Source organism: Amblyraja radiata, chromosome 18, assembly GCF_010909765.2.
Source record: "Amblyraja radiata isolate CabotCenter1 chromosome 18, sAmbRad1.1.pri, whole genome shotgun sequence".
Lineage (NCBI taxonomy): Eukaryota > Metazoa > Chordata > Chondrichthyes > Rajiformes > Rajidae > Amblyraja > Amblyraja radiata.
The window spans coordinates 12,163,811-12,452,168 of NC_045973.1; the positions used below are offsets into that span (position 1 = coordinate 12,163,811).

The 288,358-nt window shown below is 43.0% G+C and overlaps 3 protein-coding genes across 7 annotated transcripts; 2 read left to right on the forward strand and 1 right to left on the reverse strand.

The window, feature by feature from the left end:
• Positions 1–41,618: 41,618 nt before the first annotated feature.
• On the reverse strand, positions 41,619–124,851 carry shq1 (SHQ1, H/ACA ribonucleoprotein assembly factor). 3 transcript variants are annotated; one of them, XM_033036717.1, is made up of 14 exons: positions 124,451–124,851; positions 124,348–124,406; positions 117,566–117,744; positions 115,156–115,220; positions 113,596–113,718; positions 112,621–112,766; positions 108,925–109,037; positions 107,403–107,542; positions 100,432–100,586; positions 99,531–99,584; positions 96,908–97,031; positions 85,451–85,571; positions 50,871–50,948; positions 42,708–43,437 (listed from the first exon to the last, which is right to left on the reverse strand). In XM_033036717.1, exons 3-14 carry the CDS (start codon positions 117,706–117,708, stop codon positions 42,753–42,755), a joined length of 1,947 nt encoding a protein of 648 aa, XP_032892608.1. In that variant the 5' UTR covers positions 117,709–117,744; positions 124,348–124,406; positions 124,451–124,851; the 3' UTR covers positions 42,708–42,752. The 3 variants fall into 3 exon arrangements, with proteins under 3 accessions (XP_032892609.1, XP_032892608.1, XP_032892607.1); XM_033036716.1 differs by having other exon boundaries at positions 124,348–124,851; XM_033036718.1 differs by lacking the exon at positions 50,871–50,948 and having other exon boundaries at positions 41,619–43,437; positions 124,348–124,849.
• A 1,112-nt stretch (positions 124,852–125,963) lies between these two features.
• gxylt2 (glucoside xylosyltransferase 2) lies at positions 125,964–146,452 on the forward strand. 2 transcript variants are annotated; one of them, XM_033036719.1, is made up of 7 exons: positions 125,964–126,438; positions 132,364–132,556; positions 137,500–137,631; positions 138,835–139,086; positions 140,435–140,558; positions 143,052–143,224; positions 144,769–146,452. In XM_033036719.1, exons 1-7 carry the CDS (start codon positions 126,101–126,103, stop codon positions 144,931–144,933), a joined length of 1,377 nt encoding a protein of 458 aa, XP_032892610.1. In that variant the 5' UTR covers positions 125,964–126,100; the 3' UTR covers positions 144,934–146,452. The 2 variants fall into 2 exon arrangements, with proteins under 2 accessions (XP_032892610.1, XP_032892611.1); XM_033036720.1 differs by having other exon boundaries at positions 125,977–126,139.
• A 6,112-nt stretch (positions 146,453–152,564) lies between these two features.
• ppp4r2 (protein phosphatase 4 regulatory subunit 2) lies at positions 152,565–206,291 on the forward strand. 2 transcript variants are annotated; one of them, XM_033036722.1, is made up of 9 exons: positions 152,565–152,859; positions 152,977–153,058; positions 181,469–181,639; positions 197,429–197,522; positions 198,578–198,615; positions 198,709–198,789; positions 199,517–199,657; positions 201,473–201,705; positions 203,284–206,291. In XM_033036722.1, exons 1-9 carry the CDS (start codon positions 152,826–152,828, stop codon positions 203,571–203,573), a joined length of 1,164 nt encoding a protein of 387 aa, XP_032892613.1. In that variant the 5' UTR covers positions 152,565–152,825; the 3' UTR covers positions 203,574–206,291. The 2 variants fall into 2 exon arrangements, with proteins under 2 accessions (XP_032892613.1, XP_032892612.1); XM_033036721.1 differs by having other exon boundaries at positions 152,732–152,859; positions 152,974–153,058.
• Positions 206,292–288,358: the final 82,067 nt, after the last annotated feature.

The window sequence follows — 288,358 nt, forward strand, 5'->3', positions numbered from 1 at the left end:
TCTCAGCATTGTACTGTACTCTGGTCTTTATCAGCTTCATGATCAGGGTCATGCTGATCCTTGATGGCAATTGGCATCAACTACAGTTCCTGCAGGCTTTTATATGGACTATGGAAACAAGGAACCACTGCTACAACACTTAGCAACATTGGCATTCAAACAAATCTTATTTGAGCAGGAACAAGCTGCCAAGAGGAGGTACAGTAGTTGAGGCTGGGACTATCCCAATGTTTCAGAAACAGTTAGACAGACACATGGATAGGACAGGTGTGGAGGGATATGGACCAAGTGCAGGCAGGTGGGACTAGTGTAGCTGGGACATGTTGGCCAGTGTGGGCAAGTTGGGCCGAAGGGCCTGTTTCCACACTCTGTGGCTCTCTATGAACACATTCAAAACAGAAAATAATATTTTGGGGATGGTTTTACATCTAAAATCTGAGCTTAGTTTATTTTGTTTATTTACTTTCGAGGTACGATGCAGAAACAGGCCCTTTGGCCGTCCGAGTCCATGCCGGCCAGCGATCCCGCACATTTATACTATCCTACACCCACTAGGGACAATTTACAATTATACCAAGCCAATTACCTATAAACCTGTACGTCTTTGGCATGTGTGGAGAAAACCCAGACAGGTCACGAGGGGAATGTACAAACTCTGCGCAGTCAGCACCCTTTATAGTCAGGATCGAACCCGGGTCTCTGGCGCTGTAAGGTAGCAACTCTACCGCTGCGCCAATGTGCTACCCCCACCATGTCATGTTGCAGTTCTATAAGACTCTAGTCTGCAACATGAGTTAGTGCTTGGGTAAACAAGTTCCAAATTACAGAAAAAGATACAAAGTACTGGAGTAACTTGGCGGGTAAGGCAACATCTCTGGTCAGCATGGATAGCTGATGATTCAGGTCAGAACCATTCTTCAGACTGATTGCAGCAGGGGAGGAGAAAGCTGGAAGCGAAGCGAGCACAGGATACAGCCAGGCGAGTGATAGGTGGATACAAGTGAGTTGGGGTGGATTGGCAGATGAGTGGACAAAGGCTAGAAATGAAAAGAAGACAAAAGGTTGTGAGGTAAGGAGAGAAGAAGTGTGAAATGTGAAGCCAAAGGAAGGGATATCTGTAGGAGGGGATGGGAGAGGAGGAAAGGGGGGCAGGAAACTGGGAGTATTGGGCATGCATCCAGGTGGGGCACAGGGGAGAGAAGGGGGAAAGCAGGATGGGTGGGAGTTTGGAGGAAGGGGGAAACATTTAGACACCCCACCGTCTAAGGGTTTGATGGTTGAATGCAGTTTAGTTTGGTTTAGAGGTACAGCGCGGAAACAGGCCCTTCGGCCCATTGAGTCCGCAAATGTAATCACACATCAGAATGGCCTTTAAATATTGTTTACAGCTTTGTCCTTTGCTGCAGTATTGCAAGAAAATTGCACAAAAAAAAAAAAAAAATCACAAGGCTTGCCTAAGTTAGCTGCAGGATAAAGCACCAAGGAAGAGCGTTAACGATGCAGCAATTAAATTAACTTAATTGCTTAACAAATGGTCTGTCGCATTGTACTTGCAGCTTGCCATAAAAGTAATCAGGCCGATTGTTAGGATAGGATATGTTCATTTGCACATTGGTTTTAAAATGGCTCACTGTATTTTAGTAACTTCTCCCAGCTGCTTCATGCTAAATGATTTGTCAGCTTTTACCAGTAAAACAAGAGAGAACAGAAGAAGAAGAGTGGTTTCGAGGAACCCCATTGACAGAGCTTTTAAGATCATTACAATTCAACTCCCAGTCATCTTCTGGTGTGGCGACAAAAAAAATATATATTTTTTTCCCCAACAGAAGTCAAAGGAAAATTGCCGTTCAAAGACAGGTAATTCGTTTTATCTGTCGTTCATGCCTACAGACTCCAGCAAGCATTTCACTGGGTTCTTACGTAAATCCTGCTTCAGACTTCAAACCACAGTTCAAATTATATCCTCATTTGCTTTTAAATTGCTCAAAACGGAGAAGAATAACTCAGATAAAATGCTGCATTAATGCGTCTGTGGAAGGTTATTACTGAGGCATGATTTGTGTAGGTTTTAACAGATTTTTATGGCAAATAAAATGCACCGTTTTCATATCTCCACGCTTTCTGATTATCCACCAGTATTTACAGGGACAGAGCCTGGCAGTAGACAGTCTCTTCCTACATAGCCGCAAACCACACTCCGGTAAGGAGGGAACTGCAGATGCTGGTTTACACTGAAGTACACTCTGCAGTTTAGAAGGATGAGAGGATATCTTATTAAAACATATACGATTATTAAGGGTTTGGACATACTAGAGGCAGGAAACATGTTCCCGATTTTGGGGGAGTCCAGAACCAGAGGCTACAGTTTAAGAATAAGGGGTAAGCCATTTAGAACGGAGATGAGGAAACACTTTTTCACACAGAGAGTTGTTAGTCTGTGGAATTCTCTGCCTCAGAGGGCGGTGGAGGCCAGTTCTCTGGATACTTTTAAGAGAGAGCTAGTTAGGGCTCTTAAAGATAGCGGAGTCAGGGGATATGGGGAGAAGGCAGGAACCGGGTACTGATTAGGGATGAATAGCCATGATCCCATTGAATGGCGGTGCTGGCTCGAGGGGCCGAATGGCCTATTGTAATGGCCATCCTGCACCTATTGTCTACTGTCTATTGTCTAAGATAGACACAAAATGCTGGAGTAACTCAGCAGGACCGGCAGCATCTCTGGAGAGAAGGAATGGGTGACGTGTCAGTAAAAGGGTCTCGACCCGAATCGTCACCCATTCCTTCTCTCCAGAGATGCTGCCTGTCCCGCTGAGTTACCCCAGCATTTTGTGTCTATCTTCTCTGCTACTCTGACAAAAATCATAGTTTGGAGAAAATAAATGCAGTCGATGTTATTTTACTGTGTTACATTTATCTTCATTCCCAGCCAGAGTGCTATGGTATCTTGGAATATTGCTCAACTCTGTATGTGCAAGACCAGAACTAGGCGATTTTCAATCAATCATTTTCCAATTACCATAATTACCCTGATGATGGTGAATAATGGGGTTTCCATTGTTTGAATGCCGGGAGTCAGTGCTCATTTAATTCCCCTGGCAGACACAAACTTGCATTCCATCCACGGATTTCAAGCCCGACTTCACTTAGTAGTGACGATACAAAAACGCCACGACCAATCCAAAAACAAAACTTGGCGTTGCAACACCTTCCGAAACATAGATTTTTTTCTAGTATTAGACACAAAATGCTGGAGCAACTCAGCGGGTCAGACAGCATCTCTGGAGAAAATGTGACGTTTCAGGTCGAGGCCCTGCTTCGGACTGAGAGTTATGGGAAAGCTTGTTGTGTCTATCTTCGGTTTAAACCAGCATCTGCAGTTCCTTGCTGCACTTTATCTCTGATCGATTGCTTGCAACGTTATCGAATGATACCCGCACCCATTCTTTCCACAAGATTCAATGTTGCTTTGGCATTGTTGTAATAAGTAGAGAATCTATTTTAACTTCCGTAGGCCTTTAATAATCCATGTCACCTTTCTGCTGGCCTTTCAGCCCCAAGTTATCTTCACCATCTTGGATTTTAACAACACAGAATGGAAAACATGGAAAACTACAGCACAGGAATCATGTGCCCATAATTTCCGTACCAAACACGATGCCATAATAAACTAATCTCATCTGCCTGCACGATCCATATCCCTCCATTCCTTACATATCTATGTGCCTATCTAAAATCTCTTCAACACCACTGTCCCATCTGCAACACCACCACCTCTGGCAGTGCGTTCCAGGCACCTACCATATTCTGTGTAAATAACTTAGGGGCAGTGGTGCAGCGGTAGAGTTGCTGCCTTGCAGTACTAGCAGCGCCGGAGACCCGGGTTCGATCCCGTCTGCGGGTGCTGTCTGTAATGAGTTTGTACATTCTCCCCGTGACCGCGTGGATTTTCTCCGAGAATTTCAGTTTCATCTCACACTCCAAAGACATACAGGTTTATAGGTAAAATTGGACTGCTATAAGTGTAAATTGTTCCAGAGTGAGTTTACGAGATTGATCCCAGGAATGATTAGGTTAACATATGATGAGCATTCGGCGGCACTGGGCCTGTACTCGCTGGAGTTTAGAAGGACGAGGGCGACCTCATTGGAACTTGTTTAATATTTTATGTATCATTCTTAACTGTCACTGTAGGTCATGTTGTCAGTTGCGGGCGGAGCACCAAGGCAAATTCCTTGTAGGTGAATACTTGGCCAATAAACGTATTCATTCATTCATTACCAAATAGTGAAAGGCCTGGATAAAGTGTATGTGGAGAGGATTTTCCACTAGTGGGCGAGTCTAGGACCAGCAGCCATAGACTCAGGATAAAAGGAAGTACCTTTAGAAAAAAGATGAGAAGGGTTTTTTTTAGTCTGGGGATGGTGAATCTGTGGAATTCACTGTCACAGACACAGATAGGCCAAGTCAGTGGATATTTTTAATTGCAGAGATTGACAAACTCTTCATTAGTACAGATGTCAGGGGTTATGGGGTGAAGGCAGGAGAATGGGGTTGAGAGGGAAAGATAGATCAGCCATGATTGAATGGCAGAGTAGGCTTGATGGGCCGAATGGCCTAATTCTGCTCCTAGAATTTATGAACATGAAAAAAAGGAACAGTGAAATGCAGCAACCAATTAACACTTCTGCTGAAGAATTGTTGTGATGATATTATGTCTTTGAAAACACAGTTACTCTCTAGGTTGAAAAGCCAAATATTCGTAACATGCTCAATCCTTTGTTAGTGCAATTATAGAATGGGCTCTGAAAGATGATGATAATATTTAATACACATCACCATAACCAATGCCCAAGGAGTTAGCGACTGTCTTGTAGCAAGGAATCAAAAGCATCCTTTCAGTACAAATTATAAAATAATAATGAAACTAATTTCCTTCAGATTTCACTCCTCACATTGCCACTGCCTACTATGAGCAGAGTAAATGCTGTGCTCCCAGTTCAGTTCAGTTTAGTTTCTTGTCACATGTACCGAGGTACAGTGAAGTGCTTTTGTTGCGTGCTAACCAGCATGATATGGGAATGACGTTAAGTGCAAGGTAAAGCCTGTAAAGTTTGTTCAAAGATAGTCCCACGTTCCCCCATGAGGTAGATAGCAGTTCAGCACTGCTCTCTGGTTGCAATAGGATGGTTCAGTTGCCTGATTACAGCTGGGAGGAAACTGCCCCTGAATCTGGAGGTATGCGTTTTCACACTGCTATGCCTTTTGCCCAATGGGAGAAGGGAGAAGAGGGTGTGACTCGTCCTTAATTATGCTGCTGCCCTTGCCGAGGCCGACATTAGCTGTTCTGCAAAATGGTTCTCAGCAGGTCACTTCTGCCACTTATCTCAATGTCAAGTGAAGTTTGGCTTGGAATATATTCAAATGAAATGGGCGCAGGGCCATAATTTTATGCTCCACGGCATGCTATGATTCAGCATTAGCACACTGTTCTATGGAACTTTAAATCATGCTTTCTTACAAAACATGTTTTCATGAGAGTTGTTCGTAATCTGTGAAACAATCCCACGGTTCGTCCTTACTTGGAAATGACAAATAAAAACAATAACCTCACATCGATGTGGTCAAATTTCATAAACCACAGTGGAAATCTTGACTCAATTTTGTAAAGATGCTGCAAATGACGAACAGTGTAAATAACTGCGCGCAATGATACTTGATCGTAGTGATATCAACCGGAGAAGAAGCCAAGGAATTCTCAGCAGCAGGTGTTCACCGTGTCAATAAATGGAGAAGAAATTTCCATTTCCGAGCAGCACAGTGGCACAACAGTAGAGTTGCTGCCTCACAGCGCCAGAGACGCGGGTTCGATCCTGACCTAAGGTGTTGCCTGTGTGGAGTTTGCACGCTCGCCCTGTGACCGCGTGCGTTTTCTCCTGTTTCCTCCCACATCCTAAGACATGCGGGTTTGTAGGTTAATTGGCCCTCTGTAAATTGCCCTTGGATTTGTAGGGAGTGGATGCGAAAGTGGGATATCATACAACCAGTGTGAGCTGGTGATTGATGGACCCACCCGGTGGGCTGTAGGGCCTGTTTCCACGCTGCATCTTTCAATGAATCAAACACATGACAGATATAGTCAGCAATCTGAGATCGAAGGTGGTGTCATTTATCTTATGATTTCAGCAACTAAGTTACAGAGAAAGGTTGAACAAGTTAGGGCTTTATTCTTTGTAGCGCAGAAGGATAAGGGGGGACTTGATAGAGGTTTTTTAAATGATGAGAGGGATAGACAGAGTTGACGTGGATAAGCTTTTCCCACTGAGAGTAGGGAAGATTCAAACAAGGGGACATGACTTGAGAATTAAGGGACAGAAGTTTAGGGGTAACATGAGGGGGAACTTCTTTACTCAGAGAGTGGTGGCTGTGTGGAATGAGCTTCCAGTGAAGGTGGTGGAGGCAGGTTCGTTTTTATCATTTAAAAATAAATTGGATAGTTATATGGTCGGGAAAGGAATGGAGGGTTATGGTCTGAGCGCAGGTATATGGGACTAGGGGAGAATACGTGTTCAGCACGGACTAGAAGGGTCGAGATGGCCTGTTTCCGTGCTGTAATTGTTATATGGTTATATGATGACAAAAAATAATATCCGGCCCACAGGATACATGCAACTCCCAGCGAGCTAGCCCGCTAGCCTTATCACCCTCTCCTTATTTTCCTCAAACCTTGCTCTCTCCCAAGCACATCAAATTCCCTTGGATTCCCGATGCTGGGGGAGTCCAGAACCAGGGGCCACAGTTTAAGAATAAGGGGTAGGCCATTTAGAACAGAGATGAGGAAAAAACTTTTTCACACAGAGGGTTGTGAATCTGTGGAATTCTCTGCCTCAGAAGGCAGTGGAGGCCAATTCTGTGGATGCTTTCAAGAGAAAGTTAGATAGAGCTCTTAAGGATAGTGGAATCAGGGGATATGGAGAGAAGGTAGGAACGGGGTACTGATTGTGGATGATCAGCCATGATCACAATGAAGGGCGGTGCTGGCTCGTAAGGCCAAATGGCCTACTCCTGGACCTATTGTCTATTGTCTATTCTTTCTGCTATTAACCTACATCAGTGGGTCAGACAGCATTTCTGGTGAACATGGATAGGTGGCCTTTCAGGTTGGGACCTGCTGCAGGCGGAGTCATCGTGCTATTTAGCACGGCAACAAGCCTAACTCGGTGTCTATGTCAACTATGAACACACTGTACTTTTGTTCTCAGTTATATTGTTTGCAAGGTTCTATGTTTACATATTCTGTTGTGCTGCTGCAAGAAAGAATTTCATTGTTCTATTTGCGGCATATGGCAATAAAACACAAAAGGTTGGATCAGAGGGTCAGACAGCGTCTCTGGAGAAAAAGAATAGGTGATGTTTCGGGTCGAGACCCTTGAAACACACTTGACTCTCTCTCTCTTGACTTGATACATGTCTATGTTTATACCACTGGCCTGCGATAGGCCCATATCCGTCCTTGCCTTTCTATCCATGTACCTGTCCAAATTTCTTTATAAATATTGGAATTTTATCTGTCTCTACCACCTCCTCCAGCAGCTCACTCTGATGGTGGAAACCATCATATTCTGTGTGAAAAATCAAGGATCAAAAGCCGCAAGTCTTTTTCATCCTCTCCCCAGTCTTAGAATCAAAGATGACTTGTTCTGAGGAGTGGAAAGTGAAGCATTTTTTGAAACATCTCTTTCTTTAACTTGTAATCTTCAACCGTTTCAATGTTATAGCCATGCACAAGAAATGGAAGATGTACTCTTAGTTTTGAACAGGCAGTAAAATGTAATCGTATGCAAACAAAATTATTCACCTTGTGTTTTTTTCCATCTATGATGTGAATATGCATTGGTTTCAAAATAATTGTATCAAAAAGTACAGCACATCAAATACTGCCGTCGAATACAATTTGCATTAAATAAATTTCCATTTTTGAGCAAACATCAAAACGCTTGGTCTTCGAATAAACTAATGAACTGCAGTCAACTGTGTTCAGTAAGAGCTTGAAATTCCATCAAACTTCACACTTGAAGAAACTCTTCTCAAAATACATCATAGGCCAGACAATAAATAATGTGTCACGAGATAGGAGCAGGATGCAAAGATGGAAAATATTGAACTGCGAGGTAAAAGGCAGAATCAAAAATTCGCTGACTGAGACTGAAAGGGAGGTGGCAGCTTGGAATTGCAATGGTCAATGGTAAATGGACTCTTTATTGTCACATGTACCGGGTACAGTGAAATACATGCAGATTTTGCATGCAGATTCGCAAGACTATCCTAGAACATCAGCACAATCGCCCCAGTTAGTGCAGTGCGCACAGAACAGCACACCAAGTCCATATGCAAGCGGTGGCATTTTACAGTCCCAGTTGCAGCTGGCCACAAAGTTCCGTTGCAGCCGTCTACTCCATTTCAGTCATTCTGTGCAGCGTCGTCCCTCTCCATGCCTGGCCCGCTTCACAACGCTGTTCACAGACGAGCAATTTAACAGAATGAGCTTGATCTTAACAGAGAGAAGTGTTGAAATATCGCGAGTGGCAGCTTGTGGATGAAAAACAGGAGGGGGACAAAGATAGATCCTTGGCAAACAATGATATACTTGGACAGGTCCAACACCAATTTCCCGGCACCTTTTGATCCAGAGCCTTTGTGGAATATCTGCGTAACCTGACCAACAGAGGCCATGGCCTCCGAGAGGAGGTTAACAGTACTGGGACAGTCCGCCTAGGGTGGGGGGTCCAAGATTCCAGCCCGCAAAGTTGGCCTTGGATGTCGGCTATAGGAATGGATCTGCCGGCTCTGGCCAGGTCGGCTTTCCAGAGCGCAGGGAGCAAATTCGTCATGACGATTGGCCGCAGAAGTTGGCTGAGGGTACGTCTCTACCAGCCCAGAGTTCCTAGGCCCCAGGGGGCAAATGTTACCCACTGATTGATGCGGCGGTCCCAATGAGGTTGAGATCGCCCATCTTACTCAGTCGAGGCGCCACATTTTCCGGACTTCCGGGGGGGGGGGGGGGGGGGGGGAGATCCCCCAACGCAATATTCCACCTCTCCACCAATTCCACTATTGTTGGCCAGTGGGGGGGTTTTCTGGAGCACTAGTATGCGTGTTGTGGGCCGAAAGGACTGGTTTCCAGAGGACATTGTGGGCCGAATGGATTTTTGGGCTGGCAGAGTCGCTCAGGCCTGGTGGGCTGGCAGCTCAGAAACTGCCAGAAATTCTGCCCAAAACAGGTGAGAGACTGTGAGAGAGAAGGGGGAGAGGGTGGAGAATCAATTTTAAACAATTTTCATCTTTTTCTGCAGATCCCAACAATGAAGGAGGAAAGTCTATCCTGGCCTGGATCTCACAGGGAGCCAATGAAGGGAGGGACAATAATACTGGGGTGAGGTTTAATACTTGCAGGGGGAATACAAAGGGGCTCTTTTAAAAAAAAAATGTCAGTGAAATCTCTGTGAAGGGCACTTTTTCTGGACTTTTCCAAGCCTGGCATGGGCCTTTTGGGCTAAAATGTTCCACCTTGGCAAATACGGGCATTTTGGGCAAAAGAGACTGGTTTCTCAGCTAATAGGGACCTAGTGGGCCGAAATTAGTGGTTTCAGGCAGGTCAAACTACTCATTTCATTTCATTTCCATTTTCATTGCGGTTTCAAGCACAGGGCAGGCCTGTGGGGTTTCCCCGGTCCAGGCCCAGTTTCCCCTCACATTTCAAAGATGTGCAAGGTTAATTGGCCTCTATAAGTTGTTCCTAACGTGCAGGATAGAACAAGTGTACAGATGATCATTGGTCGGCACAGGCTCGGTAGGCCAAAGGGCCTGTTCCCACGGTGTACCCGTAAACTAAACTAAAACATTTGCAAACGAGCATGAAGACAATCATACGTGAAGCAGGTAGGCTCACAGGATTTTGAGCTGGAGCGGGTCGAGGATGTACTCTGGGTGAAGGCAATTTGCGCAGTGGAGAATGAGCCAGAGAAGGTGAGGTTTTAGTCATTCAGCTGAAGTCTCAAGCGGCCTTTTCACGGGGTGACTTGACGCAAGAGTTAACCGGAGTTTAACATCGTGGGAACCTCGTGCGATAACAATACGGCATTCGTGGACCACCGTGGACCACCGTAGCGCTAACGGCAGGTCATCGTGTAACTTGGTCACTCGGGAGAAAATTCAAGAAAGTTTGAATTTCTCCAAGATTGACTTGTACACTTGTGGTTGAACATTGCAACATTATATGAACGTAGTGGCCAGTGCGATATCCGTAATAACTCTTGCAGGTACCGTGGGAACTCCTGCGAACGGTGAACCCGGAAGCTGGACAGAAGGGACAGAAGGTGAGTAAAAATTATCTTCTGTGGGATTGAATTTAAAAAATAAATAAAAATAAAGATTTGCATCCGCATATGGACATCAACTTATTCATGAGTTATGTTAATGAGATTCAAGAAAATAACTATAATCTTTAAAAGGGACTTTAAAAGGGACTTTACTGAAAGGTTACGCATTTTTATGGTCCGTGAGAAATTTTTCACATGTACTTCTTTGAGAGATACAGGTCGGAGTCCTCGGGTCCAGGGGTCCGGAACGCTACCAATCAATGTTGTACAGAGACCCGTGTAAGGAGTGAACTGCACATGCTGGTTTAAACCGAAGACAGACACAAAAAGCTGGAATAACTCAGCGAGTCAAGCAGCATCTCTGGAGAAAAAAAGCTGATGTTTCGGGACGAGACACATCTTCAGACTCAATTCCGATTAGGCTGTCTGAAGAAGGGTTCCGATTCGAATCGCCACCTATTCTTTTTCTCCAGAGATGCTGCCTGACCCGCTGACTTACTCCAGCTTTTTATGTTTTTCTTCCCAGATCTGACTTACCTGCTGAGTTACACCAACATTTTGTGTCCTTCTGTGCGTATTAACCAGCATTAACCAGCGTCTGCAGTTCCTTTAGACATTACCTAACTTCAGATTTTAGAGATATAGCGCGTGGGAACTCCTGCGAACGGTAAACCCGGAAGCTGGACAGAGGGGACAGAAGGTGAGTAAAACAGGTGGTCTCAATATCGACAAGGGAACATGTGTCCTTCGAGGACGTCCCACCTAATTGTCATTGTTGGATAATCTTTTTAACAGGAACACTTGCAGAGATGGCTCCCAGAAAATCTCAAAGAAAGGGGGTAAAGCGTGTCAGACATGTTTTTGCCATGTTGCGCTATTCAGTTTCTATATTGTTTCAGTTTCTATATCTATATTGTTGCTCTATTCAGTTTCCCAGGGGGTCGGGACGGGACTGGAGTTGGGAGGGAAAGGTGGGGGAGTCGAGGGAGAGGAGGGGGAGACAGATGGGGGTGTCTTCATTTACTGGCGGCGGGTGTCTGTCACTGAAACAGGCAGGTGAGATTTCACATCCACCTTGTGTGTGCCTCTCTCTCTCTCTCCCTCCCTCTTACACAGGCTGAGAGACTCTGCCTCTGTGAGTGTATGTCTCTTTCTCCCCCTCTCCCACACACAGTAAGACCGAGGTACTGTGCTCAGTCCATCTGTGTCTCCCACATACACAGTAAAATATGTCTCCAAATGAGCAAATTCAACCAAGGGAGGATATATATAGTGTGTGAAAAAAAAAGTTACATCATTTGTGTCACGTGTAGTTCACGATGTTCATTCAAGATTTAACGCGAAAGCTCGGGAAACGGACAAGTCACTCGCACAAATAACAGAAATGCTGAGTACCGTGGGAACTCTTTATCTACCCCCCGTTATATCGTGCGAGACTCGTGCTGGACCACGACCACTTCACTCTTGCGACATCTTGCGTCAACTCGCCCCGTGAAAAGGCCCCATCACTAAGTGAGCATATGTGAGGGAGGGCCAAACACTTAACCTTTAGTTAAAATCTCTAGAACTAACCCAAGCTGGCAGTCGAGCTTGTTGAAGGCATCCAAGATAATGGAATGATCTTATTTTGCGATGTCAGCTGACAACCACGTGGTATTAACGTGTCTAATTTCAAGTAACCCCTACATTCCCTCACTTCCCCAGCGCCCTCCACAGTCGTCCTACCAGTTCCACTGTTCGCATCTTTGCATCCCTTCATTATCACCTCATCACCAATCAACAATGGCCTATTATGGGCTCTACCCTTCCTTAGTCATCTGTCGTCAGTCCTGCTTTGTTCTGGGTTTTTCCTACGTCCGGTTCCCTTTCACCCCACTACTTGCAGTCTGAAGAAGGGTTCCGACGTGAAACGTCACCCATTTCTTTTCTCCAGAGATGCTGCCGGACACGTGGAGTGACTCTCGCACTCTGTGTCGACCTGCAGGATCTCGCTGGCTGGAGATAAGCAGGATAGCTGCAGACTTGTTGACTTTAAGCAAAAGGTTTGTTCAGTGAGATTTCTTGACATGGACAATGTTTGCACCTTTGCAGGTCCTGCAGCAGCCGAGGGAACGCGTGGATCACTGGAAGCCCCACAGCGGTGGGAAAAGTGCGCGGATCGGACGCGGCCTGCAGCGGCACGCAGCGTCGAAGCAGCGGTGGCAGACAACAGCAGCATCGCTGGGCCAGCTTAACGCCGGCAACACCGATCCTGTACTGTTGCCAGTCCATCACGGGTACTCACCTCCCCACCATCGAAGAGATCTACAGGAGTCGCTGCCTCATAAAGGCAGCCAGCATCATCGGAGACCCACACCACCCTGGCCACACACTCATTTCACTCCTGCCACCGGGAAGAAGATATGAGAGCCTGAAAACTGTAACGTCCAGGTTCAGGAACAGCTACTTCCCTTCAGCCATCAGGATATTAAACACCACAAACTCCAAATAAGCTTGGAACTACATAGGGGCATTGGTTCTGCCTTTTTACACTATTATCGCTTATTTATTTTTATGTGTGTGTGTGTGTGTGTGTGTGTGTGTGTGTGTGTGTGTGTGTGTGTGTGTGTGTGTATGTGTGTGTGTGTGTGTGTGTGTGTGTGTGTGTGTGTGTGTGTGTGTGTGTGTGTGTGCTTGTGCGTATGTATCTATATATATATATATATATATATATATATATATATATGCTGAACTTTTATTCATTTATTATATTGTTTACAGAGCACTACAGTGCTCACATATTCCATTGTGCTGCTGCAGAAATTTCATTGTACTGTTAGGGACAGATGACCAATAAAACACTCTGGATTCTTGACAACAGGCTGAGATGAGATTTTTATTTTTAAGAAGTTTGAAGCTGGTAGGATACGTGGGCGGCAGAAACTGAGCGACTCTTTCTTTAGCGCCTCAGCCTCTATTGTTCTTACACCACAGTCGCTGCACTCTTGTACGTTGCTATCATTGTGCTTTTGCACAGTAAGATTTTACTGGATGCAAAACAAAGGATTGCACTGTATCTAGGTGCATGTGACAATAAGGCACCATTGAACCGTTGATTGAACCGTTCTATGAAGAGTTATAATAGAGTGTGCAAAGTCTGAAAGCGCAACTGTTCAGCCATGTGTATAAAATAAACCAGTTTCTCAAAGCAATTGGTTCATCCACTTAGAAATTTGTCAGAATGGCAGGTGACAAAGAAGGACATTGGCAGATCCTTGGAATTGCAGGATGTGACACATGGCGTCACACAAGGATGGGTGCTAGGATCTCATATTCATCATATTCAATAAATCTATTCATTAGATTTATTAGCGCTTTAAAGCCCAAGAAGTTATAAGGATAGTGGTATCATAAGCATAGTAGCTGTATGAAAGTATGGAATTAATAAGAGATATTAAAGATAGACAAAAAGTGCGGGTCTGAAACTGAAACATCACCCATTCCTTCCGTCCTGAGATTCTGCCTGTTCCGCTGAGTTTCTCCAGATTTTGTGCCTATCCGGTTTAAACCAGCATCTGCAGTTCCTTCCTACACAGTAACGCAGTGGGTAAGGCAGAATCTCTGAAGGAAAAGTATCGAGCAAAAGTATTGAGCAAATAAGAGACTAGATAAATGTATTTTCTAAATGGTACTAAAAACAATTGAATTTAAAGAGATGTAGGGGTCCATATACAGATCATTGAAATGGCATGGACAAGGATAGGATTTTTTAAAAACCATTGCAGTACTTGTCTTTGTATCTGCTTGACTAGAATATCGACCAAAATAATTTATCCTGCAGTTATGCAAAGTATTGTGAGATATAATTTGGGGTAGTACTATGCACCATGTCTGAGGATGGATATATTCTACCATTGCTACCCTCTTCCCTAGCCTCCCCTCCCCCCCTCACTTCAATCAAGGAATTGAAATCTGATTGCAAATCCAGTCTGAAGAAAGGTCACGATACGATACGATATGATAAAACGGTATTCATCCCTGGAGGGAAATTGGTCTGCCGACAGCCACAACACACAACAAGGTACATAAAGACTTGAAATTTAAAGTGAAAACAAAAAGACAAAGACAAGCGACTGTTGGCTGGCTGCCGGAACAAATGAACAACCAAACAAACACGGGCTTATCCCCTGGGCAGAGGATTCTAAAACTAAATTGCCCCTCCCCCCCCCCCTTATCTACACCGTATCCCCCTTTGATCTCCCACCATCCCTCACAGTGGGTCCCCATTGTTCTTCATAGAGGTCCCCCCATGCCGGGTCCCCATTGTCTTCTCCTCCCCCCTCACGCTCATCGACCGCTGATCGCTAGCCGATCGCGAGGCCCCACTGCCGCCAAGGCTCCCGTCGCCACCGAAGCCTCATCGCCACCGAAGCCCCACCGCCACTGAGGCTCCATCGCCACCGAGGCTCCCGCTGCTGCCTCCAAGGTTCCCATCACCGCTGCTGTTGAGGCTCCTTCGGCCCAGGCAGGCCTCGCCACCCAGCTACCCCTCAGTCCACTGGGAGGCCCTCACAACCTGAGATGTCACCTTCCATGTTCTCCAGGGATCCTCTGGACCTGACATGATGGGTTACTCCAGCACTTTGTGGGTTTTTTCTGTAAGCCACCATCTGCAGTTCCTTGTGCCTGCAAATCCAAAGCTTCTTTCATAATCATAATCACACTTTATAGCCAAGTATGTTCATTACATTTGCCATATCAGTAATCCCAATAAAAGCAACAAAACACACAAAATACATTTTAACATGAACATCCACCACAGTGACTCCTCCACATTCCTCACTGTGATGGAAGGCGAAAAAAAGTTCAATCTCTTCCCTTCCTTTTCCTCCTGTGATCAGGGGCCTCGAGTCTTCCGTTGATGGGTGATCTTGGCTCCCGTAGCCGGCGGCATTTGGGCCCTCGTGTTGGGGCGATCAAGCTCCAGCATCGGGGGAATCTCAGCACCCCTGCGCCGGGCGACCTGACCCCGGGTTGGGGCTGGTCGAAACCTTCTGCGATGTTTGGAGCTTCCCGACATCAGTCTCGACCCGAGGCTGCGAGCTATATGATGAAATCCGCAGGCCGCAGTTGGAGCGTCGATCCCAGGCGAGAGATCACAGGCTCTGATGGTAAGTCCACGTCCCCACGGTGGGGCTCAAAGTCAGTCCCGAACAAGGCCTCCAGCTCCATGACTTCCCACTACTAGACCATGTGCTTTTGATCAAAGTTATTAAATTCTGCTTCAATATGCTCAGTGTAACAGCTGGCTGTGTATCTTGCTTGTTAAACCACAGGTACCACACTGCCCGAGCTTCTCGTCAGTACACACCAGCATTTCCTCTTGGAAACAATGGCATTTCTGAGATTGATGTACTGCTTATCGCAATTATTCCATGTTTCCATTCCCGGCCATGTGTTGGTGGCTGGGCACCATGAGTGTAGTTCAGGACAGGACAGGTTTATTGATGGTGCCCTCAAGTGATGAGTGGCTGCCTGTACTCACTGAATTGTAGCCATTAAGAGCATGAGGCCAGAGTCATCTGCAGAATCCCATCCAAGAAACTTGTAATTTATGAGAGATTGGAGATTTCAATTGTAAACGTTAAAGTTGTAAAAGTTGCACCACTTGCAACTTTAATGATTTCTCATGACATCAAGTCCATGCTAGCTCAAAGAACGATCCCATTCCCCCAGTAATTTTCCTTGTAATCCATTCCCCTCTACATTCCCATCAACCCCCCTCTGATTCAACCACTCACCTAGACACCTGGGGCAATTTTTTGTCACAGACAGGGTCGTACAGCGTGGAAACAGGCCCTTCGACACAACTTGCCTGCACCGGCCAACATGTCCCATCTACACTAGTCCCACCTGCCTATGTTTGGCCCATATCCCTCCTAACCTGTCCTATCCATGTACTAACGAATCAGGGCCCCGACCCAAAAGTCGCCTATCCATGTTTTCCAAAGAGGATCCCTGACCCGCTGAGTTACGCCAGCACTCAGTGTCTCTTTTTGTAAACCAGCATCTGCAGTTCCTTGCGTCCGATCTTTAGGATGCGTAAGAAAACAGAGATGGAACTGTCTCGGTCACAGGGAGAATGTACCAACCCCATAAACTCCTCACTAGAGGTCAGGGTCAAATCTCAGTCACTGGCACTGTGAGACAACAGCTCTATTAAAGTGCACCACTTTTATATATTCTTTGTGTCTTCTTTAGACTCTGAGCATAGAAACACCAAACCGTCTGAAGAAGGGTTTCGTGGTGAAACGACACCTATTCCTTTTCTCCAGAGATGCTGCCTGACCCGCTGAGTTACTCCAGCTTTTTGTGTCTGTCACCAAACACACACATGGTTACCAAGACAACAGGTGCGATCACAACGGAAGTCGCAGGGTGCTGGAGTAACTCAGCGACTCAGGCCGCATCTCAGGAGAATATGGATAGGCAACCTTTCGGGTCGGGAACTTTCTTCAGACTCTTTGAGATTAAAAATAGACTCGTATTCCCCAACACATCAAAGGAACATAATAATCCATGTAATTAAAGCTGGGTACTAGGCTTGATTTTCTTTGCTTATTTCTGCCTTTGAAAACATAGTTAATGGCGCTGCTCGAGAGAATCCATGTGTATGTAAGAAACAATACGAAACCCACATAAAATGCACAAAATGAAGAGATGAAAAAGAACCCAGCAAAGCATGTAATCACCAGTCACTTTTCACAGAATTATGCGGTTTCCTTCTCTCCATTTTTATGGCTGGCAGTCTCCAAGTAAAGTTCAACTTCAAAGTCAGAGTTTGGCTAACTCTCAGACGCTGGACAGGGTACTCACAAACTGTCTCCGAAGACATTACCACCACAGACAATAATGCAAACCCCCGGCGAGTGGACAGGATGTACATGAGCTAAGAAAAGATAGCAGAAGCTCGGGGTGCTCAAACAGTATGGCCCTTTAAATAAAAGTTTTAAGAGAAACCAAAGACTTTACGACTGGCAATTAATCGCAAAGCTATTTTTTTTACTTCAATGTCAGATAACATTCCTCAGTGAAAATTCTCTGAACTGAATGCTTGTGGGTCAACATGATCGCAGTGCCACAAAAGGACTAGATTTTTACTAGGGTGAGAAGGTTCAACCCACAGTCGACTATAAGATGAAGTACTCGAAGTCTTTATAAATTTACAGCGGCTTTTGAAAACAACATAATTGCTCAAGGACAGATTTAAATCAGAAATGATCACACGCCTCCGCCTAACATTGTCACTCGGCACAAAAACCTACGTGCCTTAAAGGGTCTTTTCATTATCATTTGAAGAAATTCCATTTCAGTCGCATGAAGGTCATGTTCCTGATGGTACCACATCAGCTATACGGAAGGAGAACATTGCCAAAACAGCTCATCACAGAGGTTGTGTGCAATCCTTGAGCTTTACGAATCTCTGCAATTCTCTGCCTCAGAGGGCAGTGGAGGCAGGTTCTCTGGATGCTTTCAAGAGAGAGATAGATAGGGCTCTTAAAAATAGCGGAGTCAGGGGATATGGGGAGAAGGCAGGAACAGGGTACTGATTGGGGATGATCAGCCATGATCACATTGAATGGCGGTGCTGGTTCGAAGGGCCAAATGCTCCTGCACCTATTGCCTATTGTCTCAACCATTCCTTGGTCATCGGTGCCGGCTCTGATTGATCTGAACCTTTTCATACTTCTAGATTCCCTCTCCCCTGACTCTCAGTCTGAAGAAGGATCTGAAGAAGGAGACGACACCTATTCCTTCTCTCCAGAAATGCTGCCTGACCCGCTGAGTTACTCCCGCTGTTTCTATCTTCAGTGTAAACCAGCATCTGCCGTTCCCTCCTACACAACTCCCAACTTCCTAGCATCTCGGTCTACAGAGGCTGTCTAACTGTTTAAGAAAAAGTTAGACAGGTACATGGATAGGACAAGTTAGGAAGGATATGGACCAAGCACAGGCAGGTGGGACTAGTGTTGCTGGGACATGTTGGCCGGTGTGGGCAAATTGGGCCAAATGGCCTATTTCCACGCTGTGTCATGACCATGCGAGAATAGTGCAAACTGAAGCATGGAGGCCAACCTATATAAAAAACCCATAGTATGTAGTGCAGATGTGCAAAGCTGTAAACTCTTTCCTTTATTGTGTTGTTTGACCAAACATCAAGGTCATGCATTTACTATAGGAGCAAAGTACTGTACACTTACGACATGGCAATATTTAGCAGTGCCAATTATTTTTGTTCTCTAATCCTATTATTTCCTTCCTCCTGTGGCTACACCCAGCCACCAGGCATCCTCTGGAGATTCATGGATGTGCCAGTATGTCAGTGTTGTGCTATTTAACGGTGTGGTGATGGGTTGCCTTGTCATCTTTCTCCACTTGAATATCCCACCAGTCACGATTGGAAATCAAAAGGGAGGACAAATTTCACCTCTGCAGCCGAGGAATGCCCAGCCTAATTATAGCAGCCTGGTGGTAGCACAGCCTGACAGCAGCTAACACACAGGCAGAGCATCGCACCGCTGCTCAATATTCTGAATGACTGAGCTACTTACCGAACAATCTCCTTGAACCACTGGGGAAGCTTTCATCAAAGATTAACCAAACAGCGTGACACACAATGAAGATGCATTGCCTTTTTTTTGGAGGATGCCTCCAATGCATGTTTTAAACAGTGCCATTCTGACCTGTCAGAATCAGACAGATGAACAGCCATTGTGCAGTTCATGTGAAGAGACATCGTGCATTAGTTATTCACATCCAGTCGGCTTTCACATTGTCAAACGCACGTGGTCAGTTTTTTATCATATTTGCAACCTCACAAAGTAATTGTTTTAAAAATAATTGATATATGCGCTTATGAAATATAAATTATTTTAAAAACAATTACTTTATGAGGTTGCAAAAAGAACAAAAACTAACCATATGCATTTGACAATGTCAAAGCTGACTCTCTCTTTCTTTCATATTTCATTTGAATATTTCCTTCTTTCTTATATTTGCATATGGTTGCAAGTATTCCATTTAAAGACATCTGGTGCTAACAGTGATGATATTTTGCTTTTATTAATTGCAGAAACAAAGAAATGCAGAATCTAGTTTACCACGAAAAACCCCCCACAAAATGCTGGAGTAACTCAGTGGGTCAGACAGCGTGTCTGGAGAAGATGGACAGGTGCGTTTTGGGTCGGGACCCTTCTTCAGACTGATTCTTCAGACCCCTCCCATCAGTCTGCAGAAGGGCCCGACCCAAAATGTCACCTCTCTGTGTTCTCCATGGATACTACCTGAGCTGCTGAGTTATTCCAGCACTTTATTTATTTTGTTTTCCGACTCCTAAACGGCGCAGTGGAGCAGTGGTAAAGTTACAGCGCCAGAGACCCGGGTTTGATCCTGACTACGGGGGCTGTCTGAATGGAGTTGGTACATTCTGCCCATGACCTGCATGGGTTTTCTCCGGGTGCTCTGGTTCTCTCCCACACACTGAAGACCTACAGGTCTGTAGGCTATTTGGTAAAATTGTAAATTGCATCTCTAAACTAAACTAAACCAAACTAAACTACTGAAGCCTTCAGCAAAGGGAATGTGGAGAGAACTGGAGGGAAAAATAATAATTTTGAAGCCTTTTGTACTCTATGTTAAATTTTGGCATGTGAATACTATGTCGAAGCCACTATTTATTGTCCTGCACCAGTGGTGGTGAATCACCATGTTACAGACTGTATAAACAGAGTAACGTTTTCATTCCTGTGTTTACAACTGCCATTTATATTGATAAAAAATAAGGATATTGTAACTTATTTCAAAATATGAAAGCTATAATATTTCAGAATATGCAGAAGCTGAATTGTAGAAGTAGGGAAGTGAAATACATTGCTTATCGGCGACAAAGGTTCACCTGTATCTCCTCCAACCTCATCTACTGCATCCGCTGCTCTAGATGTCAGCTGATTTACATCGGGGAGACCAAGCGTAGGTTGGGCGATCGTTTCGCCGAACACCTCCGCTCAGTCCGCAATAACCTACCTGAACTCCCGGTGGCTCAGCACTTCAACCCCCCCTCCCATTCCCAATCCGACCTCTCTGTCCTGGGTCTCCTCCATTGCCAGAGTGAGCAACAGCGGAAATTGGAGGAACAGCACCTCATATTCCGTCTGGGGACCTTGCGTCCGTATGGCATTAACATTGAATTCTCCCAATCTTGCTAGCCCTTGCTGTCTCCTCCCACCCTCCCATCCGCCCGCCCTCGGGCTCCTCCTCCTCCTCCCCTTTTCCTTCTTTCTCCCCCCCCCACCCCCCATCAGTCTGAAGAAGGGTTTCGGCCCGAAACGTCACCTATTTCCTTCGCTCCATAGATGCTGCAGCACCCGCTGAGTTTCCCCAGCAATTTTGTGTACCTTCGATATTCCAGCATCTGCAGTTCCCTTTTGAATACATTGCTTATCTGTTGACCAACATTGGTAACAGTATTATTCAAATTCTAATATATATCAAGCTTTCTATTTTAAGAGAACACTATTTTTGATTAATATTTGGTATATCCAGTGAAGTGTTTACCTCTGAATAAGACTGAGGCTGAAAATTGTGGTTTAGAGGGATTATCCCACAATAAAGCTGGTCACTCGTGTATAAGCTCCCTCTTTCAGCAGAATTAGAATCATGGAATCATAGAGTCGTACAGCACAGAGAGAGAGAGGCACGGTGGTGTAGCAGACGAGCTGCTGCCTTACAGCGCCACAGACCCGGGTTCGATCCCGACGACGGGTGCTGTCTGTACGGAGTTTGTACGTTCTCCCCGTGACCTGCGTGGATTTTCTCCAAGATCTTCGGTTTCCTCCCACATTCCAATGACATACAGATTTGTATGTTTTATTTGGCTTGGTTTCAATGTAAAACGATATTGCCCCTAGTGTGTGTAGGAGAGTGTTAATATGCGGGGATCGCCGGTGGGGGGGACTCGGTGGGCTGAAGGTCCTGTTTCCGCGCTGTATCTCTAAACTAAACTAAATGAAACTGAAGAAAGGGGCACACTGAGTCTGAACTCTTAGTATCTCACTTTTAAACACCTTCCCACCTTGTCACCTAATCAGTTGTGGTTTTCCCCTCTGGCAGCTGCTCCTAATCAACTTCCACCAGATCCCGCCCTCCACTTGTGAAATTCCGCAGCCCCCCCCCCCCCCCCCTCCTTCCTGGTCAGAGGCGGATCATAAGGAACAGCCTTATCTTTTTCCATGACCACCTTGAAGGTTTGGAAAGTCTGGTCATTGTTGCAAAGGGATCTCCCACAGACTGCCCCATTGCTCGCTCTCCTCACTCCATAAGGTCAACTAAAGTTCCCCCATAGTATGGAGACAGACACTAAAAGCTGGAGCAACTCAGCGGGACAGGCAGCATCTCTGGAGAGAAGGAATGGGTGACGTTTCGGGTCGAGACCATTCTTCAGAATGAAGGCTTTTCTCCAGAGATGCTGCCTGTCCTGCTGAGTTAGTCCAGCTTTTTGTGTCTATCTCCGGTATAAACCAGCATCTGCAGTTCCTTCCTACCCATTCCCTCTGTGTATGATATGACCCTACTACTTCGCTAATTTAAACCTTCCCGAGTAGCTCTAGCAAACCGGAGACGCAAGTGACTGCAGAAGCTGGAATCCTGAGCAAAAATACAAAGTGCCGGAGGAACTCAGCGGGTCAGGCAGCTTCTGTGCTGGGAACGGACAAATTACATTGCAGATTAGGACCCTTTGAGAGAAGGGACTGATTAATGCTCTGGAGCTGGCGTAGTCACGAGGGCTTCAGGATTTTGGATCATCGGGATCGCCTCTGGGGCCATGGCGACCTGTACAGGAAGGACAAGTTATACCTGAACCAGAGGAGAATCAGTCTTATGACTCATTCCTTGAACGTTCCAAACACAAAATGAAATTCTTGGAAATTGGTAGGAAATGAAATGTGCTACTTCTCAAATAATGTCAGAGACTTAAGTACAACATAGGACGAGGCTATTTGGTCTATCAGGCCTATACTAGCTCTTTGAATAGTGTATTCTATAACCACACACCTTATTAAATACCATAAATGTTGCCGTGAAGCTGCGATGGGGAAGTATTTTTCGTAATTAACTTGTCTTCCCTCCTCAGTTCTGACAAAGGATCTCAGATCAATGTTCCCAAAACATCGATCATTATTCACGCTTTGCCCTTACCAGGGGGGACCATCAAATCCATCTCCGGTGGTGTTAGTGTAATATAAATAACTATCGCATCGTTTAAGAAACAGTTAGACAGGTACAGGGATAGGACCAAGCGCAGGCAGGCGGGACGAATGTAGCTGGGACATTGATGGCCGGTGTGTGCAAGTTGGGCCGAAGGGCCTGTTTCCACACTGTATCACTCTATGACTCTATCAATCTAAACATCATTCCCCTTATACATTGTGCAGCAATACAACAGTGTGTTGATACTAAACCATAATAAACTGAGTCTCAAGGCAACAAGGAACAATAATTTCTGCTCCAATACAAAGGTCGGTAGCCAAGTTGAAGGGCTGTTTTGTGTAAAACTGGCACATACACTGAGTGCTCAGAAATCTAAAATTACAAATGGCTGGTTTTCCAAAAGGTAACTGCAGCCTCTGTGAAATCGGAGCTATCACCTCAGTACGAATGTGTTGCTGATGTGAACATTGCGAATCTCAGCAGATTCATATAATGACGTCAGTGAGCTGCATCAGAGTGCGGGGGGGGATGTACTGAGTGATTCACTGCCTGGTGTCTGCCAACACAACTCGGCCTCCTGCCTTTGTACGTGTCACTGTGTCACTGACACAGGCTTGTGGGGATTTTACAGCAAGACTCAGCCTGATTCAGACTCGCCCTCTGTTTCTTTCACACCATAGAAGAGAGGAGAGCTGTTTACTACATCTTTTACACTGTAAACCCTCACTCATCGACAAGCAGAAGCATCAAGGATTGGACACACAAGGCTGGAGTAACTCAGCGAGTCAGGCAGCATCTCTGGAGAGAAGGAATGGGTGACGTTTCGGGTCAAGACCCTTCCTCAGACTCAGTCTTCCTGACTCGCTGAGTTACTCCAGCTTTTTGTGTCTGTTTTCGGTTTAAACCAGGCTCTGCATTTTCTTCATACACATCGAATTGATATCAAATCTGCCACGTTGGGAAATTCATCTAGTGTCATAGATCACCGAAAGAGGCCCTTCGGCCCAACTTGTTCATGCCGACCGATGTGCCCCACCTACACTAGACCCACCTGCCTACATGCTTCTGTTTCCTGCATATCCATGTACCTACTTAAAATCCTATTCTTACAATCCTTCTCCTCGTCACCTGCCAATGACATATTTTTTAAATTCCCTTTTATCTTTCCAGCAAATATATTCTCTCTGCATTTCTTTTTAATTTCCCTCTGACCTTCTGCGATTCAGCCCAGCCGCCATTTGTATTAACAAACAGGCAGCTATCGGAGGTGCCTTTCCTCTACACTTGTTTTTACTATCTATCTTTTTGGTCATCCATACAGTTCTGAGTTTAGCTTTCCATCTCTTCTCTTGCCTGGGAATCAATCTATACATGGAATATAGAACAGTACAGGAACAAGCCCTTCGGCCCACAATGTTTGTGCCGAACACAATGCCGTTAAACTGATCTCATCTGCCTTCACATAATTCCATTTCCCTCTACTCCCCACACATCCATATGCCTATCTAAAATCCTCTTAACCATCCCTATTGCATCTGCCTCAATAGACAATAGACAATAGGTGCAGGAGTAGGCCATTAGCCCTTCGAGCCAGCTCACTGTGATCATGGCTGATCATGCACAATCAGTACCCCATTCCTGCCTTCTCTCCACATCCCTTGACTCCGCTATCTTCAAGAGCTCTATCTAACTCTCTCTTGAAAGCATCCAGAGAATTGTCCTCCACTGCCTTCTGAGGCAGAGAATTCCACAGATACACAACTCTCTGGGTGAAAAAGTTTTTCCTCATCTCCGCTCTAAATGGCCTACCCCTTATTCTTAAATTGTGGCCCCTGGTTCTGGACTCCCCCAACATCAGGAACATGCTTCCTGCCTCTAGCGTGTCCAATCCCTTAATAATCTTATATGTTTCAATCCCTTAATAATCTTATATGCTCCACCACCACCCCTGGCAATACGTTCCAGGCCCCCCCTGTTCTCTGTATAAAAAACACCCTGTACATCTTCATTACAATTTCCCCCTCTCACCCGATAGCTATACCCTCTGGTGTTGGACAAAGGTTTTGACTGTCTACTCTATGTCTGCCTCTCATAATTGTATATACTTCTGTCAAGTCTCACCTTAACCTCCGATGTGCTACAGAAAACAATCCAAGTCTATTCAACCTCGCCTTGTAGCTGGAACCCTCTAATCCAGGCAGCATTCTGCTAAACCTCCTTTGCACCCTCTACAAAGCCTGCACATCATTCCTGTAATGAGGCGACCAGAACTGCATACAATACTCCAAAAGTGACCACCAACGTCCTATAGAGCTGCATCATGACTTCCTGACTCCTATATTCGGTGCCCATAGAAACATAGAAACATAGAAAATAGGTGCAGGAGTAGGCCATTTGGCCCTTCGAGCCTGCATCGCCATTCAATATGATCATGGCTGATCATCCAACTCAGTATCCTGTACCTGCCTTCTCTCCATACCCCCTGATCCATTTTGGCCACAAGGGCCACATCTAACTCCCTCTTAAATATAGCCAATGAACTGGCCTCAACTACCTTCTGTGGCAGAGAATTCCACAGATTCACCACTCTCTGTGTGAAAAATGTTTTTCTCATTTCGGTCCTAAAAGATTTCCCCCTTATCCTTAAACTGTGACCCCTTGTTCTGGACTTCCCCAACATCGGGAACAATCTTCTTGCATCTAGCCTGTCCAACCCCTTAAGAATTTTGTAAGTTTCTATAAGATCCCCCCTCAATCTTCTAAATTCTAGCGAGTACAAGCCGAGTCTATCCAGTCTTCCTTCATTTGAAAGTCCTGACATAGACTCGGCTTGACACCACGTAATGAGTGGAGTCGTACACACGTCAAAATACAACATTATTAAAGTCCACTTGCAACATAAGTCTGCAGGACATTACAGTACTTAACAGCTACTCAGACTGAATTACGGAAGCAAGCTCTTGGTAATATAAACCGCATATTAGACAGAGCAACTACTAACAAGCACTACAATTGGTTAGTGGGAAATAACCAATCTACACTTACCATATCACTGTTTCTGAAACGTCGTCACATAAAGACTTCCTTCTGAGCAACGACAGTTCTGGCAACCAATCTTCGATTCCAGCTTCTCTTGCCCAAATCTGTTCTCGTCCTGTTCAACGTGGCCCTTCTCCAATCAATTTGTTGTTAGTTTGAAGTGCTCTATATCCTCTTCCGTAGCTATTCTAACCTTATTGCTATTATGATAGCTGTTTGCTCAATGTTTCTCCTCTGATAATTGGTTCACTTGGCTTGGCTCATTTCCCAGAACTTTGTCCAGCAATGCCAATTTCCTCCTTGGGCCAGAAGTGTCATAATCACTGAAGCGCTGCTGAACACAATTACAACACTTTGCTCTCAAGCGAGCTATACTTGGTAGCCCTGCATGTGCTTCATACTGGGCAGTGACTTCAGCCGTTTGTGAACAGAGCCTTGTTAGAAGTCGATCGTTTCGCTGAACACCTCTGCTAGGTCCGCCTAGACCTACATGATCTCTCGGTTGCTAAACACTTTAACTCCCCCCCTGCCATTCCCACACTGACCTTTCTGACCTGGCTGGGCCTCCTCCACTGTCAGAGTTAGGCCCAGTGCAAATTGGAGGAGCAGCACCTCGTATTTCACTTGAGCAGATTGCAACGCAGTGGTATGTAGATTGAATTATCTAACTTCAAGTAACCCCTGCTTTCCCTCTCTCTCCATCCCTCACCTGTCCAAGTTCACCGACTAGTTTGACTGTCCTCCTGATTAAATTTTACATTGTATGCCTCAATGTCACCTTCCCCGAGCTAACAACGATCTATTCTACATTTTCCTTGACATTCGTCCCCTTTGATCTCCGGTTTACACACCTTACCCTTCCATACCTCTTGTTTCCCTCTCCCCTGACTCTCACTCTGAAGAAGGGTCTCGACCCGAAACGTCGCCCATCACCTCTCTCCAGAGATGCTGCCTGTAGCCTTCAGGGATGGCTGCAGGAGCAGCCCCAGGGACACAGAGCTGTCTGGGTGAGTAGGGGAGGGAGGTTGGTTTGCGGGCTGATCCAGTTGAAGGCCATGGTGGGGGTCCCTGCAGGAGCCTGGGGTTTACCTGGATGGTGAGTCGCTCCAGTAGACCGAGCGCACGGAATGGCGGCCTGGACCTTGGACGTTGGAAATGGCGCCAAACATAGTGGCACCTTCATGTGTAAACATGCAAAAAAAATTCACTGTGCAGTTACACATGTGCCAAATAAACCATGAAATCGTGGTGCGTGCCAGAGGAGGTAGTTGGAGCCGGTACAATAACAACGTTTAAATGACATTTGGCCAGGTACATGGATAGGAAAGATCTCGAGGGAGAAGGGACAAACGTGAGTGAGCAGGTGGGACTAGTATATGAGGCAACGTGGTCAGCATGGGCAAGATGGGCCGCAGGGCCTGTTTCCATGTTGTATGACTCTAGGATTCTCTATGACTTTATGACACTTCCCGAGAAAGTGGTGAAATCAAGTGCCCACACAACATTTGAGAAGTACATAGATGAGCACTTAGATACATAGAAGGCTATGAACCAAATGCAGGTAAGTGGGATGAGTTTAGATAAGTGCACGATGGTCAGCATGGACATGATGGGCCGAAGGGCCTGGTTGTGTTATATGACACTGATAACTAATGCAAACCGGATGCAGATTAACACTCCGCCAACTGGCTGATTCACCCATTTATTGTTAGTTTGAATCAGTCTGAACGTACCAGACCGGAAAGGTCACCTATCCATTCCCTCCACAGACGCTGCCTGACCTGCTGAGTTTCTCCAGCACTTTGTGTTTCGCTCAAGATTCCAGCATTTGCAGTTCCTTGTGTCAACCATTTTTTGGGGGGCTTCTCCCACCAGCTGTCTTGCTGTCCAAGTTTATTGACAAGTTCTTGTTGAACAAAGAATATGTAACTGCTATAGAGTCCAGGAACCTTACCAGATGCAATATACGGTATCTCCAGTCAATTCACATAAACCGCGTCAATCGTCAAATGGGGTATTCATCTCTGTGTCTTTTTAAAATAAATGCACTAAACTCAGAAATATCGATTAAGTTAGCGAATGGAAATGGCATCAAGACAGAAAGGGGCGACGATGAGAGGTGGTGGGATAAACACACGAGAGGCTCAAACGATTTCCACTGAAGCTGTGAAGCGGAGAAGATTTAACAGGCGATTTCAACAAAGAGAAAGTGCATGTGGAGGAAGGAGCTGCAGATGCTGGTTTACACCGGAGTTTGAAACAAAATGCTGGAGTAACTCAGCGGGTCAGGCAGCATCTCTGGAGAGAAGGAATATGTGACGTTTCGGGTCGAGACCCTTCTTCAGGCTGAGAGTCAAGGGAGAGGAAAACTAGAGGCTTGAGAAGGTACAGGACAAATCAGAGCCGGCACCGATGGTCAAGGAGCCCACAATGGTCCATTGTTGGCTGTGGAGGAGGTGATAACGAAGTGACTTCTTGTTGGAGGTTGCAACGCGTGTTAATCAACCTAAATTGCTAAAACGTCAGGCTTTCTTCCCCCGCAGATGCTAGCAGACAGGCAGCGTCTCAGGGAGATAAGGGGACGGAGAGTGATTAGGATCAGGACCCTTCTCCAGACATCTCCCTCCACAGATGCCGCCCGACCCGTGTGAGGTCCTCCAGCACGTTTTCATTTTTATTTACACTCCAGCATCTGAAGTCTCCTGTATTTCCAGTATCCGCGTTGTTTCACTTTGATTGCAGCGCGTTGATTGCAAGCATTCACCCCGTGCGGCTCCGTTTCCAAGCAGGGGTCGGGTCGGGTCGGAGACTGAGACTCAGACCCATCTCTCACGGCTTTTTAGTGCCCAATGTGAGGGGAGCGAGAGATCGCATTGCAGTTGCAATCAGGTCAGTCTGAAGAAGGGTCTCGACCCGAAACGTCACCCATTCCTTCTCTCCAGAGATGCCGCCTGTCCCGCTGAGTCACTCCAGCAAGTTGTGTCTGTCTTCGGTTTAAACCAGCATCGGCAGTTCCTTCCTACACACCTGGAACCTCGCCCCGTCGTCTCTCACAGCTGACAATAGCAGACAATGCAGCGGCGCCGAGCAAGTCTCGCTGGCCAGCAACACGCGAGTGCCACTCGTCGCAGCTTTGTGTTTTGGGTAATTTCAGTAATTCACCGCAGGGGCCACACATGTTTAAGATTAGGTTCCAACTGATTCTGGAGTTGTTTAGTTCCCCAGTGTGCGATAACGATCTACAATCGAGTTATAGCTACACTTATTACACGCATTCCGCCCAGGAAATGCCGTGGGATTGTTTCAACTCACGCTGCTTCGTGTCAGAGGCAGCTCCATCTACCCCCGCTCTCCGCAAAACGACACCTCGCTGATGCATCAACTGAGTGTGAAATCGTGCGCTGAACGCAGCGACATTTGGTTCTATTTTGAGTCTGAAGAAGGGTCTCGACCCATTCCATCTCTCCAGAGATGCTGCCTGTCCCGCGGAGTTACTCCAGCATTTGTGCGTCTATCTTCGGTGTAAACCAGCCTCTGCAGTTCCTTCCTACACATTTCCATAGCAGCCTGCTAGGAAGATCGATGCATGCATTTACATCTCATTGAGAATGGACCGTGTCGGCGGCGTTTTTCATTCAGAGGATGGACTTTGGCAAAGCTGTGCGTCGCCGCTACAGTCAGTCTATTATTTAATGTGCTAAAACAAGACTTGCAACTGATATTATTGCGGCACACCGCTGCAAGCCCACCCAACGATTCACACACGAACCCAGGTATCTCAAAACATCAATTAAAATATAATTAGTAACTGGAAACATTCATCTGATTAAATTATCCTTTACTGTTCAACAGTATTTCAAACAATGAACTGCAGATGCTGGTTTAAATAAAAAGGCACAGAGTTCTGGAGTAACTCAACGTGTCAAGCAGCATCTCTGGAGAACATGGGTAGGTGACTTTTCGGGTTGGGATCCTTCTTCAGATTCTGTGGAGGGTCCCAACCCGAAACTTCACCTATCCATGCTCTCCGTCTCATTATCTATCTCCCCGAGACGCTGCCTGACTCGCAGAGTTCCCATTCATGCTGGAGTAACTCAGCGGGTCAGGCAGCATCTCTGGGGAACATGGATAGGTGAACTTTTGGGGCGGGACTTTTCCTCAGAGTCTGAAGAAGGGTCCCAACCCGGCAAGCCCCATATCCATGTTCTTCAGAGATGCTGCCTGACCCGCTGAGTTACTCCAGCACTTTGTGTTTGTTTTAGACAAGCGTATCGATCTTGTTTGACAGTTGATTTAATGCCGCGCCAGAACAGAAATCCGTATTGGCAAATAGACCAACAGTGACTTGTAAACATGTGCAATGTTTAAATTGGTTCACGTTGGCCTTATTCCAAAGTGCGAAAAAAAAAGACAGTTCCTTGGAACAGGCAGAGGCAGAACCATGTGAAAATGAAAAGTAATGGTGGTGACTTGAGCCAGTAGTTTAGGTACAGATTAGGTATAGCTTTACCCAGACAGTGCAAGGCAATTATCTACCTTACCAAATACGCGGCTACTCAGGTGGAATGTCTCGGTGAAGCCACTGACATGCATTTCACATGCATTTCCGTATTTCCTACGTTTTTTAGCTGCAGATCTCATAGATGTGTATATAATTATGAGAGGAATAGATCGGGTAGATGCACACTCTTGCCCAGAGTAGGGGAATCGAGGACCAGAGAACATGGGTTCATGGTGAAGAGAAAAATATTTAATAGGGATCTGAGGGGTAACTTTTTCACACACATTCTGGTGGGTGTATGGAACAGGCTGCCACATGCTGTCACATGTAGAGGAACCAACGAGAGAGCAGGCTATTCTAGACTGGGTATTGAGTAATGAGGAAGGGTTAGTTAGCAGTCTTGTTGTGCGTGCCCCCTTGGGCAAGAGTGACCATAATATGGTTGAGTTCTTCATTAGGATGGAGAGTGACATTGTTAATTCAGAAACAATGGTTCTGAACTTAAAGAAAGGTAACTTTGAGGGTATGAGACGTGAATTGGGCAAGATTGACTGGCAATTAATTCTAAAAGGGTTGACGGTGGATATGCAATGGAAGGCATTTAAAGACTGCATGGATGAACTACAAAAATTGTTCATCCCAGTTTGGCAAAAGAATAAATCAGGGAAGGTAGTGCATCCGTGGATAACAAGGGAAATCAGGGATAGTATCAAAGCAAAAGATGAAGCGTACAAATTAGCCAGAAAAAGCAGCATACCAGAGGACTGGGAGAAATTCAGAGACAAGCAGAGGAGGACAAAGGGCTGAATTAGGAAAGGGGAAATAGATTATGAAAGAAAACTGGCAGGGAACATAAAAACTGACTGCAAAAGTTTTTATAGATATGTGAAGAGAAAGAGATTAGTTAAAACAAATGTAGGTCCCTTGCAGTCAGAAACAGGTGAATTGATCATGGGGAACAAGGATATGGCGGACCAATTGAATAACTACTTTGGTTCCGTTTTCACTAAGGAAGACATCAATAATCTGCCGGAAATAGCAGGGGACCGCGGGTCAAAGGAGATGGAGGAACTGAGTGAAATCCAGGTTAGTCGGGAAGTGGTGTTGGATAAATTGAATGGATTAAAGGCCGATAAATCCCCAGGGCCAGATAGGCTGCATCCCAGAGTACTTAAGGAAGTAGCTCCAGAAATAGTGGATGCATTAGTGATAATGTTTCAAAACTCTTTAGGTTCTGGAGTAGTTCCTGAGGATTGGAGGGTAGCTAATGTAACCCCACTTTTTAAAAAGGGAGGGAGAGAGAAAACGCGGAATTACAGACCAGTTAGTCTAACATCGGTAGTGGGGAAACTGCTAGGGTCAGTTATTAAAGATGGGATAGCAGCACATTTGGAAAGTGGTGAAATCATTGGACAAAGTCAGCATGGATTTACGAAAGGTAAATCATGCCTGACGAATCTTATAGAATTTTTCGAGGATGTAACTAGGAGAGTGGATAGGGGAGAACCAGTGGATGTGTTGTATCTGGACTTTCAGAAGGCTTTCGACAAGGTCCCACATAAGAGATTAGTATACAAACTTAAAGCACACGGTATTGTGGGTTCAGTATTGATGTGGATAGAGAACTGGCTGGCAAACAGGAAGCAAAGAGTAGGAGTAAACGGGTCCTTTTCACAATGGCAGGCAGTGACTAGTGAAGTAACGCAAGGCTCAGTGCTGGGACCCCAGCTATTTACAATATATATTAATGATTTGGACGAAGGAATTGAATGCAACATCTCCAAGTTTGCGGATGACACTAAGCTGGGGGGCAGTGTTAGCTGTGAGGAGGATGCTAGGAGGCTGCAAGGTGACTTGGATAGGCTGGGTGAGTGGGCAAATGTATGGCAGATGCAGTATAATGTGGATAAATGTGAGGTTATCCACTTTGGTGGCAAAAACAGGAAAGCAGACTATTATCTAAATGGTGGCCGATTAGGAAAAGGGGAGATGCAACGAGACCTGGGTGTCATGGTACACCAGTCATTGAAAGTAGGCATGCAGGTGCAGCAGGCTGTGAAGAAAGTGAATGGTATGTTAGCATTCATAGCAAAAGGGTTTGAGTATAGGAGCAGGGAGGTTCTACTGCAGCTGTACAGGGTCTTGGTGAGACCACACCTGGAGTATTGCGTACAGTTTTGGTCTCCAAATCTGAGGAAGGACATTATTGCCATTGAGGGAGTGCAGAGAAGGTTCACCAGACTGATTCCTGAGATGTCAGGACTTTCATATGAAGAAAGACTGGATAGACTCGGCTTATACTCGCTAGAATTTAGGAGATTGAGAGGGGATCTTATAGAAACTTACAAAATTCTTAAGAGGTTGGACAGGCTAGATGCAGGAAGATTGTTCCCGATGTTGGGGAAGTCCAGGACAAGGGGTCACAGCTTAAGGATAAGGGGGAAATCCTTTAAGACCGAGATGAGAAAAACATTTTTCACACAGAGAGTGGTGAATCTCTGGAACTCTCTGCCACAGAGGGTAGTTGAGGCCAGTTCATTGGCTATATTTAAGAGGGAGTTAGATGTGGCCCTTGTGGCTAAAGGGATCAGGGGGTATGGAGAGAAGGCAGGTACGGGATACTGAGTTGGATGATCAGCCATGATCATATTGAATGGCTGAAGGGCCGAATGGCCTACTCCTGCACCTATTTTCTATGTATCTATGTAGGAGGTAGTTGGGGCTGGGACTATCCCAACGTTCAAGAAACAGTTAGATAGGTACATGGATAGGTCAGATTTGGAGGGATATGGATCAAGCACAAGCGGGTGGCACTAGTGTGGCTGGGGTATGTTGGCCGGTGTGGGCAAGCTGGGCTGATGGGCCTGTTACCACAATGTATCACTCTATGACTAATGCAATTCTGAATGCAAAATTGAAACAAAATGTTTATACGGAGTTGTTGGTGACAACAGGGCAGGCTCACGGCCAATGAGGGATTTTAACATGCAGTCATTGCCTGGATATTGTAAATGTAATGCGTAGGAAGGACCTGCAGATGCTGGATTACACCGAAGATAGGCACAAAATGCTGGAGTAACTCAGTGGGTCAGGCAGCATCTATGAGGAAAAGGAATAGGTGACATTTTGGGTTGAAACCCTTCTTCAGATTGAGAGTCAGGGGAGAGGGAAATGTAAAGGCTATTGGAAATATAATGGTCAATTTTGCCAAAACCGACTCTACATGAAACAACATGATCATCATCGTATTTGAGAAATAAAGTCTGGAGAGAACATTAGTTTAAAAATGGGTCCCCGTTGGAAAATCCCTTCCACTGTTGCTGACGGACCAGCTAAGTTCCTCCAGCACTTTGTGTTTTGTAGAAACAAGGAACTGCAGATGCTTGTTTACACAAAAGGACACAAAGTGCTGGAGTAACTCAGCGGGTCAGGCAGCATCTTTGGACAACATGGATAGGTGACGTTTCAGGTCAGGACCCTACTTCAGCTCACAATTTCAGTATCTGCAGTTCCTAGTGTCTCCATTTCCGTTCTCTGAAATTAAGCTACGGGTTATTAACAACAATGCCAAACTTTAAAATGCTTGTACCTTCAAAACACAGTATGGAGTATCCCCCCCCCCCCCCCCCCCACCCCACCCCCCACCCTCTCTCTCCGTGTAAGGCTGCCTCCGGTTTCCACATTCCAAAGACAGACAGATTTGGAGGTTTAAGAAGGAACTGCAAATGCTGGAAAATCGAAGGTAGACAAAAATGTTGGAGAAACTCAGCGGGTGCAGCAGCATCTATGGAGCGAAGGAAATAGGCAACGTTTCGGGTCTAAACCCATCTTCAGTTAATTGGTTTCAATAAAAGAATTGTAAATTGTCCTTAGTGTGTAGAATAATATTAGTGTACTGGATGATCACTGGTTAGCACAGGCTTGGTGGGCCGAAGGGCCTGTTTCCATGCTGTATCTCTAAAGTCTAAAGGTAAATCGCTTAGCTGGGAACTGCCAGGGTTGGCGGTGGAGTTAGATAGGATGGAGGCATTTAAGATAGGTCCATGGATATGCAGGGGATGGAGGGATATGGATCACGTACAGGCAGAGGAGATTAATTTACATCATGTTCAGCATGTATATTGTGGGCCGAAGGGCCTGTTCCGGTGCTGTACTGTTCTATGTTCTATGATCCAGTACATGTCAGCAAACATGCACTGGTGTAATAGAGCATAGAACAGTACAGCACCAGAACAGGCCCTTCAGCCCACAATTTACGTTCTGAACTTGAAGCGATTGGCAAAAGGGACATTGGTACAGATTGGGATGTGAACAGATTTATGGTTTATCTCAAATCCTACAGCAATGCCTGCAGATCACCTGGATCCTCCAGTTGTTTGCCAGCCCCTGCCTCTCCTCTTTACTTCCATATACTGACTATCTCCCCTTTATGGGCCTGTCGCACTTAGGCGACTTTTTAGGCGACTACAGGAGACTATGCGGTCGCCACATGTTCGCGGGTGGTTGCCGGGGAGACGCCGTCATGGTCGTGAGTAGTTCCCGCATTCTCGGAACTAGTCGCGGCTTCATTCTGGTCAACATTCACATGTTGAAAAATTATCGGCGACTTGAATGAAGTCGCCATAGAGAGTAGCGAGAATTCTCGTGCCGTAGGTGCAGTGGTAGTGGGTCGCCAGGTTGTAGGTTGTCGTAGGTTGTCGCCAGTGCTGACCAGTGAATTTCATTGGCTCATTGGGAAAAAAATGTAAGCAATAGTTTTCAGAACCAAGGATAACCGACACTAAATGTTAATGTCAGCCGAGCTTCACAGCCGTGTATCTCTGGCTTCTTAAAAGTTGTCGCCACTCCTTCTCCCCACCCCGTCTCCCCACCCCATCTCCCCCCTCTTTTAAAAGAAGTGACCCTTCCCGTACACTGCGTTTTCACCGTCTTACTTACAGCGCCAACCTTCCTGTTCATCGTGGTGTGTGTCTGTATCACATTTGCTTTGCACCATGTGTATTTCACTCAGACAGCGCTCCTCCCGCTTGCCCTGTCCCCGCCTACATAATTGGCTGGTGAAGGAAGCGATATGTGTGTGTATGTGTGTTCCACTCTGACTGTCGCCGGGTTTTCAACAACCGGCTATGATTTGACAGTCACCGGCAGTCGCCTGAAAAATCGCCTAAGTGGGGCAGGCCCATAACACTCTCAGTCCTGATGCAGGGTTTCTGCCCAAAACATCAGCGATCTTTAGTTTTTAAGTTTAGAGATATAGCACGGAAACAGGTCCGCGCCGACCAGCGACCCCCACACAAGCACTATCCTAAACACACTAGGGACAATTTACTAATACACCAAGCCAATCAGCCTATAAATCTCTACATCTTTGGAATGTAGAAGGAAACCGGAGCACCTGGAGAAAACCCATGCAGGTCACGGGGAGAACGTACAAACTCTGTACAGTCAGCACTCACTCAGGATCGAGCCCTGGTCTCTGACGCTGTAAGGCAGCAACTCTACCGCTGATCCACCGTGCCACCCTAATCTCTTTGCATCCACAGACGTGCTAAGTTCCTCCAGCAGTTTGTTATTTTGCCCCAGATCCCAGTACCCGCACAATCTTGTGTCTCTTTATAAACATGTCATTGATAATCAGCACCGGCTGTGCAAATCCAGGCTATTTTCCTCATCATTAAATGATTTAAAGCCATGATACATATGGTTTATGGCAATACTATTACATTTAAAAAAAAAGGCAATAAAATGCTGGAAATACTCAGCAGGCCGGCACTTTTAGAAAGAGACCTCGTTAACATTGTAGGGACATCAACAAAAATGTTAACATATATAATCTTTCACGAAATCCAATGAGGGGTATCAGACCGGAAACATCAACTCTGCTCCTCCTTGCTCAGATGCTGTCCAACTTGCTGAGTGTTCCTGGCATTTTTATGTTTCTATTTTACATTCCCAGCATCTGCAGCTTCTTGAATTTCATTTCTGGCAGCACTATTGAACCCTAACCGCCGCCACTTTTGTACTTGTTTATTTATATTCCAAGGCTTTTGCAATAAGTATGGATTTTGCAGCATGGCTTTGAGCGAAGATCGAATCAGTCACCAGTTGGGAGTGAAAAGGTCATTCGAGGCAGTGGTTGGATACAAGCAGGGAACGGCAACTCAATTAGACCACTTGAACTGTGTGTAGGAAGGAAGTCTGAAGAAGGGTTTCGGTCCGAAACGTCGCCTATTTCCTTCGCTCCATAGATGCTGCTGCACCCGCTGAGCTTCCCCAGCAATTTTGTGTACCAAGGAACTGCAGATGCTGGTTTAAACTGAAGATAGACAAAAACTGCTGGAGTAACTCAGCGGGACAGGCAGCTTCTCTGGAGGGAAGGAGTGGGTGAGTCGAGACCCTTCTTCAGACTGAGAGTCAGCGGAGGGGGAGATACAGAGATAAGGAAGTATAAGGTGTGTGAGCGAGACATCAAAGTGGTGGAGGTCAAGGAAAATGTAGAATAAATCATTGTTATCTAGGAGAAGGTAACAACAAAGCAAACAGAGATAAAATGTGATCAGGGACAGTCAGACTGGTCGGAGAACTATGAAGGGGGAAGGGATGGAGAGAGAGGGAAAGCAAGGGTTACTTGAAGTTAGATAATATTCATACCGCTGGGGTGTAAGCTGCGGCTGCCCAAGTGAAATATGAAGGGCTGTTCCTCCAATTGACTTTCTTCACTTGAACTGTGAGTGTGCTGGAAAGACAACAATTCTGACATCTAGTGGCAAGATGCCATAACTGCACGCTTAAATCAAGAATGCTAGGAATTCAGGCCGACTTTCCTTGAAGGTTAGAGATGAGAATTCATTTGGTCTGAATGTGGACATGGACATTAGCTTCAAAGGCAGGACTAAATTCCGCAGCATTACTCCAGGGTCAGTGGAATTTAGTTTAGTTTAGCTTAGCTTAGTTTAGTTTATTGTCACGTGTACCGAGGTACAGTGAAAAGTATTTGTTGCTTACTAACCAGCCAGCTGAAAGACAATATAAGATCACAATCGAGCCATTCACAGTGTACAGATACATACATGATAAGGGAATAATGTTTAGTGCAAGGTAAAACCAGCGAAGTTCAATCAAAACTGTTCTCTGGTTGTGGTGGGATGGTTCAGTTGCCTGATAACAGCTGGGAAGAAACAGTTTCTGATTCTGGATGTGTGCTGTCCCCCCCCCCCCCCCCCACCATCTGTATGATAACCAGGCACGGAAATCGCTATCAAAACATGGGGGGGACCGGGGGACACAATTTCTTGGCGGTCACGTGCGCATGCGCGGACACGGACACACACACACGAGGCTTCGGAGGCTTCAGCCGTGGGCCCTGTGGACGGCAATCAGTGATGGGTGCTGGCAGTCACCGAAAAAAATCGCGTAAGTGGGACAGGCCCTTTAATTTCCCATCAAGTCTTCAACTCCCACTAGTCGAGTTGCAGATGCTTTGTGATAAAAGCATTGAAGCTTTTTCCTAAGGTGGATTTCCTTCTGAAATGTAGCAAACTGTGTTGAGATCGAACGGGATCCCACCACTGGCCACATCTTCCCGTCTCCTTCCCTGTCTGCTATCCGCAGAGACCGCTCCCTCCATAACTCCCTGGTCAATTCGTCCCTTCCCACCCAAACCACCCTTTCTCCTGGCACTTTCCCTTGCAACCGCAGGAAATGCTACACTTGTCACTTTACCTCCCCCCTTGACTCCATTCAAGGACCCAAGCCGTCTTTCCAAGTGCGGCAGAGGTTCACCTGCACCTCCTCCAACCTCATCTATTGCATCCGCTGCTCTAGGTGTCAGCTGCTCTACATCGGTGAGACCAAGTGTAGACTTGGCGATCGCTTCGCCCAACATCTCCGCTCGGTTCGCAATAACCAACCTGATCTCCCAGTGACTCAGCACTTCAATTCCGAATCTGAAATTTCTGTCCTGGGCCTCCTCCATGGCCAGAATGAGGCCCACCGTAAATTGGAGGAGCAGCACCTCATATTTCGCCTGGGCAGTTTACACCCCAGCGGTATGAACATTGACTTCTCCAATTTCAGGTAGTCCTTGCTTTCTCCTCCCCTTCCCAGCTGTCCCTCAGCCCACTGTCTCCGCCTCTTCCTTTCTTCTTCTCCCCTCCCCCTTCACATCAGTCTGAAGAAGGGTCTCGACCTGAAACGTTGTCTATTTCCTTTGATCCATAGATGTTGCCTCACCCGCTGAGTTTCTCCAGCATTTTTGTCTACCTTGGAGAATTCAATATTCACCACAATCTCCTCAAACTATGTAGACTTTAGGTAGTCCTGACATAATGATGATGATGATACGTTATTGTTACGTTGCCGAGGTACAGTGAAATTCTTTGTTTCTTTGCTCACAAAGTCCACTAGAGTCGCCACAAAGGTGCCGACAAAGTCACAAAAAGACCCCATCCATTTCTTCCTTCCCTTTTTGTTGTCGGCAGCCAACCCAGACTCCAGGTCCCTCTTGCGTTTTCTAATGCAGCATTGAAACACTGCTGGTGTGCTCCAACACTGGGTGGTTCTGGTTTATTCAAGGTCTCTCCCGCTGGTTTCGATGTCAGACTTCATTTGCCGGGCAATTCTTGCAACTCTTGAGTCTGTGCACTAATTCAGCTGAGTGTGGGTCACGCAGGCTGACCGGGTGGGTGGGTGGTTTGAGATCACAATCAATCTGCAAAAGCACTGGCTTATCTTTGCTGCCCAAAGTTACCAGAGAGGTCAGGTGCCTTGGGTCCGAAGAGTAATGAAATGAATTCAGTGCAGCTGCGGATATTTTAGTTCTCAATGATGTCAAGCTCCCAACATGTAAAAGGCATTCCGGAGTAAGTCACAGCCTTGCAGTAATGACTGGATCCTGGGGATGAGATGGATGAGGCCATGGTGTTTGAACCACTATTTCTCACAGCCTGAAGATCCATATAGGAGAGATTGTGGTTGTTTAGTTTAGTTTAGCATGGATACTAATCTTTTCCCACCTCCAGTTTATCTCCCCCCCCCCCCCCCACCCCCCCTCTCTACTTCAGTCTGAACAAGGGTTCTGACTAGAAACGTCACCTATTTTTCTTCAGAGATGCTGCTTGACCCGCTGAATTACTCCAGCATTTTGTGTCCGGTATAAACCAGCACATATTTCCTTCCTACACCTGGAAACCTTTGGCCCACCGAGTCCACGGCGACCATCGATCGTCCGCTCACATCAGTTCTGCGTTTTCCCACTTTCTCATCCACTCCCGACACACTATCAAATTAAAAACGCCCATTAACCTTCAAACCCCCACGTCTTGGGGATGTGGGAGGAAACCCACGCGGTCACAGTGAGAACGTGCAAACTCCACACAGACAGCACCCAAGGTCAGGATCGAACCCGGGTCTCTGGCGCTGTAAGGCAACAGCTCGACCAGCTGCGCCACCGTGCCGGGTGGATGTTTGCTCTGTTGATGAGCCCGTCCACGACCACAGTAAAGAGGAACTGGTGAGAGTTGGCCACAGAGTAAATTACTCACAGAAAGCACTGGCACCTTGCCAGCGTACATTCCACAAGTCAGTCGTTATGCTCAGACAAAACCTCAAACACACAGAGCTACAATCACTTTGCCTTCAGCTGCAAAACACACACGCACACACACACCACAATAGAAGACACTACTTCAGCTGTCCTTTCATGCTCCTCCGACTCCTACACACAGAGACCAGCAGCCCAGCGCCGACTCAAACACCAGAAATCAACTAGACAGGAAACACATTGTTCAAACAAGGGTGGGTGGCTTTTCTTCACAAACAGAGCAATGCCCATTGGCAGCAAAAGCTTTTCACTGTACCTCATAAATAAACTAAGCATGTCAGCTACAGGTCGCTCCTTAAAGGACGTTCTTTTAGGAAGGTGATGAGGAAAAATGTCTTTAGTTAGAGGGAGTGAATCTGTGGAATTTTTTGCCACAGAAAGCTGTGGAGGCCAAGTCGTGGGTATTTTTAAGGCAGAAATAGATTATTGATTATTACGGGTGTCAGAGGTTATGGGGAGAATGGGGTAGGGAGGGAGTGATAGATCAGCCATGATTGAAGAGCGGAGTAGCCTTGATGGGCCAAATGGCCTAATTCTACTCCTATTCCTTATGACCTTATGAGATGCTGCCTGATCAGCTGAGTTACTCCAGCATTTTGTGTCTATCTTTGGTGTACACCAGCATCTGCAGTTCCTTCCTACACACAGCAGCAATCAAATCTGGGTTGCAGCAGACGTGTTTCCCTGGCCTCAGATTGTAGAAGGTGAATGTTTGTTGGTTTATCCTTGTCACGTGTACTGAGATATAGTGAACAGCTTGTGTTTTACACACTATCCCGGCAGATCACACCATACACAACTGCAGCAGGTAGTGTAAGAAAAATTACACAGAGTGCAAAGTATAGTGTGTAGGCAGAAACTGCAGATGCTGGTTTACACTGAAGATAGACACAAAATGCTGCAGGAATTTCAAAGGTTCAAACAGCATCTCTGGAAAAAAGGAATAGGTGGCATTTTGGGTCGGGATTATTCTTCTGACTCGAGACTGGTGCCTGACCTGCTGAGTTACTCCAGCACTTTGTCTCTATCTTTGGTATAAACCAGCATCAGCAGTTCTTTGTTTGTACAATAAGAAATGCATAGTCATTGATTGGGATCATACTGCAAGCTTATGTTGCTTAAATACAAACACAACCTAGAGACAAAATGCTGGAGTCACTCAGCGGGTTAGGCAGCATCACTGAAGAAAAGGAATAGGTGACGTTTCAGTTCGAGACCCTTCTTCAGACTGAGAGTCAGGGGAGAGGGAAACCAGGGGTATGAAAAGGTACGGGACAAATCAGAGCCGGCATCGATGACCATATATCATGCATATATCCCTTTATCGCCTCTTCCACAGCCAACAATGGACCATTGTGGGCTCCACCTTTCCTTGGTCATCGGTGCCAGCTCTGTCCGCTAGCCTTTGCCCACCCAACTAATAATCAAAACCCCTTCACCTGTATCCACCTATCACTTGCCCCCCCCCCCCCCCCCCACCTCTTTTCTAACTTTCACCCCCCCCGACTACATCAGTGTGAAGTAGGGTCCCGATTCGACGCAAGATTCCAGCATCGGCACTTCCTCGTGCCTTCAGTCGGCAGCTGTTCTGCAGGAGCTAGTGCGTGTGGCCTTTTAAAAGCTGCTGCTTCACAGAGAGCAGCGCTACGACAACTCAACTCCACTGGAAGCAATCAGCAACTGAGCTGACGTGACCCGATTGCTTCCGGCTGTGCTCCCAAACAAGCACGGTGCAAGGAATGACACTGTTCTGCTTCCTGCACAGAACATGCATGGATAACGTCTTTCCATGCCTGGTCTAATCTCACACCCAGCGTGACGTACCCACAAAGAATAACATCTTATTGCAACCCACTCGGGAAAAGATCAAATTTCAATCTTGCAGCACAGCAAAAGGCAAGACCATGACAAAAAAAACATGTTCCTGTCAGTTAGAAACTCATATTTTTATTCACAATGCAGTCTCAATTATTAAAATTTAGTTGAATTCAAAGGGCTCCAGTTCAACGTCTGCTCCCATCCTCTTCAATAATGAGCCTTCTAGGTCAAAGTCATCTCCAACTTCAACTTTAATAAGCACTTCATCCCTTTCAACGCCTACATGTGATTGACGCCATTAGTACAAGAGGATTGATTCACGGCGCTGCAATTTCACATTGGTGATCACGCAGACTATTTTTCTCTCCTGCTGTGACATATTAGTATTTTCTTCTTTCCTCCAAGTTCCCTGTTTCTCACGTTGTCACCATCTCCTTAGCAAAGGGAACATTTACAATAAAACATCCCTCAGGGGGAAAGAATCTCAGCCCATGGGCAAGATGCAATGCCATAGTCACACTTCTTTAGTTTAGTTTGGAGATACAGCGCGAAAACAGGCCCTTCGGCCCATCGAGTCGGCGCCGACCAGCGATCCCCGTACACTAGAACTATCCTACACGCTGGGGATAATCTAATTTTTTTACCGGAGCCAATTAACCTACAAGCCTGTATGTCTTTAGAGTGTGGGAGGAAACCGGAGCACCCGGGGAAAACCCACGCGGTCATGGGAAGAACGTCCAAACTCTGCACAGACAGCACCTGTAGTCGGGATCGAACCGAGGTCTCTGGAGCTGTAAGGTAGCAACTCTACCTTCTCATTAAATTATCAACATTCTGCCACCATTTCATGTTACAGGTAAAGTATGGGTTAGATTTAAGTGCTGTTGCTCTCCTCCGAATCAATGTACTCTGATATACAAGCCGAGTAACAATAGTTACATTTTACAGCACGACAATTTGTCACCGCTGCACAATGGAGGGCACAATTAGAACAGCAGCTACGTTAAAAAAAAAATACACTGGAATTAGGTGCTTATGTAGATAAATTTGGTGATGTACGACACAACCTCGAAGCATGCAATTCAGAAGTGATTTCACAAGTACGTTAACTGGCATCAGCCGCTTAGACATATAAATCAGTTTATTTTTCTTTCCAGCATGCAACCTGGATTCACGCCAGATTTGTAAAATCCTCGGTATTATCAGGACCTGCAACGAACAGCAGGCAATTCCTCTCAGGAGACACCTCTAAGAAACTCTGCTGTGAGGCCGTCTGTAAATGCTGGTGCGGTGCCAAGCTCGGAGGAGGACGACTAGATCGCTGGTGCACCGAAGCATTCGAATTCTCAGCGGCAGCTTTTTCACAGCACTCCGAGAGTCCCACTGACTGCAAGTGATCTGCGAGTTCCTCTATCAATCTTCTTGGGGGTGATTTAGCAGAGGGAGCTTCCCCCAGAGCACATTTGTCTGGATACTGTGAGCCTGCCGAGTGTGCAGTATCTAAGCCACAGCTCAATTTGATCAGAGGCTCCGTGACTTCTCTATCAGTCACACAGTCAGTCTCTCCTCCACGAGGCAATCCATTTCTCCCCGTTTCTTCAGAACTACAGCGGTGAGACAAATCACCTTGAGATGAATCAGATTCTCCTGTATCAGAGGATGAGCAACTTGATTCCTCATCTCCCTCGCTTTCCGACTGCAATGATTGGGAGTCACCCGTCCCTCGTTTGATCTGACTTTCTTCCTCCTGAACCAACAGTGCCGCTTTCTCCAGTTCTTTCAGTTCAAAGCCCAAATCATTCTTTGTGACCTTTACATTCCGTAGTGACTCTGCCAAGGATGCAAGTTTCTTCGACCTAAAGGGAGAAAAAAACAATTAATATTTTCAGCGGGGGTATTTAACATGAATTGTACAGTATAAAAATGTCATAATATATGACGACACGATAGTGCAGCGGTAGAGTTGCAGCCTTACAGTGCCGGAGACACAGGTTCGATCCTGACTATGGGTGCTGTCTGTACGGAATTTGTACATTCTCCCTGTGACCGCGTAGGTTCACTCCGGGTGCTCTGGTTTCCTCCCACATTCCAAAGATGTACAGCTTTGTAGTTTAATTGGCTTACGTAAATTGTAAATTGCCCCTGGTGTACAGGATAGTACGAGTGCACAGGATGATCGCTGGTCAGCATGGACTCAGTGGGCCGAAGGGCCTGTTTCCACGCTGTATCTCTAAAGCCCAAAATAGAAGAGATTGATGAAATCGCAAGATCTGAATGACCTTGTCACCTAATATACCCTGTGGAAAATTCATCTCTAATCCTGGCAATTCACATAGATCTCGAGTTTAATTTTACCCCAATAGTATTATCAGTTGGAAGAAATGTGGCGCGAGACTTTGTATGATACTCAGTTATTATACTTTTAAACAATTTCGGATGAAACACAATTGTAAGATAATTTCAGATTTTACAAGTTTCATTACTGGATCTTTATACACACACCACACAGATGATATAACATGCACACTATGTTTCTTGTTACTTTCAAAATCAAATTCCCATAAAAGGATCTAAATGTTTGGGCAATCGTTAATTTGATTTAAGGAGGCTTATTCCGATAATTCTGATGGTACTTCCGTGCAGGAAATTGCAGCGAATTGTGGACACAGCCCAGACCATCACACCAACCAACCTCCCTTCCATTGACTCCATTTATACCACACGCTGCCTCGGCAAGGCCAGCAGCATAATCAAGGACGAGTCGCACCCTGGTCACTCCCTCTTCTCCCCTCTCCCATCAGGCTAAAGGTGTGAAAATGAACACATCCAGATTCAGGGTCAGTTTCTTCCCGGCTGTTATCAAGCAACTGAACCTTCTAGAGAGCAGTCCTGAACTACTATCTATCTCATCGGGGACCCTTTGATCGAACTTTACCTTGCATTAAACATGATTCCCTTATCATGTATTTGAACACTGTGAATGGCTCAATTGTAATCATGTATAGTCTTTCTGTTGAATGGATAGATTTACACTGTACCTCAGTACACTTGACAATAAATTAACACTAAAATTGAGATGACTTGCTCTAAGTTTGACTGATGATGATATGAATCTCACAGCACTAACTTGAAATCAACATTAATGGATTGTGAGCAAGAGGGAATGTTTAAAATAATAGCAGTGAAGAATAGCTGTATTTCTTATGTATGTGACATTTTCATAGCCCCTGATATACCAACTATTTTTAGAACAAATTAATTCTCAGGCAGAATAATTTTAATATTAAAAAATTCATTAAAAACCCACAAGACGGATTAATATGTCTTGGCTTCTTAAATGTGTGCGTGTGCGTGTGTATGATCATCCTGATAGTGGCCTTGATTTTTATAAATAGATGTGTCTGTTAAGCAGTAAAAGGGATAGGTGCTCCAAGAATAGGAAAAAATACAGACCATTAAAAACTCTGATGTTCAGTGCTTTTGCTGGGTGTTGTATCAGCTCACAAGGTAAACAAGAGTGAGTCTTTAATTGATCCAGAAGAGCTCTAAAATTGCCACACAGAATGAGTTTAATCTTGAACACATTTTCTGTGTAGGGAAGTGTGTGTGTGTGTGTAGGGGACGGGGACGGGGACGGGGGGGGGGGAGGGGAGGGGAGGGAGGTGGAAGAGGTGAAAATCTTGCCCTAGAATGTCACCTGTGGAGACACAACTGAAGCCTTGATTTGTACATTAAGTCTGAAGAAGGGCTTCGGCCCGAAACGTCGCCTATTTCCTTCGCTCCATAGATGCTGCTGCACCCGCTGAGTTTCTCCAGCATTTTTGTGTACCTTGATTTGTACATGATTGTATGTGAACAAAGGAGGACGACTGGCTGAACTTTGTTACCTTCCACCACAGTGAAGAATGCTGTGGTGGATGTTTGTGTTAAATCTTATTGTGTGCTGTGTGTTCTTTTTAAGTGTATCGCTGCTGGCAAATTCATTTCACTGCACCTTCGGGTGCATGTGACGAATATGACTTTGACTTTGTGAATCAAATCATCTGGCAGTGACAGCATCCACCTTCTTCGTGATAACTTTCAGAGAATCCACTAATTAGATCTGTTTTGTTGTGGGAAAAATTATTCTCACCCTCTCATTATTTTGTTTTTGTCATGTGGTTCTTTGACTTTCCCACCACCATTTTCCACCCACATTCACTTGTCTCCTGGCCTGGTGCTCTATAGCCAGTTAAAGAAGAGGAACATTTTTGTCTGGTTGGCTACCATGAATTTGAGAACTAGAATTCCCAAATCCATCATGGAAACAAGGAGAGCCTTGCTTGAGTAAAACCTGTTGACTTTTAAGCCCAAAATGGCTGGTGGAAATGCTTCTGAAGTGAAAGATGCTTCCGTTTAGTGCATTATTGCCATGTGTACCGAGGTACAGTGAAAAGCTGTTTTGTTGTTTTCAGTTCAAGGAGTTCAAAGATCTCCAATGAGGTAGATGGGAGGTCAGGACCGCACTCTAGCTTGCAAGAGGATGGTTCAGTTGCCCGATAACAACTGGGAAGAAACTCCCTGATTCTGGAGGTATGCATTTACAAATTTCTGTACCTCTTGCCTAATGGGAGAGGGCGTGAAGAGGGAGTGAGACTGATCCTTGATTATGCAGGTGGTCTCACCAAGGAATTAGGTTCTTGATAAGTAAGGGCATCAAAGGTTACGAGAAGGAAGGAGAATGGGGTTGGGAGGGAAAAATAGATCGACCATGATCAAATGGCGGAGTGGACTCGATGGACTGGACTGCCTAGTTCTGCTCCAATGTCTTATAGTCTAAATATTGGAACACATTTTGGAGGATAATTCCCAGGGCCAGATAGGAACTATCCCCCGATGCTAAGGGAGGAGATTACTGGGGTTCTGATGGACATCTTTTAGCAGAAGACTGGAGAATAGCTAACGTTGCCCCCTAGTTCAAAAAGTGCATTAGGAATGTGTTTGGAAACTACAGGAAACTTGTGGCAATGATAGGAAAGTTGTTGACAAAGATCTAAATGGTGTCAAGTTCGGAAAAGGGGAAGTACAACGGGATCTGGGGGTCCTTGTTCATCATTCAATGAAAGTAAGCATGCAGGTACAGCAGGCAGTGAAGAAAGCGAATGGTATGTTGGTCTTCATAACAAGAGGAGTTGAGTATAGGAGCAAAGAGGTCCTTCTGCAGTTGTACAGGGCCCTAGTGAGACCACACCTGGAGTATTGTGTGCAGTTTTGGTCCCCTAATTTGAGGAAGGACATTCTTGCTAATGAGGGAGTGCAGTGTAGGTTTACAAGGTTAATTCCCGGGATGGCGGGACTGTCATATGCTGAGAGAATGGAACAGCTGGGCTTGTATAGTCTGGAATTTAAAAGGATGAGAGGATATCTTATTGAGATATAATATTATAAAGGGGTTGGACATGCTGGAGGCAGGAAACATGTTCCCGATGTTGGGGGAGTCCAGAACCAGGGGCCACAGTTTAAGAATAAGGGGTAAGCCATTTAGAACGGAGATGAGGAAACACTTTTTCACATAGAGAGTTGTGAGTGTGGAATTTCCTGCCTCGGAGGGCGGTGGAGGCCGGTTCTCTGGATACTTTCAAGAGAGAGCTAGATAGGGCTCTTAAAGATAGCGGAGTCAGGGGAAATGGGGAGAAGGCAGGAACGGGGTACTGATTGGGGATGATCAGCCATGATCACATTGAATGGCGGTCCTGGTTCGAAGTGCCGAATGGCCTACTCCTGCACCTATTGTCCATTGTCTGAGGGAGAGGTTTAGGTTCATTTGGAAAAGCGGGGATTGATGAGGAGGATGGTTTTAAGCAAGGGTGATCACGCCTCACTAAGCTGAATGGCGGAGAAGACTCGATGGGCTGAATGGCCTAATTCTGCTCCTGTGCCTTATTGTCTTATGGTCAATGAGTTTGCTTTGAGGTAGTGGATGTGTGGGAAAGGATGTGTGGGCAGGGGACAATTGTACAAAAACAATAATACTTATGTCTTCGGAAGATATAAATATATATATATTTCCTAATCAGAAAGAAAAGCTTAATTCTCTTTTTCATCGGTCTGTCGTGGCTACATTTCTGCACAGTGAATAACTAACCACTGCTTGTTGCTACAAATCTACATTTTCTGTCTTTCTTCTCTAAAACTGGAAAATGTTTTGGAAATAAAGACTCAATTAAAAAAAAACAACCTGAAAATAATTTTAACCTTTAACAATTTATAACTAATTTAGATTTCCATTTAAGTTGAAAGCAATGTGTGAACACCATAGCAACCATGCATATTTGAAAGTGGCACAGTTCAATCCTGACAAACACCACAACTAGGTTGCAAAGGTTACACATGGACCTGAATCTCTATAAACTATAGCTAAAAATAGCTCACGTGCAAATCATTATACTTCAACACATTCATTCAGCTGGATTAATCTAAATGAAAATATTTCACACTAAAGTGATTAGAACGCTGATATATACCGATTTTACTTCTCCATATCTCCCATCATAGCACAGACATTGGTCAGAATTTTGAAGTAGGTTTAACGATAAGTGTCTAACACACACACACACACACGCACACACACGCACACACACGCACACACACGCACACACACGCACACACACGCACACCCACGCACACACACACACCCACACACCCACACACACACACACACACACACTTCAATAGCATTAAAACAAGGGTCTTGAGTTCAATGCATTGAAAAGATGACCACTGCACCTGTCAGAAAAATTTGCATGGGTGGGAAGGAACTGCAGATGCTGGTTAAAACCGAAGATGGACACAAAATGCTGAAATAACTCAGTCGGTCGGCCTATCCCGCTGTTACTCCAGCATTTTGTGTCCATCTTCAGAAAACATTGCATCTTGCCCATTCAAGTGTCAGTGAATTGACACCATGTTATCAAGCTTAAGGGCACGTCCCACTTACGCAACTTTTTCGGCGACTGCCAGCACCCGTCATAGGTCGCCCAAAATTTCCAACATGTTGAAATTTCAGCAGCGACCAGAAAGACGCTACGACTCATTGGCTCAGGAGACTGCTCACAACCATACGGGTGCACCCTGGCGACATGTCTGTGTGGTCGTGAGTAGTCGCCCAAAGAGTTGTACCTTGTTCTGGTCGCCGCTGGAATTTCAACATGTTGGAGAGGGAGAGGGAGAGGGAGGGAGAAGGGGAGAGGGAGGGAGAATGGGAGGGGGAGGGGGAGGGGGAGTAGATTCACGAATGAGACATTGGACACTTATTCAATCGTTCATTATTTATGAGCCAATGGTGAGAGTTAGCATCTTATTGAACAATCCAGGTTTCATCCCGCTCCCCAATCAGTTTGCGTAAACAGCCACTTTCATCAGGAGTCACTGTTGTATTCATAAACTCATCTGAATTAGGTCATTCGAACCTCCACGTCTACTCTGCCATTCAATCATGGCTGATCTATCTTTCCCTCTTAACCCCATTCTCCTGCCTTCACCCCATAACCTCTGATTGGAAATAAGATTTATGTTGAAGTTATTTAATGCGAGATATCAAACTAGACTGATCCCGAAGATGCAATCCTCTCTTATGAACAGAGATCGAGTAGGCAACATATCTATTCTCCAGGGTTTAGAAAATGTGAGGTGGCCTGATTGAAGTAGATAATATTCATACAGGGCTTAATAAGGTGGATGTCGAGAGAATGTTTACCTTGGCTCAGTAGACGGAGGGGTTACAGATTCAAAGCAGGTAGTTGCAGGTGCAGTCCTACCATCTAACTCATTGCAGACCCTCAGACAATCTTTGATCTCGCACTAAATATTATTCACGTTATTTCCCTTTATCATGTATCTCTACACGGTGAATGGCTCAATTGTAATCGTGTATTGTCTTTCCACTGAGAGGTAAGCACGCAACAAAAAGCTTGATACACATGACGATAAACTAAAGTAACTTTTTACGAGGATGTTGGCAGGAATAGAGGGTCCGAGCTATAGGGAGAGGTTGAGTTGGCTGGGACTCTATTCCCTGCAGCGCATGCGGATGAGGGGTGATCTGACAGAGGTGTATAAAATCATGAGATGAATAGATCGCGTAGATGGACAGAGTCTCGTGCCCAGAGGAGGACCAGAGGACATGGGTTTAAGGTGAAGGGGAAAAAATTTAATAGGGATCTAAGGGGTAACATTTTCACACAGAGGTTGGTGGATGTATGCAACAAGCTGCCAGAGGAGGTAGTTGAGGCTGGGACTCGTCGTCATGGCTATCCCTCGAGGTCGAGGATGATGGTCTACGTTCTGTTGTTTTTATGGACTCTCAGGTGGCTTATGAGTCCAATCCTGGCTTTGAAAGTTCTTCGACATTCAGGACAGGTCATTCCAGACTTCGGTTGTTGCTGCCTCTCTTTCCGTTTTCTTCTCTTTTCTTCTAATTCTGAGCATCTCTTGGCTACGAAGGTCGCTGTTCCTTCTTGGATGATGGTTCGCCAGAGTTTCCTGTCCTTTCCCAAATGTCGATGTCGATTGCACATTTCTTCGTGCTGGCTTTTAAGGCGTCTTTGAATCTCTTCTTTTATCCGCCTCTTTTCCATTTGCCTTCTTTAAGCTGGGAGCAGAAGGTTTGCTATGGACTATCCCAATGTTAAGGTACATGGATAGGACAGGTTTGGAGGGATATTGACCAAACGCAGGCAGGTGGGACGAGTATAGGTGGAACATATTGGCCGGTCTGGGCAAGTTGGGCCGAAGGGCCTGTTTCCACACTGAATCGACTATCTTGAACAAAATACAAAGTGCTGGACGAACTTAGCAGGTCAGGCAGTATCTGCGGAGGGGGATGGACAGGTGTGAAGGGTTGCGATCTAAAAAGTCGCCTGTACATTCCCTCACCAGCTGCTGCCTAGTCTGTCGAGTTCCTCAAGCATTTTGCGTTAGATAGATCGTCTAAAAGAATAACATCTTTGATGCCGTAGCTGGCTGGGACTATCCAACTCCCCAAACAGAGAAGGATAATCAAAAACGCTCCTGAAATAGAAACTAAAAGCTATATAACAAAAGGTAATATCTGACAAATAAAAGGAACAATTTTTCTCGAAATATTTCAGATAATGTAGGGCTACTGGTCAGCGAACTATAACAGGTTGTGAAGAATGGCAGGACATCAGCTTTATCTAACTGGAAATAATTGCAAATATATTTGTGCAGAAAGTAGTATTTTATAGAAAGGATCGTGATATGTCACAATTGGATTGATATAAATAGTTACCACATCTGGTTTCTTGCAGCTCTGCTCCAGTTCACACCATCAATCAACTTTTCACCACTTCCTGAGCAGTCACCATGGCTATAAAACACCCGGCAACTGTTTCATTTCCTTTCTTCAAGTCTGGTAAGCTACAAGGCATGACACATCCAGGCAGCACAGGCAATTGACTGCAGCTAGCTGACAAAATAATTCATGACCACGGAGAACGAGATACAGATATGAAACGGAGCTCAACTTCACTGAGAAAAGGCCATAAAACTCTCACTTCTTGCTGCCAAAGAAATTTCCCCCCAACATTTTTCTCCTATTTCCTGAAAGCACCGACCAACACAGAGGTCTGGTAATAAAAAAAAGAGAAAATGCCCGGAGATACTCGGCAGGGAGGGGGAGAGAGAGGGAGAGAGGGGGAGGGAGAGGGGGAGAGGGTGAGGGAGAGGGAGGGGGAGAGGGAGAGGGAGAGAGAGAGGTAGATTCACAAATGAAACATTTGACACTTATTCAATTGTTCATCATTTATGAGCCAATGGTGAGAGTTAGCATCTTATTGAACAATCCAAGTATCATCCCACTCCCCCATCAGTTTGCGAAAACAGCCTCTTTCATCAGGAGTCACTGTTGTATTCATAAGCTCATCTGAATTAGGTCATTCGAACCTTCTCGTCTACTCTGCCATTCAATCATGGCTGATCTATCTTTCCCTCTTAACCCCATAACCTGTGATTGGAAATAAGATTTCTGGCCTGTTTCTCCCTTTCACGACAGAAGTTGACATTAAATATAGAGAGCTTAGTTACCTCAGCTGCGATCATTCTACTGTCAGATAAGGATTTCATTCCTGGATTATTGTGAGCTTGTTAACTCAATGCTAATGTTATCCCACTTTTTAAGGAAGACGGGAGAGAGAAAACAGGGAATTGTAGACCAGTTAGCCTGACATCGGTGGTGGGGAAGATGCTGGAGTCAATTATAAAAGATGAACTAGCCGCACATTTGGATAGCAGTCACAGGATCGGTCCGAGTCAGCATGGATTTACGAAGGGGAAATCATAGAGTTACACGGCACAGAAACAGGCCCACACTAAGCGATTTTTTAGGCGACTGCCGGCGACTGTCATAGTTGTAGCAGTTCACTGAAAAAACGGCGACTGGACTAATGGGCCTGTCCCACTTAGGCGATTTTTTAGGCGACTGCCGGTGACTACGACAATGGAATTCACCAAAGTCAGCACCGGCGACAACCTACATCACCTGATCACGCCAACAACATTCTCATTAAAATCGACAACATGGATGACAAACGGCAATGGACACAGCACTGATCCCGTAATTCCAAATAACATCCAATCGGTACAGCTAAAGAAACACACTTCAGAAACAGCCATGCTGCTGGTCAAAATAATATTGCTGACCTGAAGTCTATCCACCTAAGCGTAACCTTTACTCTTTAGATACACTTGCGTAAATCACTTTTGCACCATCCTCCCAGAAAAGTGTGCAATCCAGAATTACACAAACATTGACTAGGGTATGCTACACATTTAACATAAGCCTGTTTTTATACTTGAAACATCTCCATGTCAAGCCCATGTTTCATTAACAGTTTTTTACAAACCTTCAACGTTTCGTGCACAACCGCAGCCGTTAGGTCTGTTATTGTCGTCAATGTTTTGATCTATTTAGTAAGTATTGTCTTGGCTTATCCGTCTTATCAAAATATGCCACGTCACATTATTCTGTGAAGAATTTCATCTGCGATCTGCATTACATATTCATTAGTTCATAAGGTATAGGAGCAGAACTTGGCCATTTGGCCCATGAAGTCTACTCCGTTATACAATCATGGCTGAGCTACCTTTCCCTCTCAACCACATTCTCCTGCCTTCGCCCCATAACCCCTGACACCCGTACTAATGAAGAATCTGTCAATCTCCGCCTTAAAAAATATCCTTTGACTTAGCCTCCACACCATCTGTGGCAATGAATTCCACAGATTTACCATTCTCTGACGAAATAAATTCCTCCTCGTCTCCTTTCCTACAGGTACATCCTTTTATTCTCAGCCTACTACTGTTCAAAAACATGTTCAAGTTCAAGTTCAAGTGAGTTTATTGTCATGTGTCCCTGTATAGGACAATGAAATTCTTGCTTTGCTTCAGCACACAGAACATAGTAGGCATTTACTACAAAACAGATAAGTGTGCCATATACCATAATATAAATATATACACACATGAATAAATAAACTGATAAAGTACAATAACAGAAAATGGGTTATTAATAATCAGAGTTTTGTCCGAGCCAGGTTTAATAGCCTGATGGCTCTGGGGAAGTAGCTATTCCTGAACCTGGTTGTTGCAGTCTTCAGGCTCCTGTACCTTCTACATGAAGGTAGCAGGGAGATGAGTGTGTGGCCAGGATGGTGTGGGTCTTTGATGATACTGCCAGCCTTTTTGAGGCAGCGACTGCGATAAATCCCCTCGATGGAAGGAAGGTCAGAGCTGATGATGGACTGGGCAGTGTTTACTACTTTTTGTAGTCTCTTCCTCTCCAGGGCACTCAAATTGTCGAACCAAGCCACGGTGCAACCGGTCAGCATGCTCTCTACTGTGCACCTGTAGAAGTTAGAGAGAGTCTTCCTTGACAAACCGACTCTCCGTAATCTTCTCAGGAAATAGAGGCGCTGATGAGCTTTCTTGATAATTGCATTAGTGTTCTCGGACCAGGAAAGATCTTCAGAGATGTGCACGCCCAGGAATTTGAAGCTCTTGACTCTTTCAACCATCGACCCGTTGATATAAATGGGGCTGTGGGTCCCCCTCCTACTCCTTCCAAAGACCACAATCAGTTCCTTGGTTTTGCTGGTGTTGAGGGCCAGGTTATTGCGCTGGCACCATATGGACAGTTGCTCGATCTCTCTTCTATACTCTGACTCATCCCCATCAGTGATACGCCCCACAACAGTGGTGTAGTCAGCGAACTTGATGATGGAGTTCACACTGTGACTGGCTACGCAGTCATGAGTATAGAGTGAGTACAGCAGGGGGCTGAGCACGCAGCTTTGAGGTGCTCCCGTGCTGATTGTTATCGAGGCTGACACATTTCCACCAATACGAACAGACTGTGGTCTGTGAATGAGGAAGTCATTCGGTGGGCGGCGCGACTCTTGTCAGCAGCGGCCTCTGCAGTCCGTCTGTGTTTTTTTATTTTCTGTCTCGTTTTTATGTAGTTTTTGTTATTTTTTTGTTGGGGTATGTGTGGGGGTGGGGTGGGGGTAACTTTAAGATCTCTCCCTGCACGGGAGACCCGACCTTTTCTTTGTCGGGTCTCCGTTGTCGTTGGGGCTGCAACGTGGAGCGGCCTCCAACAGGAACGACCTGGGGTTCCAGCTGCGGAGCTGCCGACTACTCACCGTCACGGGGCTGGCCGAGTCCGGAGCGGGTGGAGCTGTGGTGGAGCGCTGCTGCCACCCGACCCCCGGAGATTCGGTGGCTGCAACTGCGGGTTTGGCGGACGGCGGCACCGGGAGCCCGCGGGTCCCTGCTGGGAGACCGCTTTTCGGGGCTTCCGCAACGGCGACTTCTCCCGCCCGAGTTGCGGGGTTGAAGATTACCTGAGCGGGGCCTTACAGCATCGCCCCGCGCGGCTTGGAATGGCCGCGGGACTTTGCGAGCGCCCGCCGGGGGCTCTAACACCAAGACCCGGTGTGCGACCTTGCATCACCCGGCGTGGCTTTAATGGCCGCGGGACAATCGCCATCGCCAGCCGGGGGCTTTGACTTTGACTCTGACTCTGACATTGGGGGGGAGAGTGCAGTGGAGAGATAAGTTTTTTTTTGCCTTCCATCACAGCGATGTGATGGATGTTTGTGTAAACTGTGTTGTGTCTCGGGTCTTTTTGTTTTGTAATGTATGGCTGCAGAAACGACATTTCGTTTGGACCTCAAGGGGTCCAAATGACAATAAATTGAATTGTATGTATGTATGTATGTAAGTCGAGGATCCAATTGCAGAGGGATGCGCAGAGACCCAGTTCTGCGAGTTTGGTAACCAGCTTGGAGGGGATGATTGTGTTAAATGCCGTGCTGTAATCGATGAATAACAGCCTGACATATGAGTTTTTGTTGTCCAAGTGGTCCAGAGCGGAGTGGAGGGCCAGCGAGATCGCATCCACCGTTGATCTGTTGTGGCGGTAAGCGAACTGCAGTGGGTCCAGGTTTTTGTCGAGGTAGGAGTTGATTTGCTCCATGATCAACCTCTCAAAGCACTTCATCACCACCGGCGTTAGTGCCACTGGTCGATAGTCATTGAGGCATGTCACCTTACTCTTCTTGGGCACTGGTATAATTGATGCCCTTTTAAAGCAGGTGGGGACCTCAGACCTCAGAAGTGAGAGGTTGAAAATGTCCGTAAAAACTCCAGCCAGTTGGTCTGCACAGGTTTTTAGAACACGACCAGGTATACCATCAAGTCCAGGTGCTTTTCGGGGGTTCACCCCTCTGAAGGATTTCCTGACGTCGGCCTCTGTGACTGAGACTGAAATGCCATCACAGCGAATGGGGGATCGGGAAGGCACATCAGTATTCTCCCTGTCAAAGCGTGCGTAAAACGCATTGAGCTCGTCAGGGAGTGATGTTTCACCGACATTCGAGCTGCCTCCTGACTAAACATTGACTATATTTTAAATTTTCTTATGTTAAAATTCTGAAATGGCTCTCTACACTCCAAATAATTAACACATATCAACAGCAGGGTGGCACGGTGGTGCAGCGGTAGAGCTGCTGCCTTACAGCGCCAGAGACCGGGTTTCAATCCTGACTACGGGTGCCGTCTCCCCGTGACCACGTGGGTTTTCTCCGAGATTTTCGGTTTCCTCCCACACTCCAAAATTGTAAAATAATCCTAAATTGTTACATGGAGTTAAGCCCACCTCAAACAAAACAATAGATAAAACAATACTGCAAACACAAATGATTAAAATGCAACTTAACTACATTTACCCTTCTTTCGTGCAGCTGTAACATCTTAATTGAAATGGATAATCATGCATCAGAAATATGTGGCCCGGGATCCATGGCAGACACCCCAGAGTAAGTGCTGAGGAATCTCAGCAAGTGGGTACTATGCCTTTGGGACTCCTTTGCAGCTCAACCTGATTGATTTGCCAGCTGGAATTTGGCAGTAAGTTTGGGAATCTAGCTTTGGATTCGTGCAAAGTCACAAAACAAAATCCTGAGCCTTGTGTAAATACCAGCAGTTGACCACAGCACTGCCAGCATTCACCAGCAAGAGTTGGCTCTGTACATCTGTATCGTGCCTTGCTGTGAATAAATGGATCAATGTGTTAAAAACACAATTTGCTCCTTCATGTGTAGACTTTTCTCTGAACTGGATAGCACCCAAACAAAAGCCTTTCACTGTACCTTGGCACACGTGACAATAATAACCTAAACTATACAACTAAATGGGTGCACGGTGGCACAATGATAGTTCCACCAGAGACCCAGGTTCGATCCTGACGAATCATAACCATAATCAAACTTTATTAGCTAAATATGTTTCGCAACATACGAGGAATTTGATTTGCCATACAGTCATACCAATAAAAAGCAACAAAACACACAAAATACATTTTAACAAAAACATCCACCACAGTGACTCCTCCACATTCCTCACTGTGATGGAAGGCGAAAATAAAATTTAAATCTCTTCTCCCGCGATCGGGGGGGCCTCGAGCCTTCCGTTGACGGGACGATCTTGGCTACCATAGCCGGCGGTCGGGCCCTCCGCATTGGGGCGATCAAGCTCCCGCATCCGGGGGGGGGGGGATCTCAGCTCCCCCGCGCCGGGCGATCGGGCTAGTCAAACCTCCTGGGACTTTGGAGCTTCCTGACATCAGTCTCTACTGCGAGCTCCTCGATGGTGAAATCCGCAGGTCGCGGTTGGGGCGTCGATCCCAGGCAAGGGATCGCAGGCTCTGATGGTAAGTCCACGTCCCCGCGGTGGGGTTCAAAGTCAGTCTCGAGCAAGGCCTCCAGCTCCATGATGTTAGGCCACAGAGTGAACCGGAGGGTACGACCCGGAAAACAATCGCATCTCCTGCAAGGCAAGAGATTGAAAAAAAGTTTCTCCCAACCACCCACCCCCCCCCCCCCCTCCTCCCCCAACCACCAAAACAAAACAAACCAGAGAACATTAACATAAACTTTTTAAACACACTGAAAATAAAAAATAAAATGAAAAGACTGACGGACCGTTGGCGAGGTTGCCATCGCTGACGGGTGCTGTCTGTACAGAGTTTGTACGTTCTCCCCGTGACCTGCATGGGTTTTCTCCGAGATCTCCGGTTTCCCCCCACACTCCAAAGACGTACAGGTTAGTAGGTTAATTGGCTTGGTATAATTGTAAATTGCCCCTAGTGCGTGTAAGATAGCGTTAACGTGCAGGGATCACTGGTCGGCACGGACTGGGTGGGCCGAAGGGCCTGTTTCCACGCTGTATATCTAAACTAAACTAAACAAAAAGTGCCGATGAAGTATTCTTCTCAACTGCAGAGGCTGTTACAATGGAACCAATTGCAGTGCCCACATTCGACACCTCCTCAAGAGAGCTTGGTTTGACCTTCCCGGTAAGGACACAAACCAGCAAAGCACAACCGAGACCAATTTGACGCAACTCAGATTTCAGAATCTGTGGTCAGTCTGACTTGATTGAATCAGCGCTGGCTAAAACCAGAGACTGCTGCAGGGTTGAAGAGTCAATTTTAGTTAAAAATAACTGGAGAGTAGCCAGATGCAACCCAACTTCTTCACAAACTAAACCTATGTTTATTTCCGTCATTCTGATCTCCCTTCAGTCAATCTCTACTTTGGGAAACCCAGTCAGATTGGTAACACATTATTACTTTCAACAAGATTAGAGATCTCAAGGCAAGTTCAGCTGGACACCATGATACTAAAACAATATAATTACGTCACTTTAAATTAGAGGGGGAAGAAGCCGTACAATGAAATAGTCACTAATGTTTCTTGGCCTTGGTCCATGTACTGTATATGTCAAGGCCAAAAAACCATGACATGGTTGAAGTATAATCCACACTATCCCACAAACAGTCAGTCACAGTAGATTAGAATTGAATAAAATTGGAGCTGGTTTAGATTTAGGTTTATTAGTGTCAAGTGTACCAAGATACAGTGAAAATGCGAATACTATGCGATACGGGGGATCGCTGGCCGGCGCGGACTCGCTGGGCCTGTTTCCACACTGTATCTCTAAACTAAACAAAATTAAACTGAATAAGCGACATTCAATAGCTATAAACTGACAGATAATATACATGAGTCCAATCAAGCAAAGAGAAAGGTACCAGAGTGCAGAATATAGTTTTTCAGCAATGTAGTGTAACAGTTCCAGACAAACGTCTAATAAGGTAGGTTGGAAAGGGTCATCAAAGACCAGTCCAAAGTTGGAAGTTCAGCTCGTGCTTTGCTCTTTTTCTTAAAACCATTGGCAATACATCACCTTCATAGAAGAAACGGCCGTGTTGCTATGAACCTCACCAAACCTCTTGTACCTGCTGCAGAACCGTCACCTACAAATCACTAAGGTTCATTTGTGGTCTAGGATCTAAACCAAACTAGCTCCTCCCTGACACACTGCCTTAATCGGAGCAATTTAACGCTCATGGTGTTCTTCCAGACCTTGCCCCGCCATTCCCATCCATAGCCCATTCTAGATCACATATGCCTGCGCAGGCACTCCCGGACATATGCAAAGTGTTATGTTCCATGAATCCCTACACACGTCATGTTTTACATGTCGGAATCACCATTCCCAAACCCTGCACGAGATAACTCACTGAGAGTATTAACTATCTCAGCAGCGTCCAGGACATTTTCTGCAGCATGCGGCCTACTGGGTAAGCACCGCCACCATTGCTGGCCTGAGTTCCGTCTCGATGCTAGGGTATTTTCTGCAATGCACAGATCTCAGGGTAAGCACCACTGCCATTGCTGGCTTGTTTCCAATGTAAACTTGAGTTATCGTATAGTGTTGTGGAAATAACTCAACTGGTTTGTTTGCACTAGGGACTGAGTACGCAATTGTTTATGTAAGTGCAAGTTTACGTGGGTCGTGTAAGTCGGGGAGTGTCTGTACTTTGGGTGAATATAGATTCAGGGTGAGTTATTTCCAGAAAGGGGTGGAGATGGGAAAATGTGGCGAGTGGTGGGATCCAGTTGGAGGTGGCGAAAATTTCAGAGGATTATGTGTGGTATGCGACGGCTGATGGGGTGGAAGGTAAAGACTAGGGAGACTGTCTCTGTTGCAACTAAGGGGAGGGGGAGCAAGGGCGGAGCTGCCGGATACCGAGGTGCCTCGAGGGAGGGCCTCATCTATGATGGGAGAGAGGAACCCCCATTCCCTAACGAATGAGGACATCTCGGATGTTCTAGTAAGGAACACCTCATCTTGGGCGCAGATGCGGCTTAGATGGAGGAATAGGGAGTAGGGGATTGTGTCTTTACCGGAAGTGGGGTGCAAAGAAGTTTAGTCGAGATAGCTGTGGGGGGAGTCAGTGGGTTTCTAATAGGCTTCAGTCATTAGTCTATTTCTTGTGATGGAGTCTGTGAGATCAAGAAAGGGGAGGGAGATGGTCCAAGTAAATTTGAGTGCAGGATGAAAATTGGTGAAGTTGATGAAGTCCATGAGTTCTGCATGGGTGCAGGAGGTAGCACCGATGCAGTCATCAATGTAATGGAGATAGAGTTTGGGGATAGGGCCAGTGTATACCTGGAACAGGGATTGTTCAACGTACCCGACAAAGAGGCAGGCATAGTTAGTAGAGGGAAATTGGATGGTTCTGCGGTCGAGGAAGAAACGGAGGGCTTTAAGGCCTTCCTGGTGGGGGATGGAGATGTAGAGTGACTGAACGTCCACAGTAAAGATGAGGGAGCGGGAGCTCGGAAAACGGAACTCATTAAAGAGACAAAGGGCATGTGAGGCATCTTGGACATAGGTCGGGAGAGTTTGGACCGGGAGGGGATAGGATGGAGTTGAGGTTCGTGGAAATCATTTCCGTGGGATAGGAGCGGATAGAAACAATGGGTCTCCCAGGGCAGTTGTGTTTGTGGATTTTGGGGAGAAGGTAAAAACGGGCTGTGCTGGGCTGGGAGGCCGTGGAAGGCAGACAGCCAGAAGAGATGAAATCAGTAATGGTGTTTGAGATTAAGGCCTGGTGCTCGTCTGAGGGATCATGGTCCATGGATATGTAGGAGGAGGTGTCTGAGAATTGTCGCCTGGCCTCAGTCAGTGCTCCAGACTGGCACAGCACTTCCCTTGTCGGTGGGTTTGATTATAATGTCAGGGTTGCTGCAGAGCGAGCAGAGAGCTGTACGTTCAGAGGGGGTGAGGTGAGAGTCGGTAAGGGGAGTGGAAAAGTTGAGATGGCAGTTAGAAATAAAGAGGTCTGGAGAGGGTAGAAGGCCGTTCTGGGGAGTCCAGGAGGAGGGGGATGGGTGGAGACTGGGTGGTGGGGACTCCTTCCCATAGAAAAAGGCACAGAGGCGGAGGCGACGGAAGAAAGGCTCTACGTCGCGGCGGATCCAGAACTCGTTGAGGTGGGGGCGGAGGGGAACGAAGGTGAGGCCTCTGTTGTGGACAGAACGTTCCGAATCGGAAAGGGGGAGGTCAGGGATGGGATGGTGAAGCCACGACAAGGGTGGGGGTCAGTGGAGGGCTGGGGAGTGGACAACGGCCGTGGCGGGATCTGGGGGGGGGGATGGTGGGTGTTCAGAGAGGAGGGGGGGCATGAGGACTATTGTATGGGTGGGGTGTGGTCAGGGTAACCTGGTTAAAAGAGGGGGTAAGGTGGAGGCCCATCACCACTGAGGTTCCTTGTAGGAGAGGGGGGGGGGGAAGCAGTAAGACCCAGTAGTCAGGCCACGTGCTGTCGGAGTCTGCATCGTGGAGGTTGTGGGTCTGAGGCTGAGCCTGGAACTCTGGTGAGGCAATGTCTCCGGCCCGCTGGTGAGTGGTGGAGAGGCGAGGGTCAGCGGAGTCGCTGGTGGAGGCTCGTGGGGGGCTGGGGTAGAGGTACGGGTCACCATACATCCCTGATACTAAAGCAACTGTAGGATATTAGGCAAAATGTCAACTCAGCAAATTGTGGATACTATCTAAAGGCTTCAAAACGTGCATGTCGACATTTAGCTCCAGATCAGATGTATCTGACTGGATTAGCAATGATAATGTCATTAATATTTCATCCTTTACTGTTATCTTTCAGACAGGCTGACTTTTTCTACCCTATTCTGTGCAGCCTGCGCAGTTTCAAAATGCGTCAGGATCACCCACATTTGTTGCAAACTAGGAACAAAGATAAATACCAGAACTGCTGATGAAATCATTGCTTCCTGTGGTTATGCCATCAGCAGCAATTCCTATAACACGGGCTTTCGATAATGTGGCAGTGGCTTACTGTCGCTAATTCCAGGATGGCTGTGAAATGAGTGGAAATTACGCGACACACACGCATGTAACTTTTTTTTTTTTAAATGCAAGCGAAAAACAAATTGGTCTTGACACGAAACCTCACCTATTCCTTTTCGCTAGAGATACGGGTGACTATACATCCGCTGAGTTACTCCAGCATTTTTGTGTCTATCTCCAGCATTTTCAACCCCGGCAGAGGTTGAAATGACAAATAAAACTCCCAGGAAGTCCATAATCTTTCGTAAAAAACCTCCTATCTCTTGAAACAACTACGACGTACTGATCGTAGATATGCACCAAGAAATGCAGAGACATTGATCAGGATCATAACAGCGCCCCATATTTCGCTTGGGCAGCTTACATCCCAGCGGTATGAATATTGGTTTCTCTAATTTCAAGTAACCCTCGCATTCTCTCTCTCTCTCCGTCCCTCCCTCCCCCACCCTAGACGTCCTGCCAGTTCCACTGTTCGCATCCATCTATCCGCTTGTTATCGCCTTTTCCACAGGCAACAAAGGACCATTGTGGGCTCCATCTTTCCTTGGTCATTGGTGCTGGCTCTGATTTGTTCTGAACCTCTTCATAGCTCTGGTTTCCCTCTCCCTAGACTCACAGTCGGAAGAAGGGTTTCGACGCCAAACAAATTGACCAACATGATACAAGCAGTCAAAATAAAATGCAAGTATATTCACAGGAAGGGATGCAAGGCAGCCATTTTTTTCTGTCAATAAATGTGTTGTAATACTTACTGAACCTTTCAGACCAGGTAAAGTTTAGATTTTTTGATATACATCGAGCTATCAGTTCTTCTATACACAGTGAGCTGGCTATCAGTTCCTTTCAATAGCTTGCAACACATATAATATATATTACAACATATAATATAATTTTATATTAAACATAACGAGGAAACACTTTTTCTCACAGAGAGTGGTGAGTCTGTGGAATTCTCTGCCTCAGTGCGGTGGAGGCAGGTTTTCTGGATGCTTTCAAGAGAGAGCTAGATAGGGCTCTTAAAAATAGCGGAGTCAGGGGATATGGGGAGAAGGCAGGAACAGGGTACTGATTGGGGATGATCAGCCATGATCACATTGAATGGCGGTGCTGGCTCGAAGGGCCGAATGGCCTACTCCTGCACCTATTGTCTATAACATATTATAATAACATATATTATAACATGATATATATTGGCCAAAGCCTCATATTTACGATGAAAGGGTAAAACACGATTTAAATAATGTTTTGTAAATTCCAGTATTGGATCCATTAACTTCAACTTTATTAAGTTTACAATAATAACAAAGACAAACTGAGAATACTGAGAAAGAAAGTATTCTTTATTGTCACATGTACATACACACAATGAAATTCATATTTTTGCAGACTGAACTGTATTTCAAAAGAGAATTTCATTGTACATATGTACATGTGGCAATAAAGGACCATTGAACCGTTGTCTAGTTTACTTTGGAGATACAGGGCAACAGGCCCTTCGGCCCACCAAGTACGGGCTGACCGGCGATCCCCGTATACTAACACGATCCTACACACCCTAGGGACAATTTACATTCATACCAAGCCTATTAGCCTACAAACCTGTACGTCTTTGGAGTGTGGGAGGAAACCGGAGCTTCACATGCAGGTACAGCAGGCAGTGAAGAAAGCTAATGGCATGTTGGCTTTCATAACAAGAGGATTTGAGTATAGGTCCTTCTGCAGTTGTACAGGGCCCTGGTGAGACCACATCTGGAGTATTGTGTGCATTTTTGGTCTCCTAATTTGAGGAAGGACATCCCTGCTATTGAGGCAGTGCAGCGTAGGTTCACGAGGTAAATCCAAAGTATGGCGGGACTGTCATATGAGGAAAGATTGGAAAGACTGGGCTTGTATTTACTGGGATTTAGAAGGATGAGAGGGTATCTTATAGAAACATATAAAAGTATAAAAGGACTGGACAAGCTAGATGCAGGAAAAATGTTCCTAATGTTGGGAGAGTCCAGAACCAGGGGCCACAGTCTAAGAATAAAGGGGAGGCCATTTAAAAACTGGGATGAGAAAAAACTTTTTCACCCAGAGAGTTGTGAATTTGTGGAATTCTCTGCCATGGAAGGCAGTGGGGGCCAATTCACTGGATGAATTTAAAAGAGAGTTAGATTGAGGGCTAGCGGAGTCAAGGGATATGGGGAGAAGGCAGGCACGGGTTACTGATTGTGGATGCTCAGCCATGATCACAATGAATGACGGTGCTGACTCGAAGGGCCAAATGGCACCTATTTTCTATGTTTCCATGTTTCCCCAGAGAAAATCGACGCAGGCCTCAGGGAGAACGTACAAACTCCATACAGACAGCACCCGTAATCAGGATCGAGCCCGGGTCTCTGGCGCTGTAAAGCAGCAACTCCACCGCTGCGCCACCGTGCCGCACTACTGTGAATCATTGAGTTTTTACCTTTCCAAACCAAATACATATATTATATTGTTTTAGCATATTCAGGCCACAGCTATTCCTGACATTTTATTTAGAGCAGTGTTAGGTCGGCTTTTCTGCATGATAGGTTTGGCGTTTATTGTGAACACCTTCTTGTGCTTGAGTTGGCGATCTGTCTTTCCTCCTTGTCAGTCCTGTCACGTCTATTGCACGTTCTATTTATGCTTCGCTCGTGCAACCTTATGTTTTGCATCCACCTCTAGTTATCTTCGTGCTCATTTAGCAGCTTTACATTATCTCACTGGAGTAATCATTTAATTTACAATGTCCACCGCTGATTTGACTCAGAAGCTGCATGCAATGTACGTGTTTCCCATAGTTGATTTTTACTTTTCCCCTTTACTAACCTTGTATTTCCCCTAATGAGGATTAATCTATGTCCTTAAACTAATACTAACTGTGAATCTACACTTGAAGCCGTAATTCTTTTTTTTTTTTTTATTCGCATTAACTGCTGCTGGACATATTGTCATTTCTGCCATTTGTTACCTTCCTTTAATTAGCTCTTGTTACTCGCACATTGTCATCTCGCTGCTTCTGGGCAGATAAGACCAATTAAATGACATTAAAAGCATAATATTAAAATTAATCTCAGATGAGTCAACTGAAAGTACCAAATGTTAACTCACTCAAGACACACATGCTTCTAAATTGCAAATATTTTCTCACACTGCTACCCAGCTATAACACTAACATTTTATTTAGTGCGCACGGCGTGATAACAGCTTGAATTAAATTGGACTCACCAGTTACAATCAACGTACTGCAAATGACTAAATCTTGCTTGATGCTTAGAGCAAGTCCTCTGCTGCGCTGAAGAATGGCAGTCTTCTCACTTGAAAATAATCAAGTGCAGCTTTTCTCAAATAACAAATAAGTCCGATGGCTGCACATGATCTAAAAGTACCACCTTCATGAAATAGCTTTCATTACAAACCCTGAAGGAAAGGCAAGTATTTTTAAGGTGGTCCTTGAGGATCAGTCGATGAGAAAGCCAGGGCGTGTCCAAACATTCTGCATTTGCTCATCGTATTGGCAAAATCATAAGGCCATCAGGAACAGGAGTAGAATTAGGCCATTCGGCCCATCAAGTCTACTCCGGCGTTCAAACATGGCTGATCTATCTCTCCCTCCTAACCCCATTCTCCAGCCTTCTCCCCATAGCCTGTACCAATCATGAATCTATCTATCTCTGCCTTAAAAATATCCCGACGGCCTCGACAGCCTTCAGTGGCAAAGAATTCCACAGATTCACCACCAACTGACTAAAGAAATTTCACCTCATCTCCTTCTTAAAAGAACGTCCTTTTCTCCTATTTGCTCCTATTCTCCGAGCCGCATCTTCGCCCCCTCCTCGCGGCCTACTATCTGGATTGTCGCGGCCTTTCCTGCTGGAGACCAGCCACAGCTTCAGCAGCGGCACAGCTCTGGATTCCATCGCGGAGCGAGCGATGATTTACCGGTAATCGCCGTGTTGGAGCTCTGGAGTGCTGGGACTGCCGCCTTTGAACATGGAGCTGTGGTCTGCGGAGCTTCCAGCCACAGGTGGCGGGAGCTTCTAGCCGCTGGCGGCGCTGACTTTGACATCGCAGAGCCTGGGGTCTCTCGCCAAGGTCGCCAGCATTGAATCTCCGCCCAGCTCGGTTTGTGGACTTCGGAAACCGCGGTCTCCGGTAGGAAGCGGCCGATTAGGAGGCTCCAGGCCGCTGAGAGTGTTCTTCCGTTCGACGGCCTGAAACAAACATTGGGCCGCCGTTGCGGCGACTGCGGAGGCCTCAATAGGCCCCGGCCATGGGTGCACAGAGGAAGAGGACTGAACTTTGGTGCCTTCCCTCACAGTGGGAAACGTTGATTCCGCTGTGGGGGGATGTTTTTTATGTTTTATGTTAAATTCTAAAGTGTTGCGTTTATCTTATTTGTGTGCTGCACGGTAACTCAAATTTCACTGCCCATATTGGTGTGTGTGACAATAAATGTCCTTTGTTTTTTTACCTTTAATTCTGAGGCTATGACCTCTAGTTCTAGACTCTCCCACTCATGGAAACATCCTCTACGCATCCACTCTATCCAAGCTCTATGCAATCCAAAATAGCTGCTGACTTCCAAATGCTGGGAGGACACAAATCGCTGGAGCAACTCAGTGGGTCAGGCAGCATCTCTGGAGAACGTGGACAGGTGACGTTTCGGGTTATGCTGGAGTACTTAAAGATGATGGATATTAAGTTTAGTTTAGTTTAAAGATACATCATGGAAACAGGCCCTTCTGCTCACCGAGTCCGCACTGACCAGCAATCACCGTTTATTTACACACACTAGGGACAATTTTACATTTATAACCAAGCCAATTTACCTACAAACCTGTAGGTCTTCGGAGTGTGGGAAAAAACCCGAAGATCTCGGAGAAAACCCACGCAGGTCATGGTGAGAACATACAAACTCCATACAGCCAGCACCCGTAGTCAGGACTGAACCCGGATCTCTGCGCTGCCAGGCAGAAGCTCTACTGCTGTGCCACCGTACCGCCCTGAGAATTAAGAGCTTAATCTGATTCAGAACCCAGCAGGATGAAACAGAAGAGCATCTGCACCAGTGCTGAGGACATTGGCAAAAGTCCTTGCAGGCTGAGGCATGAAGGCCAATACAGGCTAGACGCAGCAACAACTGGCTTGCAACTCTATGCTATAATGAGATGTATCACTTGTGCATTTAAGTCCACTCCTGCCTCCTGGTGAATGGTGAAGGATCTCAAACCCCTCCCCATTCACCAGGGCCACACTAACCCTTCCCGATCCCCGAAACCACGCCCCACCATTGTTTGAAATTGCAATAGTCCTGAATGTATCTTCAGCATTTTCTGATGAAAGGTCTTGACCCAAAACGTCACCTATTCCTTTTCTCCAGAGACGCTGCCTGATTTGCCGAGTTACTCCTGCATTTGTGTGTCTATCTCCAGTATTTTCAACCCTGGCAGAGGTTGGAATGCCAAATAAAACTCCCAAGAAGTCTATTATCTTTAGTAAAAAAAACTCCTATCTCTGGAAACAAGCGACATATGATATGCACCAAGAAATGCAGAGACATTGATTAGGATCATAACAGCACCTCATATTTTCCTTGGGCAGCTAACAAACCAGCGTTATGAATATTGATTTCTCTAATTTCAAGTAACCCTTCCATTCCCTCTCTCTCTCCGTCCCTCCCTCCCCCACCCTAGACGTCCCGCTATTTCGACTGTTCGCATCCATATATCCGCTTGTTATCACCTTTCCCGCAGCCAACAATGGACCATTGTGGGCTCCACCTTTCCTTGGTCAATGGTGCCGACTCTGATTTGTTCTGAACCTTTTCATACCTCTGGTTTCCCTCTCCCCTGACTCTGTCTAAAGACGGGTCCCGACCCAAAATGTCACCGATTCCCTTTCTCCAGAGAAACTGCCTGACCCGCTGAGTTACTCCAGCATTTTGTGTCTAACATCACACTGCAAAGGTTACGTTGCTGAAAGACAACGTTGGTGTTGAAAAAATTCTCAAGTGGTATTTTGGAAAGTAAAGCCTCAGATCAAAGCTTCATCAACTCACCCTTCAATATACAACTAGTTTACTTCAACATTAAACATGTGTTTAGTAAGGCCGCTATAATTCAGCTGTCACTTTAATAACATGCCACAAATGCAATTAATCCCATGTTTATCTAGGAAGCTTTACAGTCTGGACAATGAACAAGTTGGCTATACTCCAGTGAATTATAACGTAGTGAAGTCAAAGATCAGATTTCAGTGGTTAAACTGTCAGATGAATAGGCAGTCACAGCGGCAGGAGTGTAAACACGATGGTATAAAATCAATTTCCACTGAAGCCGCTGATTGATAAATGATGAAGCTCAAGAAAATGAGAACTGCAAAATAACCTCCTTCAATCAGTAATTACTCAAATGTTCATTCTTCTGTTCCAATCTAAAAGTTACTAATCGCAGATTAATCATTCATTGTCTCACATTTTGTAGTCATGCTTGCACAAGACCAATTTGAGTTGTATTTCAATAAATTCTAGCACAATACAATCGCCGTTAGATGTGCTAGCAGTTCCCAATTCATATACGCCAGAAGTTCACAATTGTAATGCACGTTCAGGAGTAATTCACAGTCATCTGCACAATCAATCACACAAATAAATTACTACTTCTTAACTCCGCTGCACATTAGCACTGCTATAAATCAGACGCACATCAATAGAACTTGGCATGGAGTGGCAGGCAAGGTCTCAGATAAGGGTAAACTATGTTCAGGTCAGTTAATGTGCATTCGACTTCTCAATTCCACTGAAGTCATTTGTGCATTGTGAAGAGGCAAACAATAAACTCTGGCATCGGCCCTCCTGGTACACACCAACCCGAAACTACATTTCACTGCAAAAAATTATTGTGTACTTCAGAGTCCTAAGCCTTAGTTAAGCATCCACACACAGTGTCGCACTTTCAGGCACACGTTGCTTTCCAGTTGATTGTTGGTGCAGGGAAGGGCGAAGCAGAGGGGCTGTTTCTGTTCAAAATCTCTGGTGTCTGAATTAATCATAAGATAAGGGGATGGGGCGTCAAATGTGAGTGTGAGTGTACGAGAGTGTGAGTGTGTGAGTATACACACACACTCCTATATATATATATATATACTAGACTAAGTAGGACCCATTGGGTCCCAGCATCACACGGGAGGGCTGGTCACCAACGCAATATTCCACCTCTCCACCAATTCCAATACTGCTCGCCAGTGGGGGGGGCCTGTCTGTTGCGCTAGTATGCGTGTTGCGGGCTGAAGGTACTGGTTTCCAGAGGGCTAGTATAGACATTGTGGGCCGTATGGATGCTTGGGCAGGCATCCAACTGTTGCAACGATTTTAAAACCAAGCCAAGGCAAACAATTGGGCTGCAGCCACCCAACAACCAAAATTCATTTTGTGAACACAAACTTGTCAAAAAGGCGAGGCAAACATTTGGGCCACAGACACCCGACAACCAAAATTCATTTTGTGAACACAAACTTGTTAAAAAAAGGCGAGGCAAACAATTGGGCTGCAGCTACCCAACAACCAAAATTCATTTTGTGAACACAAAATTGTTAAAAAGGGCTGCAGCCACTTTACAGCCGCATCGAGGGGACTCATCGTGGAGAAGACGTGCGTTCAGTGTTATTCGCAGCTCAGAGAGCCGTGACCTTCTCACTTCCTGGGTCTGGCAGAGACTGTGAGGCACAACACTTCCTGGTTTTATAGTCCCTCCCCCTGCCGCCAGCGGGAGCAGCAGAGAGAATGGGGAATTTTGTAAAAACATTAATATCTCTCTCATTTTTCATCGACGGATAAAATCCTCTGCACTCATATGGCGGAGGGTGGCTCTGAGCGAGGTGGCCAAAAATGACAGCCATAGGTGGCGGCGTTCTCTCTGAAATCGCAGCACAGTCGGCCAAAAGCGGTCAAGATCAGAGATTTAGTAATATAGATATATATATATATATAATATAGACATATATACACACGCATATATACAGACATATACATACAGGATGAATGGCAGGTTAAAAATGGGACAAGATCTAAATCCAAGGATTCTGTTTAGAGTAAAACACAAAGTGCTGCAGAAACTCAGCAGGTCATGCAGCATCTGTAGAGGAAATGGATAGGCAACGTTTCGGGTTGAGACCCTTCTTCAGACTTCGTTTAGAATCTCTTTCCAGATTAATCAGGAGTTTGAATGACAGGATTAAATATTTAATTACCAGGTGCACATACTTTTACGTGGCACCTTTTCATTTTAACCCCACAATGATCACTTCATGCAAGTTGATTAAATTCATAAATTGATAAGTTCTAAGAGCAGAATAAGGCCATTCGGCCGATCAGGTCTGCCATTCATGGCTGATTTATCTTTCGCTCTCAACCCCATTCTCCTGCCTTCTCCCCGTAACCCCTGAAACCCGTACTAATCAAGAATCTGTCAATCTCCGCCTTACAAATATCCATTGGCCTCCACAGCCTTCTGTGACATTGAATTCCACAGATTCACCACCCTCTGATTGAAGAAATTCTGGAGTTACATCCTTTTATTCTGAGGTTTATTAGCCTGCCACTGTTCAAAAACATTGACTATATTTCAAACTATCTTATGTTCAAATTCTGTAATGGCTCTCTACACTCATGTCCACATAATGAACACATAACAATAACATGGTGGCACAGCAGTAGAGCTGCTGCCTTACAGCGCCAGAGACCCGGGTTCGATCCTGACTACAGGTGCTGTCTCCCCGTGACCTGCGTGGCCTTTCTCTGAGATCTTCGCTTTGCCATTGGCTTGAATTCCAACACTAAACCCCTACAACAGTTCTAACTAGACGGCAAGCAGATTTATCAAGCAATTTTAATTCTAGATTTGTTCCGATAAGACCCAACATGCAAACACCTGCTCGCCTCAAAAAAACATCTTCAGCATAGCCAATTATCACCGCCATCTGCTAGCACCTGTTCAAGGCCACATCTGCTGCTGGATGCGGCAGATTAGCACAGCCTTCAGGTAACACTTTGGAATACTAAACGTGACATTAGTTGCGATATACAAACTGCTGTGAAAAACTGTCAGGCACGGCTCTACGGTGTGGAAAGATGTTGACCAGAGATTAAAGGGGAGCAAATGTCAAGGGGCGAGAGACTCCATCGCAAAGATATCACAGCAGTTCCGTTAAATGATTTGATTAAAAGGAGGGCAGATGTCTCACTGGGAAAATAAAGACAAGAACGAACACAAGTGCTGTAACATGAAGACTTTCTTCAACTGTTATAACCTGCATCTCGCCTTTTGTTGTGTTACTGTAAAGTGTGGAGGTAGTTTCAAACTTACCGCAAATCCCCATCATTAATCTGCTCCGAAATACAACATTGGTTGGACAGGCTAGATGCAGGAAGATTGTTCCCGATGTTGGAGAAGTCCAGAACAAGGGGTCACAGTTTAAGGATAAGGGGGAAATCTTTTAGGACCGAGATGAGAAAAACATTTTTCACACAGAGAGTGGTGAATCTCTGGAACTCTCTGCCACAGAAGGTAGTTGAGGCCAGTTCATTGGCTATATTTAAGAGGGAGTTAGATGTGGCCCTTGTGGCTAAAGGGATCAGGGGGTATGGAGAGAAGGCAGGTACAGGATACTGAGTTGGATGATCAGCCATGATCATATTGAATGGCGGTGCAGGCTCGAAGGGCCGAATGGCCTACCCCTGCACCTATTTTCTATGTTTCTATTATAAATAAAGGAGTCTGAAGAAGGGTCTCAACCCAAAATGTCATCTATTCCCTTTATCCAGCTTGCTGTGTCTATCTTCAGCTATAATAACCATCGGTTCACGCATGCAGACTCAGGGACTTCATCTTCTCCCCAGTCATCAGGCCTCTGAACGGTCCTTCCGAAGGCCAGGGTACTGTCTGATTCACCTCCACCCCATTACGGACATTGGACTGTGTTCATGGAACGTGCGCTACGATGCTGAAAACTATATTCTGCACTCTGTGTCTTCACCATGGCTCTAGCTATTGTACTCGAGTTAGATTTGATTGTATTTACTGAAAGTACAATATATCTGATCGCTTCAGATAGCATGCAAAGCAGGTGGGGTTTTCACTCCAAGATAATAATAAATCCCTCATCCGCAAGACCAAACCTGCAATAAGGACGGTCAAAATATGGCCCGAGGACGCCACTCTACAACTCCAGGACTGCTTTGATTGCACCGACTGGGACCTGTTTGCACAACAGGCTACCAGTGGTACAGAGGTAGACTTGGAGGAGTGCACATCCACTGTGCTCTCCTACATCAACTGCTGTGTGGAGACTGTCACAGTGGACAAGCAAATAAAGATGTTCCCAAACCGGAAACCCTGGATGAACAAGGAGGTTCAGGATCTGCTAAGGGCACGCAACAATGCCTTTAAATCCAGGGACACTTCTGCCTACAGTGCGGCCAGGTCGAACCTGAACAAAGGCATAAAAAAGGCCAAAGACATCCACAGGCAAAGGGTAGTAGAACACTTCAATGCCGCGGACACCAGAAGCATGTGGCAGGGTGTCAGGGACATCACTGACTACAAGAGCAGCCCCGCCTGCCCCCATGGTGATATCACACTGGCCAACGAACTGAACACCTTCTTTGCCCGGTTCGAAACTGGCAACACCACCAGGAGTGGAATAACCCCGGCCATGGCGGAGGGACAGGCCTTAACACTGAGCACTCAGGAGGTACAGTGCGCTCTGCGTAGGATCAATCCACGCAAGGCTGCAGGCCCGGATGGAGTCCAGGGAAGGGTACTAAAGGACTGTGCTGTACAGCTGGCGGAGGTATTCACGAGAATCTTCAATCTATCTCTATCTCTGGCAACGGTCCCCAAGTGCCTGAAAACAGCCACCATAGTGCCGGTGCCGAAAAAGTCCAAAGTCACCAACCTGAACGACTACCGCTCGGTTGCCCTAACTCCAATCCCAATGAAGTGCTTCGAAAGGCTGGTCCTCTCCCATATCAAATCCAGCATCCCTGCCTCACTGGACTCTCATCAATTTGCATACAGGGCAAATAGATCAACAGAGGTTGCCATCTCTCTGGCTCTTCACACTGTCCTGACTCACCTGGACAGACAGGGCACGTACGTGAGGATGCTCTTCGTTGACTATAGCTCTGCATTCAATACGGTCATCCCCACCAAGCTCACCACCAAACTCCACCAGCTAGGCCTCAGCTCACCGATATGCGATTGGATCCTGAACTTTCTGACGGAGCGACCGCAGGCAGTGAGACTGGGCCCGCACCTGCCCTCCACTATCACCCTGAGCACCGGCACACCACAGGGCTGTGTACTAAGCCCCATGCTCTACTCCCTCTTCACTCACGACTGTGTTCCTGCATTCGACACCAACACCATCGTGAAGTTTGCAGACGACACTACAGTGATTGGGCTGATCACCAACGGTGATGAAACAAAATACAGGGCGGAAGTGCAGAACCTGGCGGACTGGTGCGCCAATAACAACTTGGCACTAAACACCTCCAAGACCAAGGAGCTGATTATTAACTTCAGGAGGTCCCATAATGGAGAATACGCCCCAATCTCCATTTACGGGGAAAGTGTGGAGAGAGTGTCCAGCTTTAAGTTTCTGGGCACTCACATTTCAGAGGACCTCACATGGTCCACAAACACCGCTGCGCTGGTCAAGAAGGCACAGCAACGACTGTTCTTCCTGAGGACATTAAAAAAGACTGGTCTGCCCCAACAGCTGCTGACAACGTTCTACCGCTGCACCACAGAGAGCATATTAACGTATGGCATCTCTGTGTGGTATCTCAGCTGCACGGAGGCGGAGAGGAGAGCTCTTCAGCGCGTCGTCCACAGAGCGCAGAGGATCATTGGGACAGAGCTACCAGCCTTGGAGGGCATCTACCACACACGGTGCCTCAGGAAGGCCGTCAGCATCCATAAAGACTCATCACACCTCTGTAACGGACTGTTTGAACTACTTCCCTCCGGCAGACGTTACAAGGCCTTCTACGCCCGTACCTCCAGACTCAGAAACAGCTTTATTCCAAGAGCTATAGCGGCTCTGAACCGGCCCTGCTGAGTGTCCCCCCATCCCCCCCTGGACTGTCTCCCTCGGATGGTCACGTCACACAGCTTATTTATTTATTTTACTTTTCTTTTTCATCGGTTGGAGCTGCATACTAAATCTCGTTGCACTGACGTGCAATGACAATAAAATATATTATTATTATTATTAACATAAACTATAAACTCTAAAGAGACTATAAATTATAAATAGCTTGAATGTTATGCAAGCTCTAGCCTGCAGCCTAAATACCATCACGACCAACGCCTTGTGCGTATCTACTTAGACAAGGGTGGCCATCTCTATTCTTGCCTCTCTCCGCCTGTTCAATCCTGGCTCTCTCCGAGTGTTGACAGACAGTCTTTGACCTGAAACGTTTAACTCTGCTCCTTTTCCACAAATGCAGCCGGACCGGCTCAGCATTTTCGTTTTTTAAGTTGACATTTTGTGCGTCCCCCCGCCTCCATAAACAGCAGCTAATGAGTACACGCATTCCCTCTATCAGAGGTTCTGTTCACTCTTCACTTACAAATGTCACTTCAACACTGGACAAATGTTACTTTCTCACTGTGCTTAACTCTCTCAATGGCAATCCATTCTCCATTTAGTAACCTCTTGAAGCCTGGAGTATGGCAATCATGGAACTGAATGCAAAATAATAATTTCACTCTACATCTGCACATGATAATGTAGAGCCATTGACCATTTGGTCGAGACCCTTCTTCAGGCCCTTCGTCTGAAGAAGGTCTCGACCCAAAATGTCACCCATTCCTTCACTCCATGATGCTGCCTGTCCCACTGAGTTACTCCAGCATTTTGTGTCTATTATCGGTGTAAACCAGCATCCGCAGGTCCTTTCTAACCATTGAACTATTGAGGTTACCAGTCATAACATGCTTCCATTTTTATCGAGGTTTATATGGCTTGAATTTGTTTCCCGCTAGCCTAGCTTTATATTCTACTTTCCCTTTCTTTATCAATACCATGCTCCTTACGTAGCTGCTGAGTTCTGAAGTATTCTCCATCCTTGGACTGGCTGCCATTTTTGGCAACATTTGTAGATTATTACTTCGATCGTGAGCTGCTGCCTTACAGCACCAGAGACCAGGATTCAAGTCAAGAGTCTTGACTACAGGTGCTTGCCTGTACGCTCTCCCCGTGACCTGCTCAGCCTTTCTCCAAGATCTTCAGTTTCCTCCCACACTCCAAGGACTCAGAGATTTGTAGGTTAACTGGCTTTCCCTAGTGTGTGTAGAATCGTGCTAGTGTGCGGAGATCGCAGGTCGATGCAGACCCAGTGAGACGAAGGGCCTGTTCCTGCTCTGTATCTCTAGTTTAGTTTAGTTTAAATACCATCTTTAACTTCTCGTGTTAGCCACAGCAGTTCTAACAGTGTTTCTGAAGAAAACTTCAGATACATTTCTTAGTTGAAACCATCCCAAAAATGGATGGGGAGCAATGCATAAAACAAACTGCTGGAAGAACTTCGTGGGTCAGGCGGGATCTCTGGAGGTAGAAGGATGGTCGGTATTTTGGACCGAGACCCTCTGACAAGTGATAGGTGGCAGCAGGTGAAGAGGGCAGATGGGTGGGAGGGGAGGGGAGTTGAGGGGTAGGGACAGAGGCTGGCAGGTGTTGATGAGACATAGGAGGCTGCAGATGCAGAAAGCTGATATTCCTCAATATTGGATGGAAGAAAGTGTAGTAGAAAATTTATATTGTCAGAAATTTGATTCACTAGCGGCCTCTGCTGTCAGAGGGAGGCATTGCTTTGCTTTTTGCTTAATTTCATTTTATTATTTAGTTTAGCTTGCTTTGCTACAGTTGAACTGTTCTTTGAACAACAGGGAACAATCACACCTTCCACAAAAAAATGTCTTCCAACCATCTGCCTATCACCCCCCCCCCCCTTCCTCCCCCAACCCCCCTCGCCTGTGTCCACCTGCCAGGCTTTGTCCTGCCTCTCGTCCCTCCAACTTTCTCCCTCCTGCCACTCTCAAACCCACCCCCGTCTTGTATCAGTCTGAAGAAGAGTCTCGACCCGAAACATCTTCTATCCATAATCCCCAGTGCCTGAACCACTGATTTGCCCCAGCATTGTTTTTAAATAATCATCATAATGGGTCACCCACTACTCACGTATGATGTTCCGTCTGGGTAGAATCAGGATGTCAGGAAGATTCAGAAATGATCCAGAATTATCGTACTGGCACAGTGGTCGAGTCGCTACCTTAATGCGCCATAGACCCAGGTTCGATTCTGACTACGGGTGCTGTCGGTAGGGAGTTTGTACGTTCTCTCTGTGACCATGTAAGTTTTCTCTGGGTGCTCCGGTTTCCTCCCACACTCCAAATAAGTACAGGTTTGTAGGCTAACTGGCTTTGGTAAACGTTGTAAATTGTCGCTAGTGCCTGGGATAGTCCTCGTGTACAGGCTGATCACAGGCCGGTGCGGGCTCGGTGGGCCGAAGGGCCTGTTTCTGTGTTGTTACTAAAACAACTATTTTGCAGATTCAAGAAAGAGTTGATTCAGTAACCCCACCGTGGAATGATTTGTTGTATTGACAAAACTATGAAGCTGATCAACAATCTGGTAATTAACCTGTATTTATCTCAAAACCATTTATTTTCAAAGCACTTCAATAATAGACATTTGAAACCAAGTACTGTACTTATGCAATATAACTAAGGAGTTCATTCCCTTCAGAGTGTTCTCCAAGATCCCACCACACTCCCATTTAACCCAGGCTAATTTTCCCCTCCAAAAAACACCAGTTATAGCTATCAAAACAAAAGTACATCTGTGAAATCTCCTTCAAGAATAATCGTTTTGATCTTTTACAAGGATAACAGAATAAAAAATGCCCTGTAAAAGAATAACAAAGTAAATACAACACATTACAGCACAATTAGGCAGGTACATGGATAGGACAAGTTTGGAGGGATATGGACCAAGCGCAGGCAGGTGGGACTAGTATAGCTGGGACATGTTGGCCAGTGTGGGCAAGCTGGGCCGAAGGGCCTGTTTCCACACTATGACATTATGGATTTACAATCTCAACCTTTCCCAACAGTAAATAACAGTTATGTTAACATTTAGTACACCTTGTTCTCAAGACTGATTCATTGCAACTTTTAAATCCACTTTGATACAATGGTGAAATATTTCCGTTTTAAATAAATGATAATGCCGAGCTGAAGTGAAGAGATACCAGGGAATTGTTATTGACAACCAGGATCCCTAGTGATCTAGCATAGACCAGATTATTTTCTCCCAGAAATTGAGCATTGTTGATTTATATGCAGTAGACTCCAGCAATCAATAGTAACTTATTTTGCCAGATGTGCACTCTGTGCAAGGGAATGAGATGTGTACAAAGCGATGTGATGTGTACAACATTTCTACCTCAGAAATGCCCGAGCCCTTACCTACATCAATACTGCATGGGCAACTACGATTAGTCCTTAGTCCCCGTAGTCCTTACCTTTCACCCCATCAGCCGTCGCATACGACACATAATCCTCCAAAATTTCCGCCCTCTCCAATGAGATCACACCACTAGCCACATTTTCCCATCTCCACCCCTTTCCACCTTCCGCATAGACTGTTCCCTCAGCAACTCCCTGGTTAACTCATCCCTTCCCACCCATACCACCCCCTCCCCAGGTACCCTCCCCGGCAACCGCAAAATATGCAATGCCTGTCGCTATACCTCCTCCCTCGACTCTGTCCAGGGACCTTGACAGTCCTTTTAGGTTAGGCAGAGATTCACTTGCACCTCCTCCAACCCCCTACTGTATCCGTTGTTCAAGATGTGGACTCTTACACATCGTCGAGACCAAACACAGACTGGGCGATCGTTTCGCGGAACACCTTCGCTCAGCCCGCCTGAACCTACCTGATCTCCCGGTTGCTGGACACTTTAACTCTCCTTCCCATTCTTACACAGACCTTTCTGTTCTAGGTCTCCTCCATTGTCAGAGTGAAGCTAAACACAAATTGGAGGAACAGCATCTCATATTTCACTTGGGCAGCTTACAGCTCAGTGGTATGAATATTAATTTCTCTCACTTCAGGTAGACCTGGCATTCCCTCTCTCTCTATCCCTCCTCCACCCAAGTCACGCCAGCTTCTCATTTTCACCGACAAACAGCTAATGGCCTGTTTCCTTTATCATCTTTACTTGTTTGCATATCTTTTATTTATTGTTCTTTATCTCTCCACATCACCGTCTATATCTCTCGTTTCCCTTACCCCGAACCAGTCTGAAGAGGGGTCGCGACCCGAAACATCACCCATTCCTTCTATCCAGAGGTGCTGCCTGTCCCGCTGAGTTACTCCAGCTTTTTGTGTCTATCATTATAAATTGCCAATTTACTGATGTTTATTAGTAATGCAAACTTCTTACAATATGCTTGTCATCAGATTTTTTTAAAGTATTTTTTTCACATTCATCAGATCATGTAACATTGGAGCAGAATTAAGTGGCTTTTTCACGGGGCGACTTGACGCAAGAGTGAACCAGAGTTTAACATCGTGGGAACCTCGTGCGATAACAGTACGGCATTCGTGGACCACCGTGGCGCTAACGGCAGGTAGTCGTGTAACTTGGTCACACGGGAGAAAATTCAAGAAAGTTTGAATTTCTCCAAGAGTGACTTGTACACTTGTGGTTGAGCATTGCAACATTGTATGAACATAGTGGCCAGTGCGATATCCGTGCGATATCCGTAATAACTCTTGCGGGTACCGTGGGAACTCCTGCGAACGGTGAGTAACTGAGCAGTTTGATTGTCAGTGCTTGTTTTACCTCAGTAAAAAATATATTTATTTAACAATATCAGATTGATGTCTGCAATTCTTCATTAACACATCACTACAAGATGAATGTCTCTAATGTTATAATCCCTCTCATGCTGAAACACAAAATAGTTGAAGGGAGGTGAAATAATCACATTTTCATTCTTTTTCATTTTTGAGTGTTCAGGTACCTCACTTGCTGAGCTATTTTACTCCAGCAGTTTGTGTCTCTTTTTGTCTAAAGCAGTTTCTAAGACTGTAGGAACTCCGCGGGCCAGGCAGCATCTACGGAGGGAAATGGACATGCGACCCTTTCTTCAGGCTGCCTTATCTCTCTCCCCCCCCCCTCCCCCCCAACTCCCACCCACACACACAAATGCTGGAGAAACTCAGTGGGTGCAGCATCTATGGAACGAAGGAAATAGGCAACGTTTCGGCCCGAAACGTTGCCTACTTCCTTCGCTCCATAGATGCTGCTGCACCCGCTGAGTTTCTCCAGCATTATTGTGTACCTTCGATTTTCCAGCATCTGCAGTTCCTTCTTAAACACAAATGCACCGAGTTCCTCCAGCATTTCGTGTTTTGCTCAGTATTCCAGCATCCGCTGTCTCCCGCGTCTCCAATAAAACAAAACTACTGTCAAAAGGGTGAAAAATAGGGGCAGAGATAGATACATTCCTGATTAGTGCGGCTGTCAGGAGGTTATGGGGAGAAGGCAAGAGAATGTGGTTGAGAGGGAGAGATAGATCAGCCGCGATTGAATGGCGGAGTGGACTTAATGGACCGAATGGCCTAATTTTGCTCCTATAACTAACAAAGATAGTAATTGTTAGGGAAATGTAGTTATTAAAGGCGAGGGGGAGCAGAAATGGGCAGTCTGGGATGGCTCGCGAGATACTTGCATAGAGGCACAAACGTTAAAGAAAGGGCAGATAAACAGAGAGGGGGGGGGGACTTCCCTCAGTGCCCATCTGTTACCATTAATTGGACAGTTCGGTCTGTAAAACGCAACACGCCAACCCCGACATCCAGCCCGGTGGTCAGTCCTTTGAAGATAGACACCAGTTGCTTGGAGCAACTCAGCCGGACAGGCAGCAAATCTGGAGAGAAGGAACGGGTGGCGTTTCGGGTCGAGAGCCTTCTTCAGACCGAGGTCAATCCCCTGCATGGATAACAGGAGTCCCAGCCAACACGACAATCGCCCGCTGCACAGTCTCGGAGCTTCCACTGCGAAAACGGTGCCTACATTTGAGCACTTATGTAACTGAACCATCCTAACACCAACCACAGAGCATTCCTGAACTACTACCTACCTCATTCGAGACCCTCGGACTATCTTAGATCGTATACTCACTGGCTTTATCGAGTTACAGTGTGGAAACCGGCCCTTCGGCTCAACTTGCCCATACCGGCCAAAATGTCCCATCGAAACTAGTCCCATCTGCCTGCGTCTGGTCCATATCCCTCCCAACCTGTCTTATCCATGTACCTGTCTAAATGTTTCTTAAATGTAGGGATGAACCCAGCCTCAACTACCTCCTCTGGCAGCTTGTTCCATACACCCACCACCCTTTGTGCGAAAATGTTACCCCTCACTCAGATTCCTATTAGATCTTCCCCCCTCACCTTGAACCTATGCCCTCTGGTCCTCGAATCCCCTCTGTGGGCAAAGGACATATATTACCCTGGACTCTGTCTATTTCCCTGCCTGTTCGTCTCATGGTTTTGTACACCTCTCAGCCTCTGTCCCCAGTGTGGAGTTAAGGGCTTGTTTATGGGCGCCCTGGGCTGAGAACTCTGGAGGATGGGGTTTAGACTTTATCGGGAATCGAGATAGACCCCGTAATGCAGGAGCAAAGAATCGCAGACTGCTAATCTGCATTGGAAAGACACAATATGCGGGAGTAACTCAGCACTGAAGAAGAGTCCCGACCCGAAACATCATCTATCCATGTTGTCTAGCGATGCTGCCTGACCCGCTGAGTTGCTCCAGCGCTTTGTGTCTTTCCACTAGACCTGTAATAAGTCTCGGCTGGGTGTTTACTGGGATCTCTGGTGTTTAATAGACGTCCTGATGTTGTTTTTGATCGGGTTTACTACTGACAGTATTTAATCAGATCCATATTAAATCATTTCCCCTTCACCTTAAACCTATGTAATCTGGTCCTCGATTCGCCTACTCTGGGCAAGAGACTGTGCATCTACCCGATCGATTCCTCGCATGATTTTAAACATTATCTTGCACACAGCGTTGTTCCCTTCACCATGTATACACCATTTATGGCTCGATTGTTACTATTTATTGTCTGTCTACTGACTGGTTAAACGTTTGAAAGTTTCACCTCTCAGTAGATAATAAAATAAGACAACCATCACGGTCAATGTGAGACAAAGTCTTTATTCCTATTTGACAAAATAAAAAGACGACTTCTTGCACATATTGAGAGAGGGTGCATCACACCAAACAACATTTGTCTAAAAAAACCCAGATTATTCTTCAGCTCATTAAAGAGCTCGGGTGAAATTCTGACAAAGTTTGTGAATGCACTTTTATCCTCTTCGCACAGCACATTAAGCAGCTGATCATATTGTCCAATTGAGGTCTCCGTTGAAAGATGGGCTTCACCCAGTGAGACTTCCTCTTAATTCTCTTTTTAATTAATCTCACCCTTCTGCCTTCACGCAAGCGTTCTCGATGCACATAGTGGGCTGCTGCATACAGCGCGTCAATGAAAATAACCACCATCCTGTACTCGAAAATACTTAGTATAGGCATGTCTCCAAATGAGCCAATTCAACCAAGGGAGGAATATAGTGTGTGAAAAAAACCAATATAGTGTGTGAAAACAAAGTAACATCATTTGTGCCACGTGATTAACAACACTACAGTTCACGATGTTCATTCAAGATTAACGGGAAAGCTCGGGAGACGGACAAGTCACTCGCACAAATAACAGAAATGCCGAGTACCGTGGGAACTCTTTATCTACCCCCCGTTATATCGTGCGAGACTCGTGCTGGACCACGACCACTTCACTCTGGTGACATCTTGCGTCAACTCGCCCCGTGAAAAAGCCCCATTAGACCATTTGGCCCGTTGAGTCTGCTCGTCCACTCGATCATGGCTGATATGTTTTCCCTCTCAACCCTATTTTCCTGCCTTCTCTCTTTAACCTTTGACACCCTTACAAATCAAGAATCTATCAATCTCTGACGGCCTCCACTGCCATCTCTGGTAATGAATTACACATTCACCATCCTCTATCCAAACAAATTCCTCCTCATCTCCATTCTAAAGGTACCCCTTCCAAAGCCTCGATATCCTTCCTGTATTGGATCCTATTAAGGTGCATCATGACTTCCTGACTCTTACGCACAATGCCCTGACCAAGGAGGCAAGCATACCATATGCCTGTTCTACCACTCCATCTACTTGTGTTACCATTTACAAGAAGTGATGGTCTTGGACCCCTAAATCCCTCTGTACATAAATGCCGTTAAGGGTCTCGCCAGATGTGGAAATACCTAATAATCGCAAGTAAAAGACAAAATGGGTGGCGCTGTGGCACAGCGATAGAGTTGCTGCCTTACCAGGTTTTGACACCGACTATGGGTGCTGTCTGTACGAAGTTTGTATGTTCTCCCCGTGACCCACGTGGGTTTTCTCCAAGATCTTCAGTTTCCTCCCAGACTCCAAAGATGTACAGATTCAAAGGTTAATTAGGTATAAATATATATTGTCCCTAGTGTGTGTAGGATAGTGTTTATGTGCAGTGATAGCTGGTTGGTATGGACTTGGTGGGCCACACCTGGAGTATTTGATCTCCTAATTTGAGGAAGGACATCCTTGCTATTTAGTTTAGTTTAGTTTTTTTTTAAAGAGATACAGCATGGAAACAGGCCCTTGGGCCCAGTGGGTCCGCGCCGACCAGCGACCCCTGCACACTAACACTATCCTACACCCACTAGGGAGTTTTTACATTTACCAAGTCAATTAACCTACAAACCTGTACGTCTTTGGAATGTGGGAGGAAACATAGAAACATAGAAAATAGGTGCAGGAGTAGGCCATTTGGCCCTTCGAGCCTGCACCGCCATTCAATATGATCATGGCTGATCATCCAACTCAGTATCCTGTACCTGCCTTCTCTCCATACCCCCTGATCCCTTTAGCCACAAGGGCCACATCTAACTCCCTCTTAAATATAGCCAATGAACTGGCCTCAACTACCTTCTGTGGCAGAGAGTTCCAGAGATTCACCACTTTCTGTGTGAAAAATGTTTTTCTCATCTCATCTCAAATTGATCTGCCAACAGTCATAAAAGGAGGAGGAGGAGCCATCTTGGTGAACGGCTGCTAGCCAGCAGCCGTCCGTTTTAATTCGTTTTTTTTTATAGTTTTTAGTGAGTCCTGTTTTTCGTTTGTAGGGGATATGGACTTTTTAATGTGGGGGGTAGGTCTCAACTTTATTTCTAGGTCCCTACCTGGTCGGTGTGGCAGCTTTTTCTCCGGGCTGCCCGTCGACCCGTCCTCGTGGCCTACCAGCGGGCTTGGAGCGCCGTTTCCTGGCGGGGACCGCCCAGCACCTCGGCCTCGGTGGCGGCGCAGCGTTGGAGCGCTATCGCGGAGCGGAGTGGAGCGGGCGATGCCTTGCCTGGGTCGCCGCGTGGAGCGACGCGCTGGAGCTCTGGTGAGCTGGACCGCCGAGAGCGACATCTCCGGGCTGCGGGTCTGCGGAGCGGAGAGGCGGCGCCGACTTTAACATCGGGAGCCTAGGAGCTCCAAACCGGCGCGGCCTTGTCGGCTCCGGAAGCCGCGGTCTCCAGCTAGGAAGCGGCCGTTCCAGGTAGCCCAGCCGCTGAGAGGACTCTCCCGACGCCGGGGCAAGACCACCTGGTGAGAACGGCAGGCCTCCGTAGAGGCAATTGCGGTGGCCTCAATAGGCCTGACTTTGGGGTGAACTTGGGGTGGGGACTGGACATTGTGCCTTCCCCCACAGTGGTATCCATTGTGGGGGGATGATTTTTTTGTCTAATGTAATCCTGTAAGTCTGTGTCCAAGATGGCTGCCGTGAAGGGAGAGTGAACGCTGGCGCGCTTTGGCTGCCGCTGCTCTCTCTTCACATTGTGTTTTTGATTTTCTGTTTTTGGAATGAATTCTGTTTTTAATTTGTGTCTCTGTGATGTCTTTATTACTTATTTTATTCTGATTATATGTTTTTATTTCTATTAACCTATGTAAGGTGTCCTTGAGATGTCTGAAAGGCGCCCATTAAATAAAATTTATTATTATTATTATTATTATCTCGGTCCTAAAGGATTTCCCTTTTATCCTTAAACTGTGACCCCTTGTCCTGGACTTCCCCAATATCGGGAACAATCTTCTTGCATCTAGCCTGTCCAACCCCTTAAGAATTTTGTAAGTTTCTATAAGATCCCCCCTCAATCTCCTAAATTCTAGCGAGGAAACCAAAGATCTCGGAGAAAACCCACGCAGGTCACGGGGAGAACGTACAAACGCCGTACAGGACAGCACCCGTGGTCGGGATCGAACCCGGGTCTCTGGTGCTGCATTCGCTGTAAGGCAGCAACTCTACCATTGCGCCTCCATGACCGCCATCACCTGTGTGGAATGCAGTGTAGGTTCACCAGGTTAATTCCGGGGTTGGCAGGACTGACATATGATGAAAGAATGGATCGACTGGGCTTATATTCACTGGAATTTAGAATGATGAGAGGGAACCTTTTCAAATCATGTAAAATTCTTAAGGGGTTGGGACAGGCTAGATACAGTAAAAATGTTTATCGATGTTGGGGGAGTCCAGAACCAGGGGTCAGTTTAAGAATAAGGGGTAGGCCATTTAGGACTGAGATGAGGAAAAACCTTTTCACCCAGAGAGTTGTGAATCTGTGGAATTCTCTGTCACATAAGGCAGTGGAGGCCAATTCGCTGGATGTATTCAAGAGAGTTGGATATAGCTCTTAGGGTTAATGGAACCAGGGGAATGGGGAGAAAGCAGGAACGGGGTATTCCGTGTCCCTCACCATCTTCCAGTCCCGCCTCAAGACCCATCTCTTCACCTCTGCCTATCCTTAGCCCCACGTCCCCCTCCCTTTTCATCTATGCATTAATTGCCTCATATTGTGTTTTGAATTGAATTCTGTCTTTACTTTGTGTACTAGTCATGTCTCTACTATTTATTTCATTCCCCTTACATGTTTTTCCTCTACCTGCTAAATTTTTGTAAGGTGTCCTTGAGACTCTTGAAAGGCGCCCATAAATAAAATTTATTATTATTATTGATTTTGGATGATCAGCCATGATCATATTGAATGGCAGTGTTGACTCGAAGGGCCGAATGGTCTACTCCTGCACCCATGTTCTATGTTTCCATATGGTCAGCACCTGAAACTGGACTGCTTGCACAGATTTTACATACAGCTTTCCAAAGCTGTCACTTTTGGCTCGGCCTCTATTCTCTAACAATCTGCCAACCAGTCGGAAACCTTTGACTGTAATCTAGTTACTTGCCATGCTTTCAGTTTTATTTCAGGTCTTGCACATCATCTTACACATGAAGCACAAAAATGACAATTTCTAACGTCGGTGTTGTGTGAAAATACGAAGTTCCTGACAAGCCTTCAATTGACATTGAGAAAAAAGGCAAGTTGAACAAAAATAACAAGCTGGTGAATTCAAAATTATGATTTTTTTATAAATACCGTGTGGAATTTCACTACAATAAATGCAAGATGACATGTTTTGGCAGCCACTTACCTTCGGCTCATACATATTCAATGTCTCTAATTCAATAAGATGTCATCCGTAGACTATGAAAACTAGGGTAGAATTTTTGCACAGGCCTGATAGAATCATCCTTAGATGTGTAGGAAGGAACTGCAGATGCTGGTTTAAACCAAAGATGCTGTATTAACTCATTGTGACAGGCAGCATCTCTGGAGATAAGGACTGGGTGACGTTTCGGGTCAAGACCCTTCTTCAGACGGATCAGTCTGAATAAGGGTCTCGACCAGAAACGTCACCCATTCCTTCTCTCCAGAGATGCTGCCTGTCCCGCTGAGTTACTCCAGCATGTTGTGTCTATCTTCAGAATCATCCTTAGAGCTTGTTCAGATGAACTAGTTGGGTTTTTTTTTGAGAAAAGGTAGAAGACTCACTTCACTTTCTGGATCCAGATACAGTAGTCTGTGATGTAGAGGTCGTTGAGGAGGTACGCGGGATCACTCTCCCTGAAGACTTGGTGGATGGCCAGCAAACATTTCAAAACAGCAGCCTTACCTATTTTAAAATAGAACAGAAATGTTTCAGTAAACCCTAAATAAATCTGCTACTCGCATCAATGCTTAGGGTGGCACGGTGGTGTCGTGGTGGAGCTGCTGCCTTACAGTGCCAGAGAGTTTTCATACCACTGGGGTTGTAAGCGGCCCAAGCGAAATTCGCACCCTCTCTCTCCATCCCTCTCCCACCCAAGTTGCACCAGGTTCCTGTTCTCACCTAGCAAACAGCTAACAGCTAGCAAACAGACTTACGGACTGAAGAGTCTCGACCTGAAACATCACCCAGAGATGCCATCTGAACCACTGATTTATGGGCCCATCCCACTAAAGGGCCTGTCCCACTTTCCCGAGTTATTCACAAATTCTCCCGAGTTTTATTCACGAATTCTCCCGAGTTTTCAAACACGCAGAATGTTCGTAACGAGTCCGTAGGAGTCCGTGGATATATCGTAGCGGCTCGTTAACCCAGCCGTAGGTACTCGGGGCTATTTTTTTACTCGTGGACATTTTTCATCATGCTGAAAAAACGTCCCGACTTACCTGATGCCCCGAGTACCTACGGCTGGCGTAACGAGCCCCTACGATATATACACGGACTCATACGACCTCCTACGGACTCGTTACGAACATTCTGCGAGTTTGAAAACTCGGGAGAATTCGTGAATAACTCGGGAAGATGGGACAGGCCCTTTTTCAGGCGACTGCCAGTGACTGTCAAGTTGCTGGCAGTCGCCTGAAAAACCGGCAACTGGAACGGCGACTGTCAGAGTGGAACACACACACACCGCTTCCTTCACCAGCCCGTTATGCAGGCGGGGGACAGGCCAAGCGGGGGGAGCGCTGTCTGAGTGAAATGCACATGGTGCAAAGACAAGATGATACAGACACACACCGCAATTAACAGGAAGATTGGCGCTGTAATTAAGACGGCGAAAGCACAGTGTACGGTAAGTCCTTTAAAAGAAGGGGGAGGGGGGGGGGAGAAAGAGTGGAGACAACTTTTAAGAAGCCAGAGATATAAACGGCTGTGAAGCTCGGCGGACATTTAACATTACCGGCCGGTTATCCTTGGTTCTGAAAACTACTGCTTACGTTTTCTTTTTCCCAATGAGCCAATGAAATTCACCGGTCAGCACCAGTTACAACCAACAAGAACCTACGAGAACCTTCGACCTCCCGGCAACCCACTAGGACCTCCTGGCGACCCACCTACGGCACAAGAATTCTCGCTACTCTCCATGGCGGCTTCATTCAAGTCGCCGCTAGTTTTTCAACGTTGAAAAATTCAAGGCTACCATAAAGAGGCCGCGACTAGTTCCCAGAACGCGGGAACTCCTCACGACCATGAAGGCGACTAACTGGCAACCAACCGTGACCATGTGGCGACTGCATAGTCTCCTGCCTAAAAAGTTGCCTAAGTGGGACAGGCTTACAATTACTCCAGTAATTTGTGTCTATCTTCAGTTTTAGTTCAGTTTAGAGATACACGTAATGTTACATTGTTAAAATAATGCAACAATATTTTTCTCCCTGAGACGGGAGGCTAAATCTTACTAGCAAAAGGATAGAGCATTTACAACACAATTTGCCAATAACATGGAAATTCCACTGGGAAATTCAGAGGATGATGACAGATGTGAAGAGTTACAGTACGAATCTCCCCAAATTTCAGGTCAGATCGTTCTGTTCTGGCATTTGCTTTGCACTAATGAAGAATGACGTTGCTTGCTAGATCTTCACAGTAATTGACCACTAAACTCATCAAGAGTTAAGGATTATAAATGAGCCTTGCACTGTTGTGATAAATGTTAACACAAATCCAATAAATCTCTCAAGCCCAGCTAAGGCATCTCATAAGAGATTTACCTAACGTTTAATCATTTCCTTGTCTCTTACTGCTATTGATCCAATCTCTTTCTGCCCCCAATTTCATTCCAATTCATCTACGAATAATTATTTCCATTCTCTTATTACAGCTGTGAAATCTCACTAGTTCAGAATATACTTCGTTTTTCTGGCTGTTACTGCAGGACCATGCTTTAGGAAGGTTTGAGTTTTATCTTAAAACCCATAAGGTGAACATAATTCTTAATACAGAGAGCAAGGCATTTTGAAGTAAACTGGCAAGAAATTTTACTTCAGATCAGATGGGAATAAATTAATAGGTGGTCAGAACAGAATTAGGCCATTCAGCCCATCAAGTCTACTCCACCATTCAATCATGGCAGATCTATCTTTCACTCTCAACCCCATGCTCCTGTCTTCTCCCCATAACCCCTGACATCCTTACCGATCAAGAATCAACCAATCTCTGCCTAAAAATATTGATTGGCGGCCTCCACAGCTTTCTGTGGCAATGAATTCCACAAATTCACCACCCTCTGACTAAATATAGATTCCTCCTCATCTCCTTTCTAAAGGTATGTCCTTTTATTCGGAGGCTATGGCCTCCAGCCCAAGACTCTCCCACCAGCGGAAACATTCGTAGCCAACAATTCCTCATCACAGGGAACTTAATTTTGAATTTTTTGGCACTGGTTTATGCCTTACATTTCCAAGTTTAGCTGGTTCATGTACCACTGATAAGGTTATCTGCACTGGAGGATAAAGCTCTTATGAGCGAGCTGATTATAGCTGCTGCACCATTAAGCTCAACAAGTCGCCTTTGTGGCCCTGGGCAAAATAAGGCTGGCTTCCTACTCATTCATCATGATACGGTTTATTCTTGCTGGGACATTATGTACCTGCAGAGATCAGGTCAAGTGACGTCGCAGTACCTGATTGCATTAAACACTGTCTGTCACTCGTGCCATGGTGAAAAGGCAGCGAAACGGAGGACCACCATCATAAAAATTGCATTCAATTTCAATTATATTTCTTTGGACATAACCAAATAATCATTGTTCTACATAAAAAAATGTTTTAACAACAAATCAAAAACAATATTTTGTTGCCGACTCTCTCTAAACATCAAATATAAATCACAAATTTACAGTAGCATTCTTGCGTATAATCTTTATAATGAAAACCTATAATATAAATTGATGCTGAAGGTGTATATTAAAAAGCACAGAAGCAGAATGTATGCAAAAGGTCCCACCACAAATTATCTGCGAGCTTATCAAGTGTCTACATTGACTGAAGTGTTTGCTATGGAACTGTTACGCTACAATGCTGAGAACTATGTTCTGCACTCTGGTATCTTTCTCTTGGCTAGTATTAGCTGATAGTATTGGATAGCACGCAAACAAATACTTTTCAATGTACTTTATCATATCCAATGTTATATCTTGTACTGAATGTGTACTCGTTATCCTTTATCTGTGAATGGTTTGATTGTTATCAAGCATTGTTTTTTGTCTTGCAGTCTAAAGAAGGGTCTCAGCCGAAACGTCACCCATTCCTTCTATCCAGAGGTGCTGCCTGTCCCGCTGAGTTACTCCAGCATTTTGTGTCTATCTTTAAGGGCCTGTCCCACTGTGCGAGGAAATTCAAGAGTTCTCCCGAGTTTCCCCTGATTCGAACTTGGAGAATTGCGGTAATAGCCGCTCATAGGTACTCGGGGCTCTCGTGGACATTTTTCAACATGTTGAAAATACTTCACGAGCTTACCGCGTTTCCTGAGTACCTGACGTTAGCGTTACGAGCCGCTAAGAGAGGTCCCGAGCTCCGGTGTACCCGCTATGTACTTACCACGAGTTTGATTCTTTTTTAAACTCGGGAGAGCTCTTGGGTAAACTCGTATAGTGGGACAGGTCCTTTAGTTTTTTTCTCTGACTGGGTAGCTCGCAAACAAAAGCTTTTCCCTGTACCTCAGTACACGCGACATTAATAAACTAAACCTTGTTGCACGTGGCGATAATAAGCCAAAACATATTTGGCTAAGTTAACTAAGGGAGGATAGATGTGCGAAAATGCAGAAGTCCAAATAAGTGAGATAACACTTTATACAAAGACAAATTGCAAGTGCGAGTCAAACACAGTTCAAAGCTGTAACAAACATTGTCGTTTTTTCCTGCCTAGCTCCCGAACATCTAACTTGGCAGAGAACATCCCTTTGAAAATGCAGCTCAGAAGCACTATTACTGTTATTAGTAATAATCATGCAATGATCGTCGATATTTTAACAGCCCAGAGAAATGATTTTATGGCACCTATTCAGCTGGGATAAAATTCTGCATGTTCTTTGCCTTTAGGGCTTTATCAATGTTGTACAATTGCTCAAAAGGAATGTCTATATCTTTCTTTAATTATTGGCATTTGAGAAACAGTTTCAGCATCCTCCATTGCAGAGCACTTTTCTTCATCAATGCTGCTATGAAGTAAAAATGATAAGTGCAGGATCATAAATCTAGTTTCAAATCAGTTTATATAGCAGCTCTGTATAATTGCAACTGTTATATAGATCTCAGTACATTTACATTGTCGTTGTAACACTTCTGACTGTAAAGTTTCCTACCTCAAGTAAATGACATCAGTGGGTGATCGGGCAGAAAGCTTTAATCCAGGTGAGACATACAAGATTAGAATTAGAATTAGAATTAGATCCTTTATTTGTCATTCAGACCTTTCAGTCTGAACGAAATGTCGTTGCCTGCAGCCATACATGTAATAATAAACAACAAAACACACAATAAACACAAATTAACATCCACCACAGTGAGTTCACCAGGCACCTCCTCACTGTGATGGAGGCAAAAATCTTAGGGTTACTGTCTCTTTCCTCCTCTTCTCCCTCTGCGCTGAGGCGATACCCCACCAGGCGATGGTAAGTCAGTCCCGCGGCTCAGCGAGCTCCGCGAATGGGCCGGTTCAAGCTCCGCGGCCCGTGGTGGTCGAAGCTGCCTCCCTCCAGTCCAGCGGACGCAACTGTTGCCGCGGGAGCTCCGGAAAACAGGCACCAGCCTGTGACCTGCGAGCTCCCGACGATGTCTCGTGCTGGCCCGCAGCCGAGCCCCGGATTCAGGTCGCCGCCGCCAGAACGCCGCCTCAGCCACCGGAGCACCGTCCCCGCGCCGGACCATCCTCACGGGAGCGCTGTCCCAGCCCCGAGCCGGACCGCCCCCACGGGTGCACCGTTCCAGCCCCGAGCCGGGCCGCACCCACGGGTGCACCGTTCCCGCCCAGAGCCGGGCCGCCCCCACGGGTGCACCGTTCCAGCCCTGAGCCGGGCCGCCCCCACGGGAGTGTCTAGAATTGATCTCCTTTCAATGACTGAAATTTGAGTCAGTTAACTACCATGTTTGAAACACAAAGCATTTGTCATTTAGAAATCTGTCAATTAATTTATCAATTCATAAAATGTCAGTGTGACCCTCAAACAGGAAATTAGACCTAAACTATTAATCATTAACCAAGCCTCAATCGAGGCCACAATATTATCACTAGTTTTATGGCATAATTTTATTTAAGTGGTACATTATTAAAGAACACGGTGGCGACAGCACAGCACAGCACAGCACAGCGCGGCACGGTGGCGCAGCGGTAGACTTTCTACCTCGCAGTGTCAAAGACCCGGGTTCGATCCTGACTATAGGTGCTGTCGGTATGGAGTTTGTACATTCTCCCCATGACCACGTGGGTTTTGACACGGTGCTCCCATTTCCGCGCACACTTAAAAGACCCACAGGTTTGTAGGTTGATTGGCTTCGGTAAAAAAAAAATTTGTAAAATTGTCCCTAGTGTGCAGGATAGTGCTAGTGTACGGGGTGATCGCTGGTCAGCGCAGACTCGGTGGGCCGAAGCGCCCGTTTCTGCACGGTGTCTCTAAAGTCTAAAATAAAATCTAAAGTGTTATATGCGTGAAAGGAATCAACGTGATCAGCAGTTCAAAGCAGAAACCTACTGTTATTTGTCGAGTCACAGAGAGGCCATGGAGAAATGGGATTGCTACAGCAGAGGGAGCTCTCTTATCTTTCGTTCCAAATACTTTGTCAAAACCACACACACTAGTTGCACTGTGCCCAGAACCAAATGATTGATTCAGAGCCTAGTGAACACAAAATACATGCCTTTCAAACAAAATATCCAACTGTGAAATTTAATATTCTGAACAATGACTTTACCCCTGGCCTGGAGCAGAATCTCAAAACAAAGACATGCATACTAAAATTGTGGTAATGGTGCCAAATGCTAATGGAAAATATGCATATTTGATGTGCCTTCAGTTCATGTTGCAACAATTATTCCACAGCTTAAATGCAAAGCTTTGTAGTCTGTTTCTTGAGGGGATTTGGAGAGGCAGTGAATTGTTCTGGAGCCCCGCTAAGTTCTTGCAGAAATGCCAAATGAATTATGCCATTTGGTCATAGTTTGCACCCTGGCACCGATTAATCACGAGAGGAAAATACATAAATATCTTTTCATAATTAAGAAAGATTCCATCGTTCAAAATGCAGCTGAGTTCATGCATCCTTACATGCATTTTGTAAGCAGGGTTATATTCCAAAAACAAGACATGATTTTAGTGATAAAATATTCATCACAAGATACAAATATGGAAATGTATTCTTAGTAATTGTTTTGAAATTGCAATCACATTGTTTTTACGGTGTCCTGCGTATGGCGCAGAGCTCATAGTGAAATATTTTTGGATATTCAATGGATATTTTTAAAGCAGAGAAAGATAGATTCTTGATTAGTACAGGTGTCAGGGGATTTGGGGAGAAGGCAGGGGAATGGGGTTCGGAGGGAGAGATAGATCAGCCAGAGTACATTTGATGGGCCGAATAGCCTAATTCTGCTTCTATTACTTATGACCGTATGATTTTTCTGGTGACACAATAAACAAAGTGTAGATTCAACATATCAATGAATACTCTATTGAACACAGGTGTCCAGTGGAGGATATACTGACTGGTTGGTTTTGGTAACTCGAACGCCCAAGAGGAAAGGCGGCTGCAGAAAGCGGTGGGCATTGCCTTGGCCATCATGGGTACTGACTACCCCACCAGTGAAGGGATCAACAAGATGCACTGCCTCAAGAAGGCACCTGATATCTTCAAAGACCCACGTCACCCTGTCCATGCTCTCACCTCGCTGCTAACGTCGGACAGGGGTACAGGAGCCCGAGAACCAACGCCTCCAAGACCAGCTTTCCCCCCAATTAACCCTCATGTTCATAAGCCACACTGCACAACACTATCACACCATTACACTACTATGCACTTCGTATAAGGTTGTACTGGCTTACACTACTATGGTCTAGTTACCATGGATTACTGATCATTTATTGTATTCTTGCTTATTGCATTATTTTTTTGTGTTGTATGCTGCAGCATGAATTTCATTGACTTTCAGTTACTCCAGCACTTCATCTCATTTTTTTTTTGTAAACCAGCATCTACAGTTCTTTGCGTCTGCAAGAATTTCATTGTTCCGGTCCCGGTGCTTTTGACAATGAAACACTCTTAACGCTCATCTTGTCTTGACCCCCCCCCCCCCCCCCCCACTGGCCTTCAATATTGGAATTGGTGGAGAGGTGGAATATTGCGTTGGGGGACCAGCCCACCCGTTTGAACCTGGGACCCAAAGGGTCCCACTTAGTCTAGTCTTTCTTAAAATCTTGAGCAAATTAACACACGGTTTTATTCCAACCTAGTAAAACAACTCTAAACTCAATAGAAAGCATTGTTTTGGCATAATTCATCCAGTCTGGAAACTGAATTTACATTTGCCAACATTGTATTTTAATCCAAGACTAATTATCGTCTGTTCCATCCAGATAGTCCACTTGCAAACTGAGTTGATTCCACAAACAACCAAGTTAAAATAAAGAATCACCAATCACCTTTAATGTTACTAAAAAATGTAAGGAGCTTTGTAGCGAACACATCCCAGAGCTGCAGTGGAATGCGAGAGTTGGATCGAACCAGGCAGGGGTATATTTAATGAAGATCGAGAGGAAGGAGCTTGCTAGAGAATCACAGATACAATAGAGGACATGGCAGTCAAGGTTCGAAGGGAGCTGTGCAGCCAGATGGTAAATCTTAAATGATTAAATCGAGTTGGGTGGCACAGCGGTAGAATTGATGTCTTACAGTGCCAGAGATCTCGGTTCAATCCTGACTACGGGTGCTGTCTGTACAGAGTTTGCATCTTCTCCCTGTGATTGGGCATTCTCTGGGTGCTCCAGTTTCCTTCCACACTCCAAATACATTCATGTTTGTAGGCTTTGGTAAAATTGTGAAATGTCCTGAGTATGTAGGATAGTGCTAGTGTACGGGGTGATCGCTGGTCAGCGCGGACTCGGTGGGCCGAAGGGCCTATTTCCACACTGTATCGCTAAAGTCTAAAGGTGTAGGAGGGTTTCAACTCAGAGGTCAGAATTTTAAACTTAATGTTGACACATGATAAGAGATTTGGATAGGTTGATGTTTAGAGTGGGTGAAAGTGAGAAGCCTGTTGGTTGATAGAAAGAACAACCAAATCATTGAGACTAGAGATAATGAGAATGTGGGCAGAGGATTCCTGCCACAGTAGTGGTGTGGCAGAGGTGAAGGCAGGAACCAGTAATGTGAGTGATAGAGATGTGATGAATAAAACACAAAGTGCTAGAGGAAATCAGTGGGTCAGTCAGCATAAGTGGAGGGAATGTCCACACAACATTTCAGGTCGGGAGCCTTCTTTGTTGCTTTTTGAAGTAATAGTTGCTGCTATTCTTCCTTCTAATTTCACAGTTTGTATCCCTTCATTATCACCTCTTTCACAGCCAACAATGGACCATTGTGGGCTCCACCTTTTCTTGATCATCAGTGCTGGCTCTGATTTGTTCTGAACCTTTTCATCCCTCTAGTTTCCCTCTCCCTCCCCCGCTGACTCCCAGTCTGAAGAAGAGTCTCGACCCGAAACATTCACATATTCCTTTTCTCCAGAGATGCTGCCTGACCCGCTGTGTTACCTCAGCATTTTGTGTCTATCTTCAGTGTAAACCGCATCTGCCTTTCCATCCTACACATTGAGTTGCTAACAAGTTGATTCTGCAAAAAGCAATGAAGGCTTTTGGGTAGAGTGATTATCTTCTGCTAATTAAAAAGAAAGTGTGGTCTCATAAGCATTACTTATTCTGCCTCGCGCGTACAACAGTTTATGGCTGAAGAAGAGACTGTGCTGGCTCCAGTGAAGGAAACGCATTTATTTTTGCGAGTAGGTTTACTTCTCCCCCAGGCTGCTGGCACTGACGTGCAAAGCTGGCAGATGGGAAGAGTTCCTCGTCTCGAACCATGGCTCCATTCCTGATGCTATTTATGGGTGACTGGTGTCCTGCCGGAGAGCTTATGCCAGTCTCAGTTATGCCAATGATTGGCACGGTGCCACCACACCCAGCCGAAGATGCGGCACTCACTCGGAGAGGGCAGAGTTGGTGATGAACCAGCTGAGCCTGCACCTCCTGCTGCTCCGATCATCTCAGACTGCCGACCCCAGCCCCGAGCTCTCTGAGACATTGTTCCAGTCAACAACATGGGGCAGAGATTAGATTTTGTAAATCTAGGCTGCCCCAAACACAAATAGGAACAGTCAGCAAAAAGAGGTCAAAACACAAAGTGCTGGATGAATTCAGCAGGCCAGCCAGCATCTGTGGGGGGAAATGGACTTAAGGAAGTGGCTCTAGAAATCGTGGACGCATTGGTGATCATTTTCCAATGTTCTATAGATTCAGGATTAGTTCCTGTGGATTGGAGGGTAGCTAATGTTATCCCACTTTTTAAGGAAGGCGGGAGAGGGAAAACAGGGAAGTATAGACCAGTTAGCCTGACTGGTGGTGGGGAAGATGCTGGAGTCAATCATAAAAGATGAAATAGCTGAACATTTGAATAGCAGTAACAGGATCGGTCCGAGTTGGCATGGATTTACGAAGAGGAAATCATGCTTGACTAATCTTCTGGAATTTTTTCAGGATGCAACTAGGAAAATGGACAAAGGAGAGCCAGTAGATGTAATATACCTGGACTTTCACATAGGAGATTAGTGGGCAAAATTAGGGCACATGGTATTGGGGGTAGAGTGCTGACATGGATAGAAAATTGGTTGGCAGACAGGAAACAAAAAGTAGGGATTAATGTGTCCCTTTCAGAATGGCAGGCAGTGACTAGTGGGGTACCGCAAGGATCGGTGCTGGGACCGCAGCTATTTACAATATACATCAATGATTTAGATGAAGGGATTCAAAGTAACATTAGCAAATTTGCAGATGACACAAAGCTGGGTGGCAGTGTGAACTGTGAGGAGGATGCTATTAGAATGCAGGGCGACTTGGACAGGTTGGGTGAGTGGGCAGATGCATGGCAGATGTAGTTTAATGTGGATAAATGTGAGGTTATCCACTTTGGCAGCAATAACAGGAAGGCAGATTATTATCTAAATGGTGTCAAGTTGGGGAAATGGGGAAGTACAACGGGATCTGGGCGGTCCTTGTTCATCAGTCAATTAAAGTATGCATGTAGGTACAGCAGGCAGTGAAGAAAGCGAATGGCATGTTGGCCTTCATAACAAGATGAGTTGAGTATAGGAGCAAAGAAGTCCTTCTGCAGTTGTATAGGGGCCTAGTGAGACTACACCTGGAGTATTGTGGCAGTTTTGGTCCCCTAATTTGAGGAAGGACATTCTTGCTATTGAGGGAGTGCAGCGTAGGTTTACAAGGTTAATTTGCGGGATGGCGGGACTGTCATATGCTGAGAGAACGGAGCGGCTGGGCTTGTATACTCTGGAGTTTTGAAGGATGAGAGGATATCTTATTGAAACATAAGATTTGAGTCTGAAGTAGGGTTTCGGCCCAAAACGTTGCCTATTTCCTTCGCTACATAGATGCTGCCGCACCAGCTGAGTTTCTCCAGCATTTTTGTCTACCATATGATTATTAAGGATTTGGACACTCTAGAGGCAGGAACAAGTTCCCGATGTTGGGGGAGAGCAGAACCAGGGGCCACTGTTTAAGAATAAGGGGCAAGCCATTTAGAACGGAGATGAGGAAACGCTTTTTCACACAGAGAGTTGTGAGTCTGTGGAATTCTCTGCCTCAGAGGCCGATTCTCTGGATTCTTTCAAGAGAGCTAGATAGGGCTCTCAAAGATAGGGGGAGTCAGGGGATATGGGGAGAAAGCAGGAACGGGGTATGATTGGGGATGATCAGCCATGATCACATTGAATGGCCACACTCTCGTTTCACTCCAGCCATCGGGAAGATGGCATAGGAGTCTGAAAAAGGTAACCTCGAGGTTCAGGAATAGCCTTTTCCCCAACTACACGTGTTCCACAACCAGAATTTATTCATTCTCGAGTTATAATGGTAACATTATAATTAAATCAAGGTTTCAGTTTAATTTTACCAACAGTTCTTACCCAACTGGACTATTAAGACGACATCCTCAATGGCTTTCAGAGCCAGCTGGAAGTGTCTGTAAAAGGGATAGCACAAAACTCTTCTGCTGAAGGATACAATGACTCCTTGAAGAGAATGGTAAGTCTGTATGTCGAACAAACAAAAAAACATCGATGTTAGCATTGATATTATACCATGACACTGAGCTTTATTCGTTTTATTTGAAAAATACTAAATGTGTAAAAAGTACAACTTTCCACTCAATGAAAAGTGGTAACAATTTATTTCTTAAAGGTTGAATGAAAAGAAAAAAAGATTAGTAATACGAGTAACGGAATGAAAATGGCAATTTGGCCAACCTCAGGTACATCGAGATGCAAATCTCAGTGAAAAGCACAAACTATTGCAGGACTTAACATAGAACAGAGAATGATACAGCAGAAGAACAGGCCCATCGGCTCACAATTGCCCCACAAATATCAGTGGATATGTATAAGGCAGAGATAGACAGATTCTTGATTAGTAACGGTGTCAGAGGTTATGGGGAGAAGACCGAGGAATGGGGTTAGGAGGGAGAGATAGATCAGTCATGATTGAATAGCAGAGTAGACTTGATGGGCCGAATGGCCTAATTTTACTCGATTCCTTATGACCTTATGACAATGTCTATGTTAAGCTTGACACAGAGGATATAGAATTGGTGTTGGGTTGGGTTGGGGGGGGGGGGGGGGTTATTGAACTACTCTTCCAATGGTTTAGATTATCTAGATTTGAAGCCTGAGGGAAAGGAAACTTGGCGTTCACAGTTAACAGTTTGTTGCTCCAGGCTCAATGTCAAATTGCCATGGGCAATCAGGCTTTGCAGATTCCCATTCAAATTTTCTATCATAGCTAAGGGAGTTGGCAATTGAACCAAGACAGACATTGGCCAGAGCTTTACCACTGACGTACATTTTCTGATGGTTAAAAGCCTTATATAAATAATTTCTTTATTGATATGGTTACTTCCTCAGACACTTGAGTTGTAGTTCTCACCAATCAACCATCATGGCCTCTCTTATTCAACCATATAACAAGGCATTACGCTAAAGCAAATTCATGCTAATTGGAAAACAAGTTGCAAGTTGAGTGCCTATTCCTGAAAACCCTCCAGTTTTTAGCAATGGCATTGATACGATAGGCAAGTAACATTCCCTCATAAAACGGTGTGCGGTGAGAGGCAATTGCACCAGTTGTGTTGTCTATTGGCTGAGGTTTAGAGTTGGATAAGCTACATATTTAGTGGAATGCTCATTGCCCCATGAGCCGTGAGTTCTATTCAACCAAAGAGACTTCCAGTTCTCCAGTATCTGAACTTCAAGACGTACACAAGGTGCATGCAGCAATCATGTTGCTCCGGGCTCCTCACAACCCGTAAAGGTGGTGCATTATAACCCACAGAAGCCTAAATCAGTAGTTTTGGTTCACACGACTTGAATTTGAACCATGTAGCCTGGACATTTATCCTGATTAAATGTTACTGATTGTATGCCTCGTTGTCACCTTTCCCTCAGCTAACAGTGAACCATTCTACATTTCCGAACATCGTCTGCTTTGATTTGTTGTTTTCACACCCCACCCTTCCATATCTCCAGTCTCCCTCTCTCTCTCTCTCTCTCCCCTGATTCTGAGTCTAAAGAAGGGTCTCCACCTGTAATGTCACCCATTCCTTCTCTCAATAGATGCTGCATATCCTGTTGAGTTACTCCAGCAGTTTATGTCTATTTTAGTGCAAACCCGCATCTGCAGATCCTTCCTGCACATGTATCCTATGTTTATCTTTCAAATGAAGGAAATTTGGTACACCTATTTTCTTTCTGTAAATTTTTGACAATGGGATCCTCTGTTTGGCTCCAAGGCAATGATTAGTTAATGCATGCAAAGCTAAATATCGAGCAAGGGACTGCTTGAGTGAGTGGTTGTGTTATGGAGCATGAACAAAACATCTGGTAAAATCTGAAATAACAAACCAAATGTATGGATAGTCGAGGAAAACACAAGTTAATCTGCCACAGTCAAACAGCCTGCCAGCAATTGCTAACCATGCTCACACAGGCAGAACAACACTTGGGCCTGATTTAAAAAAAAAGAACTGGCAGTCTTGGGTTTGTATCACTTATCCTTGGAGAGAAAGAGCAATGTAATGCAATGCAAGAGCAATGGGGGGCAAAAATAAATCCTGGCAGCTCAAGTGGCATTGAGCATTCCACTAAATATGCAGCTTATCCAACTCAAACCCTCAGCCAACAGACAACACAACTGGTGCAATTGCCTCTCGCCACACACTTCAGTCCTCCCACAGCAGCCTTGCGCACTGCATAATAACAGCATTATCAATCTTCAACGTCTCTCTCGTGATTCCTATCCAACAACTCAGGAGGCATTTGCCATCTGTCCCTCTTGTTGATCATTGACTTGCAGCAAGTTGGCGTGCGTTTAATGGCCTTGTAGCCGCTATCACAGAGTTAATGTTCTAAAGAGATAAGCGGTGAGGACTGAACATTTGTTAGGCCGACGTGTAGAACTGAGAATTCATTGATTGCCCGATTTGCCCAAATCAATACACAAAGCAACAAAAAAGGCATTAAATGTCAGTTCACTTACTTCAAGCCAACAAAGTGTTCCGCTCAGTTTCCAGATATTCCACGAGGATTCAGTCTGTAAAAGATAACAGTTAAAACAATAAAACAGTGCTCTTGAAACCATCGCCAATAGGGATTAGGCTGTGAAGTTTAAAGGGACTGGATAGTAACTAGCAGAGAATGCAAAGGAATTAACATGGAATTGCAGATGATGGTTTACAAAAGAAAGACACAAAATGCTGGAGTAACTCAGCCGGTCAGGCAGCATCTCTGGAGAACTTGGATAGATGACAACATGTGTAGGTAGGAACTGCAGATGCTGGTTTACATTGAAGATAGCCACAAAATGCTGGAGTACCTCAGCGGGACAGACAGCATCTTTGGATAGAAGGAATGGGTGATGTTTCGGGTCGAGACCCGAAGAAAGGTCTCGACCCAAATTGTCACCTATTCCTTCTATCCAGAGATGCTGCCTGCCCTGCTGAGTTACTCCAGCATTTTGTGGCTATTTATGGATAGATGACACTTTGGGTCAGGACCCTATAGCTCAACATAGAAACATAGAAAATAGGTGCAGGAGTAGGCCATTCGGCCCTTTGAGCCTGCACCGCCATTCAATATGATCATGGCTGATCATCCAAATCAGTGTCCTGTACCTGCTTTCTCACCATGCCCCCTGATCCCTTTAGCCACAAGAAGTGTCCTGTCCCAAAACGCACCTATCCATGTTCACCCGAGATGATGCCTGACCCACTGAATTACTCCAGCACTTTGTGTCTGTCTTCGGTTTAAACCTTGACCTTACAATAACCAATATGACCTGTGAGTATTAAAGACTAGAAATAATGTTCCTCACTAATATCAGTTCAAACTCCCATCATTTTTGTAAAAACATCAACTATTAGAAAGAGCAAGTGGCTTACATTTGTTTCCCCTTCAGTGCTGCGGACTTCGTAGGCATAGGCAAGGAGTATGTCAACCAGGCTGGTATAAACCATTTGGCTGGAGCCTTTATCTAGCAGGTAATTTCTGTTGGTGAATTTTCGCAGTTGCTCCTTTTCTTCTCCAGAAAATGTGACTAAAAGCAAAAAATTATATTTCATGCAAAACATCAGAGAGATATGGAATGAATTGCTTCAAGCAACTGTTAAACACAAACTTGCATTCAGTTACACTGCAATTACTCAGCGATTGCATCATTGTTTAGGCCCACCACAAATTTTCCGGCAACTCGGACACCGGCACCTCCTTTAATCCGGACAAAATTACAAGAGCGTGCTTGAAATCCCCCTCTGAAGTTCCCCCGAAAATGTGGCACCTAGGCCGGGTGAGGCAGCCGATCTCAACCTCATCGGGAATTAAGCGCTGATCAACAGGTCCAATTTGCTCCCTGCAGCCGAGGCTCTGGAACTCCGGCCCAGCCAGAGCCGGTAGATCCGTTCCTACAGCCAACTACCGAGGCCGACTTTGCGGGCCGGTATCACGGCTTCCCGGCAGCCCAGGCCAACCATTCCTTACTGCTGGACTACTCTCGGAGGCCGTGACCTCTATGGATAATCAATAGAGGCTCTGGAAACAAGGTTGCCAGAAAATCGGTGGTGGACCTGTATTAGACTTCAATTAATTGCTGGAAGAATATCATCACCTGCAAATTCCAATAAATGTTTTATCCCCCACAAGAACCAAATGTCAGTAGAATATTGGCCAAGGTATGTACCACAACCTGTTACAAACATAGGATTTTCGAATGCATGGGGCTGGTTTCCCTCAAGCAGGTATCGCTATGACACGGAATTTACTGTTATCTAGCTGTACTGTTGAGGTTAAATGAAACAAGCTCCACTGGCACTTAAAAAAAAACCAGCTGCCTGCATTTCAGCAGACCTTAATTTGCAAGGTTATTGTTGTGGGCTAAAGCCTAGCGTCTTTTGCTAAATTGTACAGCTCATTCAAAAATCTGGCATAGGCAGTGCAGACTGAATGGGGCCTTTTTAATAGAATCAGAGAGTCATAAAGCACAGAAACAGGGAAGAGAGAGACCTGGTGGGGGTGGGGGAGGGTGCACACGGAATATTGGGAGGATGGAGAGACTCTTCTCACATCCCATATCCAAGAATGGAATTTTATTGAACGATAATCAGCTTAGGATTCAGTATTAGTTATCTACCACTGGATAGGGAATGTTTAGAGGGCTACGATGGGCCAAACGCAGGCAGATGGGATTAGCGTAGTTGGTCAGTATGGACAATGACCGATGGGCCCTGTTTCCGTGCTGTATGACTATAACTACTACTTGATTAGGTAAATTTTACATCCATTTGAAGTAGTTTCATTTTAAACAGTAGCTATTTTGAAAGCAGGATCAATGCCTTTATCTTCCACTGAATCTCATTTTATTGGGCCACAAATGAACATAAACGATTTAGTACGTTTGCTTACCGCGCCTTGTTATTTAGAACCAGGTCAGGAAGAATTTTATCAACTGACATTATAATTCCAGATACTTATAAGATCATACAACACAGAAACAGGCCCTTCAGCCCAACTCGCCCATACCGACCATAATGCCCCTTCTAAGCTTGTCCTATTTGCCCCTATTTACTCCAGCTTTTTGTGTCTATTTAATTTAGTTTAAAGATACAGCGCGGAAATAGGCCCTTAGGCCCACCGAGTCCGTGCCGACCAGCGATCACCCAGTATATCAACGCACACTCGGGACAATTTACAATTAAACCAAGCCAATTAACCTACAAACCTGCACATCTTTGGAGTGTGGGAGGAAACCAGAGATCCCAGAGAAAACCCAAACAAGTTACAGAAAGTACAAACTCCATACAGACAGCACCCGTAGTCAGGATCGAACCCGGGTCTCTGGCGCTGTAAGGCAGCAACTCTACCGCTGTGCCACTGTGTCTTCGGTTTAAACCAGTATCTGCCGTTCCTTCCGACACGAAGTATTTCCAGACGTTTTTGTAATTTGAAATCAACAGACGAAGAAAACTATATATTTGGATCCAAAATACAATTTTACTCCAGTGCATAGAATTATTTTGTGCTGGTCTAGGTCTTGATTTTAATGGTAACAAGCATTTATTTTAATGGGAACTTGATACTACTGAATGGCCTGGTTTTAATCCACCACCATAAATCATGCAGTATATAAGTGACTGGTGCAAGCCTCAGTCGCTCAAAATCATTTGCAGAGTGTTCAACTACTCAGTAAAAAAGGGATTAAGCGTATCATAATTTATTTCAGGAGAGATATGTGCCTAAATCACATAACAAACTATTAACTTCAAGTCCCAGTCTCTCATACAGAGTGGTTTAACATTGAAGCACTAATCACCCACAGCTGTGAAGCTATTATCATCAAAGACTGGCCGGCATAATCTTTGCAGCCTGACCTTAACACCTTGAACCAGCTTTGACTGGGGAAAAATAAAAGACACAAACTTCTGGAGTGACTCAGCAGGTCAGGCAGCATCTCTGGAGAACATGGATCAATGACAATTTGGGTTGGGGCCCGTCTTCATACTCCTTGACAGGAGAGGTCATTTTGATATTGCAAGTTGCAACTCTTCCATTTGGTTTTGTTTACTACAGAGCCAATAAAACCATGGGAGACCCCTTCCACCCCTGCAACGGACTGTTCCAGCTACTACGGTCAGGCAAACGCCTCCGTTGCCATGCTGTGAGAACGGAGAGGTTGAGAAGAAGCTTCTTCCCAGAGGCCATTAGGACTGTAAACTCCTATCTCACCAGGGACTAACTTTACTGAACCACTCTACTGCTTTTTTTAATAAATTGCTGTTTTTTTCCCTTTTTCCTTCCGCCCACAATATTTAATATGAAAAAGAATATGTGATTCTGTTACATTGTTTGTAGTTTGTTTGGTTGTTTGTTCGTTTGTCTTTTTGCACAAAGTCCGCGAGCATTGCCACTTTTCATTTCACTGCACATTTCGTATGTGTATGTGACGAATAAACTTGACTTGACTATTGTCTAGGAAGGAACTGCAGATGCTGGTTTAAACCAAACCAAACTCAGCAGATCAGTCTGAAGAAGGGTCTCGACCCAAATTCCGTCCCTCCAGAGATGCTGCCTGACCCACTGAGTTACTCCAGCATTTTGTGTCTATCAATTGGTTTATTATCGTCATGTCTTCTGAGAAACTGTGCAGAATGAATTTCACTATGTAACGTTTAATTGCATATGTGACAATAAATATCCATTGAACACTGAAATTTGTGGGAATCACTTAACATTGTGTACAGCATCATGGTGCTCAGGAATGGAAAGGTTTAAGTCAGTGACCCATTCTTCATCGATTCAGACTACAATGTTTTATTTGGGACAGCTTCAGACTCAACTCTACAATTAAATAGCACATTAATACTGACTGTCTAGACTTGCACATGACAAACTGTCCTGTGAACTGCCAATTTGAGCTACTTTAGGAAGACACTGATCCATTTGTCTCCCAAAAATGAATGCATATATAATACATTAAGTCCAATTTCCTGAAAATAACTGCATCAGCAGTAACTACAAAACTTCTGCTTGCAAAATATGATTAAATGCAACAATTACCAAACGTGCCATGACTGTATAAACATAAATTCTTGCAAAGTCCATTATTTTCCTTCAGAACTAAACATTATTTAGAAAGGAATTACAATATTACAATATTGGCATATTAGCTCTAAAATCTTTTTTTTTTTAAATAAAGATCTAGCATCGAAAGAGGCTCTTTGGCTCACCAAGTCTCTGCCAACCATTAAACACCCGTTCACACGAGGTCAATCATATCCCACTTGAGCATCCACTCTCTATACACTCAAGTTAATTTATGGAGGCCAATAAAATTACAAACACACAAGTCTTTGATATGTATGAGGAAACAGGAGCACCTGGAGGAAGCCCATAAGATTACAGGGAGAACATGCAAACTCCACACAGACAGCATCCGAGGTAAGGATTGAACCCAGTTCTCCGACTCTGAGACGCAGCAACTCTACCAGCTGCATCACTATGCCATCAAAATAGAAAACACTTTCTGTTCTCGGCCAAGATCCTCCGTATCATTAAGGAGAAATAGTTACCAAAACATTTTGTTAAATGTTTTTTATCTTTAATTCAATAAATTAGAAGCAAATGTGCAGTTTCAAAATACCCTGACGATTATGTCAGCCATCAAACAGCATCTGAACAATTGAAGAAGATACTGTGTGATAACTTGTACCGTGAACCTTTCACTCATCATGTGCACTGAATTGACTTTGGCTCCCAGTCTGATAATGCCTTAGTTTTAAAATGATCATCCTTGTTTACAAGCATGAAGGATTAAACAAAATGTAAACTACAGTAAACCCTTGTTATAACGGACCATAGGGGGTGGGGAATGGTGTCCAATACTGCCGATTGTCCACCACCGAGTGTATGGTTATAACATATGGCGTTTCATGTGTAGATACCCAACAATAAAGTGTAGGCTAGGCAAGAACTGTGATAGGTGCCTTTTTTCAGCTGAATCATTAAAACCAAAGCCTGACGTGCCCAAAGCTACAAAGCCCCATGGTCTCAATACAGTAATACAGGCGGAGGCAGCGGCAGGCTCTGCCGAGAAAGCTGTGTAGGCCGGCGGTGGTGTCGGGAGGTGCGGCCAAAGGAGTGGGCAGGGAGACAGTGCGGACCAGGGATGGCATCCATAGCCCAGTCTGGTAACAGTCAGAGGTTGCATAGACTGGCGTGGGCAGGGCAATGTCCGGGGAGGTGTTGCAGGCCGGGTTCGACAACAACAGCCCGGTTTGGAAGTGGCTGGGAAACAATGTGGGGCAGGGTTGGCATTGGCATGGATGGCATGCCCAGGGCAGTGGCCAGGGGTGGCAATGGTCAGGGCAGTGGCGGGGGTTGCGGTGTGGGCCAGGATTGGCATCCACATCCGGGTCTGGAAGCGGTCAGGAGGGAGGTGTGGGCTGGCGGTAGCATGTGCAGGCGTGGTCGAAGAAGCAGCCGCTGGAGCGGTGTGGGCCGGGGATGCCGCCGGCAGCCTGTTCTGGAAGCGGACAGTTGGCTGGCATGGCCAGTGAAGTGGCCGGGGAGGCAGTGCCAGCTGGTGGTACCATCTGTTGGCATGGTTGAGAAAGCGGCCGCTGAAGCGGTGCGGGTCGGGGATGGTGAGTGTGTCCGGTCTGCCAGAGATGTTCGGTAGGTCTGTCTGCAAACCAAAATCCATTATAAAGAGGTCCGTAAAAACGAGGGTTTACTGTCCTAATCTTGGCACTCTGCAGATACATTTAAAAATATCTTAAAGAGCATTCAAGGCAGCAGGAGATCTTAATTTCAACATTTATTCAAAAAACCAAATACAAGAGCAGTGCTGACAACTATTACAGAACTGCCCAAATTCAACACTTCACATAATAACAAATGGTTACAACTTCCACTATTTAATTTGCACAAGGAAACCTTTAACAAACCTGCGGAAGGCTTGATTATTTGCAACTATTTAGTCTAATTATTCCTCTCAGGATTTTTATATGATACTTTAAAAATATTAAATATATACTGGTTAACGAATCTTGTGTTAATCCTTGCTTCTGTTTCATGATCCAACTCAAAAGAATATTTGTGTAGGAAAGAACTGCAGGTGCTGGTTTAAACTGAAGAAAGACACAAAAAGCTGGAGTAACTCTGCGGGTTAGACAGTATCTCTAGAGAAAGGGAATAGATGACATTTCGTGTCGAGACACCTCTCACTGTTCTCGAAAGGATTTGGTCCATTCAAACATAGAAACATAGGTGCAGGAGGAGGTCATTTGGCCCTACGAGTCTGCACCGCCATTCATTGTGATCATAGCTGATCATCCACAATCAGTAACCCATGCCTGCCTTATCCCCATATCCCTTGATTCCACTAGCCCCTAGAGCTCTATCTCTCATATAGAAAGAGAGCTATTTTAGACACGTCTTTAATTGTATCCCAGTGAATTAATTCATATCTAAAATATCATAACTGTTAGATTCCCTCTCCCCCGACTCTCAGTCTGAAGAAGGGTCTTGATCCGAAAAGTCACCCATTCCTTCTCTCCATAGATACTGCCTGTCCCGCTGAGTTACTCCAGCATTTTGTATCTATAACTGTTTGTCAGCTACTACTGAGGTAATGCTGGAAGGAAAGACTCTAAAATTAGACAAACACTTCACCATTACACATGCAGCAGATTGCTTGTTTCTGAACCATCTGCTTTGTAATGATCTAAGTCGATTCACAATAAAGTTACAGCCGTGGGCTTAAAAATACACAAAGCAGCTTTCCCAGTAGGTGTTATTAATTACTATTTGGCACGCCACGCTTTGGAAAACTAATAATTTAATTTTGATTTACATAATTTTGGAACTTGAATGCATTTAATTAGGCATTCAAAAAAATAATTCTGTATAACACTTACAACTAATATGTTTGGATACATAAAATGTAAATTTAAATCGTTTGATCTGTGTTGCTAGGGCATTACCCAATGAGAATTTCCTCTGGATCAGGTACAATGTTAGATAATGGAGTGGTTAATTTTAGTGATTAGTGTTAGTTTAGAGATTCAGTGAGGAAACAGACCCTTCGGCCCATCGAGTCCACTCCGACCAGCTTTTCCCGCACAGTAACACTATCCTACACACACACACACACAAAGGACAATTTACAATTTTACCATGCCAATTAACCTCCAAACCTGTTCATCTTTCTGGTGTGTGGGAGGGAACAAGAATGAACAGGCTCCGTACAGGCAGCACCCGTAGTCAGGATCGAACCTGGGTCTCTGGCGTTGTAAGGCAGCAACTCTGCCCGCACACCATCATGTCTGCTGGATAACATTAAACATCGCCAATCACTTACCACATTGCCCTCTTGCTTCTGCTGAATCATCAGGTTCAACCTGGGATTCCTTTCCTTCCTCTTTTGCTTTCGGAGTGTTTCTCCACCAAGGTTGATGCTTCAACAGATGCCGAATGGCATCGTCTTCAAACAGGTCAGCACTACAAGTGGATGGAGAGCAAGAGGATCTTTGTCACATTATGTTTGCACAAAATACTCAACTCTGTTGAAGAGTTTAAAGTTGGCCTACATAAAACAATCCATTTGTTCAATCATTCAGAGAGTGAATGCAAGGAAGAGAGAACAGATGGGTGATAAAGTATTAGAGAAAGAAAGGACAATGAACATTCATTTATAAAGTACATTGCAATAGAAACAGATTGGAGCAAAGAGAAAAGAAAAATATAGAAACATAGAAATTAGGTGCACGAGTAGGTCATTCGGCCCTTCGAGCCAGCACCGCCATTCAATATGATCATGGCTGATTTCTGCTTTCTCCCCATATCCCTTGATTCCATTAGCCCTAAGAGCTAAATCTAACTCTCTCTCGAATCCCACTATCGAAGGGATGTTTCAATGGCACTCTCTCAAAATGGCAACCAGCATCAACGAGGACCCACACCACCCCAGCCATGCTCTCGTTTCACTCCTGCCATTGGGAAGAAGGTATAGGAGTCTGAAAACTGTGACGTCCAGGTTCAGGAACAGATTTTTCCCTACAACCATTAGGCGATTGAACATTACGAACTCCAATTAAACTCTAATCTATGAACTGCCTTAGTTGCACTGGAGATCTCGGGCTTTGTTTTCTTTTTATTGAACTATTATTTTTTTTGTTTGCTTATGATATTATCTATTTCCATCTGTGTTTACAACCCTGTTGTGCTGCTGCAAGTAAGAAATTCATTGCTCGTTTCGGTACATAAGCCAGTAAAGTGTGGCACAGTGGCGCAGCGGTAAATAATAATAATAATATAATAATATATAATATATCTTTTATTGTCATTGCACGTCAGTGCAACGAGATTTAGTGTGCAGCTCCACTGATATACAAGAAAGGTAAATAAATACAATACATAAATAAACAAGCTGAAATTTGCTGCCTTACAGCGCTTGCGGCGCCAGGGACCCGGGTTTGATCCCAACTACAGGTGATGTCTGTACAGAGTTTGTACGTTCTCTCCGTGACCGCGTGGGTTTTCTCAGAGATCTTCGGTTTTCTCCACACTCCAAAGACGTCCAAGTTTGTAGGTTAATTGGCTTGGTGTAAGTGTAAATGGTCCCTGGTGTGTGTAAGATAGTGTTAATGGGCGGGGATCGCTGGTCGGCGCGGGCTGGGCGGGCCGAAAGGCCTGTTTCCGCGCTGTGTCTCCAAACTAAACTAGAACACTCTTGACGATAAAGAGAAGATGGTTGGTACTGTATGTTATTAAACCATCCCTGATGTTGCCATCCAGACAATAAAGATTAACGCATCTGCAGTTCCTAGTGTCGCCAATAAAAATGAAGGCACTAGTTCATGTAGTTGGCAGCACTGACTTACAGATAATGGTCAGAATCAAACTTGGCCTCTTCAGCTGCCAAGCGCTTTAGCCGACGTTCCACTGGTGTTGTGCTATCAGGCTCCTTCAGGTCAATCACATCACTGAGCTCATGCTAGTGAAGTAAAGAAAGTTGCCATGACCAAACGGTAGCCCAAAGAGACAGACATATTCTACATTCTTCCATTCTACAGAAAAGTTCATAAATTTAAACTTTAAATTAATAAGTTAATAAATGTAATCTTCAAATTAGCAAAGCCTTAAACCTACGTTGGGAAACATTCAGTAGCATAGCCAGTGTATGTTTCTGTCGAAACAAGGAATTGCAGGTGCTAGTTTACAGGAAAAGACACAAAGTGCTGGAGTAACTCAGCAAGTCAGGCAGCATCTCTCGAGAACATTCTGTGTTGGTACCCTTCATCATAGTCTGAAGAGGGTCCCAACCTGAGACGTCACCCATCCAGGTTCTCCAGGGATTCTGCCTGACCCACTGGGTTACTCCAGTACTTTGTGCCATATGAATATTATAATGTCTGTAATATATTTTTCTCATTCAAAGATGTATATCTTCCAAGAAATGATTCACTATTTTCGCACAAATGCTTTTCACTAATTGCTCAATTATGCCTGATATAATTCCATTTAATCTGCTGCCCAAAGCAATGAATTAAGTGACGTTTATAAATCTTATGAAAGCTAAGACTAGCAAGTTACAACATGCTTAGCCCAAGGCTGTGAACAATGAAATAGATTTTCAGACACCCCAAATCAAAACTTCAAATCATGCAACATTATGCATTGTCCAAATTAAAGTTAACATCGTACAAAAAACACCAAAAATTGGCCTTGAACCAAATCTTTAAAATGTCTCTCAAAAATCTATAAAATGACAGAACAACATACAAATTTATCCATTTAATTCCAACTAATTCCAGCACCTGAGGAGAAGGATTTGATCCCCATCACAGGCTTCTGTTGATGAGGAGAGTAACCCTTCAATGCAGAGCGTCATGGTGGCGCAGCGGTAGAGTTGCTGCCTTACAGCACTTGCAGCACCAGAGACCCGGGTTCGATCCCGACTATTGGTGCTGTCTGCACAGAGTTTGCACGTTCTCCCCGTGACCGCGTGGATTTTCTAGGGGGTCGTCTATTTCCTCCCACACTCCAAAGACGTACAGGTTTGTAGGTTGACACAAAATGCAGAACTCAGAGAGACAGGTAGCATCTCTGGAGCAAAGGAATGGGTGAAGTTTCGAGTAGAGACCCATTTTCAGACTGAGAGTCGACCCAAAACGTCACCCATTCCTTCTCACCAGAGATGCTGCCTGTCCTGTTGAGTTACTCCATCCTTTTGTGTCCATCCGGTTTAAACCAGCATCTGCAGTTCCTTCCTACACAGGTTTGTAGGTTAATTGGCTTGGTACAAGTGTAAATTGTATCTCGTGTGTGTAGGATAGTGTTAATGCGCGGGGATCGCTGGTCGGTGCGGATTCGGTGGGCAGAAGTGCCTGCTTCCACGCTATATCTCTAAACAAAACTAAAGAATATATACTCAGGACTAACTCCAGCAGTCCCCGCTTCATCTGAACCAACTATTAATAGTCTAATTACTTATTTTTCCTTTAAACACGAGGCCATATTGCCTGATGAACAAAATAAAAATGAACAGCATCATTTTCTAATATCCCACGATCATTTGTGTTTATGCATATAGATACAGCATAGAAACAGACTGATTGGCCCACCGTCTGGGTCGAGACCTTTCTCACTGACTGTGGTGGGGTAAAAATTTCAAGAGCATGGGTTAAGAATGTATGGGGTAAGAATAACAGATTGTCAAGAAACTGTCAATGTCTGTATTATAAATATCCATTGACTTGGCCTCCACAGCCATCTGTGGAAATGAATTCCACAGATTAACCATCCTCTGACTGAAGAAATTCCTCCTCATCTCCTTTCTAAAGGTACATTCTTTTATTCTGAGGTAATGTTATCTGGTCCGAGACTCTCCCACTTGTGGAAACATCCTCTCCACACCCACTTTATCCAGGCCTTTCACCATTCGGTAATTTTCAATGAGGTTCCCCTTATCCACTTTACTGTGAGCCCATTGACTACTCCATCAGTGACAGAACTTCAAGACACCACAGACCTGTAGTGTGCTCAGGTGATCACCATCCATGCGTGTTTCTTTACCTAGTTTCAAAAATCTCTACAGAGCCAGCTTCACCTTGTCCATCTCTACCCTCAACTTCTGCCCATTGTCTTGTTACTGACCTTTTGTTCAACTGAACACATAGAAGCAAATGTCATTATAAAACAATTGCCATACTGGCACCACCTGGTGGCTATCAGTATATTGCAAGCACAAACACAATCAGCACATTCAATACATATGGATATAATGTTCACCTTGAACACCATATACTCAGAGCAGGGCACCAGAGGAAATACAGTAGCAACATTTTTTCACATCCATCTGCCTAAATAAGAGGAAAAGGAAGGGGAAATGGGGCATGACAAATAGGCAAAAGATAGTGCAGTGGGTTAAATATATAGAACTAAGTTTTGTTTTAACAATTCCATACATTCTTTCAAATTGAGGCTTTCAGAACATTCTATCCCTCTTTATCCTCTCTTGTCCTCCAATTCTCTCTACTGCATTCAATCTCTCTATTCCACTCTCTTTTGTTCCCCTTCTTTATCTTTGCATAGTTGCACTGGTACAAGCCATTCGATTGGTATTTTTGTCAATTAACAACACCTTTAAAAAACTGCTTCATAGTTTAACTGGTATGATATTTAAAATTGATTAGCAATACAAAATCGCATTCTGAACTTGATGCACATCCAACATAACATTATTTTCAAATTGCTGAATACCTGGCCAATGTACGGTTGGGAAATATTGTTCTGTAATATCAGTTTGGGATAACCTCTAAACACCCAAAATTAAGTTAACTTGATAAAATGTAATTGTTTATCAAAACTAATTGGTAAAACAATTGAACAGACAGTTGCTGAAAATATTACAATTACTACAAAAACTTTAATATATCCTGGAAATTTTCTGCACATTACTTGCTACCCCACACAAATGTTACTTCTATATAATAAATATACTTATTAGAGTTATATTTATACATTTACAATATAAATTAGGCAAACTTTAATCAAACATTTATACAACTATCTAAATGTTTAAATAATTTAATACTTCTGAGCTGCGTTATCATGCATTGATCATAGTTCTGATCACATGGCCACATGGATCAAATGCATAAAAAGCATTTACTATTTCTTCTTAACACAATCTCTCCTGAGACAAAGCCACTAACTCATTCTGTAAAAATACTTGTTAGGAAAAACACTGAATACAAATTAACTAGCAGATGGAATGGTTAAATGGCATAATATTGGCACATGGGCAGGAAACGATTAAAGGGATTTGGGTCTAACGCAGGCAGATGGGACTAGCTTCGATGGGGCACCTTGGTCGGCATGGATGAGTTGGGCCAAGGGGTGGGAGATTGCAACCCTCACGTGGTCCACCTTGTTTCAGCGAATGCAATCAACCAGATGTGCGACAATGACAACGACAACTTTAGGCTGTACACGGCAAACGCAAGAAGAAGAAGTTGGGCTAAGGGGGCTTGTTGCCGGGGTGTGTGGCTCTGTGACTCTTATTTAAAACTAACCTGCAGTCTTTGGAAGACTCCTGATCTTAGATTTCCAAATCCGTACGATGAGTCTGAGTTTAATACTTTTTCCGATTCTCCATTGGGTGTTTGCTCAACTTCCCAGTCAAACTCTTCCTCTTCAATTTCAGCATTGGCGGACTGTCCTGCAAAAAAAATAATAATAATCATACAACTAATTTATCCAGGCTGCTCTGGGTGGTGCATCAGAATCTTAAACATTCTCTGGTAGTTCACCGACCACCACCATGAGAATCATTGATTTTAATCCGAGCCTTGGCATGAATTATTCTAACAACATTTGAAGTATGTTCATCTATAATTTTCTGACCACATGATAAATGATAAATCTTGAAGTCTGAAATTAAATGGCACGATAAATTTTGAACCTGGCGCATTGTTAGAATATAGGCCCAATGTTGTTTGTGCAAGGCAGCTAAATCTACAATAGATAAACTATTAATTCAAGCATCTAAAGATTTTCAATAACTAAGGTGAAAGTTTTTGATGAAGCAAGGCTAGAATCAGCGAAAAGTAGGTTGCAGCTGTGGAGCTAAACATACCATTTTACTACTGTACGCTACAATTCCTATTTCTAATCTAGCTTCTATCGCCAGAGGCCAATTTAAAATTAAATAAAACTATTCAAACTCAATAAATTACACAGAACCTTTAACGACCTACCACAAACCATTTGCCGTAGCACATATTGGATCCATTATTCCAGTTGATTTAGTGGGAGAAAGGACCAACTCATTTAGACAAGTCCCATAGCAACCAGCATAAACATCTAGAGAAACAATCAACCTCCCAAGCGAAATCCATTTGCCCAGCACCAGAAAATGGATTTCAAAAGCCATTATCCTCAGCCAATTTGTACTGTTATTAGACTTTCTATCACGTATGCTTGAATAGCTTTTATTTGGAAATGAATGCAGAATAAAAACGGCAAACTTCAAGCAACCAAAAAAATACCTAGATCTTCCACCAGTGGCTTTGCAGATCTTGAACCCTTCGGTGCCAGCAGTGCAGTCAGCATATCCAATCCATCAAAATATTCTTCAGCAGTTTCTTTTGGAACTTTTATGGTAAAAATTCCTGTAAACAAAATCGTTCGTTAATTAACATGAATAAATAGTTTTTAACCATCAAATAATTAATGAGATCACTGTCATATTAACCGGCTCATTGAAATCGTCATACTCATGGTGGATCATAAGATCATATGTTATAGGAGCAGAATTAGGTCATTCGGCCCATCAAGTCTACTCTGCCATTCAATTATGGCTGATCTATGTCTCCCTCCTAATTTCGCTCTGTGGAATTAAGAATTATTTCCCCCTTTACTCAAGTTATTATGTATTTAATGCCACCAACAATTCTCACATTCTCCTCTGTTCCAAAGAGAACATTCTCAGCTATTTTGGTCTGCAAAAGAATCAAAACCCTTTATCTTGAGAATCATTCTGGGAAAACTCTTCTGCACACTTCTTTCATCAAGTGTCGCACACAGAATTGTAAGCCAACATCTACAGCTCCTTGTGTGTACAAGAACATGAACAGGCTGCTTCATTTTCTGTAGTTTTATCTTATTCAAGGATTTAAGCCAGTTGGAATTATGCTAATACGTTAGCTCAATCTAAAACCCCAACACACATCACAAAACAGAGCATAAATATCCCTTTGGATAATGTATTCCAGGACAAGGGGTCACAGCTTAAGGATAAGGGGGAAATCCTTTAAAACCGAGATGAGAAGAACTTTTTTCACACAGAGAGTGGTGAATCTCTGGAACTCTCTGCCACAGAGGGTAGTCGAGGCCAGTTCATTGGCTATATTTAAGAGGGAGTTAGATGGGGCCCTTGTGGCTAAGGGGATCAGAGGGTATGGAGAGAAGGCAGGTACGGGATACTGAGTTGGATGATCAGCCATGATCATATTGAATGGCGGTGCAGGCTCGAAGGGCCGAATGGCCTACTCCTGCACCTAATTTCTATGTTTCTATGTTTCTATAAGCAGTCCCAAGAGTCAAAATACTAATTTTCTTTAAAAAGATATTGAAACATTAAAGATAGACACAAAATGCTGGAGTAACTCAGTTGGACAGGCAGCATCTCTGGAGAGAAGGAATAGGTGACTTTCCGGGTCGAGATCCTGCTTCAGACTGTGAGTCAAGGGAGAGGGAGACTAGAGATATGTGGAAGGGTAAGGTGTGAAAACGACAGATCAAAGCAGACGATAATCAAGGAAATTAAGAATTGATCACTGTTAGCCGAGGGTAAGGTGACAACGAGGCATGTAATCACAAATTAATCGGGAGGGCAGTTAAACTAATCTGGGAACTTGGGTGGGGGAGGGACGGAGAAACATTAAATTTGTGAAGGCAAGTGGCACTGAGGTAAAAAAATTTGCCATGATCTTCTCAAAATGGTGGAGCAGCAACACATGTTGAAATGGACAACCCCTGCTTCCAAGAAAAGAACTGTTAGCAATATTTTAAAATATTTTACTGAACATTAAAGCCATTGCTAATACCTGCATCTACATCATATGAAGCCTCTTCTCTTCCATCCTCCACTATCTTTCCTGGAAGTGTCAACCTGTTTTCAGAAAGATTACATTAGATCAGTTTACTGTCATATGTCACAGGATGCAATAAAATTCCCTGTCAACATGAAACTCAAAGAGTAGGTGATATACATGCTGTAATGGTAATAACAATATTTACAACAAGCTACCCCAGCAGAATATGAAATGCTGTTCCTCCTGTTTATGTATGACCTTATTCATGCAATGGAGGCCACCAAGGACAGAAAAGTCATTATGGGAACAGGAAGAGGAGTTAAAATGGTTGGCAACGCAGAGATCCAGTAGGCCTTGGACACTAGACCAAGAACAATAGCTCGCCAAGTCTACGCTTGGTCTCGCTGTAAAGGAAGCCACATCGGAAACATCGGATGCAGTAGATGAGGCTGGAGGGTAGCTTACAATCCAATAGTACGAACATTCTCCGCTGCTCTAGGTGTCAGCTGCTCTACATCGGTGAGACCAAACGTAGGCTTGGAGATCGCTTCGCCCAACACCTTCGCTCAGTTCATTTTTATTTTTTTATTTCAAAATAGACTTTATTCGAGAAATAAATATATACAATACATGATCCTTACAAAACTCCATCCAACATTCTCGGAGGCTATACATATGTACATACAATAGTTTCCCCAAATCACAAGTTTGCCCCCCACCCTTGTCACTCATGTGGTCCACTGGCGTGGAATCCCTTCCCTTATTTTGAGGGGCGTCTCCACCACACCCTGCCCCCCCTATCCAGTAGTGGAAGGAACCTAGACTGTGGTCCTCCCCCACCGAGCCTTGGCGTTGGCTGCACTGAGCTTCAGTGCATCCCTCAGCGCGTACTCTTAGTCTGCAGCGGGCTAGTCGGCAACATTCCCTGATGGACATCTCGCTCCGCTGGATGGTCAACACCGCTCGGGCAGACCAAAGAGCGTCTTTCACTGAGTTGATGACCTTCCAGCAGCACTCGATGTCAGTCTCTGAATGCGTCCCTGGGAACAGTCCATAGATCCCAGAGTCCTCTGTGACGGAGCTGTTCGGAATAAATCATGACAGGGACTCTTGCAGACCTCTCCAGACTCTCTTTGTGAATCCATACCCTGCAAAGAGGTGGGCAACCGTCTCCTCTCCATAGCAGCTGTCCTGAGGGCATCGTGTGCTGGTGGTGAGTTTCCGATGGTGCAGGAAGGATCTGAATGGAATGGCTCCCCTCACCGCCAGCCAAGCCAGGTCTTGGTGCTTCTTGGTGAGTTCTGGCGATGAGGCGTTTCACCGGACAAGCTGGGCAGTCTGCTCTGGGAACCACGCAACATTATCCGTGAAGTCATTTCCCTGCAGAGCCTGCAGGACGTTCCGTGCTGACCATTGCCAGATGGACTTGTGGTCAAATGTGTTGGTCCGGAAGAATCTTTGCACGAACGACAGATGGTGTGACAATGTCCAGCTGACTGGCACATTGCGTGGCATCTGCGCCAGGCCCATCCTTCGCAACACCGGGGACAGGTAGAACCTCAGCAGGTAGTGACACTTGGTGCCCACGTGCCTTGGTTCTACACTCCGCCTGATGCAGCCACACACGAAGGTGAGGGCGACGTTGAGCACGCTTTTACCCCCGTTGTCTGCCGACTTGTGCATTGTGGCCCGTCGCACCTGATCCGTCCTCGACAACCAGATGAACTGGAAGACGGCCCGGGTGATCCCTGTGGCGTAGGAGGGAGGGACAGGCCACACTTGCGCCAAGTACAGCAGCCCCGAGAGCACCTCACACCTAATGACCAAATTTCTCCCTGTTACAGAGTGGGAGCGTTGCCTCCACAGCTCCAGTTTCTTCCCCACCTTGGCTATCCGCTCCAGCCAATCTTGTCACATGCCTCAGCCCCCCCGTACCAGATCCCCAGCACCTTCAAGGTCAGGCTTGATGGTGAAGGGGATGGAAGATCGGTCGGGCCACTTGCCAAAGAGCATGACCTCCTCGCTCTTCCTGTGGTTCACCCTGGCTCCCGTGGCCGACTCAAACTGGTCGCAGATGCTGATCAATCTGCAGACCGACCATGGATCCAAGCAGAAGACGGCGACATGTACAGGGAGGTTTTGACCTGAGCGCCCCCACTGCCTGGCAATGTCGCTCCTCTTATGCTCGCGTCCTTCCTGATGGACTCGGCAAAAGGTTCAATACAACAAACGAACAAGACGCTTTGCTCAGTGGGGAGAAGGCAGGAGAATGGGGTTAGGAGAGATAGATCGGCCATGGATCAATAGAGGAGTAGACGATGGGCCGAATGGCCTTATTCTACTACCACTTATGATCTTGTGATGATCAAATGTAATTTTCTAAATGAGACCGTCACTCTAATTCACAGTGCTTTGTACTTACCTTAAGAAGTATGGCTTGACATAAAATTTGAAGTCCACTCCATCGATGTACAAGTCAACTTCATTAACTCTTGCATATGGTACGTGGATTACGATAGTGAGGAAGTTAGCATCTTGACTTAATTCAAAGGCAGGAGTGATCATGATTACTCCAAAGGAACGCAAGAGAAACCACAAAATCTGCAAGAAATCACACCATAATATTAAATCACAATGAGTTCAGCTGCAAAAGTAAAGAAGTCTTAAATGAAGAAACAGGTCGCTTATCACTACCAAGGTACAATGAAGAATGAAAATGTCAAAAACAATACCTAGAGAAAAATTACTAAAGGCAAGGAAACAAGGAATATCATATAATTCTCAATGCTATTTGCTTCGGGGGATTTTCACCTCCTTTTCGTTCATAGTTCATTTGGTCGTACAATTGCTGGAGAGGCAACCATCCAGTGTATAGATTAGTGTTTACCTGTAACGCAGCCTGCAACATGTCTAACAAGACAATTTCAGGAAATGCGTCAGAGCTTTGTTCTCCCTTGATTGTTCTGTTGGTCACAACAGTGTCCAAGAGTTGCTGAGAAGAACATAATTAGCTTTGAAATGTTTTTCGGGTATTGACCTCATGAGAGGTATTAAATATATTCAACTTCAATAGAAAAGTATGAGATGGTGTATGATGGAAGGAAGAGGCGCTACGATAGTTACAGCATGGAATGAATGAATGGATGCTTTATTGTCACATGTGACAAGGCACGGTGAAATTAATTGCTTGCATACCCTAGGTATGCAAATAGTCACCATATAAGAGCGCTGACAAACAGGCTCTTGGGCCTATCCAGTCCATACCGACCGCACACTGGTCCTGTGTTATTCCATTTTCTCATCCACTCTCGACACACGAGGAACAATTTTACAGACGGCGATTAACCTACCAACCTGCGCGTCTTTGGAATGTAGAAGGAAATGAAGCACCCGGAGAAAACCCACAAAATAACAGGGAGAATGTACAAACTTTACACAGACAGGACCAATGGTCCAGATCGAACCTGGGTCTCTGGTGCTAGGAGGCAGCAACTCTACCACTGCGCCACTGATTAAATGTGACTATAATAAATGTAAACCTAAACGTTTTGACACGTAGGGCGTGACGAAAACGTATGGCCAGAATGAAATTATAGTTACTAATACCAGCAATGTTACCTTCAGGTAAAATCTACTTTGCCAGACAGTGGTTTGTGTGTGGAATTTCCATAAGAAAATAAGGATTAGTGGAGACTTAAGTATAGATGTTTTCATGAAAAGGAAAAACTCGAAGAAGAAAGGAGAAAAAGGATGTGTGAACGGACTTTGATGCAAGTGTGTTGAGCATATCGATGAAAGGTGCATTAAGACCATCATAGACCTCTTTTTGCATTGTAAGTACCGTCAGATTTTATTTTATGCTTATGATTTCAACTCTATTAATTCATTCTCATAAGTTATGGGAGCAGAATTAGGCCATTTGGCCCATCAAGTCTACTCCGCCATTCAATCATGGCTGATCTATCTGTCCCCCTCAATCCCATTCTCCTACCTTCTACCCATTACCCCTAAAGGGCCTGTCCCACTTTCCCGAGTTATTCCCGAATTCTCCCGAGTTATTCACGAATTCTCCCGAGTTTTCAAACAAGCAGAATGTTCGTAACTAGGCCGTATAAGTCCGTGGATATATCGTAGCGGCTCGTTATGCCAGCCGTTGGTACTCGGGGCTTTTTTGTTACTCGTGGTCATTTTTCATGATGCTGAAAAAACGTCCCGACTTACCTGATGCCCCGAGTACCTACAGCTGGCATAACGAGCCGCTACGATATATCCACGGACTCCTACAGCCCGGACTAATCAAGAATCTGTCAATATCCCTCTTAAAAATATCCATTGACTTGGCAATGAATTTCACAGATTCACCATCTTCTGACTAAAGAAATTCCTCCTCATCTCCTTTCTAAAGGTACGTCCTTTCATTCTGAGCCTTTGGTCCTGGACTCTCCCATTAGTGGAAACATCTTCTCCACATCCACTCTATCTAAGCCTTTCACTATTCGCCACATTTCATTAAGGCTTCCCCTCATCCTTCTCAACTCCAGTGAGTACAGGCCCAGTGCCATCAAACGCTCATCGTATGTTAACCCAATCTATCCTGGAATAATTCTCATAATTGGAAAAGATCAAATAATCTGGCTAGATATTAGCAGCCAACCCAAGAGTTGGTGTGGTTACTAAATCCTTGCAGGATGCCACATGTGTTTTATCATTCCCAAAGGCTGAGCCGTCAATCACAATTGCCTTGCAAGAAACATGTCAAAAATCATTAGGTTTTTGATTGGTGTTTAAATCTCAACCGACTATGACATTTTATCTTGAGTTTTCACGTCAGATACAGTCTGAACAGCCGTCTCTGGGGAAAGTGGTGGACTGATAGCTCCCTCATCAGCCAAGAGAATTATTGGTGAGGCAATGGGGACGGGGATATTTCACTGAAGTGGAATGAAACAGCTGATGAATCGAAAGCAAGACAAAAAAATTCCAGGACAGGTGCTAACCCAGGCTCAGTATCAATAGAAGATCCATCAAAGAATGACATCTGATCTCGGTTTTAAAGAGACAAAGTTACAAAAAGATAGGCAATCTGCCATTCAGATCTTCACTATAAGCAAGTGTTATTTTTTCAGTGCACCGTATTATAACCAAAACTACACTGCCTGACAAAAGGCTTCAGGTTACGTGAAAGTTAGCAGGATGCTAGCTTTAAGGAGTGAATTTTACCATAAGCAGTAAACAAATCAGGGATGTGTTCTGTTTGCCCCAAGCAACACTACTCACCAGGTATTATAGATCTAACATCATCTTAGCTTAGTTTAGAGATACTGCGCGAAAACAGGCCCTTCGGCCCACAGTCCTCACTGACCAGTGAACAGCAGTGTGCGGGCTGCTTCGTCGGCGACCAGCACGACAAGCTGGGAGCTGTTAAGTTGAACCGGAAGCCTCTGAGTGGTCGGAGTGGGAGCTGCTACGTGAGGCCGAAAGCTGAAGGTGCGGGTGAGCAGAGTGCGAGCTGCGTCTGCTGCGAAGCCCCCCCCCCTCCACCACCCCACATCCCCTCTTCCCCACCCCCCTCCCCAAATCCCCCCTCCCCACACCCTCTTCCCCCACACCTCCCCTATTCCCCTTCCCCACCACCCCTTTCCCACACCCCCCTCACATCTCCCCTTCCACCACCCCCCCCCAACACATCCTCCCTCACCCCCACCCCTCTACACCACGCTCTCCCTCCCCACCTCCACACCCCTGCCCACACACACCCCCACACCCCTCCGACACATGAAGAGGAGGGGGGGGGGGGGGGGAGTGCTGGGGGATGAGGGGAAGTGAGCCGCGCCTGTGCAGTTAGGGGCTATGGGCGAGTGGTGGAATATTGCTTTGGGGGAACGGGTTGCTTTGGGGGAACAGGTGAGTGGTGGAATATTGCGTTGGGGAATGGGTTGGTTTGGGGGGGACCAGGCCTCCCGTGTGACTGGGACCCAATGGGTCCCACTTAATCTAGTGACAGAATGAACCTCTAAGTTTAAGGACAATTGCTGATAATCTTTTGAGCAAATTATCAGCACCTTGACATGGAATCCAGATCAATCCCAGGTGAACGAGTTCAGTTTAAGCATAAGTAATCCCATGTAACCATGAGAAATTGTATTAAGTTTAACTTTGAAATGTAACAGTGAAGGTGGTCTTTAAGAGAAAATGGTGTGAGGTGGGTGAGAGAAGGGCAATAAAGAAGGGACTCGTCCTGAAACGTCACCCATTCCTTCTCTCAAAACATGCTGCCTGTCCCGCTGAGTTACTCCAGCATTTTGTGTCCACCGGTCAAGCATTTGCAGCTTCACAATAACAGGACTGCTTTCCCTCAGAATTATTGCCCAGTTGCTGTGCAGAATTTGTCTCAACCCAGACAGAGAGATTCAACCTGATTTCCATCTAAATGAAAAACTGCCCAAGGGCAGCAATTAAGAGACACTGTCAGAGGAGTGAGTGGACACAAAACTAATTACATTCATCATGATTAATTGCTGGCTATCTACATCTAGTGATTCTAACCAAAGATCTTAGAGCGGAGCTCGATGATCTTTGATTCTAACCACCCTGGCCAGGCTGCAGTCTGCGGGGAGCTGGTGAAGAGGCTCAAATTTAGTTTAATTTAGAGATACAGCGTGGAAACAGGCCCTTCGGCCCATCAAGTCCGCACCGACCAGTGATCCCCGCACATTAACACTGTCCTACACACACTAGGGACAATTTACATTTATACCAAGCTGGCGCTGTAAGACAGTAGCTCTACCGCTGCACCACTATTTCAGTATTATTGGCTGGTTTTATTTAACTTGCTGAGCTACAAAGGCACAAACCTTCAGTTCCCTTAAAAACTGCAGAGACTGATTACTGAAATATATTCCAGTTGCATCCAGCTTTTCTTCGTGAAATGAATTTTCTTGAAAACCAAACGAAAATAGTTACTCTGGTTACAAAAATGGATAGGAAAGGGTTAGAGGATGCAAGCAGGGCAAAGGGAGCAGCGGTGGAGGTGCTGCTTTACAACACCAGAGACAAGGGTTGGATCCTCAGTACGGGTTCTGTCTGTATGAAGTTTGTACATTTTCCCTATGACCACGTGGGTTTCCTCACACACTCCAAAGACGTACAGGTTTGTCCCTAGTGTGTGTAGGGTAGTGTTAATGCGCGGGGATCGCTGGTCGGTGCGGACTTGGTGGGCCAAAGGGCCTGTTGCCGCGCTCTAAAACTAAAAATAGGTATGTTGCAAAACCTACCTTAAGCGTCGCTGCAGATCTGTCCCAGCCCATGTGTGCGATTTTGGCGCCGTTTAGAGGGGGGCGGGTTTAAAACGCGATTTTCCCTAGGCTGTTCAAATCGAGCTTGTTCAGCCTAGTTAGTTGGTGACGAAAAATCGCTGGGAGATTCTATCGCTGGAGCACATTTTACTTTTAATGGGTTTATTTAATTATTATAGTAAGTTAAAAATTAACCTCTAAACCCGCGACCGCCGACAACGGGACGGATCTCATACAGGAGACAACAGAAGGTAGGTTGTTTATTTTTACATTAAAAAGGGCTTCTTAAGATCCCTTTATACAAAGTTTTATGTTGCGAGTAGCTAATTTGGGGCCCATTAAATCCCGCAGTATTTTTCTGGGCATTTGGGGTACAAATCTACCGCAATGTGAACGTTCTAAACCAGTGCGGTCCACAGGATCCCACTCGAAAGCTGATTTAAATGGCCATTAATTTACAGCAATTGAACACTAAATTCCTTCCATTTGGCCTATAAATTAATGTCAATGAGATTTAAAAATCATGTTTTATTGTGAATTCTTTGTGAATGTTATTTGGACACTTAGGCTATTTAAAAATGTTAATCTTTTCTTAAGAAATGGATAGATGTTTAGATCTAGTAATTGAAGTGGAATTAGCTACAATTGGGCAACTAACTAATTATATGCTTTAATTTCAGGTCATCCAAGTAAGATTGTTTTATATTTGTTTCAGAATGCTTCAATCTATGATAACTGAAAATTTCATTCAGTTCTCTTAATTTTTAAGAAAGTTATGGGCTTTTGACTGTCCACGATAACAGCTTTTTTGTTATGTCCACAGAAAATCAATAGGGAACAAGATGCTAATTTCCGAGTATGAAAATGGCCATAACTTTTTTAATACTTGAGATATGAAAGTGAATTAGGTGTCAAATTAAACTTTTTTTTATGCTTTATCTGATGGGAATAAATTGCAGGCTTGATTTTTTAAATCTCAAAATTTTGTAACATTGCTACTAAAAAGGCAATGCGAGTCTGAATGAGGGTCTCGACCCGAAACATCACCCCCTTCTCTCCCGAGATGCTGCCTGTCCTACTGAGTTACTCCAGCTTTTTGTGTCTAAAACGGTGATGGATACAGGTGAGATACCAGATGACAGCTAAAATTGACCCCTTTTAAGAGAGGCTAGGTCTGTCATCCTTGGAACAGATGTGGTAAAGAGGTAACATTATTGGGGATGTATCCTATTCACAAAATGTTCTCCACCTACTTCCCTATCATCTATAAACAGTAAAAATTGCTGGCCAAGAAATACGCACAACAGCCATGTGTATATTTTTTATTAGGACCCAGAGAAAAGCAGTCAGAACTGTGTCCACTGCTTATACATTCCGTCCTACTTCCGCATACTGTGCAGCACAACGTTTTTCAACATGAAACGTCTGCCCGAATTCGTGTCCACAAATGCAGAAACTTGCAAGCCTGTTTTTTGTTTTTTGTAACAGCACCCTAATAAATCTGATGAGAAAAAAAATCACTGGAAGAATTAAATGTGTTTCACTCCCAGAAACGTTGCCTGATCTGCTGAACACTTGTAGGATTTTCTGAACGTTTTTATTCGCACCCAATTTCAAATTTCCAGCATTCGCAGAATTTGGCTTTCGCGACGTTTAAACTGAAAGCACGTGGACATGGCACTTCCTGGCTGGTCCGCAACGTGACCGGTTATCGGTGAAACAAACACTCTTCTAACTCACAACCCATTTAATGCCTTACACTGGTGAATCTACACTGCTCGGTATTTGAAAGTGTTAGGGACTGGACCAAAGGATAACAATGCAGCATTATTTACAGTAGATAGTTCTCCCAAGTGCCCAGCAAGGCCGGCTCGCTGACAGCTTGTCAATAACCAGTTTGCAATCTTACTGCGAGCAGCGTGTTTGTCCTCGGTCGGGTGTTCGAACGTTCCGCTCCTCAACGTTCCACTTCCCCTTTGTCCCTACGAACGTTCCGCTCCTCAACATTCCACTTCCCCTTTGTCCCTCCGAACGTTCCGCTCCTCAACGTTCCACTTCCCCTTTGTCCCTCCGAACGTTCCGCTCCTCAACGTTCCACTCCCCCCCTTGTCCGTCCGAACGTTCCGCTCCCTCCGTTCCTTCCACCCGCTCGACTGTTCTAACGTGGTCCCGGTTATCTCATGGTCCCTCCAACCAAAGATCCTATAGCGGAGCTTTGGATCTTCGCTATAGGATCTTTACCTCCAGCTGTAGCTCATCTGCAGAAGGGCGACCGCGCCGCCCAGAGGGCAGCAGCAGCAGCAAAGATCAGCTCCGCTCTATGATCTTTGGGCAGCAGTTTTCTCTGCTCCCATCTTAAGACGCAGAAAGTGAGGGACTGCGTCTACCCCGCCTTACATCTCCGAAGCCAAGGCGTAACATGCTTTACAGAAGTGGGCGGAGCGTTAAAGGAAATCAGAAGCAAATATTTCGTATCTTTCATCAGAAGAGTATCATACGTTCTGGGAGCAGAATAAACCATGTAAGAATAAATTAACCGTGGTTGATCTACCTTTCCCGCTCATCCCCATTTTCTTGTCTTCGCCCCATAACCCCTGACACAATTACTAATCAAAAATCTATCAGTCTCCACCTTGAAATTGACTTGGCCTCCACAGCAACAAGAGCCCCGACCAGAAACGTCAGTATTATATTTAAATACTACTTAAATTGGTTAATCTAACAAAATTATTAAATTACCATTTCAACACTCAACGTAAAACAACAATACCAGTGAAAATATGACACATTGGCACTGCTCACATATGACATGACAATAAAACACTCTTGACATACATCATTTTCCCATGAAGATCCGCTTTTTTTTAACGTAGAAATGTACAGTTTTGGTTGCACATTAAACGTTACTTACTGCACCAATGTATATATTTGTCAAATACAGGTCCCTTACAAAAACAACTCTGGCAGCACAATTTCTAAATACCAATGCAAAGTAAGCATTGCTATTGTCTTTTAGTAAAAGTTAATTTAATCATAAGGATCTGGCCGGTGGCTTTTTAGAAAATGTTTTTGTTCTTTTTATGCAAAATCAAGTTATCCCAATAAATATTACGTAACGACACAAATGTGGATTTTATTTTTTCGGGGAGAGGGCACAGCGATTGCTGCCTTACAGCGATTTCCACTTGACCTGCGTGGGGTTTTCCCCGGGTGCTCCGCTTTCCTCCCACACTCCAGAGACGTACAGGTTTGTAGGTTAATTGGTTTCGGTAAGAATTGTAAATTGTCCTTAGTGTGTAGGATAGTACTAGTGTACTAGGACGGACTCGGTGGGCCGAGGGGTCTGTTTCCACCCTGTATTTCTAAACTAACAGTTTAAACTGGAAATATTGCACGTTACAAATTCACCACAGAATTTATGATTTTCGATTCTCAATGTTCCTGGTTTATTATAGGGACTCGCAATTCCAGTTGCCAACCGACTTAAGTTGCCCCATCCCTGAAGGGTTAAAATGTAACTTGCTGTTCCTTTCAGTTTGCGGTTAGATAGCGTTGTTTCTCGCTGCAAGAAGCTGGGGCAGGGCTCTCTCTGGCGCTGCATTAGTAAACTGGAGGGAAAGCAGGGGAGAGAGAGAAAATGACAAATCTGGAATTAATTTCCGATGAAGAATTTGACGGCAAGAAAGTGCTCAGCAAATGACGTGAGTGCGCGAAGGAGCGGGGCTTGTGAGCGGGGCCACACAATGAAACTCCGGTACAAGATCGCGGCAGTGCTCGGCTGTCTGGTGGGCGGGCGGCTGCTGCAGTACCTGCTGCTCGGCATGTCGGCCGGCGAGACCCCGCCGAGGGTGGGCGACGGCCGCGCTTGGCGAGCCGTGCAAGCGTTTCAGGGGCGCCTGGTTACTCGCCAGCCCGCCGCTTTCCGCTCGCAGCTTCGGCCCGCCTTGAACCCCCGGCCACGGCTCCTGACGAAAAGGCACAAGAAGCCTGCCAGCGACAGGTAAGGGCTGAGTTCTCGGGCGTTAAGCCGGGTGCCCCGCAACCCCGAGCTGTGGGAAGATAGAGGGGTGGGCGTGAGTCAGGCAGCGCTCCGGGGCAATCTGGAAACACTTTGTATCCCGTGTGAAATCCTCCTCCTCTCTACAATGGTGGAAGCTGTTTCCTGAACTACATAACTTAAAAAAAATACTTTGGTCACATACTGTGTGGAACAATTTCCCTTTCAGCTTCCTTTGTTCGGGATATAATTTGTATGCCCCTCACCCCACCACCAAATTAATGTTAATTACTGTCAGTAATCATGGGGGTTAGCAACAGTGAATTGCTACATTCCCCCGCCACTCGGTGGGCTGTGGTGGGCTTCCACGTTGTTCAGCGCCTCTCGCTGGAAGGAGAGGCGAGAGAATTAATTATTCGTTCACTGGAAGTGTTTGCGACGTGCAAGGCTGGCTGTTCCTGTCTCCCCACTACCGAGGCTGTCTCTGGTTTATTGCCCCTGAATTAAGTGGTCCGCCAGGAACCAGGGCCACAGATAGTCAGACCAAAGAGTCAGACCGAGTGAGAACAAACTTCCCAGCAATCCTGGGTCTTTCTTTCAGATTAATCTGAGTTAATTGACATATGCACCAGAGTGAAACGAAATTCTTTGCTGGCATGACGGCGATAGAGTAAACGGTGTACATGGTAATGATAACTAAAACTGATTGTACAATTAATAATGACTATACCTGAAGTAGTGCAAAGAAATAGTAAAGTGTAATATCAGAATAACAAAACGAGGTAGAGAACTTCGAGAGAATCCTCATGGACTTGCTGAATCTTCTCATAAATCCTTGGAGCATAATTAGGCCATTCGGCCCATCAATTCTGCTCTGCCATTCAATCATTGCTGAACCATCTTTATCTCTTAACCCCATTCTCCTGCCTTCTCCCCATAACCCCTGACACCGTACTAATCAATAATTCTCAAATGCTGAACTGAACAAGGCTAGGTGCCATTTTTCAGTTTAGAGATATGGCATGGAAACTGGTCAACCAAGTCCGTACTGACCAGCGAAGCCCCTTACACTAGTTCTATCCAACACACTAGGAACAATTTACAGAAGCCAATTAGCCTACAAACTGGCACGTCTTTGGAATGTGGGAGGAAATTGGAGCACCCGGAGAAAGCCCATGGGGGTCACAGGGAGAACGTACAGACTCCACACAGGCAGCATATGAGTTCAGGATCGAATCTGGGTCTCTGGAGCTATGTGAAGGATCCTGACCCGAAATGTCACCTATCCATGTAGTCGTGGGCCTGAGGTTGCCAGGAGTCAGTGGGGATGCTGCATTTCTTCAATGAGATTTCAGTGCATGCTTGAATCCTTTCCTCAGACTGCAATATTGAGTCTGCTTCTGGAGGCTGGTGCCAGACCTGCCCAACACAGCCAACTAAGAATAACTAGAGTTTCAATGCTGGGAATGGTATCTTAAGAATATTAAGCGTTACAATGCTATGATCTTTCCATTCCAGTGACATTTGTTTGAATACCAAGGTTTATTGATCCTGTGCGAGTCCAAAATGCCAAATGTTTAAATATTCACACCATTGCTGAAGTTGGCATTTGAATTCTCCTCCCTATTTACCAGGCCAAAAGGACCTTGCATGTTCCAGCATTGTGCATGTTGGGCCATGTATAATTATATCAAGGCAATTTTAAACAGTGCTGCACTTGACTTAGGAAGCATTTTCAGTACTGTGCAAAATATTAGTATTCTGTTCACAATGTTGAACTGGGTACCAACTGAACATTTTATGGATGCCTCGTCACTTCCACAGCATGGAAGCTCGCTGCCAGGGAGGTTACGGAGCACAGTTGGTCAGCAGCCCAGATGCTGTCCTATGCTGCTTTGAAGTTGAAGCCAACGTATGAAAAGCAATGATGTAAATTTCTCAGTAAACAAGCCATAGAGTGGAACACATCCAGCTCAAACTGCATGTTTTCCTTTGAACACTTGACGCATGGTTTTCACTCTCATTTGATGGTTTCATATTTGCATTTGAGACACGAGGACCTGGGTTCAAGTGATGAAGACAGATACTAGGGTAGTGCTTCAGTGCAGAATTGAGGAGACCAGCATTTTCAGAGGTCCAGTTTTCAATGGTTTGTTGGTTCCATGACTGTCCACTGAAGGGATGTGTGCCTGCAGTCTTAGTGCTCTTATGAAAAAGATTCTGGGAGTACTACGAATATTCACCCTTAAAGCAAAGCAAAAAAAATAGATGATAATGGTTATTTATCTTGCTCTCTTTTGTGGGGACTTGCTGTGGCTAGTTTGATTGCCGTGTTTCTGAGATCCACCTGTGTAATGCAAGGGTTAAACATGCTTTCCGGCGAAGATGGAGTTGTCTGCTAACAGCTCCACATGTCAAGCAAGCAGGCTCACTTAGAACAGGTGCTTGGGGAAATATGGTGCCCTCCATAATGTTTGGGACAAAGACCAATCAAATATGACTTAAGGTACCCAAAAATGCTGGAGAAACTCAGCGGGTGCAGCAGTATCTATGGAGCGAAGGAGATAAGCAAAGTTTCGGGCCGAAACCCTTCTTCAGACTGATAGGGGGTAGGGGGAGGCGGAGAGAAGAAAGGAAAAAGGAGGAGGAGGAGCCCGAGGGCTGAGGGAGAGGTGGGAAGGGGAGGAAACCTTCGATTTTCCAGCATCTGCAGTTCCCTCTTTAACAAATATAACGTAAACCTTGTCAGTGCAATCCTGAATGTTGCCTTATAGCTTACGTCGTTAGGGGGTGTCAAGATGGCAGCCTCGCCAGCAGCCTGTGTATTATTTCAACTTTTGTGTTATTTTTAGTGTGTCCAAATGTATGTTTTTATGTTTCTCAGTATGTTTTTTATGTGGGGGTGAGGAGGAGGAATAGTGGAAAACTGTTTTCAGTCACTTACCTTAATAATAATAATAATAAATTTTATATATGGGCGCCTTTCAAGAGTCTCAAGGACACCTTACCTTGACGGAGATGTGATCTTTCTCCGTCCCCTCCCCGTGGCCTAACAACTGGATTGATGCGGCCTTTCCTGGAAACCGACCCGAAGCTTCAAGCCGCAGGCGCGGACGTTCCATCGCGGAGCTGCGCTCCTTTGCCGAGGATCGCTGTGGAAGTGCTCACTGTGGGGCCCGTGGACTTTAACACTGTGAAGCCGTGGTCTCCGGTAAGAAAAGGCCGACTCGGGAGCTCCATGCACAGAGTGTTTCCGTTCCATCCCGACGTCGGAGTTTCCATCATCCCGATGAGAGGGCTTTAACATTGGGCCGTCGGCAGAGGCAGTGCTGAGGGTTCAAGGCCCCGATCACTGGGTGACCAAAGGAGGAAGACGACTGAACTTTATTGCCTTCCATCACAGGAATGTTGATTCCACTGTGGTGGACGATCATGTTAAAATTATTGTGTATTACGTTCTTTTTTTACTTGTACGGCAACTCAAATATCACTGTACCTTAATTGATGCTTGTGACAATAAATGTGAACTTGAACTTGAAGTCTTGCTGCATTCATAGCCAAACCTCAGCTAGTGCTGTGCAGAATGCAAGGGCAGTCCCCTTGGAAGCTCTTCCTTGAGTGTTTCGCGGGGTTCCCCCTTATCGGTCTGCACATCAAAACCCCTGCTTCAGGACCCAAATGATTGATTCCACTAAGTTACGAGTAGCTATGCATTGTAGCTCCAGTCCAGCATTTGCAGCAGTCTGCACAGTAGTGAAAAGGACACTGAGTGTCAGGACATTGGGGTTAGGGCTCCAGCATTTTGTGACTATCTTTGGTGTAAACCAGCATCTGCAGTTCCTTCCTCCACTAGAGTGTCAGGACATATATCTTGTCTCCCAAGGGCCACCCCTTAAGAAATGGCTGAATACAATGGTCTCTGCAGACTCTCTCGTAGGGGAGGGAGCATTTTCATAGTTGTCATACACCAGCTGCATGTTCAGGAAATGATATCTGCTTCTGATTCACAACGTCAAAAGACACATAGGTGGCCCGTAATGTGTAGGAAGGAACTGCAGATGCTGGTTTATACCATACCCCCATCTCTCACCCATAATGAGGACTTGAGTGTATTGCCACTCATTTCATTCTTCATTTGTCACCTTTAAATCATGCATTTGGACACCATAAACATTGCTGGAGAATTTGTTTTAATTCAATGACTATTTTAGAAGTACCATCTGTTGTGGCTTTGCTGTACTTTTAGCTCTGTTTATAATTCTGCACTTAATATAGAATGGAAAACAATGAATATTATTTACTTTATTTTAGCATGAAATCCTGAATTACATGCCACATGTGGCGTGTAGTTACACATTCCATAGAATGATGCAGCGTGGAAACAGGCCCAACTTGCCCACACTGGCCAACATGTCCCAGCTACACAAGTCACATCTGCCTGCGTTTCGTCCACATCCCTCCAAACCTGTCCTATCCATATACATATGTAACTGTTTCTTAAACATTGTGATAGTCCCAGCCTCAACTACCTCTTCTGGCAGCTTGTTCCGTACACCCACCACCCCATGTTTGATGGTGTTGATTGAAACCAGCAGGAAGAGATCCAAATGCACATTTATTGGCAAGATTTAGGAAAGATGTCAAATCCTTCATAGAGGTACAGAGCCAATTACTAAAAATGGTAGCCCAGATATTTCATTTTTATGTTGAGACTAGCAAAAGTGGGATTGAGTTTAGTTTAGTTAGAAGGGCCTGTTTCTGTAGTCTACTTCCCAACGAGTCCACGCTGACCAGCGATCCCCGTACACTAACGTTATCCTACACACTAGGGACTATTTACAATTTTACTGAAGCCAATTAGCCTACAAACCTGTATGTCGTAGAAGTGTGGGGGGAAACGGAACAACCCGGAGAGAACCCATGCAAGCACAGCAACCATGGCCAGGATTGAACCCAGGCGCTGAAAGGCAGCAGCTCTACCGCTGCACCACCATCTCTGCCTTAGTGTAGATGATAAAAGATTGAGTAGAAGTGTGCAAAATCATAATGGTTTTCAGACCGAATAAACAAGGACAAACTGCTTCCATTGGTAAAAAATCCATTAGTAATTGGAGGATGCAGCAGCATGGTAATTTTCCAACGAATAGTCAATGTGGGCACAACACAATTGCAGCATGAGTTCATTTGATCTGGAATACATTGATTGGTAGAACATTTATTCTTCAACGAGGTATTAGATAAGTATGTGATGGCAAAATAAAATCACGAGAATACAGTGAACGGAACAGGTTGATGAATTTACATTTGGATCGTCTTCAAAGAGCTAACACAGGTGCCATAGATTCTTTCCAGATAACTTATGTAATGATTTAAAATCATTAATATTGTCTTTACACCAAGCAACTTGTATTTGGGTAAGTAATGCAATTGAATATTTCACCTAGGAATAAGGAACTGCTGATGCTGCCTTCCAAAAAAAACCATACAAGTGCTGGAGTAACTCAGCGGTTGGGGCAGCATCCCTGGAGAACGTAGCTAGTTGACGTTTCTGGTTGGGACCCTTAGAACGCAAAATGTCAACTATCTGTGTTCTCCAGGGATGCTGCCTGACCCAACTGAGTTACTCAAGCACTTTGTGTCGTTTTTGAAATTATTTCATCTTATGCTTGCAGTTTTGCATTTTAGATTAAAATTACAGAAAACATGTGAAAATGTATAATATTAACAAACAAAAAAAAATGTGTTTTTGATACGGCTCGGGCTCTGTGTCTCCTTACATTTGTTGAGAGATGTAAAAGCATGTTTAAACACGGTATCAAAGGAAGCCGCTGGTGGAAGTGAGCAGATGGCAAAGAAACAAGTCCAAATGGAGCAGCAAAGTTAATTTTAAAACTAGATTTGAAACCTGCACATTTTGTTTTTCTTCAGGGATCTTCAGGAACCAATATTTCGTCTCCACAGGCAGAATGGTGAAGAATGGGTGCACTTGGCAGTGGTGGCCTGTGGGGATCGGCTGGAAGAGACAATGACTATGTTGAAGTCGGCTATTCTTTTCAGTATCTACAAGATAAAATTCCACATCTTTGCTGAAGATACACTCCACTCACAGTTTGAAAGCAGTGTAAGTGTCTGGATGAGAAAGCCAATGCTGTTGAAACATATCAATGAACAGATTGTGTTTATGTTGTTGAATACAATGCAGCACAGTGGCGTGGCAGTAGGGTTGCTGCCTGACAGCGCCAGGGGAAATTGTCCTTGGTGTCTAGGATAGAAATAGTGTACAGGGATCAATGGTCGTTGAGGACTCGCTGGGCCGAAGGGCCTGTTTCCACACTGTCTCTAAAAGTCTTCAAAAAATGTTTTGAAAAGTTACCGTGAAATTGTGCAAGGATTCCTTTCAGATAAACATGTTATCGTTGTTTCTGTGGCATTAATCAACTTGCTTTACATCCTCCCGCCCTCCATGAACAGAGTCCACTGATTATGTTCTGGTTTTTTTTAATTGTCTATTAATAGGCTAATCACTGATATGATGATGCGTCTTGCACAGTGGACCAAGCACCATCTAAACTGTAATTTTAATTGCAGATTTTGATTGAAGATTTTAGTAAAAATTCCCCGAGAGAGCAGTCGGGTTCATGGTATAATATGTCATCTGAAAGATGGCATCTCAGACATTACTGCACCTTGTCCGTACTGAGCATTAGATTTTCAGCCGAGGTTTCTGGATTGGAACCAAAATAGTCAATTTTCTGCACAGAGAAAATTACATATTTACATGTAACTACTGATCAGTTTTAGCCTGAAGTTACAGTCTGTTTTATGCATAAGTAAATGCGAACGTTATTGCCTATTCTTTCCCTTTGTTATGTATGATTAGTGAGAAGGGACCATGTCCTAAGCCTTAGTTTAATTGCCACCATTTTGGTGACTGTAACCAAATATTCTTGAACTGCACAAGATAACATTGAGTCTCAACAACATGTGTGTTTGGCTGCAAACATTTGCACTTCCCACTGACTCTCACACCAGTCATTTCAGTATTCTTTTGTTATGGTTCACTATTCATAAACAGACAAAAACACAAAATCAGTGATCAAGCAGTACAATCTTTATTTCGCCAGTCGGGTGTGGTAACATTCTTTACAGTATGCAGATTACAGACTATACAGTTCTCATCCCCACACAAAGGGGCAGTGATCTAATTACAATATATATGTAATATCTGTCGTTTGGGACGACAGATGGCACAATGGGCTAAGTGTTCGGCTGGCAACCGGAAGGTAGCCGGTTCGAATCCCGCTTGGAGTGCATACTGTCGTTGTGTCCTTGGGCAAGACACTTCACCCACCTTTGCCTGTGTGTGAATGTGTGTGAGTGATTGCTGGTGGTCGGAGGGGCCGTCGGCGCAGAATGGCAGCCACGCTTCCGTCAGTCTGCCCCAGGGCAGCTGTGGCTACAGAAGTAGCTTACCACCACCGAGTGTGACTGAGGAGTGAATGAATAATGCGATGTAAAGCGCCTTGAGTATTAGAAAGGCGCTATATAAATCCCATCCATTATTATTATTATTATTATTATATATATACTCCAATAAGCTACAGTTCAGCTTACCTACAGATCATAGCACAGCCTCTTGCTTCTTAAGATTGATAGATCCTTAAGATTGACAGCATAAGACGATTGACAGGTTCTTCTGACAGAGGAAGGGCAGCCATATATGGTTATATGAGAAGGTTATATTTATGCAGAACAAGCATTTTGGATTTTTCTACTTATGACGAACATTATAATCTTATAGTCTGAATTCTCTCTCAATGTTAAATTGTAGAGGAGACATTCATGAAGCTGAGCTTATTATCTCGCTTATGTTATTGGAAAGGGAACATCAACACTGCTAGCTTTGTTAGTGTACTGAAAGAAAAGTTTAGTGCGTTTTTGCTAGCTTTGCAATTTAATAGACGACGGTGGAAGCCTGTCTTAGTTTCATCGGAATCCATTTTGTATTTTTAAATCATTATTAACTTCCACACTTTCAGTTATGTTGTACTATATAACAATGACCATGTTTGTGCAGTGCATATGCAACGTAACGACAATTCACTCTTATAGAAATGCAACCAATTATGTGAGAAATAGTCATTATAGAACAGCCTCATCACATTAAAAAATATGAATAATTTGAAGAATTATATATGCTTCCAGTATTTGAACAAGGATCATTTATCCTACAATTAGATCTTAACGTATTGTTTGTACAGTGTCAACATCTGTCAAACATCCAAATTTATTATTAATAGGTTTGCTGCACTAGGAATCTGAATTATTAAATTAAAACTGAATTACATTAAACGTTAAAATGTTTTCTGGTTAAGTATTGCAGAGGGAAAAGAATTGTCAGCCATGTTCAAAATGTTGATGATTTTTATCATTATTAAATACTTGGGGAGAAAAGAGAAAAATGTTCTTGCAATCTTCACTGCAGAGTGACGGCATGGGTGGCTCCCCTCTTGATTTTCTGTGAGTAAAATTATTTTAAACAGTCTTAATTCTATTTCTAGTGAAATTTATCTTTTTAATTGGGTGGTGCAACTGGTCGAGCTGCTGCCTCACTGCGCCAGAGACTCTGGTTCGATCCTGAACTTGGCTACTGTTTGTGTAAAGTTTGCACGTTTCACCAGTGACTATGTGGGTTTCCTCCAGGTGTATCAGTTTCCTCCCATTTTCAAAGACGTGTAGGTTTGTAGGTTAATTGGCCTCTGTAAAAAAAAATTTTTAATTGCTCGTGGTGTGTAGGAAGTGGATGCAAAAGTGGGATAACATAGAACTAATGTGAATGGGTAGTTGAAGGTCGGCATGGACTCGGTGGACCGCAAGGCCTGTTTTCATGCTGATTCTGTTAAAATAACTGAAACTTGCAGTAGTACAACCTGACTATGAGGCAAAACAGTTTGAATTCCATTCATAACCTTATCTCTATTGGGACTGATATGAATAAGGCTGGTCTTATGAGGTTAAAACACTGGTACAACGGAGTAAGTGAAAGATATTGTCAATAAAATGATGGTGCAAAGTTATATGGACAAGCAAATACAATGATAAACTGAATATATACAGCTTAACCATAAAAACAGGATGGAATCTCTAAACAGATTTTTTTGAAGGCATTTCCTGTGGAGCATATTGTCGGTTCTTTCCTTTTCCTGCAGACTATCCAAAATTATGTTTTGTCTTTCCTTATGTAAACTTTACAGATTAAAATTAGCGACTGGAATCACAACTTTCCAGATAGTCTATACACTTAGGGAATAAATTGCGAATTGTGTGCAGGGCCCGACAACAGCAGCCTGCTGTATTGTATTCCTCATGTAGTAAACTCTTGGTGATTTTTGTGCCCCACTTAGTGAAGGTAATATCTGTCATGGATGACAGTTACTACTTGGATAGTCTGTTTGCATCAGCTAGAATCTATTGGCTTTCTCAGAGCATTTGCGTTGTTAGTTTAGATTAGAAATACAGCGTGGAAACAGGCCATTCGGGTCTGCGCCGACCAGCAATCTCCGCATATTAACACCATCCTACACAAGCTAGGGACAATTTCTACATTTACCAAGCCAATTAACCTGCAAACATGTCCGTCTTTGGAGTGTGGGAGGAAACCGAAGATCTCGGAGAAAACCCACGCAGGTCACGGGGAGAGCGTACAAACTCCGTACAGACAGTACCTGTAGTCGGGATCGAACCCAGGTCTCCGGCGCTGCAAGCTCTGTAAGTCAGCAACTCTACACTGTGCCGCCCTTTATTATGGAACCCAGCAGCGGACTCGTCAGCCTCTAATATAGAGGCCAGCTATTGGATTAGTACTGTTTACTGTATCTGTGAGGAATACTGGCATATGGTCTTGGAAATATCAATCTGCATTACTTCACACTGTCTCAGTCTCAAAGAGATTTGCAGCTGATTGAATGTTGCAACCTCTGCAGCTGACCAAGAAACCAAAGGAGAACTATTTAATCAGTTGGGTTTCCAGTAGAAAGATTGGACAACCCTGATTGAGTTAGATAACTGCTATTTAAACATGATAAATAGCCAGTGGTATGTGATCATTACAAAGTACATATCTTTATTTAATCTACAGATCAATCCAGCAAATTGTAACTTCCAGTTTTTAATATACTTGTTTAATAGTAATTAAACTATTAGTATACAATAGTAATTGTTTAATAGTAATTTTCCATAAGAACAGAGGTTGCACAGAGATTTAGGTTTATTATTATTGGTGCTGTGAAAATCTTTGGTTTGCATGCTACACAAACAGATCAGAAATAGCAAACTTAGATACAATCAGTTCAAACTCACGATAGAGCAAAGGGGGTGATCCAGACTGCAGATCCAGACTGCATTACAGTATCAGTCTTTGCATATTTGTGAATTGTGATGACTTCATAAGTCAAAGGAGCAGAATTAGGCCATTCAGCCCATTGAGTCTACCCCATTCTCCTGACCTCGCCATAACCTCCGACAACCGTACTAATCAAGAATCTGTCAACCTCCATCTTACAAATACCCAATGACTTGGTCTCCACAGCCGTTGATGGAAATGAATTCAACAGATTCACCACGCTCTGACTAAAGTAATTCCCCCTCATCTCCTTTCTAAAGGTGCATCTGTTTATTCTGTGGTTATGCTCTCTGGTCCTTGACTCTCCCATTCGTGGAAACATCCTCTCCACATCCACTCTATCCAGACCTTTCACTATTTGGTAAATTGTCCCCGGGATCATTCTCGTAAAACTCCTCTGGACCCTCTCCAATGCCAGCATGTTTTTCTTCCTCAGATATGGGGCCCAAAACTGCTCACGATACTCCAAATGCAGTCTGACTGATGCCTTACAAAGCCTCAGCTGATGTCTGAACATGTGCAATTGTTTAACAAATATTGTTCCGATCTGACAAGTTTTAATTGGTTTCTCCAGATCTACAGGCATTAATTCAAAAGATGTTACTTTGACAAGTTAAACTCTGGCATTTGGCATGTAAATCCTTATTTTTATATTTCAACAGATTAAAGCCTGGCCATATTTATACAAAACACATCTTGAATATAGCATCTACCCAATCAACTTTTCAGTGGGAAATCCTCAGGAATGGAAGAAGTTATTTAAGCCATGTGCAGCTCAGCGCCTTTTCCTTCCAGTACGTCACCATTTTCATTACTACTTGTGTTGTCGAATTGCAAGGATATTTCTTTCAATGTTTGCAAATCAGTAACTCTGCTCTGCTTTGAAGCACATAGCTTAAGATTTTTGTGAAAAGGTATTAGTTGAAGATTGTAGTAGTGTTTTTAAATTTTATTATTTTTTCCAAAGACTGCTCTTCCATACGAATGCTGCAATTGTAGGTTTAGTTTAGAGACGCAGCACAGAAAACAGGCCCTTTGTCCCACAGAGTCCGCACCGACCAGGGATTCCCGCGCACTAACGCTATCCTACACACACCAGGGACAATTATACCATGGCAATTAGCCTACAATTCCGTAGGTCTTTGGATTGTGGGAGGAAACTGGAGCTTCCCAAAGAAAACCCACGCAGGTCACCGGGGGAATGTAAAACTCCGTACAGACAAGCACACGAGGTCAGGATCGAACCCGGGTCTCTAGCACTGTAACGCAGCAACTCTACCGCTGTTACTCACGCACCAGATTTGAATGCAAGTGTAAGTGACATTAATCATAAGTGTGGCCATCTCAAATCTTCCCATGTTGTTGCATTTCAGCTTCAGGTCACTGGTCCACTATCCACATTCAAAACATTGCATTTTCATTCCTTTATCTCGACACAGCAAGAACGCATTCATTTTTCCTTTATAAGCTCCCAATGCGTTCAGCCCAGACGCAGTTTGATTTACATCTTCTCCTTCTGTTTGATTCAATAGAACACAAGGATCATCTAAATATTCTTCTGGAATGACAATGCAACTATCATTGCTAGCTGTCGTTGCACCATGGAACCAATAGAGTCAAGAAGTTAAATGCAGCAGTGATGGGCTGATCAGTAATTCTCCTGCTTCACATGCTGTTAGGTCATGCAAACCTCCTGCACTTGTTATTTGATCTTTAAGTACTTCTGTACTTACAATGCTGCATGTATAATAGTAGTGCCCTACCCCATTTACTGTCTCCAGTTTTGCAAATTCCCTTATGCTGCCCTGATGTTTTGCATAACTGAAGATTCATTTAGATTCAGTGGTAGCAGTAATTATAGTATTTTAAGAGATTTGGGATTAATTATAGCCTTCTGGATAAAATTAGGAATTGTTGAATTATTGTGGTTTTTCAAAATAAATTGTTCTTAATCTAAATTCTTAAAAAGGGTTTACTTCTCTACTCTTCCTCATCAGATGATTCTGAAAGATGTCGACTCTCTGCTGTATGTCGACACTGACGTTCTCTTTCTGAGATCAGTGGATGATGTTTGGAATATCCTGAAACTCTTCAATTCTACGCAACTTGCGGCCATGGCCCCTGAACATGAAATCCCAAAGATCGGATGGTACAGTCGGTTTGCCCGACATCCGTATTACGGAGCAGCTGGTGTCAATTCAGGGGTCATGCTGATGAATCTTACTCGAATAAGAAGTCGGCTGTTTAAGGTGAGCGGAGAATGATTCATAATAGTGATTAAAGCAGTTTGTTTACGGCTGCAGTTTTAAGCTTGCCAGAGGGATTGATTAATGAAAAACATTTTTCAGCGACGTTACTGCGATAATGACGGGTGCCAGCAGTCGCCCAAAAAATCGCATATGTGGGACAAGCCCTTAATTCAAGATTCATTTGTTCTTTGACCTATACTTTATAGATAAGGACTGAGAAATTCTGTCACTGAGTGCAATGTCTATGCATTTGATAATTTGCTTTTCTGAAGAAAATCAGATGTAAAACAAGTTTGGGAATTGCAAGGATGGGTTACAAAGTGTCCAATTTTTTTTTCTCGACTACCATTTACCTGCATCTGACATTCTGGTGCATCGAGTTACCCTGATGTGTGGTGTGGAATTCAATGATTCAATTATACTTTTTTGTCACGTGTTTTGTTTAGTTTAGTGTGGAGATACAGTGGGAAACTGTTCCTTCGGGCCACTGAGTCCGTACCAGCCAGTCATCCCTGCACATTAACGCTACCCTACACATACTAGGGACAATATTATCAATTCCAGACAGACAGCACCTGTAGTCGGGATCAAACCTGTGTCTCTGGAACAACTCTGCTGATTAGTGGGTGAGATTCTCCTGCTCATTGGGGATGTGTTGCTCACAGCCTGGTGAAGTATTTGGCGAAAGTTTCAGACCGATAGAATTCTTCATTTGTTTTGTTGAAAACGAGAAGTGTGTGACGTTGATTGTAGGAGAGTTGAGGAAGTTAGTAGGTGAGCTCTGTAATTCAGCTGCAAACTATGCAAGGATTAGGAGAGATCAATTATATTAAGAAATGAGATTGTGCATTGCAGCCAGGTTTTTGCAAAGTGAGTTTCTGACATTGACTGCCTCAACAACATGGCTTGCTGAGAAGATGATCCCTGGGACCTCTCTCCCCACGTGCAGAAACCTGCGGGATTTTCCACCCCATTTATTGTTCTTGATAACCTTATCCAAGATTTCCAAAGATAGACAGAAAAAGCTGGGGTAACTCAGCGGGACAGGCAGCATCTCTGGAGAGAAGGAATGGGTGACATTTCCTGTCGAGAACCAGCTTTTTCTATCTATCTTCGGTTTAAACTGGTATCTGCAGTTCCTTCATATACAAGATTTCCAAAGCTGTAACTAAGCAACAAGGTGAGCTCTAGGTTCTTCACACATTTGACAGTTTCCAGTAGCATTTAAGTGTCAATTCAACAGTTCCTTCAGAGGTCCAACAGTTCTTTGTAATCTTTGGTGAGTAAATGGAATATCATTCACTGTCCAAGTGTGGTAAATGATGTTTTTTGTCTTCTCTTCTGACAGAATAGTATGATTCCCTCTGGCCTAAGATGGGAAGACTTACTATATCCTTTATACCATAAATACAAAAATGATATCACATGGGGAGACCAGGATTTATTAAATATCATATTCCATTATAACCCAGGTAGGTTAAAAACAAATTATTTTATTTATTAAATGCGAAAACAGTTTATCAACTTTCCATTCTATTTGTGCAATTTGAAAATTTATATATATATAGATTTGAAGCTTAATATCAAAGGTTTCAAAGGTCTTTCAATGTCACGTGTACCAATTAAGGTGCAGTGATATTCGTATTACCATACAGCCAAAATGTTTAAAAAAAAAGCAGCAAGACACAACTACATAAAAGTTAACATAAACATCCACCACAGCTGATTCCCCACTGTGATGGAAGGCAATAAAGTCGGGGCAGTCTAACCATCCGCAGTCGGGGCGGTCGAAGCTCTTGCGGCCTGGAGCTCCCAAAGTCTGTCTCTAACCAGAGATCGCGAGCTCCACTATGATAAAGTCCGCAGCTCCCGAAGTCCGTCTCCAGCAAAGGCCGTCAGCTCCTCGATGTTAGACTGCAGTGCGGACGGCCATACGATACGGAAAAAAATTGCATCTCCGTCGCGGTAAGAGATTTAAAGTTTCCCCCAACCACCCCTGCACCCCCCACATAAAACAAGATAAAGAACACTCAAATACATTTACACATACTAAAAAAACAACAAAGAAGGAAGGGACAGACAGCCATTGCTGGCACTATCCGGTGGTTCCTTGTATTGTAGGGGATTTTTCCCTGACAAGGCAGGTGCCTGAGATGATGCAAAATACTGTTGAATACAATGAGTATAGTTTAAATAAATATCATGGCTATTATATATTTTTTAAGACAGTTAAGAGAAATTAAAAGATTTTCACAATGCTGTTATAGTTTGACTACAGCATTCTTGCTTGTGTTGACTTGAAAGTATGGAGTGCATCACGTATAAAAGATCAGAGGGCAAGCACTCAAATCAATGCTGTATCTAATTGAAGGGTGTACGCAGATAATTTACAAGCACAGAAACAAAGTATGAAAAATAACAAAAAATAGCCTTAATCACAAACTTAATTTTCAGTACTGATTAACAATGTGTTCTTTTGATTAAAAAAGAATCTTCGATGCGCTATTAGTAATTGAATTATACATGACCAGAGACCTGAAGACCGATATGAGATTACTATAGGAGTCAAGAGTGTTTTATTGTCATAGGTCCCAGACAGTACAATGAAATTCTTACTTTCAGCAGCACAACAGAATATGTAAACGTATTCTCAGCGGGTGCGGCAGCATCTATGGAGCGAAGGAAATAGGCAACGTTTCGAGTCGAAACCCTTCTTCAGACTGAAGAAGAAAGGTTTTGGCCCGAAACGTTGCCTATTTCCTTCTCCCCATAGATGCTGCTGCACCGCTGAGTTTCTTCAGCACTTTTGTCTACCTTTGATTTTCCAGCATCTGCAGTTCCTTCTTAAACATGTAAACATATTCTGTTGTACTGTAAAAACTTTGTAGCATTATGAGGTTTTGTCAAAATGTTTTCCATTTAAAGTTGTGTTCACAACTGTACAACTGTCAGAAAAACTTGCCATGAACTCCTTTATATTACACTGAATACAAAACACCCTTTGACGTTAAGATGTGAAACTTGAGTCCTGAATCAAAAGATTCTGAACAAACGTTTCTATTCTATTCAACCCTCCCTTTCTGTTGAGTCCAGGGTGCGGTTTGAGAGCTGGAAGATTGTGTGAACCTAGATCCAAGTATTAACCAGGGTTGCAGCTTGCAGGACATCACTCTCAGTCCATAGCAACAAGAACATCAGGAATCATGGCCTATTACTTTATTTTACTCCTCTCAAACTCACAACCACCAACTTGGTTTAGTCCATCAGGCTCGTAAGAAATATTAACTATTCTTGTAGCCTCTCTCGTATGCAGACGACTTGAACCCTTTGATCAGTCATGGGGTCATAGAATGATACAGCATAGAAACAGGCCCTTTGGCCCAACATGCCCACACTGGCCAACATGTTCTAGCTACACTGGTCCCACCTGCCCACGTTTGCCCCATATCCCAACAGTCCCACAGTGTTCGGGGAAAACCTACAAAAGCTTGAGTTTACAACTCCAAGTATGATAGATGAAAGGATTGTTATTTTTCAATATTTTCCGAGTCTTTTCAGAAGTTTAGTTCCCACTGACTCGGCACTGACCAGTGATCATCTATACACTAGGTCTATCCTAGACACCAGGGAGAGTTCACAGCAGCTAACTAACCTACAAGCTGACATGTCTTTGGAATGTGGGAGGAAACTGGAGGACCCTGAGAATACCCACGTACTTCACAGGGAGAACGTTGAAGCTCCACACAGACAGCATCCATCGTCAGGATATCACCCGGATCTCTAGCTCTGGAAGGCAGCAACTCTATCACAGTGCCACCCTAATATACATGACCTGAAGACAAATGAGAATAGTTTTTGTAGCATTAAACTCTTAAAGTAATGAATTGTTCAATTAAAAAAATATATTTAGCAAGAATTGGTGATCTAGGTATGATATTAAGATGATGTTTCTTTTGATTATGTAGAATATCTGTACGTGTTTCCTTGTCAGTGGAATTACAGACCTGATCATTGTATGTACGGCAGTAACTGTAGAGGAGCAGAAGACCAAGGGGTTTCCATTCTCCATGGAAACCGTGGGGTTTATCATAATGATAAACAGCCTGCCTTCAAAGTAATGTATGAGGCTGTACGCAATGTGAGTACTTTAAACACAAAAGTATCTGTCTTTATGACGATCAAATTTCATTAGTATTTCATTGCTTTTTTCGGATTGGAGTTTCACATTTTTGTTCAGTGATTACATCTATTGCTCCCAATTTAGCATCCCTTCTTGAGTGACTCTGTACTTCAGCATTGGAAGGCTGAAAAGAGCATGAACATTTATTGTTAGAAATAATTGTGGCCTTTCTGTTTTTAATCCTTCTGATCAATTGACATACGAGAAAATGGTGTTTCCTATGGATGTCACAATGCCATAGCTTTCGGTGAGCGCTTCCAAAATGTTCACCATTGTGGTCAAATCTAAATTTCACTTCATTGTTTTGCATGTGTGACGGTAATCCAAATGAATTCTGCAAATAATCAATAATTCAGCGGATTTGACAGTTAAGTCATCATTCAGCAGTCAGCGAAGTGCATTTTGCACAAGAACAGTTAAGGATGCATAATTAATGGCGTGTTGTGAGTGTGGCGTCGGTGCGTGAAAGAACTATCATGGCATGCTTCCTGATCGTAGAATCACAGAGGGAACAGGCCCTTCAGCCCAACTTGTCCATACCGACCATGATGCTCCATCTAAGCTGGTTCCCACTTGCCTGTGTTTGGCCCATACCCCTCTAAACCTTTTCTATCCATGTATCCATCTAAATGTCTTTTGAATGTTGCTATAGTACGTGTCGCATACTCTTGTGAAAATACATCACGCCGTTTAACTTCTATTTGTGAGTATCCACTGGAACAAATAAGTACATTTTTGGAAGATGAGTGATAAAAATGTTGCAAATCGGCTTTTTTTTTTAGAAAGAAATGGTCGATCGCATCCTCATCAGCGTCATAGTCATACAGCACGGAAATGGGTACTTTGGCCCAATCTGTCCATACTGACCAAGGTTGTAGCTGCAGGACATCACTATAATTGTTCTCAGTGCATAGCAATGGGAACATCAGGAAATGTGGCTTTTTTTCTTTTCTTTTTTCACTCAGTCACTAGCTTGGTTTAGACCTGGGCAGAAATAATTGATTATACTTGCAACATCCCTCACTGGAATACCACTTGAATTATTTACACAAAATCATTGGGAAAACAGCTACAGCTATAATCATTGATAAATTAGGGGCGTTACGGTGGAGCAGCAGTAGTGTTGTTGCCTTGCAGCGCCGGAGACCCGGGTTCGATTCTGACTACGGGTGCTGCCTACGGAGTTTCTACGATCTCCCTGTGACCGCATGGGCTTTCTCCGAGATCTTTGGTTTCCTCGTACACTCCAAAGACGTACAGGCTTGTAGGTTAATTAGCTTTGGTTTGTATACTTGGTGTAGTGGAAATTGTCCCAAGTGTGTGTAGGCTTGTGTTAATGTGTGGGGATCGCTGGTCGGCACGGACTCGGTCGGCCGAAGGGCCAGTTTCCGCGCTGTATCTCTAAACTTAACAACAAAAAAAATTAAGTGGTTCTGGGAATATTGAAAATTACAGTACTGTAAAAAAAAGTTGATCACAAATTTTATTTTTTTTCCTTTCAGTTTCCCTTTGAAGATAATTTATTTCAGTCTCTATATTTCCCACTTCAAAACAGCTTTATGAACACAGTACACACTTTATGTGGCAGGCTTCCACAAGTATTCCTGAAGCAGTTTGAACAAGCTATGCGAAAAGTGTACGAGGTTCGTGTTATTCATATAGGATAACAACTGAGGATAGTGGTATGTTTATGTCAAAAAAGAAAAGAAAAACTGCAGATGCTGGAAATCTGAAATAAAAACAGAAAATGCTGGAAATACGTGGAGGATCAGGCAGTATTAGCGGAAGGAGGAGCACAATTAACAATTCAGGCCTTTGAACTCTCGTCAGTTCCAGATTGTCTCCTCTACTGTCATTTGATGAACCAACTCTCCACCCAACTCTGCCAAATGTTTCACCTGGACTTGTGAACTTACCTAACTTGTTTTCCATCTTATACCTCGGAGAAGTCACAGTGCAGTTTCAATTGATTAATCTTCATTTTGTATTAAGGCAACAGTTAGCTCCATTAGTTCAATCCACTTGCTTTTCATCTGAACTCAACGCAAAACAGCATGTTGTCCAAATAAATGTATTCCAAAATGTTCCCCTTATTACTTCAAATAAAAACATCCAGCAGGACCACAACAAGAGAGAACTCTCACCTACCCCTGGTGTACATCCACCTTGTGATGGTGCAGGAAGGAACTGCAGATGCTGGTTTACATCCAAGATAGACACAAAATGCTGGAGTAACTCAGTGGGACAGGCAGCATTTCTGGAGAGAAGGAATGGGTGACGTTTTGGGTTGAGACCCTTCTTCAGACATTCATTGCTTCTCTCCAGAAATGCTGCCTGTCCCGCTGGGTTACTCCAGCATTTTGTGTCTATCCACCTTCTGATTGGAACTCTGTTGAGGACCATACCTAATTTTCCTTGCACTTTTCAAACAAGTGTCCTTTGTGGCATGGACATATTTCACCAGAACTTCCATTACTCTCAACCACTGGTATATCTTGTCTTTGTGTTCAAACTATCGACTTTCTCTCATTGATTAAAAAAATTGATAACCTTGCTGTAATCTCCCTGAATCATCTGCTTAAAAATAGGTGCATGTTACTTTCCCTGGCGTAAATTAATTCTGATACCCTTCATTTACCATCTCTGTAACCAATTGTCATGTTTACAGTTTCAATCCCTGAGAGTTGTCACAAACCTGATTGCATCTACCTACCTGGATATTGGCACTAATATGTTGGCACTAACGCACTGCCTCCTCATTTATCAGGAATGTCTCCGTTATTTCATTGAACATTGATTCTTTCTTCTCCCAAGACTTTATAAATTTCTTCAGAGCCTTTTTTCTCATTCTTCATTTTTCAGGTGATCTTGCCTCCTGTATTTCACCCGATATCATTCAAGTCTAGGTTTTACGTGGCTTTGCTTCTTCTGCTTTATTTTTTTATATATTAAGAAAATGGGCAATTTTAGAGTCTGCTGCTTTGGTGCCATTGACAAGGTTAGATAGCGATGGAACAAAAAGTATAGAAAATGTTTTTTACCATTTAAAAAAAAAAAAAAATTAAAAAAAAAAGATTTATTCCCAAACCAATTGTATTTGGAAGTGCAAGCTATTTTTGATAATGTGATACTTATTCTACAATATTTATACATGTGTTTTAAATAAAAAAGGTACAATATCATTAATGAAACTGCTGCTATCATCCTTACCACTCACTTGCATTACTTTCTCTGTAAACTACATGTATAGCAAGGGCAACCTTTTACTTTGGGGTGGTCAATATTTTCAGTGCAAATTCTGTCCATTTTGAAAAGCGTTCATTTTTGAATTTTCAGTTAGACATTTGCAAATTCTGATTGGAAAACATTAAATAGGTATGTTTTATAGTTTGCTTTATATTCATATGTTTAATTGCAGCAATTAATTTAGTGGAAAATAGAATTATCCCAAGAAGGCCGCTAACTCAATTTTAACTGAATACATTATTTTGAATATATGAATCAATTTTATAATAGATAACTTTAGGATAATATAGTTCAGACATTTTAAACATACTTATTAAAGTCCCAATGCCTAAACTATCTGGCTTATATTTAAAGGTTGGCAAACCAGTGCATTTGGTGGAAACAACCAACAATAATCAATTAAGCGTGAGAACGTCATCGAGTGAAGCCTAATTTTAGCCCCATGTTTTCAAAATTAGCACAATAGGGAACAGAATATTGAGCTGCAAGAGTTGTACAGCATAGTAGATGGCTTTTTGGCCCATCAAGTCCATGCCAAACACTTTAAAATTGCAGTAATCCCATTGCACCTATTTAAATGCATGTATCAAAGCATTTTAAATAAATAATGTGACACCACCACTTCCTCTGGCAGTATGCTGCAGATATCAACCACTCTGCAAAAAAAACGACTCCTTGGATTCCTTTCAAAACTCGCTTAATCTCTCTCACTTTAAACCTCTGCCCTCCTGTTTTTGATACCCCTATAATGTGTAAAAGATTTTGGCTATCTACCCCATCTATTCCTTAGATAATCTTATATAATTATGTTAGGCCATCCCTCTGCCTCTTGCCCGAAGGAAAAACACACAGCCTATCCAATCCCGCCTTATAACTGAAGTCCTCCAATACAGATAACATCCTGGTGAATCTCCTCTGCAATTTCTCCAGGGCTATGCACTTTAAAGTTCTCCAATCTTCTACTCCAGTGAATTAAATATTGTGGATTGTGATGAATAGAATAGAGGATGCCATTCAACCCATGTCACATGTTGTATTTAAAAGAGTTATCCATTTCAGTTTCAGCTGTGTACCCACTACCGGAGATTTTTAAATGTTCATTTTCCAAACTTAGTTTCCTTTTATGTTTGTGTCACAGGAATACAGGTTATGAATGTTTTCTTAATATGGAGAATGAGGCCCAACTGGCTTAGTTTAGAGATACAACTTGGAAACAGGCCCACCGATCCATGCTGACCAACCTCGCACTAGTTCCATGTTAGCTTTCACATCCTTCACACCAGAGGCAGTTACGGAAGCCAATTAATCTACAAACCTGGTGAGTCTCTGGAACTCTTCATAGCAAAATGAAAGCAGAATCATTGATTATATTTCATGCAAAGGTGAACAGAGTTGAGCTGAGCATAGGAATAAAAGATAACCATGGGTGGATGGGAATGTGTGGCTGCATCAGGCTGTGCAGAGAGCGAAGGCATGTGGGCTTCAAGTGTCACTACCTTCTGAGGTTTTACCTGTCCCCAGTGTTGCGAAGGATGGGCCTGGCTCCGATACTATGCTATGTGTCGTTCAGCTGAACATTGCCGCATCACCTGCCCTTTGTGGAAAGGTTCTTCTGGACCAACACCTTTGAGCACAGGTCTATCAGGCAGTGGTCAGCACAGAACAGCCTGCAGGACAAGGACTCAATGGTGTGGCTCCCTGAGTAGACTGCCCTCACCAGAACTCACCAACAAGCTAAGGCTTGGCTTGCGGTGAGAGGGGCCCTCAGTCAGATCCTTCCTACACCGTCAGAATCTTCCTAGCAACACACACTGCCTTTAGACGGCTGCTACGGAGAGGAGACAGTTGCCCACTTCTTCGCAGAGTGTGGATTTGCGCAAGAGACTCTGGAGAATGATGATGCAGGCTCTGCAACAGAAGACTCAATGATTTACAGATTGATCCCTGAGATATATTCAGAGATGGACAACAAGTGCTGCTTGAAGATCATCAATTCTGTGAAGAATGCTTGAAGATAGTCACACAATGCTGGAGTAACTCAGTGGGTTAGGCAGCATCTCTCGAGAAAAGGAATAGGTGACATTTTGGGTCGAGACCCTTCATCAGACCCAAAACGTCCCCATTCCTTCTCTGCAGAGATGCTGCCTGTCCCAATGAGTTACTCCAGCATTTTGTGTCTATCTTTGGTGTAAACCAGCATCTGCAATTCCTTTTTGTACACTGTGAAAAACACTCTTTGGTCTGCCTGAAATTTATTGATCCCCGGCAGAGAGATGTCCATCTGGGAATGTTGCCGACTGGCCCATTCGAGGCTGCAGGAGTACATGCTGAGGCACTCGCTGAAGCTTGGTGCTGCCAACACTATGGTGGAGGACCAGAGTCTTGGGTCCTTCTACTGTTGGACATAGGGGGACACGGTCTGGTGGCGACACCCCTCAAACAAGGGAAGGGATATCACATCAGGGAACATAAGAGTGGCAAGGGTGCTTGGTATAAAGATAGTTTACAAACACTACCAAATATATAGTGTAGCGTGGATAGGGGAGAACCAGTGGATGTGGTGTATCTGGACTTCCAGAAGGCTTTCGACAAGGTCCCACATAAGAGATTAGTATACAAACTTAAAGCACACGGCATTGGGGGTTCAGTATTGATGTGGATATAGAACTGGTTGGCAAACAGGAAGCAAAGAGTAGGAGTAAACAGGTCCTTTTCACAATGGCAGGCAGTGACTAGTGGGGTACCGCAAGGCTCAGTGCTGGGACCCCAGCTATTTACAATATATATTAATGATCTGGATGAGGGAATTGAAGGCAATATCTCCAAGTTTGCAGATGACACTAAGCTGGGGGGCAGTGTTAGCTGTGAGGAGGATGCTAGGAGACTGCAAGGTGACTTGGATAGGCTGGGTGAGTGGGCAAATGTTTGGCAGATGCAGTATAATGTGGATAAATGTGAGGTTATCCATTTTGGTGGCAAAAACAGGAAAGCAGACTATTATCTAAATGGTGGCCGACTAGGAAAAGGGGAGATGCAGCGAGACCTGGGTGTCATGGTACACCAGTCATTGAAAGTAGGCATGCAGGTGCAGCAGGCAGTGAAGAAAGCGAATGGTATGTTAGCTTTCATAGCAAAAGGATTTGAGTATAGGAGCAGGGAGGCTCTACTGCAGTTGTACAGGGTCTTGGTGAGACCACACCTGGAGTATTGCGTACAGTATTGGTCTCCAAATCTGAGGAAGGACATTATTGCCATAGAGGGAGTGCAGAGAAGGTTCACCAGACTGATTCCTGGGATGTCAGGCCTGTCTTATGAAGAAAGACTGGATAGACTTGGTTTATACTCTCTAGAATTTAGGAGATTGAGGGGGGATCTTATAGAAACTTACAAAATTCTTAAGGAGTTGGACAGGCTAGATGCAGGAAGATTGTTCCCGATGTTGGGGAAGTCCAGGACAAGGGGTCACAGCTTAAGGATAAGGGGGAAATCCTTTAAGACCGAGATGAGAAAAACATTTTTCACACAGAGAGTGGTGAATCTCTGGAACTCTCTGCCACAGAGGGTAGTCGAGGCCAGTTCATTGGCTATATTTAAGAGGGAGTTAGATGTGGCCCTCGTGGCTAAGGGGATCAGAGGGTATGGAGAGAAGGCAGGTACGGGATACTGAGTTGGATGATCAGCCATGATCATATTGAATGGCGGTGCAGGCTCGAAGGGCCGAATGGCCTACTCCTGCACCTAATTTCTATGTTTCTATGTTTCTATATCACTAATGAATGTATAAACGTTAAGTATGTCAGAAGAGTTTTCTTACACTGTTCTTGTTTTGTATATATTTTTAAATTCTCAATAAAGTTTATTTATGTAAAAATAGGTTCCAGATGTGTCCATCCAAATTGTACATTGGAAATTATGGGAAAAACTCTCCAGTGTTTGGATATCACACAAAGGGAAACCAGTCCAGTTTTTGCAGGGAGGTTTAAGCATGCTACTGGGAAGAGTTTAAACTAGAGAGAGACAGTGGGGTGGCAACCAGAGTAGTAGGTCAGAGAAGGTAGAGATTAGGACTAGGAACTCTCAAAGGAAAGACGTAAAGGAATATGATGATGGGCTGGTGTGTTTAGTTCAATCCAAGGAGTATTGTTGGGAAAGCAGAAGAATTTAGAGCCTGCATCAATGTTTGGGACTGTGATGTTTTGGCCATTGCAAAAACATGGCCTCGAGAAGGACACGACTGGCAGCTCAATGTTCCGAGGTTTTGATATTTCAATCATGATTGAGAGGGAGGCAAAAGAAGTGGGGGATTCGCACTACTAATTATGGAGTTGACACTCAGAGGACATCCCGGAGGGTTCATCCACTGAGGCGATAAGGGTAGAGAGAAACAAGGAAGCAAGGAAGAAACAAGGATACATACACTTATGGGATTGCACGAAAGGCCTGCAATAGCAAGCAGAAAATAGGGGAACAGATATATAGACCGATTACCTAAAGATACAAAGCAGGGGTTGTCTTAGTGAGTGACTTTGAGAGTCTGGGATCCAATTTGACTGGGTATGACCAAGAAACATTTTTAGAAGTAGAAACAAGAAACTGCAGGTGCTGGTTTACAAAGAAAGACACAAAATGCTGGAATAACGCAACGGGTCAGGCAGCATCACTGGTGAACATGGATAAGTGACGTTTCTAGTCGGGACCCTTCTTCACACTGATCTCAGATCTCTTGTCACCTGACTCACTGAGTTAATCCAGCTGTCTTTTATGTAAACCAGCATCTACAGTTCCTTGTATCCACCCCCTCTTCAGACTGTTTGAAGAACTGCCCTGGGCCAATTTGCAGAATATGTGTATTTCTGATTGTTTTAATTGAGTGCACTTCGGTGGAGATTGCGTGGAGATTTTACTTGTTTTTAAATCAATATATTTCTGATGCCAAACCAAAGGGAGTTAGGTGCAGATTATTGCTGTGCACGTCACATACACTCAACACACACATATAGACACATACACTCACACATACATATGCATTCACTGAAACACACAGATACACCCACACATACACACTCACACATGTACTCACACATACATGCACACACACACATACATACACATATAAATACACTCACACACATATACATACACATATTTACTCACATATACATACACACATACACTCCAATACATATAGGCATTATACATACTCACACACATAATACACATCACACATAGACACACATATAATACACATACACACACACCCAATACGCACACATAAAACACATACAATACACACACATAAATATAATACACACAAGTATACACACACGTACACACACATATAATACACACATATAACATAAGGGCCGAATGGCCTACTCCTGCACCTATTGTCTATAATACACATACAATATACACACACACATATAACACACACACATAATACATAAATACACACATTCATTCATACATACATATACACACACACCCATATAATACACACACATAATACATACATAAATAAGCACGCATATAATACACACATATAATACACAAACACATAATACACATCACACATAGACACACATATAATACACATACACACACACCCAATACGCACACATAAAACACATACAATACACACACATAAATATAATACACACATACAATTCACACAAGTATACACACACGTACACACACATATAATACACACATATAACATAAGGGCCGAATGGCCTACTCCTGCACCTATTGTCTATAATACACATACAATATACACACACACATATAATACACACACATAATACATACATACACACATTCATTCATACATACATATACACACACACACATACATGCACACCAATATAATATACACACACATAATACATATATAAATAAGCACGCATATAATACACACATATAATACACACACATTCATTCATACATACGCACACACCCATATAATACACACACATAATACATACATAAATAAGCACCCATATAATACACACATATAACACACAAATACACATAACACACAGATGTCATCCCCAGCGCCCACGTGACCCTCTGCAGCCAGGCCTGTCGCACGCATGCGCCGTTGCCCGACCTTGAGGCGCGCGCCCGCGGCCTGGGGATGACGTGAGCGAGCGGGCGGGCGGGCGGCGCCATGTTGTGCGCGCCTCACTCGGTGCCGGGCCTGCCGACTGGCTGAGTGAGGGGGGAGGGGGGGAAACTTTATCCCGCGGTACTCTTGGTCCCAGTCATCGGCGTGTGGGAGTGGGGGGGCGACGCTTTCTGTTGCACCTCTAAGATGGAGCCCGAAAGCCTTCTGGAAGCTCTGGCAGGTCAGTGACTCCACACGGGCGGGCGCCTGTGGGCTCCGGGAGGCTTCTCATTCCCCCTTCCCTCTCCAGGTCACCTCGCTAATCCAACCCCTCTCTCTCTCTCTTTCCTACTAGCAGATTTCGAGAAGAAGTCCAAGAAGGAAGTGTCGTCGCTGCTGGACCAGTTCCTTTGTCATGTCGCAAAGACGGGAGAAACTCTGTGAGTGAGAGAGTGAGGGGAGGGGGGGGGGGGGAGGGGCAAGGAGAGAGAGTGGGGGGGGGGGCAAGGAGAGAGAGTGGGGGGGCAAGGAGAGAGTGAGGTGGGGCAAGGAGAGAGAGGGGGGGCAAGGAGAGAGAGTGGGGGTGGGGGGGGGGCAATGAGAGAGAGGGGGGGCAAGGAGAGAGAGTGGGGGGGGGGGGGGCAATGAGAGAGAGGGGGGGCAAGGAGAGAGAGTGGGGGGGGGCAAGGAGAGATAGTGAGGGGGGCAAGGAGAGAGGGGGGCAAGGAGAGAGAGTGGGGGGGGCAAGGAGAGAGAGTGGGGGGGGCAAGGGGAGAGAGGGGGGGGGCAAGGAGAGAGAGTGGGGGGGCAAGGAGAGAGAGTGGGGGTGGGGGGGGCAAGGAGAGAGAGTGGGGGGGCAAGGAGAGAGTGGGGGGGGCAAGGAGAGAGAGGGGGGTGGGGGGCAAGGAGAGAGAGTGGGGGGGCAAGGAGAGAGAGTGGGGGTGGGGGGGGGCAAGGAGAGAGAGTGGGGGGGCAAGGAGAGAGAGGGGGGGGCAAGGAGAGAAAGAGGGGTGGGGGGCAAGGAGAGAGAGTGGGGGTGGGGGGGGTGGGGGGCAATGAGAGAGAGTGGGGGGGGCAAGGAGAGAGCGTGGGGGGCAAGGAGAGAGAGGGGGGGCAAGGAGGAGAGAGGGGTGGGGGGCAAGGAGAGAGGGGTGGGGGCAAGGAGAGAGAGGGGGGGCAAGGAGAGAGAGGAAGGAGTGGGGGTGGGGGGCAAGGAGGAAGGAGAGAGAGGGGGGGGCAAGGAGAGGAGAGAGGGGCAAGGAGAGAGAGGGGGGTGCAAGGAGAGAGAGTGAGGGGTGGGGGGCAAGGAGAGGGGGGGGCAAGGAGAGAGAGTGAGGGGGGGGGGGCAAGGAGGAGAGGGGGGGGCAAGGAGAGAGAGTGGGGGGGCAAGGAGTGGGGGTGGGCAAGGAGAGAGTGAGGGGGGGGCAAGGAGAGAGTGGGGGGGCAAGGAGAGAGAGTGGGGGGCAAGGAGTGGGGGGGGCAAGGAGAGAGTGGGGGTGGGGGGGGGAAAGGAGAGAGATGGGGGGCAAGGAAGAGTGGGGGGGCGAGGAGAGAGAGTGGGGTGGGGGGGGCAAGGAGAGAGTGGGGGGGGCAAAGGAGAGTAGGAGTGGGGTGGTGGGGGGGGGCAAGGAGAGAGCGTGGGGGGCAAGGAGAGTGGGGGGGTGCAAGGAGAGAGAGTGGGGGGCAAGGATGGAGTGGGGGGCAAGGAAAGAGATTGGTGGGGGAAGGAGAGAGAGTGGTGGTGGGGGGGGGGGCAGGAGAGAGAGTGGGGGGGGCAAGGCGAGAATTGGGGGGGGAAAGGAAGAGAGGGGGGGTGGGGGGGTGGGCAAGTAGAGAGAGTGGGGGTGGGGGGGGAAAGGAGGAGGGAGTGGGGGGGGGGGCAAAGGGGAGAGAGAGTGGGGGGGGGGGCCAAGGAGGAGAGAGGTGGGCAAGGAGGGAGGAGAGAGTGGTGGGGGGGAAAAGAGGAGAGAGGTGGGGGGGCAAGTAGAGAGAAGGGGGGGCAAGGGGAGAGAGAAGGGGGGGCAAGGGGAGAGACAGAGCTCGGTTTTGGAGTGTCAAGGGGACCAATTACACTTTCCCAACTCCACAATGTTGTGCAAGATATATTGAGGTGCTGGGCCTGAGTTGGGGGGAGGGAGAGAAAGTGTGGGGGAGAGCAGGAAGAGAGTGGAGGGGGGATTGGTGGGCAGAGTTTTTTATGAGATCTGCTTAGAGGGAAGTGGACACCTACTTGGGGGGCAGTGGGTGGAGGAAAATGAGGCCTGCTCATGGGGGAGGGGTTGGGAGATTAAGGGGTCCACTCTGGGTAGGGTGAAAGAGTAGAAAGGATCCATGGGGGTGGGGGTGGTGTGTAGAGAGAGGTCTTTTCTAGGGTATGGAGGAGTGGGAAGAAGTTTATTTGGCAGGGTGAGAGAGAAGCATGGCTCTGCAGAGGGAGGCAGAGACGGGTGGGGTCTGCTCAGGGAGGTGTATGGGAAAGAAGGGTTCATATTGGTCGTAAAAGAGATGTCTACTTGAGGATAGGTAGATGAAGGGGGTCTATTTCAGAATTTGGAACAGGCAGGGCAAGGAGGTGGTCTCCCTGTGAGGGTGGGGATCTGGACAAGATGGCAAGATGCTGTCCTCGTGATGTGACTGGGTTGCATGGGGAAGTGGTCTTGCTGTGGTAGTGGCAGGAAAAAGGGCAGAGCAGGGAGGTGGTTGTCTTGCTCCAGGGCAGTGGGTAGGTTGAGGAAGTGGTTTCCATGCAATTGGGTCGGTGGGTGGTGGATGAAAATTTGCAGGTGGTAGTGACCTTCCTGCTGGTGTGGGGTGGTCAACGGTTGTGGTTGGCTGCTTCCACAGCTGGGCACTGGAGGAAGGGGGGAGGGGGTGGGTTGTTCATGGATGGTGAGTGCAGAAGTCACTGGTTTCTCTCTGATCAGGATTTGTGAAAAGTGGTGGTCCTTTAATGTGTGGGTAGTTGCATAATTGGGCTGGAAGATGCAGTCTATTTGTGGGATGTTAAGCACTTTGTGAGCTTGGGGGGTGGGGGAAGAGCATGGATGGGGCAAAGCCAGAGTGGCGGAGATGGTCTACTTGTGGGGCGAGTCACTGGGAGAGAATTGGCAGGAAATGTAGCCTTCTGGGTGTGCAGTGGAGGCAAGAGTTGACGGGGTGGTGATGTTTCTGGGAGAAGCAGGTAGGACAGGTAGTTTCTTTGTGAGTGGTGGCGTGTTTGGTGGTGGATATTGTGATTAGGTGGGAGATCCATACATCATGATATTTGGAATTTATGGACATAAAGAGGTTGTCTCTTTATGAGAAGGGGGGGGGGGGGTCATGGTTATGAGAGTGGCAATTCACAAGAGTTGTGAATTGAAGTAGTGGTGATCTTTACAAAGTATCCTGGGCAGATGGGCACAGGAACGGATTGTTACAACCTGCCCCCAGTTTCTGCTTTTGTCTGGTCAGATTTGGGACACTTCTGGCTTTTGAAGCGTGGGAATAATAATCATCCACCAATCCAGGGATGTTTTTAAGTGGCCAATGGTCGGGCAACCTTGCTCAGTTGATCACATCAGTCTGAAGAAGGGTGTCGGCCCGAAACGTCGCCTATTTCCTTCGCTCCATAGATGCTGCTGCACCCGCTAAGTTTCTCCAGCATTTTTGTGTACCTTCGATCTTCCAGCATCTGCAGTTCCTTCTTGAACAATCAACAAACAGTTTTGGTTTGTGCAGAGTGAACTGAACCAGTTGCTTTATTTCTTTTTTTGTCAGAAAGGGTTTGCATTGTTGGCAGGTGGAGAAAATAAAAGTTGATTTCCACAATATTAGCAGGGTTAAATTGTGATTGCCAAGGTATGCGAGATATTCCATGAGTGTTTTTGGTAAACTAGCATTTGATGGCTTCTGTTTAGTTGTAAATCTTGGAGGAAGTAGAGGTCAATGAGATGCCTTCCCGCTTTGATTCTGACTCTGCCTGCTCACTATTTGAAAGATTTATGTTTTGGAGGGGACCGTGTGATCAGATTTGATCATGCTGTGGATTGAATTGCCCTTGTTTAGGTGGGGATTTAGTCCCCGCAGCCGAGTGGGTGGATTGCAGCTCCCTGTGATCGCCTCCCAACCCCACCTTCCGGCTTCAGCGGACCTGGAGCCGGCAGTACGAGGGCTCGTGTTCACCCAGAGAGAGCGGACGGCCGCAAGCTTCTCCTTGAAGGCCGCAGACAGGGGATGGTGATTTGAACGCAGCCGGCCTGCACCACGACCTGTGCTCCAGTTTTAACTCGAGGTCCGGGACTGGGTGAACTAACAGGCCGGGCCGCAGGCCTAGAGCACCGACTGTCCCACCTTGCTGCCCCCTGTCTGGTCCCCGGACTAAGTCGGTGTCCTTGTCTGCTGAACCCGAACCGCATTGCGCAAACCCTGGGATGCCAGGCCCGCCAAAACTGCTTTCGGCTGGTCGAGATTTGGCTGTGGTTTTGGTTTCCTAGCACTCTTCACCTCCCTGATATCTCTCCCACTCACTGTGCGCTGTGGCAAAGCTTCTTCTCTCTGAGTCGCCTCAAATATGTGATGCCGTTTTTATTTTCCTAGCCTTTGATCCCTCGAGTATACGGGGTATTTTATCTTCAGTTTGCATATTAATGACGAAAACATTCATTTAAACTTTTCAGAAAAGGCAGAATATATCTACAAGCATTTCATTTTTTAAGTTCATGTTAACATTTTCTTCCAATAACTCGAACCGCGTTAGATGTCTCTTACAAATGCACCAAGGAGGTGATAAAATAGCAATCAAATTCAAACAACTACTTGTGTGATCAGGGCAATATGAACTTGTTGAAATCCTTCCACTAAATTGCTGTAATATATATCCAGTTGTTATGACACTGATATTGCTGCAGAATCTCGTAAAATAGTAGAAATCTTTTATGTAAAAGGACATAAATGGAGAGAGTTTCCAGCATCTTCTGCTTTTATTTCAGTTTCCAGAATCTGCAGTTTTAATTTTCAAAGTCCAGACAACCCCTTGGGCCTGCTCAGACTTTGAAAAGATCATAATTAACGACATTTGCCTTTCTCCCTGATCACAATATGCATTGAGTTCTTAGTGCTCTAAAATCTTTCAATGGTGGCATTAACTACTCACTAATTACAATGGATTTTGGTAAAACGCTGGATTTGTGCCCCAGCTGGACTCTTGTGAGGGGACACAAAATAGAGGATTTTCATTATTTGTTTGCAATTTCAGTGTAAGTAGGAAGTGTATCACTTTGGGGGCTGGATGCAAAGGAGTTGAGGCTATATTTAAGTTTGCAATCTCAGTTTGTGGTCGGAATTCTATATTGTTTGATGACTCTAACCATGACAGCGATGTTTTCAGCTGTTCAGAGTTTTATGACACTTATAAGGAGGCAGTTGGACATGCAAATGGGTATCACTTTAGTCTTGGATTATGTTCAAATCGCATGTTTGTAAAACCCAGCCCAACTTCACTGTAGCATGTAATACCTTGGACAGGGCACTTTAAGTGGGCATTAAAATAGTTAATTTAGTGTACATTAAAAATCCAATACCTTAAAGAGCAATGCGCCCAGTCTGCATAGTCTTTACTAACATTTGAGAACAGTGGGCCTTGGTCATTGGTTGTATTGGAGTGAGGTAAAACGCATGGAGCCAATCTCCTGGTAAGTGCAGCAAAGTGTGTTTTGGATATAGATAGGAATAGATTTACTTATGCCCAATAGTTAAGGAGACATGATGATTAATAGTTGTTTAATTGTTGGAATTGAAGTATTATGTGAATTATAAAGCAGTTAAATGTTTTGAAAATAATAAACACCAATATTCAAATATTCCCAACTGGTTTACACTGCCTCGGGAGAGTTTCAGCTTTGCACCTGAGCTATTTTGTTCCAAAACTATTGGTTGTAATTAGACTATTGCAACATTGGGGCTATTTGGACCATCATACCTGTCTTAAGTTGTATTTAAAAATCGTAATTAGGAAGGGATGCCACTCATAAAGGCTTGCATTTGTGTCCATCCTTAATTGGTCTTGTGGAAGTATAGGAGCGTTATCTTAGTTTGCCAATATCTCCCTTTGGTGCTGCTATACAATTAATCTGTATATACGATTCTCTTGAATGTTGTTGAATACACTTCCACCCACCTTTCAGGCAGTAACTCCAGATCATAACTTGCTCTATTTTTTTTAATCCTCGGGTCACCCCCATTGGTTCTATGGCCAGTTATCTTATTTCTGCATCATTTAATTATTGAAATTTGTTGTACCAGAAATAATTTTGCCTAGTATCAAAACAGTTAATGATTTTGAATACCCATCAAATGTCTTGTGCTTTTCTTCCAACACTGACCTTCCCTGTCTTCCCACATCATTGAATCTATTGACCCTTTTTCTCGTATACCCCATCCACAGTGTCACTCACTCTTGGTGCTCAGAATACTCTGACTGAGACCTACACACCAGGTGATAAAGGTTTAATAATTTTGTGTTTCCTTCAATAATAAAGCCTACGCTTCTATTTGTGTTCTTTACAGAAAAATGTAAGAAATAGTAGGCCAAGTGACTTTTTGAAAACATTTGTGTCCCATTTGTAGCTTCTGCAACACTTGCTGCTTTCTTCTCATTCCCTTTTATTCTCTTGCAATTTAAATTCCTGTCTTGAATATAATCAATAATTCTGTCTAGCTTTCTGCAGCAGCATGTTAAAGAAGTACGATCCTTTGAGAGAAAAAAAAATTATTCCTGTCCCAAAGCTATGCCCTGATTGGAGATGTCTTCGTTGGGGGAATCCTTTCGCATCCACCCCGTCAATCTCCTTCAGAATCTTGCATATAATTATCCCTGTTTCTTTGATACTCCGAGTGTTGCCCAAACCTACCTGTTTCTTGGTAAACTTCTTCATCTCAGTAATCAACCCAATGAACCACCTTTGCGCTGCCTCCAGTGGTTCCTTCTTTAAAATTCGGGGGGGGGGAGGGGGAATTTTTCAGATATAATTACACCTGTGCCTTTAAAACATCAAAACGTTCCTATTTTCATATTCCATTCCTAATGAATAAAGGCCTTTACCCTGCCTTCATAAAGAGAATCCGGCCTACTGGGCGTGTCCCACAGCCCTGCTATTAGTGACACATGACACAAATGAACAAGCACAGTGCTTCTAACTGCCACATCTGACTACTTGGTTTCGCCTGATCAGCCTTTTATCTACCCATCCCCCAGTGTTACAGAAAACTACTTGTTTTCTCTCTCTTCCAGTTGTGATGGAGTGTCTCAGATGTGAAACGTGACTCCTTTTTTTTTTTTTTACAAATGCTGCTTGTTGAGTATTTCCACAATTTTCCATCTTTCAGCTTTTCAGAGTGTATTTAAATTTTTTTCGAATACTCCATTAACCTTGATTATTTGCGGTACCTTAATGTTTAAATTTTGTTTCATGTAATGGGACACCCAGATCTCTTTGCACTACAACATTTAAATGCTAATTTGTTTTTTCCTTCTTCCTGGTGAAGTAGATAACCGCATATTTTACCACGTTGCACTCCACCTGCCAGCTCAACTTATTCTCATCTTTTTGCAGACTCTCCATATCCTTGCAAATTACTGACCCTCCAGCCTCTATCAGAAGCACATTTGGCCATAGTATACTGTCCCTTCGACTACATTAATAAAGATTACAAATAGATGAGACCCCAGCATTGATCCCCTTTGCTAATCCAAAAAACACCAATTTTTAAAATCTCAATTTTCTGTTAGTTGATCCTGCTCTATCCATGTCAATATATTCTAGCAACCTCCATATGGTGTAACCTTTTCTGGGGCGCTATATCAAATGTCTTCAACAAATCAAAAATGCATTTAATGGTTCTCTGTTATCCACCCTCTTTGTTATATCCTCTGGGAACAATAGCAAATTTGTCAAACAATTTCTCCACTTGATTAATTTATGATCTTCATAATGGTGCTCTGGTTCAGATTTCCCCCTACTCTGGCCAAAATACTGTATTTACCCAATCTATTCCTCTTTTGGTCTTGTACACCTTTGTAAGATCACCCCTCATCCTCCTGCATTTCAAGGAATAATGTCCTACCCTGTTCAACCTCCCTTTCGATCAGACCATCCTGTCCTGGCAACATCCCCGTAAACCTTTGCACCCTTTCCAGCTTGACAACATCTTTCATATAAACAAGGTGACTAAAACTGAACACAATACTCTAATTGTGGCCTCACCAGTGTCTTGTATAACTGCAACGTGACCTCCCAACTTCTATATGCAATACTCTGACTAATGAAGGCCAATGTGCTGAAAGGCATTTGACCACCCTATCTACCTGTGATGCTACTTTCAAGGAACTCTTGAATTGTGTTCTTGTGAATGTTTGGGGCTGAGGGGTGACTTGATACACATATATATAAAATTATGAAAGGCATTTGAAGGGTAGATGGTCTTTTTCCCAGAGCGGAAAGATCAAATACTTAAGAGGATATATTTAAGGTGTTAGGGGGGAAGTTTAAAGATTTGCAAGTTTTTTTTTTAAAGTGAAGTGCCTGGAATGCATTGCCAGGGTAGGTGCTGGATAGCAACATTTAAGGCTTTTAGACAGGCACATGAACAGGCAGGTGCTGAAGGGATAGTGACCATGTGCAGTCAGGGGGAGTAAATTCAAACTGCTGGAGGAAATGAACAGGTTGGGCAGCACCTGTGGAGGGAGTGGACAGATCACATTTCCTCCATGGATGCTGCCTGACCTGCTGAGTTCCTCCAACAGTTTGATTCCAGCATCTACAGTCTCCTGTCTCTTCGGGGTTGGCACAGACAATCTGGGTAAAGGGGGCTGTTTCTGTGCTATACTCTTCAGTTCAAAATACCTGTTTTCTGCCTTTTTTAAATTATTGCATTTCTCAATTGCCTCCTCCTCCCTGCCCCCTCATCTTAAATGCATGCCCTCTGGTATTTGACAATTTTACACCAGTAGAAAAATCTCTCTCCTTATCTATGCCTCATACTTGCATTTACCTCGGCTCCTGATGCTCCAGAGAAAACAGTCGAAAGGTGTCTAACGTCTCCTTATAGCGAACACTCTCAAATCCAGATTGGTTTAAATCTTTGGAGTGAGTTGGAGAAGACTAAAATATGACAAAAGTAATATAGAAATTGGGAAGAAAGAACTTCAAATAAACTCAATTAAATAATTACAAATTAGTTAAATTAAATTTAGCTAAATTTAGTTAAATTAAATTACCTTGACAAATCATCACCACACACTTCTCTGTTAAGTTTCATCTCCAATGTGCAAGTCTCTTTTATCAACTGAGGTCCTTTTGATGTCTGCTGCCATTCTTATCCACCCACACTTCTGAATATTGCATCACCGCAGACTTTGAAGTTATTTTGGGAATATTCATCCAAGCCATTAATATGGTTTAAAAAAAACAAAAACGTTTGTGTTCCTGCAGCCAGTTCCTGGTGTTAATATTTTAGAGATCAAGTTATTTCTTAGCCTATCTGTATTGCTTTATTATTGCCATGTGTACTGAAATACATTGGAAAAACCTTTGCATGCTTTCCTGGCAACACAAGTATAACAGACACACATACAACAGGGAATTGTACTTCCGGTGGCGCTGTTTTTTTGTTTTTTTAGTTATGTAAAAGTGTGTTTTTTATGTTTTTTTAAATGTCTTTATGTGGGGGAAGAGGGCACGGTAAGGGGGATACCGTCCTTCGGTCGCTTCCTGGAGAGGACGCGACTATTATTCGAGTCGCGTCCTCACTCCCCCAGCGGCCTACCTACTGGATTGGCGCGGCTTTTCCTGCCGGGATCGACCAGAGCTCCAGCAGCGGTGGGACAGCGCTGTAACATCGCGGGGCTGGCGATGCCATACCGGGGATCGCCGTCTGGAGCCCGGAGTGCTGGACCTGCTGCACCGACATCATGGAGCTGCGGTTTGCGGAGCTCCCAACGCGGGCGGCGCTGATCAACAACGCGGGGTCCTGCGACTCCGCCCGGCTCGGCCTGCGGACTCCGGCTGCGGGAGGCGGCTGATCAGGAGGTCCGGGCCGCTGAGGAGGAGGATGTTCATCGTCGGGGATCGGCGTCGGCGTTCCACCAGCCCGGCGTGAGGGCCTGAACATCGGGCCGCCCGGTGCGGCGACTGCGGGTGCTCGGAAGGTCCAGACCATGGATGAACATCTGGGAAGATCGGAGGGGAGGCTGGCTGGACTATGGTGCCTTCCTCACCTTGGTGCCACTGTGTTATGTTGTGTCGTGGACTTTCTGTGTTTGTGCTTTTCTTTTTTAAATTCAATTTTATTTTTAATATGTTTTATTATTTATTATTTATTTATTTTTATGATACTGCCTGTAAGGAAAATTCATTTCGTTGTCTCTAATTGAGACAATGACAATAAATTTGAATACAATACCATACAATACAAGAATGGATACAGAGTGCAAAATATCATGTTACAGCTGCAATGTGCAAATTAAAAAAAAAATCAAACATCGCAATAAGGTAGAATGGGAGATTGAGACTACTTTTGTTACGTTGTGAGAGGTCCATTCAAGAGTCTGATAATGGTGGAGAAGAAGGTGTTCCCGAATCTGGTGGTTGTGCATTTAGTGTTGAGAGGAAAAAGTGGTATGAGTGTGCTTTTTTGGCTAGTGCCAATGAATATTCATGCTATTCATGCCCCTTTTAGTTCTTTGGAGACTGATTTTTCTCTAACATTTCACTTTGTAAAATTCTCTTAAACAACTGCACTACTCTGTCACCCCTCAATAATGAACAATCAAGTTACTCAGGGGATGTTTCCCTGTAATATATTCAAGTTGACATTAATTTATAACCTAATTTATTTAAATTTCTTTGTTCCTGCAAATTGTGCCTTGTTATAATTCCTCATGCTGCCATAATGCTATTAGTAGATAGTTGCTAGGTTTTCACTGTACTTAAAAAATAAAAACACCTAACCATCTAATTGAACAGTAATGTATCTCTTGTAATCCTCTGCAATAATCATCATATCTAAGAAGAAATGGGAAATTGTGACCAGAGACACTGAATTTAATTTTCCTCTTGCTGACCCAGGATCCTGTCTGGACTGAGTAGCATCTATTTGAGTAGTGCTAACTTTTTAGATCTGTTTTTTAATCTTTATTTTGTGTCAATATAGCAAATATTGTCATTGCAGTAATGCCATTTCATTTCTCAATTGTTGATTATTGCAAATAAAAGTGGCAGCGCCGTAACACTAAATGTACAATAGCTGCTTAAGGTGACAGCATTTTTACACTAAGCAATATAAGTTTTGTATCTGCTGGGAAAATAACTCCTGTTGTATTCTGCAAGCATTTGACACTTGCTCCTGCCAAAATTACATTGGTGCAAAAAAAGACTCTTCAGTCTATCTTTTGTGTCAAGTTAGGTTTTCTTCTTTGCTTTCCGTGTATCTAAATCCAATTTTCACTTTGCAACTCATTGTTTTGTCAGTCATGTTGAATTATTTTATTTTCAGCATATGGCAATATTCAATTGGCATTTGTGATAAGCATCCGATAATTATTGTATGATAATAGGGTTGTAATCTTGAGCGTTCAAACAATCTGCTAGAGGTCAGGTGGAAAGTGGAAGGAAATGGGCACTCTGTGTTTCCAGATGAGGTCATTCCTCGGGACTAAGAGTAGAGAGGAGAAAAGAGTATGAACAGGATGGGGACACGATCTGGCACATAGTTGGCAGATCCAGATGATATTCCGCCTCTGTAGTCAACAACCCAACAGTGTGAATGTTGAATTTTCAAAGTTCAGGTTAACTGATCTCTTCTCTTTCTTTCCCATTTCCCTCACTGGGCTTCTGCTGCATCTTCCATCCCTTTTTCCCCCTCCCAGCCCCGTTTCCTTAAGCCCTCCCTTATTTGGTTCCTTGCTCCAATTTCCTTTCCATCAGATTCCATAATCTTCAGTCCCTGATTATCTCCACCAGTCAAGCCCCATCCTCTGCTATCCCCCAACTGACCTCATCTACAAATCCCCCCCCCCCTCACCTGGATTCACTTCTCACTGGCCAGCAGTTGTGCACCCCCTGACATCTTTATTTTATTTTTCTCCCCACTGTTCTTTCCAGAATCGTTCCTCGAGTCATAGTGTGATACAGTGTGGAAACAGGTTCTTCGGCCCAACTCGCCAACATGTCCCAGCTACACTAGTCCCACCTGCCTGCGTTTGGTCAAAAATCCCTCCAAACATGTCCTATCCATGTAACTGTCTCTAACTGTTTCCTAAATGTTGGGATAGTTCCAGCCTCAACTACATCCTCTGGCTGCTTGTTCTAGACACCCACCACCCTTTGTGTGAAAAGGCAACCCCTCACATTCCTATTAAATCTTTTCCCCTTCGCCTTGAGCCAATGTCCTCTGGTCCTCGATTTCCCCCACACTGGGTAAGAGATTCTGTGCATCTACCCGATTTATCCCTTTAGATTGTTATCATCTTGTAATGGGGATTTAACGCTGAGCAAAAAGACATTCACTTGGTTAGAAAAACAATGTGAATGGGCCAATTTCTTGGTAAATTAGTTTGCATGGGCTCGTTGACTGGTTCACTTTATGAATACAGTATATGGTGATTGTTGTCATTATCAATAAGATTGTTTTTTTTAGTTTAATTTTTTTTATTAGAGGTACGGTAAATTACAATACTACACAACACATATGTCTTAATACATTTTTTGTACCGCTTCATTTTTTGAGCTTTAAGAAAAAGATAGAAGTAAAGAAAGTGCGCAAGAGTCGTGACGGTGCAAGAGAGTGTTGAGAAAAGAAAGCCCCTTAGAAGTTAGAGAAGGAAGTAAAGCAAGAAAGAAGACCCTAGAAAAGAAGGAAAAAGAAAGGAGAAACAATCGCTCTATTATATCATTAAACTCCGCAGAAAGGGGACTACCAACCAAGTCTGTTTTTGTTATTTTGTTGTTTTTTTTTGTCTTGTTTTTTTTACACCCCGTTACCAGATCCTGGCACCTTTTATTTATTTATTTATTTTTAATTACTATTGCACCTTATGCTTATAATAGTTCCAAAAACGTAGACCACGTCTTTTGGAAATGGTCTGCTTTGCCTGCTAAGAGGAATCTCATCTCTTCCAGATGTAGTGTTTCAAACATATTTGATATCCACATTTTTATTGTTGGTGTAGGCGCATTTTTCCAGAATTTAAGTATGAGCTTTTTTCCCATTATTAGCCCGTAATTGAGTAAATTCTTCTGAAACACGTTTAGTTCAGGGTTACCTTCCGATATTCCAAAAATAATCCATTCTGGTTTTGGTACCAGTTTTATTTTAATTAATTTTGTAAAGATGTCAAATATTTCATTCCAGAATTTTTGTACAAAGAATGAAAGAATGCGCTATGGTAGCTTCTTGACACAGACATTTATCACCGATGGGTGAGACATTAGGGAAGAGTTTATTTATTTTAGTTTTTGAATAATATAGTCTATGTAATGTTTTGAATTGGATGAGAGTATGTCGTACGTTGATCGAACATTTATGCACCTGTAGTAAGTGATTATCCCAGCTCTCTTTTGAAATTTTTATAGCTAATTCTTGTTCCCAGTCTCTTCTAATTCCATCAGTTGTGGGTATTTCTATGTTTAAGATGATGTTATATAAGTACGATATTAGATTAGCTGATTCCGCCTTTGTCTTCATTACTTCATCCAGTAAGTCTGTAGGCATATTATGATAGTCTTTTGTGTATTTTTTCAGATAATCACGAATTTGAAGATATTTAAAATATTGATTATTTTTCAAATTATATTTCAGTTGTAGTTGTTGAAATGATAGTAATTTTCCCAATTCATACAGATCTCCGAGCGTTTTGATTCCCATTCTTTCCCATTGTATAAATGATTTCAAGTTCAAGTGTTCAAGTGAGTTTATTGTCATGTGTCCCTGTATAGGACAATGAAATTCTTGCTTTGCTTAAGCACACAGAAAATAGTAGGCATTTACTACAAAACAGATAAATGTGTCCATATACCATGATATAAATATATACACACATGAATAAATAAACTGGTAGTGCAAATAACAGAAAGTGGTTGCTAATAATCAGAGTTTTGTCCGAGCCAGGTTTAATAGCCTGATGGCTGAGGGGAAGTAGCTATTCCTGAACCTGGTTGTTGCAGTCTTCAGGCTCCTGTACCTTCTACCTGAAGGTAGCAGGGAGATGAGTGTGTGGCCAGGATGGTGTGGGTCTTTGATGATACTGCCAGCCTTTTAGAGGCAGCGACTGCGATAAATCCCCTCGATGGAAGGAAGGTCAGAGCCGATGATGGACTGGGCAGTGTTTACTACTTTTTGTAGTCTTTTCCTCTCCAGGGCGCTCAAATTTCCGAACCAAGCCATGATGCAACCGGTCAGCATGCTCTCGACTGTGCACCTGTAGAAGTTAGAGAGAGTCTTCCTTGACAATCCGACTCTCCGTAATCTTCTCAGGAAGTAGAGGCGCTGATGAGCTTTTTTGATAATTGCGTTAGTGTTCTCGGACCAGGAAAGATCTTCAAAGATGTGCACCCCCAGGAATTTGAAGTTCTTGACCCTTTCAACCATCGACCCGTTGATATAAATGGGGCTGTGGGTCCCCCTCCTACTCCTTCCAAAGTCCACAATCAGTTCCTTGGTTTTGCTGGTGTTCAGGGCCAGGTTATTGCGCTGGCACCATATGGACAGTTGCTCGATCTCTCTTCTGTACTCTGACTCATCCCCATCAGTGATACGCCCCACAATAGTGGTGTCGTCAGCGAACTTGATGATGGAGTTCGCACTGTGGTTCGCTACGCAGTCATGGGTATAGAGTGAGTACAGCAGGGGGCTGAGCACGCAGCCTTGAGGTGCTCCCGTGCTGATTGTTATTGAGGTTGACACATTTCCACCAATACGAACAGACTGGTCTGTGGACGAGGAAGTCGAGGATCCAGTTGCAGAGGGATGCGCAGAGACCCAGTTCTGTAATTTGTCTATAATTGATGGTTTAAACGATGGATTATTAACTATTGGTATTAAAAGAGATAGGTTTCTTAATTTTAGGTTCTGTTTTATTTGTTTCCATGTTCTAATTGTGCTATGTATAATTGGATTTGTATTATAATTTTTGTTATTCAGATGTATTGGTGAGAGGAGAGTCGCTCCTATATTACACGGAGAGCAGTCCTCTCTTTCCATTACAATCCAGTTCACCTGCTGGGCAGAATTGTCCAGCAGGTGAATCATATTTTTAATATTTACTGCCCAATTATAATACATAAAGTTGGGGAGCGCTAGACCACCCAACTCTTTTCGTTTATTAAGGTGTGCTCTTTGTATTCTATGGGATTTATAATCCCATATAAAATTTTTGTAGTGTCTGAGTCCAAAAAAAATAAAAAATCAATAAGATTAGACAATATTTTCCATATCAGCCACTGCAATCCTGGGATAAAATATCTCGGGATTTCATTTGCATCAGTTTCAAACGACATGCATATTAACTGCTTGTAACCTAGATTGCTGTTAATTGCTGAAATGCAGTGTATTTGTCAGATGGCCATGAGTTAGTGTTGGCTTCTTGCTTAAATAACAACGAAATGTTATTGGGAATTGCATGTATGATGTTAATATTAATGTTGCTTCCCTTATTTCCAAGTAATGCTTTTTAAATCATTGTGCTTAAAAGCGCCCCCATGTTGATAGTTATCCTGTGTTTTCAGTCAGCTCTGATGTCTCGTAAATATTGCTCTTTTTTTTTTTAACCAAATATAGTTTTTTTTTTTAGCGTGTTAATGGAAAAATTAAGTTAATTCTTTGAACTCTGTAATAGTGAGAGTACCAGTTAGGTTCAGAATAATCGATGTCTATGATAGCTGGGCTTTCGATGTGGCAGAAAGGACAGGTAAATTGAAATTTACTAATGATCTTTTCTGATTGGCAAATAATTAGAGTAGTCATGTATTGGGTCTCCTGCTGAGTTAGACCTTTAATTAGCCTCATTCATATCCACTAGTGTTAATTATAGCTTTCAAATTTTACTATTTCTAAGAATAACTAGTGTAATAACTAACCTGTAATCCTTTATTTGATAATAGCCATAACTGATTTATTTCCAAAAGGCATTTGTTAAATGTTAAGCGGCACAATAGTTAATACTGCTGGTACGCAACTCTGAAGTTTGATTTTGACATTGGGTGCTGTGTGTTGGCAGCTGCCACATTCTCCCTGTAACCAAATGGATTTCCTCGGGTGTTCTAATTTCTTCACGCTCATCGAATATGTGCTGATTGGTAGCTCAATTATCCACTGTAAACTGTCTCTGGTGTTGGTGGCGGGCAGGGGAATGGGAGGGAAATAGTGGTGGAAGTGGAAAACTAGGATTAATGATGGTAGGTGGTAGATTGCTAGATGGTCAGTATGAATGTGATGAGCTGAAGGACCTGTTACTTTACTTTAGAGATACTGCGCGGAAACAAAACCTTCGGCCCACTGAGTCTGCGATCACTAGCACTATCCTACACAGAAGGGACAATTTATATTTTTACTGAAGCCAATTAACCCCCAAACCTGTACATCTTTGTAGTGTGTGAGGAAACCAGAGCAGCCGGAGAAAACCCATATGGTCAAAGGGAGAATGTACCAACTCCGTACAGCAGCACCCTTAGTCAGGATTGAATCCGGGTCTCTGGCGCTGTAAGGCAGCAGCTCCACTGCTGTGCCACTGTGTAACCAAAATACGTATTATATGCTGCGTGACTATGATGCTCCAACATTAATCACACTTATTGCATCTATATGCCTGGCCTGCTTTCTCAAAAAGAATCGTCACATTACTGAGTTCATTAATTTTTCACAAGCTTCATTGGGTGTTGTGTTGATATAATCGACAGAAGATGTTAAAATCTGGAGTAACAAACAATCTACTGGAGAAACTGAACAGTTGGAGTTGCAACTATGGGGGGCACAGAATAGTCAACTTTGAATCAAAACCCTGCATCAGGACGAATACATATAAAATTCTTAAGGGATTGGACAGGTTAGATGCAGGAAAAATTTTCCCTATGTTGGGGGAGTCCAGAACCAGGGGTCACGGTTTAAGAATAAGGGGAGGCCATTTAGGGCTGAGATGAAAAAAAATTTCACCCGGAGAATTGTGAATCTGTGGAATTCTCTGCCACAGAAGACAGTGGAGGCGAATTCACTAGATGTTTTCAAGAGTTATATTTAGCTCTTGGAGCTAAAGGAATCAAGGGATATGGGGGGAAAAGCAGGAACGGGTACTGATTTTAGATGATCAGCTATGATCATATTGAATGGCTCGAATGGCCTACTCCTGCACCTATTTTTCTATGTTTCTGAGACTGGACAGAGAAGATAGGCAGTATAAAGATGGGGAGTATTGAGGCTGGGGCTAGTAGATAGTGGACTGAGGGAGAAGAATTGCAGGCTGATCGAGCTAGGTAGAGGATGAAGTTGGGAGACAGATGAAGTGGAAGATACGTGGAGGTAGACAAAGCCAGGTGAGGGGAGAGGGTGAAAGGTGGTGATAGCTGCTAGAGTGTGATGAGCAGGAACACAAAGATCACCAGAGCAGGAATACAAGTAATGAAGGAGATAATGGGAAACAGTTAGGGCGGGGTGAAGGGCCGGCACAACCAGAACCTGGTAGGGAAGGTGGGTGAAACAAATGGGTGGATCGAATCGGGAGGAGGATGGATTGAAAAGTATAATTAAGGGTAAGGAGTGGGAGTGTGGGAAAGGGGACAAAAATGGGGAGACTGTAAGAACATGGGAAAGAGGGTGGTGGAAAATATGGGGGAGGCCATGGTTACCAGAAATTGGAAAATGTAATATTCATACCATAGGTTGCAGACTACCCAGGTGGAGTTAGATATTGTTCTTTGATGTGGGCCCAGCTCTAGCAGTGGAGGCTCAGATGAGGTCATCATTTTTCACCCATCCGCAGTCATCCATTCATCCACTGCCCCGTGTTTTCACACTCCCTCCACTCTTTACACTGACGATCTTCTCTCCACGTTTAGTCCTGATGCATGATTTTGAGCTCTAATGTAAACAATTCCTTTCTCCCAACATGACTCGCTGAGCTCCTGCAACAGATTATTCGGGATCATGTTAAGTGACTTCCCGATGGTATTGCACCACAGCCAATGTTGTGAACAATTCATCCCATGTCAGTTTGAAATGCAGCCCTTTAGAAACTGAGTAAATAAAATAAAATCTTCTCCATTATTAGTTTGTGCATGAAGCTAAATTCCATTAACATACCTTTTACTTTTTCTTGTAGCTGTCCCTTCATATAATGTAGAGTAGGAGTTGGTAATCCAGCTCTTTGAGCCTGCGCTGCCATTCATTGACATCATGGCACTTATCCTATTTTGCTGCCATTTTTATGAACTACCTCCCTTTTCCTTGGATCTCTTGACGTCTGGAAAACTACTGATCTGTTTTGAATGAGCTCATTGACTGCTTCCAAATTACAGACTATTGCTGACACAATTTCTAATCTCAATCATAAACTGGCTGTTCTTGTGCTGAGATAAGCAATTTGTTTTACTTGGCCAGGTAAACAATCCTTTCTGCATGCAGCCTGTAAGAATTTTATAATTTGCAATGACATCTGCTCTCATTCGTCTAAACTCTAGCAAATACAGACCCTAGTCTACTTGATCTCTAATTTGGAAAATCTGCCTTAGGTTGAACCAATCTAGTAAAATTTGGCTGCACTTTCCATTGCACGCACATCATAGCACCATATATTATGTACATCACGTTGTCTCCAGCCTAAATCTATTATTAATGAGTAAATCAATAGAAAAGTCAACAAACAATTTGGTGCGTTTAAAATAAATCTCTTGTTCCTGAAAAGAGCGATTACCTTGTTTAGCATGTGATAAGAGACAGCATCAAGGTACATAAACACATGAGAATCCAGTTTTACCATGCCAATGGGGGTTGAGGGGCAAAATGCATTGAATATTGAAGTATGGGTTTAAATTTTATAACTGCTTTGATTCAGTAGAGTTAGCCCATAAACAATAGATGCAATAAGGCTTTAACACTAAGGAAATGCTGTCTATTTAGCAATTGTTATTCAACATAAATCATTAACTAATGATTTAGAACATTGATGTGACAGAGTACAGGAAGGATATAGAGTTGAGTGAAATGGTGTCAAGACAACAACCTCTCCTTCATTGTCAACAAGATGAAGGAGATAGTTAATGACTACAGGAAATGGGATGGAATGCATGGCCCAATCAGCATCAACGTTGCTAAAGTGGAAATGGACAAAAGCTTCACGTTTATATGTATAAATATCACCAATAAGTTGTTCTGGTCCTAGAACATTGATGCTAGAGCCAAGAAAGCACATTAATAGCTCTACTTCCTCCGAACACTAAGGAAATTTGGCATGTCTCCCAACGATTCTTACAAATTTATATAGATGCACTGTAGCAAGCATCTTATTGGACTGCCTCACAACTTGGTTTGGCAAATGCTCTAGCCAACACTACAAGAAGCTGCAAAGCCCAGACCATCAGAGAAATGAGCCTACCCCCTCTCCCCACCCCTTTCCATCGACCACTGCACTTCTTCCCCACCATTTCAGATGACTGAATAGGCCTTTCATAGGGAGGGTGCAGTATGATTTGCCAGCCTAAGAAACATAGAAAAATAGGTGCAGGAGTAGACCATTCGGCCCTTTCGAGCCAGCGCCGTTCAATATGATCATGGCTGATCATCTAAAATCAGTTCCTGCTTTTTCCCCATATCAAGGGATATGGGGAAATAACCTGAGAGATAACCTATCTCGTTGCAGCCCTTGCACATGATTGTGTTAATCTGCACTTTCTTTGTTGCTCTATTGATGTAGTACTATAATCTGCATTCTAGTTAATTTCCTCTTTGAACATGGGTATGGTTTGCTTGAACATGGACATGGTGTGACTGACTGGATTGTGTTTCAAAACTAACGTTTTTCTCAGTATCTTGGTACATGTGACAATAGCAAACCAACACCAGTCTGAAGAAGGGTCTTGACCCAAAACGTCACCCTTTCCTTCTCCAGAAATGCTGCCTGTCCTGCTGAGTTACTCCAGCTTTTTGTGTCTATCTTCGGTTTAAACCAGCATCTGCAGTTCCTTCTTGCACAAACTTACAGCAATGTTGTGTATTGTCTCTTGTTAATTAGTACTTTCCTAAGAATTCCATTATTTTTAATATCTTGAAGGCTAATTTTTGGATGATAGCTGCAATTCCCATGTTGCTTCACATTCTAGGACACCCCAAGCACTATTTTCTGTCAAAATGAATGCATCATAAAATAGCTCGCCCTTTTCATTGGGAAAGCTTAAGAAATCGCTCTGATCAGGCAGTAAAACCATGAAAATAATTTGAATGAGTTGACTCATTAGAATACTGTTCTGTCGGAACAAGATTCTCTCAAGGATGTAATCAACGTGCTATTCTTTGCAAGAGTCTAGCCAGGACTGGTTAGTGGACTGAAATATGATGATGATCAATCCAATGTCTGTGGAAGTTTTTCCATTGATAATGTGAGGTGGGAATCATGGCTGATCAGATTTTTGGTGGTCCTCATAACCAGTTTTTAATTCCCGTTTGAATGCAGACTGAACTGAATCTAGGACCCAAGAATTAATTTATAAGCTCATTGGAAAAGTTCTGAATGTCTGATTTTTGCACTAGGTCAATTTTTTTTCTCAACATCCACATCTAAAGTTGTTTATTACCAGCTTTGTTGAAGAAACCTTCGTTTTTACTTATTTTCCTCCAGCAGAGTTATTCCTGGAGTAGTGTACACAATAAGCTCATGACAATGCAAAATAAACAATGGTTACTGTTTTGAACTTTCCTTTTCTGTCGAGAAGTAACAGATCAGCACAAAATGTAGTCATCCGAGTAGAATGTGAAATTGCTCATGTAGAGTTCAATGGTGCTTTATTGTCAGGTACCTAGGTAAAATAAAATTATCTTTTTGCATACAATCTTGCTATAGATAAGCACAATCATACCCAAGTGAAAGATGGAGGAATAGTAGATTACACTGGGGCAGTATACGAGTAGATTACACTGGGGCAGTATACGAGAGTATATCTTCGGGTGCCACTTGTATCTTTCAAGTTTCAAAATTCTTGCAAATGTAGAGTCTTAACTTGGCCTTAAAGTCCTGGTGGCGGCACTGTGTCAGAGTTGGTGGGGTCGGACTGGCCATGCAACGCTGTCAGTGTCCTACAAAACTGCTCTGCTGCTGCGCACCGCGTCCGAATTGCATGCTCATATGACCCCTGTGTGGCATCCAGTTGCACTTGATCCAAGAAGCCATGCAAACATTTCTCTTGGGGTTAACCACACCATGAACAAAGAGGAAATCATAGCCTTTCTTACTCTGATTAGGCTCCACTAACCACTTTTCAGATGGAACTGCAGCATCTACCCAGCTTTTTCTACTTTTATTTCAGAAGTGCAGCATCTGCATACTTCTACCCCAATAATGCAGGTATTAATCTGATCTAATTGAGTAGACTCTAATGTGACTTGAACTTCTAGATAATTTTTAACACCATTGGTCATCAACAATTGTCAATTTTATTTTTATCTCACTGGAACAAAATGTTACAGACACTGATCTTTAACAATTGTTATCTGTTGCTCGAGCAAATTTTTACACCAATTCAGAAATGCAAAACAATTGAAGAACCAATAATGATCTTTCAACTGATGATGAAATGTGTATAACGTAAGATTGACATAAATTTGGGTATTTAAACAACAAATGCTCGAAGTACTTTGAGCAGTATTTATGAAAAAAGAGTTAATGATTCATGTCAGTGAGAAGAGTAAAGCGAATAAAAACCACAAATTTGAGTTACGATGTTTTGGATAAAAGAAGTGGAGAACTCGTGCTGGCCATGCAGTGAAAGTACCCTAACGTATAATTAGATAAAGTTAGGGGTTTTGGCCCAGTTTGACAAGAGCACATCATTATGTTCAGTTCAAGATGGTGTGCAACCATGCATGGAGTACTGTTTCCATATGCCATCAAATTATGTCTTGCAGGTTTGCAAGGCAGTTTGAATGAGCTTGAGAAGATGCCCAGTGCATCTTGTAGACTATGTACTGTGCACGTGGAGTATGTGAATGCTTAACATTGTGATATGGGTGCCAGGCAGGTGGCTGACCATCCTGTATATTGTTTAGCTGTTTGATTATTGCGGCGCCCTTCTAGACCACTGAGCAATTTGCCATAAAATGCACAGCTTTTGACTAACTTTTGAAGCTGTGGTATTATTACTAGTGATCCAGTTATGTTTCCATTCCGCAGTTGTCCTGTGTTGATGTGGAAATTTGCGACGATAATGTTAGATGTCAATGGGTACGGCCATAGTCTTGTTGGATATACTCATTGCCAGGGACTTGTGTGGCACAAATGTTGGTTGGCACTTAGCAAATAAAGCCTGAAAATTGCCTAGGCCTCCGAGTACATGGAAACAGGCTGCTTTGTGAACTGGAAAGATGCAAATAGAATAGCCAAACCATGCAGTTACGAGTCCAGCATATGCTGATGCTGAGCGTTTGACAGCACTGGGCCTCTACTCGCTGGAGTTTAGAAGGTTGAGGGCAGACCTCATTGAAACTTACAGAATTGTGAAAGGCATAGACCACAGGCTAGATGCAGGAAGATTGCTCCCGATGTTGGGGAAGTCCAGGACAAGGGGTCACAGCTTAAGGATAAGGGGGAAATCCTTTAAAACCGAGATGAGAAGAACTTTTTTCACACAGAGAGTGGTGAATCTCTGGAACTCTCTGCCACAGAGGGTAGTCGAGGCCAGTTCATTGGCTATATTTAAGAGGGAGTTAGATGTGGCCCTTGTGGCTAAGGGGATCAGAGGGTATGGAGAGAAGGCAGGTACGGGATACTGAGTTGGATGATCAGCCATGATCATATTGAATGGCGGTGCAGGCGCGAAGGGCCGAATGGCCTACTCCTGCACCTAATTTCTATGTTTCTATAATGTGGGATGTTTCCACTGGTAGGAGAGTCTAGGACCAGAGGTCATAGCCTCAGAATTAAAGGGCGCTCTTTTAAAAAGGAGGTGAGGAGAAACTTCTTTAGTCAGAGGGTAGTTAATCTGTGGAACTCATTGCCTCAGTGGGCTGTGGAGGCCAAGTCAGTGGATACTTTTAAGGCAAAGATAGACAAGTTCTTGATTAGAACAGGTGTCAAGGGTTATGGAAAGTAGGTAGGAAAATGGGATAAGGTGACAGAGATCAGCCGCGATTGAATGGCGGAGTAGACTCGATGGACAGAATGGCCTAATTCTACTCCTTTAACGTGAACCTGAATGGAGTTCATTGAGCATCTGAAGGTCATTGGGTATAGGCCACTTTCATGAAATGAGCTGAGATGATTGGCTTGTGATAAACTTGGTGTCTGCCCTTGTGTTTGTTAGACAGCAGCCAGTGGAGCAGTTTCTCTTTAATCTCCATGGTTTATTTAGGCTTACATACAGCTCACAGGGTCAAATACTTTGATATCAGGTGGTCACTCTCGCTATACGTCTGGAGTTCAACTGTTTTGTACTGTTTGGATTTAGATTGCGATCTGATCCCCAGTTAATTGGCTTGCAGAGCCCAAACAATAACATACAAAAGCAGATGAGCGAGGTCGTGCCTGATAAAAGGTAAATGAAATACACTTCGATTGAGAGCAGATTTGCATGGGTTCGAATCAACCTGATTTGACCAGTACTGACATTGCAATTAAGATCAGTTTTGGAAAGCACCACAGATCTAATCTGGGATTTTAATATACTGTATATTTGAACAACATACCAGCTAATCAGTGAAGAATGACTGTAAAAAATTACTTTGTGAATGCTTGCCAATTTCAAATGTTATACTTAAAAGAACCCAATCATTTTTACTCATTTCGTTTGAAATATGTTTGTGATGTGGACCAGTGCTTCTTAAACTATTTCAGTCATTCACCCGTGAGTCATTATCACAAAATTTCATTCATTCTCAACTAAATTTTCGAATGTTTTTTTGGTAATTATCGTCTTATTTTCCCTTGTGTGTAATTTTATATATAATTTATTTTGTCACATGAGCAAATGATCCCACTAGCTTGTCTGGTCTTCCCTAAAAGGTTATATTACAGTAAATTTGGGAAATATCCTGCTACTTTGAAATTAGAAAACCATAGTTAGAGAGAACAAAACATATCAAATTTCCAGCTCCACTGCCATTAACCCAATAAGAGCTTTCTAACCACTTTAATGGCAATGCTTTTTTTAAGTTTGACAAAAAAATATATAAATAATTTAATTTGCCCTTGGGTGAACCATTCACCAGTTTAAGAAGCACTGCTGTAGACTATTTCCAAAAAAAAATTGTGAGACATAGGAATTAGGGGCAGAATGATTAAAAACTGTTCTAACTTTTGCAATGTTGACATTACCACAAGGAGAATGGTGCTATTGATAACAATATATTGATAAATGAATAGCAATCCTGGTTACTTCACAATGATATCTCAGATAGTTGTCAAGGCCTTGAGATTGAAACATAGCTGCTTAATTTAGCGTTCTAAATCTCTTCCGTGGTACTCCAGGGTGAAAATGTTTAAAATGCATCATCATTTTTGCAATGTCAGCATATTTCATATTTGTTTGGGCAATTGGTTAATTTGACAATTTAATAAATAAGAAAAAAAATAGGATATGCATTGCATCTTGTTCAAAGTTTCATTGATGTTATAGAGGTGTATAAAATCATGAGAAGATCCAGTAGATGCAGTCTGTTGCCTAGAGCAGGGGAAATCGAGATCCAGATGACGTAGGTTTAAGGTGAGGGGTGGTGGGGGGGAGATTTAACAGGAACCTGTGGGGGTAACATTTTCCACACAAAGGGTGGTGGGTGCATGGATCGAGCTGCCGGAGAAGGAAGTTGATGAGGCAGGTACTATCGTAATGTTTAAGAAATATTTAGAAAGGTACATAATAAGACAGGTTTAGAGTGATATTGGCTAAATGCAGACAGGTTGGACTAGTGCAGATGGGACATGTTGGCCGTTGTGAGCAAGTCGGGCAGAAGGGCCTGTGTAACTATGACCCAAAGTGGGCTTCCACGTGAAATACTTCAGAACTGCACTTGTAATTTGAGAATGTGCTTTGGGTAATCACTAGTTTTGAAAGATAAAAGCTTGGAATTGTTACAGTGTGGATCCTACAAGATCAATTTATTTGAAGCAGTATGGTTAAAAGAGTCGAGTCAAGAGTGTTTTATTGTCATATGTCCTGAAACAGAACAATGCCCACCCTCCCCCTTGCTCCCCAACAGACTCTCCCCCTCAATCCCCCTGGTCCACTTCCTCTGCCATTGCCCTTTGTTGCGCCTGACCATCAAGGCTGAGCAGGTGAGAAAAGAGCCGAGCAGACTCCGCCCAGGCGAAGCCACGGGTCACGATGGTGTCAGCCCTAGGGTACTCAAGGGGTGTGCCAGCCAGTTGTGCAGAGTACTCCAGCATATCTTCAGACTGAGAGGGTTTCTGTGATGGTTAAACTGGTTAAACTACCTGGAGCCCCTGCAGTTCACTTACCAAACAAACATGGGGTTGAGGCGCTGTCATCCACCTGCTCTCATGTTCCTATGCTCACCTGGATAAGCCGGGAAGCACAGTGAGAGTCATGTTTTCTTACTTCTCCAGTGCTTTTAGCCTGGCCTACACTGCTAGGGAGCAAACTGACGAACATGCGTTTGGACGCTCCATTGGTGTCCTGAGTCACCAACTACCTGACTGGACAACCACAACATGCCAAGCTGCAGAACTGTGTCTTGGACATGGGAGTGAGTAACACAGGGCTCCCAAAGGGACGGTCCACTCTCTCTTCCTCTTCACCATCTGCACCTCTGACTTCAGATATAACTCGGACTCCTGCTACCTGCAGAAGTTTTCAGATGACTGCAATTGTGGGCTGCATCAGTGAGGGGAGGGAAGCTGAATACAGAGGTGTAGTCAACGACTTTGTTTAGTGGTGTGGGCTGAATCACCTGCAGCTCAACAATGATAAGAATAAGGAGTTAGTGGTGGACTTTACGAGGAGAGGAATACCCCAGTCCCCTGTCTTCATCAATGGTGTGGATGTGCAGTTTACCAGGGGGTACAAATACCTTGGAGTGTACCTGGATTGTGAACTGGACTGGTCCAGGAACGCTGAGGTCCTGTACAAGAAGGGACAGAGCCGGCTGTACTTTTTGAGAAGGCTCCTCGCTTTCAACGTGTGCAGTAAGATGCTGCAGATGTTCTACCAATCGGTGGTAGCCTGTGCCATCATCTTCGCTGTCGTGTGCTGGGGCGGCAGGGCAAAGGCTGAGGATGCAAATAGCATTAACAAACATCAAGAAGGCTGGCTCTGTCCTGAGTGCGGTGTTGGATTCATGGGAGGTGATCTTGGAGGAGTGGATGCTCCTCAAACTGCAAAGCATCTAGGGCAATACAGCTGACCCCCTCCATGACACACTGGTCAACCTGAGGAGTACCTTCAGCAAAAGACTGGTTCCACCAAGATACAGTAAAGAATGCCACAGGAGATCCTTCTTCCCTGTGGATATCAAGCTGTACAACTCTCCCTTATGTTGTGGGGTAGACTCATTCCCCATCCCAATTTTTGCACATCCCCAATCCTTTCTACTCGTTACTTTAATTTCATGTTTCATGTATTTTGTGTTTTATGACTGTTGGCAGATCAATTTCCGTCCTGGGATAAATAAAGTTCTATCGTCTTGAATAAAGCCTCGGTCTACATTGTTTGAAGCCTATTTGGAGGTTAAAGTGTTTAATAGCCTGATGGTTGTTGCGGGAAAAAGGTCTTCCTGAACTTGGACGTTACAGTTTTCAGGCTCCTGTACCACCTTTGTGATGGCAGAAGTGAAAGGAGAGCGTGGCCAAGGTGGTGTGGGTCTCTGATGCTGGCTTCTTTTTTGACGCAGTTACTCTTGTAGATCCCTTCATTAATGGAGAGGTCAGTACCCGTGATGGACTGGGCAGTGTTCACCACTTTTTGCAATTTTCTTTGTTCCTGGGCGTTTGAGTTGCGGGCAGGACTCTTTAGACTGATAGAGGAGAGGGCTTGTAAGGAAAGAGATGAGGGGAAGTGTTGGGAGCACGAGCTGGCATGTGATAGATGGATCAGGAATGGTCATATTTTGATTTACAGAAGAGTAGGTTGAGGGATATGGGATTAATATTGGAAGCAAGGCTGAAGCAAAAGATCATGTTCTTAATGAATGGCAGAGCAGGAATGATGAACAACTTGGCTTACTGGTGCTGTTTATGCTCCTTTGTTATGTGTTCTGATGAAAGTGTATGTTATGGAAATGCATAGATTGCATTTTTTGTTTTGGCAATTTCGATAACTTTGCTGTTGTGGTCTTGAATCTGAATACATAACCATCTTTATTTGCAAATTTAGGCACTGCTTTCCAAACATCGGTATCTAAATTATTAATTTAAATTACAAACAAATTCTTGTGAAGTAGAATATGTAACCAAACACAATTTTTTTGCAGATGCAAATTTTTACCCTGTTTAACTAAAACCATCACTTTCTTATGAAGGCAAGTTCTGATATCAAGCTTTTTCTCTCAGTCATAGCTCTCAAAAGCTTTAAATAAGCCACATGTTGAGTATACATTTAATGAATAAACATAACATTGTATTTTCGGTAGTGAGGATACAGACATAGTATGCTGACATCTGTCAAGCAGTTTGAACTGCCATGATCAGCGGAATGGCAAATTCTACTCCCCGTTGCATTGTGCAATAGGACAGAAATAACCTGGAACAACCAGGAAGCTGCAACTAGAATGTTGCAAAACATGAATTGCAATCTGTATCTGCAGCATATCGTTTGGGCGATCCTGCTGCTATTTTAATATTGTTTCACTGCACCATAGTAACTGTTGCTCAATCTAGATGTATCACACTAAAGATATTCATCTAAAAACACTACAGTAAATGTGTTTGCAATGCAAATGCATTCACCTTGTATGTGCTTATGTATTTGAATTGAATTGAACTCTTTATGGTTTTCTATGTCAAGATGAATTAAAAGTTTGAATCTAATGACGTTAGATAATCTGTCAAGGAAACTATTGCTGCTTGCTTATTTATCTGCTGGTAACATAAGGTTAGTCCAACAACATTTGTTGGCATCTGTTATATCACCCTGAGTGAAACAAAAACCTTGACTGATTACGTTGTGGCCGAACCTCCAACTTTGGCCTTCAGCTAATGGCAGAGGTTTTTATGGTTGGCGATCCCTTGTTACTGCGACAGATTTAATGAACAACTAGTGTTTATTAGAAGTTGCTATAAAATGGCAGGTAGAAATGTATGTGGAATGCTAAGACTGTCAGCCATGGCAACAAAATTGGTATAAGAAGTGGATGCATACAATATTAATACAAATAAAACATGTTCACTGTCTTTTTATAAAGGTCAAGTCTTAAAATAACTAAGATTACAGGAGACCGTGTGACTGGAGAGCACTGCATTTGGGTGAAGTTTACAGATCACAATATTTAGGTTAATTTGTATGTTAACAGAAAATTCTGCAGTCATTTTTCAGTTTAGTTTAAAAATAATATGTTAGACTTGAAATGTTTTTCAGTATATACAGTTCTTTAATTTGATTTCACTTCTATTAATTTAGAATAGCATCATTTTACATGTATTCATTTTTTTTAATGGATTGTAATTTCAGGATTCCCTGGTCACAGTTTAAATGCTACTTTGTATTTAAATTGGAAAAAGTCATGGATGACTTCAGAGCTTCTGCTCCTGAACTGAGAACTCCACCTAATCCGAATGTGGAATATGTTCCTTATGAAGAAATGAAGGACCGAATACTTAAAATTGTTAATGGTTTCACGGGGTAAGTTGATGAGCAATGATTTTTTTTTAACGTTAATTTTTTTTAAACAATTTGCATGTGGTAATGGTTTTGCAAAAAAATACATTGCAGCATAATATCAATTTAGTATTGATATAGAAATAGTTTTACCTCTATTCCTTAATCTAATATCAAACCACATTTTTAACCAAGATTTTCTGTTGAATTCCTTAATTTTAGATAAATTCAGAAGTGGCTCAGTGATACATTACAAAATTGTGCCGTTTGCATTAATCTTTACAGTGGTGATTTCTGGACCTCCAATATATTTTGACTTTTATTTTCCTCTGCTTTCCACCCAACCTCCAACCAGCTTCTACCTTCTACCTGAATCTCCCAGTTAAAATACCCCTCTGCCATGTAAATGAGTCCACCCAATTCATGCTATCAAGGACAATTATTTTGCATGTGTTAAACCTCAAGTCTCCTTTGTTTTAAAGAATAGAACTACAGCCTAGCCTTCCTCTCCTGCCCTGTCAACATCCATGTAATGTACTGCTCTTCCTCCACTGTCACATTCTTTATGTGGTGAGGTGGCCAGAACTGTCCACAGTATTATAACTAGTGTAACTAGGTTGTCACGTTTAATTTGCTTCCTTACAGTATGTGCCTCAGCAGATACTGCTTCAACCATCCTTATGATGCCTTAACCCCAACTACTTGTATTACTGTTTTCTGGGCTCTGTAGCCATGTAGTTCCTCAACATTTTCACTTATTCACTCTTTAGAATGTGTGCATTACTGGAAAGGTCAGTATCAATTACCCACCCCTAATAACTCAAGCGTAGGTTATGGAAAGCCGCCTTTTTGAATCTCAGATTCTCTGCACAATGCTGTTGTGTAGGGAGTTCTAGGATGTACAACTAGTGATGAAGGATTGGTGACATATTTCCAAATGAATGTGGTCCATAGCCTGAAAGGGAACATAAGGGGTGTCTTCCACTTTGTATCCTCCAAGGATGCTGTGTGAACTGCTGAGTTACTCCACCACTTTTTCTTTGTAAACCAACAGTTCCTTGTTTCTACAACTTAAAAGTAGTGGTGTTTCAATTCACCTGCTGCTCTTTTATCAACTTGGTGGTGGAAATTACAGGCTGATCGTTCAGTCAAACAACCAAGGAAAGGAGTTGACTCTTCCAGGACCTGGCCTACCATCAGTGGCACCCATCTGTCCTGATTTTACTGGTAATCTGTATCCTGCAATTGGGATAAATTTGTTTATTCTAGTTTTATTCCTGTCATATTGAACTTTGTTCCCAGTTGTCACTTCTGGAATTATTGGCAAACTTAATCATGACATTAGATTTAATCCAAGCCGTTAAAGCACATCACAGAAAACAAGGCGTGCAGAACAGTACTCTTGTCCTGCAATGCAGAACAAGAGTATCGCATTAGTAGTTTTCGAGGTCTATGGCACCATATATGATTTTTAAAAAACTGGAAAATGATGGGCATTTCATGCCGGTGCAATTCAAAGTTGTTTATATGTATTTATATTTGAGACAACCAATCTATTCACTTTTAATGACTTAGATCTTTGAAAATAAGCAAGATATTTTCAAATTTCCTCCAAGAAACAATATATATTCCCTGCATGGAATATATATTCCCTGCATGAGTTGAATGCTCAGCCATGATCATATTGAATGGCGGTGCAGGCTCGAAGGGCCGAATAGCCTACTCCTGCACCTATTTTCTATGTTTCTATGTTTCTTGCATGCAAAATGAAACTATCTTTTATAACAAGTGAAATAAGGGCACAGAACTTGGTTGTTTACACATTTGTAAATGGATAAGGTTAGAGAGACATGGAGATGAATCTTTCTGGCTCTGGATAGTTCTGAACAGATTTCCAACTAGCAAGTCCCAGATTAGTGAGGGTCCCCAACCTGAGTTGTAGTGAGTGGCAGATGGTCCTGTCTGTCACAGCATCATTTCTGGGAGACATTTCTCTGATCCTACGTCAGGTCTGACCAGACATAGGATGGGATTTTGCACATGTCGATTTGCAAGAGAAGCGCAAGGTGAGTTAAGTTTTAAGTATATTTTTAATTTGAAATATTTTTTATTAAATATGCATCCATTTTAAACATTTAAAAATAGTTGTCATAGCCTGTCAAGGTGCTCCAGCAATGGGCTTCGATTGTGTACCACCTGTATAACCACCCCTCCCTTCTCCCACTCCTCTTGTCACCTGACACCAAGATGCAGCAGAGCAATGGGATCGGGCTTCCACCTTGGGGACACATGAGAGCAGACAGGAGCCACAGCTGGCAGAGCAAGTGCAGGAAGAGTCTGCCCATTGCCTCTCCTGCTCAGCTGAAGCATGAACAGATGAATAGGCAATATGTGAACAAACATCAAAACAAGGTTCTGCTAAATCCTGAATGAAATTTTGCTTTGACGGTGCTTCAATTGCCATATACAATTATGCAACATATGTAAAGGTATGGGAGTGAGTGTGCAAGAAATTCAAACCCGTTAACAGAATTATTAAATTACATGCTTCAGAAATAGATACATACATTTGGTATTTTGTCAAATACAAATCTCAGGGCATCTTCAGTTATGGAGGTCCATAATTATGAAAGGTTTTATTAAAATAGACGTTTCCTTTTCACTTGGGACAGAGAAAAAAAAGAGTTGATCAATATAAACTTGTTGCTCAGAAGTCAAATGGAGAATTCAGAAGGAGTTTCTTCTGGGAATGAATTAACTCCATAAGGAACGTGGTGAAAATGTATAACTCCGGAGTGAGAGGGGTTCAGTTAAGTAATGTAGATGCATTTAAGGGAAAGCTAGATAAACACATGACAGATTAGATGATAATGATAGAAGACTTTGATAGTTAAAAAAAATATATATGGACTGGTTGATTTGAATGGTTAGTTACTGTACTGTAATTCTACATAATCTGTGAATTCCTCCAGTTTAAAAATATGCATCTTTATGCAGAGTTTTCCACATTCACTTCCAAGGAAGTGAATTTGCTATCCAATGATACGGATTGGTTAAATGTATTCTTGCTCTGAGACATTGAGCACTTTATCCTGGGTATGACAACATGGCTGAAAGCTGAATGTTTACCTGGACTCAAGTAAATCAACATAGAAACATAGAAATTAGGTGCAGGAGTAGGCCATTCGGCCCTTCGAGCCTGCACCGCCATTCAATATGATCATGGCTGATCATCCAACTCAGTATCCTGTACCTGCCTTCTCTCCATACCCTCTGATCCCCTTAGCCACAAGGGCCACATCTAACTCCCTCTTAAATATAGCCAATGAACTGGCCTCGACTACCCTCTGTGGCAGGGAGTTCCAGAGATTCACCACTCTCTGTGTGAAAAAAGTTCTTCTCATCTCGGTTTTAAAGGATTTCCCCCTTATCCTTAAGCTGTGACCCCTTGTCCTGGACTTCCCCAACATCGGGAGCAATCTTCCTGCATCTAGCCTGTCCAACCCCTTAAGAATTTTGTAAGTTTCTATAAGATCCCCTCTCAATCTCCTAAATTCTAGAGAGTATAAACCAAGTCTATCCAGTCTTTCTTCATAAGACAGTCCTGACATCCCAGGAATCAGTCTGGTGAACCTTCTCTGCACTCCCTCTATGGCAATAACGTCCTTCCTCAGATTTGGAGACCAAAACTGTACGCAATACTCCAGGTGTGGTCTCACCAAGACCCTGTACAACTGCAGTAGAACCTCCCTGCTCCTATACTCAAATCCTTTTGCTATGAAAGCTAACATACCATTCGCTTTCTTCACTGCCTGCTGCACCTGCATGCCCACTTTCAATGACTGGTGTACCATGACACCCAGGTCTCGCTGCATCTCCCCTTTTCCTAGTCGCCCACCATTTAGATAATAGTCTGCTTTCCTGTTTTTACCACCAAAATGGATAACCTCACATTTATCCACATTATACTGCATCTGCCAAACATTTGCCCACTCACCCAGCCTATCCAAGTCACCTTGCAGTCTCCTAGCATCCTCCTCACAGCTAACACTGCCCCCCAGCTTAGTTTCATCCGCAAACTTGGAGATATTGCCTTCAATTCCCTCATCCAGATCATTAATATATATTGTAAATAGCTGGGGTCCCAGCACTGAGCCTTGCGGTACCCCACTAGTCACTGCCTGCCATTGTGAAAAGGACCCGTTTACTCCTACTCTTTGCTTCCTGTTTGCCAGCCAGTTCTCTATCCACATCAATACTGAACCCCCAATGCCGTGTGCTTTAAGTTTGTAAACTAATCTCTTATGTGGGACCTTGTCGAAAGCCTTCTGGAAGTCCAGATACACCACATCCACTGGTTCTCCCCTATCCACGCTACTAGTTACATCCTCGAAAAATTCTATAAGATTCGTCAGACATGATTTACCTTTTGTAAATCCATGCTGACTTTGTCCAATGATTTCACCACTTTCCAAATGTGCTGCTATCCCATCTTTAATAACTGACTCTAGCAGTTTCCCCACTACCGATGTTAGACTAACTGGTCTGTAATTCCCCGTTTTCTCTCTCCCTCCCTTCTTAAAAAGTGGGGTTACGTTTGCTACCCGCCAATCCTCAGGAACTACTCCAGAATCTAAAGAGTTTTGAAAGATTATTACTAATGCATCCACTATTTCTGGAGCTACTTCCTTAAGTACTCTGGGATGCAGCCTATCTGGCCCTGGGGATTTATCGGCCTTTAATCCATTCAATTTACCCAACACCACTTCCCGGCTAACCTGGATTTCACTCAATTCCTCCAACTCCTTAGTGAAGACGGAACCAAAGTAGTTATTCAATTGGTCCGCCATATCCTTGTTCCCCATGATCAACTCACCTGTTTCTGACTGCAAGGGACCTACATTTGTTTTAACTAATCTCTTTCTTTTCACATATCTATAAAAACTTTTGCAGTCAGCAAGTGTCTGGAACTTTGCTGGAAAGCATTTCTGAATGCCCAATTATGGTGACATGTATTGTTCAGAAGCATCTATTAGCTCTGACTAATTAGCCCCAAAATGTCTGCCAGGTTCTTGTGGCTGTCATCTGGAACCTCCAAGCTTAAAATATATTTACACCACCCTATTAACTCTACAACCCCTCCCTTCCCCCACTCCTGCATGCCTTCCAGTTGACCCCATAGGCCAAAGGTCATCGGCTCTTACCTTACTGGGTAGCACTTTATCCCCTTTTGTTCCTTGCCAATTCTGCGGATTGCTTCAAACAGCATGAAAGGATAATAATAATAATAATAAATTTTATTTAATGGGCGCCTTTCATACATCTCAAGGACACCTTACATAGTAATCGAAATAAAACATATAATCGGAATAAAACAAGTAATTAAAGACATCACAGTGACACAAATTAAAAACAGAATTCAATCCAAAAACAGAAAATCAAAAACACAGTGTGAAAAGAGAGCAGCGGCAGCCAAAGCGCGCCAGCGTCCACTCTCTCTTCACGGCAGCCATCTTGGACACAGACCTACAGGACTACAATTAGACAAAAAAATCATCCCCCCACAGTGGACACCACTGTGGGGGAAGGCACAATGTCCAGTCCCCACCCCATGTTCACCCCAAAGTCAGGCCTATTGAGGCCACCGCAATTGCCTCTACGGAGGCCCGATGTCCCTGGCCGTTCTCACCGGGTGGTCTTGCCCCGGCGTCGGGAGAGTCCTTTCGGCGGCTGGGCCACTTGGAACGGCCGCTTCCTGGTTGGAGACCGCGGCTGCCGAAGCCGACAAGGCCGCGTCGGTTTGGCGCTCCCAGGCACCCGATGACAAAGTCGGCGCCCGCTCTCCGCCTTGCCGCCTCTACGCACGCCGTCTCTCCGCTCCGCAAACCCGCAGCCCGGAGATGTTGCTCTCGGTGGTCCAGCTCGCCAGAGCTCCAGCGCGGCGACCCAGGCAAGGCATCGCCCGCTCCGCTCCGCTCCGCTCCAGCGCTCCAATGCTGTGCCGCCACCCAGGCCGAGGTGCTGGGTGGTTCCCGCCAAGAAACGGCGCTCCAAGCCCGCTGGTAGGCCACGAGGACGGGTCGACGGGCAGCCCGGAAAAAAGGCTGCCACACCGACCAGGTAGGGACCTATAAATAAAGTAACACCTACCCCCCCACATTAAAAGACCATATCCCCTACAAACAAAAAAACAGGACTCACTAAAAACTAAAAAAAAAAGAATTTAAGACGGACGGCTGCTGGCTAGCAGCCGTTCACCAAGGATACACTTCCATCTGTGTCTCTTGCTTGAGTGAAGCATTGTACACAAACCTGGGCCATCTTTAGTCGTCGACATTTACTGCTTGGTATTCTTTTACAAAAGTGTTTTGCAACACGTTGATTGTCATCAAGGAATTACTAATACCCAATAAACCCATGGCCTTATCTCATTCACTGTGGACTTTGTTAAAGATTTGTCTGTATCTACTGTCGCACAATAATAAAAGTTTATTAATACTTTCTAAGACGGATTCTTAAAAGGTTATTGGAGACTTTAATGGCTTCCTTTGCAAACTTTAATTTTATTTCTATTCAATTTAGTTGTTTTGTTCAAGATCAACGATGTAAGAAGAATCTATCTCGGAACATATTAATAAACCTTTATCTTTGCAAACCTTTGATTTCAGCAGTGTATTCTCCGATTTTAAGTAATACCGTCTGACTCTTTCATGTGCTTTCCCAGTGCACACCCAATTCCACTATCTCCTCCCCTCCCCATCGTAATGCTCCTTTTCCCTCTTCCTTCGTAAATCCATCTCCCATCCTCGAGTCCCTCATTTCCCTTTTAGTCCCTCTTCTCCACCCTCTAACCTGTGTTCTTTCATCTATATCTCTCCTGGTTTTGCATTTCTCTCCTCTTCTCCTTTGCTGACACTCTTTTGTCCCCTTTTCACCTGTAGCCTTTGTCACTTACCCCACCCATCTAGCAATCAAACCCCTCTCGCATGCATCCATCTATCACTTGCCAGGTTTTGTTATGCCCCCACCTCTCTTCCAGCTTTCTACTTCCTACTGCAATCAGCCTGAAGAGTCCCTGTCAATCCCTCGACAGACCCCTGCAAACCCGCTGCTTTTGTCCAGCGCTTTGATTTGCTCTTATTTTTTCCCACCCTTATGTACTCCACATTCCACAATCTCAATAATGTAATGGTTCCATTTTCAGTTCTGCTTTTCTTGCTCTACTTCTATGCATTCAATGTTTCAATCCTTCCAAACAGCAAAAACAAACCCATTTGAGGATGTTTGGAGACAAACTGCAGATCCTGGAATCCTGAACAAAACACAAAGTGCTGGAGGAACTTAGCAGGTCAGCAGCTTGGGAGGTAACTTTGCGAAGAAGTGTCCTGACCCAAAACATCAGCTGTCCATTCCCTCCACCGATGCTGCCCGAGTTTCTCCAACACTTTGTGTTTTGTGAGGATATAAGTTCTGTCCCTGTCTGGTCTCTTAAGCCCTACTATGTTCAAAATTGTTCTGCCTGACCTTCAAACCTCTTCCTTGCACATCTTTCAGCCATATGTTCATCTAATTTTCTATTCACCGACACTGTGGGTACTCGTGTCTGCAGGACTTCACCCGTGTCAATCCCAAAATGGTTTGAGATCCCTGCTGTTCATCTTTGCCCCCACCCCAGATCATTTTCATGGCTTTTCAATGGCCTCGGCACCAGGGGCACAGCAGACCATAACAACCAAGAGTGATATCTGCAACTGCAGATAACAGCTTTTCTCCACAGCCAAATTCTGTTTTGTGTTCCGTGGAAGTTATATTCAGTTATTCAAAATCCTGCATTGGTCCCCATTCACGGTATTAATCAAAGTGTTTCCCAGCCGGCCACTTAAATAATTGTCCTTTTGCCATGAGCAAATGGATTGTATAGAAAAGCATCAATTCATAATAGAGTGCCAATTGAACCTAGGAGTGAATGAGCTGAAACCTTACAGTTGCCCTCCATAATGTTTGGGACTAAGACCCATCATTTATCTATTTGCCTCTGCTCCACAATTTAAGATTTGTAATAGAAAAAAATCACGCGGTTAAAGTGCACATTGTCAGATTTTATTAAAGGGGATTTTTATACATTTTGATTTCACCATGTAGAAATTACAGCTGTTTTTTATACATAGCCCCCCCCCCCCCCCCCCCCCCCCCCCATTTCAGGGCACCATAATGTTTGGGACACATGGCTTCACAGGCGTTTGAAATTGCTCAGATATGTTTAATTGCCTCCTCAATGCAGGTATAAGAGAGCTCTCAGCACCTAGTCTTTCCATCACCTTTGGAAACCTTTATAGCTGTTTATCAACGTGAGGACCAAAGTTTTGCCAGTGTAAGACAAAGAAGCCATTATGAGACTGTTAGAGACATCAGCCAAACTTTAGGCTTACCAAAATCAACTGTTTGGAGCATCGTTAAGAAGAAAGAGAGCACTGGTGAGCTTACTAATCGCAAAGGGACTGGCAGGCCAAGGAAGACCTCCACAGCTGATGAGAGAAGAATTCACTCTAATAAAGAAAAATCCCCAAACACGTGTCCGACGGATCAGAAACACACTTCAGGTGTGGATTTGTCAATGACCACTTTCCGCAGAAGACTTCATGAACAGAAATACAGAGGCTACACTGCAAGATGCAAACCACTGGTTAGCTGCAAATATAGGATGGCCAAGTTACAGTTTGCCAAGAATTACTTAAAAGAGCAACCACAGTTCTGGAAAAAGGTCGTGTGGACAGATGAGATGAAGATTAACTTATATCAGAGTGATGGCAAGAGCAAAGTATGGAGGAGAGAAGAAACTGCTCAAGATCCAAAGCATACCACCTCATCCGTGAAACACAGTGGTGGGGGTGTTATGGATGGCATGTATGGCTGCTGAAGGTACTGGCTCACTTATCTTTATTGATGATACAACTGCTGATGGTAGTAGCATAATGAATTCTGAAGTGTAAGGCACATCTTATCTGCTCAAGTTCAAACAAATGTCTCAAAACTCATTGGCTGGCGGTTCATACTACAGCAAGACAATGATCCCAAGCATACTGCTAAAGCAACAAAGGAGTTTTTCAATGCTAAAAAATGGTCAATTCTTGAGTGGCCAAGTCAATCACCCGATCTGAACACAATTGAGCATGCCTTTTATATGCTGAAGAGAAAACTAAAGGGGACTAGCCCCCAAAACAAGCATAAGCTAAAGGTGGCTGCAATACAGGCCTGGCAGAGCATCACCAGAGAAGACTCGGTCTTCCCTGGTGATGAAACTGGTGATGTCCATGAATTGCATATTTCAAGCAGTCATTACATGCAAAGGATATGCAACAAAATACTAAACATGACTTCTTTCATTCACATGACATTGCTGTGTCCCAAACATTATGGTGCCCTGAAGAAAAAAAAGGGGGGGGGGGGGGACTATGTATTTCTACATGGTGAAACCAAAATGTATAAAATGGCCTTTATTAAAATCTGACAATATGCACTTTAACCACGTGATTATTTCTATTACAAATCTCAAATTGTGGAGTGCAGGCAAATAAATAAATGATGGGTCTTTAACCCAAACATTATGGAGGGCACTGTATATGTTATAATAAACTAAATTAAATTAGTACAGTAAACTAAAGCTGAATTTACAATTTTTTGTGTGATGACAAAACGCATTGCCCTACTCCCTCCTCTGTCCAAGGATGAAACTGCAGTTGGAATTAATTATTAGCAGTGTATGTTCTGTGTTCTTTTATTAGGGAGATGATGGAGGATTCCCATTGCTGTTTGTATTTGTGTAATTCTGACACTAATAGTTAAGAATGAAGTCTGGCTTGAGTTTTACCCAATCTCAGGTTCACTTGGTGCCCCACTATTAATTGTCCAAAGCTATCCATGATTGCTCTGGACATTAAAACTACGTTCTATTGCTCCTTCTAAATTGACTATGAGATTTCTAGATTGAAAACTTTCCAGTGATGTCATGTCTGGTGTTATTTTAACATGAAAATTCATGCTTTTCATATCATGACTAGTTTTGCTTTTAGCCCATAATTGTGATGAACCATTAAAATAATTGTGTTGTAAAAGCTTTAATGTAATACAAAGAAAATGGTAGCAGAAGATTAACCCACTCTTGTTTGCTAATGTTAGCTAACTTATGAAAACATTGCAATTTTGAAAGTTGAGCTGCTATTCATGGCTTTTTTTTAATGACAGATCAGTACTAGCTACGATATCCTTCATGTAAATGTCTATTAGTGACCAAGTTCATTGACCACATTTAGTAGATATCTTTTGTTAAATTAAACATGTCCAAAGGCATGTAATTGTTTCCTCTTCATAGCCTGTTTAGGCTTCTAAATTCACATATGCTTTGTCATTCATAGCCTGTTTTGCACTTTACAGCATATACCTTGAAGTTCCCACCTCCCTGCTAACTTAGTGATTCTAGCAAAATAACCCTGCAAGGTTATTAATCCAGCTGCTGTGGTGAATGATCTCATCAAGCTTGTATTCGAGCATTGGCGACACTGTTTGATTTTAATTTTTATATTTGTACAAATAGCAAGAAAGTTTTACAAAACAGTATAATGCTAGCAATCGTTGGCTACCTTTCCAAGTATGTGATGGATTGTCAGAAATCAATATAATTTACTAAATGTTGCCATTACATTCATCCATATTATTGCCTACTTCAGATTTTCTTTCAGCTTCAACGACAATAAAAATGACAGCCTTGCAGTTCAGTGGAAGAATCTTAAAGCTGTTGCAAGAAGACTAATAATTAGCCATTGCTCCTTTGTCCAGAAATCTTTAGTTGCTGTGATTTGATACCTACATCCTGCCACTAGAGAGCACTCTATGCTCTTTACTTTCCAGGGTGACTGAAATAAGATTCTGCTAACATCTAGGCTTCTTATAAATATTTATTGCTATTTGGGCTGTTTATCAGCATTTTAAAAGTCTTCAGACTTAAATTTTGTGAATAATATAAATGATCAAATGATCACACATTAATTCATCTTCCTGCAATGTTTAAAAAGTATAAGGGAATTACATATTTAGTGATGAGTGGGTTACTATTCCATTTTTAAAATCTGAATCACATTATCAAAATTATGGCACAACAATTCAGTGAGTTCCCCTAATTTGAAGTACTGAAAACTTTCACAAGAACTGTGCACCAACTGCTTATATTATGATCGTCTCATCTTCCTGCAAAAGTAACACATTTGGGTGAGTGGATAGATGATGTGCAAAAATGCAGAGAGTAGAGGCATGATGGCATGCCACTGTTTTTGCCTTAATTCTTCTCTACTGAAGTAGTCCCATCGCATTACTATGTGACAGATTCTGGGTAACCTGTAGTTGGTGAACATGTAAGTTAGTCAGAGTTAAACGGCACAGAAACAGTCTCTTTGGCCAAACTCGTCCAAGATGTCTCTCTGAGTTTGTCCATGTTGCCTGCGTTTGGCCCACAACTATTTTAACTGTTCCTATTCCTGTATATGTACAAATGTCTTGTAAATGTTGTAACTGTTCCCACAAAGGTGGGTACAATTGTTTTTGCTCTATTTGTCATCAGTTTCAATACTGCGTCCAGTCGATAATTTAAAGCAAAATCCTGATCATCCAGTTCCTTTTTGGCAAATTCACCCTATTAACATTTTAAGGGTGATTTGGGAGTTCCATACAAAAGTTGCAACAATGTTACAAATTTATTACATAGAAACAGATTGCTTTAATAAATGGGTTCATGGCATTTTAGTACTCCAGAACTCTCGCCACTCTTCGAACTTCTGCTATGTTTCCATCGATAACTTCATATTATCTAGCTTCTCTTTATGCACCAGTGTTTTTCATCTGAACCTTGTAGTTTATATTCCAACCACATTCTCAAAAGTGAATCCTGAATTCTCCATTGCATTTATTCCAGTGAAGAAATGCCCAATTTGCTTATATTTTATGTAAGATAACCTTTCTTCAACATTCTCAGTATATTTTTGTTTTTTTGCAAAATAGGGAATTAGCTCTGCAGTTAAACAATGTTGATATCCTACAGGCTCAGTCAAGTTACACATAAACACTGAAAAGTTAAAATATTAAATGATGGATGCAATTTGATAGCAGTAGCTGTAGAGCTTCCATTTATGGTAGGATTATACTGCTTGCCTCCGCTGAAGTGGCCAGAAACAGAACTAATTTGAGCTAAACCAGTGCTGGTGTATGTTGCTCTTTGTCAAGGATGGTAGGCTGAGACCCAGGACTCTCCTTCCAAAGGTATTAAACTACCAGAACATTGTTAAATGCCTCTGATATAGAGGTTAAAGATAAGTTATGCAAGTTGCACACTTTACTCCAGAATGAGTAGTGAGACAGGAGTGACAGATCTGTCACTCAATCCATTAGACCCAACAATGGGTCAGTTACCTGGAAACAGCTGATCGCTGCTGACACCATTTAGAGCAATGGTTTACACAGCAGTAAAGAAATATTCCCTCCAAAGTTGACCATTGAGCCCCTCAAACCTATTCTGCTGCTGTTAAATAATTTTGTGGTTCACCTCTGTCCCCTCGATTCCCTGCCCACGGATCTAAAAAGTGATTATCGAATTTGTGTATTGGTTTCCCAACTTTTGGTTGGCCTTGTTCTATTTTTTTGTGTGGTGGCATTGCAATTGAAGATGCACTGCACAGGTGTTCAGTGCAATATGAGAAATAAAATTACCTCTTGTGCAATCTGACCAATTTAGCCCACTCCCTCTTCAACCAACTCACTAACCATCTCTTCAGAAACATCTCCAAGTTTCTCTCTCCAAGTTTGCATCTAATATTTTTTTTTTTGCAGAAGGAATTGTGCTGGAGTATGCAAAACATCTGTAAATCACTTGTTTCCTACTGCATTGGTGATAGCATTAAACTGCTTACTGCCAAATGGTTGTCTGGCCAAATTACCCTATCAATTATAATATTTGACAGCAAATAAAATGCTATGTATGCAATTATGTATTCTGCACAATTAACCAATGCTATATTCATTGCCATTTAGCCCTATTTGTTATAGAGTATAACAAAAAGGTATCACAAAACGTAGTTGCTCTGGCTGCCTCTTTTATTTAATTTGTTGTTTCTATATATGATTGTAGGGAAATACTAAGGTATTTCACATTTATTTCGAAGACTAGTGTTGGTTTACGCAGTGCAATATGAAACCACTATGACATCAGAGTTTTCGTCTGGCAGGTGTTAACTGATGTCGCAGTAAAGAAAATACGAGCTTGTGGAACTTTGAATCCATCTACTTGGTGCACCTGTCATTGTGCATTTTACTATGCACCCCTTTAATTTATCCTGCTTCATCTGAATTGATGCCCTTTACTTGTGCGTTTCTTAAATAAACTCTTATTTTCCAAATACTGGCATTGTGTAGATATGGCAGTAGTTTACTTTTATGTTTCTTTAAGGCATGTACATATTTGTCAACATTCTCAATTTTCTGGCCACAGAAATGTTTTATTTTGAAGCATCCATTTTTCAGCTATATTAGCTGATATGTTGAGCTGTTTCATCAACCACTACTGAACCACTGAGTCAGCGTTAGTCCATTCATGTAACACCATTAACACCCAACAATCAGTGAATGTTTTGGAAACTGGAATCCTTTTATAAACTGACCCACTTAACTGTCTTGTCACAATTGATTATTACAGTATGAGCCACTATGATGTTTTACATACTCAGCTGTAAGGTGGCTTGTTAATGAGCCAACAGGTGCAGCAGCAGCAGAGGAGCATCTGGTTACCAGTGTGACTTTTATTATAGATAGTTTTCAATTCGGAATCTGAGCAGCTCAAGATTACAGGATGGTACAGTGTATGTGTTAGCAACTATGATTTGAATTCCTCCACTGTGGGTTACTTCAGTTTTGAAACATGCAGTACACATTTTCTCGCATGTAATTGCTGAAATAATTGTTGCATTTGTGTACCCAAACTTTAAGGCAAACAAACAATTCATTCTTCATATGGCTGAAGTTCAGAGGGGTTCTGTAAATTTTCTATTCTAAGAGTTTAAACCTAATTAGTGTTACACAAAGTAATTTTGAATTCCACAATTCCCCTTTTGCCTAAATATGGGAAATATACCGTGATCCTTGCGACAAAAGGTACATTACAATACTATACTACAGTTACAAAGCACAGTGCTGAAGTAACAATTTCTCTATCGCTTTCACTTAATATACAGTTATTTACTCCTCGCTAGTCTCCTCTGCACTCAAATCCACTTTGAGCATCAGGTTTGCAGAACATTTCTGTTCATTCCACAGCATTGACTCAGAATTTCTAGTTGCCTGTCACTTGGAATTTTTTGTTGAGCTCCTACTCTGATTCTGACCACTGTAAACTGAAGGAGTAATCTGCCATCTAATGTGACATTGCAACTTTCTGTACTCTGCTGTGGTCCCACAGCACTTCTCACTTAAATCTTCCCTCGAGCTATCAGTCTTCTTGCGTAGGGCATGCACAGCCTAAAGTTGTAGGACAGCTTGTTCTATTTGATCTTATTTCATTGTGCACACATTCACTTGCTCTCCACCCACCCCTTTTGTCATGTGCCTTGATTAATTCTGCCATTTGCTCTCCCGTATTCCATTCCACCACAGATTTTGCCCCTCCCTCAAATTTATCACTGTTTTCCTCGTCCTTAAGAAAGGATGTTAATCTGAAATGTTATCAGTTTCACTTATGTGCTGTGTGTTTCACTTTCTATTCTAAAGGCTGATTGTAAAATCCATATTGCTTACTCTTTTTCTAGAAAAGGCTGAGTATTCTAATAATTTTTTGCTTATAAGGTTTAAGATTCACAATGTTTCATGAATGGATGGGCTTCAGTTTATTTTTGGACTGCTGCAACAAGATCTTGAAATGTTTCCATTCAGCACATTCTAAAAAGGTTAAATGCTTGTACTGGTTGTGGAGTTATTTAAAGCATTGCTTTTTGATTTTTATCAGCTGTGACTTCCTATAGAGCTCTTGTGCCAGATCAATTAAATGATTAATAAGGCAATGGGATTATTTATTTTCTTGACTTGTAAAATATAAGGACAGTTGTTTACAGAATCACCTAGGTGTTTTCCAAAACTATAAGGCTTCAAATAATTGTGAATACAGATAAATTCAATCCCCTTCATTTTACTTTTGTCCACTTGAGGCAGTATCTGTGCATGTTTACCGTGAACTTGCTTTTAACATAGGGTGCACAGAGCTTTGTTTTGATCAGTTAACAGTAAACACGTAGATTGACCTGTAATGACTGTACTGCAGTGTATTACATTAGATTGTCAATGATTTACATGCTATAACGCTGAACTGATCTGAGTGCATAACCTTAAATCTCTGGTGGGAGTATATTGCTGCAGTCATGCTGATAATGTATAACAGGCTGATTAAAGTCACCGAGCAACAGTTTGTAACAATGCACCAACCTTGGACAAAATTGGCACTTTGCTGTAGACGTGCAACTACTTTCCCTTTCTTCTTGTTAGGTCTGCTTATATCTTGGTTGTTATATCACTTTTATAGTTTGTGTGAGTAGCATGTGAGAGAAGAGGCAAATTTGAAAATAAAGGCTTGAGAAATTGGGCTCTCAAAAGGAAATGTTACAGATAATTCTGCAAACTTGATATTCCCTCTATTGTGCTGTCTCCAGGTCTCCAAATGTGTGCTTTTATTAATTCTTTTCGGGGCATGTTCCAGTTAATGGATAATGTATTTGTTTACGTCTACAGTATTCCCTTCACAATTCAGCGTCTATGTGAGCTGCTTATTGATCCTAAGAAGAATTACACTGGGACAGATAAATTTCTCAGAGGAATTGAAAAGGTAACCAAGAAACGAGAAATTGATTTTAACTTTGATACTAACTATTTAACCCACAAGCATCCACTTTTAACTATACCACCAAGTCCTAAGTAATTCAAAGATTAAGGATTAGAATTATATTTTCCATCTCTCTGGACAGATTAGCTCAGGCTGAGGATCCTGTGTTAAATTACTTAGTTCCTGGCCTCCTTGCCAGCTGTATCTAACTGTGTACAGAGAAATCCAAACCTACTATCTATATTGCCAACAGTGAATCTTGGGTTCAATGTGGGTGACTTAATGCTTTTCCATAGAACTCCATCTGTGGCAGTTGAAGTGATTTACCTGGTCGAGCTATATTCCTTAACACTTGGTGTCATAATATAACGTACTTTAATTTCCAGTTTTTGGCATTCCATGCATTTATGAAAAATGTTAATCATATTTGGTGAAATTATTGGGGGAACATCTTTGCATTCCTTCTACCATTTCCTGCCCACCTCCAAACTTTTTTAACTTTGTCACAAGATTGCTTCCAGTGACATGTCAAAAATAATTGATGTGGCCTAATGGTTATCAAATACTTTATCCATATGAATACCTACTTTCCATGATGTTTTAATCTCTCAATCTATCTGGATTTGTGATACTGTCACATCTTGATATTGGGTGTTTTATTTTGCAATGGAAAGGCATTTGGTTCTTCCCATTTATCATTCTACAGAGCTTTTGCTCCCAAATAGAGTAAATGGTAAAGACTGGATGTACTTTGTCTATTAATATCTGATAGATATTAGCTCTTGGGGCTAACGGGATATGGGGAGAAAGCAGGAAAGGAGTACTGATTTTGAATGAACAGCCATGATCATATTGAATGGTGGGTGTGAGCTCGTAGCACCTACTCCTGCACCTATTTTCTATGTTTCTATGATATCCAGTAAGTGTAAAATCATACCTATTACCTGTTGCTGAAATGTTTTGCAATTAATGAAATGCATGGATTTATGATATAGCAAGATATTAGATGCAGACATTTTTCCTTAAATCATGCATACTTCTACTTTGTAAATTCGCAGAACGTTATGGTTGTCAGCTGTGTGTATCCCTCAACAGAGTAAGTACAATTAAAAAATAAATTTACAGTATAATTATATTCCAAGAATTGTTTAATGCTTCAAATAATTGAATTCTCCCTGATTTTCTTCAGGAAATACAACTTTAGCTCAAATAGTTTGAATCGTGTGAATGGCATCATGCTGTCAGGAAGCCACACTGGTTACACAGACAGGTAAGCCACAGTCTGCTTTGTTTTGTGAATCTAATTTTTTTTTAAAGTGTTTTTTATTTGAGAAATAAAAGGAAATGTAAATATTTTTGACCGCAGGAGGGTGAGATTATTCACAGCATTTGCTGTAAAATAACTTTGGATTTCAGTGTGTAAAATAATTAATGTATTTATGCGTTCAAATGTTTATTTGCATTTCAAAATCTCATTTCTTGGTTCCATTGATAATTTTGCTTCGTGTTTTGGGTTGCCATGTTCTTTGAAGCAGGCTTGATAAACTGAGCATGGTAAACTCCATCCTCAGTGAGAAAAATTGAGTCGACCGTAATCTTCCTCACAGCAGGATTAGTTTTACGTACACTGAGGTATTTAATTTGTTTATAATTTCTGATAATTTCTCATTTAAAAGCTATGAAAACATGGAACCCTCTGGTGGTATCATAGCTCTGAGATATGAATTGACAGCAGTTTGGTGCATTGAAGCAATACATATAGTAGACTGTTTTTGCTACTGAATGCAGAGCAATAAATTTAGCCCCATTCCGATAATTCCATTTTAGCACATGTTTCTGTAAACTGAATGCAGAGCACAAATCTCCTTTAAAGGAATTATCAAAAGGGGTTAAATTTAGTATGCGTGTTTAACTTATAATTTCTGAATTGAATTTTTTTTTAAACAGTGATCCTTGTAGTTCCTTATGCTTACTTAGAGTACTTATTTTAATTTCAGATCTAATATCAATGGTCCCGGTACACCAAGACCTCTGAGTCGATCAAAGGTTTCATTATCAAGTCCTTTAACAACAAACGGTTTGCCGAACAGCTCTGACAGAGAAATAAATGTACAACAAACAGAGGACAAGTCTCATAGGTATATCACCTAACTCTATGAATAGAGTTTGTAATCTTTATATAAATGTTCAGAGGAAAGTTTTAAAGTGATGCATATGTAGAGATCCAATGTAAATTTATGTTATAAGCAAGTCATCTTTTCTTGGGTGCTTCATGTTATTGAGAAAAATTTCAACCAAGCTCAAGATGCTGGATGAGGCAAAACCTTGGTCAAAGCAGGGAGTCTTAATGATGATCTCAAAGAGAGAGAAAATGCAACAAGGCAGAGAGATTTAAGGAGAAAATTTGAGCTGACGAGATAACAGCTGAAGAAATAAAATTGTATTTCAAGATTTATGGAGTGCAAATGTGAGGATTGTATGAGACTAGAGAGAATATGGTTTGATATTGAGAATGTGAATGTTTACCTGGTGCCAATGAAAGTCATTGGATATGGGTGTTGGGGAAATTAGTTGAGTCCTGGAGTTAGACAGCACGGAGACAGGCCCTTTGGCTCAACTCATCCTTGCCAACCAAGGTGTCCAACTGAGGTAGAACTATTGGCATTTTTGGCCCTTGTCTTTCAAAACCTTTCCTATCCATGCACTTGTCCAAATGTATTTTAAACGTCCCTCATGATTTTATAAACATCTAAGGTCACGCCCTCTGTTTCCATCACTGCAGGAAGAACATTGCATCTATCCAATTTCTACTTACAATGCAAACCCTACAATCCCACAAACATCCTTGTGAATCTTTTCTGCATCCTCTCTAGTTTAATCTCATCCTGTAGCATAATAACCGGAACTGCACATGATCCTCCTATTGCAAGCTCGCCAATACCGTGCACAACTGTAACATGATGTTGCAACTCTTGTACCCAATGCCCCAATTGTGGGCAAGCGTGCTATACACATTTATTTCTTCACCTTCCTGTCCACCTGTGTTGCTACTTCAAGGGACTATGTATGTCCTCTTAGGTCTGGTTGTTGTACAATACTCTCTGACCCCTAACATTCATTGCCTTGCTCTGGTTTAACTTTCCAAAAGGCATCACTTCGCATGTCTGAATTAAATTCCACCTTGCATTCCTTTGCCACTTTCCCAGTTGATCTAGATTCTGTTGTAAGCTTTGACAACCTTCCTCGCTGTCAACTATAACACTATTTTGTTAGCTATAAATTGACTTATCTTGCTACTAATGGAATCCGGCACAGATCCCAGCACTGGTCCCAGGTTTCCAATTTGTAATTCCCTCCCCTCTTTTGTATTCAATTGACTAGCTCACCCTGGATCCCTCATGGGACCTTGTCAAAGGCCTTGAGAAAGACCAGATAGTCAGTGTCTACTCCCTTGCCTTTGTCAGTCACCTTCATCATATTGAAAAAAACAAATTCGTAAGACTCAATTTTCCACACAAAGTCGTGCTGATTATCCCATATCAGTCCCTGCCTTTTCAAATGCAGGTAGATCAAGTCCGTCAGAGTTCCCTCCAGTAATTCTGCTACCACTGATATCAGGCTCACTGGCCTGTAGTTCCGTGACTTGGCCTTGCAGCCTTTCTAAAATAAAAAAACATTGCTGCCATCCTCCAGTCTTCTGACATCTCAGCTTTGGCTAACAATTATATAAATATCTCTGCAGGGCCCAAGCAATATGCTTCCCACATGAATTGGGATACACTTGGTCAGGTTCCTGCTGCAATGTTCGATATGACTAACAACTTGTAAACTGACAAATGCACAAGATCAAAGGTAGAAAGTTAGCCCCCTGTATTTGACAAGGGGATCTACACTATTAACGCGGTTGTGTGCCAAATTGTTGCGTCTAATGCATTATTTAAATTTTTGATCAGTGATTCACCCACATCCCATGAAGAGGACGTTCCAAGTACCTGTTCAAAAACTAAACATTTGGAAGACACAATGGAAGCCGAGGCTCCTGAGGTAAAACGACTGAAATTTGACGAGGAAAATGAGGAAAATGAACCTGTACATTCTGAGACTTCCTCAGAAATGCCTGAAGAAAGTGAGAATACTGAGAAGCAGGAAGAAGCCAAAGATGATCCAGCTAACGTAGATAAAAAAGGTATTGTATATTCCCTTAGATATATGAAATAATATTCTGGTTAGCAGTAAATTTTTTACAAAGTTCTACTGATAGAAAATGATCTGCCAACAAGCCCCAACAATCACTTGTTTCAGTCTTCAATACAAATGAGAAATGTAAAACTAGGATCATTCCCTCAATGCAAAGCAAACAGTTGAAATTAATCTTAGAACAGTAGCACTGCTGTGGAGTTGGTTCCTCACAGCGCGAGAGACCTAGGTTCACTCCCGACGACCAGTGCTGTCTGTAGAGTTTGTACATTTTCCCTGTGACGTGGGTTTTCTCCAGGTGCTCTGGTTTCCTCCCACATTCCAAAGATGTGCATGTTTGTTGGTAAATTGGTTTCTGTAAATTGCCCCAAGTGTGTAGGGTGCAAAAGTGAGATAACATGGAACCAGGATGCGGGTTATCAATGGTTGGGCATGGACTCAGTGGGTCCAAGGGCCTGTTTCCATACTGTATCTCTAAACTAAACACTAATGTTGCAGTGGATACTGATGTACCCTGCTAAAGAAATGAAATTTAACAATTAATTTGTATTTGAGAGATTTATATTCCAAACCCCATCGGTTCTCCTTCTCCAATTTTAAGATGCATTTTTTTTTCTGTACTCGTATGCTTTCACATAATCCTCATGGAAAAATTGGCAGGAAGATTAAGAATATGTTTAACGTGGCTTACCTAATAGGATGTCTGCACCATCCAGCTGAACATTTCTCCCCACCTAATCATTCATTTATTCTTCTGGGAGAGCTTAATATGGGGAGATAGTTTAATCTCAGGAACCTTGTGTTTTCTATTTTCTCCAACATTCTCGTATATGAATGTAAAATGTCAAACTTCAAAACTGTATGTCCATATTGTACAATATATCATTTGAGCTTCTCATAGAGTTATATAATTATGACTACAACCATGGAAACAAGTCTTTCAACCCAACCTGTCAATGCCAACCTAGGTACTCCTGTATAAGCTCGTCATTTTAGCCCATCTAACTGTTTTGCCATTTTCAGGGAAGTTTGGACTTGTAACTCCGAGATCCCTCTGCTTTATAACACTCCCCATGGCCCTATCATTCACAGTAGGCCCTGCCTGGTTTGACTTCCCAAATGCAACATCTTGCACATATGAATTAAACTCAATTAGCCAGTCCTCAGTCCACTTGCCCAGTTAACCAAGATCACACTTTAATCTTGATAACCATCTTCACTGTCTACAGCACCACCTATTTTAGTGTCGACTGCAGACCTGCTGATTATTCTCATCCAAATGTTGGATTATAAACCACTGGTCACATGCCTCGCGTCCAAGTAACAACCTTCCAGCACCACCACCCACTACTTCCTACCATGAAGCCAATTCTGTATCCAGTTACCAAGATCTCCCTGGATCCCATACAATCTAATTTTTCAGAGCAGTCTACCATGCAGAAAGTTAACAAAGCTAAATGGTTCTTGTGAGATCAGCACAGTAACAATCAAGGAATATCACCTACACAACGGCACATTGCTACATAGCATTGGAGAATGGGCTTCTGATAATATTTTGTATTTACAGAATCAAGTGCAAAAATGAAAGCCTTGTTTGAATCTGATGAAGAGAAAGTTGAAGTTTCATTTAAAAACATCAAGACTTCAGATGAAAATCAAATGGACCAATCGGACCTAACCAAGACTTTAACTTCTGAAGAAAGTGAAATCAGTGATAATACTGATACTATTAGAAACAGTGTGGACTGCAGTGCTGCAGAAAAACCAGATACACCCCCCGAAACTCCAGAAATGCCTTCTGAGAGCCCAATGGAGAACAGTGCGGATGTCACAGAAGAACCAATGGAGCAGGACTAAGAGTAGAGATAATCTGTGCTGTATTTTCCATGAGGTGTTGCTTTTACACTGTATAAATTTTATGTAATAAAGTGGACCTTTGTTTTCCAGAAGAGGAGGAATAGTCCTTCTCTGATCCCTGGAAGAGCTGTATTAGATGAGAACTGTGAAACCAGCTCCTTTAGATCTCATCTACTGCTCCCATCATTTTTGTTTTGTTTGGTCAAATCAGTGGGTTATGCATAGATTTTTATTTAGAGAAAGTTTTTAAACTGGATAAATTGTCACGATGTTTTGCAGTTCATTGAGCTAGGCCATTTACTGTAATTATTCTTTGTCTCGTTTTTAAACTTCAAGATTTAATTTCTTGGTCATTGTTTCAACTTTTAATACATTTACTTAAAACACTGCAGAAACCACAAGTTGTAACACATTCCAGAGAAAAAACTCAATTATACATCACTTCTATTTACTTCTGATCCTGCATTGATGGAATTTATTACTCAAAAGGGAGTAAGTGGTTTACATAAAAGTGAAACATCAAATCTTCGAGATCAGTTTTGGTTGCAGAATAAATGCTTTTTTTAATTCACTGTTCAAGCAGAAAAAGGTGGGAAGTAGTTGCTCAATTTATGCTCAGTGGTTAAAACGTGGCGAACATTTGACTAAGTCCCTTTCAGTTAAAATACTTGTAGCATGCGGACAGCAATGTTACACTTATACCACTGACTGTGTTGAAGAGCTGCGGCAATTAACCTGTTAATTTAGTATTGTGCCAGATCTTGTGTACTGGTAATACAATTTTAGGGGGTGCATTGAACCACCGTGATTTGTACAAAATTTTGAAGTGAAAGATATTTTTGAACATGCTACTACATATTGACAGCCAGTAGTTGTACATCTTTGGAGATGAGAACTCAAAGCACAAATGATAACCTGTACTTGTGTTGTTTTCTGATTTCCAGCTTGTATATTCAAAATTCTTCAACTAACTTCCACAATTACTGGCTGTCAAGTTTGTACTTGTTTCTGGCAACTGTACTTTTTGATATTTAGAATTTTTAAATTTCTGTAAGTAGATTTTGTAGATTGTAATTGTTCACTGCCTTTGTGACACGTTATATAATTGTATAATTTGTGTGTAAACTGAATGCTATGGCTTTCAATACAGTATTCATATAAAGCAATAAATGTTATATCTGGACACAGTCTGGAGATACACTCCAGTTCCCGTTGATAAAATTTGCACAGGTTTACCAGAGGCCATAATGACTGCACGTAACTGGCAATCTGCAAGATTGGCAGTCTTGTCTTTCCTGTGAATGTAGTATTTTGCACTTGTTAAAGTGAATATTCTAAAGATATAGTTTTGTGGGATCTTAAATTAACTTTCTTATGAGATAATTAATAATCTTCATCCCAAGCGGTATGTAAAGTTTTACAGGATGCATCTGCGCTGTAACATTGTTTCTCTTCAGTGCTGTGGTTGCAAATATGCATCTTAAGTTGCTAATTAAACAATAGTTTCACAAGTTTTTTACCAATCTGATCAGCAAAAATGTTTTTGATTTTTAATCTTGTTTTCAGTATCGCCTAGGAGAATTCTGACAGTACAGAGTAGTTCTGCTACAAAAGCCAGGGTTGATTAGCTGCGCATCTGTACATGGGGTGAAGTAGCAGCGTTTTTCTATTTTTTTAAAAAAATACACCAGCCTAGCTTTTTATCTTTGTAATGTTTCAGATAACCAACTTTACAATCAGATTAGATTCTTAAATAAACCTGGAATGATGAGTTGGTTACATTTCCAAGCTTAAAACACAGAACGAGGGGTGGTAAAGATAGAAATGAAAGTTGAATGTAGCCATTTCCTCTACTCTAACCCACCTAATTGTCACTCCATAATGATATTGTAGAAACATGTTCAGCTTCCAGAAACAGTAATATTGGCAAGTGATACTTGAAAAGATTCTAGAACAAGCTACTTAAATTATATATGCTAAGGCAGTTATAATGAAATATTGTAACATGGTAATGTAGCTGACCATGCTTGTGCTGTACACAGAAATCTATTTTATCCAGTTGATCTTTTTAAAACTGCTAGTTTTTGCTTCCACGACTTCATCTGATCCAGTTCAAAGAACAGTAATTTGCTTTTCATTTATTCTATACTTTTTCCTCAAACTTGACTTGCACTGTTGCTGAACAGGCACGACTCTGGTTTGCTAACTTAGTTTTAATCCTTCATTTGTATTTTTATATGCACGCAATGTGTGGGCACTAACATTGTTTATTGCCATTAAAAAATGGTGGTGAACTGTTGCCCTGAAATGCATCAGTCATTCATATCACAGTGCTCTGCGGGAGGGGGTTCCATGCTTTCAACCAGCAGAGGTGAGAGAGGAGCAAAATTGGGTCCAAGCCTTAATGATGTATGACATGAAGGGCAAATTGAAGGTGGAGTCCCCACTGCTACTGCCCTTGCCCTTCAAGATGGAAATTTGACAAAGTGCTATCATGTAAGCCTGTCAAAGTTGCTGTAATGCATCTTATGACTGGAATATCATGATGCACTAATGGTTCACTGCAAATGATGGGTACTAGCATTTCAAGAATAAATAATTCATGTCTTGCCTCAAATTCAGTCAAATTTGTTAATCGGAGTGTTGTAGATTGTTGTACTATTTTCACTTGAACATGAATCAGAAAATAACCAACTTTAAACATGAAGAATTAGACAATCTGATCCTAAATTTATTTCTTATGTACTTGAAATGGTTAAAAAGGAAAGCATGACATTTGGGAGAAGGTGTTATTAAATTGAATTAAAAGTAAGGTTGACTTATTTTTGCATTGATTGCAAGGCCTGATACTGAAAAATAATGGATAGTGCCATGCCCTTCTTTCCACTTGTCACCTGTTTAATTTAATTATGTTGCAGCTCTGGCTTCAGGTGTCCAGTTACAAATAGCTGAAGTTATTCACACCTAGATTCCACTTGTTACACATCTTACTGTTGCAAAGAAAGTAGGCATAATCATCTGCCTCATGCAGTGAAATACTTGCCAGCTGAACAAGTATCTCAGCTAAATACTTCATGAATGATGAAGAACAACTACTACTCATGGGTACACCTGTTCTGATGCTGATTGTGGTGTTAAAGATTCCTGGATGCTGGTGGTGAGAGAAGGACTTAAATACCAAGAACAGTGGAAATTAGGTTCCCTATTAATACTGGATTAGCAGGAATTGATTTGAATCATGGAAAAGGAATTAAATCAATGTTATGCCTTCAGTTGACTGGGTTGCGCTTCAGAAATGTGGGATATATTTCTAGTGTTTAAAGTTAAAAATTGGGCAAACATTGGTATGATGGGTTTTAACTTGCTTAAAATTTATAAGGGGAGAAGTATAAACGGTTCTGGTGCAGAGTTTGGAAATTGCCAGAATGATGCAGAAGATGTATATTTTCATCACTTATCAGCAAAGCATTTCAATGAAGCAATTGGGTTGAGAAGCTTTGTTTGGCCCCTTGATTGGAATTATTTCCATGACTGTCTTAACTTATTTTTGGCCTCCATAAATTTGTGAGAGTCCATTTCAATTACCAATGAGTTACAAGTTTCCTGCTTGCAATCCAAATTACACTTTTTTAAAATCAGTTTAAATCCATGACGACCTATCCCACTTTGGATACAAATTAATATTCCATCTTCAAACCATGATTAATCTTAGATGTTACTATGAGGTTTTGATATTTTATTTTCAAAACTAAGAAGACACTCTCTGGCTATTCCAGAATTGAAACATGTAAGACTTGAAAACAGCCTTGATTACATTGCACATTCTCTAATATTGGAATGTTCCCTTGTGACTTGGTGACCAGCACCAGTTAAGAACACGTGATTTAACATAATTTGGGTTAATTATTTCATGACTTTCGTTCTGCAGTTTTGTACAATTAGCTATGTCACTGAAATGACTGAACAATTTGAGCTAGTCTGTTGTGACTACTTGGTCATTAGAGTTGCATTGTTTCAATCATATAAACACCTATCCATTACTACATGTAACCCAAAAGTTTTTAAAACATGTTTGGGAGAAATGTTGATATATTTTAAAGTATTTTCTCTATCAGCTGTCATTTCTTGGAATGAAAAGGTGAGTTATTTTTCAGTAAGGTTCTTGGAGTCAAGCCTTACAACCTGGAAAGGGGTAATTTGGCCCAACTTTGTCCATGCCCACCAATTTTTTTAGCTGAGTCGGTCCCAATTGCCTGTATTTGGTCCATATCTCTAAATCTGTCCTATCCATGCATCTGTTCCAATTTACAGCCTTCACAGCTTCCCCGTGCACCTCATTCCATGCATGCATTGCCCTGTGGGTAAAGACATTTCCGCGGGTGAGAGGGGAGAAGAATACCGACTATTCGACTTATCTGCGTCTCATGATTTTGTATACCTCTATACGGTCACACATAGGCCTCCCATGCTCCAGGGACAAAAATGTCCCTCTTCAGCCTCTGAACTCCAGTCCTGGTAAGATCATGGCAAATCTTTTCTGCATCCTTTGCAGATTAATGACATCCTTCCTATACCACAATCATAACTATACATAATACTCCAAATGTAGTTTTGCCAATGTGTAAATCTGACAAGTTGTTCCAATTCCTGTACTCAATGCCCTTACTGATGAAAGAAGCAAGCCATACATCACCTTCACCACCTGTATATCAGTATGGCCACTTTAAGGGAACTGTGCACCTATACCCCTAGATCCACCTGCCCTAAACTGTTCTCCAGAACCCCTATCATTTAGTGTGCATGTCCTGCCCTGGTTTGTCTAACCAAAATACATTATCTCAGACCTGTCGAAATTGAATTCCACGTGCCATGCTTTGACCTATTTCCCCATATTCCCCAGTTGGCCCATATCTTTGTGTAAACATGGATAGCTTTCCTCATTCTCCACTCTACTACCAACTTTGATGTCATCCATAAAACTAACCACTTTAAATACATTCTCATCCAACTCATTAACGTAAATGGGAACAATGGTGACCCCAGCACTGGTCACAGAGAATCTTTTGCACTCATGAGGGCTGGAACTTCACCTCTGAAGATAGATTGCATTGTCCGATAAGAGTGAAGATTCATCCCGAAACTAAAAATTAATTTAAAAAAAAACACCTAAAGATCATAGACCTGATGCCCTTTTTCTGCTGGAAATAGCAGGGGACCGGGGGTCAAATGAGATGGAGGAACTGAGTGAAATCCATGTTAGTCGGGAAGTGGTGTTAGGTAAATTGAATGGATTAAAGGCCGATAAACCACCAACCTGGACAGAGCCACTGTCGTGCCGCTGCCGATCGGAACGCCTGTTGATGTTTAGTTGAGAGTAGTGTTAAACTTGTTCATGATATATGTATTTTTATTTCTATTTATTTTTTACTGCACACTGAATAGACACTGGTTTGAGTAACGTTTTTTTGTTTCCTCTGGGTATGTGAGTACTCAGGAAAATAACAATAAAGATATACAATAAAATACAATACAATACAATAAATCCCCAGGGCCAGATTAGCTGCATCCCAGAGTACTTAAGGAAGTAGCCCCAGAAATAGTGGATGCATTAGTGATAATTTTTCAAAACTCTTTAGATTCTGGAGTAGTTCCTGAGGATTGGAGGGTAGCTAATATAACCCCACTTTTTTTAAAAAAGGGAGGGAGAGAGAAAACGGGGAATTACAGACCAGTTAGTCTAACATCGGTAGTGGGGGAAATGCTAGAGCCAGTTATTAAAGATGGGATAGCAGCACATTTGGAAAGTGGTGAAATCATTGGACAAAGTCAGCATGGATTTATGAAAGGTAAATCATGTCTGGCGAATCTTATAGAATTTTTCAAGGATGTAACTAGTAGAGTGGATCAGGGAGAACCAGTGGATGTGTTATATCGACAAGGTCCCACATAAGAGATTAGTATTCAAACTTAAAGCACACAATATTGGGGGTTCAGTATTGATGTGGATAGAGAACTGGCTGGCAGACAGGAAGCAAAGAGTAGGAGTAAACGGGTCCTTTTCAGAATGGCAGGCAGTGACTAGTGGGGTACCGCAAGGCTCAGTGCTGGGACCCCAGCTATTTACAATATATATTAATGATTTGGACAAGGGAATTGAATGCAACATCTCCAAGTTTGCGGATGACACGAAGCTGGGGGGCAGTGTTAGCTGTGAGGAGGATGCTAGGAGGCTACAAGGTGACTTGGATAGGTTGTGGGAGTGGGCAAATGCATGGCAGATGCAGTATAATGTGGATTAATGTGAGGTTATCCATTTTGGTTTCAAGAACAGGAAAGTAGACTATTATCTGAATGGTGGCTGATTAGGAAAAGGGGAGATGCAACGAGACCTGGGTATCATGGTACACCAGTCATTGAAAGTAGGCATGCAGGTGCACCAGGCAGTGAAGAAAGCGAATGGTATGTTAGCATTCATAGCAAAAGGATTTGAGTATAGGAGCAGGGAGGTTCCACTGCAGTTGTACAGGGTCTTGGTGAGACCACACCTGGAGTATTGTGTACAGTATTGGTTTCCTAATCTGAGGAAAGACATTCTTGCCATAGAGGGAGTACAGAGAAGGTTCACCAGACTAATTCCTGGGATGGCAGGACTTTCATATGAAGAAAGACTGGATAGACTCGGCTTGTACTCGCTAGAATTTAGAAGATTGAGGGGGGAATCTTAAAGAAACGTACAAAATTCTTAAGGGGTTGGACAGGCTAGATGCAGGAAGATTGTTCCCGATGTTGGGGAAGTCCAGAACAAGGGGTCACAGTTTAAGGATAAGGGGGAAGTCTTTTAGGACCGAGACGACAAACATTCAGTGGTGAATCTGTGGAATTCTCTGCCTCAGAAGGTAGTTGAGGCCAGTTCATTGGCTATATTTAAGAGGGAGTTGGATGTGGCCCTTGTGGCTAAAGGGATCAGGGGGTATGGAGAGAAGGCAGGTACAGGCTACTGAGTTGGATGATCAGCCATGATCATATTGAATGGCGGTGCAGGCTCGAAGGGCCGAATGGCCTACTCCTGCACCTATTTTCTATGTTTCTATTTTGAATTAAACCAGGTCAGTCTGTTAATCTGATGATGAATTCAGTCGTAATTCAGATCCCGTTCCTTAATGTAGAGACATTTTAAAACTACTCACCAACTCTCCAAAGGAGGTGTATCGAGGTTTTTCACACCAGTGATAACATATATACATTTGACCTGCAATATAACTTGCATACACCTACCACTCTGTGGAAACAAACGTCCCTTGCACATCTTTAAACTTTCCCCCTCTCACCTTAAAGCTTTAGTATTTGACATTTCCAATACTCTGCTCATGCTTAATACCCTACATGCCACAATTTTATACACTGCTATCAGGTAGTTTCCAAGCCTCTGCTCCAGAAGAAGAAAAAATTCACGTTATTCCAACTGCTTTATAGTTCTAGCTAATAAAATCCAATCTAAGCAACATCTTTGTGAACCTCTTCCGCAACCTCCCCAAAGCCTCAACATCCATCCTACAGTATGATGCTCAGAGCTGTGCACATCACTCCAAACGTGACCTTACCAACGTTTTAAACAGCTGCATCGGCGTCGATATTCTGTTTTTGTATTAACCGACATATGTCTGAAAACTATTTCAATGAGTTGCCATGCTTACGTATTTAATGAGAAAGTCACTAGAGAGTAACGTAAATTAAAACGAAGTAATATATGAGTATTACATATGAGTATTATTGAAACAATAAAAGTGAGAACTAATGTTTGAGTTTCGTCTTATTGCATTGTCCATGTGATCAGGGAGATTATCATTATTTCTTTAATTTATTTTAGAATTTGCTTAGAGTCTCCGAGGAAATAAATCATAATTCTAGGTATTATCTATAATGGGGTGCGCCGTTGCGAGCCATTTAACTACAGACTTTGAACATCAGTCTCCAAGGAAATAAAAGAGCCGCTGTTGATGATCATCCGCTGTGTGTTATATGATAAACAGCGATTTAATATGTATAAATAAATGTCCAAAGTTATTAAAGGTTGGCACTGCACATATCAATGAGTTTCAAGTGCAACCGAAGATGACAATAAAAAACAAACATGTCTCTGTGGTCGAGCTATTATTCTTATTTCAGTCTGATTCAATATAAATCTGAACCTAAAAATTGATTTCCGAAGACAGATCCGAAATGCTGGTGATGCAGGCAGCATCTCTGGAGAAAAAGAATAGGTGACGTTTGGGGTCGGAACCCTTCTTCAGAATATGTATTTAGCGTTGAGAAGTTCTGGTGAATAAAAACATTTCTTTTTAACAACCTTGTAGTTTATGTTGAGAAGCAGCAGGCAGTACGCTTCACTTTTTAACGAGCTGTTTACCTTATTCGTGCAGCAATCTGCGTGAGTCAGTCAGGTAGGGTTTCCACTTTGTTTCAGTGTTCTTTTCCCGTTGCATTTCATGCAAGTTGCAGCAGCTGCGCCCAGAGTGGCCGGTGAACCTTCCGCCAACCTGTTGCAACACCGCGCACAGGTGTGACTGATGCGGGTGTGCGCTCTTCCTCGTTGAGGCCGGGAGAAGCACTGAGTAGCAATGGAGTTTGTTGCGGTCTTCGTTAGGTAAGTGCTGCTTTTATATTTGAAAACACTGAACTTCAGTCCTAAATGTTTGCACCAAGTCTCAGTGAACAAAGAAGACCCAATGTTCTCTCAGTCCCTCAGCGAGGAAACAGGCCCTTCGGCCCAACTTTCTCACACTGACCAACATATCCCATCTATATTAGTCACAACTTAAACTTGGCCCATCCATGTGCCTAATTGTTTCTTAAACGTTGCAATAGTTCCTGCCTCAACGACCTCCTCCAGCATTCGTTCCATACACCCATCACCCTTTGTATGGAAAAAGTTACCCCTCAGATTAATATTATATTTTTCTCCCTTCACCTTAAACCTATAAATATATGTTGGCTTGCCTGAATCTATCCTGTTGAAACTCTGCCTGTCCCATAACCCATGAGATAACTGTTCTTCCAACTCTAACCCCTTCCATCTCTGGTTTTAATGATTTAACCATTGGCTGTGTTTTAAGTTATAGTGAGTTTAGTAAGTTGTGAAATTGTTGTGTTCGGCAAGAAGTTCAGTATGTTTGAAAAACAGTATGTATCAGATATGCCCTTGATCACATACAGTCCATATAGAGTTGTAGATTGACTATTGCATGTTAGCCAATCAGAATGCTTAGTAATTATAACTCCGCCAGATTATACCATTCATAGTGTAAGAACTTGCCCACTGCCTGGTAGTAGCTATAGCAGTGTGAACATGTAATGACCTGCTTAGAAGATTATGACCTGAACAATAAAGATGCTTGTGTTTCAACCTGTGTAAGTTTGAGCTCTTTACAATAGTTAAACTGTTATAGTTGGGAATCATTTCAACTAACAGAAAAGATGTTAAAAGGCTTGGTATATATTCCTCTCAACCTTACCTCACAGTACCCATGTTATTCTCACTTAGAAAGTGCCTAAGGCCTAAATATCTGAAGGATAAATCCATTCTTCTGAGTGACTTATTCATATTTTGAATGTAAGTTTATGAACAAATTATCATTGAGTTTGTATCTTTTGGATATTTGACAAAATAATTCTGAGATATTGGAATGTGTTCTAATTATAACCTGATGGAGAAAAACTCTCTACATATACGTCAGTGGAATGGCTGAGAAATAGTTTTGGTACTTGTAGTGGGAGATAATAATTCATCAAGTGTGTATTTTAGATGTTGCCACGACATCTATTTGAAATTCTGATACACAGAATGACACAAGTCTTCCACCTGAAACCCTGGCATCAAAATTAGTTATGAATGGAATTAAATGGAGATTTTCCGAAGTACATAAACGCAAATTTATGCATGATACTTTGGAGATGGTAATTATACATGTGCGCATCACAAAACTGTATAAGGCAGGTTACTTATATTTCTGGTTCCTTAATAAATTAATTTTCATTCCACTGTTATTCACCAGAAAATTATGAACTGCTTATTTGAAAGCCATTTATTCATTTACGGTAATACATTTCATTTTGAACCCATTTGTTAACATCTCTGTTGTATTTGAAGTGTTATTACGTGAGAGAAGTTGTTGTAATACATTATTTATATGTTGAAGGGATTTCAATGTTAAATCCCAAGAAGACTATATAATTGAATTCATGTGTTTAGCTTCATGTACAGAGCAGGCAGTAACATTGTTTACTGTTTGAGACTGTGAATGTACTCTGGATACTAATTTGAATGAACGTTATCGAAGGATAATAGCAATTGGAACTAAGAAGCGTGTTTGTATATAGACTTAATTTTTATTTTAATTGATTGCCTCAATCGTTCTTTGTTTGACTTTGTAAAGGACAGGCAAATTCTTTGTGGTTGATTCTTGTACAAGAAATTTGGGAGAATGTGATAGCTTGCATTAATTTACAAATGTTAGGGTTTTCTAATATGATTACAGGTTTTAGCAATTAAACGCATTCTCATTTTGCACGAACCTTGCAAGAACCTTGATGGCTATGTTACGGCTAATAATGTGATGCAAAATTGAAGAAGGATTACTGCAAAGCTTAGGCAAATTGTGCTTTCTGCAGATTGAATGTGCTCATTAAATTTGAATTTATCTTTTTCAGAAGTTGACCTTTATGAATTACCTCAAGTGCATTTACTTTTTCCCAATTACTATATCATGCAATGTGTAGCATTTGTATATTATTTCCATGTGATGCATCGCATTCAGCTCCAGCCCCCTTCTTCTCCCATCCATTGTAACTTATCTTCAATTCTATTGTGATTCCATGTTATTTACCCACACCAAGGGTCAATTTACAATAGCCAATTAACGCACGAACACATCTCAGCTTTTAAGGTAACGGGGAAAGATTTATTGGGAACCCGAGGGCTTTATCACACAAAGGGAGGCGGGTGAATGGTATTAGCTGCCGGAGGAGATAGTTGAGGCAGGTACTAATGTAATGTTTAAGAAGTATTTTGACAGGTATATGTGTGGGATAGATTTAGAGGGATAAGGGCCAAACGCAGGCAGATAAATGAGGCATGTTGGTCGGCGTGGGCATGTTGGGCTGAGGGGCCTGTTTCTGTGCTGTATGTCTCTATGATTCTGAGATGTGTAAAGAAACTGAAACATATAGGGAGCACGTGTAACTTCACACAGACACACTCAAAGCCAGTATTGAACACAGGTCTCTGGAGCTGTGAGGCAGCAGCATTCTCTGTTGGTCCATTACGCCGCACTGACTTTGTTAGAGACTGCATCTTTGTTATGAGAGCAGGGTAGCTTTAGCGATGAATCATGACTCTTGTGTTCAGTTAATAATTTTTGCTTTCAACTTGCTTTTATATTTAAGAACCAAGTCCTTTGTGCAGATAGTGGTTCATCAACCGCCTTCTGTGGCAAATATAAACTGATGTGATTTCCTTAGAACATGGTTGCCTCCTAATACTGTGTGCCACTTTCATGCATTGAAGCCATCATTCTAGCCCTTTCTCACAGTACACTTCCATTGAAAATACAAAATTGTTGCTATCTTAAAAATTTACTCAGGCCTTGAATTAAATGTGAAAGCCACAACAGATTCTTAGGCTGTCAAATTGTGCAAATAATTCAATATGTTGAGTGGTGCACGGTTTATTGTGGAAAATGCCTCCTTCCATTTACCTTGCATTTTTACAGGTTAATAGGTAATTTGCAATCTGCCAAAGATGATAACAAATGCATTAAATCTTGTATTATTTTTTTACAAACCAAAAGGTAGACAATGTAGATCAATTGAGAAAGCTCTCTTCATTCACAGAACATTTATTGTTAAGCAGTCCGAGTGGTGTAGCAACACTGGAGGCGAAATGTAGAAAGAACGAACTGAAGATGCTGGTTTATACCAAACACATAGACACAAAGTGCTGGAGTAACTCAGCGGGTCAGGCAGCCTCTCTGGAAAAAAAAGATGGGTAACGTTTCAGGTCGGGGTCCATCTTCTGAATTTAAAAACAGAATTTTCTCTGATTTTGCCTCTCAACCGGGTTAAACAGTGAATTGGTTTAGTTTAGAGACACAGCGCCAAAAGAGGCCCCTCGGCCCACTGTGTCTGCGTCGAGCGTCGATCCCTGCACATCATCACCATCCTACACAGTAGGGACTATTTACAATTTTATTGATGCCAATTAACCTACAAATCCATACGTCTTTGGCGAGTGGGAGGAAACCGGAGCAGCCGGGGAAATGAAATGCATGGACAGCAAACGAGATTCACCAAAAGGTTGCAGGGAGTGAAGGACTTTAGTCACAGGGAGAAATTGGATTTGGTTTCCCTGGATTTATTTTATGGGTCAATTTTTAGGGGGCTATGAAGTTATTAGATAAAGGAGGTGGTCAGGATCTTTCCCTCACATTAGGCATATCAAAAAACAGTGGCATAGGTTGAAGGTGAGAAGAGGGAGTTTCAAAAGGGAACTGAGTGGTCAGATCTTTACACAAATTGTTATTGATTACTCAATCTAGTTTGCAGGGTAGATAATGAAGTCGGGTACCATCACTACATTTAAAACGTATTTAGATGGGCACTTGAACAGGTAAAGCACAGAAGGATATAGGTTTAAAGTGGGTGAATAAAAGTAGAAGGTACACAAAATTGCTGGAGAAACTCAGCGGGTGCAGCAGCATCTATGGAGCGAAGGAAATAGGCGACGTTTCGGGCCGAAACCCTTCTTCAGATAATAATAATAAAAGTAGAGATTGGCAAAAACTATCAACAGTCAGGGTTGCGCTGGGGACTTTAGGCTTTGTTTTGTTTTTGCACTGTATTGTTTTTTCTATTAATTGAATTCCTTTTTGTTTTTTTATATTAACTATTGAATACTATGTTTACAAACCTGTTAGGCTGCTGCTGCAATTAAGAATGTCATTGTTCTGATTCAGGACATATGACAATAAAACCCTCTTGACTCTTGGCAAAATACAAGTCACACCATACAAAAATTGCATGATTTAAAAAAAAGTAATTGAATGCTTGCCTGTAAATTATCAAAAGATCATGTGATAGGAGCACAATTAGGCCATTTGGCCCATCAAGTCTACTCTGCCATTCAATTATGGCTGATCTATCTAACCTCATTCTCCTGCCTTCTCCCTGTAATGTCTGACACCCGTACTAATCGAGAATCTATCTATCTCTGCCTTATATATATCCACTGATGGCCTCCACAACCTGTGGCAAAGAATTCCACAGATTCACCACCTTCTGACTAAAGAAATTCCTCCTCATCTCCTTCATAAAATAACGTCCTTTATTTCTGAGGCTATGACATCTAGCCCTAGACTCTCCCACTAGTGGAAACATCCTCTCCACATCCACTCAATCCAAGCCTTTCACTATTCTGTACGTTTCAATGAGGTCCCCCCTCATTCTTCTAAACTCCAGCGAGTACAGGCCCAGTCCCTTCAAACACTCATCATATGTTAATCTACTCATTCCAGGGACCATTCGTGTAAACCTCCTCTGGACCCTTTCCAGACCCAACACATCCTTCCTCCGATACGGTGCCCAAAACTGCTCACAATATTCCAAATGCGGCTTGACCAACGCCTGATAGAGCCTCAGCATTACATCCCTGTTTTTGTATACAAACCTTCTCAAAATAAATTCTAGCATTATGTTAGCCTTCTTTACTACCATTTCGATTTGAGGATTAACCTTTTGGAAATCCTGCACCACCACTCCCATGTCCCTTTGCACCTCTGATTTCTGGATTCTCTCCCCATTTAGAAAATAGACTATGCCTTTATTCCTGCTACCAAAATGCATGACTCCACACTTTGCTACACTATATTCCATCTGCCACTTCTCTGCCCACTCTCACAATCTGTCCAAGTCCTGCTTTCTCTACACTACCTGCCCCTCCACCTATTTTCGTATCATCTGCAAACTTGGCCACAAAGCCTTCAATCCCCTCATCCAAATCAGGAGGGAGAGATAGATCGGCCATGATTGAATGGCGGAGTAGACTTGATGGGCCGAATGGCCTATATCTCCTCCTATCACTAATGAGCTTATTTCTGAGTTCAATAATAAGGACGGGTGATATCTAGCAGAGCAAACTCTGGTTTCCCAGGAGGCAGTGTAAACATGTAAGTTTGCAATCTGGCACCGATCATAAACTTCACTCAACATCTGTAAATTATTCTTTATTGGTCAGCTGTGTACTTGGGTATAAGGTCTTTGAATAACTTTAACGGAAAAATGCATTATTATTTATTAAGCTCGCATCTAAATTGCTGGATCAATGATTTAAATCCTATCTTCATAAAATTTACTTTTAATATTATTTTGCCCTGTGGCTTTTCTTCTGGTGGAAGCTGTCTTTTCTTGGGTGATTCACAATTCTGACATGTGTTGTTTTGGTACCCAGTGGAATATTCCCTGCAGCTCAATGTGTTCTTGATGCAATATCGCTCGCTAGAGAAAAAGCAACATTTCACTCAAAAACATCACGCATGCTATTTGCATAATTTATCTCATACACCCTTTGAGTATTTGTGATACATCCAGATTGTAAAAAATATGTAAATAATCTTTGATCTCAAGTAATTATCTTTAAAACTTGGTAAAAGTTGAGCTGCCAAAAAAAACAATGCACGTGTCTTCATCTTCAAATAGTTGTAAAGCAAAAGATTTAAGAATGGACAACATTTAGTTTGTAGTGGAGAACGTTTTGATCTTAGAAGCTCCTGAAGTCTGTCAGGTCCTTTAGTAATTGAAAAGCCAAAGGAAAAGTTGATAGTCTAAATTATCTGTAGTAACTTAGTCATTATTCTGACCACCTGTTTTTTTCTTTCTTTTCTGTATGTAAAAAAAAAAACCCGTATAGACTTCTTCCTCTTAGATAACAGACTGCTCTCCAAAATCAAATCCAGCGAGTATCATAGTATCGTGATATCAGATCACGCTGCGACTTCCCTCGATCTTTACTTTCGTAAACGAACTAACCCCTTTAAACAGTGGAGGTTCAACTCCTCATTACTAGCAGAGGCTCACTACAAGCAATTCCTGCACTCCCAAATCACCTTATATTTTGAGCTGAATGACTCGCCGGACATAGCAAGAGGTATACTCTGGGAAGCTTCAAAAGCTTATATTAGGGGCCAACTTATCTCTTTTGTCTCCAACCTGAAAAGAGCCGAGACGTCCCAAATGGCAGACCTGTTACGAAAAATAAAGGACATTGATGATAAATACGCATCTGACCCAGACCCTAATTTTTATAAAGAACGCTTTAGGTTACAAATAGACTTTGACCTCATGTCTACCAATAAAGCCAAGTTACGACTGCTTAAATCTAGGCAACACTTTTTTGAATCTGGGGATAAAGCTGGGAAACTTTTGGCCCATCAGGCCAGAACCGAGGCGACTTCACGGCTAATTCCAGCCATTAGATCCAGCTTAGGGGAGATTCATACCGATCCTCTTAGAATTAATGAAGCATTTGCTAAATTTTACGCTGAGCTATACACTTCCGATTGTCCTCCCACTGCAGATGACATGTTCCGTAGTATGACGTTTCCCCGAATTGACGATGAAGCCACGAAAGTCTTGGGTGGTCCCATAACTGTCACTGAGGTCCAAGCAGCCATCACATCGCTGCAAAGCGGAAAGTCGCCCGGCCCTGACGGCTTCACTGTAGAATATTACAAAGCTTTCTCTGTTCTCCTCGCACCAGTCCTGAGAGATATGTACAATGAGGCGTTTTTACATCGCCGCCTACCGCCCACCTTGTCGTTGGCTACTATCTCCCTAATTCTTAAAAAGGAGAAAGATCCTCTGCTTTGTAGTAGCTATAGACCAATTTCACTCTTGAATGTGGACCTCAAAATCCTCTCTAAAGTTCTTGCGCTCCGTCTTCAACAAGTGATGCCCTTTATTATCTCATTAGATCAAACAGGGTTTATGCCAGGCCGACAGTCCTCCCACAATACTAGGCGTCTCCTTAACATCATCCATTCACCAAGTAGTGAGACCCCGGAGATAGTGGTCTCCCTCGACGCCGAAAAAGCTTTCGACAGGGTCGAGTGGAAGTACCTATACGAGGCGATGGACAGGTTTGGCCTCGGCAATAGTTTCATTCATTGGGTCAGTCTATTATACTCGTTCCCGGTGGCCTCAGTACAAACAAACGACACACTGTCGCCCCACTTCCCCCTTCGGAGAGGTACCAGGCAGGGTTGCCCGTTATCACCACTTCTGTTTGCTGTCGCGATAGAACCCTTGGCGGTCTGGTTACGCTCAGAGAAGGGCTTTAAAGGTATTACACGGTTTGACACAATTCATAAAGTCTCATTGTATGCGGATGACCTGCTCCTGTACATCTCGAATCCAGTCAGCTCTCTCCCTGTGATTATGAATATTTTAGAACGGTTTGGGGTGTACTCTGGTTATAAACTTAACTACCAAAAAAGTGAATTATTACCGATTAACTCATTGGCTAAGCAGCTCCCTCGCTCTTTAACCTCATTCAAATGGGCGGAGGAAGGATTTCGCTACCTCGGCGTTTTTATCACAATACCTATATTTGATATGTTCCGCACAAACTTCCTGCCTCTGGTTGAGAAAGCTGAAAGAGACTTTGACCGCTGGTCAGTCTTACCGTTATCCCTCGCGGCCCGGATAAATCTGGTCAAGATGGTCGTCCTACCCAAATTCCTGTACCTTTTCCAGCATGTTCCTATATTTATCACTAAATCTTTTTTTGATAAATTAGAAAGGAGAATATCTAAATTTTTATGGGGTAGCAAACCGGCCAGATTTCGAAAGACGGTACTACAGTCTCCTAAGAGTGACGGCGGTTTGGCACTTCCTGACTTTAGGCGATACTACTGGGCTGCTAACTTGCAAAAAATCCTGTACTGGATGAATGATGATTGCGACCACCTACCGACCTGGGTACACATGGAAAAGGCGAGTTCACATCTCCCGTTGCGGTCTGTCCTATGCTCTCAACTCCCCCTTTCTATAACATCTGCGGGTGCAGGCCCAATTGCGTCCCTCTCGCTCAAGATATGGAGTCAATTTAGGAAAAACTTTGGTTTACAAGGCCCTTCCATCTTGACCCCACTGCTTAAAAATCACATCTTTAATCCTTCAAGTACAGACTCCGCATTCAAAACCTGGCATAGTAATGGCATCAGTAGTATCAAAAACCTATACAAGGATGGTATTTTTTCGTCTTTTGCAGAGCTTTCGTACAACTATAGCCTCCCAAACTCCCACCTTTTTCGTTTTTTCTAGATTAGGAATTTCGTGAAGAAGATATTCCCCCATTTCCCAAATCGTCCCCCTGAAACCCTGACCGATTCCATCCTAGCTCTAGATCCCAACCGGAAGAAATGCATCTCTTTTTTGTACAACTTGTTAGGGTCGGTTATAATGAAACCTCATACCTCATTAAAAGCTGCGTGGGAGGGCGAGCTGAATATGAAACTAACAGACCAGCAATGGGACTCTGCCTTGGATTTGATCCATTCTTCCTCCATATGTGCCCGTCATGGCCTAATCCAATGCAAAGTCCTTCACAAAGTCCACTACACAAACGCAAGATTATCCAGAATATACCCCGCTGTTAAAGACACCTGCAACAGATGCAATCAATCCCCTGCCAACCATAGTCATATGTTTTGGTCTTGCCCTAAGCTAGCAACCTTTTGGAGGAGTGCTTTCGACGTGCTAAGCAGAGCCTATGGCCAGACTATTCCTCCAAACCCACTGTCAGCTATTTTTGGTATTCCCCCCAACACCAACCTCTCTGTTGCGTTGAAGCGGGTCCTGGCTTTTACAACCCTGTTAGCCCGGAGACTGATTTTGCTTAACTGGAGACTTACCTGTCCCCCGACACACGCCCGCTGGATCAAGGAGGTGCTCTACAACTTAAAGCTTGAAAAACTTAGGTTCTCTCTCAAAGGCTCTACCAAGACATTCCTAGATACATGGAACCCTTTCCTGGAACTTGTTAACTCTCTTAACTTGTTTCCGGACTCGGAAGAGGACTGAGTGTCCTCTATCACAGCTCTGTCTTATTGCAGCTGCTATCCCCTCAACCCCTCCCTCCCCCCACCCTCCCTCCCCACAATTTATTTATTTATTTATTTATTTATTTATTTTTCCCTCTTTTTTTTTTCTTTTTTTTCTTTTATTTATTTTTTATTTTTTTAATCGTATTTGTGTGGATGTGTACGTATGTGAGTGTTGTTTGTTCCCGGGTGGCGAGGGTGGGTAAGGGTAAGCGTAAGGGTTTTGAGGGTCATTTACATACTGTTGTACAATTATGTCCTGATTATCACTGTCTGTTATCATTGTATGTATGCAAATTGCTGTTAAATTCAAAATTCAAATAAAAAGATTTAAACTAAAAATATGTAAATAATCTTTGATCTCAAGTAATTATCTTTAAAACTTGGTAAAAATTGAGCTGCCAAAAAAAACAATGCACGTGTCTTCATCTTCAAATAGTTGTAAAGCAAAAGATTTAAGAATGGACAACATTTAGTTTGTAGTGGAGAACGTTTTGATCTTAGAAGCTCCTGAAGTCTGTCAGGTCCTTTAGTAATTGAAAAGCCAAAGGAAAAGTTGATAGTCTAAATTATCTGTAGTAACTTAGTCATTATTCTGACCACCTGTTTTTTTCTTTCTTTTCTGTATGTAAAAAAAAAACCAAAGTCTTAGAAAAACCCAAAGTGACTGCATACAGAATGCTCTAAATGACATGGTAAAGTTATTGAGATGGTGAAGTCGACCAACATGTCTTTAATATTTTCAATGGATGTCTTGCAATTATTTTTGGTGTGTTTTGGATTATAGCGTATGGTGATGCTGTGGTTTGCTTATCGTCTGTTTACAGTGTCAGCTGTTGCTCAGAGCCAGCATTCTCATCTCGTGAGTCAGAAAGTTAAAGCCAGGCATGACCCTGAGCATGTGGTTGTTGACCTCTTTTATTCTGTGTCCTATTCCCATTTTGATTTTCCTGTTTTTTGACTGTCTGCAATGTTCCACTGAATGCCCAGCCCAAGTTTCTGGGACAACACCTAAACTTGCTAGAAGACACCTGGCCATTAAATTCAACAATTTCAACAGTAACCACAGCTCCCATTGCAGATAGTAGATGCTTGTAATATACTGCAGCTATACCTCTGGGAATTGCTCCTGGTGCTTAAGGTGGTATGTTGATAATATGTACTTGCATCTCTACCAACTACCCTCCTATGAGCACCTTTCCCTTTCCCTGGCTGGAACCCTCCTTATAAACTATTGCCTAATATGCTATACTGAAAAAAATTCTTCCTGCATTTGAGAATGCATTCATAGGGACCAACCCGAAATGCCACCTATCCATGTTCTCCTGAGATGCTGTATGATCTGCTGAGTTACTCCAGCACCCTGCCTTCATGAGCCAGCATCTGCAGTTCCTTGTTTCTACCCTTCACAGTTGATGGCATTGCCACTGCTGAGGTCTCCACTATCAACAATCTGTTGAGGGGATGGGGTGGGTTCACCATTGACCAGGAACTCAACTGGATCAGCCAAGTTACTCGTGTAGCTAGAAGCAAGATAGAGACACGGTATCTTGGAATGAGTGATTCACCTACTCATTCTTCAAGGCTCTTCCACCACCTGCAAGTCAGAAGCCAGAAGTATGGATGACCAAACGACGGCAGAAGAAGAAATCTGGAGCAAAACACAAACTGCTTGAGGAGCTTGGTGGGATGTGGGTCCTGACCTGAAACCATCCCTTTGTCTCGACAGACGCTCCCTGACTGTTTCAAGCCAGGAGTGTGATTATAAGGTCATATGTGACAGGAGTAGAAGGCGGCCATTCGGCCCATCAAGTCTACTCCGCCATTCAATCATGTTTGATCTATCTCTCCTTCCTAACCCCATTCACCTGCCTTCGCCCCATAACCCCTGTACTAATCAGGAATCTATCTATCTCTGCCTTAAAAATATCCGCTGACTTGGCCTCCATAGCCTTCTGTGGCAAAGTATTCTGCAGATTCACAACCCTCTGACTAAATAAATTTCTCCTCGTCTCCTTCCTAAAAGAACATCCTTTAATTCTGATTGAATGCTCTCTTCTTGCCTGTCTGCTCCCACAACACTTGTGAAGCTTAAACTGATCCAGCATAAGACAGCCTGTTTGTTTGATACCCCAGCAACCATCCTGAGCATTCATTCCCTCCAATGTTGACTTCATCTATAAAATATTGTGGCATCATCTATAAAAGATATTGCAGTTCTTTGGACCTGCCAGCAACAACCCCCAAATCCTTAGGAACTGCCATCAAAAAGGCATGGATAGAGTGGATGTGGAGAGGATGTTTCCACTCGTGGGAGAGTCTAGAATCAGAGGACATAGCCATAGAATAAAAGGATGTACCTTTAGGAAGGAGATGAGAAGGAATTTATTTAGTCAGAGGTGGTGAATCTGTGGAATTTGTTGCCACAGAAGGCTGTGGAGGCCAAGTCGGATATTTTAAAGGCAGAGATTGATAGATTCTTGATCAGTATGGGTGTCAGTAATTATGGGAGAAGGCATGAGAATGGGGTTGAGAGGGAAAGATGAACGACCATGATTGAGTAGACATGGTGGAGTAGACATGATTGGCCAAAAGGCTAACTTCTGCATCAATAACTTATGAAATTATGAAAAAAGGTTCCATGCAGCAGACATATTGAAACATCCTTAATTACATGCACACTGTCCCGATTGCAACTATATATCTGTTACTTCATGGCCGGGTCAAGATCCTCAAATTTGCGGCTCACAGGAACCTTTTGAAGAGCAATTAGTAACGGACCAGAAATACTGGCAATGCACTTAACACCTGGAAAATGGGGGAGAGAAAAACAAACGTTTTTTTGGAAGCAGGGTGGAATCTGGAGTCACAAATATTGATGAGAGTTCACAACTGTTAACAAATTTCTACGGTAAACACAAAATGCTGGAGCAACTCAGCGGGTCAGGCAGCATCTCTGGAAAGAAGGAATGGGTGACCATATAACCATATAACAATTACAGCACGGAAACAAGCCATCTCGACCCTTCTAATCCGTGCCGAACACGTATTCTCCCCTAGTCCCATATTCCTGCGCTCACACCGTAACCCTCCATTCCTTTCCCGTCCATATAACTATCCAATTTATTTTTAAATGATAAAAACGAACCTGCCTCCACCACCTTCACTGGAAGCTCATTCCACACAGCCACCACTCTCTGAGTAAAGAAGTTCCCCCTCATGTTACCCTTAAACTTCTGTCCCTTAATTCTCAAGTCATGTCCCCTTGTTTGAATCTTCCCTACTCTCAGTGGGAAAAGCTTATCCACGTCAACTCTGTCTATCCCTCTCATCATTTTAAAGACCTCTATCAAGTCCCCCCTTAACCTTCTGCGCTCCAAAGAATAAAGCCCGAACTTGTTCAACCTTTCTCTGTAACTTAGTTGCTGAAACCCAGGCAACATTCTAGTAAATCTCCCCTGTACTCTCTCTATTTTGTTGACATCCTTCCTATAATTAGGCGACCAAAATTGTACACCATACTCCAGAGTTGGCCTCACCAATGCCTTGTACAATTTTAACATTACATCCCAACTTTTATACTCAATGCTCTGATTTATAAAGGCCAGCACACCAAAAGCTTTCTTTACCACCCTATCTACATGAGATTCCACTTTCAGGGAACTGTGCACAGTTATTCCCAGATCCCTCTGTTCACCTGCATTCTTCAATTCCCTACCATTTACCATGTATGTCCTATTTTGATTTGTCCTGCTAAGATGTAGCACCTCACACTTATCAGCATTAAACTCCATCTGCCATCTTTCAGCCCACTCTTCCAACTGGCATAAATCTCTCTGTAGACTTTGAAAATCTACTTCATTATCCACAATCCCACCTATTTTAGTATCATCTGCATACTTACTAATCCAATTTACCACACCATCATCCAGATCATTGATGTACATGACAAACAACAGTGGACCCAACACAGATCCCTGTGGCACCCCACTAGTCACTGGCCTCCAACCTGACAAACAACCATCCACCATTACTCTCTGGCATCTCCCATTCAGCCACTGTTGAATCCATCTTGCTACTCCACCATTAATACCCAACAATTGAACCTTCTTAACCAACCTTCCGTGAGGAACCTTGTCAAAGGCCTTACTGAAGTCCATATATACAACATCCACTGCTTTACCCTCATCAATTTCCCGAGTAACCTCTTCAAAAAATTCAAGAAGATTAGTCAAACATGACCTTCCAGGCACAAATCCATGTTGACTGTTCCTAATCAGACCCTGTTTATCCAGATGCTTATATATATTATCTCTAAGTATCCTTTCCATTAATTTGCCCACCACTGACGTCAAACTAACAGGTCTATAATTGCTAGGTTTACTCTTAGGCCCCTTTTTAAACAATGGAACAACATGCGCAGTACGCCAATCCTCCGGCACTATTCCCGTTTCTAATGACATTTGAAATATTTCTGCCATAGCCCCTGCTATTTCTACACTAACTTCCCTCAATGTCCTAGGGAATATCCTGTCCGGACCTGGAGACTTATCCACTTTTATATTTCTCAAAAGTGTCAGTACTTCCTCTTCTTTGAATCTCATAGTTTCCATAGCTACTCTACTTGTTTCCCTTACCTCACATAATTCAATATCCTTCTCCTTGGTGAATACCGAAGAAAATAAATTGTTCAATATCTCCCCCATCTCTTTTGGCTCTGCAGATAGCTGTCCACTCTGACTCTCTAATGGACCAATTTTATCCCTCGTTATCCTTTTGCTATTAATATAGCTGTAGAAACCCTTTGGGTTTACTTTCACCTTACCAACCTCTTATCTTCTTTTAGCTTTTCTAATTTATTTCTTAAGATTCTTTTTACATTCTTTATACTCCTCAAGCACCTCATTTACTCCATGCTGCCTATAATTATTGTAGATCTCTCTCTTTTTCCGAACCAAGTGTCCAATTTCCCTTGAAAACCATGGCTCTTTCCAATTTTTACTATTTACTTTCAACCGAACAGGGACATAAAGATTCTGTACTCTTAAAATTTCCCCTTTAAATGTCCTCCATTTATCTTCCACATCTTTCCCATAAAACAAACTGTCCCAATTTACTCCTTTTAAATCCTTTCGCATCTCCTCAAAGTTAGCCTTTCTCCAATCAAAAATCTCAACCCTAGGTCCAGTTCTGACCCTCTCCATAATTATATTGAAACTAATGGTATTGTGATCACTGGTCCCGAACTGTTCCCCAACGCATACCTCTGCCACCTGACCCGTCTCATTTCCTAACAGGAGGTCCAGCACCACCCCTTCTCTAGTAGGTACTTCTATGTATTGCTGCAAAAAATTATCCTGCACACATTTTACAAACTCCAACCCATCCAGCCCATTTACAGAATGTGTTTCCCAGTCTATGTGTGGAAAATTGAAATCTCCCACAATCACTACCTTGTGCTTACGACTAATATCTGCAATCTCCTTACATATTTGCTCTTCCAATTCTCGCTCCCCATTTGGCGGTCTATAATAGATAGATAGATAGATAGATAAATACTTTATTAATACACCCATATAAGTGTTGCTACCCCTTTCCCATTTCTCAGTTCCACCCAAATAGCCTCCCTAGACGAGCCCTCTAATCTATCCTGCCAAAGCACTGCTGTAATATCTTCCCTGATAAGCAATGCAACACCTCCACCTCTTGCCCCTCCAATTCTATCACACCTGAAGCAACAAAATCCTGTAATATTTAGTTTCCAATCACAGCCCTCCTGCAACCATGTTTCACTGATCGCCACAACATCATACTTCCAGATGTCAATCCAGGCTCTAAGTTCATCCACCTTTCTTACAATGCTCCTAGCATTAAAATATACACATTTAAGAAACCCACCCTCTCTTATTCTCTGTTTATTGTCTTTTTCTTTTCTCTCCCCTACATTTTGGGTCAGAGTGCTACCATTCTCTGCCTCCTGCCTCACACACTGACTGCTAGCTTTCCCAATTTGAGTCCCTCCCCCCAACCATACTAGTTTAAATTCTCCCCTGTAGCCTTTGCAAATCTCCCCGCCAGGATATTGGTCCCCCTCGAGTTCAAGTGCAAGCCGTCCTTTCTGTACAGGTCGCACCTTCCCCAAATGAGGTCCCAATGATCCAGAAACTTGAATCCATACCCACTGCACCAGTCCCTCATCCACTCATTTATCCATTCCTACTCTTACTGTCGCGTGACACAGGCAGTAATCCTGAGATTGTTACCTTTGCAGTCCTTCTCCTTAACTCTCTACCTAACTCCGTAAATTCTTCTCTTTTTTTTACCTATGTCGTTGGTACCTATATGTACCACAACCTCAGGCTCCTCTCCCTCCCATTTCAGGATTTCTTGGACACGTTCAGACACATCCCTGACCCTGGCACCAGGGAGGCAAACTACCATCCGGGTCTCCTGTCTGCGTCCACAGAATCGCCTATCCGACCCCCTGACTATAGAGTCCCCTATTACAATTGCCCTCCTCTTCTTTTCCTTACCCTTCTGAGCAACAGGACCGGTCTTTGTGCCAAAGGCCCAGCCTCTGTCGCTGCCCCCAGGTAGGCTGTCTCCCCCACCCTTACTCAAACATGAGTACTTATTTTCAAGGCGTACAGCCACCGGGGTATTCACCAGTCCCTGCCTCTGCCCATTGCCCTTCCTAACTGTGACCCAGTTTTCTGTCTCCCGTGGTCTTGTAGTGACCACCTCCCTGTAACTCCTTTCTATGACCTCCTCGCTCTCCCTGAGCAGACAGAGGTCATCGAGTTGCTGTTCCAGGTTCCTAACACGGTCCCTTAGGAGCCCCATCTCGACGCACCTGGCGCGGATGTGGACGTCTGGAGGGCACTCAGACTCCATGACCTCCCACATCTGACATCCAGAACAGTAAACTGCCCTGGCCCTCATTCTCCCCCTTATCCGAATACAATAAAGCCTTACCTGGGATACAAGCCAATCAGCTGCTTCCTCTAGTCCGTTCGACCAATCAGAGGCTTCCACCAGCCCCCTTAATTTAAAGTGTGATCTGCGAATGGAACGTTGCAGATTTTGGCTCCTCCTCCCTCACCAACGGCTCCTGGGCCTCTGCTGAAACAAGCCCCGCGATGGGTTTTACACTCACCACACGGATGTCGCTCCTCCCTCTGTAACAGCTCCTGGGCCTTAACTCCCAGAATCCTTAACTCCTAGAATCCTTAACCTGAAAGCAGAAATGTAAACCCGGGGTTGCACCCAATCAGCTGCTCCCTCTGGTCCTCTTCCACCAATCAGAGGCTTTTCAGGTCAAGACCCTTCAGGGTTCTGACACATTTAAAATGTCAGATTGGAGTTGTACAGTTGTGCACAACGTATTAACGAGGTTTGACATATTTGCAATGAAATAATGAGATCCATTTTTACATCCTTTTGATGTGATGACCTTTTTTGCATTTTGAAATGAGGTGGTTGAAAGGATTATTTGGAGATTCATTAGATTTTTTTAATGTGCTTCAACCTATTTAATATAAATAACTTTGTAAATGAATTTCATCGTCAAGTCATCAATTTGCATTTTTTTCATAATTTCCACATTAGCTAAATTTCCCATCCATGGCGCTATCCGGAGGCGAGACACCTCCAGGTAAACATAACTGCTGTTGCTGCAGATAACGTCTTGTTTAATCTGCTAAGCGTCGAATTGGTTTTGTAGCTTGCAGCACAATAATATGTTTTCTTCCACATAACTTCACAAAATTGAACTATGTAATTGAATATAGCTCCTGGCATGTTTAAATTCCAAAAGAGGTAAAATAATAGAATAATTAGAACACAAATTACTTTTTTTTGCATATGCTTGTCATAATATATATAGAACATGGATAACAGTTGTTGAATACTTCAAATCAAATGTTTTCTTAGAAATACTTGTGTAGATTTGCCTAATTTGCAGACTTGATGTAGTGAATTAATTCAGAGTATTACAACATTAATTTTTGTGAAACTGTTAAACGTAAATGATTTTTTTAAAGTGGAAACTACTGCAGATTCAGGTTAATGGATGTCCACGAGATTGCATTACATTTAGAAGGATGAGAGGGTATCTTATTGAAATAAGTTATTAAGGTATTGGACATGCTAGAGGCATGTTCTTGATGTTTGGGGAGTCCAGAACCAGGGGCCGCAGTTTAAGAATAAGGGGTTGGCCATGTCGAATAGAGATGTGGAAAAAAAAATTTCACCCAGAGAGTTGTGATTCTGTGGAATTCTCTGCCTCAGAAGGCAATGGAGGCCAAATCTCTGGATGCTTTCAAGAGAGAGTTAGATAGAGCTCTTAAAGCTAGCAGAGTCAAGGGATATGCTGAGAAGGCAGGAACGGGGTACTGATTGTGGATGATCAGCGATGATCACAGTGAATGGCCATGCTGGCTCGAACGGTCAAATGGCCTACTCCTGCACCTATTGTCTTTTATATTTAGTCATTTAGAAACTGCTTTTGATCAAGTTCTCTGTTCAAGGCAGTGATTTTTTAGCCAATTAATTTATTTCCAAACATGACACATAGAAGTCCTGTATCCAGGCACTGGAGCATTGCAAGAGCAGGTGCAATAAATATATGGGGTCAGATTGTCCTGGAGCCAGCCCACTAACCTGCCGGTCCACAGCCCATGCTTGGCAGCAGTTGAGCTTTCCACATCTGCAGGATGAAACGAACCGACTCCTGACAGGCATCCAACACTGTAACACTGTTCCTAGATCACTAGTCCCCCCGGGGTCTCTCTCCTTTCGTTCACTTTTTCTACCCCTTCTCTCATCAGCCATATAACAATCTACTTGAGTTTCTTATCCCTTAGCCCTTGCTTCACCTTCCCCAACCTGTTTGCATCTGCCCCTAATCCCTGCTTCATGAAACTCTGGAGGGTCAAAAGATCACACGGAACAACAACCGGCTCCTCTCCCTGCGCTGTAGAACAGAGCGGTTCAGGAGTTCTTTCACCCCTGCAGCCATTAGATTTTATAATACTAGGCTGTATGGGGGTGCTTTGCTTTTTTAATAGTTAATTATTGGGTCTTTTTAAGTATTTATTGCTTTCAGGTATTGTCCATATTGTATTTTCTGTATTTTTTGTCTGCTTTCATTCTGAATGTGTGGGTTTGTTGGTTATTGGCTTCTGGACATCTGAATTTCCCTGAGGGGATCAATAAAGTATTATTATTATTATTATTATTATTATCATTATTATTCATCTTGTTCCAACCATCATCTACCAATCTCTGTACCACCCTATATCCTTCTATATTTTAGCTGGTTTCTCTCTACCTTCCCAGTCCTGATGCAGGATTAAATCATGATCAACCTAAATCATTGACTATCCATTCACCTCCACATATACTGTTTGACCTGCTGAGTTCTTCCAGTGGTTTATGTGTTGCCCAGATTCCAGTTAATGCAGTCTTTTGTGTCTCCATAACTCTTTTCTTTTCCTTTCTACATTGTGTTCAACTGCAATGTTCCTTAAATCCCAGTGCCTTCAATTGTGTTAAGAAATCTATTATGTGGTGATTTACTAAGAGCTATTGGAAGCCTGTGTGAAGTTTATCATGCACTGCCTTGCATTCTACCAGTTAATCAAATAACTCAATCAATTTAGTAAAACAGTTTACCTTTAACCTCCTCCTAGTGACTGCTATATATATAAAGTATGTTTTTACAAGTGACAATTAATATTGCTCTTGTGTATCTAGAAGCTTCACTGCTGATGCTTCAGTTACGATTTATCCTTCTCCCATTTTTGAACTGGATTCTGGCAATTTCATCATCTGACATATTTCTATATCTAAAGAGGCTTGAACAATTGTGGATTAAGTATGAGAATTGAGCTGCTGCTATTTCCATAGTGAAGTGAATTCAGTAACCCTGCACCCTTTAAGAATGGACTGTTCCAATTTGAGCACTGCCAATTATTTATCTCTATCTATTTGAATCCTATCCAATTGATATGCACTTTTCTCCCTTTACTGCAACTTTTTCAGCTTCCTCTTTTGTTAAGTTGATAAAGGGAATAACATTTAGTGCAAGGTAAAGTCCTATTAAAGATAGCTCGAGTGTCGCAGCGAGGTAGATGGTAGATCAGGACCGCACTCCAATTGTCGACAGCTGTTCTGAGCCAACATCTATCTCATTGGGGACTCTCAGACTACCTTTAATTGGTCTTTACTGGACTTTCTCTGGCACTAAACGTTATACTCTTTGATCACGTATCTGTACACTGTTGATGCCTCGATTGTAATCATTTTTGGTCTTTCCGTTGACTGGATGGCACACAACAAAAGCTTTTCACTGTACCTCGGTACAAGTGATAATAAATAAAACGCAAAAAGTCAGAAGTTAGTACTTCAGCTATGGCCCCTGGCGCAACCAGAAGGAATTTTATTTAGTCCTTGATTAGCCCTACATTTCTATTGACTTTTATATCTGAAACTTCAAAGTCACAATAGTTCTTAAGCTGCCAATGTTCTTAATTAGCTGCAGAGCATTTTGGTTGGCCTGAGTGACTGCAAATTAAATGTGAGTGCTTTTTATGCGGTGTTTGCAGGAGGGATGTGCATTAAGGAGGCTGATGTTCTTTGAGATTTTTAACCTATGTGAGTGTAAGGTGTGCAATGCTGTAAAATGTAATGATTTGAGATGACACATATTTATTGTTTTCTCTAAATAAAGGGTGAATTGATCTTTTTAAAATCTGTGTAACATTAGGGAAATCACAGATGAAATTCTATATATTAAAGAATACTATACCTCGTTGAACAACAGCTGTATATCCAAGCAAAGATTAACATTGTATTTGTTATAGAAGTATCCAGTAGAAGATTTTATCACAGAATCTGTAGATGTATGACCATGGAGGCCTTAAAGCTCCTCGTCTCTGTCTCTGTTGCAACTAGGGGGGTGGGGAGCAAGGGTGGAGCTACGGGGTACCGAGGAAACACGAGTGGGGGCCTCATCTATGATGGGAGAGTGGAACCTCCGATCTCTAAAGAATGAGGACATCTCGGATGTTCTAGTATGGAACACCACATCTTGGGCGCAGATGCGGCGTAAAAGGAGGAATTGGGAGCAGGATGGGTAGAAGTGTAGTCGAGATAGTTGTGGGAGTCGATGGGTTTGTAATAGATGTCAGTCAATAGTCTATTTCTTGTGATGGAGACTGAGATCAAGAAAAGAGGGGGGGGGAAGGTGACGCAGATGGTCCAAGTAAATTTGAGTGCAGGATGAAAATTGGTGGTGATGTTGATGAAGTCCATGACAGGCGGAATCAACGATAAAGGAGGCAAAAGGGCGTCAGATAAGGAGAGAAGAGGAGTGAAATGTAAAGCTAGAGGGAGGGATATCGGTGGGAGGGGACGGAGAGGGGGATAAAAGGGAGACGGGATATGGTGGTATTACTTGAAATTGAAGAATGCAATGTTCATACCGTTTTCTGCTTCTTGAAGGCAATGATATTTGGATATCTACCGCACTTCACAGCCTTGCTGTGCGCACTAAGATTCTTTACATTGATCTAATAAATATAAATTTAGTGGGAAAGAATTTGTTGCTTGAAAACACACAATCTAAACAAAAGTGAAGATAGACACAAAAAGCTGGAGTAACTCAGCGAGACAGGCAGCATCTCTGGAGAGAAGAAATGGGTGACGTTTCGGGTTGAGACCTTTCTTCAAACAAGTGCACGTTTGCGCATTTAAAACGTTCTTGGAGAGAGGATGGATAAAAGTTTGTGTGATATTTCCTTCTGCTTGCATTACGTTTACACCAGGCAAGTATTAATTGCACCAAAGAAACTCAAAATAAACCCATCAGCTCAGAAACAGATGTGTAGCAACAGTGAGGAAAGAGTATCCTGATGTTGACAACTGGCCGCCCAGATGTTCTAGCAGGAGACTGCTGGAATAAGCAGCTCTTATTATGAAACCTGTTGTCTTTGTATGGTTATTTAAATATTACAATAACCCGAGTAAAGGTTCTAGCTTTTAATTCTGAATGCCAGTTATATTTATATATAAATCAAGATTGAAAAAGGTGAATATGTTTGAAACTTCTCTGATGAGAATTATTATGAGTAATCTTCACCAGGGGCAGATGCCGACTTGAATAATGAATCTTGACACATGGATTTTGTGCTGTGTGCAAATACAGGTCAACCGGACTGTAATGATCAGTTCATAATATTAAATGAGTGTAACCTTGTATGCAAAGAGCAATAGATTAAATTGACACGGTTTAAAGAGCTCAGTTCCAATAGTAGTCAGCAGTTTCTGCCCCACTTGCCGACGCTCGATACATTCAATGCATTTTGGTTGCGACGTGAAGAGACGGCCTTTGCTTTCTCACAGTTTTTGCAAAAATTTGTGAGTTTCCATTGTTCAGCTGTCCCTGTGATAGATCATAAAAATATGTTTGACATCATACTTCCCGTGACAAATTTTATTAAATGTATCAAGCTTATAACTGCATACTTTATGGCAGCACAATTTTAAATACTTGTGGCAAAGGTATCACAGACAAGTAACTTGTAACTTGTGGTACAGCGGTAGAGCTGCTGCCTCACAACGCCAGAGACGCTGGTTTAATCCTCACTGTGGGTGCTGTCTGTGTGGAGTTTGCCCTGTGATCACGTGGGTTTCCACCTACACTCCAAAGATGTGCAGGTTTGTAGCTTAATTAGCTTCTGTAAATTGTCCCTAGTGTGTAGGATAGGAATAATGTACGGGTAATTGTTGGTCGGCGTGGACTTGGTGGGCCAAAGGAACTGTTATATCTCTAAACTAAGCTAAACTGTTAACCATAAGGTGAAAACTGTTAATCTGCACACTTAATCTGTAAACCATGAAACTCTACTAAATTAAACTATCAACAAAGTTAAAACATCAATTAAGTTAAACTATTAACCAAACTATTAATTGAAATAATGTTGATTACAATGACTGGAAAACCACTTTTTTAGTTTAGTTTAGGGATACAGCATGGAAACGGGCCCTTTGGCCCACCGAGTCCACGCTGACAATTTTACCGAAGCCAATTAGCCAACAAACCTACACATCTTTGTAGTGTGGAGCCTCTGGAGAAAACCCACGCAGATCACGAGGAGAATGTACAAACTCTGTGCAGACAGCACCCGCAGTGAGGATTGAACCCAGGTCTCTGACGTTGTAAGACAGCAACTCTACCGTTTCGTTACTATATCGCCCACTTTTATCACCCGATACTTTTTTATCTAACAAGTCTTCCTCTCATCTTTAGGACTATTCATAAGTTGTATCCATTGTTGTTAGCTGGAAATGTGAATATTGGATCAGTGAAGGCAGCAGTGGCTCGTGTGTCATTGCCCCAGAGCTTATTAAAATGGTGTTCTGTCAATGCTTGATCATGGACACCAGTTACATGGCACAAACTCTGGGAGAATTACCTGGTTTCTGTAAAGTGTTAAATTGAGAATGGAGTTGGATTTATCTTTATGCATGTGATGAATCAAAACAGTAAATCTGTTCTTATTATTCACTCCCCACAGAAAGAACCTTCACCGAGTCTATTCAAATTATTAATTTCCTTAACTATTTTGTAGTAAATATCTGATTCTGAGTTCAACAACAGAAGCATTAATTAAGTGGCTTTGCTGTTTCTCATCAGGAGGCCAAGGAAACAACAATAGACCTTCCTTGTGAAAAATGGACATGGTTCAATGCTTGTTGTTCAGAATATCGATTGGCACGACTTGTAAAATTTGTAACTCTGTGGTTGAAATCATGTTTTCCATGATAAATACTGTAGCAGCAGGGATCAGCTAGATGCCGTTGTAATGGGAACAGATGGGTTGCAAAGTGGCTTTAATTGTTAAGAGACCAAAATCAAAGAGAGTTTGAAGATGAATGCCATTGTGAAGCCAAATCATCCCTGCAGCTTAATATATGGTCTGGTAATCTTGATGCAGCAATTGGTGTGTCCTACTTTTACACTTAATGTATTAGAGGACAGTGTTTCAAGATGCAGGGTCAGGAAATCAGAGTGTCAATTAATTCATGCATTTTTTGTGTGAAATGATGGAGTATACCAAGGTTCAGGTCTTGTGTGCCTGAAATAATCTCCAGAACAATGGGCGAATCTTGAGAAGGGGCGACACGGTGGCACAGCAGTAGAGTTGTTGCCTTACAGTGCCAGAGACCCAGATTCAATCCTGATTATGGGTATCTTCTCTGTGTGACCATGTGGGTTTTCTCTGGGTGCTCCGGTTTCCTCCCACACTTTCTCATATTTCGCTTGGGCAGCTTACAGCCCAGTGGTATGAATCTTGATTTCTCTCACTTTAGGTAGCCCTCGCATTCCCTCTCTCTCTATCCCTCCCTCACCAAGTCGCACCAGTTTCTTGTTTTCACCTGGGAAAAAGTTTCCTTTATCATTGTTACTTTTTTACATATCTTTCACTCATTGTTCTTTATCTCTCCACATCACCGTCTATATCTCTCATTTCCCTTTTCCCTAACTAGTCTGAAGCAAAGATACTAGAGGAGCTCTAGTATCTTTGGTCTGAAGAAGGGTCTCGACCTGAAACGTCAACCTTTCCTTCTCTGAGGTACTCCGGCTATTTGTGTCTATCTTCGGTTTAAACCAGCATTTGCACAATGTATCTTTGGATGCCAGTTTAGAATTGGCACTGTTGATTACAGTAGCCCTGCAGTGAAACATAGAAAATAGGTGCAGGAGGAGGCCATTTGGCCCTTCGAGCCTGCACTGCTTCACATTGAACATATGATTGGTATATCCCAACTGTGTTTGATTTAGCATATGTTGTGCGGGGATTCAATTAAAAAAATGTTTGTTTAAATGATTCTTTCCAATGTTCTGCTCAGTCTAGAACTCAAATCACAAGTTCTCTTCATTTGAAGAGTGACATTTACAAGGCGTTATGGAGAGAGTAGTGCACGTGAATATTCTATTTATTTTAATCCAAAAAATGAATAGTTTCTTCCCTGTCAGAGCTGTTGGAATTGTGAATGGATTGGCTAAGCTATATTTTTGCTAACAAAACATAGAATGAATCATGCTAGCAATGGGTTCAAACAGAAAATATGTTGTGCGTATACAGGAATTATATAGTGTATGTAATTAGATAGCTAAAATTGGCGATTGGTTTGGAGTGTGTTGCAATGTTGTAATCAAGTAACAAATTCTGTTCTTGTCAATTGTGATGTCCAAGTGTGAGTAATTTATGAAACAATCAGAATTCCAAGTTGTGCGTATCAGCAGCTTGTTCATATCCTGTTATTTCAAAACAAATTATATACTTGAGATGGACACAAATTGCTGGAGTAGCTTAGCGGGTCAGGCAGCAACTCTGGAGAAAAGGAAGTCTTTATTTCTATGTGATATGTGATATTTCAGATTGTAACTGAATTATTTGTAAGATCACTGAAATTGGTGACTATGTACAGTAAGTGAGGAATGAATGGGTGTGTTTCACTTAAAGTTATCGAAGGATGCTTGCATTAAATATGGACTAGGCAACGATAAAATTACGATAGACACAAAATGCTGGAGTAACTCAGCGGGACGGGCAGCATATATCTGGAGAGAAGGAATCGATGACTTTTCAGATCGAGACCCTTCTTCAGACTTAAACCAGCATCTGTAGCTCCTTCATACATGATAAATTGCTGATAACTGACTCTCATGTAGCAGCTATGCTGTGAAATGAATATCAGAATACATTAATGTAAATGCTGCAAAAGGGGCAGATCAGCCTGGGTATGTCTGTTCTTCATGCTATTCCTGAAGGAAAAGTATTATCCTTGAAGTCCTGATGGAAATGTATCAAGTTGCATAGTTGTACGGGGTTAACATGGTGAAGACAAGATGAAGACCTTCCTGCACATGAAGTTGAGTTGTCAACTCAACATTTGCCGAGCACGACTGGACTTGTTAAAAGGAATGAAAACTCTAGAGGTGTGATCAATGTTTTCAGATTCAATATGTTTCAGTGGAAGACAGCCAAAAGGCAGTAAATTACAGTACAAAACTCTGGTGGGTCGGGTGTTGTTGTGGAGGCTCTGATAGATTGGTTGAACCCAAATGCCATGTTAACCTGATGAACACTTGCTTCTGTTTCCAGCCATCACAGTAAGAAAGGTCTGTGAGTGGCAATCACGGTAAGAGTCACTGCTGGCTGTCTGACCATTGGAAGATTTATTCCATGAAGAGGAGCAACCAAACATTTGATCAAAGCTTTGTATTAACTAGCATATTTGAGAAGAGAGAAATAGAGAGGTTTAGCGTGTGCATGCAATCCAAACATGCTGCCAAAACAAGTGACAAAAAAAAAAACTAAGATGGTTTTAATATTTACCCATATTTACCCATGGTTTTATGGTGTTATTTAATTGTTTGGTTTAAATATAACTTTTTGTATTATTGGTTTTAAAGTGTAGCTTGTTTACATATCTGTTGTAAGTGCAAGTGAGAATTTCATTGTTCCGTTTCAGGACATGACAATAAAACGCTCTTGACGATTGAGCAATTGACATTTACCTCCTCTAATGGTGATTGCATTAAATGCAATCTGTAAAAAGCAAAGTAATGCCCCTGTCCCACTTAGGAAACCTGAATGAAAACCTCTGGAGTCTTTGTGCCCCACCCAAGGTTTCCGTGCGGTTCCCGGAGGTTTTTGTCAGTCTCCCTACCTGCTTCCACTACCTGCGACCTCCAGGAACCACCTGCAACCTCCGGGAATTGCACGGAAACCTTGGGTGGGGCGCAAAGTCTCCAGAGGTTTCCGTTCAGGTTTCCTAAGTGGGACAGGGCATTAGTGGATAAAAAGTGGAGGGAAAAAAAGATTTCTGAAAAAACTGCAGAGATTTAAAGAATGGAAGTAGAGATGGTCCGACAAAGGTAGCCTGCGTTTCTGCTTTGAAGTTCAGTAATGTGAGATTCATCTTTATTCGTCTCGGGAATAAGGACTGGAACATTAGAGAAATACACCAAATTGTAAGAGTGTTTAAAGATTTACCCAAGTGTTTTGTGTCTATCTCTCATTACAAAACAAATGGAGTTCGAAGCCTTTCTTCAAATCTGTATTTAATGCAGACTGTTGGGAATATTTTCTTTTGAATTTTCACTCAGTCATTTTCAATGATACAGCCAGTAGCTAAATTTAATTGCCTCTGGTGATGCACCAGAAAATCATTTGAGTGTGAATGGCGTGTAGAAAATGAGCTCTGAAGCTATCTCTTTCTTAGTCAGCAATGTGAACATACAGCTTAATAACAAGAGTAGTAACAAGGCACTGCAGTTACTGGTTTACTAAATCTGAAGAAGGGTCCAGACCTGAATCTACCTATCCATATTTTCCAGAGATGCTTCCTGACTCGCTGATACACTCCAGCACTTTGTGCCATCTTGCTGATAACCTCTGTTTTTCAAAAAACAATGTTGTTTGGCAGAGGTGCAATTTGTTTCATGCATCAGGAAATAAAAGATATTTCTTTCCACAATTTGGATTATATTTGCAAATCACATGTCAGTCTTAAATGTTTAAAATGGGGGCGTCATGATTGGAAGATTTTTTTCTTTATGAGAAGGAAAATGGAAAATTAGTGAGTAGAGTTGAGAAAGATAATGTTGTAAACAGCTCTTTGCACATTTGTGTTGTCTCTTACTCATTTGAAAGGTGCAGTTTATTACCTTTTTGAGGCTTTTCTACATATTTTGCGATGAGAATTACACAAAACATCCAACAATAAATCCTGAAAAGGGTACAAATAAAATTCCAATTACAAGCTTTCATTGTGACCAGGGCAAATGAATATTGTGGTCATAAGAAAACTTATAAGTGTTCTATGGATTGCGGTGAGGTGCATTTTTATGTCCATTACTTCCGAAAGGAAGATGTGAAGAGTCAACTGTTCTCTGTGGAAAAGCTACTCTGTGATTGAGGACACTCTTGTCAGCTTCACGGTTTCTGTCGGTACGAGTAATGGACATTGCAGGCAGCAGTAAAGTAACCTGCTTTGGCTATGCTGCTTGGTAAATAATTGTCCCCGCACCAGTGACAGGATATTGACAAATCAATGATTCTGTGAAAACCCTGAAGAAAGATGTGGACTATAATGTTGTGATCTATTAGTTGCTGCCAAAAATGTGCATCTTTCAGGAAATGGGAACATTTCACAATTTTCCAATGAGTGATAAATCTTTCCTCCAGACTCGGTAATTAAACTTGGGTTTACATGGTTTGTAAAAGTCTGATTGTTTTTTGCCAAGGCTGTGGTTTGCCTGATGTTTTGCTTAAAAAAAAAAAAACCCTGACTAATTAATGAAGTACAACTACTGCTGTGGAGATTACTCTAAGATTGGAGCAATCTATCTTGTAAATCCAGTTGTTGAGTCACTGACCAGTTTACACACTGCTCAGTTTGATTGCAGTGACCACAGCGCTACTTCCAGTGACCACAGCGCTAACTGCTTTGCAGTTGCAGCACCTAGACTATGGAACAGCAACCCTCTTCCCATCGAGAGTTGTTTTTAAATGTGCTATAGAAATAAAATTGACTTGACATAATTGTGTTCTCATTCAAACTTTTTCAAGAGATGACAACACCTCTTTAAGGTTATCCACTTTGGCGGCAAAAACAAGGGGGCAAATTATTATCTCAATGGGGTTAGGTTAGGTAAGGGGGAGGTGCAGCGAGACCTGGGTGTCCGTGTCACTGAAAGTTGACGTGCAGGTACAGCAGGCAGTGAAGAAAGCTAATGGAATGTTGGCCTTCATAACAAGAGGATGTCAGTATAGGAGTAAAGAGGTTCTTCTGCAGTTGTATAGGGCTCTGGTGAGACAGCATCTGGAATATTGTGTACGGTTTTGGTCTCCTAATTTGAGGAAGGACATCCTTGTGATTGAGGCAGTGCAGCGTAGGTTCACGAGATTGATCCATGGGATGGCGGGACTGTCATATGAGGAAAGATTGATAAGACTAGGCTTGTATTCACTGGAGTTTAGAAGGATGAGGGGGTATCTTATAGAAACATATAAAATTATAAAAGGACTGGACAAGCTAGATGCAGGAAAAATGTTCCCAATGTTGGGCCAGTCCAGAACTAGGGGCCACAGTCTTAGAATAAAGGGGAGGTTATTTAAGACTGTGAGAAAAAACATTTTCACCCGGAGAGTTGTGAATGTATGGAATTCCCTGCCACAGAGGGCAGTGGAGGCCAAATTACTGGATGGATTTAAGAGAGAGTTAGATAGGTGTCAAGGGATATGGGGAGAAGGCAGGCACGGGTTATTGATAGGAGAAGATCAGCCATGATCACAATGAATGGTGGTGCTGGCTCGAAGGGCCGAATGGCCTCTTCCTGGAACCTATTTTCTATGTTTCTAAGGCAAGATTTCATAATTGGTTAGCATTTGCTGAGAATCATTTTAACTTCATCTTATTTTTAATCATATTTTTTAGTTTCATATTCTCTTGTATCTTATCTTTTTAGTAAATTAATAACATCCAGAATGCTTTAATAGTCTCCTGTGCACGATGTTTGGCCTCGGTTACGTCTCGTCCAAGTGGCAAAGTAATTCATGGGCTTGACTATATTTTGTGTAACTTAGGCAGTCAGTGAAAATCACATCTCTGCAAACGTAGACATGTTACAGTGCATGTAAGAAAAGTTACAAATACAGTTGCCAATACATTGCATTATGTAGCCAAAGTTCATATTGACAGCAGATGCCATTTCACAGGGCCACCATTTTGCCATTAAAATGGCTGTATAACAGGAGAGCACAAGTCACAAGTTCATCGTTTACAGCTCGGCATTTAGCGCTATCATCCCCTCCAAACTCATCACCAAGCTCCAAGTCCTGGGTCCCTCGGCCTTCACTTTGCAAATCTAAATTTACACAGAGTGGCTGCTGTCCTTCTGAACTGAAAGAGTCTGAAGAAGAGTCCAAACCCAAACCACCCCTGTCTATCTGTTTCCTTGCACAAATGCTGTCTGACTTGCTGAATTCCTCCAGCACTGTTTTTTACTCAAGGCTCCAGCATCTGCAGTCTCCTGTGTTCTTCTGATTGTTGCGCTGCTTTGTTACGCACACCTTTTGCCGTCTAACAGTCAAATCAGTGACAACAAGACCACATTAATCTGTTAATCCTTTAATCTTTTGGTGTATTTATCATAACATGGGTAATTACAGTTTGGCAGGTGCTCTGAGAGTCATTTGCCTTTTAGCAATACAGCAGTGCAAGGGAATGCAATATTATATTTCATATTGGTAATAAGTAAGTTAACATTTGACCTTGTATAGACAGTAATGTAACCAGAAGGTAACACATTAAACTCCTCCAGTATTGAATACATATTGTGGTTTTTGATCTGACTGCCCTTTTACACAAATCATTGAACGCCCACTCTCCTGTGCTGTCTGAATGCTGCCTCGCCAGATGATTGACTTGTAAGCCTGAAACAATTAAAACAATAAAAAGGAATTGGCTCTGCCCATTAAAACCTGCTGAGCTTGGCAGTTGAAAATGGTAGGAAAATTAAAGCTATTGATTTTATTCTTTATATGTGTGATATTAGTTAAGGTGGGGGGTGTAACAGTCTCAATCCATTACAGCTCCTCTGCTCGGCAATAACCCTAAGATAAAACAGGGAAGGCTTGTCAGAAATGTTGTCACACCAGGAACAAGTAAAATAAACATTTTGAAGGTCATCTATGTCAATTGATCCAAAAATGGGTGTTTTTTGCAATAGTGCAACACACAGTGACTTTATTAATGTCATATCACATGTCACAATAAAACAAAAACAAAAGAAACCAATAAACTGCCCACTATTGACAGCTAGAAAATTTGTACGCAGCATTTTGAGGTTGAAGTTGGTTAATGTAAAATCAATGTAAAAATACAATCTGTATTTAAGCTGTCACAACTATATCATTTGATGTTCTTGTGTTACACCAGATGGATAATACCTACTTTTGGATACAAAATAATGTTCTTTCAAAATAATTCATCTCTTTTGCAAGTACAAAATCCAGCTGTCAAAGATAGACACAAATTGCTGGAGTAACTCAGTGGGCCAGGCAGCATCTCTGGAGCGAAGTGAATGGGTGATGTTTCAGGCCGAGACTCTTTGGTGTAAACCAGCATCTGCACATGTTGTTCAAGGACAGTAGTTGTCAACACCAGACCCCTTTCATTCAACTGAATGTGAAGACGCATTGTCCTGATATTTAGCGAGGACAGGTGCCAGACTGATCCACCCAGTTTATAACCATGCACTCAGAGTATGAGACAAGGATCCACAATCTCAGTAGAGATAGACACTCCCTGGTGCCATCCAACTCAGTCCCCACTCCCTTGCCTTTGCCATCTCAAGTGCTTCCTGGTGGTGAGTCTGTGGAATTCATTGCCACAGAAGGCTGTGGAGGCCAAGTCGATGGATATTTTTAAGGCAGAGATAGATAGATTCTTGATTGGTTTGGGTATCAGGAGTTATGGGGAGAAGGCAGGAGAATGGGGTTAGGAGTGAGAGGTAGGAATAGGAATACTTTATTGTCACTTTAGGAGATAGGAATAGGAATACTTTATTGGAGAGAAGGCAGGTACAGGATACTGAGTTGGATAATCAGCCATGATCATATTGAATGGCGGTGCAGGCTCGAAGGGCCGAATGGCCTACTCCACCTATTTTCTATGTTTCTATGTCACATGTGACAAGGCACAATGAGATTCTTTGCTTGCATACACAATGTATACAAATGGCAGCCACCTACAGCGCTAAACAAAGTTACAAAGCACGCTGGCTCCCCCTTTTGTCCTCCATCCACCCCCCCTCACCCCCCCCCAACAGTTTCCCCATGCCGGGTCCTCATTGTCCTTTGTCCCCCATCCCCCCTTATTGTCCATTGTTCTCCACCCCCCACCTCCATCACGGTGGTCCCCCCCATACGCCGGGTTCTCCATTGTTCTTCCCAGATCAGCCATGATTGAATGGTAGGGTAGACGATGGGTCGAATGGCCTAATTCTGCTCCTATCACAAAGGCCGGCAGGTACTCCCATGAATAGCGTTACAAAGCATGAAGAGTGTACGTTTAAAAATACCCACACGTTTCTTGGCCCCTGTCTCGAGTGTGGCAGATTTTTGAAATCTATCAAAATCTATCGGCCACCATTCAATGATCTTTATTGATTTAATTGACGTGCATTTTGACCTCGCCTTTCCTCAATGAATTTTGAAACAAGAACTACAAGCTTGAAAGCATTTTATTATGCTCTCTAATACATAGGATGTTAATTGGAAAAAGTCAAGCAATTCTTGTCTCCGTTGATGGCGACAAGGGAATGACAAGTTGCTTTTATTTTGTGTATTCTAATATTCGCTGAAGACGAGTTAAAATAAAGGTTGAATAAAGAGGTTCTTTCCAATTGTAATGGCATTTTGGCTGTTTAACTGCTGTATTTTTACGATAACTACTTGTATTTTTGTTACTTTAGTTCAGCTGCTGCTCCATTCCTCTTTTAGATTTTGATGCTGGTTGATGCTTTATTTTTGTACTCGAGCATGAGAAATTTATTTGAGTTTTGTTGCGATTGGGGCTTGTCATGTGAGGAATCTTAGCTGAAACACTGTAACTGAAATCATTAGTTTAGTTTATTACTATTGTCACGTGTGCTGAGATACAGTGAAAAGTTTTTGTTTGCGTGCAGTTGGAAAAAAAAACCTGCACATGAACACAATCAAGCTGTCCACAGTGCATAGATAACACGTACAACATTTAGTGGAAACATTAAAGTTAAAGAAAGTTCAAATGTCTCCAATGAGATAGACGAGATGTCAGGGCCGCACTATAGCTGATGAGTGGACCGTTCAGTTGCCTCGTAACAGCTGGGAAGAAACTGTTGCTGAATCTGGAGGTGTGTGTTTTCAAATTTCCGTATCTCCTGCCTGATGGCAGAGCGGAGAAGGAGGAGTGACTGGGGCAAGACTGGTCCTTGATTATGCTGGTGGCCTTGCCGAGGCAGCATAGATGGAGTCGATGGAAGGAAGGAAATTACAGTGCAAAGTGGCTTTAGTGCATTCATTCATTGCTTAAGTTTACGTGGAAATTTTCTTCTCAGAACATGGTATTAAAACTTTTATTTTGGTCCTTGGGATGTTTGTATCCTGAAGGATGTACAGGTATGAAATAAGCACAGGAATTGTCTGTGTACCCTCGAGTTTGCTTTCCACTTTTTGAGGAATTATTGCTAATCTTCTGCCATTCTCACTTCTCATCCTTGTGTTTCCGTAGATAGGCTGTGCCATTCGCTCTATATTTCTCAAACTAAAAATGATAGCTCTCGGTGTTGCTCAGTTCCAATATCACAGTTTGTAGCTTTGTTCCCAGGTAAAGTACACACTTATTTAAAAAGTTTAAATTGCATGTGAAGCACATTGTAATAAGGACACTTAATATACTTGTATTTCAAGATGCTCTACATCATTTATTTGTTGTGCAACCAGGATGCCAGCTGTTAACTAACATCTGAGGAGATGTTGAGGAAATGTGTACATTCACAGATGCAGTCCAGGTTTCTGGCACTGTTGCAGGTCTTCTGTGCCAGGCAAAGATGAGATGGTTACAGTGCATAACGTCTGTACAAAGTGCTGTGAACATCTGATGTTCACATTGCATGTCGTTGGCATTGTGCAAATGAACATGCTTTTGAAGGGAGACCTGGCTGTCTGTACATCTAATTTTAATTTAACTTCAGGAGGTTTACAATTGAATAATGTAACTCCTTAGAATCATATGTACACTTTTCCCTGCTGGGATTTAAACCTGTACTTCGATTTGTACGCCAGATGTTCTGGGGTTGTTTATTGGAGGCAGTTTTCTGTGTCCCAACATCATTTTCTCTTGAAAAGACTGTGTCTAAATGTGTTTTATGTTGGCATTATCACAGGAGGAAGCAAATCCCTTTGGAGAAAGAAATGAGAGTTTAAAAAATCTGCACAGTACTTGTGTTTCCTTACGTGTCGCGACTACCACTTTCAGCAATTTCAATTCCACTGGGGACAACAGAATGGCACCATTATTTTAAATAATTTGAGCAATTATGCCGCAGTTTACTATTCTTGACAGTTTCATGCTGTGCACTTTAATCATGCCAGGTGTGCTGTTACTGCTTTATTGTAACAAGAAGCTTTCCGTCACTTTTACTATGTCTGCTGCACCATTGTAATTTTGTGCTTAGCTGATCTTTTGAAGATGCAACACACACTATAAGATTTAGTTTAGAGATACAGCGCGGAAACAGGCCCTTTGGCCCACCGGGTCTGCGCCGACCAGCGATCCCCGCATATTAACACTATCCTACACACACTAGGGACATTTATTACATTTACCAAGCCAATTAACCTACACACCTGTACGTCTTTGGAGTGTGGGAGGAAACCGAAGATCTCGGAGAAAACCCCATGCAGGTCACGGGGAAAATGTACGAACTCCCTACAGACAGTACCCATAGTCGGGATCGAACCCGGGTCTCCGGCACTGCATTCGCTGTAAAGCAGCAACTCTACTGCTGTGCCACCATGCCGCCACCATAAAGATTTTATTTTGCTCAACAGATCCATGAAATTACTTTGGTGCAGGGAAGCGGATTGCTTGCTTCACCACAAATTTGCTGAAAGCATCCAGAAATGTTGATTCTGGTGAAAGATCAAGTTGAATTTATTGTCATATGCGCAAGTGTGATGAGGTGTACCTCGAGCTGCCTCGGCGAGGCCAGCAGCATTATCAAAGACGGGTTGCATTATGGCCATTCCCTCTTATCCCCTCTTCCAACAGGCAAAAGATATAGAAGTGTAAAAACTCACACCTCCAGATTCAGGGACAGTTTCTTCCCAGCAGTTATCAGCAACTAAATCATCCTACCACAACCAGAGAGCAGTCCTCAACTACTATCCACCTCATTGGTGACCCTCGGACTACCTTTGATCGGATTTTACCGGCTTTACCTTGCACTAAATGTAATTCCCTTATGTATCTGTACACTTTAAATAGCTCGATTGTAATCGTGTATTTTCTTTCCACTGACAGGTTAGCACGCAACAAAAGCTTTTCATTGTACCTCGGTGCATGTAACAATGAACTGAACTGCGACTCTTGCCAAAGTCAAAGTCAAATTTATTTGTCACATGCACCCGAAGGTGCAGTGAAATGAATTTGCCAGCAGCGATACACTTAAAAAAAGAACATACATTGCATAATAGAATTTAACACAAACATCCACCACAGCATTCTTCACTGTGGTGGAAGGTAACAAAGTTCAATCAGTCCTCCTCCTTTCTTCACCTGTTAAGCCTTTCGCCAGGTGTCTGTAATGCCTCCCAGTTCCGCGTACCTGTCGGGCCTTGTGGATTTATCCACCTTAATGCTTTTCAAGAGAGCCAACACCACCACCTCCTTGATGTCAATCTGCCTGAGCATATTTGTATACCCTCCACTAATCTCGCTGTCTTCCATGTCCTCCTTGGTGAATCGCGATGCCAAGTACTTGTTCAATACCTGTTCTCTACATCCTCTAACTCCAAGCACAACCTCCCTCTTTTATCCTTGAGTGATTCCATCTTCTCCCAAGTTACTCTCTTGTTTTAAATGCTTTTGACTCCAGGATGTCACTCATCCCGGTGTGACGGCAAGGTTGCATGAGTTCCTCGGGGCCAGTGCCTGGAGCCCAACTATTTTCAGCCACTTAACCAAAGACCTTCTTTTAATGGCAAGCTCTGAAGCGGGGCTGGTCAGGGATAATTGTTCAATGTTCAATTCCATTTGCAACGCCCTAGCAGATGAAGCACTCGATTGGCTTTGACAATTCCCACTCTGCCGCAGTGATAACAAAAACAAGGCAAGAAAGTTCATTGTGATCAGCCATGATCACAATGAATGGCGGTGCTGGCTCGAAGGGCCGAACGGCCTCCTCCTGCACCTATTTTCTATGTTTCTTAGTATTTGGAGATGGACTAAAAGAGGTGAGAAAAAAAGATTAAGATTTTTTAATAATATGGATGCTTCTCTGACTTAATTGGTTCTAAAGGGCCTGTCCCATTTGGGCGCCATTTGAGCGTCATTTACGCGACATCGTATACACGTCACGACGCACGACGTGCGTGTCATGACGTGCACGTGATGAGCACATGGCGTGAATTACGCGCGCATGACGTGCATTACGCGCGCATGGTGACGTAGGAAGTGACGCGTGGTCGCGCACGGCGCCCCAGGATTTTGGGATCCACCTGCGTGACGCACAAATGACGCCCAAGTGGGAGGCCCTTCAATTGCGAACAGTTGCAGGCTTCAAGCTTTAATGTGTACAATCTGATTGCCTGTATAGCTATCAATTATAATCTATCATTATTCTATATAGATTTTCTTTTAAGAGCAACTCTCTGCTATCCTTTCTTCCCATGATAGCTACGTAGTATATAAACTTATTCAACAACACAAATGGGTCATTTTCGTCTCTCACAGACCAACTGGTACCAGCATCAACAAACCAGCAGGGGTCCCTCATGTCTGCTTCTTCCAATTCCCATGGAGGTGTGAGTGCAGAATGCATTTTGTGTGTCCATCAGTATCTTTGGCCAGAGACATGATTGAGAATATTGAAGATGATTGTATGCTTATATCTAACACTGCTTGCATCCCTGCTTCCTGTCTTATCTCAGAATCTCTTCTGATTTAAAAGCTGTGAGTGCTTATTTTAGTTTAGAGATACAGCATGGAAGCCAGCCCTGGAGGCCACACCGACCCTCGATCACTTGCACGCTCGTTCTACGTTATCGCACTTTCGCATCTTACACACTCGGGGCAATTTACAGAAGCCAATTAACCTACAAACCTGCACGTCTTTGAAATGTGAGGGGAAACCGGAGCACCCGGAGGAAACCCATGCGATCATGGGGAGAGCGTACAAACTCCATACAGACGGTGCCCATAGTCGCGATCAAACCTGGGTCTCTGGTGCTGTAAGGCAGCAACTCTACTGCTACGCCGCTAGTAAAAGGTATACATTTCATTCTGTCTGATGGAAGTTGATGTTTGATGGAAGCTGTCCTATGTTTTCTAACAACGTTGGCTTTACATAAAATTTTATTTTCTGTGAAGCATATAGGAAGTTGAACATGTGCCTTATAAATGCAAGTTTATTATTCTATGTGTGGACATTCCTGACCACCCACCTGTAAATCTACCACAATTATTGTTCTATTAAGTTGTCATCAGGTTATGGATAAAGCTGGAACATTCCCTACTGAATATTAGATAATGACATTATTGTTGAAAATTATTTTTCCAATATGCAGCAGGTGCTGACAAAGCCTGTTAGTATTCTAATTGCAACTAATAGGGAAACTGTAAAAAGAAAGAACTGCAGATGCTGGTTTATACCAAAGATAGTCTGAAGATGGGTCCCAATCCGAAACGCCACCTGTCCTTTTTCTCCAGAAATGCTGCCTGACCCGCTGAGTTACTCCAGCACTTTGTGTCCACTAGAGAACTGTAAGTGCAGAAATCCCTCAGTTGCTGCTGCTTGCTTTTTGTGCATGGTATAGCACAGAATCACTGATTTGTTGATGTCCACTGCGCTTGTTGTGAGGACAAGTGAGAAAATTAGAATGGGAGTACTAATTTTGGAAACACAGAAAATAGTTGCAGGAGTAGGCTATTCAGCCCTTCGAGCCAGCACCGCCATTCAATGTGATCATGGCTGCTCATCCAGAATCAGTATCCCGTCCCTGCTTTCTCCCCATACCCCTTGATTCTTTTGCCCCAAGAGCTATATCCAACTCTCTCTTGAATACAGAGAGAGAATTGGCCTCCACTACCTTCTGTGGCAGAGAATTCCACAGATTCACAATTCTCTGTGTGAAAAAGTTTTTCCTCATCTCAATCCTAAATGGCTTACCCCTTAATCTTAAACTGTGACCCCTGGTTCGGACTCCTCCATCATCGGGAACATCTATATTACTAAAAGTCTGATCTTGACCACTTCCTGTTGTTCTGTATATTGATTTTAGAAAAAACGCTGCCACTTACGGCTGTGATTTTTGGCCATCTTACTCAGAGTCCCCCTCCACTGCGCAGGACATCGATGAAAAATAAAAGAGTTATTAGTGTTTAAATGTTGAGATTCTCTCTCCTGAAGGCCACGCCCCTTCCGGAGGAACTATAAAACCCAGAAGTGTTGAGTGCCTCAGTCAGTCTCCGCGAGAGGGTCACGTCTCTCAGTCTGAGCTGTGAATAACACTGAACACGTGTCTACTAAACTGAGTGGTTTTACTGACCTGTCAGTGCCCTTAATGTGGTTTGAAAATATAGTTTGGAAATGCTAAAGTAGTGTTGCCTTTGGTTTGGAAATGCTAAAGCTTTGTTGCCTTTGGTTTGGAAATGCTAAAGCTGTGTTGCCTTTGGTTTGGAAATGCTAAAGCAGTGTTGCCTTTGGTTTGAAATGCTAAAGCTGTGTTGCCTAATTAAAGTTGCCTTGCCTAATTAAAGTTGCCTTGCCTGCATCTTGTCCGGAAACATCACAATCTGGTTTGGGAACTGCTCAGCCCAGGACAAGAAGGCTCTGCAGAGAGTATTGCGTTCGGCCAAACGCACTATGGGAACAACACTCGCCCTCTTACAGGAACTATACATCAGAAGGTGCAAATCCAGAGCCAACAAGATTATGGGAGACCCCTTCCACACCCAGCAAATGCCTCCGTTGCCATGCTGTGAAAACAGAGGGGATGAGAAGGAGTTTCTTCCCAGAGGCCATTAGGACTGTAAACTCCTATCTCACCAGGGACTAACTTACTGTACCAATTTACTGTTGTGTTGTGTCTTTTTCAAATTGCTGTTTCTGTTTCTTTCTCCCACAAATATTTAATCATTGATTCTGTTCCATTCTGTTTTGTAGTTTTTTTGCACAATCCGCAAGCATTGCCACTTTTCATTTCACTGCACACCTCGTATGTGTATGTAACGAATAAACTTGACTTGACTTAAAGTTGCCTTGCCTTCTATATAATTAAAAGTCTAATCTTGACCACTTCCTGTTTGCCTTTTATATTGATTTTAGAAAAAACGCTACCACGTACGGCTGTGATGTTTGGCCATCTTACTCGGAGTCCGCCTCGGCACATCAGGTGCCAAGGATTTTTCCCATTGATGAAAAATAAAAGAGTTATTACTGTTTAAAAAATGTTGAGATTCTCTCTCCTGTCAATCACGCCATGAAGGCCACGCCCCTTCTGGTGGGAGGGGGAGGGACTATTAAACGCAGAAGTGTGGGCGTGGCTCAGTCTCTGCAAGATGGAGGAGGGAGAGGTCACGACTCGCTGTCTTTAGTGGACTTGCACCCTGCTTGATATGGTATGAAACTGCACTTGAATTTGGTGGCCTTGCACCCTGCTTGAAGTGGTAAGAAACTGCACTTGAATTTGGTGACCTTGCACCCTGCTTGAAATGGAATTTCAAGGAATAGCCATGAGTCAACTGCCAGCCCACCAGCCATGAATGAGTGAGCTGCCAGCACAACGCGCTTGAGTGACTGAGCCGCCAGCCCAAGAATCCATTTGGCCCACAATGTCCATAATAGCCCTCTGAAAACCAGTCCCTTCAGGCCACAACACCCATACTAGCGCTCCAAAAAGCACCCCCCCCCCCACACACCCCCACTGGCCACCAATATTGGAATTGGTGGAGAGGTGGAATATTGTGTTGGGGGACCAGCCCACCCATGTGATGCTGGGGCCCAATGGGTCCCACTTAGTCTAGTTTTTCCTACATCTAGCCTGTCCAATTCCTTAATAATTTTATATGTTTCTATATGATCCCCTCCCATCCTTCTAAATTCCTGTGAATATAAGCCCAGTCGATCCATTCTATTTGGCTTACAAAGTCAGAATTATGATTGAACATCTTGTCGGTCCCTGGAAAACTGACTGTATTTGTGTAGGTATATTTCTGCCCGACTGCACAAACGTTTGAGTTTTTTAAGATTAAAAACATTTTTTTTTAAAACTTTCACTTTCTCCTGAAACCCTATGCATATATATCAATGTTTATTTATTTTCTGTATTACATTTACTATTTCCTAGTTTGTCACATGCAAGAGTTCTTAAATCTTTGTTGGCAGAAAGGTGCAACGGCCACAGGTCCTTGCAGATCTCTTGTGCAGAGTGATTCCAAATTGAGGAAGTTAGCTGTCTGGCGATCAACACAAGTGTGGTCCATTCACCTTTGATTGCAATAATTGGTTAGTACAGGAAGGAACTGCAGATGCTGGTTTAAACCGAAGACAGACACAAATAGCTGGAGTAACTCAGTGAGACAGGCAGCAGCTCTGGAGAGAAGGAATGGGTGAAGTTTCTGGCCGAGACCCTTCTTCAGACTTTTTAGGGATAAGGGAAATGAGAGATATAGACGATGATATGGAGAGACAAAGAACTGTGAATAAAAGATATGCAAAAAAGTAACAATGATAAAGGAAATGGGCCATTGTTATTAATTGGTTCGTTCTGTTGATTCCATAACTTCCTTTGGAATCTTTTGTTACTCTTGATCTGAGTCAGAGTTGGAGAATGAGGAGTTCCCAGTGCACTGAACAATTTCTGTTGCCCTTATTTAGTTGAGAATGATTGTAATTGTTTAGTTTATTTGCTCAAACACCAGGAAGCAATTTGCTCTTTGGCTCAATTGTGGAGTATAATGCATTGAATACATCAACCATATCTAATCAGAATTGCAGTGATGTCTTCTAGTGAACAAGTTGGAATTGCCATTTTGTTTGAGTGCTGTAGTATAATATCTTTTGCTTTTCTCCATTGGATATCACGCTTTCAAATATGATGCGATGAGTTAGTTTGTCATCGGCAACCTCAAGGTCTACATCTATACCCTCATTTTTGGAGAAATGTATTTGGTGCTGTTTTAGTGATAATGATTTAATTAAAATTACAGATGACGAATTCATAAACCCATTAGCATCTGACTAAATTAACTTGTTTCAAGTGGAAAATCGTTTAATCTAGGGAGTAACTAATGAGGTGCAACTCTGAAGCAATTAAAAGTTCAATCAGTAAAAGACAGATAAAATGATTGAACATTGTTTTAAGTGTGGTTTTAGCTAAGCAGGTTCTTTTAGCTAAGCAGGTTCCTCCGTATCTACTACATGCTGGGTTGAAGGTTGCGGGAGTTTAATTTTTATGTGTACCGGCAACGGAGCAATGAAATGCTGCAGCACAACAGGCTATACAATGCTGGAACCCACAGATTATAAATAGTAATCAAAAATACAATAACTTAATAACCGTAATACATGGTAGTCTTAATAGTGCAATAACCCAAAGTCCATAGTTCAACCAAAGACATAGTCCACAGAAGATCATAGTGGCTGAGATTAGTGTGGTGCAGCGCTCAAGAGTTGGATGGTGCTGGGAAGAAGCTTTTGAACCTGGTGGGTGTGGTTTTCAGCATCTTGTAGCTTCTACACAATGGCAGTAGTGCAATGAAAGCATAGCCAGGGTTGGTTTCAATGATTTTGACTACCTTTTTAAGGCAGCGTCTCCTATAGATTTGTAAGATGGTGGGGAAGTCAGTACCTATGTTGGACAAGTACTGTCTACCATCCTCTGTCTCCTTCATTCCTGGGTGTTCAAGTTGCTGAACCAGGCCGTGATGCAACCATTCAGTATGATCTTCACCATATATTTACAGAAGATCAAGAGAGAGAGAGAGAGAGAGTCAGAGGTTATGGGAAGAAGGCAGGAGAACGCGGTTAGGAGGGAGAGATAGATCAACCCTCATTGAATGGCGGAATAGACTTGATGGGCTGAATGGCCTAATTCTGCTCCTATCGCTTATGAGCTTATGAAGTATTTGTCAACATATCGAATCACAATCTTCTAGATGCTGGATTACGGAACTGGTAAAGAACTTCTATTGATAAGTTTTCTTTGTGATTACATTGATATGCTGACCCTAGGTCAGATCTTCAGTGATCAGCACACCCAGGTTCTTGAAGCTATTTACTCTCTCCACCAAAGATAGACACAAAATGCTGGAGTAACTCAACAGGTCAGGCAACATCTCTGGAGAAAAGGAGTAGTTGACGTTTCGGGTCGAGACCCTGAGAGTCAGGGTTGAGCTCTCCATCACTGTCCCGTTAATGCAGTTGGTAATTTTAAGACCAATGGGTAAATGTGGACCATCCAACATTTGGTTCTGAAGGTATCTTTGGATTAAATTATACCATTTTTGCCATGGCAGAATAATGGGATGAATTTGCAAGAAAATATACCGATAAATGAGAGTCATTATTATTGTTATCTGATCAAATATAATGTCAAAGCTGAATTATTTTCTTCTGCCTAAATAAATTGCTGGCCAACTTCAAACTCGGAGTCCCCAAGTAACTGCGATGCAACATAGGAGGCTGCCTTTCAGCTAATAGCAACTGTTGGAGTGTTTGAATGAACTATGCTACAGGGTCTGCCACCAATTTTCTGGCAACTGGTGGCCTTGCAGCTTCTTTAATCCAAACAAAATTATGAGAGCGCATGTGAAATTGATCCCATCCCCCCTGGAAGTCTCTCCAAAAATGTCACTGAGGCAGCTGATCTTAACCTCATCGGGACTTCCGTGCCGGTCGGCGGGCAGAATTTGCCTTCTGTGGCCAGGGCAATGGAACCCCGCCTGGCTGGAGCCGGCAGATCCGTTCCCATAGCCGATGTCCGCGGCCAATTGGTGGGTTGAATTTGCCTCCTGGGGCTCTGGAACTCGCACCTGACTGCATTTGGTATTATTCCTTCCCTATCTAGCCTATCCACGTACCCGTCCACATGTCACAAGTTATAGGAGTAGAATTAGGCCATTCAGCCCATCGAGTCCACTCATGGCTGATCTCCGCCTCCTAATCCCATTTTCCTGCCTTCTCCCCATAACTCTTGACACCATTCTAATCAAGAATTTGTCAATCTCTGCCTTAAAAATATTCACTGACTTGGCCTCCACAGCCCTCTGTGGCAGTGAGTTTCACACATTAACTACCCTCTGACTAAAGAAGTTCCTTCTCGCCTCCTTTCCAAAAGAGCGCCCTTTAATTCTGAGGCTATGACCTCTGGTCCTAGACTCTCCCACCAGTGGAAACATCCTTTCCATGTCCACTCTATCTATGCCTTTCATTATTCTGTAAGTGCAGAGGAACCAAAGGTTATTTTTGAGGTTATTATCAGGATTCGAATATTAAAGATTTATCAAAAGATTGTGTGAGCTTGATTTTCTTTAAAACAGAACAGGCTGACTTTCTTGAGGTGTCTATGATTATGAAGATTATTAGGTTTTGGTTCTGAGTGACCTGAAGTTACCATATCGTCTCACCCCTATATTTGATTTTATAAAAATGCTCAGGAATAAAAAATTATGTCCAAATGTATTCAAAAGACTATCAATCCAGATGGTGCACATTCACCAAAAGCCATCAACACAAATATGCACGATTCTGATCTTCTAATTATCATAATTCTTTATGCTATTCCGATTTAAAATTGGGCTTATCTGGTGGCTATTCATTCATTGAGAATTTCGACAGCTGATGTTGTGTAGCAGCACCACCACAGGGTGGCAGCATTTGGTCTCGGTGCAGCATCATTTGCGAAGTTGGGTGCACAGAAACGATGGATGCTGCACACAAGCATCTGGTTTTGCTAATGGGTGTGATGTATGATGTCTTGGGCAGTCCAGATTATGGTCCGACATGTGATCAAGATCAAGGTAAACACCAAGTGAGGCTGAGCAGTGCATAACTCTTGACATCCCAAGATTTGGTTCTGGGGACATGTCTGAAATAACCTGCAATAATTAGTTTAGTTATTGCAATAAACAGGCCCTTTGACACTGAGTCCATGCTGACCATTCACCACCCATTTACACTATTTCTATTTTTTAATTTCAAAATAGACTTTATTCAAGTAATAAATACATACAATACAGGAAGCGTGCAAAAAATACATCCGACATTCTCGGAGGCTGTTTACACAAATTAGACAAATTTATCCCCCACCCCTGCCACTCATGTGACCCACTAGCGTGGAATCCCTTCCCTTATTTTTGAGGGGCGTCTCCACCACACCCTGCCCCCCATGTCCAGCAGCGGAAGGACCTTAGACTGTGGTCTTCACCCACCAAGCCTTGGCGATGGCTGCACCAAGCTTCAGTGCGTCCCCCAGCACCTACTCCTGCAGTCTGGATTTCTATGTTATCCCAATTTCTCATCCACTCCCTACACACTAGTGACAATTTACAGAGACCGATTAACCTACAAACACACACATCTTTGGGATGTGGGAAGAAAACTGTGCACGCAGAGTACGGTCACAGGGAGAACGTGCAAACTCCACATAGATATCACCCGAGGTCGGGACTGAACCTGGGTCTTTGGCTGTAAGGCAGCAGCTCTACCAGCTGTGCCACTGTGCAGCCCTGATCAGCATATTTTGTCAGCCTGAGCAGTAACCTATGGAGTACATCCATCTACAGGACTTTTAATGGGATAAAAATGAGGCAGTTTCCACATTTCATTACCCATGTCAATTTCCACCTTTCTTTCACTACAACATTCCATATCTGGCTCTTCCTTTCATCTCAGTGGATGGGTTAGACCAACATCGGTGGTGCCGCGGAGAGTGAGGAAGGATATCTGAAATTACAACAAGATCTAGATCCGTCGGAGAGGTGGGCCAAGGAATGGGAAATGTAATTGAACTTTGACAAGTGTGAGGTGTTGCACTTTGGAATGTCAAATCGAGGATAGACTCGCAGAATAAATGGTAGAGCCCCAGAGAGTGAGTATTGGTGCATGGTTCTCTGAAAGCGACGAGTCAGCTGGTGAAGAAGACTCTTACCTACCTTGGGAAGGATATTGAGTATAAAAGTTGGCACATCATGATGCAGCTGTACAAGCCATTGGTTAGACCACACAGAGTAATGAGTTCAGTTCCAGCAACAGGAAAGATGTCATCAAGTTGGGAAGGGTGCAGATGAGATTCACCAGGATATTGACTCAGCTTGTGGGCTTGACTTGGTGTGAGAGCATGTTCTCTATTCAGTAAGGCACAAATCATGCTCTGAATGATTGCAGTGTAGCATTTCACATTCAATGAAATCTGGCTTCTGTATATTGTATGGTTCCAAGATTGCCCGACAATATCTTGCAGTATTTTTTTAAATAAGTTTGGTTACAGAAGCAGGGAAAGTGGTAAAGAAGGCATATGATGTGCTTGCCTTCATGTGCTGGTGCATCGAGTGCAAGAGTCAGGAAGTCATGTTGCATCTTTATAGGACTTTGTTTTGGCCGCATTTAGAGTGTAGTGTGCAGTTATGGTCGCCCCACCAAAGATGTGGAGGCTTTGGTGAAGGTGCAGAAGAGGTTTACCAGGATGCTGCCAAGATCAGAGGCTATTAACTGTAAGAGAAGTTGGAGACCTTGCCCAGGTGTTGAGACTGCACTGCCTGCCCGAAGCCTTGTTGGTTGGCGGGACTAGGAACACACCCGATGGCTCGTCGGAGCATGTCTGAAGGCTCTTGTTTGACGGGACCTTGCATTAAGGTCACGTCTGTCCGTGGGATTGGGAACCCGACTGGAGGCTTGTCGGATGATATAAATGGGATGGAGCTGGAGAAGTCGGACACGAGGAGCGAGGGCCGGTAGGAGGGTGAACTGGGGTAATGCCTCCAGCACCTTCAGGTAGGCTGCAGGAGGTGCCACCAGGGCACAAAGATGGTGAGGAGAGGGACGTTGGTTCATGGGAACAGCTCCAGTACACTGAGCACGCAGGTTGGACGGACTTTGGATTGTGAATAATGCCGCAAATAAGTGACAAATAAAGCTGTATTGAACTTGGACTGTTGTGTCTGGAGCGTCAGACACTGAGGAGAGACCTGATAGAAGCCTTTAAAATGATGAGAGTAAGATTGGGTATCCAGTCAGAACCTGTTGCCATGGGTGCAAATGTCAAAGACTAGAGGGCATGGATTGAAGGCGAAAGGGGTAAACAATTGAAGAAGATGTGTGGGACAAATTATTCACACTGGGAATGGTGGAAGGCACTGCCAGAGGGGGAGGAAGATAGGATTGTGGCATTTAAGAGACTTTTGGATAAGCGATGGATGTGCAGATAATGGAGGTATATGGATCACGTGCAGTCAGAGAAGATTAGTTTATCGTGGCATGAAGTTGGGTGCAGGCATCATGGATTGACGATGTAGTGCTGTACTTCTATGTTCTATATGTGAAGACATTTTGACAGGTACAAGGAAAGGAAAGGTTTAGAGAAATATGATCCAAACACAGGTAAATGGGACTAAATGGGGCATCTTCATTGACGTGGACGAGATGGGTCAAAGAGCCTGTTTGCATGGTGTATGATTCTATGCCTCTAATTGATAAAGACTTCTTTTGTGCAAATGATTTCATCCCTGCTAGTTCTGATTTACCAAATTGGATTATAGCTCTGGGATAATCAAATGCCATTCCTTCAATTCCTACCACTTCCCGCTGTAATCTCAAACATACGTCACCTTGACTCTTTCCCCAGTGCAGGCATATAGAAAGATGGAATGAGTCCTTGAACTTCTCTGTTCCCATCTGGCCAATGCTGCTTCAGTTCATGCTCCGGCATCACAAACACTTCAGCACAAGCGGCAATTATTTTTTCCTTCAATGTTTGTGGCCCGTTGGAAAGGTTCAATAGAAGTTCCCGTGCAATCCATCATGGCCACTGTGGATTTCATTTGGTTCAGGCCTGTGATTCATTTTCCTATTGCCAATGGACCTCGCAATGCTTTGTTCCTTGAGTTTGCTTTTAAGCACACTGTTGACAGATGCCCCTTCCTCCCACAGTTATGATAAACAGATTGTTTTGTCTATACTCATTAATTTAATAAATGTCAATGCAACGCTCATATTTTGCCTTCTGGTAATTCTGCCGTTTTACATAAGATGAAGTGCTGGGCTCAAATCTGCAAAACCTCTTGGTGTTTGCACAATGCCTCAAATCCTGTGCTTGCTTGACTGCTGCCATTGCCTGCGCAATAGTAAATGTCTGCCTCAAATGGAGTCACTTCTCACCAGAGCGCTGCCTTGAGCGAACACATCGTGGATTCCACAAAATATGTGTTGCTCAGTTAAAGTTGGCCACAGTCTGTCCACCTGGAATTGAATGTTAAAAGCCGCTGGGATAAACAGGTTGTGATTAGTATCACCAGTGCTTTGATTTGATAAAATGTTTTTTTCTTCGTGACAGCTTTGAGAAAGGAAGCGGGCATTATCAGACAGACAAAAGCATATGTACAATGCCGTCGCAAAGTTTATAGCCATCTCGTTAAAACTTGTAAATCTGCTCCATTTGCTGTTAAAGTAACTTGTATACTAAGCAATTGTTGTGACTTATAGCTCACATTATCTAATCCACAAAGATTTTATTGCAATTAGTAGATCTGAGATGAATAGCGGTGTAGCTATCAGTTTTAGTGATTTTTTTTAGGCGTCTTGTTCGGTATCTGCTAATGGCATAATACTGCCTTTGTGTTGGCCACTATGCTCCAGCTAGATTTTTTTTATTGGTTCTGTGCTCTATCACTGCTTAGAAGACTGACTGATCCAAGCACAGTTCTTCTGCTCATGCATTTACTGATGGAGAGGAAAAACAGTATTTTGTGCCTGGAGAAAACTGCTCTTTGATGGGATCAATGAAAGTCTTACTTTTCTGATCCTGGACCAAGAGCAGTTATTTCTCATGATGTTTCCCTGACTCTTTGTTTGAATGTTGTAAGTTTGTTCTCTCTTGCAATATTGAAGCTTTGCTTCAGATCACATCGGCAGTTTATTTTAGTTTAGTGTAGAGATACAACGAGGAAACAGGCCCTTCAGCCCACCAAATCCACAGTCGACCTACAATCCCCACACACTAGCACTAGGGACAATTTACAATTTTACGAAGCCAATTAACTTATAACCCTGAGATAGACACAAAATGATGGAGTAACTCAGCGAGACAGGCAGGAGAGAAGGAATGGGTGACGTTTCAGGTCGAGAACCTTCAGACCCGAAACGTCACCCATTTCTTCTCTCCATAGATGCTCCCTGAACTGCTGAGTTACTCCAGCATTTTGTGTCTATCTTCGGTTTAAACCCGCATTTGCAGTTCCTTCCTACACAACTTATTAACCTGTACGTATTTGGAGTGTGGGAGGAAACCGGAGCTCCTGGGGAAAACCCACGCAGGTCACTTGGAGAAAGTACAAAGTCGTACAGACATTCTTTTGCTTTGAACTCTTCCTCGTTGGAATCAATTTGCATTGAGAAGCCAAAGGAAGAGAAACAAATCCAAAGCTGCAAAGACGAAGAAAAGCAGAAAATGCCGCAAATACTTTGCAGATGAGACGGCATCTCTGGAGACCGAAGCAGAGTTGATGTTTTGGGGTGATGGTCTTTTGAAGGAATGTAAGACGGATGCCGATCTCCAGATGGTGCTGCAACAAATCACCAGGTTGAAGTCTCATGTCCCACGTAGGAAATTACAGCACATGTTCCAGGTTAATACTGAGCTGCTGGTGGTGCTTTCAGCTGAGATTTTAAATAAGGCCTTGTTTGCCCTCTCATATGGGATTAATGCAAGAGGATTATTTCAGACGATAGCAGAGGAATTGTTCTAGCCGATGCATATACTTCCACTGACATCCCTAAAATAGATGATCTAATTATTTACACACTGTTGTTTTGGGATTCTATTGTGCTAGGGTTGCTTTAGTTTAGTTTAGAGATACAGCGCGGAAACAGGCCCATTGGCCCACCGTGTCCTCGCCGACCAGCATTCTCCACACACTAACACTATCCTACACACACTAGGGCATACTATCTCATTATTTTACGGAAACCTGTGCTTCTTTGGAGTGTGCGAGGAAACAGAATATCCTGGAAAAAATCCATGCAGCTTATGGGGAGAACGTACAAGCTCCATGCAGACAGCACCCCTAGTCAGGGTAGAACCCGGGTCCAGGCGCTGTAAGGCAGCATGTCTACCGCTGCGCCACTGTGCCACCCACGGTTTTTGCACCTTGCACAGCAATCTTCAAAAATGCTTTATTTGAGATTTGGTGCTTTACAACAACCTGTGATGGGAAAGAAGCTTTCAAAACACAAGCTCTTTCACAGCTAATGCTGGAGTAGTAATATCTAGCACTGCATGCACTCTTGCAACAAAGATGGGGCAGAAGTGGAGAGGGATTGTGTTCACATTCGTACTTTGACCATAAGGCAGACAAACTGAAAGATTGATATAAACTGCAGAACGGATTTGTGAAATGATTATTCCCATCGGGATGTAATGGACGAATCCTCCACACCTGGTTCTACTTTCACATGCTATTTGTCCACAGCAAACCTTGTACATCTAAACAGCAATGGAGGGCCAAATAGGTTTATTTTGTTTCTGTGGCAAGTCTTACAAGATTCACATTATATGCTATATCACAGTAATTATTCCAAGTACAATCTAAGGGTAAATGGTATTTTGAACAATAATCTCTTTTTTGTTTAATGCTCCATAGAATGGTGGTGATTTGTAAAATCTTTTGAAATATCCTCCAGGAGAAATGTCGTTCATCAGGAAAGTATGCCAAGCACTTTCATGTTCTGTACATGCGAGGATGTCTGATGCCTTCATGCTTCAGAAACACACCTATTGCTTAAGACCTTCCTGGACTGACCTTCACAAAACTTAATTGTACCTCAGCAACAGAACACTGCAGACCACGTCTTTCACTACCATAAGACTTATTTTCTAATTGTTTGCCATTCATGTCTTATGTTTTACACAGTCCCAATACTCTCAACACTGAAATATGAAAAGTTAGAGTAATCTTTCATTTCACGAGAGTTACGTAAAATAGGCTTTTTTTCGAACTTGAAGGTCTAATGGAATTGCATTTAACGAACAGAAACCAATGAATCGATTCACTAGTCAAGGGTTGCCAATAAAGATCAGTGCACTTACTGTCTTTCCAGGGAAGCTGATGTATTTTTGAAGTTATCCCTTCACCGCCCAGCCATGTTGCAATTTTTCAATGAGGCATTAGAATAAATCCTAAAAGCAGAACGATACCACACCAGATAATATTAACTCAGTTGATCCAATCTGTAAATCGTTTAATTTTTTACACTATAATTTTGCAGACAAACTTTCATTCACATCAATGTTAAACCCTTTGCAAAATACAAAAATTGCAGATGGTAGAATAATTCCAAAAAGCAGAACAATACCTCACCAGGCCCTATTAACTCTCTTAATCCAATCTGTAAATCTTTTAATTTTTATGCAATAATTTTGTGAGAGATTTAGAATTCCAGAAAATCACAAAGTTGCCTTGTTCTAGTTTAGTAGCTTTGTTCGATTTTAATTGCTGGGATAACTTTTTTTGTCAAATTCAGCAGGTATAATTTAAATTATTTTTAGCTGCATTCACAGAAGTATTGTGTACATTTTAAGCGCGTATCCATTTTCCTCACACTCATTCATTACAATTCAGAGTGCAACAAAAACTTACACCTGCAGGCAATAAACAGGGGAAGTCTCGAATAAGCAACCAATTTTTAAAAATCAGTTCAAATTTCATGCTTTTTAAAAAAAACAAGTGATGTTCAGTTCTTTTGAGTCTTACAATAAATGCATGCACATAGCATACACCGGGTTCAAAACGACATATCAAATAGTCACAAAGAAATGATTAATGGATTAGTTAAGAAAAGGATAATCTTTCGAATAGCATTGTATATTTTGCCGCCGAGAAGATTGTAAGACCTGTAATTATGAATGTACACTGTTCACTAAATCTCTCAGTAATACTGATTGAATTGAAATGAAATTTAGGAATAAGTAGATTTATATATATATATGTGCAAATGAGACACTGCAGATGTTGGCAAAAAAACAAAATGCTGGAGGAACTCGATTGGTCAGGTAGCATCTGTGGAGGGAAATGGCCAGATGAGGTGTCACGTCTGAACCCACCATCAGACTGCAGTGGGGAGGAAGCTGGAAAACAGAGATGGCACGGGGCAAAGCCTGGCAAGTGAGGGGTGGATACAGATGAAGAGGGGGGGGGAGAGATTGGATCGCAGGTGCTTGGAAATGGTGACAAAGGCTAGAGATGTAAAGGAGATGGAAAGGCTGTCAAATGAGGAATGTAGTGGCGGTGTGAAATGTAAAACTGAAAGGAAGGATTGGGACAGGCATGGGAGAGGCCCTGCTGCATATATCTGTCCAATTACTATTTGAAAACCCTCACTTTTTCTTCCACTCCTCTTAAAATCCGTTATTTCTTGACTGAACACAAACTAAAGAAACCGTTTCCTCTCAATTCCTCATGATTATGATGTTTCTTTCAGGAAGGAGCTTTGTTTTCTCTCTGTGTGTGTGTGTGTGTGTGTGTGTGTGTGTGTGTGTGTGTGTGTGTGTGTGTTTGTGTGTGTGTAGGTGTGGGTGTGGGTGTGGGTGGGTGTGTGCGCGCGCGCGCCTGGAGAGCTGTGTGGTGAGAATGCACCTTAACCCTGTAACAATGCCGATTTGAATGTCTGCAATAGTTCAGGTTCCATCTTTGAAATAAATCTCTCTTTGGGGACCACATTTGCTGTGTCTCATCAAATTCTATAGACATTACACCTGCCACTTGGAAACACTGATCAATAACACCACTGGCTCCTCAACCCATTTGCTGATGGGAATAGTTTCTTGTTACCCAGTTATGATCTTGTATGCCTCCATCAATTTTTATTTTCCTCCAAGGAGAACATAACCTTGCATCTGCAATCTGACATTATAGCTGAATTACCTCCAAGCTGAAATGTTTCTGCATCCTCTGCAGACGTTCGAATCCTGATCATGTGGTGACCGGAATTGAGCACAATAGTCCATTTGCAGCCTAACCACTGTTTTATAGAGATGTAGCGCACTCTCTCCTGCTTTTGTCTCTTTTTATGAAGCTCAGTATCACGCCCCCAACATGTTGAGTTTTGGGTCGAGTTTGGTTTATTGCCACTGTGGAAAGCTTTTTCTAGCGTGCCAGTCAGCGGAAAAACAATACATGATTACAATCAAGCCATCCACAGTGTACAGATGCATGATAAAGGGAAAAACGTGAATAACACTTAGTGCAAAATAAAGCCAGTAAAGTCCGATCGAAGATGGTGATATCCTGCTAATTGTTCGGGTGAAGGCACATAAACACCTTCTGTTCCTGCACACTGTTTGGAACAGTGCTCATTTCTGCAAATGGTCTCTAATTAGTTCCACAAAACAACTAATTTCAACCTACACACATCTACCCAGTCCAGCAGTGTACTCTTATCATTTTTTCTTTACTGTTTTCTCATGCATTATGTTTGGCAACTTCTGTGTAATTTGAAATTCTACTGCACGTGGGTATAAAAGAAAACATAATTATCCAAGCCCCTCTGCTAGTTTCCATTCTTCAGATGGAAAAAAAGGGGCATTTAATACTATGCTTCCTGTCTTGGAGTTGATTTTTATCCATGCTGCCAGTCCCTGCTTTGAGACATAGACACATCCCTCTTTTATTTTGCACTTTATCCATTGCCTTTTCAAGATCCATTCTGATGATGTTGTCCTCATGCTCTTCCTAGCCTTGTCTCCTATCTCTTATCGAGAGGTAAAGTTGCAATGATTTTGTTTTCAGGATTTGACTTCGTTATTTGCATTAATCTGCAATAGGTGCTGAGCTTGTTGCAATTTGCCTGCTGAGACGTTATGCATTTTATTTTGCTTTCTCGGGACAAGATGACAGATGTGCCATTCATTTATCGTGCAATCTTCATCTTCCCTTCTAACATGAAGCTAATGTTTTAGTGGCTAATCTTTTTGGATAATCTTTATTTTGGGGAAAAAAAAAGGTTAAAGAATGATGCTGTTCGAATGTTTTGTGAAGGGGTTGAAGTACCTTAGAATAGAATTTCTAAGTCTGGATGAAGTTACCATCTTTGTGTTGCTGTTTGTCTCATGAAACCATGGAGATGCAAATATTCAGTTGTATTGCCATGAATCTGTACAAACCTGCAAACAACATAAACATCTGAGTATGCTACACACTGCGATGAGTTGTCTTTCATAAAAAGGCTTTTATATTAGAATTGATTTGCATGATATTCCATGGGAGTTTTTGTGTACTTGTTGACCTTAAGGTGGTGTGAAAATGAAAAGCTTTGACTGATTGTTCCATAAAAAAAAAAAATGGTTACTATAACATTATCTGGGAACTTAGCAAGGATTTGCTAAGTGCAAAGGCCATCTAGGTAGTAACGTTGATTTATGTCTTTGACAGTTCACATTATTACCCTTTTACGTTGGATGTTGTCTGTGCACATTAATGTTTGTTGAACATAAAAGCATGAAATATTTGACCTAATTTCACTTCACCTGGTCGGCTGACTCAAAATCCTTTATTGCGAAAGACTTGTATCGATGAATTACGATGTGAAACCGAAGAAAGGAAAACTGATTCTTTTTATTTCATTGGAAACCATTGTCTTCAGTTTGAGCTAAGGCCATAAACTAATTGGCCTCTTAATTGTTAAAGGGTTCAATACCCACACTGCTTCACAGATTGCTGTAGCAACATGACCATCTGAACTTCGCCGTTTTATAATATATTAGAAAATAGTGGTATCTATTTATCTATTCGGATATGGTTGGGTTGCCTTTAGCCAGTTAATTCTATTTGATCTTTGTTTATTTTTATTTGAGATGTTAGGAGAAATGAATGGAAATAAATAATTGTGTATGAAGGAACTGCAGGTGCTGGTTTAAAAAGACGATCGACACAAAATGCTTGAGTAACTCGGTGGGACAGGCAGCATCTCAGGGGAGCAGGAATGGGTGACGTTTCAGGTCGAGACCCTTCTGAAGTCTGATGAAGGTTCTCGACCCGAAACGTCACCCGTTCCTTCTCTCCAGAGATGCTGCCTGTCCCGCTGAGTTACTCCAGCATTTTGTGTCTATCTTTGGAAATAAATAATTATTTGTTGAGGTTATGGTTGGATTCTGGAAAGGCTTGCCTACTGGAAGATTCAATTAAAGTCTTCAATAAGGAACTGAATACATTGAAACATCAAAACATAGAAAAATAGGTGCACAAGTAGACGATTTGGCTCTTCGAGCCAGCACTGCCATTCAATATGATCATGGCTGATTTTCTAAAATCAGCACCCTGTTCCTGCTTTTTCCACATATCCCTTGATTCCTTTAGCCCCAAGAGCTAAATCTTATGGGGCTTTTTCACGGGGCGACTTGACGCAAGATGTAACCAGAGTGAAGTGGTCGTGGTCTAGCACGATATCACACGATATAACGGGGTGTAGATAAAGAGTTCCCACGGTACTCGGCATTTCCGTTATTTGTGCGAGTGACTTGTCCGTCTCCCGAACTTTCCCGTTAAATCTTGAATGAACATTGTGAACTACACGTGGCACAAATGATGTCACTTTTTTTTTCACACACTATAATTGTATTGTATTGTATTCAAATTTATTGTCATTGTCTCAGTTAGAGACAACAAAATGAATTTCCCTTACAGGCAGTATCATAAAAATAAAAATAAATAAATAATAATAATAAATAATAAAACATATTAAAAATAAAATAGAATTTAAAAAAAAGCACAAACACTGAAAGTCCACGACACAACATAACACAGTGGCACCAAGGTGAGGAAGGCACCATAGTCCAGCCAGCCTCCCCTCCGTTCTTCCCAGATTTTCACTCGTGGTCGAGGCCTTCCTAGCACCCGCAATCGCCGCCCCGGGTGGCCCGATGTTCAGGCCCTCACGCCGGGCTGGTGGAATGCCGACGCCGAACCCCGACGGTGAACATCCTCCTCCTCAGCGGCCCGGACCTCCTGATCAGCCGCCTCCCGCAGCCGGAGTCCGCAGCTCCCGAGTCCGCAGGCCGAGCCGGGCGGAGTCGCAGGACCCCGCGTTGTTGATCAGCGCCGCCCGCGTTGGGAGCTCCGCAAACCGCAGCTCCATGATGTCGGTGCAGCAGGTCCAGCACTCCGGGCTCCAGACGGCGATCCCCGGTAAGGCATCGCCAGCCTCGCGATGTATCAGCGCTGTCCCGCCGCTGCTGGAGCTCTGGTCGCAGGAAAGTCCACGCCAATCCAGTAGGTAGGCCGCTGGTGGTGGGGGGGGGGGGGCGAGGACGCGACTCGAATAAAAGTTGCGTCTTCACCAGGAAGCGGCTGAAGGACGGTATCCCCCGCACCGTGCCCTCTTCCCCCACATCAAAACACAAAAAAAACACCAAAAAACACACTTTTACATAACTAAATAAACAAAAAAACAAAAAGATACCGGGCTGTAGGTGGAGGCAGCTGACGCCAGCGCCACCGGAAGTACAAATATCCTCCCTTGGTTGAATTGGCTCATTTGGAGACATGCCTATACTAAGTAGTTTCGAGTACAGGATGGTGGTTTTTTTCATTGACGCGCTGTATGCAGCAGCCCACTATGTGCATCGAGGACGCTTGCGTGAAGGCAGAAGGGAGAGATTAATTAAAAAGAGAATTAAGAGGAAGTCTCACTGGGTGTGAAAGAGCAAAGAGGCCATCTCTGCGCTTACTACAATTCACAATTGGGGAGTGTGCAGTGGCAGGACAGCTATATTGATGGGTAGCCGACCACAGGAACACTACTGCATGTTAGCAGAAATGCATAGCAAATAAGCTGACTTTCTAGTGTTGTCCTCTGAAAAGCGCTTCCTATAAGATGTTCGTCCGCAAAACCTGCCATTCAGCACATTGCATTGTCCCTTTTAATGCCTGAGTTTAGGCTTGTTGCAGAGGTTAATGAATATAATGTGTTTAAAATAATCTAGTGTGCCTCATTTGTTGATTTTCGTGTTTGCGAGGCCCTTTTATAGACTAATGTTTGGTGTGATGCACCTTCTCTCAATATGTGCAATAAGTCGTCTTTTTATATTGTCAAATAGGAATAAAGACTTTGTCTCACATTTACCGTGCTGATTGGCTTATTTTATTTTCTACCGAGAGGTGAAACTTTCAAACGTTTAAATAGCTCAACAATTGATGGACCTGAACACTCAAAAATGAAACTTAATGAAAATGTGAGTATATCACCTCCCTTCAACTATTTTGTGTTTCAGCATGAGAGGGATTATAACATTAGAGACATTCATCTTGTAGTGATGTGTTAGTGAAGAATTGCAGACATCAAGCTGATAGTAAAAAATATATTTATTTAACAATGAGGTAAACAAGCACTGACAATCAAACTGCTGAGGTAAAAGCTTTATCACACTTCAGGCTATCATAAAATGTGGAGCCACCAACAGAAACAAAGTAATGCCCAAGAGGAAAAGACACACATATTAACATACAGACATTTATAAAGGATATTGAGAACACCTTTTTTACTCACCTTCTGTCCCCTCTGTCCAGCTTCCGGGTTTACCGTTCGCAGGAGTTCCCACGGTAACCGCAAGAGTTATTACGGATATCGCACGGATATCGCACTGGCCACTACGTTCATATAAAGTTGCAATGCTCAACCACAAGTGTACAAGTCACTCTTGGAGAAATTCAAGCTTGCTTGAATTTTCTCCCGAGTCACCAAGTTACACGATTACCTGCCGTTAGCGCCACGGTGGTCCACGGTGGTCCACGAATGCCGTACTGTTATCGCACGAGGTTCCCACGATGTTAAACTCTGGTTAACTCTTGCGTCAAGTCGCCCCGTGAAAAAGCCACATAACTCCCTCTTGAAAACCCATCCAGTGAATTGGCTTCCACTGCCCTCTGTGCCAGAGAATTCCATAGATTCACAGATCTCTGGGTGAAAACTTTTTTTTTCTTTCTCATCTTAGTACAAAATGGCATCCTCCTTACTCTTACACTGTGCCCCTGGCTCTGGACTCCTCCAACATTGGGAATATTTTTCCTGCATCTACCTTGTAAGCGAATGATACCAATTTTCAGGACTGTGTGAGGGGAGGGACTAGTGAGACCGGTCTTGCATGGAATCACTTGGGATGTGATGGGCCTAATGGCTTACTTTGTGCTGTAGCCATTATGTGATCCTGTTCATGTGTGCTTTATACGGCATTTCTTATACTTTTTGTTGTAATTCATACAACCACTCCAGTAATGCCCGTCCCACTTATGCCCCTGTCCCACTTAGGAAACCTGAACGGAAACCTCTGGAGACTTTGCGCCCCACCCAAGGTTTCCGTGCGGTTCCCGGAGGTTCCCGGAAGTTTTTGTCAGTCTCCCTACCTGCTTCCACTACCTGCAACCTCCGGCAACCACCTGCAACCTCCGGGAACCGCACGGAAACCTTGGGTGGGGCGCAAAGTCTCCAGAGGTTTCCGTTCAGGTTTCCTAAGTGGGACGGGGGAATAATGGAGAGGAATATAGAATTGCTTTCATTGCACAATTTTCACTTTCTTGACGAAGGTGTGTGACAAACCTTCCTTTGACACATTGAAACAGGTTGCCCTTCCTTCATTTCAATGTCTCTTCTCAGAAAGTTTAAGACAAACTAATATAATTTTTAAGGCAAGCTAGCTACTTTAATTATGAAAATTAATAAAGGCGGTCATGAAAAGCAAGTGGAAAGATTTTTGCAGAATATCATAAAAGTAGTACATTTTACGTTGAACAGTACATTGCTGAAGTTTCTCTTGAAACTATTGCCATTTAAGTTGAAGATAGACACAAAATGCTGGAGTAATTCAGCGGGGTAGGCTGCATCTCTGGAGAGAAGGAATGGGTGACGTTTTGGGTTGAGACCCTTCAGTCATTTAAATTGTATGTTCTGGAATTAAACATTATCCATTATACAGTATGTATTCACACGGTTGAAGCAAACCAAACAATTTTAGGATGAAGTAATCTTGGACTGTAAATATCAGGGCATCTCAAGTTATTTACATTTGAATACGCCACTTAGATGTGACACTTGTGCTAATTAAGCTCCAGTGACTTTGAGCCACGAAATGAACTACAGGCAAAGCAGTGTACATCTGAACCGATCTCACTGATGAATTCATGCTTTTTGTAAGCTGAAACTGAAAGCTTCTTGTTACCCATGAACAATTTGTGAAGAATCAACTCATCTTTCTTTGTCCTCGCAGATGCTTTATTCGCTTGTAAATGGCTTTGAATCTCTGATCTATTGCCTTGTAAAATAATTCTCCCATCGTATAAATGAAGGAGCTATTATGCAAATTCCAATATTTTGAAGACTAATTCCAAACACACATCTGTGCTTCCTATTTACATTTATACATCCACAGACCTTACTCTCCCCTATCTTGTTGTAAGCCAGTTTCTAAAAAAAATCTCTGTTTTTCAAATCAATGGGTGAAGAGAAAACTAAGTAATAAACCAACTGAAATATTGTGTTAACATTTTTGGATGTAAAATGTAGCAGATTTAGGGATTTAGGCACATTTAGATTCAGCAAGCTCAAAATTGTTACAAAGTAGGAGCTGTATTTCAGAAATATTGCATCATATTATTTTGTACTATGATGTAATAATTTTGGCACGACTGTGTTTTATTTAATCTCCCATAGAACATGAAATGTTGGGACTAGCACGCGGGCTAAAGAATGGATGAAATACTATACTCTGAAATGTACGAATATATCTCGAAGGAAGTCTTTTTTATTTTAATAAATTTTTCCATTCTTCTTTAACTACCTTTTTTCTTTTTGGTTTTTTATTTTTTATTTTTTTTTTTGTTTTGTTTTTCTTCTCTTTCTTTTCTTTCTTTACTTCATCTATCTCTTTAGTTCTATCTAGTTTAAAAAAAAAAAAAAAGGCAAAAAGTATTGGAGACAATGTAATAATAATTGACAATATTATCAATTTAAAAATGTAAGACTGTAATGAAGTAATTTGGTTATGTACCTATCTCCAATAAAAAATATTTTCAAAAAAAAAAAAAAAAAAAAAGAACATGAAATGTTGGTCAGTTTTGCAGTGAAAGAAACTTGGTCAAGTCAAGTTGACTCAATGGTCATTTGCACATGTTTGGTGAAGTTACAGGTACAATGAAAACATTGCTTTGCAGCAGCATTACAGGTCACATACAATCTGACAACACACAAAAATATATTATTCATGAATTATGCATAAATTACACAACATTTCTTAAAATAAAGACTGCAAAAAAAAAAAAGTGCAAAACATAATTTAAAAAAAAATCAAATCCAAGTGAGTGCAAGAGGTGGACCGAGGTGTTCTGCTGTTGAGATAGAATTAGTTTGTGCAGGTTAGTTCAAGAACTTGATAGCTGTAGGAAAGTAACTGTCCCTGAACCCGGAGGACTTAATTCTTCTGCACCTCCTGCCCGATGGTAGCAATGAGAAGAGACAATGGCTTGGGTGGTGAAGATCTTTGATAAATGCTCCCTTCTTAAGGCAGCTCCTCATTTAGATACTTTTGATGGAGGGGAGGGCATTGCCTGTGATGGACCAGACTGACTCCACCACTCTCTACAGCCCCTTATGTTCCTGTGCAAATTCCAATATTTTGAAGACTAATTCCAAATGCACGTCTGTGCTTCCTCTTGCCATACTAGGCCATGACGCATTATGTTAATTTTGAGGAACATTGATATCTGGGAATTTGTATTATAGATCAGTGCCAGACAATTTAGAAAGCACCTCGAGTTCAATTCACCATGTTAGCATGTCGTTAATATATATTTTTAAATGCGTAAATAAGCTTTTACATTGTAATATTATAACTACTTTATGCTGACCTCTGCCACTAATATGTCGGGTACGTTTGACACTTGCACGCAAGACGCAGAGCTGCGGGACGCAAGTTATGAATTCACAAATGATATTGCAATTTGATTTTTTTTTTAAATTTCCTTCTTAATTGGCCATTGCAACAGAAAATGTATCGGAGATCTGCAGTTAAATCCCTATAGCATGATTAGAGGAAAGCATAAAAATTAATTTCAGATAACTTGAGCTAAATTGGGAGGAAGGTGATGTGTTGCTACACTAATTGTAGGTGAGGTTTTTCTTGTAATCCCCCTTGAACAGAGAGACAAATAGAATGCCAGATATCTCTTGATCATTTATTTAGCATTTTCTTCTGAGTTTGTGCATGACTATTACTGCACTGTTGCGGGCAACCTTTTAGAAAATAAGCGAGAAGAATATTATAATTCGATTTCCAAAATGAATTTGTTGATTGTGGGGAAACTTGATGATTACATGGGTATTATCGTTGGAACTACATTTATCTGGATTATTATTTTTCTTAAATATTTGCGTTAAGTAGGACATTGGAATGTTGTGCTATGCGCTATCCCACGAGCTTAAGGAAATCTCAGATGCACGAAACCAATTTTAACGGAAGCATGGTTAAATGTTGTTATGTAACATTAAATCTTTTCATTTTATTTATTCAGCAAATTGTTTTTATATTCCCATTCAATTTCACTATTGATTTCCACTGTAGTTAAAGAAAAAAACACATCATGAAGAGCTATGAGATCATTATAATCAATTTGTTGCCTGTGTGTTACTGGTTCAGTTGACTCCTGGCATACAAATCAGATCCCATGGGTTTCAATAACATACCCTTTCTGTCAGAGTCTAAAGTAATATTACAGCAATGCTTTTTAATTATCAGTGCATTCAAAGATAGAGCAGTCATTGCCATTATATCTGTACCAATGTACAGAGTGTAATGGTGCTTACTAGTCTAATTTTTAATTATTTTAAAATGATGGACGAATTTGTTAATCAAAGCCTTTGGATTTTTATAATTTGTTACACTCGGCTTGGATTATGGTTAAGTTGGGTGGTTCTAGGTTTGAATTCCAAGCCATGCTTGACACTCAAGGAGTGTGAACCGCAGTTGAAATAACATCATCAACTGCTTTGCATTCAATACATTCTTCAAGTATAGGGCTTGAAAGTTTTTCATTGTTTTTGAGCCTTTGCTATACATCTGGATGGATAGAAAATGTAAAATATGTTTGAATAATATGGACCAGAATATTGTTAATGGGCACCCATTCCATTTATTAATAACCCACCAAGGCTTCATTATCTGCAGGATGCAGACAGCAGCTCTCTAAGTCTGCCTTGACAGCTCTTCCCAAACCTATGAACTCTGTCACCTCTAAGGGCAAAGGCAGCAAAAAACATGGAAATAACTTCCAGGTCCCAGCTAAATCATAGGCCAGGCTGACTCAGACGCACAACACTACTTCATCATTAATGGGTGACAGTCTGGCAACCACTGCGACAATCTCCCCTCCCCCTCAAATAAGCACTACTGCAGCTGTTAAAGAACACAGGTCACACCACGTGAAGGGCAGTTTGGCACAGTTAGCCTTGCCCAAAACACCACCTTCATGAATATCTAAAGAAGTATGAACAATGAAAGTTAATGCAGAGTCTATTAAAAAAATTAAACGGAAGCAAATATTACCTAAACAGTTATAAAGATGGGACAAGGTCTGGCGAAGAGAAAAAAAAATTGAATTGTGTATATGCTTTCATTTTCATAGAAAGACGATTATTCTTTGCATGGATGCGTTAGGTTTCTTGGCGTGTACTCGAGTCGAAATTACAAACCAGGGCAAAAGATTTCAAAACTTCAATCACAAATCACCGTAAGTGCAAATTGAGTTTTGGGGACTTTGTGGCTAGTTTATAAAGAACCCACTGGAAATATGCCTGAGGAAAGTGAAGGTGCGTTTATTTTACTATTATAAACAGACCATACATGTTGGGGTGTGATCACCTGGAATATCTGTGCAATGAAACTGAACAAATTAGTCACTTTTGAAATACGAGTTCCATTATGGCACTTCAAAAGGGCTTCATATTTATAGTTGCTCCCTGAGAAAACTTTAAAAGAATGAAGAGGTTTGCATGAAGGCTTCTAATGGTAATGATGAGAAGCAAGTTTTCATAGTCATAGAGTCATGAAGATCATTCAGCCTAACTTGCCCATGCCACCCAAGATGCCTCAACTACCTTAGTCCCACCTGCCTGCGTTTGGCCCGTATCCCTCTAAACATTTCCGCTCCATGTACCTGTCCAAATGTCTATCAAATGTCTATTAATTATAGTACCTGACTCAACCACGTCCTCTGGCAGCTCGATCCATATACCCACCTATGTAACTGTTTAGGGAATATACCCACTATGTGAAAAAGTTGCCACTGGAATTATTTCCACACTTTAATCCTATGTCCTCTGGTCCATGATTCCCCTGCTCTGTATAAAAGACTCTGTGCATTCACTCTATATCTATTCCCCTTGTGATCTTGTATACATCTATATGACCACCCTATAAATTCACAGCATATCAGGCAGCTTCTACAGTGGGAGAATAAGAGTTTTTAATATGTCTTTCGCTGACTGACCTTCAGCACTTTTTGCTTTATTTTGTGTGGACTGTGTGGACCTCAGAACATTCCGGAATACTGCCTCGTTTATGAACAGGTCCAGAAGGAGCATTTGTCACTGATTATTTTGAATATTGGCTTGTAAAAATTCCTTAATTTACCTCAGATAGTACAGTTGTAGTGAACTGCTTAAATAAAAGGACCAATTGTTATGAATGCTGGGCTATTGCAAAAGCCCTCCCATCTGAATATTTGTGTGTCATGACTTTCTGGAATATGAACTAATAACAACATTGTAACAGCCATGGGACTTTACTGGATCTCAATGGACAGCACCAATGTCAGTATATTTTTGTAACTAATGAGATTTGAGGAAAAAGGTATGAATGAACTGCAAAAAGGTGGGTTGGAGTCAGATCGGGTCGAGAAAGGTGTATGAACAGAGACTGAGGAGGGGCAAACACAAACAATGCGAATGTTTTAAGCAAAAATAATTTACCTCGTGTTCATAAGGTCTGGGAGCAGAATTAGGCCATTTGGCCCATCAAGTCTACTCCTCCATTCAATCATGTGTGATCTATCTTTCCCTCTCAACCACATTCTCCTGCTTTCTCTCCATAACCGCTGACACTTTTCCTAATCAAGAATCAGTATCTATTGACTTGGCTTCCACAGCCGTTTGTGACAATGAATTCCACAGATTCACCACCCTCTGACTAAAGAAACTCCTCACCTTCTTTCTAAAGGTAGGTCCTTTTATTTTGAGGCTATAGCCTCTGGTCCTAGTCTCTCCCACCAGTGGAAACATCCTCTCCACATTCACTCTATCCAGGCTTTCACTACTTGGTAAGTTTGACACAGAGATAACTGGTCCCTTTATTAGCTGAAGAGATTGATGGTCATTGAGTTAACTATTGAAGTAATAGGAAGGTTAAGGATGAGGCACCATTATTTGTGAGTCTTTTGTGCAAGGTAAATGGTGGAACAGTGTGCTAGCATATGATGGAGATTTGCTACTTCTGCCATGCTGAATCTCTGAGTCAATTTGTTTGCTGATTTGTGCATTGATAATTGGATGAATCATGAATTTGTGCTTTGCTTTTCCAGAAGGATTTGGCTCAATATTTTAATATTGAGGTATAAGTGATTTTATTTTCCATAATAACTATTCCTGGGATGATGTTCAGACAAGGAAAAAGTGACGTAACAGAATAATAAACATTTGTGAAGCAGGTTTTAATCAGAATAATACCATAGAAATGCAACAGTTCAAGTGAACCATGTATACCTTTAATCAATCACACAATATGTGATTGTTGAGGTCTTTTATATTCTGTAACTACTGACCTAATTAATTTCCACAGGTCTGTCTCACTTGTCACATGTTGATACATAGGGAATCCTTAAGGAGAATTCCCAGTTGTGACACAGTATTGATTCACACTCACCAGTATTGATTCTCACTCACTAACATTAACTCTTTCCTCATGCCAATATTTTTGTCATGTCAACCTCCCCCTTCTCCATCTGCTTAACTAATGTCGTGAGCTTACGATGTTTTAACTGTGTTTTGCATTTCCGATCTTTTCCAAAATGTAACTTCAAGAATGGAAATGCCTAGAATTAAACGATCGCACTTTTGCAAATCATAATAGTTTGGATATTTATATATCAGATACAAGATACATTTATTTGTCACATGTACCAATTGGTACAGTGAAATGTGTAGTCACCATACAGCCATACAAATAACAAAGAGCACAGAACACAATAGTCTTTAACATGGACATCCCCACACAGTAGAATCGAAGTTTCCCTCTGTGAGGAAAGGCACCAAAGTTCAGTCATCCTTCTCTGTTGTTCACGCGTGGTCGGGGGGCTCCCGAACCCCTCGCAGTCGCTGCTACGGGCGGCCCGATGTTCAGGCCCTCTCAGGTACTGACTTTGGATGATCAGCTATGATAATATAGAAACATGGAAAAGTAGCAAAATAGGTGAAGGAGTAGGCCATTCGGCCCTTCGAGCCAGCACCATCATTCAATATGATCATGGCTGATCATCTAAAATCAGTACCGCGTTCCTACTTTTTCCCCCATATCCCTTGATTCCTTTGGCCCCAAGAGCTAAATCTAACCATCTCTTGAAAAGATCCAGTGACTTGACCTTCACTGCCTTCTGTGGCAGAGAATTCCACATATTCACAACTCACTGGGTGAAAACATTTGTCCTCATCTCAGTCTTAAATGGCCTACCCCTTATTCTTAAAATGTGACCTTTGGTTCTAGACTCCCCCAACATCGGGAGCATTTTTTCTGCATCTAGCCTGTGCAATGCTTTAAGAATTGTATGTGTTTTTATAAGATGCCCTCTCATCCTTTTAAATTCCATTGAATGCCGTGCTGGTTCAAAGGGCGAATGGCCTACTCCTGCACCTATTTTCTATGTTTCTAAGTTAGGGAAGTCAATATTCATACGGCTGGGTTGTAAGCTGCCCAAGTGAAATATAACGGTGCTGTTCCTCTTATTTGTGCTGCACCTCACTCTGACAGTGAAGGAAGCCCAGGATGGAAATGTCAGTGTGGGAATGGGATGGGGTGTTAGTGTTTAACAACAGGACAATCGCATAGGCCTAGGTGGCCTGAGCGGAGGCGTTCAGCAAAATGATCACCGAGCCTGTGCTTGGTCTCGCCGATGTATAGGAGTCCACACCTGGAACAGCGGATACAGTAGGTGAGGTTGGAGGAGGTGCAAGTGAACCTCTGCCTCTCCCGAAAGGACTCGTAGTGCAATATCATTTCTGAGCAAGATTGAAGTATGATTTAGAAGCAATACATATGTAATTATATATGTAAATAAATCTCTAATTTTACGGAATTGAAATGGGAAAATGCCTGCACGTACGTAGTTACAATTCATACTTGATCTTTGTTATGCACAGTAATACTTTGGCCTTTTATCAAAATTTAATTAAGTTAAGTTCATAAAGTGATAATTTTTTGGTCAGGATGGATCACAAATACCAGACATAAGGACCTAAATGTGACAGGCTGATTAATGATTGTTGACCACAGAAACACAAAGTCAATTTAATTGATCCAAGACTATAATTGCCTCTCAACTTATAATGAAGTTTGTTCAAGGCTTCATCCAAAATGACAGATTATGGCTCGGTCAAGAATTTTTAGGATTAAGGGGAACCATTTTTGTTTATCAACAAGGTCAGTAGAACCATTTCCATTCGTTTGGTGTTTTTTTAAATATTTAAAGTGACGAGAAACAGTTGAATAGAAAGAGGTTAAAAGCTTATAATCTAAACTCCTCCAGAATTGCAGTTGATCGAGAAATTAAAAAGTTCAGCAATATACATTTTTATTTGTTGAGCTGCTCTTAGCTGAGGAGGTGTTGGAGCTATTATTAACAGGTCCATTCTCCCTGACATAGTTGCATTACTATTCCTGCTCATTGTCCAGTTGTGGCTCCTGGAAGTGCATAGCTATGGGCAATGATCAAGTCCCATTCTGCCTTGGCTGTGAAGCCACAGGTGACCAAGTCACTTGAGAATATTCTGTCCTTTCTCTGGACTAGGTAGGAAACTAACTCGGCAACATAATTAGCTTAGTTTAGAGATACTGCATGGAACAGGCCCAGCGGCCCACTATAACCAGTACACAAGTTCTATCATACACGCTGGGGACAATTAATAGAAGCCAATTAACCTACAAACCTGTAAGCCTTTGGAATTTGGGGGTAAACCAAAGCACCCGGAGAAAACCCAGAGAATGTACAAACTCCGTACAGGCAGCGCCCATTGTCAGGATCGAACCTGGGTCTCTGGCGCTGTAAAGCGGCCTTTTCACGGGGCGACTTGACGCAAGAGTTAACCAGAGTTTAACATCGTGGGAACCTCGTGCGATAACAGTACGGCATTCGTGGACCACCGTGGACCACCGTAGCGCTAACGGCAGGTAATCGTGTAACTTGGTGACTCGGGAGAAAATTCAAGAAAGTTTGAATTTCTCCAAGAGTGACTTGTACACTTGTGGTTGAGCATTGCAACATTATATGGACGTAGTTGCCAGTGCGATATCCGTAATAACTCTTGCGGGTACCGTGGGAACTCCTGCGAACGGTGAACCCGGAAGCTGGACAGAGGGGACAGAAGGTGAGTAAAAATTGTCTTCTGTGGGATTGAATTTAAAAAATAAATAAAAATAAAGATTTGCATCCGCATATGGACATCAACTTATTCATGAGTTATGTTAATGAGATTCAAGAAAATAACTATCTATCTATTATATAAAAGTCTCGCCCTATCCGTCTGGCTGGCGTCCGGATCCCTTCCTGCCTTTCGATTCGTTCCCGCCGTGCGATGTCACAATGCCCGATGCTCGCAGACGTCCAATCGCCATGCCCGACGCTCGCAGACGTCCAATCGGAACGGATCCATTTACATGTACGGCTTCCGGCCGCATTTCTTCCTTTGATTCCCTGCAACTCCGAAACCGGACGCAGAATCGCCGACGTCTTTTCCATTTCGGTAGAGATTTCACTTTTCTTTCTAGGTATCCGCTCCTCATTACATTTCGTCGTGTTTAAGTACACGTTTTTAATCAAATCCTTCCCCCCCCCCCCCAATATTTCAAAACTAAACTGGCTTCTCACCAACAGAAGCTTCACCAACCCCAGCCCCTGCTGAACGTTCCATCGTGTGATGTCACAATGCCCCAAGTTCACATATGTCCAATCGGAATGGATTCATTTACATATGCCTATGCAGGTGCCCCAGCCCATGGTGAACGTTCCATCGTGTGATGTCACAATGCCCAATGCTCAAAGACATCGTTGCCATAGAGACGGAGTACAGAGAAGGTTCACCAGACTGATTCCTGGAATGTCAGAACTTTCATATGAAGAAAGACTGGATAGACTCGCCTTGTACTCGCTAGATTTTAGAAGATTAAGGGGGTATCTTATAGAAACGTATAAAATTCTTAAGGGGTTGGACAGGCTAGATGCAGAAAGATTGTTCCGGATGTTGGGGAAGACCAGAACAAGGGGTCACAGTTTAAGGATAAGGGGGAAATCCTTTAGGACAGAGATGAGAAAAACATTTTTCACACAGAGAGTGGTGAATCTCTGGAATTCTCTGCCACAGAAGGTAGTTGAGGTCAGTTCATTGGCTATATTTAAGAGGGAGTTAGATGTGACCCTTGTGGCTAAAGGGATCAGGGGGTATGGAGAGAAGGCAGGTACAGGATACTGAGTTGGATGATCAGCCACGATCATATTGAATGGTGGTGCAGGCTCGAAGGGCCGAATGGCCCACTCCTGCACTTAATTTCAATGGTTCTATGTTTCCCTCTCATCACCCCTCTCCCTCTCCAACCCATCCCTCTCTCCCCCACTCGCCTTCCCTCTCTACGCCACCCCCTTCCCTCTCTCAACCCGCCCCCTTCCTCCTACCCCTCGGTCCCTCTTCCATCACTCCCCCTACCCCTCTCCACCTCCCTCACCACTATTCCACATCTCCCCCTTCCCCCTCCACTCTCCCTCCCCACTCTTTCCCCATCCCTCCCTCCTCCCCTACCTCCCCATCCTCCCCCTCCCCCACATCTCTCTCCCCATCCCCCTCTCTCACCCCCTACCCCGCTCTCCTTTCCCTCCCAAATCTGTCCCGTTTCCTCCACCTCCTCTCCCCTCCCTCCCCTCTTCACACCCCCCCTCCCCCCACCTGTGTGTTTGGGGGGTGGTTAATGTGAGTTTGATGCCGCAGCCCCCCCTCCCCCCCGCAAAACGCCGTTGGGGAAACAGACCCAACGGGTCTGCACTTGGTCTAGTAATCTTTAAAAGGGACTTTAAAAGGGACTTTACTGAAAGGTTCCGCATTTTTATGATTCGTGAGAAATTTTTCACATGTACTTCTTTGAGAGATACAGGTCGGAGTCCTCGCCGACTAGCGATCGATGCCTTTCCGAAGCAGGGTCAGGAACGCTACCAATCAATGTTGTACAGAGACCCGTGCAAGGAGTGAACTGCACATGCTGGTTTAAACCGAAGACAGACACAAAAAGCTGGAGTAACTCAGCGAGTCAAGCAGCATCTCTGGAGAAAAATAGCTGATGTTTCGGGACGAGACACATCTTCAGACTCAATTCCGATTAGGATGTCTGAAGAAGGGTTCCGATTCGAATCGCCACCTATTCTTTTTCTCCAGAGATGCTGCCTGACCCGCTGACTTACTCCAGCTTTTTATGTTTTTCTTCCCAGATCTGACTTACCTGCTGAGTTACACCAACATTTTGTGTCCTTCTGTGCGCATTAACCAGCATTAACCAGCGTCTGCAGTTCCTTTAGACATTACCTAACTTCAGATTTTAGAGATATAGCGCGTGGGAACTCCTGCGAACGGTAAACCCGGAAGCTGGACAGAGGGGACAGAAGGTGAGTAAAAAAGGTGGTCTCAATATCGACAAGGGAACATGTGTCCTTCGAGGACGTCCCACCTAATTGTCATTGTTGGATAACCTTTTTAACAGGAACACTTGCAGAGATGGCTCCCAGAAAATCTCAAAGAAAGGGGGTAAAGCGTGTCAGAGATGTTTTTTTCATGTTGGTCTATTCAGTTTCTATATTGTTTCAGTTTCTATATCTATATTGTTGCTCTATTCAGTTTCCCAGGGGGTCGGGACGGGACTGAAGTTGGGAGGGAAAGGTGGGGGAGTCGAGGGAGAGGAGGGGGAGACAGATGGGGGTGTCTTCATTTACTGGCGGCGGGTGTCTGTCACTGAAACAGGCAGGTGAGATTTCACATCCACCTTGTGTGTGCCTCTCTCTCTCTCTCCCTCCCTCTTACACAGGCTGAGAGACTCTGCCTCTGTGAGTGTACGTCTCTTTCTCCCCCTCTCCCACACACAGTAAGACCGAGGTACTGTGCTCAGTCCATCTGTGTCTCCCACATACACAGTAAAACATGTCTCCAAATGAGCCAATTCAACCAAGGGAGGATATTTATAGTGTGTGAAAAAAAAAGTTACATCATTTGTGTCACGTGTAGTTCACGATGTTCATTCAAGATTTAACGCGAAAGCTCGGGAGACGGACAAGTCACTCGCACAAATAACAGAAATGCCGAGTACCGTGGGAACCCTTTATCTACCCCCCGTTATATCGTGCGAGACTCGTGCTGGACCACGACCTCTTCACTCTGGTGACATCTTGCGTCAACTCGCCCCTTGTGCCACATTGTCCAAGGAAACCTGGTGTTGAAATTAATCTGTGCCTCTCTGGTCACTTCAGCTGGTGATTTGTGATTTTGTTTTGAGATGATTTCAGACATGTGTGAAATCAATAATATTAATTTAAAAAAAAAAACACTTTATTACTGTGGAAACACTTTTGGCCACATTTCCTTTCAGGTTTCGATTAGAAAGAAAAAATCTTTATCCAGTTAGTTGATTATATGCGAATAAAGAATGCACAAGCAATAGAAATCTACCCTGAAGTTGCTGCTGTGATATGAATTTGCATATAAATATGATTATCATCCTTTGTAGCATATGCAAATACTAATTGACAAATATCTGTTTTATGCATGGTTTCCACTTTCATTAGTTTGTGCCAGCTTTTGACTTGTTGGGGAGGATGTCAGTTAATTGATTCTGTGGAATTCATTGCAATCCTTTGCTTCCATTTAATTTATGATTGTCTCGTCTTGCTAGCATTTATATGGTATTTTTTCCCCTTTTATTCTCAAGTCCTTGTTTAACTTTATTTCTGACACGGGGTGTGAAGGCTTTGTTCTGTTCCCCTAAAATTGCTTGCTATGTGCCGTTTCATCCCTGCAGTTGTGTGCATAGACTTGTCACACAGCACTGGCAAAGAGCACATTGACAAGAGTAGCTGTAGGGCACTATAGCAGGCCCAGCATGGGGGACTATTACATTTCAAGTCCCTATTGCCACCGTCACTGCAACAGGACACTAATAGTGCATGCAGATAGCAGAAACATCCATCAGAAACTGTCAAAACTGACACCAATGTTCTCAGACTTGTGTCGTATCTGTTTAAAATCTGGTGGTGTGATTGCTAATAGAAATCCTTTGGCCGTTGAAAGGAAAATTATATCTGCAGAAGACCGAACCAAAGCAAAATCACAATGAAATAATATGAACCAGTAGAGAAAATCAGAGTGAATTGGTTGAGATTCACTATTCTATTAGCAAGCGTAATTCAATCCATACTTATGATGAGATTGGATTCTGTCAAATATAAAACCTTTTAATTCAGTTTTCAGAAACTGCCTTTACTGCATTTGACTGCTGTTATATTTTGCATAAATTGGTATTTAAAATCTCATACTTAACTATTGGATACAACAATTCTCATGTAATTTCTATATCCAACGACCTCTAATTGGAGACTGAGCTTTTTCTATTCTTCAATCTCTTGCATCTATTGTTCCTTTGCACAAACAACTTTGTCCCTATATAGTCACTAATGGTTGGGATATTGTTGTTCTATTCATTCAATAGATTTATTTTTTATTTTGTAGAAAGAGAACAAAATTGCATTTTTTTCTTTGCATAGTCAAAATTGCAAGGTCAAAAGCAGATACTATTGCTCTTAAATTCAAATGGACAAATAGCATGTTATGTGCATATACTGGATAAGAGAGCATGCATATTAATATATTCCAGTAAAAGGCTTCATGCTAGTTTAACAAATTTGTCAAATTTATAAGGAGTTTAGGTAGATTAATTAACAAGAAAATTACTCCTTTGTATTCTTACGAGGTTTTATTTAATCTGGTGTTCATTTCAACAGCAGCTTCTGTTATCTCATTTTTTAAATGTACTGTTTTGCAAAATAAGTCCCCTATTTTTCAAAACGAACCCATGGAATCATCTTCAGAAAGCAGATGGGTCCTCACTCTAAAGTTAATTCCAAAACTGCAACTCCAACTGCACTGGTGTTTCAGTCGAGAATTTTGCGCTCAAATCTCTGGATGAGGATTTAAGAGTTCAAGGGTGATCTTGTCATCTGCACAGGATCTGATCCAAAGCAATTACATTTCCGCAGCATAACAGGGGCGGGACAACGGCACAGCAGTAGAAATACTGCCTCACAGTGCCAGAGACCCGGATTCAATCCTGATTACAGGTGATGTCTGTACGGAGGTTATATGTTTCAAATTTCCTTTATTGTCATTCAAACAAGTTTGAATGAGATTTCGTACCATGTAGTCATGACAGAAAAAAAGCAACAAAGCACACAATGAACACAATTTAACACAAACATCCATCACAGCAAATCTCCAGGCACCTCCTCACTGTGATGGAAGGCAAACAGTCTTATCTCTTCCTTGCTTGTTCTCCCGCTGCGTCAATGCGATCGAGGCTATCGATGTTGAAGACCCCCACCGGGTGATGGTAAATCCCGCGGCTGATTTTAAGCTCCGCGAATGGGCCGATTCAATGTTCTCCCTGTGACTGTGTGGGTGACTTAATTGGTTTCTGTGAATTGGCCCTAGTGTGTCGGTAGAACTGGTGTACATGTGATCGTTTGTCAGCGTGGACTCAGTGGACCGAAAGGGCATGTTTCCACGCTCTCGCTCTGAAACTAAAACTAAAACATTACAGGAATGTAGCACATTAGATGCATTAAATTATCAGTTATCCTAAACAAACCAGATCATGGTGCAAAAACCACAGTATATAAAGTAACCATTATCGTGCAGATTCTGCAGGAGTTTGGTACTAAGATATGGTTGTGATTGGGATTGTGCAGGGCATTTCAGTATCCTGATGGTTGATGGGAACAAGCTGTTCTTGAACCTAGAGGTAAACGTTCTCAGGTTCCTGTACCTTCTTCCTGATGGTAGCAGCAAGAAGAGAGCATGGCAAGTGTGCTGCAGGTCTTTGATGATATTAGCTGCTGTCTTGAGGTAGCGATTCTTCTTCGATCCCTTGGATGGTGGGGAGATCAATACACATGATTGACTGGGCAAAGTTCACCACTTTCTGCAGCCTATATAACTTAAATATTGTGAATAAATCTGTTCATTCCCAATTCTCTCTTCTACCTTCTGGCAGAAGATTCAGGAGTTTGAAAACCCAGATGCCCAGACTTATGAACAGCTTCTTTCCTTCTGCTTTCAGACTTCTGAACCATGTTTATTTCAAGCCTCCGTTCCAGATCTACTGTCACATATTCGTGATCTTAACTCTATCTCAATTGGTTATTCCATTGGTTGTCCTTGAAATATGTTCCGCACAAAGTTTCAGATTATACTACAATCTTGCACCATTCTGCTCTTTTGCTTTCAATGTTGTAGTTATTGTTGTATTTATCATTACCGTACGCATGCTGCTTACTCATGGGGCTCGATGTGAACAAGAAATGTAATTGCATTCTGCTGTATGTGACAACTAATCTGAAATGTAATGATGGGAATGAAGGTCGAGGCATGTTCAATGCGGAATGAAGTATGTTATAAAATAAAATACTCTTGTCCTGGTCAGTCACAATCTTTTGAGGAAGATGGTAAATGTGAATGTTCATTTGAGCTGTGTCACAAATCTGTTTGCCATGTTGCTCTGGAATTTTGAAGAAGCAGTGAAGCTCATTTTACAAACTGTTGGGTATTTACTGAAGTCTATTATTTGGAAGGCACTGGTAAAAGTGATGTCAATTTACATTATTTGTGATGAATTGTTTAGTGTTTTTGGCAGGAGACAATTTCTTCTTTATTCAATTGAGTTGTCAAGATTTATTTTTATCGTTGTGAATATGATTTGATGAAAACATCCCTTTTGTTTCTATTAAGCTGATAAATTTGATTTGTTAGAATGTAGGAAGCATTACCAGCAGCATGTAATTGTTTTCGTAAAACAAAAATGTTGGTTGTGCATAAATGTGGGACTGGCAGACGATAGGCACAAAATGCTGGAGTAACTCAGCGTGTCAGGCAGCATCTCCGCCTGAAAAGGAATATGTGACATTACGGTAACTGGAGGTATGGAAAGGTTCAGAACAAATCAGAGCTAACACAGATGACCATGAAAAGGTGGAGTCCACAATGGTCCAAGACTTGTGCAGATTCCACTTTGACACAACAAATCTGAAAGAGTGGTCAATAAATATGAGCATGGAGTAGAGATTATGATATTCTGGGTCAGTGCTATTCAGCATGTTGTCAGAGCACAATGATTTATATACTTTTCCCTGTAATTTGCAGATTTTTAAATCTGGAGATATGTTTAATTTTGGAGTCAGCTCTTGAGAAATAATTAAAACATCACTTGTTTAAGAGTAGCATGGTGGCGCAGTCGTTATCCCTGCTTCCTCTTGGATCCAAGGACCTGGGTTCATTTCTAATCTGGATGTTGCCTGTACAAGTTTATTCTTTCTAACAATGACGGCCTGGGTTTTCTCCAGGTGCTCTGGTTTCCTCCCACATTCCAGAGACATGCTGGTATGTTAGTTGTCTTCTATACATTTCTCCTTGGTGTTGGTAAAGGGCAAGTTAATCAAAAGGGGTGCATGAAAGAAACTATGTTGTAGGTTGCAGGGTGATGGGGGAATGAGCGAAAATTGGACTGGAGGGATTGTTCTGTTTGGAGTTGGCATGCAGTGAATGGGTTCCTTCAGTGGTCATTATAGGTTTGTGATACTGTTAATCCTGGCCAGATTGGAGAGGCTAGGACTTTAAAATTGTGTAAAAGCTTCAGGGCTGCTGGGAGATTTGGTCAATTTGGAAGTGCTCTCTGCAGAACTGGGACAAGCTGCGGAGTGGTGCCAGTTTGTCTAGAGCCTAGATCCAAGCTGCAGGAAAAGAATAAGAACATCTGCAGACCCTGTCAATTAGGTGCAAAATGCATAGAATGGATTGCATGACTGCAAACCAGACACAAACACCTTGTAAATAATGTTTCCGAGTTCTACTTTGCCGAATGTTGATTGGGTGAGGTATTGACCCTTGTCTGGTTTTCTTGCAAATCAGGGTAAATGTTGCAATGTTTGCTTCCTTGAGAAACCCTGTTTGAATACAATGAACCCGCAGTGGTTAGGTACAGTGATGGGAACTGCAATTGTTTTTTGTTAAAATACAGATTAGTTGATCAAGTGCTTGATTCAGTGGTTTTTGACTGAAACTAGACTGGGGGGAAGCTTAGAACGAGCAATTTACAATACAACTTATTTTCTTCTCTTGATCAATCTTTGCCCTTCCATGTAGAAAGAATGAGAAGAATGTTGGTGGGTCCAATTGGTAATATGAACTTTAAGGTCCTATATTAACCATTATGCTGGAAGTGCATTGTGGAGGAAGGATAGACCACTCCCCAACTAATGCTATTTGAAGTGATTACGGATTCCTGCATGAATTGCTGACTGATTACGTCATGCTGGTGTTCATCATTCTCCAAGTGTTTGGTGATTTCTATAGACACTTCAAATTGCAGAATATAAAACACAACAGTGCAGCACAGGGCCCTTCAGCCCACAATATTTGTGACGAGCATGATGCCTAGCTGAACTAATCCCATCTACTTGCAAGTGATCTATAGCCCTCCATTCCCTGCATATTCATGTGCCTGTCTAAAAGCTGCTTAAAAGCCACTATCGATTCTGCCCGACATCTCCATTAAACGTTCCCCCTCTCTAACATAGCTATGCCCTCTAGCATTGGTCATTTCCCCCCTGGGGGGGGGGGGGGAAGGTTCTGACTATCTACCCTGTCTATGCCTCTCATAATTTCATATACTTCTATCAAACCTCCCCACAACATGCGACACTCCAGAGAAAACAATCTGAGTCTATCCAACCTCTCCCTGTAGCTGAAACTCTCTAATACACTCAACATCTAGTAAAACCATCTCTGCACCCTCTCCAAAGCTGCCACATCTTCCCTGCAATGGAGCAACCCGAATTCAAGGTTTCAAGGTCAGTTTATTGTCACATGTATCAATTAAGGTACAGTGAAATTCGAATTACCATACAGCCAGACTAAAAAAAAAAGCAACAAGATGCATAACTATGTAAAAGTTAACATAAACATCCACCACAGCGGAATCCCCACGTTCCTCACTGTGATGGAAGGTAATAAAGTCCAATCTTCTTCCTCTTTTATTCTCACGCGGTCGGGGCGATCGAAGCCCCCGCGTCACGGCAATCGAAGCTCCCGCTTCTAAGAGTTCCCGAAGTCGGTCTCTGACCAGAGATCGCGGGCTCCATTGTATTCAAGTCTGCAGACTCCCGCAGTGGAGCTCTCCAGCAAGACCTCCAGCAAAGGCTGCCAACTCCTCGATGTTGGGCTGCTGTGCGGACGAAGTCGCTGCCTCCAAAAGGCTGGCAGTATCATCAAACCACAACATCCTGGCCACACACTCATCTCCCTGCTACCTTCAGGTAGAAGGTACAGGAGCCTGAAGACTGCAACAACCAGGTTCAGGAATAGCTACTTCCCCACAGCCATCAGGCTATTAAACCTGGCTCGGACAAAACTTTGATTATTAATAACCCATTATCTGTTATTTGCACTTTATCAGTTTATTTATTCATGTGTGTATATATTTATATCATGGTACTAGACCAAGTGCAGACCCGTTGGGTCCATTCCCCCAACGTGCGGTTGTGGGGGGGGGGAGGCGGCATGCAGCGTCACACACACTAACTATCCCCCCCCCCCCCCCCCCCCTCACGCTAATTACCCCCCTTGATATTATATTAATATTATTAATTTGCTCCTTTTACCCCATAACCACCCTATCTACTGACACATAGCCCCCAACTTGCAGTCACATCTAGAGAGGATGGGGGGGGGGGGTTAGAGAGTGAGGGCAGAGAGAGAAAGGGCAGACAGAGAGAGAGACAGAGACAGAGACACAGAGAGGGGCAAGAGGGATGGGGTGTGGAGAAGAGGGAGGGTGGGTGAGGGGGGAAAGGTGGGGGAGGAGAGAGAGAGGGTGAGAGTGAGGGGGAGAGAGAGGGGGTGCTGAGAGGGGGGGAGAAGGGAGGGTGGAGGGAAGAGGGTAGGGGTGTGTGGAGGGGAGGAGGGTTTAGGGGAGG

Coding starts and splice junctions, on each gene's coding strand:
- shq1 (XM_033036717.1), bottom strand. CDS start 117,708: ATGATCACTCCTGCCTTTGAATTAAGTCAAGATGCTAACTTCCTCACT. Junction 107,543..108,924: donor TTTGATTCTGACCATTATCT/GTAAGTCAGTGC, acceptor ATCCACTTGTAG/TGCTGACCTGTTTGAAGACG. Junction 97,032..99,530: donor GAACACTTTGTTGGCTTGAA/GTAAGTGAACTG, acceptor TTCGACATACAG/ACTTACCATTCTCTTCAAGG.
- gxylt2 (XM_033036719.1), top strand. CDS start 126,101: ATGAAGAATTTGACGGCAAGAAAGTGCTCAGCAAATGACGTGAGTGCG. Junction 139,087..140,434: donor TAAGAAGTCGGCTGTTTAAG/GTGAGCGGAGAA, acceptor CTCTTCTGACAG/AATAGTATGATTCCCTCTGG. Junction 140,559..143,051: donor CATATTCCATTATAACCCAG/GTAGGTTAAAAA, acceptor TTGATTATGTAG/AATATCTGTACGTGTTTCCT.
- ppp4r2 (XM_033036721.1), top strand. CDS start 152,826: ATGGAGCCCGAAAGCCTTCTGGAAGCTCTGGCAG. Junction 198,616..198,708: donor TGTGTGTATCCCTCAACAGA/GTAAGTACAATT, acceptor GATTTTCTTCAG/GAAATACAACTTTAGCTCAA. Junction 201,706..203,283: donor AGCTAACGTAGATAAAAAAG/GTATTGTATATT, acceptor TTGTATTTACAG/AATCAAGTGCAAAAATGAAA.